The sequence below is a fragment of the Stegostoma tigrinum genome, chromosome 12 (genome assembly GCF_030684315.1).
Source record: "Stegostoma tigrinum isolate sSteTig4 chromosome 12, sSteTig4.hap1, whole genome shotgun sequence".
Lineage (NCBI taxonomy): Eukaryota > Metazoa > Chordata > Chondrichthyes > Orectolobiformes > Stegostomatidae > Stegostoma > Stegostoma tigrinum.
Genome location: NC_081365.1, coordinates 30,401,531 through 30,678,492, shown reverse-complemented (window position 1 = coordinate 30,678,492; position 276,962 = coordinate 30,401,531). Strand labels below are relative to the sequence as shown.

The 276,962-nt window shown below is 42.6% G+C and overlaps 2 protein-coding genes and 2 long non-coding RNA genes across 7 annotated transcripts; 1 reads left to right on the top strand and 3 right to left on the bottom strand.

The window, feature by feature from the left end:
• Nucleotides 1-28,112: 28,112 nt before the first annotated feature.
• LOC125457034 (NXPE family member 3-like) lies at nt 28,113-55,739 on the bottom strand. The gene is made up of 5 exons (XM_048540722.1): nt 55,668-55,739; nt 47,148-47,923; nt 39,070-39,143; nt 31,815-32,036; nt 28,113-28,657 (listed from the first exon to the last, which is right to left on the bottom strand). Exons 1-5 carry the CDS (start codon nt 55,737-55,739, stop codon nt 28,113-28,115), a joined length of 1,689 nt encoding a protein of 562 aa, XP_048396679.1.
• Nucleotides 55,740-112,310: 56,571 nt separating this feature from the next.
• LOC125457329 (uncharacterized) lies at nt 112,311-167,200 on the bottom strand. Its single transcript, XR_007248597.2, has 5 exons — nt 167,048-167,200; nt 121,274-121,325; nt 116,598-116,686; nt 113,022-113,105; nt 112,311-112,800 (listed from the first exon to the last, which is right to left on the bottom strand). It is a non-coding gene; the product is annotated as an uncharacterized LOC125457329 (long non-coding RNA).
• Nucleotides 158,889-213,139, top strand: LOC132210437 (uncharacterized). Its single transcript, XR_009446547.1, has 3 exons — nt 158,889-159,024; nt 206,705-206,817; nt 213,078-213,139. It is a non-coding gene; the product is annotated as an uncharacterized LOC132210437 (long non-coding RNA).
• Nucleotides 213,140-230,476: 17,337 nt separating this feature from the next.
• On the bottom strand, nt 230,477-259,628 carry nfkbiz (nuclear factor of kappa light polypeptide gene enhancer in B-cells inhibitor, zeta). 4 transcript variants are annotated; one of them, XM_048541078.2, is made up of 12 exons: nt 238,985-239,431; nt 238,182-238,306; nt 237,707-237,740; nt 237,479-237,582; nt 236,499-237,187; nt 235,674-235,779; nt 235,150-235,296; nt 234,389-234,452; nt 233,500-233,672; nt 233,217-233,327; nt 232,714-232,881; nt 230,477-232,520 (listed from the first exon to the last, which is right to left on the bottom strand). In XM_048541078.2, the coding sequence occupies exons 1-12, from the start codon at nt 239,187-239,189 to the stop codon at nt 232,467-232,469; spliced, it is 1,980 nt and encodes a 659-aa protein (XP_048397035.1). In that variant the 5' UTR covers nt 239,190-239,431; the 3' UTR covers nt 230,477-232,466. The 4 variants fall into 4 exon arrangements, with proteins under 4 accessions (XP_048397035.1, XP_048397037.1, XP_048397038.1 ...); XM_048541080.2 differs by lacking the exon at nt 238,985-239,431 and adding an exon at nt 259,607-259,628 and having other exon boundaries at nt 230,478-232,520; XM_048541081.2 differs by lacking the exon at nt 238,985-239,431 and adding an exon at nt 259,401-259,419 and having other exon boundaries at nt 230,478-232,520.
• Between the last annotated feature and the right edge of the window lie 17,334 nt (nt 259,629-276,962).

The following is a 276,962-nucleotide window of genomic DNA, read 5'->3' as shown; positions in this document are numbered from 1 at the left end:
GGAAACATCCTATCTGCATCCACCCTGTCACATCCCCTCAGGACGGTACTTGTTTCAATAAGATTTCCTCTCATTCTTCTAAACTTAAATGGACACAAGCCCAAACAGTCCAGCCTTTCCTTCATGTGATAACACCGTCATCCCAAGACTCAGTTCAGTTCTTTGCTGATAATTTAAATTTTGTTTTCCTTTCTGTCAGACATATTCCAGTTAGAACCATAGAACTACGGCAATGATACAGCGCAGGAGGGAAGCCATTTGGCTCATCTTGTCCATGCCAACTCACATACTCCTAGATGCCCTTTCTAATCCCATCTTTCTGCGTACAGTCAATAGCCCTGCAGTTTACAGCAGTTAAGGTGCACATCCAGGTACTTTGTAAAAGAGTTTAGGGTCTCTGTCTCCACCAGCAAATCAGGCAGTGAATTCCAGACTCTCATCACCCTCTGCATAAAATGTTTTCCCTCACGTCCTCTCTAATGCTCCTGCCACTTAGCTTGACTCCTGCTTTTTTGAACTCTGCAAAGGGAAACAGGTTTCTCCCATCTAGTTCATCTGTACACCTCACAATTTTGTATACCACAGTCATGTCAGTCCTCAGCTTCTCTGTTCCAAGTCAAACAACCGTATACACTCCAAACTCTCCCAATAGCTACAGCTTTCCACAACTTGTCACATTCTAGTAAATCTTCTTTGCACTCTCTTCAGAACAATTACATTTTTTCCATAATGTGGTGACCAGAATGACACATCATACTCGAATTGTGGCTTCACTAGTATCTTATACACTCCCATCATTAGATTCCTACTTTTGTATTTTAAACCTCTGCTAATGAAGGAGAGCATTCCATATGCCTTCTTTACAATTTTATCTAGCTGTGCAGTTACCCACACCAAGATCTCTCGCTTCTTCCAACCCTTTCAGTATATTCCTGTTTATTGTGTATTCCCTCTTAATGTTTGACCTCCCTAAATGCATTACCTCAAGGTTATCAGAGTTGTACTTTCCTGCCCATTCCACCAACCCATCTATATCATTTTGGAGCTTACAGCTATTCTCTACACTATCTACTACATGGCCAATTTTTGTGTCATCTGCAAATTTTCCAATTGTGGCTCCTTTGTTTAAATCCAAATCGTTAATGTATAAAGCAAACAGCAGGGGTCCCAGCACTGAACTCTGCAGAACACAAATTGAAACAGCTTTCCATTCACAACCATAGCCCTTTGTTTTCTGTTCCAAAGCCATATCTGGATCCAATTTGACACATTACCCTGTACCTTATGGGTTTTACTTTTTTTAGCTAGGCTGCCATACAGGACCTTGACAAATACCTTACTGAAATCCTTTAAGACAACATCCACAGTACTACCCTCATCAGTTTTTAGAGAATTTTTTGTTAAAGAAAGGAATGAAACCATCCAATTACCTTTGAGTTGGTCTAGGCTTTGTTACTGTAATTGCAATACAGTGCTATTCTTCTGGCTTACTTTTATATAAATCCTTTGCTGTTCTTCTTTTCAAGTTATTATTAAATCTTCAGAGTCCAAAATAGTAGATACTTTTGATCCTTGCAACATGTAATTCTACTCATCCTCAAAGTCTTTGTAGAATTACTGTAAGAAAGTGTGTAAACATTTGATCACATAACTCATTCTCTTAGATTACTCAGAGATAGTGGGAACTGCAGATGCTGGAGAATCCGAGATAATAAAATGTGAGGCTGGATGAACACAGCAGGCCCAGCAGCATCTCAGGAGCACAAAAGCTGACGTTTCGGGCCTAGACCCTTCATCAGAGAGGGGGATGGGGTGAGGGTTCTGGAATAAATAGGGAGAGAGGGGGAGGCGGACCGAAGATGGAGAGAAAAGAAGATAGGTGGAGAGAGTATAGGTGGGGAGGTAGGGAGGGGATAGGTCAGTCCAGGGAAGACGGACAGGTCAAGGAGGTGGGATGAGGTTAGTAGGTAGGAGATGGAGGTGTGGCTTGGGGTGGGAGGAAGGGATGGGTGAGAGGAAGAACAGGTTAGGGCGGCAGAGACAGGCTGGACTGGTTTTGGGATGCAGTGGGTGGAGGGGAAGAGCTGGGCTGGTTGTGTGGTGCAGTGGGGGGTGGGTTCCGCCCGGGAACCCTGCAGCCTAATGGTATCAATGTGGACTTCACCAGTTTCAAAATGTCCCCTTCCCCCACCGCATCCCAAAACCAGCCCAGTTCGTCCCCACCCCCCACTGCACCACACAACCAGCCCAGCTCTTCCCCTCCACCCACTGCATCCCAAAACCAGTCCATTCTGTCTCTGCCTCCCTAACCTGTTCTTCCTCTCACCCATCCCTTCCTCCCACCCCAAGCCGCACCTCCATCTCCTACCTACTAACCTCATCCCACCTCCTTGACCTGTCCGTCTTCCCTGGACTGACCTATCCCCTCCCTACCTCCCCACCTACACCCTCTCCACCTATCTTCTTTACTCTCCATCTTCGGTCCGCCTCCCCCTCTCTCCCTATTTATTCCAGTTCCCTCCCCCCATCCCCCTCTCTGATGAAGGGTCTAGGCCCGAAACGTCAGCTTTTGTGCTCCTGAGATGCTGCTGGGCCTGCTGTGTTCATCCAGCCTCACATTTTATTCTCTTAGATTACTCTGTATTTTACCAGCATCCATTATAATTTCTTGTGTTAAGAAGGAATGTATTTAGATGCTAAATAATTTATTATCGACAACAATGTAATCCTGCCAATATAAGATGCTCTCTTTCATTTGTTAAATCTCACATGGGTACAAAATACAGTTTTTAAACGAAAAGTGATGGTGACTCAAACAAGACGTTAAAACTGTCCTGCATTTATTAACTAAAATCTAATAGAAAAACCATCTCAAAACCTTAACATATATCTTGTTTTGTGCTATCCTACAGTCCTCATCCTCCATCCTCATGCAGCTGGTCAAAGGATCACACCTCAGCCCAGTTGGAAAGCCAGTGTAATCCCTATGTCAGTTCTGTGAGGGAGTCCTGACATGATTTATTGACCAGTTTGAGTTTCCCATGCAATAAAGCTCTCCATGGAGACAAAATCCCATGCCTTCGAATGTGAAAATCAGAAACGGCAGTTTGTAAATGTATCAGAGCATCATGATTTTGTTCTTCGCTTGCAGAAACTGTGGGTTTGAGTGCAAAATAAGGCTTTCAAAAATAACGACCTACAAAGAAATGAGCGTCCATGGCAGTTGCTAGCATTCTCACATGATTGTTGAGTCACTGGTTTTATTAAGTTTTTTTTAGTAAGACTTTTCCACACAAATGGAACTGATAGTGTTTATTACATATGCATGGTTACAACAATGATCTCAGGCTGTTATTGTAGTGACAGAATTGTCCTATCAATCAAGCCAAGGAATAGGACTAATCTGATAAAATATTTCAGAAGCTTAGAATCAAATGTCATTCTTTTTGAAAATCAAATTAATACAAGGCAGAATTCTGTAACTGGTTTTGCACAAGTGACATTATGCACTAAGCCTCTCAGCACCTTGAGGCTCTTTTAAATGATTGTGGTGAAGCCAATCATTTTGTACTACTTATTTAATACTAATTAGGTCACTTCTATCAATTTTTGCTCTGTTTCACATCAGCGACTGGAAGACAGAAAGAATCTCACGCAAACTCCACTAAGCCATGATGTACGTGTTAGTTGCATAGTGACATTGGCAAAGATCTGCAAACAAATCATCTACTCTTCTCAGTTGGGAAAAGGGCAGAGAGTGATACCTAGAGTGAATTGATTTCCAGATAAGAGGCTCAAAAATGAAATAGCAATCACACAGGCCACTTCTATGAAAAATGTTGGACACGTTGAATTTTTTTTTCAATTTAAGTCATTAGTTGTTTAACCCACCAAGGTCAATGTGTTTTCTTTTGAATATATTTCCTCAACCACAAATGTTCTTCATGTTTTTGGAGTGTTTTGCATCACAAACGGTGGGTGCGCATAAAGAGTAGACGCACATTATCAGCTGTGTCAGTATCACATTAATCTGTATTAGCTATGACAGATCACTAATACAATGAACTCAAGGCCTCATATTTTTAGTTTAGTTTGTGCTGCTGTCTCATTTAACTGTAGGATGAAAATGCCTATTAACAGGCCATGGGGCTAGCAAACTATTAAACTATAGATGACATTGTCTGTCCTCATTGAAACTTATATATTTTTCAGCAGCCATCACTAGACAGCAGTTAGGAACAATGGATTTTTACGCTGTTTAACCAATAGGGGAGGTGATGGGTTAGCTGGGCTGTTAATCCAGAAACCCAGATAATGTTCTGGGGATGCTGGGTTCGAATCCCACCAGCAGAAGCTAGAATTTGAATCCAATAAACATCTGGAATTAAGAATCTCACGATGACCATGAATCCATTGTTGATTGTCAAGGGAAAAACCCATCTGGTTCACTAATGCCCGTTAGGGAAGGAAATTACCACCCTTAACTGGTCTTGCCTACATGTGACTCCAGACCCACAGCAATGTGATTGACTCTTAACTGCACTCTGGGAAATTAAGGATGGGCAATAAATGCTGCCTAGCTGGGACACCCTCATCCCATGAATGAATGAAGGATTACCAAAATCAACAATAATGTTTGGACTGCTTCCCACCCACTCATTCTAGTTGGAGAACCAGTGTGATGCCTATTGTCAGTTCTGTGAGAGAGCCCTGACATGATTTATTGGCCTGTTTCAAATTTCCCATGCAATCAAGCTCTCAGTGGGGAGAAAATCCCACACCTTCAAAGATGGAAATCAGAAAGAGCAGTTTGTACATATTTCAGGACATCATGATGTTGTTTTTATTTTGTGGTAACTATGGGTGTGAGTGCAAAATAAGGCTCACGATAATAACACCCCAAAAAGAAATGAGCTTACACAGCCCCTACTAACCTTCTCACGTGAATGTTGATTGACTGGGCAAAATATATTAAGTTGAATGCTCAATCTAGTTCACAAAATGAAAAGCTGCAAGACTGGGCAGTGAAGAAACCAACAAGAGTAACAAGGGAGAGAATAGGGCCCCCTGAACATAGTTATCTATGTGTAGAAACACAGGAGATGTGTGAGATGCTAAATACTGTGTCAGTATTTTGTGTGGAGAAGGATATGGAAACTAGAGAACTTGGGGAAATAAATAGTGACGTTTTAAAAGAATTTGAATTCAAGAAGAGCTCCTAGAGGCCTTAAAACGTATAAAGGTAGATAAATCCCTGTGACCTGATCAGATGTTTCCCAGGCTTTGTGGGGAGCTAGGGAAGAGATTGTTGTGCCCCTTGCTAAAACATTTGTATTATCAATAGCCACGGTCAGGTGCTGGAATTATGGAGGTTGGCTAATGTGGTGCCATATTTAAGAATGATGGTAAGGAAAAGTCAGGGAACTATAGACCTTACATCAGTGGCAATAAGTTGTTGGAGGGGATCCTGAAGGACACAATTTACATGCATTTGGAAAGGCAAGGACTGATTAAGGATAGTCAACGTGGGAAATCATGTCTCGAAAACCTGAGAGTTTTTTGAAGAAGTGACAAAGAAAATTAATGAAGGCTGGGCAGTGGACAGTGTCTATATAAACTTCATTAAGGGGCCTGACAAGGTTCTGCATGGTAGACTGTTAGTGAAGTTAGATCACATGGGATCAGGGGGATCTAGCAAAATTGGCTTGAAGGTAGGAGAGGTGGTAGGGTGGTAGAGGGTTACTTTTTGGACAGATTGGTGCTGGGTCCAATGTTGTTCTTTTGACAGTAAATATAGGAGGTATCGTTAGTAACTTTGCAGATGACACCAAAATAGGCAGGGGGAGTTAAAATAGTTCCCGATGGGAAGGTGTCATCGTTTGTTGCAAACAGAACGCAGGTGCTCTACAAAACGGTCTCGGAGCATCCACTTGGTCTCACCAATGTGGAGGAGGCCACATCGGGAGCAGTGGATGAAGTAGACCATGTTGACTAATATGGAAGGTTTGTTTGGCATCTTGAATGGAGGTGAGGGGGGAGGTGTAGGAGCAGGTGTAGCACCATGTGCTGAGTGTATGGAGTGGGTTGATCCGTTGGTGAGGTGTTTTAGTGTCTGTTGTAACTCCTTGGCTAGCCTGTGTGTTGGTGTGCCCGGCAGGGAAGCTATGGGTCTGAGGGTGTGTCAGGTTTCTGTACGTTAGGTAATCTGTAGAATTAGCGGGGGGGGGGGGTTGATCCATTAGGTTTCAATTTTAGAAAGTCTGTTCTTGTTATTTGGCCTGCCTATTGTAATTTCTATATTGTACAGGTGATTCTGTTCCTTCGATATGGTGTGGGGTATGACTCCCTCTGTTGGTAAGTGCTGGTATCTGCAAGTAGTTTTTATGCCTTTTCAAAGTAGTCCAACTTGTTCATAACGACCATCAAGTGGCCTTTGCCTGCTGGTAAGATTATGACTTTCCTGTCCTTCCTTAGCCCTTCAGGGGCTTTTCTATCTGTTGAGTGTGTTTGCATGGCTTCTCCTTCTCAGTGCAGGGGCTATGGTTTGATGGAGGGCTTGTTGTGTTTCGTCTGTGAATCCTTTAGTTTTTAGTATATGGATCAACCTCCAGATCCTCACATATCATCCCATCAACCTCCGGAGTCAACACATCATTCTCCGCCACTTCCACCACATGTAATCTGACCCCAGTACCAAGGATATATTTCCCTCCCCACCCTGATCTGCCTTTCGGAGGGACCGCTCTCTCCGTGACTGCCTTAGCCGCTCCACACTCCCCTCCAGTCCCACCACACCCGGCACTTTTCCCTGCAGCTGCAGGAAGTGCTACAACTGCCCCTACACCTCCCCCTTCACCCCCATCCCAGGTGCTAAGAAGACCTTCCACATCAAATAGATGTTCACCGGTACATCTGCCAATGTGATATACTGTATCTGCTGTTCCCGATGTGGCCTCCTCTACATCAGGGAAACCAAGCAGAGGCTTGGGACTGCTTTGTGGAACACCTAGTTCAGTTCACGACAAACGACAACACTTCCCAATCGCAAACCACTTCAACTCCCCCTCCCAGTCCTTGGACGACATGTCCATCCTGGGCCTCCTCCAGTGCCACGTGATGCCACTTGAAGGCTGGAGGAACAGTACTTCATATTCCGCCTGGGAACCCTGCAGCCCAATAGTCTCAATGTGGGCTTTACAAGCTTCAAAATCTCCCCACCTCTGACCTCGTCCCAAGACCAGAACCCCTCTCTCATCCCAGCCTCCTTGACCTGTCCATCTTTTCTCCCACCTATCCACTCCTCCCTCCTCACTGACCAACCCAAAATCCCTACTCACCTATACTGGCTCCATCCCAGCCTCCTTAACCTGTCCGTCTTCTCTTCACCTGTCTGCTCCTCTGTCCACCTTCTATCATCGCCTCCCCCCTCTCTATTTATTTCAGAGCCCCCTTCCCCTCCCCCATCTCTGAGGAAGGGTCCAGACCCGAAACATCAGTTTTCCTGCTCCACTGATGCTGCCTGGCCTGCTGTGTTTATCCAGCTTCACACCGTGTTATCTCAGACTCTAGCATTAGCAGTTCCTACCATCTCCTCATTAGACTTTAGTGTAGCCTTAAGCGCAGCCAGGAAATCTGTTTTGTTGACGTCCTTATAATTACAGTTAGGTCCCCGTATTAGGACAGTTTTCTCGGTATCTGTAAGGTGGCTGTCTAATAAATTTCTTATCCCTGTGTTTGGTTTCTTCTTGTCATTGCTGTGCATCAGCTTCATCAGTTTTTCTTGTAGTGTGAGACTCTTCTTGATTCTGGTTCTGCTTTGCTTGACCCTGAATGCCTGTTCGAGAGTTGTGGTCGATGGTTGGGTGAGTTTAAGTATAAAGACTTTTGGCATGAAATTTCTCATTCATCTTTATGGAGGCAGTTATGGGTGTCTGTTATAATAACTCGAAGTTTTGTTCAGCTGCTTTTTGGTTGTTGGGCAGTGCAGGGGGCCGGGAACGGTGTTTGTATTTGATGTTGTGAGGTGGTACCTAGTTTCTGGGGTTGTCGTGTTGAAAAATGGAGTTGCTTGCTGATAACACTTAGCCGGTTGGCATGGGTTTCCCATTTTAGGGTTTGTTTGAGTGTATTTCACCTGTAAGTGTATAACATTTTAACGAAGATCTGTAGCTCGGGTTGTGGCTGTTGTTAGTTGGTTCGCTGAGCTGACTGGCTTTCATGCAAACATCTGCAGTTCCCATTATCTCTGCCCACCATGACAGACTGGACCATATAAATTCAGAACGGGACAGAACAATAGCGCTTCAGCGGAGGTCACCTAGAAGGGAGACAAAACATTTGCACGAAAACCAGTCAGCTCGGCGAACCAACTAACAACTTCAGCTCAGAGATAACAAGGTGGAGAGCTGGATGAACACAGCAGGCCAAGCAGCATTAGAGGAGCAGGAAGGCTGACGTTTCGGGCCTAGACCCTTCATCATTTCTGAAGAGAGATGTAGGCCCAAACGTCAGTCTTACTGCTCCTCTCTGATGCTGCTTGGCCTGCTGTGTTTATCCAGCTCTACACCTTGTTATCTCAGATTCGCAGCATCTGCAGTTCCTACTATCTCTGAAACAACTTCAGCTCTTTTGATTTACTCAACATGACATAAAGAAACAGCTGAAAGTGTTGGACGCTGTGAAAAGTGAGGATTCCAAAGATTTGTGTTCCAGAAGTTGCTATGCCCCTCGACAAGTTGTTCTAATACGGCTAGCATCCAACTAACAAAAATTACCTAGATATGCCCCATACACAAAAATACCAGAACAAATCCAATCAGTCTATTCTTGATCATCTTTAAAATGATAAAAAGGGTTATCAGCAGATCCATCAAGCAGCACTTACTTTGCAACAACCTGCCCACTAATGCTCTGGGTTCCATCAGGGCCACAGCTCCTGGCCTCATTACAGAATTGGCTCAAACATGGACAAAAGAGCTGAATTTCATAGGTGAGATGAAAGTGACTACATTTGACATCAAGGCTGCATTTCACTGAATGTCACTTCAACAAATGCTGGCAAAACTGGAGATAACAGGAATCAGGGAAAACAGTCTGCTGCTTGGAATTATACTTGGGATAAAGGGAGGTGGCTGTGATTGTTGGATGTTAATCAGCTCAACCATTTGCATTTTTTTTACATATATTGCAAAAGGTATTAGCAGGGAAAGGAACCGTTGAGCTGTCTGGAAAGGAAAATTGGGAGATAATGAATTAGGACAGGGAGCATATGGTGTTTGCAGCATAAAGTGAAGAAATTGAGAGAATTGATAAGCCATTTCAGAGGGCATTTAAGGGTCAACCAGTCGAGAATCTACAACCACTTGTGTGGAAGACAAGGTAAGGACAACAGGTTTTCTTCAATAAGGAAAAATCAGTAAATCAGATGTTTCTTCCTTCAGAAGAAGTGTGGACAGCTCGAAGTGTTGATCCATGACAGCGCAAATGACATAGGTGGGGCAAGGTGCTGCAGGGAAATTTTAGGGTGCTGGGAAAGAGAAGGTAGCAATCTCCATATTGTTTCTGATGACACACACTCATGAGTATAGATGTCAAACGATAGTCTTCTGATGAACTTTCAACGTCACTTAGTCTTCAGATCATTCCTGAACTGGCTTCAAGTAGCAAAGCCTATTTTTTCAACTCACTGTTCTTTAAATCTCCCCAAGTTCAGTCACTAGCAACAAAGTCTTTTCCTCTGCTTTTCACAACTGCCACCTCTGTCCTGTCCCCACCTCTATGCCTCTGTGCCTAATTATACAGAAAACTGGCTTCCCTTCTGTGAAGGTGTGAGTAATGGACATCTGATTTTCCAGGGATTTAGCTGTAGATAATATGAGCCTGTCTCTGGTCAAAATTGGAATATTCACTTAATATCCTAAATCTAGAACATTCTATTCTATCTGAAGTTAGAACTAATCTAGTGCCACCTGCCTGCGCTTGTCCCTTATCCCTCCAAACCTTTCCTATTCATGTACTCATCTTAATGTCTTTTAAATATTGTAACTGTACCCACAATCACCACTTCCTCTAGGAGTCCATTCCACACACGAACCACTCTCTGTGTAAAAAACATTGCCCCCATGTCTTTATTAAAATCTTTCTCCTTTCATCAAAAATACGCCTCCTAGTCTTGAAATCCTTCACCTTAGAGAAAAGATGCCTGGCATTCTATCTATTCTACCTTATCTATACCCATCATTATTTTATAAACCTCTGTTGGGTCACCTGTCAACCTCCTATACTCCAGTAAGAGAAGTCCCAGCCTATCCAAATCTCTCCTGATAACTCAAACACTCCATTCCAGGCACATTCTAGTAACTCTCTTCTGAAGCCTCTCCAGCTTAATATGGCATGGTGGCTCTGTGGTTAGCTCTGCTGTCCCACATCACCAGGGGCCCCGGTTCAATTCCACTCTCAGGCCACTGTCTATGTGGAGTTTGCACATTCTCCCCATGTCTGTGTGGAGTTTGCACATTCTCCCCGTGTCTGTGTGGAGTTTGCACATTCCCCCCGTGTCTGTGTGGGTTTCCTCCCCCAGTCCAAAGATGTGCAGGCTACGTGGATTGGCCATGCTAAATTGCCTGTAGTGTTCAGGGATATGTAGATTAGGTGGGTTAAAGCAGGATGGGTTTGGGTAGGATGCTCTAAGAGTCAGTGTAGACTTGTTGGGCTGAAGGGCCTGTTTCCACACTCTAGGAATTCTAAGAATATTCTTCCTATAACAGTAAGACCTTAGTTTTATGGCTAAGCAATAATCTAACTTTTATTTAAAACCATAAAAGTGAATGCTTCATCTCTTTATTTTGGCTGTCAGCAGATAACTGCCATCATACAGTTTACCAGCTAACTGTGTTAGATTTCTGTGGAGATCATTTTAAATGTTTACCCATTTTTTATTCACAATGAAGCATCTAGATGAGTGTATTTCTGGCCCGGTCAGCACTTATTGCCCATCCCTAGTTGTTCAGAGGACAGTTAAGAGTCACCCACATTGCTAAATTTCCTAAAGATACCAGCGAACCAAATGGGATTTTCCTAGCAATTCACAATAGGTTCAAGGTCATCATTAAACTCTTAGTTCCCGGTTCTATTGAATTAAAATCCCACCGTCTGCAGCGGCAGGATTCAAGCCCGGGTCTCCAGAACATAACCTGGGTCTTGGATTAATTATCTAGTTGCAATATCACTGGGCCAACACCCCCATTAAGTGTAAGCTAGACAAATACTCCCACTCAAATTACTGGGAAACAGGAAAACTTGCAAATGAATGTGAATCTCTAGTTTAAGGCTCAGTATTACAGCTGTTACTATATTGGGGAAGTGTAATGAAGGCTAATATAATGAACTCTGAGTTAATCTTTAAATTTTATTTCAGATTAAAGACTGAGGTGCATTTAAAAAGTCTACTATCTACATGGTTAAAATCTTTCAGCTTTGTGCATAAATGATTGAAATGCACTGCGACCTAATCAATGTGGAAGGTTTGTTTAAGGTAATGGCTTTTCGTATGTAGCAGTATGTTCAGTTATTTGACAAAAAATACCTGGTTGTTAACTTATGCCTTGCCACGTGCCAAATTAAGTGCTGTAGCTTATATGCTTAATTTTTGAGGATATTATTGAAATCATCCAATTCTGCTTCTGTCTGAATTCAAATGCTTATTATGTAACACAAATACAAAAGATATTGTGACTACATGACTGCACCACCTAGTAAATGAGTTAGTTGGAATGAAAAAGAGTCACTCTAAGCTAAAGTGTAGGACCAACATCAAAAAGCAGGCTGAGCTCATGCTTTAAGTTAAACTGTTGGAGTCGAATGACGTAAGCGCAGACGAGTAAATGGCAACTTAAGGATTCGACTTCTGCAGATAATGTCTAGAATGAACTTCCAGATCAAGTGCTAGAGGCAAAAGGCATTCAAATCTTCTGACATGCCTTGAGCCTCCAACTGAACTAATGGTGTTGATTAACCTTCAGACCTTGAGGAATGCCCCAGATACATACATCTGAAGTGTTTACATGGGAATGTTCATCATCCAATTACTAATTGTATTCTGCCAGATTGCTCTATGATTCCAATAACAGTGTGTTCAGATACTCAGAGCTACTGACCTTGGACTGTTTACTGTCCTCACTTTGGGTTCACTCAGAAATTTCATACATGCATAAAGCTTGCGTGGTGTAACTCAAAGTAAGTCAGATTATGTGTCAAAACACCCCATGCACTAACAGCACCTTCCCCCTTCCGTGGAGAGATCCCTCCCCCCCACACCGAATATCCCTGGACAGTACTCTCCCAACACACAGACAGTGCTCCCCCACAACCTCACTTGTCTCTGCCGACTCGGCTTCCAGAATGCATGGCCAATATCAGAACAGTCACAATTGGCAAGAGTTGGACACATTTTATGGAGTGGAGGGTGGGAGGGTTACACTGCTGTGGCAGTGAGGGAAGGAAATGCACACTTTCAGAGTGAGGTAGTAAACACTGTTGCAGAGTGACGGAAGAGGGTGAGAACTCTTCAGGGGTGAAGGAGGAAAGTGAGGGCTATTGGAATAATTCATAAGTGTTGATATTACTTTTGAAAATATTTTCTACTGGAAAACCGGAAATAGTCAATAACAAACTTTGGGGCTTTAAAGTTCTTTGCAGAATATGATATCAATACAGTAAGAAGTGGACAGTCAGGGGGCTGGAAGAACACAGCAAGCCAGGAAGCATTTAGAGGAAAGGAGCAGTCAATGTTTCAGGTATTACCCCTCTTCGAGAAGTGGGCCTAGCTCGTCTTCCTCTGACAATCCTGCACCACATTGGGATGTGGTTTAATTTCCAGTGTGCTTCTGCATTTCTGAATAAACCGAAATGAGAAGGCTGGGCCAGGAATGAGGAGTTTGGTCATAAAAATTAGGAGCTGAGTGGCAATGCTCTTTGGGACAAGAATTATTGACAAATTACATAGCTGCTACAATGGGGAAACTTAGGCTCTTAACTCTTTAAGATATGAGAGTTAAAAAGCAATTGATTCCATATAAAAGTAGTGCTTTGTTTTATATTAAGGCACAGTTAGCAGACGAAGACACTGGACCTTGTTGACAAAATGCAAGAAGAAACTCAGAATTATCAATTCATCTGCTTCAGGAGCATTACTTCGTTGTTCACTTGTTCTTTAGCTGATTTTTTTCTTCTTTCTCCTGGAAACCACTATAAAATGGCTGCTTGTAATTTTTATTTCTGTCACACGTGCTACTGGCAGTTTCCCCCTCTCTCGTCACAGATGTCTTTGCTACAATGTGTCAATTTTGTTGTCACGAAGAGGTGCATTTCAAGGATTTTCCTTAAGGTAAAGTGTAAGCCAGCAATTATTGTCAAATATTTTGTCCGTTGCAAAAGCGGGACATCTGTGCAATCTTTCAAACTTGATCTCATTACGCAAACCTCTGGAGTGATTCTCACCATAGTGCTGAGCAAGTTTTCTCTTAGCCAGTAAGCAGAATGGCTGTATTAATTGGGAATTTGAGCCCCTAAGGTGAGTATCACATCCAATTTCCATTTCATCTTACCATGCATTCACCAGAGACCCTGAAATTGACCGGCAGCCCCGGAACCAGCGTCATATTTATTTCCATTATGGACCTGGAAAGGCACCGTTAGGTCAGAGCAGCCTTCATGGTTCCTAACATTTGCCCTGGATATGGGACAGGGGGAAATTGGTACCCCACTCTATCAGCACAGTCCTGGTGATCCTGTTAGGTGGGGTGGTGCAGATGAGGGACTTACCCTCCCCTCGGAGCCAGCAGCAAAGGATATAACACCAGACCACGTCAACTAGGTCTGAGATTCCCATCCAGGTTACAGCAGTCTCTGCCATCTGGAGGAATGCCCAATACTGTGGGAATGTCCTTCTGTACTCCAACAGTGTAAGAGCTACCGTTGACCATCTCCACAATGCCACACTCACTCTATCTCTGCCATAGGACCCACGTCACTCCAAGGTTCACACGCTACCATTCTCACTAATGAAAGCAACATCTTCTCCACGTACCCTCCCAACCTGCTTACGCTACTAACTCTGCACAGCCTCTGAATGGCCTCCTCACTCGCATGCAACAACTATCATAGCAGCGACACCCAATTTCATCTTCCACATGGCCTCCCTCTCTCTTGCATTCTGTCTGCCATCAGTTCTGAGAAAGGGTCACTGGGCCCCAAGCAGTGACTCTGATTTTTCTTCACAGATGCTGCCAGACCTGCTGAGCCTTTCTGGTGACTTCTGTTTAGGTAGTAGTGATATGAACCTGGTTCTCTGGCTAAGAGTGCAATGTGCAAAAAGGTAATGCAAGCCAGGAATGCTCTGAGCAGCCAGGTATGTTCAAAATGGGTGAGCGCTATGACAGCAAGCTCAGAGATACAGCCTGATCTAATTCATGGGTTGGGTGTGTCTCTCTGACCACCCCAGTGTCCTTCTTATAGTGTTACAGTGATACTTGCTGGTGTAGGCGAAGATTGATTAATTGATTGATTTATTGTTGTCACATTTACCGAGATGTAGTGAAAACTGTTGTTTTAAGTGCTGTGCAGGCAGATCACACCATATAAAGTGCATCAGATAGCAGAATAGAATGCAGAATTGCTACAGCCACAGAGAAGGTGCAGAGAGAGAAAGATCAGAACGAAGATTTGAGAGGTCTGTTCAAAAGTCTGATAACAGTAGGGAAGAAGCTGATCTTGAATCTGCTCCCACTTCTATATCTCCTTCAACTAACTGAGCTGCAGCTGCACAAAGGCCAGATGGCTGCCAGAGACTCCAACACAATTAATGAACAAATTAAAAAACACTGCACAGGAACAAGCCCTTGGGCCCTCAAGCCTGTGTTGGCCATCATGCCCCAATTAATCTAAAAACAAACCTGCCATTTTTCAATCCATATCTCTCCATTCCCTCCCTATTCATGTAACCATCTAGGTGCCTCTTAACTGTCTTCAAAATTCCTCCTTCCACCACCGCCTCTGCCAGCTCATCCTAGGCTGCTTTCACTCTCTGTGTAAAAAACTTCCCTCACACATCTCCCTTAAACTTTCTCCCTCTGACCTTGAACCTGTGACTCCGTGTAATTGAAACTTCGACCTTAGGAACTATCCACCCTATCTATGCCTCTCATAATCTTGAAGACATCTATCAGGTCTCCTCTTAGCCGCCATCTTCCCAGTGAAAACAATCCTAGTCTTTTTAACTTTTCCTCACACCCAATGTCTTTGAGACCGGGCAACATCCTGGTGAACCTTCTCTGCACTCTCTTCAAAGCTTCCACATCCTTCTGGCAGCGTGGCGACCAAAACTGCACACAGTACTCCAAATGCGGCCTGACAAGGGTTTTATATAGCTGCAACATGGTTTACCAACTCTTGTACTCCACATCCTGGGCAATGAAGGCAAGCATGCCATATGCCTTCTTAATCACCTTGGCCACCTGTGTTGCCACTTTCAGGGAAGTGTGGGCCAGCACACACCCAGATCTGTCTGAATGTAAATGTTTCTCAGGCCTCTGCCATTAACAGTAAAATTCACAACTAAATTTGATCCTCCAAATTGAATCAACTTTCATTTATCTGGATTAAACTCCATCTGCCATTTCTATGCCCAAATTGCCAATCTATCTATATCCTGTTGAATACTTTCACAATCATTGGCAATAACAGCAACTCTACCAATCTTCATGTCATCAGCAAACTTGCTTATCAGACCACCCACATTTTCCTCCAGATCATTTATATTTGCTACAAACAACAAAGGAATAAGACTGACCAGTGTGGAACATCACTAGATACAGGTCTCCACTATGAAAAACATCCTTCCACCACTACCTTCTATCTTCTATGACCAAGCCAGTTTCTATCCATCTAGGCAGGCCACCCCGAATCCCTTAGTTTTTGTACCAACCTGTCACGTGGGACTCTACCAAATGCCTTACTAAAGTCCATATAAACTACATCCAGAGCCCTTCCCTCATCTATTATCCTCATTACTTCAAAAATTCAATTAGGTTGGTGACACATGACCTTCCCTGCACGAAGCCATGCTGCCTGTCACTAACTAGTCCATTTTCCTCCAAATGTGCATATATCTTGTTCCTCAGTATCTTCTCCAAGAGCTTCCCCACCACAGCCATCAAGCTCACTGGCCTTTAGTTTCCTGGATTATCTCTGCATTCTTACTTCAACAAGGGATCAACATTAGCTAATCTCCAGTCCTCTGAAACTTTGCCTGTGATCAACGAGGATGTGAAGATATCTGCCAATGCCCCAGCTATTTCCTCCCTTGCCTCTCTGAGTCACCTGGGATAGACCCCATCTGGTCCTGGGGACTTGTCAATATTAATGCAATTTCGGATTCCCCAAACTTCCTCTTTCAATATATTGACATTCTCTACAGTATTCACATACTCATCCCTGAACCTAACGTCAGCCATGTGCTTCTCCTTGGGGAATATCAATACAAAGCAAATATTAAGGCTCCCTCCCACTTCCTATGGCTCCATGCATAACTTCCCTCCTTTGTCCTTGAGTGGGCCTACTCCCTTGTTGCCCTCTTTCTCCTAACATTTGCATTAAAAGCCTTGAGATTCTTCTTGACTCTGTTTCCTAAAGACATTTCATGGCCCCTTTTGCCTTCCTGTTTGAGCATTTAAATTCCTTCCTAATTTCTCTGTACTCCTCCAGGGCTTCGTCAGTTTGAAGCGGCCTGGACTTGTTGTATGCTTCCCTTTTTCTTTTGAATAGCCTTACAGTTTTCCTTGTCATCCATGGTTCCTGAATCCTGCCATTCCTATCCTTTAGTTTTGCAGGGACGTGCATGTCCTGCACTTTAGTCATTTGGTCTTTAAAAGCCTCCCATATCCCTGAGGTAGATTTGTCCTCAAGTAACTACTTCCAATCCACATTCTCCAGCTCCTGTCTGAATTGGGTGTGATTGGCTCTTGTCCAATTAAGCACCCTCACCCAAGGGCCACTTGTGTCCCTTTCAATGACTACTTAAATTCAAACAATAGAAGGTAGGAAGATCTGATGTGGACCTGGGTTCAGATGTTTATGTTTCTTGTCATTTTCATTGTCTTTGTTGCGTTTATGGTTCTCATCATTTTCACAAATCATTTCATTTATTTTTTAAACTTTTTTGTGGTTTGCATACTTACTATTTTTATAGTTTTATACTTTATATGTTTTATATGTAGAATGTGAAGGGTTTATGAGTAGATTAGAAGTTGAATAAAGTGAGATCTTACTTGTCATTAATTTCCTTGCTGAGCATGTTTATTTACTTGTTTCAATGTGTGGTTTTCTGATTGCATTGGCTGTCAATTCGTGTCAATTGACACCTTTGAGAGCTTCATTTGATAGATACTTTGAGAGCTTTCAGTTAACTGTAAACTTTTGGATATCTTTGTGTGCAATTCTATGAGTTCTAAGAGGCCACCATATTCACTTCTGTAGATGCCTGATTGTGGTTAAGTCTGACTTCTCTCAAATGATGTTCCACCATAACTACTGTCATTGGGCAAGCTATGTCAACGACAAACTGACAATAGAAGCAACTTACTCCAAATGCCTTCACTCTTCAAACCACACAAAAACTGTCCTGTAGTACTCACTCAATCTGGCAATTCTTCAAAATTATAATATAATAGCTATCCTATTTTTTCAAAGCGACGACAAAACCATCATCTCCAACACCATCCATGACCTCATCACCCCAGGGGACCTCCCACCCACAGCCTCCAACCTTATTGTTCCCCAACGCCGCACGGCCCGTTTCTATCTCCTTCCCAAAATCCACAAACCTGCCTGCACTGGTCGACCCATTGTCTCAGCCTTTTCCTGCCCCAACAAACTCATCTCCATCTATCTGGACTCCATTTTCTCCCCTTTGGTCCAGGAACTCCCTACGTACGTCCGTGACAGCACCCACACCCTCCACCTCCTCCAGAACTTCCACTTCCCTGGCCCCCAATACCTCATTTTCACCATGGACATCCAGTCCTTATACACCTGTATTCCTCATGCAGATGGCCTCAAGGCCCTCCACTTCTTCCTGTCCCGCAGGCCCAACCAGTCCCCCTCCACCGACACCCTCATCCGCCTACCCAAACTCATCCTCACCCTCAACAACTTCTCTTTCGATTCCTCCCACTTCCTACAGACAAAGGGGGTGGCCATGGGTATCTGCATGGGCCCAAGCTATTCCTACCTCTTTGTAGGTTACGTGGAACAGTCCCTCTTCCGCACCTACACAGGCCCCAAACCCCACCTCTTCCTCCATTACATTGATGACTGTATCGGCTCTGCCTCTTGCTCCCCAGAAGAACTCGAACAGTTCATCCACTTCACCAACACCTTCCACCCCAACCTCAAGTTCACCTGGGCCATGTCCAACACATCCCTCACCCTCCTGGACCTCTCTGTCTCCATCTCAGGTAACCAGCAAGAAACTGATGTCCATTTCAAGCCCACTGACTCCCACAGCTACTTAGAATAGACCTCCTCCCACCCACCCTCCTGCAAAAGTTACATCCCCTATTCCCAATTCCACTGCCTCCGCGCATCTGCTCCCAAGATGATGCATTCCATTCCCGCACATGCCAGATGTCCACATTCTTCAAGGACCACAACTTTCCCCCCGCGGTGGTCGAGAACGCCTTTGACCGCGTCTCCCGCATTTCCCGCAACACATCCCTCACACCCCACCCCTGCCACAACCGCTCCAAAAGGATCCCCCTCATTCTCACATACCACCCCACCAACCTGCGGATACAACACATCATCCTCCGACACTTCTGGCATCTACAATCCGACCCCACCACACAAAACATTTTTCCATCCCCACCCTTGTCTGCCTTCCAGAGAGACCACTCTCTCCGTGACTCCCTTGTCCACTCCACACTGCCCTCCACCCCCACCACACCCGGCACTTTCCCCTGCAACCACAGGAGGTGCTACACTTGCCCCCACACCTCCTCCCTCACCCCCATCCAAGGCCCCAAGATGATTTTCCATATTAAGCAAATGTTCACCTGCACATCGGCCAATGTGGCATACTGCATCCAGTGTACCCGGTGTAGCTACCTCTACATTGGGGAAACCAAGCGAAGGCTCGGGGACCACTTTGCAGAACACTTCCGCTCGGTTCGCAATAAACAACTGCACCTCCTAGTCGCAAACTATTTTAACTCCCCCTCGCATTCCTCAGACGACATGTCCATCATGGGCCTCCTGCAGTGCCATAATGATGCCACCCGAAGGCTGCAGGAACAGCAACTCATATTCCACTTGGGAACCCTGCAGCCCAATGATATCAATATGGACTTCACAAGCTTCAAAATCTCCCCTCCACCCACTGCATCCCAAAACCAGCCCAGCCTGTCTCCGCCTCCCTAACCTGTTCTTCTTCTCACCCATCCCTTCCTCCCACCTCAAGCCACACCTCCATCTCCTACCTACTAACCTCATCCCACCTCCTTGACCTGTCTGTCTTCCCTGGACTGACCTATCCCCTCCCTACCTCCCCACCTACACTCTCCTCTCCACCTATCTTTTTTTCTCTCCATCTTCAGTCCGTCTCCCCCTTTCTCCCTATTTATTCCAGAACCCTCTCCCCATCCCCCTCTCTGATGAAGGGTCTAGGCCCGAAACGTCAGCTTTTGTGCTCCTGAGATGCTACTTGGCCTGCTGTGTTCATCCAGCTTCACATTTTATTATCTTGGATTCTCCAGCATCTGCAGTTCCCATTGTCACTCTCCAATATTCTTACTGAGTGACTGATCACTTGTTCCAAAATTAGAGCTTTCAACAATTTTGAATAGTTAGCAATGCTGAAACATTCACAAAATATTCAACAAAAGCATGCCTTTTGGTTTAGCAGTGAACAAATTAAGTATTTCATACGATGCGGTTTAATGTTTTTTATATGTTAGCCCGTATAACATTTGCAAGTAGCTAGGCTCTTGGGTTGACAGATTGATCTCCTTACCAATTAGGAACGCATCAATCTCTGTCTTAAGGACATTCAATGACTTAACCTCTACAGCACTCTGTGGTAATGAGCTCTGCAGAGTCTTGCTGAGGAAATTCCTCCTTATCTCAGTTCTAAAGTGGGGGGGTGCAACCTTACACCTTGTGCCCCCTTGTCGTCATCTCTGCTATTAGTGGAAACATCTCCGTGTCCACTCTATCCAGTACTACTGCCCCTCAGTAATCAGTAAGTTACTTTCAGATCTCCCCTCGTCCTTCTAGACTCCCCGAGTACAGGCCCAGGATCCTCACCCACATTTCACATGATAAGCCCTTCGTCCCGGGGATCATTCTTGTAAACCTCCGCTGGATCACCTCTAATGTCAGCCCATTTTTCCTCAGATATGAGCCCAAAACTGCTCACAACATTCCAAATGTAGTCTAACTGGACCCTTATACAGCTTCAGGAGTACATCTCATGCTCTTGGATTCTAGCCCTCTTGAAATTAATGCCATGATAGAACTTGCCTTCCAAACCACCACCTGAACCTGTTTTGTTAAACTTAAGAGAATCCTGAACTAGGATGCCCAAGTCATAGAATCCCTACAGTATGGAAATAAGCCCTTTGACCCAATAAGCCCACGCTGACCCTCAGAGAATCCCACCCAGACCCATCCCCTTATAATGGACCTAATCTACATATCCCTGAACACTACGGGCAATTTAGCCTGGCCAATCCACTTAACTTGCACATCTTTGGACTGTGGGAGGAAACCCAAGCACCTGGAGGAAACCCACACAGACACGGGGAGAACATGCAAACTCCACACAGACAGCTGCCCGAGGGTGGAATCGAACCCGGGTCCCTGGCGCTATGAGGCAGCAGAGCTAACCACTGAGCCACCATGCTGCCCTCTCTGCACTCAGAAGCCTTTCCTTGTTTAGCTGCTCCAAAAAACAAACGTGTAGACATTCCATGAATTCCTATTCTTGAGACCTGCTACCAACCTGATTTTTCCAGTCCCCATGACTATTTCTTACATGCCTTTTCAATTTTATTTTCTTCCCCACTTCCTGATTTTTGACGTAAGTCCCATCAAGATCTTTTTTCCTTTGTGATGTCTCAACTCTAGCCAAACAGATTCTATACCTTCTGACTCTTGCTTCTTGCCATTAGCTCCGTTTTCTTTTCACAAATAAGGCAACCCTGTCCCCTCTGCCCATCTGCCTGTCCTTTCGATACTTTGTGTATCCTTAGATATTTAGTTCCATGTCTGATACCCTTAGATATTTAGTTCCCATGTCTGATTCCCTTAGATATTTAGTTCCATGTCTGATTCCCTTGCAGCCATGTCTGTGATGCCCCCACACTGTACATGCGAATTTCAATCTGCGCTACAAGCTCATTTACCTTGTTTTGTATACGGCATGCATTCAAATACAACACCCTCAGTCTTACATTGAGTACCCCTTTCTCATAGTTGTCCCCTTAACTTTCTGCTTGAAGTTAGATTTCTGATTGTTTCCATTCTGTCTGTCCTATTACTTGTTCAATCATAGAATCATAGGTCATTGAATCCCTACAGTGTGGAAACAGGTTGTTTGGCCCAAAAAGTCCACACAGACCCTCAGACATCCCACCCAGACCCATCCCCCTGTAACCCACCTAACCAACACTTCCCTGAACACTTTGGGCAAGTTATCATGGCCAATCCACCCAACCTGCACATCTTTGGACTGTGGGAGGAAACTGGAGCACCCGGAGGAAATCCACGCAGACACGAGGAGAATGTGCAAACTCCACACAGACAGTCACTCGAGGGTGGAATCAAACCTGGGTCCCTGACGCTGAGATGCAGCAGTGCTAACCACTGAGCCACCATGCCACCCTAGTTCCGGAAACATTAACCTCTTCTGGGCCCTCCCCTCTTTCCATAATTTTCCATGCAGTTGTAACCCACCAACTTCCAACCCATTCAGTTTAAACCCCCCTCCACAACCATCCTTGTGTGATTAGCAAGGGTTCTGGTCCCAGCAAAATTCAGGTGCAGCCTGTCCCTTTGGAACAGCCCCCTCCTTCCCCAATACTGTGGTCAATGTCCCACGAATTTGAACCCATTTCTCCCACACCAATCTTTGAACCATGGGGTTATTTCTTTCATTTTGTTAACTATGTGCCAATAAGCACGTGACTCTGAAAGTAATCCAAAATCTATTACTTTTCTGGCTCAGCTTTCTAATTTAGCTCCTAGCTGCTGATATTCCCTCAGCAGAACCTCTTTGCACTTTCTATCTATATCATTGTTCCCTACATGGACTGCGGCAACTGAGTCTTTCTACTCTCTCTCCAATTTCTCTACAGCCCAGATGGGATGCCCTGGACCTGGGCACCAGTACGCAACATAACCTTCAAGACTCTTAATCTCGGCCACAGAGAACAACGTCTAGTCCTCTGACTATACCATCCCTGACTACAGCTTCATTTCTCTTTTCTCCCTCCCTATTGAATGCCTCCTTGTACCACAATGCTATGGTCAGTTTTCTCATTCTCCCTACAGCATCATTGACATCCACAAAGGGAGTAAGAATCTCAAACCTGTTAGACAAGCTCAAAGGCTGAGGATCCTTCAGAACTACCTCCTGGATCCATCTACCTCACTCACTCATTGACACACCCTCCTGACTCCAACCACTGACTGCATTCAAACTAGTTAATCATGAGGGTATGACTGCCTGGTGACACACAGGTAACTCTCCCTGTCCCTGATGTGTCACAGTGCCCAAAACTTAGACTCCATCTCATCAACTCTGAAATGAAGTTCCTCAAGTAACCAACACTTGTTACAGATGAGATCTCTGTGAATCACAGTGGGGTCCACTCACTCCCACATCATGCAGTTACAACACATCACCCATAAAATTGTCAAATTAGTATCATCAACCATTGAACTTATAGTTTAGCTGTGATATCACTCTTGCGCTGAGCCCCTGATTCTGGGCTTCAATTTATCCTGTTAAAAAAACCTTACAAATTATGAGCCAAAAAAGGAAGCAAGCAAAAAGGGCCTCTTCCACTCTGCACTGAATTCTTATTTTGTCTCCAAATTCCCTGAACTATATACCCACTCAGGCTGTGAGCCCTGATGTGTCACAACTGTGTCCTAATTGTGTGAAACTTACTGAGGGGGTGTGTGGGTGTATTGTCTCTGTACATTTAGATCATGCCTTGGTGAATGTATGACATAACCAGGTCTGGTCCTTAAATAGTTACCGTGAATGAGCAGTGTATCTTCACTTTGCAGAGCTCTCTGTCATTGTGGATGGATCTGTATCATGCATCGTTGTTATCCAGAATGAAATCTTCAGTATTTGAATTATCCTCCTGTGTGATGTGTGATTGATGATATACAGTTCAGGTCACAGAATCCCTACAGTGTGGAGGCAGGCCATTTGGCTCATCAAAACACACCAACCCTCCAAACATCATTCCCCCTACCCTATCGCTGTACTCCTTCATTTACTGCAGTTAATTAACCTAACCTGCACGTCGTTGGACCATGGGAAGAAACTGGACCATCTGAGGAAACCCATGCAGACACGGGGAGAATGTGCAAATTCCACACAGTCACCCAATGGTGGAATTGAATCTGAGTCCCTCGTGCTGAGATAGCAATACTAACTACTGAGCCACTCTACCACCCTATTTATAGTGCCTATTTCTTCTGAGCCATTAAGTAAAGACTGATTCTTCCTTAAATAACCAAAAACTGATAGAATGCCAAAGGATTGCTATTCCACGGTGAAACGTCTAATTTCCGTCTTCATTTTATGTAGCTTTATGCTCCGTAAAAATGTCTGTGTAAGAATCTGTATTGCAGTGCAGTGCTTTGCTTTCCCAGTTTTCGTTTTTACTGCTGCCTTTAAAGTTCTTCTCTTTTTAATGAAAAGTATTACTGTGCTAATCTCCTTTTATTCTTGTTGTAACTTTGGAAGTTGCAGGCTTGTGTTTCTGGGTTGAATTTATGCCTGAAAACACAGTTAGGGTGACAAGCATGCATTTTTTTTCAGCAGCAAGCTGGTGAAACCAGCAAAAGGCTGTGAACAGGAAATTATTTTCGATGAAGAAAACTATTTCTTTAATTTTCATTCCTCTTTTTGTTGTGGGAGTGTTATTTTAAACATAGAAGCTAACCATTCAATTGTTCAAAATTGTTCTTATTTTTAAATCAGAGCTGTTCTAGGCCTCCTATCAATTGTTTTGTTTTTAACACAGGAGAGAGGCACAATGCTCAATACACTCAGCACAGGTTTATAAGCTTTAATTCCAGTTGTGGCACTTTAGAATTGGTTTTAGTTCAGCTTTGAAATTAGACAGAATGGTGGATGACTGTTAAGAAAAATATGTTGAGCCTTCACTTACTGCAACTAACTAGTTGCCATGACTTGATGTTAGTGCTACTGTGGTGTGTTTGCAGTATTTTATATGTTCACCCATTTAATATATGCCAGAGTCAGGTTTTTGTGTGACAGATATCTTGCAGTTTATTCACAACCCAAGCTATTTCTAAGGCTATATTATCACAGATTTACACAGAGTCTGGGTTATATCCCCATTAATATTAGTGTATGTTACTTTCATACAACTGATTGCACTGGCTCCATTATAAAGTGACTGAAGCTGAGGCAGCTACCTTTATTATAAAAATCACATGTTATGATATATTGTACTTGTTTTAAAGGCATAGGACCCGGTCTTGTCTGGAATCCATGCAATCATATAATATCAGACAACTCTAGGCCAGCTTCACTGAAAAATGTTGCACTTTTCCTTTCCCATCACTTAACTAACAGCTGGATTATCAGGAACACCCAGGAAATTAATAGTGAGAAATATCTCAAGCTACTCCAAGTATGCATTGAAATCTCTTATTCATGATCATACTCTCCCTGTCTCCCAATAATACCTGTTCGTTCAACCACCTTCAAAGGTCAGGCCACATACTTGTACAAAAAGCCGTTCCATGAAAACTAGATCTTCAAAGCCATTTCTCAGCAAACTTTAAAAACAAAAAACAGTTTCACACTTCCTCTACTGGCTCGCTGGAAACTTATCAAACCACTTTTGTTTAGCTGGGGAGATGCAGAATCCTGTCCTCGCCAAAACATGTGATATACAACTAAAAGTTGGTATATAAATATACATTGAAATGGCCACAAGATGGTGGTATTGCAAAAGGGAAATTATATTTTGACAGGCCAGATTGTTAGATTTTATTTCATGCTTACTTTTGAATGGTACCTTATGTCTCAGAGTATAGGCTGGTGTCTAAATTGATACAGCCTTGTCTGAACTGATGGGTTCATGCTATTTGTAGGTAAGCAGCAGCATAAACAGGAGGATAACTAACTCAATATTGCATTCAATCCATGATTCTAATGTGAACATAACAGGACTTGTTTTCCAGGTACAGCTCATAATGTATTGAAGCAAGTAGGGCAGAGTGTTATTATATGTACATCATGCAGGAGCAGCAAAGAGTTTATACACAATACATGAAGCGTGCATTTATATAATTGATATTGATACCGCAAATGTCTCACTATAGTCATTTACATCATAGATGTGAGGATGGAATCATTAGCTGATGGATTTGTAGTTATCATTAGTTAGGTCACAGATGGGGTGCACTTTTGAGTACCACGTCCTGAAATGCCATTAAAACTATAAATGCGTTCTGTATGGTTTTACCAAGATTGTTTCAGGGAATGGAAATTATTCAATAGAGAGTAGATATTTGGGATGTGAATAGAGGTTAATAAAATTCTGAACAATTTTGATAGGTTGGATGGGGAAATTCTATTTCATCTGGTTCTAGAGATCATGAGTTTAATTATATCTCTAACAGAGCAGTGAATAATCATTTTTACACGACTTTTTCGAGAATAGAATATTTTGCCACGGGGAAACGTTCGGGTACAGGTGCATTTTTACCAGAAAATTGGCTAAGTATTTGAAGCAGATAGACACAGGGAAGAGTAATAGTGGGAACTGCAGATGCTGGAGAATCCAAGATAACAAAGTGTGGAGCTGGATGAACACAGCAGGCCAAGCAGCATCTCAGGAGCACAAAAGCTGACGTTTCGGGCCTAGACCCTTCATCAGACCACAAACGTCAGCTTTTGTGCTCCTGAGATGCTGCTTGGCCTGCTGTGTTCACCCAGCTCCACAATTTGTTATCTTAGACTCTGGGAAGAGGTTGAAGCTGGAGAATTCCTTAAACAGCATCTTACAAACCCACGATCATGACAATGTGCAGAAGGTAATGGGACAACAGATTCATGAGAACACCGCCATATTTAAGTTCCCCTCCAAGCCACTGACCATCCTGACTTGCAAATATATTACAAAGTGTGGGGTTGGATGAACACAGCAGGCGAAGCAGCATCTTAGGAGCACTTTGTTATCTGGATTCTCCAGCATCTGCAGTTCCCATTATCTCTGGAAATATATTATTGTTCCTTCACTGTTGCTGGGTTAAGATCCTGGAATTACTTCTCTAAGGGCATTGTGGGCCTATCTACTGCATGTGGACTGTAGCATTTTAAGAAAGAAGCTCACCACCACCTTCTCAAAGTCAACTATGGATGGGCAAGAAATATTGGCCCATATCAGTAATGCCCTCATCCCACGAGTGACTTTTAAAAACAACAATTTTAGGTTTCTTGAGCAAAACATGATCAATTGAATAACCTCCTTCTGAGTTATTGTTTCCTGGTCAAAGTTTTAAGGCCTTGTGTCAGTTCTGGATACATAAATTACCTGTGGTATTGAAGGAGACCATTCCAACCATCATATCAATATCAATCACAAAAGTTTTTCCTAGCTTAATCCTGTTTTCCAGCATTTACATGTTTATATGTTGTGTTCCCAGCTCTTGGTCTCCTGCCCTTAGCAACAATGCATATCCAAATAGCTCTTAGATATGATGAGGATTATGTCACTAGTCTTTCAGGTGGTGAGTTCCAGATGTGGATGAAAACATTTCTGTACTCCCCTCTACTGTCTCCAGCAAATTAGTGTGAAACTCAGCCTTTTGTTATTGACCTTTTTGCTAATGGAAATTAGTCCTTCCTCTATCCACATTTTCTCGGCACCTCACAATTTTATACAACTCAATTAAGTCTTCTCAATGAGCAATTTGTGGCATAATTGGTGATTTCCTCTTTAAATGACCACTTTCAACTGGGTAACAATTTAAGATATATATTGACCAGACTCTAGAGCTCAGAGCTCATCCTGACTCCAAATTCAAACAATGTAGGCTTTTGTTGACCATGACTTTTCACTTGAAAATCGTATGGCCTCCCTGTCACCAATCTCTGATCCCCCTGACCAACCTTGAGCTCCAGCTGTTTTTAGTCACCCCTCAATTACCACCTTCTTCCCCACCCAGTCAGCTCTGCATTACCCTGACCACCCACTTGGCTCCACCACCAACTACCAGCCTTTCCCCACTCAGTCACCCTTAACCAATCCCCAACCACCACATCTTACACTTTACTTTCCAGCTTTCTGGCACCAAACTCTCTCCCAAATAATCACCATCAAAATGCCCTCCCCTGTCCACCTCTGTCTACTTCCACATTGACCAACAAAATGCCGCACTCCAGCACTGCTACCTAACCCCATTGCCACTTCTACCTGCCAACAAGATATTCGCTAGTGTGCACAGTAATGAGGACAGAAATCCAATATTGGGTGTTCCTTGTGCCTCTGGTGCTATGAGGAAAACTGGATGACCAGAAACAAAGATGGTGCACCAAATCTCTAGGCTGGTGTCTTACCTCTGAGTACCTATGAGTGTTACATTTGACATTTCCGACTTGGGATTTTTAATGTTTAGTGAGTGACTGTGAAAATAACTGTCATCCACTTAAATTAAAGATAAATAAAAACAAAATTGTGAGTTCTGATGGCATTGTTAAGTTTTCATGGTATTTTCAACATTAATTTGAAGATTGCAAACCACAAGGTGGAACTTATTAAAGACTGCATATAACCCTTTTACAAAGGACAGACATATGAAAGAAACACATCTACTTCATTCTTTATAATGATTTGCTCAGAATGTGTTTTATGAGGCAGGTAATGTGCTAGCGTCATCTCCCAGGCATCTACAAATGCTACGTTGATGCCCTCAAACATCTTTCTCATCACTAAGTCAAGTTGATAGGAATACCAGTCACTGTTGTAGAGACTGACGTCATCTGGAAGGGCCTGGACATTGGCAGTTTTTATGACAACCACTGTATCTGGGCTCCTTCCCAGCAATCGTAGAATTGACCTGCGAATGTTCTGGAGCCTTCGGATGTATGTTTCAACTGGAAAACTGTTGAAATGACTCCAAATGCCAAAGGCTACAACTGTGCTGTTTTCGTCTTTAATATCATCCAGTTTATTTGCAATGAATGTCAGGTCCTGGCTCAAAATGGGGATGATTCGGATCGGTGTACCATGGGGATAGTACTCCATCTTGATTTTGTTCACTGCATCCTCAGCAAATTGAGAGTTGATAAGCGAATTATTTTCAGCACTCTGTGTTATAAGACCTAAAACAGATGATGACCATATTATTAACTATTATTACCACATAACAGAATTAAGATCTTTAAATAAGGAAAAGAACACAATGCTGCAAAGGTCAAAAACTTTATGACGAGGAAAATAAAACAGCAACTCTGTTGCCAAAGTAAATGTTCACATGTGCAAGAGACTACAACAGCACTGAGATAATGCAGAATTTAGAAGCCTTAAAGTGAAAAGAATAAGTGCTCTCATTAGCAAAATATAGCAAGTGAAATAATGCATGTGCAAGATTTAATTGTAGAGACGAGCAAAATAGAGGACAGGATTGAACATCTTGGAGAAAACAGTTCCTGAGATACAGGCTTGCTTCAAATGCAAATATTAAATCACAAGCTGAACAATAATTAAACTATTCTATTCAACACAACCTACATTGGATTATGCTATAATGTGAAAAAAGCTACAGATATGTTGGAATAAGTTCCACAAGATTTTAATCTGAGAACAAATAAAATGTTTAAAAGTGCAAAATATAATAGAAGAATTGTAAGTGGCAGAATTGTTGTGGTGCAGAAGGAGGAAATTTGATCATCATGTCTGCTCTGGCTCTCTAACCATTCTAATTTCATGGCAATTTCCTACTTTTTTCCTCAACCTTACACATTTTTCTCGACTTAAGTAACATCCATTTTGAATTATTGAGTTAAAGCTGTCTCCACCACACTTGCAGAAGTGCATTCCCGACCCTAACTATAAATTATGTGAGAAAAAAGCCTCTAACCCCTGTAAAAGCTGCATCTTTTTAATTTCCTTTATGTTTGATTGTAGACTGAAAGGGGAAAAAGAATTGTTTAAAACCAAAGATCATGGAAGGAATTGTTGAACTTTTAAAAACAAATTACTACAACTCATTGTGAGTTGCAGTGATATGGCTATTTGTTTAAGCAGTGGGGGAGCTGAAGTAGGATCACATGACATCAGGATGTGTGCGCAAAGAGTGATTCAACAGACAGCAGATAGTTGATTGGTTTGTGCCACTGTTACCAGATGTGGATGCTTGAAATCATCAGTCTGATGACAGTTCTTAAATTGGTTCCTAGTTAAGATTACATTGGAAGATTACTGCTGGAATGCTGGAAGAACAAGTTTTCTATCTCGATCTCTCTGCCCTAAAGGCCTAATCTTTCCTTAGATAAGGGACCTAAAACTATTCACATTATTCCAACTGTAGTCTGATTTGTATCATGTATAGTTTCAGCAAAAACTCCCTACATTTGTCTATACTCCATTCCTTTTGAAATAAAGGCTACCATTTCATTTGCTTTCCCTGTTACCTGCTTACCTTGGATGTTAGCTTTTGTGATTCACAGACAAGGGGTCTGAAATCCCTGTGATCAGAGGGTTTCTTCAGTATTTCTCTATTTAAATAATATTCTACTCCTCTGTTCTTCCTGCTAAAGTGTGTAACCTGACATTCTCCCACATTATATTCCATCTGCCCACTCACTGAACCTGTCTATACCCCCCTGCAGACTCTTTGTATCATCCTCACTACTTGCCTACCTATCTACTTTTGTGCCAGCTGAAGACTTGGCTACAGTAATTCACTTGCCTGATCAAAGTCATTAATATATACCATAAATAATTGTGGCCCCAGCACTGATCCATGTCGCACTTCACTAATTACAGATTTTCATCCTGAAAGTGTCCCCATATACTGACTCCCTGTCTTCTATTAGTTATCCAGTCCTCTGCCCATGTCAATATACTACCTCAAACCCCATGGATTTTTATGTTGTTAGATCAAGTGATGCGTGATATCTAATCAACTGCCTTCCGAAAAATCCAAATACATTTCATCTACCGCTTCTCCTCTATCCATCCTGCTCGTTACCTCTGCAAAGAGTTCTCGTAAATTTCTCAGGTATGATTTCCCTTTCATGAAGCCATGCTGACTTATGTCATTTCGGCCTATCTAAATGCTCAGCTATTAAATTCTTTCCAGAAGACTCTAATATTCTCCCAATATTTGAGCTAACAATCCTGAAGTTACCTGTTCCACACAGCTCTACTTTCATGGACCTTGCACAAGTTCTTAGTTGTCAGACAGTCCCCAGCTGCTTCCGCGTCTTTGTTGCAGCCCTGGGAAACCTAGCTCACTCATTGTCGAATTCAAATGGCTTTAAAAAGAGTGGTGGGGTTTCTTTTGAGTATTGAAATTACTGTTTCACTTCTCCAGAGAGGGCTAATGAGATGGGTTACAATACCCCCATGGTTAAACTGCAAGCGGTAGGCTGGGAACAAGTTTCATACATCTAACAATGTGGTGTTCGTTCCCTGAAACAATTCTCCCCATCAAGGGGTGTAATCTAAAATGACAGCTATAGTCGGCCAGCCAGGTAAACCTCACAACTGCCTCACATGTTTTCTTCATCATAAGTATTATTTGTAATGATGAAGGTTGTGTTAACAGCAAGAAAGCTGACAGTTGTTACAAGCAAAGCAAAGGCTCAAAAGACACCACATTCTTTTCGCGTTTAAAGCAGAGCAATACATAAGATCTGTGGCTTTAAATTGCTTTCACATTTTAAAGGTCTGAGATGCTTACCTTTCCAACAATAGGCTATAAGATAAGTGAAAAGATGCTTGAAATTGCAAACGCAAAAATAACTCTAAAACACTACATCCAGAAAATAACATACCACTATTTCGGTCTTTTGAACAGAGCTAGAGATCTAAAGAGTTGCCTGCTGAAGGGTAAAGTGAAAGGCAGTAGGAATGAAGTGCCTTGATGTGATTGCTTGGCAAATATCACAGAATGATTGCAGACAGATTACAGGAGATGTAAGATTAGACCAGGAAGACACTAGTGTACCAAGATAGCAGATCTTCTGGTGGGGGTAGCAACAAGCATTATACTTTAACCTAGTATTTATTGTTTTGCTTTCTGTGGGTAAATATTCCAACTGTGTAAACCAGGCAGTAGCTGATAACAGCAAAGCCAGATGTTGTCTATTATACAGTGTCTACAGGTATGCCATGTAAGAAATGACCTGGCACAGTAATTAAAGGTGCGCTTATTCATGGCAATGCATGTAAAAAATGATTCTAATCTGATGAACAAATAGAAGTTAAAGAAAATTATGGTACAATATTGAAACCAAATGGCTGGATTCTAACCTAGCATGTTTAACCTAGCAAATCGTGTCAAATATTCAAACCACTGGTGTATCGTAGAATCTCCAAGAATATAAACAGCTTTCCCACGAAGGCAGTCTGTGACATTAGCAGGAGAGTGGAAGCTCCGAACATTACAGTTTGCTGACATCCACTTGTCTTGAAAGTAAAATCCAGATGGTGAAAGTAAAGGCTTGCCAGGTACACATTCTCCGAGACTTCTACCTGAAAATAAAGTTCCCTGAGACTTGAAATGATTTCAGGCACAAACTTTCTGACACAGTTTGTCTTTACAATATGTCCTCAATACATTTTCAGATTGATTAATCATTGTTTTCTTGACAAAGAAAAATCAAATTGCAATTTCTTACTGGTTTTTACTTGAAAAGTGTACATTCACAAGCTATGGGGCTATGAGAAAACTCCTATTATAGTTTTAAGTTGCAACAATACAAAGGAGGCTGAATTAACCAATCACAGGTAAGAAATGTTGGAACAGAAGGATGTAAATAACAGATTTTTAACAGTAAGGGAGCTACGGTTTATAGGGAAAAAGTTGGAAAATGGAATTGAGAATTATCAGATCAATTATAATTTGGTTGAATGGTGGAGTAGACTTGAAGGGCTGCAGGCCTACCTCTTATGTTCTTGTGGCAAAGAATGACATGAAATACTACAGGACATTCCCCCTCCCGAAAGTGACAGGCCATGTGGCAAGATGGTCAAATAACTGGGTAAGTTAGAACTGTTGAGATATCTGGTTCCTTCCAAGTACCACAGCAATTAACCTGTGTCCCTGAAGTTCCATGGATGACATTCGTGATCAATTTAGGCCCAGAGGTGGTCAATTAACAGCATTTAAATGCCTCACCCAGCCACCTGATCAGCTGGCAGTCCGCAGGGGAGAATAGCGGCTGTTTTCCTGACAATGAAACCCGATGGCTTGCCTGGTGGGGTGATGGGTGCAGGGGGTGGTACAGGGACTTGATTTGCGCCAATATGGAAGCAATTAGGCATCTGAATGGGAGCAGGGGAGTGCCCACTGAAAGCATCAACTGCCCTGCCTTGGAAACAACAAATAATTGGTTTCTGGCAAAAAATTAACCTTAAAGTCATAGAGCCATACAGCATAGAAACAAACCCTTTGGTCCAACTAGTCCACACTGACCATGTTCCCAAATTAAACTAGTCCCACATGCCTGCGCTTGGCCCATAACCCTCCAAATACTTCCTATTCATGTACTCATCCAAACATCTTTTAAATGTTGTAACTATATCAGCATCCACCACTCCTTCTGGCAACTCTCTGTACAAAGAAGTTGCCTATCATATCCTTTTTAAAATATATTCCTGTCACCTTAAAAAAACCCTATTTTTGAACTAGGAAAACCTACCCTCAGGAAAAACTCCCTTTTCATTCACTTTATCTATGCCTCTCATGATTTTATATACCTCAATAAGTTCACCCCCAACCTCATACTCTCCTGTGAAGACAGTCCCAGCCTTTCCAGTCTACTTTTGCATCTCAAATGTTCCATTCCCAGCAACAACCTCTAAATCTTTTATGAATGCTGTCCAGTTTAATAATATTCTTCCTATAGGAGGGCAGGCAGTGCTGGACGCAGTACTCCAGAAGAGACCTCACTAATGTCCTCAACATGACGTTTCACCTCCTATACTCAAAGACTTGAGCAATGAAGGCAAGTATGCTAAATGACTTCTTAACCACTCAGTTTACCTGTGACACAAATTTCAAAGAATTATGTGTGCAAACCCCTGAGTCTCTCTGATCTACAACATTAGCCATGGCCTACCATTAATTTTATTAGTACTGTTCTTGTTTATATTAACAAAATGCAATACCTCACATTTATCCAAATTGAACATCATCTGCCATTCCTCAGCCCATTGACCCAATTGATCAAGATCTTTTTCTCATCTTAGATAACTTTCCTCACTGTACCCCCAATTTTGATGTTATCTGCAAACTTACTAAACGTGCCTCCTATATTCTCATCCCAATCATTTAATTAAATGACAAACAAAAGTGCACCGAGTACCAATCCCTGTAGATCACTTTTGATCACAGACCTTCTGTCAGAAAAACAACCCTCCACCACCACCCTCTGTCTCCAACCAGAAAGCCAATTTGGTATCCAAACAGCAAGCACACCATGAATCCCATGTGATCTAACTTTACTAATTAGTCTGCAACCTTGCCAAAAGAGAAGTCCAAATAAACAACATCTATTGTTCTGCCCACGTTCTTTTTGGTTACTTCATTAAAAAAAACTCAGTTGAGTTTAAGATACAAGGTATTCCTCACACAAAACCATGCTGACTATCCCTAATAATTTCTTGCCTCTCCAAATGCACGTTGGTTCTATTTCTCAGAATGACCCCTACAATTTACCCATGACCAATGTCACAGCTCTATCACAACATGAGCCACCCTCCAGCACATAACCGGTGATTATAGATGATATAAATATTTCTGTTAGGGCCTCCACAATTTCCTGCCACATACCCACAATACGTTTGATCAAGTCCTGGAGATTTATCTACCTTTATGTTTGTTAAGACCTCCAGCACTTCCTGCCTGTAATGCGAACTGTTTTCAAAACACCAATATTGACGTCCCTGAGCTTTCTAGCCTCCATTTCTTCCTCAACAGTAAAAGCTGTTGTGAGTTGACTCTTCCCATGATCCCCGCTCACCTTCTGGTATGCTGAGAAAACCCACCCTCCATGGCTATACAGCCTGGACATCTAGTGGCCATCTCCAGGCCCCGGTGTCTGCTGGCCTCTGATTGGCCTGCAGCTTCTGGGGGTGTGGGATATCAGCGTAGAAGTACCTGATAGGTCAAGAAGGCTGCCCATCAGCTTTTAAGTGGCTGACTTAGAACTTCTTCTAACAAGTTTTCATGCTGGTGGGGGCAAGGGATTAACATCACCCAAAGGCACCCACTGCTGCCCCTAGTGCAGAAAGCACAGAATATCTTCCCATAATACAGCAGGCCTCTCAAGAGCAAGAACAAAAATGAGAAAGGATCAAATCCCTCCCCATTTGAGAAGTCACATTCCTGGTAATAAGCAATGTCATGGCATCGGAAATTGGTCATTCACCCTCACGAGCCTGTCCTGATGTTCAGTTGGGTTATTGATGATTTGTCCATCAAATTTATTTTGTCACCTTTTTGCCATATTCCTGACAACCTTGGCAAACAAAACTCTATCAATCTCACTCTTATAGGGACTGAGTTCCAAAACGTTCATTATTATTTGAGTGAAAATGCCTCCTGATTTCACTCTTAAAAGGTTGGCACTAATTTTAATATCTTGACCTGGATTCTGCTACCTGAGGAAATAGTTTCTTTGTAAGTTTGCCACTGAATCTTTTCATCTGTCCCTGGTCCTCTTTTGAACCTGGAAAATGAACAGCCCACACATTACCATGATCTGAATCAAGTGGATCACTGCTCAGAGTCATAGAGATACAGCACAGAAACAGATCTTTCAGTCCAACTTTTCCACACTGAATAGATATCCTATATAAATCTAGTTCCATTTGTCAGCATTCGGCCTATATGTCTCTAAACCCTTCCTATTCATACACCCATCCAGATGCCTTTTAAATGTTGTAACCATATATTCACCATTGTACATTTACAAAAAAGACTAACCACTTAGCTGCTCTCCTGCTGTCCTTATGACAGAAAGTTGGAAAAAACCAATAATAATAAATTTCAACTCCCAAAAATCTGTATGTTTTGACTGATTGACAGATTTCAAACTGCACTCACCCACCTCAAAGTCACCATGTCCAGTTTTAATGTTGGTAAGGGAGATGGGTTGAGTGAATATTGCGATTGTGCAGTTGTACATGTGTCTAAACATTATAATTAGGTTGAGTCTGAGGTATGACCTGAACTTCAGCTTTAACACGAGCTGGCTCCCCAGATCGCTTTCGGGCAATTGGCTAAACAAATCATTACCTGCTTTTCCAGCACTGCCTGTAAGCCAGCAGGAGCAGTGGTGTATCTCCCAAGCTTACCAAAAAGACCTGTTGACATTGCCACTGTTTGGATCGGCTTCACCTTATCATCTGAACTCTTCTCGGGCTAGCCACTTCTTCCCTGGCCCCTCCAATTCCATTTTGTAATCTGGGATCTTCTTTCTACATTTTCCTTCCTCCATATGGACATAGTAACAGGGAAAATAGGGGTAGGAGTAGGCCATTCAATTCTTCCAGCCTCCTCCACCATCCTAAAGGATAATGGCTGATCATCCAACTCAGTATCCTGTTCCCACTTTCACCATTAGTCTATGATCCCTTTAACACCTAAGAACTATATCTATCTTCCTCTTCAGAACATGCAATATTTTGGCCTCAATCACTTTCCATGGTAGAGAATTCCACAGGTTCACCACTCTGTGTGAAGAAATTTCTCCTCATCTCATAGTCTAAATGAATCCCACCCCTCCCCCCAACCCTATGATCACCTTCGTTGTCCCTTTACCATCTTTTCTTGTCCATTCACTCGACAATTCTTGTGAGTGACTCCCTTCCTCTCCTGATTACTCCTTTCTGCCAATTAAACACCCCCATCCACACCCTGGAAATCACACTCCCTCTGCTACACTCCCTAGCCGTACCCTGGCCAACACTTTGGATTCCAAAAGTAGTTGTGTTTGTTTCGACAGGACTTTAATAACCTAAGGAAAATCTCAGGTTCCAGGGAAAATATCCCCCCACAGCAAACTGCAGACAGGGAAGCTTAAGATGTGCTGCAGATACATGGAGGAGCCATGATCTCATGTGGCTAGAAGAGGAAGCAATGGGAGGGAAGGTGGAAATTTGACGATGGAGGCAGCTAGTAGAAGGAACAAGGCAACTAGTAAAGGATGAGATTTAAGTCAATTAAGTCTTGAAATGCACTTCAAGTGTTCTATATGGAGTTGGCTGAAGATTGAACGGTCTAGAGTCTAGGTGAAAGCACATGTTACCCAAAATAATTATATTCTCACATAACTTCAGAAAATTTCAGCTAAGTACTGAAAAGAGGAGGGATTTCAAAGCATTTGAGAGGACTGGTGCCAGGATGGAGATGCAGGATTATCAAGGGTTGTTCTGTTTACAATGGAGAAAGTTAAGAGAATATTTGAAAGAAAATTCAAAATCATGAAAGAACTTGATAGAGTAAAAATGAAGTTGTCAGGGGACTGTAACTCGAAACACTGATTTAAGAGAACTCGTAAAAACCTGTGAGAAACTATTTTCTTTCTTGTGCAGCAAGTTCTAAAATTGTGATTCAGATTGCATCCCTTTGAAGGAAAGTGGGACAAAGTCTTATAGTAACATTAGAAGAAAATTGAAGCAAAGTTTACGGGAAAAGCTGCAATGTAGGAAAAGCAGGCCAGTAGGGTGTAGTTGAATGTAAGTAAGAGGAACAGCACTTTTGCTTCTGATTAAGCACCTTCTGGACTCAATGCTAAGTTCCTTGCCTTCAGACCACATGCTCTGTTCTTCATTCTGATTTGTCTTTTATTCTTTAACAGCATCAGTTCATTTCCACGCCAACTGAGGTTATCATGAAAGACTCTCCTTGTGGCCCCAGTGGCCTAATGGCCTCCTAAGCCAGGGCTTGTGGGTTCAAGGCCTGTCTGGGATGAAGTGAGCTTTATGGGCAACTCAATGGCTCAGTGGTTTTCACTGCTGCCTCTCAGGGCCAGGGACGTGGGTTCAGTTCTACCCTCAGTTGACTCTGTGTGTGGAGTTTGCACATTGTCCCTGTCCTTGTCCCTGTCTCTGTGTCTGTATGGGTTTCCTCCCACAGCCCAAAGATATACAGGTCAGGTGGATCGGACATTCTAAAGTGCCCATAGTGACCAGGGATGTGCAGGCAAGGTGGATTAGCCTTAGGAAATGCAGGGTTACGGGGAGATGGGTGGGATACTCTTTGGAGGTTCAGTGGGCTGAATAGCCTGCTTCCACTCTGGAGAGACTCTATGATTCTAGGTCAATAAGCGTCATAACACAATCAGCAGTTGTTTAGGAATCATCTGTATAGTTTAAGATAGTCACGCAAGTATCATTTTTAAGGGAACTCTTGGGCTAGGAGCAGATTTTGAGACGGTTAAGCTTTGAAGATAACATGGGAGTGGAAGTCCTGTTGGAATTAGAGAATTCAGCACCTCTATAGTAATGTTTGATGTTTAGATTATTTAATATCAATATTGCATGTAACCTGTGCTGTGAAAATGTATAAATATGTTGCCTTGAGCTGTAAATAGCAATGGTCTTGGGCCTTGGCTCTGAGGCTTCTTCCACACTATGTGGGTACAAGATTGAATAAAGAAGCCTCTAAGCTGTCTCCTCAGATCATCTCCTCAGGCTCCATATGAAATCCAAATGGGCAGAAAAACTCTCCAATAGGCAGTCTGAAAACTATTCTCACGGAAATAGAATCACTCAAATGAATCAAGACTCTCTGCCATTTATTTTAAACAGTCAATAATTCACGTTAAAAGAAAAGTAAATAATGTTATTCAATAAATTAAGCATTTGTACACATCACATTCCTCCTGTAATTTCCGGGCTAATGTGTGTGGTGGATAGCCCAAATCCCAATGTTCAAACTTGCCTGTCAAATTATTAATGACATCAAAGAATAGTTGCAACTGTTGGAATATTTTTCTTATTAATCAATTTGATCAGTTGTTAGATTATGTTTTGACAGTAAAGTCAGTCTTAAGAATGATGTACAATACCTCTGCAGGCTCTAACTGAGGAAAAGAAATTAACATCAGATTTTTAAATCACATATTTAATAAAAGTTAATAAAGTGTGAAGCTAGATGAACACAGCAGGCCAAACAGCATCTCAGGAGCACAAAAGCTGACGTTTTGGGCCTAGACCCTTCATCATCTATTAAATCTTGTGTTTTAAGTTGTTAAAATGCATAAAACTGCTCAAATCTTAAGTTTTGTGTACGTAGTTAATGATTTCTACAAGAAAATGGATGGTAACAAGATCAGTATTAGGCACATGGGTTGAATGCTTTTTTGTGGAATGTATCTTAATCGTTTACAGTGCAAACATTGTACTTAAATTCTTAATTAACTGAGTAAATAAATATGTCAACACAATAAATTAAATTTTGTTAGCATATTTAAGGGCCTGTAATGCCAATTCCATAATTACTTCAAACAGGAAACCTTTAATATGCTCTTCATTGTAATAATTTATACTTTCTTACCTGCTGTAGGTGAAGGATTGACAATGACATAATTTCGACCTTTGGGCGATATGGGCTTTTTGATGTTTACGTTACTAGAAATAAAATACATTTGTCTCATGTTAAGCCAGTGGATCATTCAACTATTAACAAGTGGAGTTCAAAATGCACAATGCTTAAAATTATATACGAGGTGAAATTTCACAGTGGTTCCCATTATCAAATATGGCAGAAAAATTGTGGAAATAGCACACAAAATGTGTTGACAGCATTTTAGTCAGGCATTTCTGCAGCCTTTCCACCAAAGCTCCAATGGATGAGCAGGAGGATCATCCCAAAAATTCATACCAGCTTCCTGAGGGTGTGAAAGGAATTGCACTCTCATTTTAAGGCAGACATTTCAGAAATTACGATTCTCTGCATTTCTGAAACGTATGTGGGTAGATTTTTAGATTTTGACCGAGGTTGTAAGGGACCTTCTGCAAAGTTTTAGAAACAATGTGATTCCTTTTTCCATTGAGGTCAATTTGGATGGCTTTATAATGATCTACTCATTCATCTACCATAGAATCATAGCATCCCTATAGTGTGGAAACAGGCCAATTGTCCCAACAACTCTACACCGTCCCTCTGAACAGCATCCCACCCAGGCACGTCCCCTTATCCTTTCCCTATAACCCTGCATTTCTGATGGCTAACTGGTAAGTAGTTGAGTCACAGAAACCAGAAATATCAATGAAATAACTACACAGAGGCCGATATCCCATTACCATGTCACCTTTTATTTACACGTGCACACTACATGGACTCTGACCAACTAGTTCAAAGCCAGTCCCTAGAATGAGGAGAATACCTGAAACTCTTGTTTATATCTGTCAGCCAGGATTCCCTAACTGGGGTTTTTAACCTGGGCCAATCAGGAAACTCATACTCAACAGTATCTACCTGACCAGCCTTGTTCCAATCACTACATGAAAAATATCTCCTCCCGCCACCAAATCCAGGGGTGTCAGCTCATTTTTTTTTGTAGCTTCTTCTGGGACGTTTTCGCCCCCTAACTGGTTCCTCTGACTCAGAGAGCATGAACAGGTCCGTAGCCCCTTTCTTGCACCCAGAGTGTCTTGAAAGAAATTCTTCCTCTTTTTCAGGTGGTAATAGTATTGAAGTTGCGTCCATCGCTGACTTTAAAGTTGCTTCGACACTAGACAGAAGGGGAGAACACATGGTTTCTGAAAGTCTTTCTGGCTGTTCTGATGGTCTGAGGAGGTTTTGCTCCTGCCCTGTTTGCGTGGTCACAGCTTCCATGTGATCCACAAGTTTCTTCAGGACCGCTTCACCCACCCAAACTTTGTATGTCATGGGACATGACCTCATGTTGACCTTCTGGTCCCCCATCACCACCTGCTGTTATAGTTTTGCCAGGATGGGATCTTTTTTGTGTCCACAGTCGAATATTGTCAGCAGTGACCAGAAGGGCGTCCAGAAAGTTTAAAACCAGAATGGACTCTTCTAGGGGAGGCACCACCAGTGCTGTATCTGCCACTGGGAGGCAGCTCAAGGCATCCACATTTGGCACTTGGCCTCCTCTATGGTGTGCCAACTGGCCACATTTTCTAATACCAATGCCAGTTGTAGTGCCTGTTTGAAGTCCACTTGGGCTTCAGTTAGTAGGTGCTTTTGCATGGTTATGTCATTAATCCCACATACCAAATAGTCTCTCAGCATCTCACTCAGGACTAACCCAAAATCACATGCCAGTCACCTTCACTTCATCAAAAATGCTGACATGGATTACCCTGGTTCTCGATCAGCTGAATAAAATCAATAGTGTCTCTGAATCAGAGGGCATTTGGGTTGTAATGTTCCTTAACTAAATCTGTCAACACATGACAAGTTTAGTATCAGGAAAAATTAGGCTCCTAATAACCAAAAATGCAGGAGATCCACAAGCAATCAGAAGAATTATTCTTTGCTTTTCATCTGCACCAGTGAGAGTTGTCCAGAAAAAAAATATTCTTTCTACATCCAGGGCCTGGTTTTCAACAGTAAGATCAAATGAGTCAAGGTGCCCAAGTAAAGGTGTAATGCCAGATATGTTTATTCCAACTCAAAGATGAGTGTTGTGAGCAAATTTTCTTCAGGGGCATACTATTTTCTCTCATCGCCACTGAATTAAGTCCATGGAGGCCGTATGCTGACACCAAATCACCAACTTTTTTTTATATATATTTATATAAATATATATATATATACACACACACACACACACACACACACACACACACACACACACACACACACACACACACACACACACACACACACACACACACACACACGCGTTATCTCAGAGTCAGTCCCTAGAATGAGGAGAATCCCTGAGATTCCTGTTTGTACCTATCAGCCAGGAGTCCCTGATTGGCCCCGGTTAACAACTCCAATCAGGGAACTCATACATAACAAGATCCACCTGGCCAGCCTCATACTAATCACTACAATCAAGTTTGGAGTTCCATCAATGCTCAATTAATCGAGTTTGGTGAGGCCAGTGAACCGTGCTGGCAGTATACATATTGAGAGAAGTGTAGATCAGCCTCAGTTGTACTATTCCAGAAAGGGAACAGGTTTCCAATGAGTACTATTATATCTGAATAATGATCATATTGGTAAGTTGGACCAAATCTATGTGTATATGAGAGAGACCAGCATCTACAGAATTGTGATTCGGGAAATGTGTTCAGAGATTGATCCTCTTACCAAACAACATGTATTTTTTACTTGGGTCAACTTGTACAATAATCTCCAGTGCATGTCATTGTAAGATTTTTTTTAGTCCCTGGATAGGGGGTGTTGCTGTCTTGGTCAGCATTTATTGTCCATCATAAGTTGCCTTTGAGTAGCTGGTGGTGAGCTACAGTCCACCTGCTGAAGGTAGACCCACAATGCCATTAAGGGGGCATTTTCAGGATTTTGATCGAATGACGCTAAAGGATGAGCAATTTATTTCCAAATCAGGATCATGGATGATATGGAGGCGTACTTTTGGGTGGTGATGCCAATCAAGCTGGTTGCATTATTCTGGATAGTGTCACTTTTCTTCGTTGTAGACTGGAGTTGCACTCATCCAGGCAATTGGTGAGCATTCTACCACACTCCTGATAACTGCCTTCCAGATGGTGGAGATGCTTTGCAGGCTTGGGAGGTGAGTTACTCACTTCATTATTCCTAGCCTCTGACTTTCCCTTGTGGACAATGCATTTATAAGATTTGTCCAGATGAGTTTCTTGTTAGTTGTAACTCCCGGGATGTTAAAAGTGGGGGATTCAGTAATGATAACATCATTGATTGTCAACAGTCAGCAGTTAGTTTGTTTGTTATTGGAGATGGTCATTGCCTGCATTTCTGTGCCACTTTTTGGAATTAGAGTGCAAATTGTCCAAAGTTTGGTGCATCTGAACATGGGCTGCTACAATATTGGAGGAGTCGCAAATGGTGCTGAACATAGTGGCACCATTAGCTAACATCCCCACTTCTGATCTTATGATGGAGGGAAGGTGTTTGATGAAGCACGTGAAGATGGTTAGGCTGGGGACACTACCCTGAGGAACTTCTGCAGCAATAACCTGCAGTTGAGATGACTGATCACCAACAAACATGACCATATTCCTATGTGTTAGGTATGACTCCAACCAGAGGAGAATTTCTTCAATTCCCATTGCAAGAGCTCCTTTCTGCAACACTTGGTCAAATGTGGCCTAAGTATTAAGGGCTGTCACTCTCACCTCTACTCTAGAATTAAACTCTTCCGTCCATGTTTGAACTAAAGCTGTAATGAGATCAGGAGCTGAGTGGCCCTGGCGGGACTCAGCTGGGCATCACTGAGCAGTTCAATGACAACAACAAAAACAGAATTTGCTGGAAAAGCTCAACAGGTCTGGCAGCATCTGTGAAGAAAAAATCAGAGTTAGCGGTTTATGTCTGGTGACCCTTCCTCAGAACTGACTGAGCAGTTTGTGGCTGAGAAGGTGCTGCTTGATAGCACTGCTGATGACATCTCCATCACTTTACTAATGATCAAGAGTAGACTGATGAGATGCAAATTGGCCGAGTTGGATTTATACTGCTTTATGTGTGAAATTTTCCAGATTTTGGATTAACTGCCAATGTTGTGTAATAGTCCGCCACCATTGGATGTGGCAGGACTGCAGAGCTTCTATCTGATCCATTGATTATGGAATCACATAACCCTTTCTATCGCTTGCTACCTATATGGTCTGGCACACAAATATTTCCGTTTGGTAGCTTCAGCAGGTTGGGAACTCATGTTTAGGCATTCCTGGTGCTCCTCCTGGCATACCCTCCTGCAGTTTCCACTGATCCAGGATTGATCCCCTGGCTTGATGGTAATTGTAAAGTGGAGATATGCCAGGACATGATGTTGCAGATTGTGTTGGAGCATATTTCTGCTGCTGATGGCCTATAGCGCCTAACAGATATCTTGTCTTGAGCAGCTATATCGATTTGAAGTCTTTTTCATTGAACACCGCAATAATGCTGCAATATACAATGTAAGATATCCTCAATGTAAATGCAGGACTTTGTCCCCACAGGGCTGTGTGGTGATCACTCTTACTGATACTGTCATGGAGCAATCCATTTGTGATAGGCAGATGATGAGGATTAGGATAAGTATGTGTTTCCTTCTTGATGCTTCCCTCACCACCTGCTGTCGAGCCAGTCTAGAAGCTGTGGCCTGTATGGACCCTACCAAGCCAGTCAGTAGTCCTGCTGTCAAGCCACACTTAGTGTGGGCATTTAAATTCTTCACCCAAAATGAAGTCTGTACCCTTGCCCGCCAGTGATTTCTCCAAGCATTGTTCAGCTAAGGGAAGCCAGTATGTGGTAATCAACAGGTTTCTTTGCCCATGTTTGACCTGGTATCATCAGACTTCGTGGTGTGTGGAGTCAATGTCGGATGCTCCCAGGACAACTCCCCCTGACTATACACAACTGTGCCGCCACCCCTGCTGGAGCCCGTCCTGCTGGTGAGACAGAGCACATCCAGGGTGGTGATGGTGGTAGCCCACACTATTTCTTTCACTTCTGACCAGTAAAATTAGCCAAAAGAGCAGCAGATGACTGCAGTATTTTTGCACCAATTCACACTATTTTTGCTTTGACTGCATTGCAAACTGAATGGCACGCAGGGAGGTTTCTAACAATTCAGCATCAAAGGCACAATCATTGAATCCCTAGTAAAAACCGAAAGAACTGCAGATGCTGTAAATCAGGAACAAAAACAAAGTTGCTGGAAAAGCTCAACAGGTCTGGCAGCATCTGTGAAGGGAAAGACAGAGTTAACATTTCGGGGTCCAATGATCCTTCCTCAGAGCTGTTTGTCATTGAATCTCTACCATGGGGAAGCAGGCCATTCAGCCAACTGATCTACACCAGCCCTCAGATCCACACACCCTACCCCTCTCCCTGAAACCTTGCATTTCTCATGGCTAATCCAACTAACCTACTCATCCCTGAACAATTTAACATGACCAATTCCTGAACAATTTAACATAGCCTGTGTATCTTTGGACTGTGTGAGGAAACCCAGACATGGGGACAATATATAAACTCCACGCAGACGGTCACCTGACAGTGGCATAGGACCTGTGTTCCTGGCATTGCAAGGCAGAGTGCTAACCACTGAGCCACCATGCTGCCTCAAGAACATGTTTCAAGTCTCTGGGCATCAGTATCAAGATATCAGAGATAATAGGAACTGCAGAAGCTGGAGAATATGAGATAACAAGGTGTAGAGCTGGATGAACACAGCAGGCCAAGCAGCATCTTAGGAGCAGGAAAGCTGACGTTTCGGGCCTAGACCCCTCACCATCAGAAATTTCTGATGACAGGTCTAGCCCCAAATTGTCAGCTTTCCTGCTCCTAAGATGCTGCTTGGCCTGCTGTATTCATCCAGCTCTACACTGTAGTATCAAGATATCAACAGGTAGTTGGGGAAAGAATGATATCAAAAGATGAATTCCATTTAAATCTTAAAGGACATTTCTGGAAGATTACAATACTGGACACACAATGCATGGAATTTTTAAGGCTGTTTGCACTTTAGAGCTTTTGTGCTGGCCAACCTATCATATTTATGCAGCATAAAAGGAAATAAAAATGTCATTGTCTGCAGATGATGGCATGGGTTTTGCCAACCTCAAAAACAACCTCGTTATGAGACTTATTGACTTCTATGACAAGAAAATAGACCCTCTTGAAATATAATCCAATGTCGTGCCATTTTATGGGAATTTGTGGGTGAGGCTGTTGTGACGTCACTAAGTAACCAATCACAATTTGAAAAATCCTCGCAGACAGGAAAACAGGAAATGAAAAGCTTTAAAATCAATCACTTTACAAAAATTTTATACAAAGTGAAACAAATTTTGGGACATGGACAGGAATTAAGGCAGAAGCTGAAATATCAGCAAATGTTTTAAAAATATCTTCATGGATTTTGCTTAAAAATCTAATAACTGGTTGTAAATCTGCCATTTGCCACCATTCTGCTAATATAGATTAGTTTCTCGTGGCCTGATTGGTCATTCAGTAATAGTTACTACTCATACCACTATTACATATCCAGTTGCACCTCTTGAACAATACATATATTTTTCTAGTGTTTTCAATGGCAATATAAAGTAGAAAATAGGTTTTTTGGCACCAGTTCAGCATGAGAATCCCTACAAATTCTGGGTGCAGCAATAATGGTAAGAGGCTAATGAGAGTAGTATGAGACACAGCTACTGAAAAGATTGAAACCAGCAGCAGATACTCTACTCTCTTTATCTGTGAGACCACAGGGAAGATCTAAAAAATTTAAGACAGACAACTATGGGAGACCTATTAGAGGTAAAGAAGGAAATGGGAAGATGCTGAGGACAGAGGTTCAGAAATAAAGGGCTAAAGTTATTCCATTAATCAATTTAGGAGTAAGGTGCACATCTATCCAGGTCCATGCTATTTCAAGGATAGACACTGAAACCAAACAAAATAAATGGGATTGGTTGTGTATTCTACTCAAAGCAACTATTTGGCACTCTTAATATTTAATGGTCAAGTTTTGCCAGAAAAGAAATCAAGAAAGGTCTAGTTGCTCTCTCACTAAGAGGCCAAAGTCAGACATCATGTTCCAAACAAGATGCATTGTTATCACAAAGGCAATATCACATCAATCCTAAAGCTCAGTACTCTGTCCTAATAGAAATTAATGAATAAAACGACATTTCATCTTAAAATTATTCAATTTTAAATGCCTTTGCTGTAGCTAATGGAATGGTAACTGCCTCATAATGGAATCAATATCTTTCCAGGCCTGTTAACACCAGCTATGTGTTACCAGGCACATTTACAAAGGGTCTATCACAGGGTAACTTTAAGCTCCTTTTAATAAATGGTTAAGAGTTTCGTACTTTTGTTCCTCTATCTGTGTTTTTCTGCTCAACCATTTCTCTGTTTTTGTCATTTTGGACTACGTTTCTGCATAATGGGGCCAACCTTCTGGTTGATTATTTGCATTTCTTTTGCGTTGGCATTTTATTCTATCCTTTTTGGTTCATGATTGCTTATTGTTCATCCATGGCAAGGCATGTTATTTGCTCAATCTATGGGCATGGCAAACTGGGGTTGGTCACTGCCCCTCACAATTATGCTGGCAGAAAATCATCAAGTATGCGCAGAATTGTACATATGAGGACTCTGAATTACAGCACAGTCCCAGTTTTATACCAACAGCAGAAGTTGCTGGAAAAGCTCAGCAGGTCTGGTAGCATCTGTGAAGAAAAAAAAATCGGAGTTAACGTTCAGGTCCAGTGACCCTTCCTCACAACTGCCTCCAGTTTGAGACACATATGCTGTGAATGACTTCCTGGTGCCTATGCAGCCAAGTGCCAGCCAATGCTCTCCTTTGGAATTGGAAATTGCAAATATTATGACATAAATAAAAACCCGAGAACTGGGCAATGATTGCAAAGAGCTTTCATGTCTTACGTGAGGAAAGCAGAAACCAATTGTAAATAAAAAATTGTTCAGTGACCTACCTTTGGAAGTAATGTTCTTCTTCTCCTATTAAAAGATCCTGCTGATATCCTCCCATTTCATGGGTGACACGAGCAGAGCATGGAAGTTCTTTTGGCTGGTAACAGAACCAGGGCTCCCCAGTCCTGGGATCAGTAAAGTTACAAAGTGGTTGAGATTGAGACAAACAAAGATTACACGCACTGGTCTCAGAGACAGCTTCTGATTTGAAGGTACTTTGAAAATACACTCTCTCTGGCCGTTCCTCACGTAGTCTTATAAGTGCTTGGATTCCTTCACTGGGATGAACCAACGAAACAAAAACTTTAACTTTCCCCGGCCAAAATAATTTAAAATTGATGCGATAAATTCCATTTCGGTGGTCTATAACTGTGCCTGCTGAACCAGCTTTTAAAGCTGGGGTGTGGATCCAAGCTTGGAGATAGTCACCTCCATATCGCTTTGGGTGACCTTCAAAATCGTACATCTGCAGCATCACTTGTAACTGATCTCCCACGTAGAAAGTCTTTGCAGACTTCAAAATTACAAAGCGAACATGTGCTGGGTTAGTGCTTTTCCGAAAGGGCACAGCGGAGCTGGGTGGTTTTGGCCATTCGATCATTTTCATGAGGAGCGTTCCCTCTGACCTTTCTTCAGGGGTGAAGCTGTAATTCTGGTAGCCACATTGCAACAACTTGTCGATCCAAGGTTTCTCAGTTTGTTCCTTTATTGACTTTGATGCTGAAGCTGGGTAGCTTTTCTTGTTTTGGTCAGATCTAGATGCTGAATATTTCTTATGCTATGAATAGGAATGAACTTTTTTTAATAAATATTTTCTATATCCTGCTTCCATATGGCATTTTCCTCCTCTTGTTAAGAGAAAAAACAAGAAAGCAAAAAAGAGTGGTTTTAGACCTTAGATGTTTTCTGGAGTTTTGACACAGAGTGTGACATGCTTTTAATTATGGGAAGACTGCTGTTTTCTGGTATTGTGGTTTTGAACGAGAGTCTGGCCTGGGAGGAGTCATATCAATAATCTGAGCAGGAACTGCGGAATTCTTGGGATGGGGTGGTACAGGGAATGATGTAATCCAAAACATGTTACAGCAAGCTGTTTCTTTGGAGAGACAGGAGGTGGGCTACTTGACACAGAATTCTAAGCACCAGAACCACCCCGTGTAGCCACAGTATTTGTATACAAATTACAACGAAGGTGAGAAGGCCTGAGCACTTGTACACTTCCTTACACTAGTCTCATCATGTGTCCAAGAATCCACAGTGAAGGGTGAATCACTAAAATCTCTCACTAAAACATCTTAGGTAACAGAATGTGGTATATTACATTCCAGTAACTAAGTACAGGTTACACTAACTCTTAGCCACATTAACTATTAAAGTAAGAAGTAGGTAAGAATTGTGTGTCTCCACAAGGAAACTAGGCTAGTCTCCAACTGCGGTCTGTCTAAGCTGCTAAAATTGCCCAAACTGCCTGATGCTTTACCAATGGCTGCGATAAGTAGGAGATTGGGCAGAACATCAGCTTAACTTGGATTGAACTTTTCATAATCATTAATTTATACAACAGCCCAGTTCAATTTCTGATCAGTGGTAATCTCAAAGGAGGTTTACAGTGGAGATGTCAACAATGGTTAATGCCTTTGATTGTCAATGGGTGATGTTTTGATTCATTTTTTGTTGATATGGCCATTGTCTGCCAGTTGACACTCATCAGGCCACATCTAGATGTTGTCTAGATCTTGCTAAATATGGACATAGACTGCTTCAGTATCTGCAGATGGTGCTGAACATTGTGCAATCGTTAGCGAACATCCCCATTTCTGACCTTAGGATGGAGGGAAGGTCATTGATGAAGAAGCTGTACATGATTGGGTCTAGGACACTACCCTTAAGAACTTCTGGAAAAAACGACGTTATTGATTGTGTTGCGCGAGGGAAGAGAAGGGGTGAGGGCGGAAGTACGGGAGATGTGTCAGACCCAGTTGAAGGCCCTGTCCACAATAGACCTGGGGAATCCTTGGTTGAGAAAGAAAGTGAATATTTTGGAGGCTCCCTTGTTGAAATTGGCCTCATTGGAATATATGTGGCGGAGATGGAGGAACTGGGAGAACAGAATTGAATCTTTACAGGAAACAGAGTGCAAAGATGGTTAGTCCAGGTAGCTGTGGGAGTCGATGGATTTATAGTGGATATTAGTGACCAGTCTATCCCCAGAAATGGAAACGGAAAGGTCAAGAAAAGGAAGGCAGGAGACGGAGGCAGACCAGTTGAAAGTGAGGGAAAGATGGAATTTAGAGGGGGAATTGATAAACTTTTCCACTTTTGGACGAGCAATGATGACATCATCGATACATTGGAGAAAGAGCTGTGGATGGGGTCTAGAATAAGACCTGAATAAGGAATGATCCATGTAGCCCATGAAGAGACAGACATAACTAGGGCCCATGGCTGCTCCTCTGACCTGAAGAAAATGAGAGAAGTTGTTGAGAGTGAAGACAAGCTCGGCCAAGCAGAAGAGGGTGGTGGTGAGTGGAGATGGTTCAAGCCTCTCCTTCGGGAAGAAGTGGAGAGCCCTGAGACCATCCTGGTTGGGGATGAATGTTTAAAGGGATTGCACATCCATGGGAAATGAGGAGGTGGCTGGAGCCTGCAAATTCTGAAACTGGCATAAAGCTCCAGAGGAATTGCGGAAGTACATGAGCAGGGACTGACCAGGGAGACAAGAGTGAGTCAAAGTAGGAAGAGATGAGTCCTGTGCAGCAGGAGCAAGCATAAATAGTGGGTCTGCCCAGACAGTCCAGTTTGAGAATTTTTGGAAAGAAGTAGGAGGGAGTTGTGCGGGGCTGAGGTCTATCAGCTTGGAGGCTGTGGGGGGAGGTCGCCTGATGAAATGAGGCCACTAACTGTACTAGATACAATGGCCTGATGTTCCATGGTGGGGTCATAGTCCAAGGAAAGGTAGGAGGAAGTATGTGAGAGCTGGTCCTCAGCCTCTGCAATGTAGAGGTCAGTATGCCAGACTACAACAGCACCATCCTTATCGGCAGGCTTAATAACAAAGTCAGGGTCAGATCTGAGTGCAGGGAGTGTGGTCCAGAAGGAGGTAGGTTGAATTGGGTGAGGGGGTAAAGAAATTAAGGTCATCAATGTCACGACGATAGTTCTCAATGAACAGATCGAGTGCAGGTATTAGGCTGGAGAGAGGGGTCCAGATGGAGGGAAAGTGTTGGAACTGGGTGAAGGGGTCTGTGGGACAGCGATAGGACTTTTGTCCAAAGAAATGGACATGGAAGTAAAGATGGTGGAAGAAGATTTTGACATCATGTCATGCCTGAACTTTATTAAGGTGGGGATGAAGAAGGATAAAGCTGAGACCTTTGCTGAATACAAAACGTTTAGCATCACAGAAGGTTGGGAGGGATGGTGAATACTTGACAGGAGGTAGGTTTGGTGGAGGGGGTGGAGTAAGAGGGATGGGAACAGGAGGAAGCTTCTAAAGGCCATGTGTGTATCTGAGTTGTTGCATCTTGTGTGACTTGATGCCTGAAAGGAAGAGAAAAAAATTCTTAATAGCACATCAAATGAGCCAAGGATGAAGTGGAACTGTGGAGTGGTGCAATCCTGAGTGAGTGTGTTGCAATGCGGTTGGAGAGAAAGCTCAAGAGTGTGCATGTGACGTCGCATGGCACTGAGTGTGGATCTCAGGGTGCAGCGAGAGCAGCTGTCTGTGGAACATTGAACACCAGGGAGATATCTGTGATCCTGGCTAGATTCAAAGCACAAGGAATGAAACTACAGTTGGAATTCACTTGGGGTGAGTCTGAGCTAGAAGCAGTCACTGAGTAATGTGATATGGCTGTGGAAACAAGTTTTAGCAAATACCTGGTCAAACACCAGGAGTGACAGTGAAATTAATGTCAGTGGACAAGAAAAAAGATTGGTACGGAAATGTGTTATGAGGCTTGCTTCAACTCATGTTATGGATGAAAATCACTTCGTAATCTAGCTAGAAGAGTCACTTGTAATTAACAAGATGTAGTTTATTGCATGTTCGTAACTAGTTATGGTGTACATTGATTTGATTGACTTTGTTCCAGAGATTTTGAAGAGAACGAGATGCTAGGTTTCAATTCCTTGTGATCCGAAATCGTTTTGCCCACTGCTACATATGACATCATCATAGTGGATGGCAGTATGGAACATCTCCATGGTAACCCTTTCAGACACATTCAGACCTATTGACAACCATGTGCCAGCTATCTCAATGGAGAAGTAACATTGGGATCCTTTGATTAGCTTCTGGCTAAAAAATCCTCTAATTTTCTTGAAGATCTCATGATTGGTGGCCCTTAAGCTCCTTGTCTTGGATATGCACATGCAAAGGTTGCTATTTCGCTGTCTGCTCCTTTAACTTCTGTGGAGTGGTTTTCATGTTAGCTATTCAAGATACCTAGCCATAATGCTCAGTGAGGATAATAAAATGTGAGGCTGGATGAACACAGCAGGCCAAGCAGCATCTCAGGAGCACAAAAACTGACGTTTCGGGCCTAGACCCTTCATCAGAGAGGGGGATGGGGAGAGGGAACTGGAATAAATAGGGAGAGAGGGGGAGGCGGACCGAAGATGGAGAGTAGAGAAGATAGGTGGAGAGAGTGTAGGTGGGGAGGTAGGGAGGGGATAGGTCAGTCCAGGGAAGACGGACAGGTCAAGAAGGTGGGATGAGGTTAGTAGGTAGATGGGGGTGTGGCTTGGGGTGGGAGGAAGGGATGGGTGAGAGGAAGAACCGGTTAGGGAGGCAGAGACAGGTTGGACTGGTTTTGGGGTGCAGTGGGTGGGGGGGAAGAGCTGGGCTGGTTGTGTGGTGCAGTGGGGGGAGGGGACGAACTGGGCTGGTTTAGGGATGCAGTGGGGGAAGGGGAGATTTTGAAACTGGTGAAGTCCACATTGATACCATATGGCTGCAGGGTCCCCAGGCGGAATATGAGTTGCTGTTCCTGCAACCTTCGGGTGGCATCATTGTGGCAGTGCAGGAGGCCCATGATGGACATGTCATCAAGAGAATGGGAGGGGGAGTGGAAATGGTTTGCGACTGGGAGGTGCAGTTGTTTGTTGCGAACTGAGCGGAGGTGTTCTGCAAAGCGGTCCCCAAGCCTCTGCTTGGTTTCCCCAATGTAGAGGAAGCCGCACCGGGTACAGTGGATGCAGTATACCACATTGGCAGATGTGCAGGTGAACCTCTGCTTAATATGGAATGTCATCTTGGGTCCTGGGATGGGGGTGAGGGAGGAGGTGTGGGGACAAGTGTAGCATTTCCTGCGGTTGCAGGGGAAGGTGCCGGGTGTGGTGGGGTTGGAGGGCAGTGTGGAGCGAACAAGGGAGTCACGGAGAGAGTGGTCTCTCCGGAAAGCAGACAGGGGAGGGGATGGAAAAATGTCTTGGGTGGTGGGGTCGGATTGTAAATGGCGGAAGTGTCGGAGGATAATGCGTTGTATCCGGAGGTTGGTAGGGTGGTGTGTGAGAACGAGGGGGATCCTCTTGGGGCGGTTGTGGCGGGGGCGGGGTGTGAGGGATGTGTCGCGGGAAATGCGGGAGACGCGGTCAAGGGCGTTCTCGATCACCGTGGGGGGAAATTTGCGGTCCTTAAAGAACTTGGACATCTGGGATGTGCGGGAGTGGAATGTCTTATCGTGGGAGCAGATGCGGCGGAGGCGGAGGAATTGGGAATAGGGGATGGAATTTTTGCAGGAGGGTGGGTGGGAGGAGGTGTATTCTAGGTAGCTGTGGGAGTCGGTGGGCTTGAAATGGACATCAGTTACAAGCTGGTTGCCTGAGATGGAGACAACCGCCCCAAGAGGATCCCCCTCGTTCTCACCTGCACATCTGCCAATGTGGTATACTGCATCCACTGTACCCGGTGCGGCTTCCTCTACATTGGGGAAACCAAGCGGAGGCTTGGGGACCGCTTTGCAGAACACCTCCGCTCAGTTCGCAACAAACAACTGCACCTCCCAGTCGCAAACCATTTCCACTCCCCCTCCCATTCTCTTGATGACATGTCCATCATGGGCCTCCTGCACTGCCACAATGATGCCACCCGAAGGTTGCAGGAACAGCAACTCATATTCCGCCTGGGAACCCTGCAGCCATACGGTATCAATGTGGACTTCACCAGTTTCAAAATCTCCCCTTCCCCCACTGCATCCCTAAACCAGCCCAGTTCGTCCCCTCCCCCCACTGCACCACACAACCAGCCCAGCTCTTCCCCCCCACCCACTGCATCCCAAAACCAGTCCAACCTGTCTCTGCCTCCCTAACCGGTTCTTCCTCTCACCCATCCCTTCCTCCCACCCCAAGCCGCACCCCCAGCTACCTACTAACCTCATCCCACCTCCTTGACCTGTCCGTCTTCCCTGGACTGACCTATCCCCTCACTACCTCCCCACTTACACTCTCTCCACCTATCTTCTCTACTCTCCATCTTTGGTCCGCCTCCCCCTCTCTCCCTATTTATTCCAGTTCCCTCTCCCCATTCCCCTCTCTGATGAAGGGTCTAGGCCCGAAGCGTCAGCTTTTGTGCTCCTGAGATGCTGCTTGGCCTGCTGTGTTCATCCAGCCTCACACTTTATTATCTTGGAATTCTCCAGCATCTGCAGTTCCCATTATCTCTGATGCTCAGTGAGGACCTCTGCAGGTTTCCTCGACAAGCTGCAAGGTACAACAAATTCTTCAGCTGCTCTTCCCTCACTAAACCCAAATGAATTGTTGCTTCTTTCAGCAAATAAAGCCTCCAGGGAAAGGTGACTTGCCTTAGATTTAAACAGAAATGTGAAACAATTATTTTTCCTTCATCACCACTCTTTGATTTTGCAAAGCACATGAATAAGTTCTACTGACATTTCTGTTGCTATGGATCTGATTGCCTTCATTTCCCAGTGCCTTGATCGATCATTTGTTGTTCAATTTTTTCACTACGAACTCTGGCCTTGCAAGACCAACATATGTTAACTTTTAAATGTGATAAATCCAAATGTTTTTGAGTTGCATTTTCATCAGAATTGCTTTTCAGTTTCTCAATCAGACGCTTCCATTTGCCTACAGATAAAAGGCAGATGTTTAAAGCCAAATATTATACTCTAAACCAAATAAAACATAAACTAGGCTTTCACAACAATAAAGAGTAGAAATTTCTTCGCTTGATGGTCAGTAATCTTTTGAACTTTCTTCCTTAGACAAGAGTGGAGGCTGAGTTATTGAATATATTCAAGGGTAGTTAGACAGGTTGTTGATTACAAAGAACTCAAGCATTATTGGGGCAGGCAGAACAATTGCATTAAGGTCAAAATTAGATCAGCCATGATTGTATTGAATAGAGAAGTAGGTATGATGAGCCAAGTAGCCAAGTCCTGGCAAAGCCCTCTCAAAGCCCACTAGTCTGAACATCATTAATTCATTAGATAACAAGGTGCAGAGCAGGATGAACACAGCAGGCCAGGCAGCAAGGCAGGAACAGGAAAGCTGACGTTTCAGGTCCGGACCCAAAACATCAGCTTTCCTGCTCCACTGATGCTGCCTGGCCTGTTGTGTTCATCCAGCTCCACACTGTGTTATCTCAGACTCCAGCATCGGCAGTTTCTACTATATTTGTGAATCATTAATTCATTGCTCCTTAGTTTCTTGTGTGAGCTAGATAATGACAAATCAAAAATGGCTTGCCTAATTATCTACCCTTAAAGGTGTAAATAGCAGGCTCTAATTGCGTTGTTCCTCGTAGCCAAAAAGCACACCAGCAAAGAATGGAATAACAAAGTGTGGAGCTGGATGAACACAGCAGGCCAAGCAGCATCTCAGGAGCTAAGATAATAAAATGTGAGGCTGGATGAACACAGCAGGCCAAGCAGCATCTCAGGAGCACAAAAGCTGACGTTTCGGGCCTAGGCCCTTCATCAGAGAGCTGCTTGGCCTGCTGTGTTCATCCAGCCTCACATTTTATTATCTTGGAATCTCCAGCATCTGCAGTTCCCATTATCTCAGCATCTCAGGAGCTGCTGTGTTCATCCAGCTTCACACTTTGTTATCTCGGATTCTCCAGCATCTGCAGTTCCCATTATCTCTGACCAGCAAAGAAAGGGAACATGTTTGCTGCCTATGTGCAGGGAGACATTACAAGAATAAAATTTGGGAGAAAATGTGACTCTCATTTAACAAAGGCACAACATTGGCTTCCTTAATGGAAATATATATATTGGATGATGGCAAGTTAGCCTGCGAGCTCTTAATGCTAAGTGTCATATCACATGTGACTAATAGCCGGGCAGATAAAGGAGTAGTTAAAAAACAGGTCTGTTGAATCTTAACTCAAAGTTAATTATTGTTTCAGGAGAAGGGGAGGAAAGAAATGTAAGTGATGACAATAGCAACAAAATGAGCACAATCATCCATTATGAAAATAAAAGGCAAAGCATAACAATCATCATAAGACCAGCCAACTGGACTGAATAATCAGCATAGCTATACATCCCCAATACCTTCATGCTGTCCATACTTAGAATCAGCAGCAAAAATGTCATCAGCCGGAAAGAGGACTGGTGTACAGACATGGTCGGTAGTTGAGAGCTCATAATTGACTTATATCTCTAATCAACTTGCAACTTCTTTTATCTGAAAGAAAGAAATGGGAAAATGAAGAACTAGATAAGAAGCTGGCATCAAAGCTCTGTGGGTTATAGGAATGGGAAATGGAATATTGGCTTTTATTTTAAAGGGAATGGAATATTAAAATAGGGAGACTTTCCTGAAACTATACTAACCAAGCCACTGCTGGAACACTGTGAATAGTTTTGGGCCACTTATCTAAGTAACAATACACTGACAATTGGAGGCAGCCCACAGAAGGTTCACTAAGCTGATCCTGGGTTTGGAGGGATTGCCTTAAGAGGGAAGGACGAGTAGGTTGTACCCATACTCATTGGAATTTAGAAAATTGAAAGACAACTTTAATGAATATGCAAGATATTTAAGGAACTTGATAGGGTATATGCAAAGAGATTGTTTCCCTTATTGGAGAGTCTAGAAACAGAGGGCATAATCTCAGAAGAAGGAGTTGCCTATCTAAGACAGAGGTGAGGAAGAATTTCTTTTCTCAGGGGGTAGTGAATCTGTGGAATTATTTTCTGTAGAAGGCTATAGAGGCTGGGTTGTTAAGCATGTTCAAAACTGATAGACAAATTTTTAATCAGTAAACGGAATCAAGGATTATGAGGATTTAAGACAGGAAAGTGGAGGTGAGAATTATCAGATCAGCCATGGTCTCATTGATTAGCAGGGCAGACTGGATGGGCTATTTCTCATCTTACGCCTTATTATGTATAAATGTGAACAGCAGTTTAATTATCTTAACTTCTGCATGCTTATTTGTATCATACTTTTATAGCACAATGATTGCAACTTACATTTAAGCAGCGGTGCCTACTTTGTCAGCATGGCATCATAAAGAAGAGCCTTTGGCTTTATGTCTAGATAAAAAGAATGCCAAAATACAGCCAACGTTTAACTCTGGGAAGATAATAGTTAAGTGACAATTGTGTGTAGCTTTGGGCACAGGTAGGGTACAGGGGAAAAATGCAAAGAGGTGGCTCAATGGTTAATACTGCTGCCTCACAGCACCAGAGACCCAGAATTGATTCCACCTTCGGGTGACCGTCTGTGTGGGGTTTGCACATTCTCGCTTTGTCTGCGTGGGTTTCCTTCGGGTGCTCCAGTCTCCTTCCCCAGTCCATAGATGTGCAGCTAGGTGGATTGGCCATGCTAAATTGTCAGTTGTGTTCAGGGATTTGTAGATTAGGTGGGTTGTATATATAGAATCACTACAGTGTGGAAAAAGGCCCTTCAGCCCAACATGCCCACACTGACCCTGAGGCATCCCACCCAGATCCATCCCACTCGAACTCAACTAACCTACACATCCCTGAACACCATGGGCAATTTAGTATGATTAATTCACCTAACTTACATATCTTTGGACTGTGGTAAGAGGAAGGATAAGGGGATGGGTCTAGGTGGGATACTCTGAGGGTCAGTGTGGACTTGTTAGGCCAAAGGGCCTGTTTCCTCACTGTAGGGATTCTATGATAATTCTCCAGAGTATTACATGTTTTGGAACTGTACTCATCCAGGCAATTAGACAGCATTTGGTCACACTCCTGACTTGTGTTTTTTGGCTTGCAGTTAGGCATTGCGGAGATAGGAGGTGTGTTAATCTGCTGCAGAATTCTCAACATCGACAAGGATTTTGGTGGTATGGGACTGAGTGATAGGAATGTTGTTGAATTTCAAGGGGTAATGGTTAGATTCTTATTTGTTAGAAATGGTCATTGCCTGGGAGTTGCGTGGTGTGAATGTTACTTTCCACTTGTCAGTCCAAGCCTGGATATTGCCCAGTTCTTGCTGTATTTGGGCTTGGAACTGCTTCAGTACCTGAGGAGCCACTTATGATGCAATCATCACTGTACATTCACACTTTTGACTTTATGATGGAGGGAAAATCATTGATGAAGCAACTGAAGGTGGTTGGGCATAGGATGCTATAGTGAGGACTTCCTGAGGCTGAGATGAATAATCTCCAGCAGCCACAATCATTTTCTCTGCTAGGCATAACTTCGACTGATGGATAGACGCTCACCCTGCAGAGAAGGGCTCAAGCTAAATAAGAGAGGCAAGGGATCAAATGTGGAAATATGTTGTATTTCAGAGTGGAGGCATGGTAAGTAAAATTGTAATATGGGAAATTAGAATCAAAAATTGGCAGGAAAGATGCTAGAAGCACATATATTATGTGTGTGTGTATATGTATGTGTATGTAAAATAGAGTTATGAGAACTGGAAAATTGAACTAATTGGGTGTTTAATGAATTGAAGCGGAATTTATCAAGTGATTTCCTAGAAAAAGTTGAGTCAAGGAGTTTATTGTAGTTTATTTGCTGTCTATTAGAAATAAACTGTTCGCGGGAGAAGGTGAAAGCCTAAAGTTTTTAAGAATTGATTGCATTTGGGACCTTAACGGCTTGAGAAACAAACTTAAAGGAGAAATCATAGGATCTTTGCTGCCATTACATAGCAACAGCCTATGGACTTCTGGTTTTGTTTTCGCAAGGATTTTAGCAAAGCTGGCAGGAGGGAAAACATTTCCATTTCTCTCTCAGTGAGTAAAAGATATAACTGTTAAAGAGTAAAATAAAACCAACTGAAGCAATATCTCAGTGAAGTATCTATTGGGAATCAGAGAATATTCCAGAAATCAATATTTCTGATCTCCTCATAAACTTTGAAAGCTGAACTGTTAACATAATCCATCAACCTTGGCTGAACCAAATTTTCATTCAAACTGAGGGTCTTGTGACCAATAGCAACTTGATCTTGTTGACTGGAAACCAAAGGAACTGTACTAAGTCAAGTCATTCTGCCATTTTAATTTGGACTCGTGACCTATAGTGTGTAATGTGTTCTCTTTTCCCCTTTTTTTTCAAATCTATAATACCCCAGCATCATGTATTATTGTGTATTTAGGATTGAGTGGGATATAGTTGGGTGGCAAGGGGTCTCAGTGGTTAACACTGCAGCCTCACAGAGCCAGGGACCTGGTTCAATTCCACCCTCGGGTGATTGTCTGTGTGGAGTTTGCACATTCTCCCCGTGTCTGCGTGGGTTTGCTCCCGTTTCCTCCCACAGTCCAAAGATATGCAGGCTAAGTGGATTGGCCATGCTATATTGCCTGTAGTGTTCAGGGGTGCATGGGTTATACATAAAACATTATAGATACATAAAACATTACAGCACAGTACAGGCCCTTCGACCCTTGATGTTGTGCCGACCTGTCATTACCGATCTCAAGCCCATCTAACCTACACTATTCCATGTACGTCCATATGCTTGTCCAATGACGACTTAAATGCACCGAAAGTTGGCGAATCTACTATCGTTGCAGGCAAAGCGTTCCATTCCCTTACTACTCTCTGAGTAATGAAACTACCTCTGACATCTGTCCTATATCTTTCACCCCTCAATTTAAAGCTATGCCCCCTCGTGCTTGCCGTCACCATCCTAGGAAAAAGGCTCTCCCTATCCACCCTATCTAACCCTCTGATTATTTTAAATGTCTCAATTAAGTCACCTCTCAACCTTCTTCTCTCTAATGAAAACAGCCTCAAGTCCGTCAGCCTTTCCTCGTAAGACCTTCTCTCCATACCAGGCAATATCCTAGTAAATCTCCTCTGCACCCTTTCCAAAGCTTCCACACCCTTCTTATATTGCAGTGACCAGAAATGTACACAATACTCCAAGTGCGGCCGCACCAGAGTTTTGTACAGCTTCACCATAACCTCTTGGTTCCGGGACTCGCAATCTCTATTAATAAAAGCTAAAACACTGTATGCCTTCTTAACAGCCCTTTCAACCTGGGTGGCAACTTTCAAGGATCTGTGTACATGGACACCGAGATCTCTCTGCTCATCTACACTACTAAGAATCTTACCATTAGTTATAGGGGGATGGGTCTGGGCGGGATGGTCCAAGGGGCATTGTGGACTTGTTGGGCCAAAGGGCCTGTTTCCAAACTGTAGGGAATCTAATCTAATTAAACCTAATAGTTTACATGACAGCTAGTTTTGCCATTTGTAATGCATAAGCTTTTATCTTCATAAACAAGCTGTTTTTGAATTAAGGAAATCTGGTGAATGTCTGTTTTGATTGAGATAACAATAATAAATTGAGAAAAAATGCCCGTATTGCTAATTAAATAAACCATTTGCACTTATGGTACAATTTGTGGGCTATTGGGACTTGATTACTAGTACAGTCTTCCCATTAGAGTTACAACCAGAAAGAAAATATCTAATACTGCACCTGCAGACAAGACTGTATGCTACAAAGACAAGAAAAAGACAAAACTAATGGCTCTGTATCAGAACGTGCGTAGCATTCATAACAAATTAAACAATTAAAATTTGATTGCACATATTGAGGCACAGATAATTCCTGTCCCTGGGTTGCAAATGCGTTCCATTCTCGAATCCATTTACAAGTCGAGTTGTATGCAAGCTGGAACACAATGCAGGGCAATATAAAATATCTGTTGTAATTGTTCTTATGTCAGATCTTTAAAATTATACCGGTATATGGGATTGCATTCGTGAGTAAGAGCATTTGTAAATAGGATGTTTGTCAGTTGGGGATCTTTGTAAACAAGTATGATCTACTACAGAGACGTGGCTGCAGAATGACAAGTGTATATTCCTCAACATTGAGCAGCATTCAAGACGTTTAGGACATTACAAAAAGATAGAGGGGGTAGCACTGTTCGTAACATTTGCGCCATAGTTGAAGATAAACTTGCTACTGGGAATCAGGTTGGAGAATCACTGGGTAGAGATGAGGAATGTTGGGCAAAAGTTCACTAGTGGATGTGTTTACAGTCCCTCTAACAGTAAACTCAATGTTGGAGAGAGTAAATGAGAAGAAATAATGTACCCTTATGTTAAATGTAGCCTTATGTTATCTCACAAGGAATCAAGGGCTACGGGGAGAGTGCAGGGAAGTGAAGTTGAAATGCCCATCAGCCATGATTTAAATGGTGGAGTGGACTTGATGGGCTGAATGGCCTTACTTCCACTCCTATGTCTTATGGTCTTAAAGGGACAGCAATAATCAAGGATAACTTTAATCTCCACAAATAGTAGCAGTAGTGTATGCCAGCTACAGATACACCACAAACATTCCACAAAGATCCTTAGATATCACCTTTCAAACCCTGACCACTTCCATTCGGAAGGCCAAGAGCAGTGGATACATGGGAACACCACCGCCACCAGCACACTTTCCTCCAAGCCACTCACCATCTTGACTTTGAACAATATCACAGTTTTTTCAGTACCATTAGGTTCAACTCATGGAATCCCCATCCTAGTGACACTGTGGGTCCACCTACAGCACAGGGACTGCAGCAGTTCAAAAAGGCAGCTCACCACTATCTTCACAAGGGCAATTTATGATGGGCAATAAATCTGGTACAGCCAATAACACCCACATCTCATGAATAAATAAAAACAATGCATTCCCATTTTCATGTGAAGTAGTTTGTTGAGTGAGATTCACAGTGTCCAGTACAACATGGCTCACAGCAACTTTTCTCAGCCAATACCTGTTACTGCACTCCACCTTATTAATTACATAGTCAGGTTCTTGGGCATCTTTCTGATGGATTCGCACAGCAGGAGGAGTGGAAGTGCTCACCACTTCTGCGCTTTTCTATGTAAATCTTAGCTGTGCACCACTGGAAGCTAGGAACGATCCCTTCCACTGTGATATTTGAGCCCTAACATTGTAGACGTGGCCTAGAGGATAGGAAAATTCACTCCCCACTTTATAGATGGGAACCTTGAGCTGTTGGTGGATGGGATGGTGGACGGGCTTGCTTTTCCTTTTCTAGCTGACAGCCACTGGAAGCCATAGCATTAGGCACAGACAGCCCAGGAGCAAACTGCAGCCTGGTGGCAAAGTAGCTCAGTGATCAGTGCTGCGCCTCACAGCCAGGGATCCAGGCTTGATTCCAGCCTTGGGGGACTGTGTGGAGTTTGCACCTTTCCCCTGCGCCCAGATGGGTTTCCTTTGGGTGCTGCAGTTTTCTCCCACAGTCCAAAGATGTGCAGGTTAGGTGAAACAGTCAGGATAAATGTAATGTCACAAGGTTAGGCTAGGGGCTGTGTCTGAATGGGATATTCTTTGGAGGGTCAATGTAGACTTGATGGGCCAAATGGCCTCTTTATGTACTGTAGACATTCTGTGTTCAGTATCTATCAGAGTGAAGCAGGACCCCCACAGTACTGGAAGAAGGTGAATTACTGGCATGGTGTAAGGGTGCACATACCTTATGTTCACAGGATCCTTGCTCAGCCTAACTCTGTCACTGCACACATCTCACTATGTGCCATGATGACAATTCTCAACAATGTGTGCATCATGTCCACTCAACAGATCTTTCACTCCTCACTCCTAATGACCAGAAAATACTAGAAATAGGTTGGGAAAAGCGCAGAAACTCATGTGAGGATGGTGAGCCCTCAATGGGGAATACGCTGGTGATTTCCATCATGCAGTACTGCTCTGTTCTCCCATTAACACCAACGTTAACTCATTCTTAATCAGTACAAGCTTTAATCCCTCTTCCACAACTAATTCCCATGCAGGGCAGGCATCGATCCAGCAAGACTTCTCTAGGCAATGTTTAGCACCAGAGACCCTCAATTCCATTTCCACCTCTGAGGAGGTTTTGATCTACACTCTTCCACCAGCTCAGAAACTTCCACCACAGCACAGCAGGCCAGGCAGCAGGTTCAGACAGATTTAGGGTAAAAATGAACACCAAACTTTGATGTGCCAGAAATTCAGCAGATTAGGCAGTAACGTTAGCCATCATCTTCTATTGCTGCAAAAACATAGGCATGGCAGATTTAGGGATGGTGATTGTCACAATGACATAAAAACAGTACTGGGAAAACAAATGCGTTGCCTCTATCCAGAAATCACACTTTATTTTGTTCAATAATAATGTTCTATAGGACCTTTCCAAATAAACAAACAAATATCAATTTATTGCAAATAATGAACAGTTTTTTTGTGGCGAATATGCAAACATGTATAACTGAATGGAGGCCATCCCAACTCAATTCAAAATCCCATAGACAGCAAGAAATGGAAATCAAGATTTAGTCAGGCCTAATTCTACTGGGCCATTGATGTTTCCTTCTAGATTGTCAATAAAAACTTCTCATTCACAAGCATATACAGGACAACCTTAAGCACAAAATATGCAATATAAAAAAATTAATCTCATTCAAATATGGTCACAAATATCCAAATTCAATAAATACAGAAAGCAATATGAAGCTGCCACATTCTCCATTCACTGTTAAATTAAAAGTTTGTCCAGCCTGCAATGCTAGAAAGGGACAGGACAGAACTCAATGGAGTTAGAAAGGCTGGACTTATGCTAAAGCTATAAAAGAAAGTAACAAAGGACCTGAGAAGGTGAAAAATACTGACAAGGCAGATTTAGAGATAACAAGGTGTAGAGCTGGATGAACACAGCCGGCCAAGCAGCATCAGAGAGGAGCAGGAAGGCTGATGTTTCGGGCCTAGACCCTTCATCATTTCTGAAGAAGGATGTAGGCCCAAACGTCAGTCTTACTGCTCCTCTCTGATGCTGCTTGGACTGCTGTGTTCATCCAGCTCTACACCTTGTTATCTCAGATTCTCCAGCATCTGCAGTTCCTACTATCCCTAAGGCAGATTTAGAGATCTGATTAACAGATAGACTGATGCTAAATTTAAAGGTGGGACTGGAGGACTTCTCAGATGGGGGAAGAGGAAGTGAAGATCAAGGTTTACTTATTGGATGCTAAAGGGAGCGTAGCAGAGGCTAAACACCCACCTGTTGGCAGTACTGTTCCAATACAGATCCACACCTCCTCACATAGCCGTAACAATTTGAGGTCCCTTCCAGGAAGTGCGCTGCTACTTCAGAATAGCAATGTCTGGCACATTGCTCATGGAGCCCGTCTTTCCATGGCCACATATGCTTTTACAGCCCAGCATAGTGTGGAGATTGTTATGGCAAAGTAGAGAGTCTAATTTTCTTTCCATCACATGGCTGACCAAGAATCTCTTCTGATCTTATCACCTGCCTTTGGAAGGTGTTACAAGTTGACACTCAAGCTGTTTGGCCAGGATTTGAATGCATTTTACTTGGGCATCAGGTTTTAGGGTGGGATTCAAACCCAGGGTCAGGGGTGCTCCCCAATGCACCACAAGACCTCCTTTAACCAAGTTTATAGGTAGCATAACCAATGTTCCTTGAAGGGGCTGTTGGAGAAGAGCTATTTATATCTATAAATGAGGCCAGAAAGAGTCACTGTCGCTCCGACTGGCACCACAGTAGCCCAGAAAACCGTTGTTGCCCTGATTTTTTTCTCCTACTGATCTATGCCTCAACCGATCACCAACCTCCCTTTTAACCATCTTCCTCATTTTCCAGGCCTACCTGAAGTAGTGGTAGATGGCAGTCCAATTTTGTCCTTGTGGAAGTGGAGAGCTGCTTGTAGTTGCCCAGCTGTTGTACACTGTTCGCTGACAATATGATGAAGCCTAATACTCAAATTCAAGTGAGGTTAATTATCTTTCCAGTAGGAGATGGGGCAAAGCATCAAACAAGACTGAATCTAAAAATAAATTTCTGCTTGGGCATTCCCAGCATAGAACCATGAAAGAATATCAGAAACTTTGCTTTAAGAACGTCTACATTTTTTGCAGTTATTTCAACTGTTTAGAAATTAGTGAGAGGGCACACGGAATTTCTAACAGGAACTCTTAACAGGTGGGTCTCCTGCTGTACAAAGAGCTGGAACATGACTCAGGTTAACTAGATAAATATGTTCAACTGAACAAACCACCTGCTGCATTATGGTAAACTGAGCTCTCTTTTATATACCACTGGTAACAAACAACAAAGACTTTGGCTTCAAAGTATCACTTATGTTACAATGTAGTTAATTGTACTGAACAGCACATGCAGTTCCTGACTTATGGAAAGTAACTCAAACAGAGGTTAATTGCAGATTTTTTTAAAAAAAGCCAGGAACATTGTGAACCCGAAAAGTGATAATCATAAATTGTCAATTTGAAACTGTTGATAGGAATGCCAATATCTGCCCAATGTTCCATACTGTAAGCTTCAATGGACTCTTACATAACTACATTTCACACAGAGTCAGGAATTAAGTGTGAGGCAATTTCTTCCTTACACCTGACGATTTCAACGGATCTCTGAGATCTTAACTGTCAGCATGAGCTTTATGAATGTGCGAAGTAGGAAAAAGGACCTTTCTACTTCTGTGCAAAGTTGAGTGCTTAACAGTTGACACTTTTCCTTTCCCTCTCTTTATCTATTGCTCCTCTAAGGAAGTGTGAGATTCGGCCAGCAATGGTTAAAACACCAGATCTCAGGTGGGCACCCTGGCAAATTCTAACATCCACCAATAAACAAGAGCAACGAACGGCATTTTGAGAAAATGCACATTTTTTAAAAAAATTATGAATCATCAACAAAAAAATAAACTCCATGTTTAAAAGTTGCCATCTGGAGATTCCACAAGGAGGATTTGGGCTAATTAAAAGCCATAGTGAGGGGATGGGTGGTCTTGGGGAAAAAGCAGGTTCAGGTGGTGTGAAAGGTACTGATTGGACCTCAGGCTATTCAAAGGCTGGTAATGGTGGGGTGGGATAGCAGGCTGAGTTGGGTACATTTGGGGCTTGGTTTGCCGATTGAAAGCAGAGGAGTGGGAGCGATCAGGTCTTAGACTGGGGGAGTGTTAGAATTTTCTGTGGAAGGGACTGTGTACGTGCGCAGGAGATAGATAATGTTAGCTTAAGGGGAGGGTTTCAGCTTGGGTAGATAGAAGGGAATTTAGTCAAGGGAGATGTGCATTCTTGTGAGTGAACAACAACACGCTTTATTGCATAGACCTATACAGGGAAGGAGGGGGAGAAGAGGCTCTTCAGCCCATTGAATTCAGCACTAGCCTATTTGCACTAATCCCACCACTTGACCCATAGATATAGGACTTTTCAAATGCTCATCTACGTACTTTTTAAAGGTTGTGCATTTTCCTACCTCTCTGCCTCCCAGGAAGTGCATTCCAGATTCTCAGCACCCTCTGGAGGAAAAGCTTTATCCTCAGATACCTTCTAAACCTCCTTGTCTTTACTTTGAAATTATGACCCTTTGTTATTCACCATTCAATTAAGAGGAACAGCTGTTTTCTATCTAACTTGTCCATGCCATAATTGTCATAATTTATACACCTCAGGCTGATGTCCTCTGAGCTTTGCCTGCTCTAAAGAAAACAATTTGTGCCTGTCTAGCCTCTCTTCATAACTAAAATGCTCCAATCCAGGCAACATCCTCTTGAATCTTCTCTGTACCTTCTGAAGTACAATCACATCCTTCCTATAATGTTGTGATCATAACTGCACACAGTATACTCCATCTATGAACTAACCGAGGTTTTGCATCACTCCAACATCACCTCCTTCCTCTTATTATCCACAGCATGGCTGATAAAGGCCTTCTTAACCACCTTATTAACCACCATCAGGGTTCAGTGGACATCAATCCAAGATCCTACGAACTTTAGAGTGTCCTGCTATTCATTGAGCACTCCCTTGTGTTGTTACTTCTTCCAATGTATATGCCTCACATTTACCAGAGTTAAATTCCTTCTGCCACTGATGGTCCATCTGACCTAAACATTTATATCTTCCTGAAATCTAAGATCTTCTTTTCCTCACTATCAATAACATGGACAAACTTCGTGTCACCTTCAAACTTACTTATTATCCTCCCCACAGTCTCATCAATATCATTTATATCTATCACAGTTGGCATCCAGGCACACAACCTTTCTGCCAACACCCTCTGTCTCCTACCACTAAGCCAGTTTTGGATCTATCTAGTCACGTTCGATAGCTGTGTGCAGTTGAGGAATGTTTTTTGCAGTTGGGTCTATGTGCCTGTGGTTGGTCATTCACTTCTATCACAAACATTAGAGGTGGTAACTGCTGCGTGCATCTTCCAAGTTGCCATTTGAGCTGGCTTTTGTTGAGTTTATTGAATATTTGTACCCTGGCAACTCTGGCAATGGTTTAGAAGCCTTGTCAAAATGAAATTTGTCTTTCTGCCATTTCACCTAGACTTTTTCCACACACGACTATTTCTACCTCTGGCTTCAGTGACCATATTTGCCTTTGGGAATGTAATTCGTGTGACATTTGTTTTTGCACTTGACTACTTTCCATACCTTCAGTTGCTGGCCGAGGATTGCTCTGTGTATACTTATGCAGAATTTATTTGATTTCTTTATGATCCCTTTGGCAATTTTCACAGCATCTGCACCCTTGATGTACATGCACCCAGTTGACCTTGCTGCATTTGGGTTAATCCAAATCCTGTGTTGCTGGCATCAAACTACAGGATGCAATCATCGTTTATGCTGTACTATTTCAGCATGATTACTCACTTGATGATAACATATGCTGCTTGTTGCTCTCCGTTCCAGTAGCACTGCACTTCCTTGGCTGTGAGTTGAAGTAATCGTTCACACTCCGTGATAAATCAGGCAAGAATTTTGCCAAACAGTTAATGAATGCAACAAATTGTTGTACTGTCTTTATACCTGTTGATTGTTGCATGACTTCAACAGCTCTCACCTTTTTGGGAGGTGAGCAAAGAGCTTTCTGATCGTGTGCTTGACTGTGGACACTTCTTTTCTTTTTTGTTCAACTTCAGATCCTGTTTTGTATTGTTGACCACTAGATTTTGATCGTGGTCAGCAATGACTTCTTTCACTGTAGCTTTAACTCCAGGAAGATTACTAACTATCTCATGAGGCCATGAGGCCAGCATTGATATTCTTGTGAAGCAGAGAAAGTGTTAAAGGGTATCCAAAATGTATTTAGAATGCTGTCGCTTTCATCTTGCTACACTCGCCAGGCTAGTGAAGAATTTTTAAAACCAAAAAAAAACTGCGGATGCTGGAAGTTAGAAGCAAAAACAGAAGTTGATAGAAAAACTCAGTAGGTCTGGCAGCATCTATGGAGAGAAATCAGAGTTAATGTTTTGGGCCATTCTGATGAAGCGTCATTGGACCCAAAGCATTAACTCTGATTTCTTTCCATAGATGCTGCCAGACCTGATGAGATTTTCGAGATATTTCTGTTGAAGGCCTTTGCCTTTACAAGTTGTGACAACATTTTTTCAGTAGTTGTCATGGGGTAGTAAATTTATTTGGTGCTTTATTTAGATTCTTTGAGTCAATCCATACCCTCAGCTTTCCAGGTTGTTTCACTGCTAATCCATTCTGTAGGAGTTCTCACTTCCTTGATTATTCCTTTTGTTTCTAGCTCTTCCAACTTGTATTTCAGGTTGACATTGAGGGCAGCTGGAATGTTTCCTACCTGATGCTGAATTAATCCTACACGAAGATATTCTCCTGGAAGACATCATAATCCTATGGACACATCTTTGCACTCATCTAGGATGCACTCCAAGGTCAATGGCTTAGTATGCAAATCTACTTTGGCACATTGAGGGTTACCAGCCCAAGTTTTCGACTTGCTTCAGTTGAGATGATTGCATTTGGTTGCAGTTTTTGATGAGGGACAACTGATCTTGTTCATGTAATTTATCCCCCTGTACTGAGTATGGTGCCATCATACAGTCTTTCCCTTATTTTAAGTACTTCATTTTTGGATTGTGACGTGGCGCCATTTTGCACAGGTGAGTGAAGGTCTTGAATGATGGACCAGTCTATCTGTCCTTTTATGAAAATTTGACAATGAACTTCTGTAATCATCATTCCAACAGTCATGAACCATGTCAGACCTAACAACATGATTGAACTTTGTATGTAGTGTAGTGATTCATCAGAATCTTCAGCTGCTACCTTTCTATTGTTCATCTATTCCTGCTTAGATTAACTAATTGTAGCCATGCACTTGCAAGTAATTATATTTGACTTTTTGAAGTGAGAAAATTGGTTCCCTCATGTTGGACAGACCTTCTTTTCTTTGGCATAATATCTCCAGCAGTATTTGCATTTGACGCTTTGTGATTGTTCCAGATGTTCTCAACCAGAGTCGGTGGGACTTGAACACCGGCCTCCTGGCTCAGAGGCAGAGGTATGACTACTGTGCCACGAGAACCCTCCTTATATCTGTCAGTAAAAGGCAAGGCAAGATTGTTCTGCCATGAATGTGCTCTAGCTGTCAATGTACAGTCCTAGCACTTAGACATAGATCGATCACACTTATATCTGCATGTTTGTCTTCTCTCATTTGGGGCCTTATCACTTTTGGATCCCTTATTTCTAATTCAACTCTGTCTCTAATTGGCTTCTCCTTCATTTGCTCAGATTCACAGGATTCGGCAAGTTGAGAGAATGATGTTACAATGAGATCAATGGATTATTTTTCACATTGTTCCTTAGTGTTGAATATGTACTGTTCATATGTAAATCTGACTTGGGGTTGAAAGCATGCCCTCGAAGCTTTAAAAATTTCTGCTGCCTGTTGTTTTTCAGCTTTTCAAGGAGATTTCTGAAAGAATCACAGAATCCCCACAGTGTGGCAGCCCATCGGGTCCACACTAACCCTCTGAAGAGCCTCCCACCCAGACTCACCCTCCTGCCCCATCCCTGAAATCCTGCATTTCCCATCGCTAACCCATGTAGCCTACACATCTCCAGATGCTATGGGCAATTTAACATGGCCAATCCACCTAACCTACTCATCTTTGGACTGTGGGAGGAAACCAGAGCACCTGAAGGAAACTCCATTCAGGGTGGAATTTGTCTTGAAATTCTCGTTCCAATAGGTATGGAAGTGTTGTGACTTATACCTGTTCAGGTTTGCTCAACAAAGCCATTGCAATGGTATAATTCTTCCATTGTTCCAGGAAGAACTCTCAGTTTGGCCTTATATCCCCAGAAATTTGAAGAGGAGTTGAGAGGGGAAAAGGCTGCAGCAATATGGTCTTAAACAACGCTTTTGCTGTGATCAACGATCCATTCTAGTTTTTTGCATGGCAGCTCACAACTCTGCAGCCTTGCTTTCTATTTCAGCTCTGAACATTCACCCCAGTACCTCTTCTGACACCATGTTTCAAATGTACAAGCCAGCAGTGTTAAGCAAAAGCATTTTATTGAAGAGAAGCTTAAGTTGTCTGCCTGCATGGTGTGTGCCTCATAGTAGAGGTCAAATGACTATGGCAGTCTAGGACAGACATTTGTACATAATTGCATTCCAATCCAAGCAACGAAAAAATATAGACACTACAAAGAACAAAGAGCAAAGAAAATTTCAGCACAGGAACAGGCCCTTCGGCCCTCCAAGCCTGCGCCGATCAAGATCCTCTGTCTAACCTGTCATCTATTTACTAACGGTCTGTGTCCATTTGCTCCCTGCCCATCCATGTACCTGTCCAAATATATCTTAAAAGACGCTAACGTGTCTGCGTCTACCACCTCCGCTGGCAATGCGTTCCAGGCACCCACCACCCTCTGTATAAAGAACTTTCCACGCATATCTCCCTTAAACTTTCCTCCTCTCACTTTGAACTCATGACCCCTAGTAATTGAGTCCCCCACTCTGGGAAAAAGCTTCTTGCTATCCACCCAATCTATACCCCTCATGATTTTGCAGATCTCAATCAGGTCCCCCCTCAATCTCCGTCTTTCTAATGAAAATAATCCTAATCTACTCAACCTCTCTTCATAGCTGGCACCCTCCATACCAGGCAACATCCTGGTGAACCTCCTCTGCACCCTCTCCAAAGCATCCACATCCTTTTGGTAATGTGGCGATATAGCCACTTTCTGTGGGCTAAAAGGAAGAAAGTAAAATTTAGTGCTGCAGTTCATTTTTTCTCCAGTTTTGAGTTAATTATATTGACAGAGAAAGAGATGTTTCCTTCAGCTGCCTACACTTATTTCTTCCCACTTATAACAAACAGGCCATTATTTCTTGCCTTCGACTAAGAGATTGATTGCAGTATCGTGAGCTACTAACCAGTTGATGTGCTTATCTGAAAAAAACTTGCAAACATCACACCGTCAGATTGTTACATTCAGGGTAAACTAATTCAAGTTTATTTGCAAGCAGGATAATTATACCGGATCTGAGTCATTTTAAGAACTTCTTCAAATTAGGAACAAAAGCTTTCATTAAACTAAACAGGAGTTCTTCAAAATATTGAATAAATCAGTGCTGAGTATACTTGGTTGCTTTCAGTAACTGAGATATGATCATTTGAAGATTCAAGTATTCCCGAGTTGAATAATCTCTTGGCCATGTGTTATTCCATTTGTTCAAGACAAATCCATAACTAGAAAGTACAGTTGTATTGGCAGAAAATCAACAGCCTACAACCACTGAGTTCTGAGGAAGGATCACCAGACCTGAAACGTTAACTCTGACCTTTTCTTCACAGATGCTGCCAGACCTGCTGAGCTTTTCCAGTAACTTTATTTTTTTGGTCCTGATTTACGGCATCTTCAGTTCTTTCAGTTTTTACTTAGGCTACATCCACTGTCTGGCTTTTATTGTCAGAAGTTGCATAACACTAAGTTATAGTCCAACAAGTGTATTTGAAATCACTAGCTCTCGGGGACCTGCTCCTTTGTCACTTCACCTACGAAGAAGCAGTGCTTTGAAAGCTTGTGACTTCAAATAAACCTGTTGGATTATAACCTGGCGTTGTCCAACCTCCAATGTCGTCCATGCCAATCCAACACCGGTAACTTCTCATCATGGCTTTTACTGCAAGCAGGAAGCTGATTAAGTACGGAAAATGGATTTTCTCTCAGTTTTTCAGAACATTGTGGCAAAAGAGTTATCTTTACTAGTTCTTGTATATTTTTGCCAGGGTCTTTAAACAATAAAGATCTAAAGATTCAGATATTCGGGCAAACGAACAAAAACAAATTTCAGAATTACCTGGTTGCAGTGTATTTGTAACTGATGTGGCAATGCTTATTTTGTCCCTTGTAACACATGTGGCTGGGTGAGTATCAGGCTATTCGGTTACAAGGAGCAGTATATTTTCATCAGCATGTCATGCTTTCAGTGGCCTGAATTAAAATGGAGTCTGAAGCCTTCTTACCCTCACTGTTGCATGCTATAACACACCAGTGATGTCATGTGCATGACTCTTAAAGGTATACTGACATAGTATGTCTCTTAAAGGTTCACTGACTGTGAAGCATAACACAATAACAGGATGATCCTGAAGTCAACAAATTGCAGTTGGTTAACATGAGACTTCAAGAGCAGCAATGGTGTGGGCAGATTAAAGGGCAGCCTGACTCCCTGCTAGTTGAACAGTTCTAAGGTCTAATTAAGGATAATACATGGTGAGTGTGCAGAGCAAGGTCAAAGGCTTCTGAGTCCCATCTGTAAACATCATGATGTGTTGCTGATATCAGTTATCATATATACTTCCTGATAATGTGCAGATATTCTTACAACATTCAACACAACAACAAGCACATTCTCACTTTGATGTAAGGTATGTGTTGTTTATAAATAAAATTTATTTTAGAACTTGAATTTTGAAATAAACTCCCTACTAGTATGAAGAAGTTAATGATCAACTGTTTAGTATTTCTGGAGCCTTTTTTAGTTAAACTAGTTTGACAGATAGAGTCTCTGGTATGAAATTGGGAATTTGTATTATAAGAATTTTACAACTGGATAGAGTAACCATTTAAAAGAAAAGCTTGTGTTGGTTTAGAAGGGCCAGGAATTGATTATCTTGTTTGGGTAAAAAAGAAACCACAGATTCAGAGATTTTTGTATCATTTTGCACATGCCCCTATTAAAGTTGTATTGAGAGCCATTTCTCTTGGAGTTAAACAGTTAGTTTAGAACAGTTAAAGAATGGATTACCTCAGTTTAAGAATTTTAGCTTGAAATTCCATATCAAAAGTGTATATTTGAAGCTGAGAAAGTATTAGCGCAGTTGTACAGATAAACAAGGATGAGTTATCAAACTTCATGCTCATGCTCAGTCTACAGGAGATTAAGCATCTTTCTGAAGGATCCTCCCCACCTCACCTCCCTCCTGGCTCTCAGTTGGGGAAAAAATGTTTGATCATCTGCGAAGAAGGAAGGCCATTACATTGGATGGGGCCGCTGTGCCTGACAGCTGTGGTTGTTGAGAGCACCTTGTCACAATTCCATTACATCTTTGGAGCATTCCTTAGGTGCAATCAACTACGAAGAGGAGAAATTGAGATATGCCATGAGTGGACCTCCCATCTGCTTTGGATATTTCCATCCTTCAACGCTTTTGCAAGATAATCTTTCAAATGCCTGAGATTGATTGATTTGAAGGAGACACAGTTGAAGACAATATAGTTGACCAAGTTCACTAACTCCAGGGATATAGAGATGAGGTCCTTTCCTTCTGCTTGCTTGTATGCATTAAAGATGCACTGTAGATATGCCAGGCCACTGTTGTTCTCGAAACACCTTTCCAGCACTTTAAAAATCCTTTCTCACTTTTTGGAACATTTCACCTCTTCTCATTGTTCATTAATAAACATTACCCCATAAATGTTTATCACAAATGTTGTTGGCTCACTCACATTGAGATCCCTAGGCACTAGTAGCAGATGATAATCCCCTTAAGCTGCATGGCTGTGTGAAAGTCAGATCACAGACTGAAATTTGATTCGACAGATGATATTCTTTTCTAATTTACAAGGTGGTCATTCACTGAAACAGGCAGACACATATGCAGATTTTCTTTAACAATAAAACAAAATATAATTTCCCAAAATAAAAAAAAGATAAAATAAAATAAACCAAGCTTGCTGAATGTAGAACATGGTTGAAACTTCTTACATGGCAAAGCGGTCTATATTAATCCCCAACAACGTCATTATTTAGTGTTTCAATCAACAGCAAATCTTTCGGTTTGCTTCTTCCCCATTCCATATTATGAACTATAAAGTCTTCTTCCATGAATACTCACTTTCTCAATCTTTTAACAACTTTCGGAATTCTAAGTAAACACTCCTGATTTGAAAGTGTTGCATGATAAATTATTACACCAAGGTAACTGTTTGTACCATGAACTGCACTATTCCCTTTTCTTGGAAAGAAACTATATATTTGCTTCTGATTCTTGTCAAGTGTTCTTCCATAATGCCCTAAAAACTTTCAATTTTTTTTAATGCTAAATGCAATCCTTAATTATTCTAACCCAACTGCAAGATAATGCCTTTCGATGTTTACTCCCAGTGTCATAAATTGGACATCATCAACAATCTTCCATGAGCACTCCGTAAGGGTATAGTCCCCTGACACAAAATCAGAAATTGCTGGAGAAGCTCAGTGGGTCTGGTAGCAATGGTAGAGAGAAAGCAGAGTAATTATTTCAGGTGAATGACCTTTCTTCAGGTTGCTGTCTGACACACACTGGATTCAATCATTGTTCCAATGTTCTTCACCTTGTGATTTTTTTTACATAAAGTCTTCTTAACATAAAGTCTTCTTAACAGGAATCAACACCCATATATCACTAGGTTGAAATCCTAACTCTAAAGAGGTTAATATATGTGAATATAAATTACACATCTATTATCACCCTGTAAATAGGTCTGGAATTGAAACACGGAGTGGGAATGGGTGATAGTGAGATGCTGTGAAATGTGGATCTGTGGAGCCTGAAATATTTGTGAAGCCACAAAAAAATGAATTGGAAAAAATTTTGGCATTGGTCTCTGAGGGTCACTAGCTGGGATGCACAGTTCACCCACTTGTCCCTTGAGATTTTAATTGGGGCTTACCTGCATCACAGTCACTTGATTTGATTAGAACATTGCTGTCTGAAATAGCTGGACAATCAGCAACACATTGTAATGTTCCAAATAAATATTGGCAGTCAGAGCATTATTAGCAAGACAGCAATAAGTCTAGCAATTTCACATTGAAACAGTTATTATACCATTAATGCTGGTTTTGAAGAATAGAATAGAGGCCAATGTATTGAGGATGAGTACAAAGCTGGAGATCAAAATTTTTATAAATAAATTGTACAATCACTTGATATACTTCTCCCACATTGAAGGATGGCAAGAAAGGGCAACCTACACTTAGCAACGTCACTTAAAATATTGAAAAACGATCACTTGTTATAAAAGGTAATATAAGAGTATTGCTCCAGGACAAAATTTCCACTTAAGATTCTGACACTGCTGTGTCAAGGTTCATTCATATCATTTCTGGAGGAAAAGTCAATAAAAAGATAGCAATACTTGGAAATGATTAACTGGAGCTCCATTTTAAAGCATATGGTAAGGTCATACCAGTAGGTCACATTCACAGGTTTTACTGCTCCTATTTTTGCAGTCATGACAGCAAGGGAGAGCCCCAATGGAAATAACTTCAATTCATATTAGAACATTCCAAATTTTAGGAGTTTTGATGGCATTGTAATTTTTCATTGTACATTAAATCAATTGAAATTTCATGATTACCAAAAACTACTGGACCAGATCTAAAATGGCATTTAGTACTTTTACAATGGACGCACTTATGAAAGAAACACATCTGCTTCATTCTTTATAATGATCCTCCTGGGGTGTAATTCGTGAGGCAGGTAATGTGCTAGTGTTATCTCCCAGGCATCTACAATGCCGCTTTGATGCCCTCAAACATGTTTCTCATCACTAAGTCATGTTGATAGGAATACCAGTCACTCTTGTAGAGACTGGCCCCTCGTGGAAGGGCCTGGACATTGGCAGTTTTTATTACAACCACTGTATCTGGGCTCCTTCCCAGCAATCGTAGAATTGACTAGCGGACATTCTGGAGCCTTCAGATATATGCTTCAACTGGAAAAGTGTTGAAATGACACCAGATGGTGAAGGCTATAACAGTGTTATTTCCACCTTTAATATCATCCAGTTTATTTGCGATGAATGGTAGGCCCTGATTTGAAATGGGAAGGATTCGAGCATAATATTCACAATGATCTTGTTGTCATATCCAAAGCAAGGTGTGGGCCAGTATTTTTAGAACTGCCAAGATCAAACTTCCTCAGACCTAAAACAATACAGTGCAATTAATGTCACATTACCAAAATGGATTTCATATATTCCAGTCACACCAGCCCACCCCAATCAATCTTCATTCATTGATGTTAGATGCCCCACAGCATACTGCATCATTATACCACCACAAACGTTAATCCTGGTATTTTTCACTGAGCACAGAAAAGTCTTTACAACCATAAAGTGGAATGTATAACACAACTTGTTTATACAAATCATTTTTTTGATACATCCATTTGATGAAGTACATATACGCTCTACTTCCATTGACTATTTTCAGTGAGAAGTCATAGCCTCATTCTCTTCATTTCCCTTCGCTGATGGATTTGTGAGCAATTCTGTACATCTTTCATCAGTTCAGTCAAGGCACATAAGTAACATCATTATTAGGATGCCTATTTTCTACATTTATTGGAGAATTTATAAGACAGTTTTTGTTTCTTTTGATCCTGAAGATCTGTATGAATTCATCTTGCCATTTATTGTGATATACACAAGGTGAGAAGTAGATGCTTTCCCAAATTTACCTTCAATTCAGACTTTCCACATGGCTTTTAGGAGTTTGCTCTGTAATCTATTATAAGGAGATCATAAGGAAACTTTCTAAGATACTTTTTAATACCCTTTACACACCCCTTAAGTTAATTCACTTCTAAAGATGAGTCTATTGAAAACTTCAAACTTAATTTTTTCCTGTACATTAGCTTTACATTATACCTTTTACTAGACAACAGTAATGCAATTTGAAAGTAAGAATCAAGGAAGGCCATAAAACTTAAACAATACAAACTTAATAAGGGTGTGGGAATTCATATACAAAATTTTGAAAGTGATAGAACAAGTTGATGAAAGTATTAAAATGCATATCGAAGTACAGCATAACAAGGCAAGAAAATTATGCTAATCTCCTTCACAAAACACTGGTTAGCATATTAGAGGTGGGATAATCACAAGAGATGTATTAGAATAATACCACAAATAAGGAAACTCAGTTATGTCGAAAAACTAGAGAAACTGGGATTGTCTTCCCTGGAGCAGCAAAAGTTGTGGTATCTTAATAGAGATGCCCAAAGTTATCACAGGTTTTGCTACAATAAGTAAAGGGAAGTAATTTCTACTGACAAATAAGTTTGTACCCAGTAGACCTTTTAACTAAATAACAATCTCTCATAAGATAAAATGATAAGAGGAATGTGTTCTTGTGCAGTACGTTGTTATAGTCTGGAGTGCATTGCCTGATTGGATGTTGGAAGCAGATTGGAAGGAACTTTCAAAAGGAATTTGGATTCCTATAATAAAAAGAAGAATTTGCAGTGCTATCGGTAAGGATTTGCAAGTTGGACTAATCAGATTGTTTTTACAATAAGCTGTTCCAGTACAGTTACAATAATGACACCTACTTGACAATGTGGAAAATTTCCCAGTTATATCCTATAGGAAAATGTTAAACAAATCCAATTCAGTCAAATACCACTCTATCAGATTACTTTTGATCATAAGAAAAGTGATGGAAGGGATCATCAACAGTATGATTAAGCAGCATTTGATAGCCATAATTTGCTGACTAAACACTCAGTTTGGATTCTCCCAGGGCCACTCAGCTCCTTACCTCATGGATTAACATGGATTTAAGTAATCCGAACTACAGAAATTAGTTGAGAATGACTGTCTTTATCATCGACATCACATTTGCCCAAACATGGCATCAAGAAGTCCAAGCAAAACTAGGGTCAATATGAATTGGAGAAAACTCTCCTTTGGCACTGAGTACAAAGAATGAAGGTTGCAGTCAGTTATCTCGGTTCCAGGGCATCTCTGTAGTAATAGGGGCATACCTACACCGAATGGGCTGTAGAGTAGTTCAAGAAGGAAGTTCAAAACAACCGTCTTACCTCAGCACAAGCAATAAATGCTGGCTGTGCCAGAGATGCCCACATCCCATGAATGAATAAAGAAAGACAACTGTGCAGATAGATTAAGTTATCACCTCTACTGCTGTAAATTTCTGTGTTTCTTTGATAAATCAATGACAATAGAAATCATGACAATAGGTAGTAGTCTACTCAGGCAGGGAAGGCAAATCCAAGACTTTTGATAAGATATTAGTTGCCATTCACTGACATTGACAATGGGAAACAATGCAATTAGGTTGGTGATTGATTTTACAAAATACCCAATTTCACTTTGCTTTAAAATGAATTTTCCTGCTAGATGGATTAGGTTATAATTATTTCACATATAACTATATCTGAAGTGAGGTTGGAAGGTGGAGAAGGAGACCTATTCTGCTGCAGTGGTAGTGAGCCGACCTCTGAGCCAGGTGACCTGGGCTCAGTCCCATCTTGCTCCAGAGATGTTTTGTAAGATCTCTGAAGAGATCAATTGGGAAAATATATATAAGTCCAAAGAACGTGCTAAACTGAAAAATATAAAATACTAGAAGATGGGGGTCTAACTGGATTACTGTGTGAAGAGCTCATTTAGTCCCATTTTCACATCATATCTTCTGTCCTTAGTTTTGTAGAATGCTTTGATTTGCTGCTATTTATAAGCGATGTAAAACTATGTAAAAACACTTACAGCATTTGGGGAGACATGGAAGCTTAGGTGTTGAAACATAATGCATTCTCTAACATTGAAAATTCAGGGTTATAAAAACCATAGTTTTAACAATGGCGTATTTAATGGCTGGCATATTTGCAGAATTGTAAGTTTAATAGGCAATTTACATAATAACAACAAATTAAAATTCATAATGGGAAATGGTGATGGAAAATTGCAACAAAATTTTATCACAGAAATTAATTAGATTGGCAAGAGGTTTAAGATTCCTAATAAGAAACATAGTGTAAGAAGAGCCATCCCCAATTCAAATATTTAACACTGTTTCTGTCTCCAGAGATACTGCCACACCTACTGAGTTTCTCCAGCACTCTCTGTGTGTATTTCAGATTTTTAATGTGCTATTGTTGATTGCAGAATCTGAGAAATGTCAATGCAGGAGGATGTCATTTAAACCAGTAGTACCATCTCCATGCCAAAGTTATTTGTACACAACCCATTTACAATGTGTGGCAAATGGATTTTGCCCTAAAATGTACTATGCACAAATGACCATTCGTAAATTTAAATACTCGAGTCGTGATATGCTGAATGAGGAGTTTATGAAATTTAGTTTGAGACTGAGATATAAATAACATGTAAAGCAGGTTCTAACACAATACAAAAAATACCAGAACAATAGCTGAGCCTAACCTGACACAAATTGTGCCAAATATTCAAACCACTGACATATAGTGGAATCTCGGTGAATATAAACATTTTTTCCGCGGAGGCAGCCTGTAATACTTGCAGGAGTGTCAAAACATCGGATGTTACAGCTTGTTGATATCCACTGATATATAGCTAATAAAATCCACTAATAAAATCCAGAAGGTGAAAGCAGAGACTTGCCAGGGACACAGTCTCTGAGATCTTTGCCTGAGAATTTAAAAGGCAAGGCTAAAACATAAGCTAAGACAGGTGAACACTGATACAGTCCTTAAATATCTCACAATAGAGAGTGAGAAAAATATTACATTTAAGACTAAAGATTTTTCCTTGGAAATTCTCATCTACCTGAGTATTTTGCATTTAACGTGATAGGCAACAATGACTCATTAGTAACAATGTGTTCAATAAAAGTGCTGGCAGCAATTTTCTGAACTGAAGTTTTAAGAAAACCTTATTGGGAAAACTTAGAGACCACACAGTAATTTCACAGGCTGTAGTAAGGAAACTCAAATTAGGAAATCTGATTGCCGGAATACACTGGAATACTTGTTTACTTCTTAGGGACTGTTTAAACAAAACATGCCAAAAGACGTACATGTTAAAACAAATTGCTTATTTTAAAGCCAAGCGTGTATTTCACAAAAGGGTCCTTTTGTTATTCAATCTTCTGCTTGACGTCACCACCTACTCCCAGTCACATTCCACTGTCGAATCACTTCCACTCCAGAGAAACTGCCTGATTTGAAGCATTCAAACACAGTCGTAGTGTAGAGATAACAAAGTGTGAAGCTGGATGAACACAGCAGGCCAAGCAGCATCTCAGGTGATGAAGGGTCTAGGCCCGAAACGTCAGCTTTTGTGCTCCTGTGATGCCGCTTGGCCTGCTGTGTTCATCCAGCTCCACACTTTGTTATCTTGGATTTTGCAGCATCTGCAGTTCCCATTATCTCTGATCACAGCCATAGTGTCACTTTATTGAAGAAGGCCACTTGCCCTACTGAGCCCATCCAGCGCCCCACAAAGCATTCCAGTCAGTCTCACATTTTAGCCCTGGATGAAGAAGCCTGGTTCACCATTGCTTCAGTGACTGAGAGGGATTGAGGGTTTTTGGTCCCATTGTATTTTATTGAGGTAACAAGTGGATAATGAGAGAAGTATGGAGGCAGAAGTTAGTACAAAGTTCTTTCTCACGTAACTCTCTGTCAATTTTCCCAAAACCCTAAATCTCTGTCTCCTAGTTCTCATTCAGTTAACATGGACAGGCTTTATCTACCATATCTAACCGTCTCATAATCTTGTACATCTCCATCAAATCTCTCTTCAATTTTCTTTGGTCCAAGGAGAACAAACCTAATTTCTCCACCCTCATTCTCAGAATAATTCTGGTAAACTTACTCTGCACCTTTTTAAAAAACATGCTTTTTCTTTTTGCCATTCCCTGTGAAATGTACTCTTGATTATTCACTTGGTTACTTCGCAGCCACAATTCAGTAAAGCCTAACCTAACCTATTTATTTCCATTTTTCCACCTCTTCAATGAGTGTTCCATCAATTCGGCTATCTTGCTATGAATGAATTCAGATGAAAGAGCCTTTCCTTCTCTTTTTTTTTAACCATTTTCTCTATTTTGACACAAAGTATTGGTTTGCACTTTCCTAATATTAATCTGGCTAGATGATGCTTCCAGAACTTTACATCTCTCAAATTTCTAATGAAAACATAAAGCCAAACAGATTAACATTCATCAGTTGTGAAAATTGTTTTTAACATGGATTCATTTTTAAAAATATGTTTATAGATATGGTATGTGATCAAATTAAATTCAATAAAAGTCCAAAGATGCACAGGCTAGGTGGAATGGCCATGCTAAATTGCTCGTACTGTCCGGGGATTGTGTAGATTGGGTGGGTTATAGGGGGATGGGGTCAGGATGGGATGCTCTGAGGATCGGTGTTGACTTGTTGGTCAAAGGGCCTGTTTCCACACCATAGGGCTTCTATGAAAATATTCAAGTTAAGGAAAAGGATGAAATAATGGATTCGATTTAATTTACAATATGAGATGTTTGCTACTTTTTAAATGTTGCTGTCTTTGCCTTCCAGTTTATGCAACTGTACGTAATAATCTTGAATCAGAGCCAAAAAAAGGTTAAATCATTTGGGATAACAAAGTGTGGAGCTGGATGAACACAGCATGCCAAGCAGCATCTCAGGAGCACAAAAGCTGACGTTTCAGGTCTAGACCCTTCATCAGAGAGGGGGATGGGGAGAGGGTTCTGGAATAAATAGGGAGAGAGGGGGAGGCGGACCGAAGATGGAGAGAAAAGAAGATAGGTGGAGAGGAGAGTATAGGTGGGGAGGTAGGGAGGGGATAGGTCAGTCCAGGGAAGACGGACAGGTCAAGGAGGTGGGATGAGGTTAGTAGGTAGGAAATGGAGGTGTGGCTTGAGATGGGAGGAACCCACCACCGAAGACATTTTTCCATCCCCACCCTTGTCTGCCTTCCGGAGAGACCACTCTCTCCCTCACTCCCTTGTTCGCTTCACACTGCCCTCCAACCCCACCACACCCAGCACCTTCCCCTGCAACCGCAGGAAATGCTACACTTGCCCCCACACCTCCTCCCTCACCTCCATCCCAGGCCCCAAGATGACTTTCCACATTAAGCAGAGGTTCACCTGCACATCCGCCAATGTGGTATGCTGTATCCATTGTACCCGGTGTGGCTACCTCTACATTGGGGAAACCAAGCGGAGGCTTGGGGACCGCTTTGCAGAACACCTCCGCTCGGTTCACAATAAACAACTGCACCTCCCAGTCATGAACCATTTTAACTCCCCCTCCCATTCTTTAGATGACATGTCCATCATGGGCCTCCTGCAGTGCCACAAGGATGCCACCTGAAGGTTGCAGGAACAGCAACTCATATTCCACTTGGGAACCCTGCAGCCCAATGGTATCAATGTGGATTTCACCAGCTTCAAAATCTCCCCTTCACCCACCGCATCCCACAACCAGCCCAGTTCGTCCCCTCCCCCCACTGCATCACACAACCAGCCCAGCTTATCCCCTCCCCCCACTGCATCCCAAAACCAGCCCAGCCTGTCTCTGCCTCCCTAACCTGTTCTTCCTCTCACCCATCCCTTCTTCCCATCTCAAGCCGCACCTCCATTTCCTACCTACTAACCTCATCCCACCTCCTTGACCTGTCCGTCGTCTCTGAACTGACCTATCCCCTCCCTACCTCCCCACCTATACTCTCCTCTCCACCTACCTTCTCTTCTCCATCTTCGGTCCACCTCCCCCGCTTTCCCTATTTATTCCAGAACCCTCTCCCCATCCCCCTCTCTGCTGAAGGGTCTAGGCCCGAAAGGTTAGCTTTTGTGCTCCTGAGATGCTGCTTGGCCTGCTGTGTTCATCCAGCTCCACACTTTGTTATCTTGGATTCTCCAGCATCTGCAGTTCCCATTATCTCTAAATCATTTGGGAACAAGTTTTAATAAAGGAAAAAAATTGTTTGACATGCTTGCCTCATCGCTCAGTCCTTTGAGTATAGAAGGTGGGAAGTCACTTTGAGGTTGTACAAGACATCAGTGAGATCTCTTCTAGAACATCGTGTCCAGCTCTGGTCGCCCAGTTAGAGAAAGGATATTATTAAACTGGAGAGGGTTCAGAAGAGATTTACCAGGATGTGCTGAGTATGGAGGGTTTCAGTTATAAGGAAAGGCTGGACAGGCTGTGACTTTTTTCACTGGAACATAGGAGGTTCAGAAGCGACCTTATAGAAGTTTACAAAATAATGAGGGGTACTGATCGAATTAATGGCAGTTGTGTTTTCTTTAGGATGGGGACTAGCGGACACATTTTTAAGGTGAGAGGAGGAAGATTTGAAAAAGACATGGGGCACAAATTATTTACGCAGAGGTGATTCACATGTGGAAAGAAGTTCCTGAGGAAGCAGTGGATGTGGGTATAATTACAATGTTAAAAAGACGTTTGGATAAGTACATGAACAGGAAAGGTTTGGAGGAAAATGGGCCAGAAGCCGGCCAAAGGGATTAGTTTAGTTTGGGATTATGTTTGGCATGGACTGGTTGGATTGAAGGATCTTTTCTGTGCTGTATGACTCTATGCCTATGTCTGGCTCTGTCACTCAAAGATAAAAGAGCTTGATGTCACGCCATGAGCTTGGGCTCATGAAAGGTTGGCCATGGAGAAAGCAAAGTCAAGGACTCTTTTCTACGTTAAACTTCTAGGTACCACAAGTTATTATACATTCATGCTACATACTGTTGGATATGGTAGTCATCATACAACGGCCTCTGATTTATTTCACTTATTCAGATTATTACATTAGGTTAGGACTAATCTAATTTGTTTGGTCATACCCATGTTGTTTCAAAACTCAAGACTCATTCTAGGGTGTTCTAACTCCATTCACTCTGTTCCATTTACAGTCAGTGAAAGCAGCTCAATGTCATCATTGCAAAGTTGCTCCAGGACCCTGAAGCAATTGCACTATAGACATCATTGTCACGATGTAGTAAAATAAGATCAACTCCTTTGTAAGTGAACATTAGCAGGCTTTATTAAATGTAACTATTTAAAGGGCATGGTTAGAAAGACGTCTTGATGGAATCTGGCAGATACAGACTCCAGTTTCATGTGATCTGTTGTCACAATGACAAAACGTCTTCTGTTCTTGCACAATAGTTATTGCTCGAGTAAGGATATAATTAATGCTTTGCACTGTCTTGAAGAACTCCTGTCACGATGTCCTGGTGCTAAGACGACTCATCTCCAGCAGTCACAGTGATGTACCTTTGTGCTAGCTATGACTCCAACCAATAGACATTTCTCAGTGAATCCCATTGAGATCAATATTGCTAGAGACCCATGATAACTAATTTAATAGACAACTGATTACAGGAACAGTCACAATCTCCTCTTCTAGGCTTTGTGTGTCTGGAGCTGCTTGGTTGTAGTAAAACCCAAACCAAATGTTAGGAAATAAATGGTTGCTGAGTTGCTTGCCCTCACAAATTAACCATCATAATCCAAAACCATGATCTATCAGGTGAGAGGTCAGAATTGTAGAATTCCCTGCAGTGCTGAAAGAGGCCATTTGGCCCATTGAGTCTTCGCCTACCCTCCCACCCAAACTCAGCCTCCTACCCTATCCCTGTAACCCTGCATTCACCATGGGTAATTTGCTGAGCCTGCACATCCTTGGACACTACAGGCAATTTAGCATGGCCAATCCACCTAACCTGCACATCTTTGGACTGTGGAAGGAAACCAGAGCACCCAAAGGAAACCCATACAGAAAGTCACCCAATGCTGGAATCAAACTAGCCCATGGCACTGTGGGCCAGCAGTGCTAATCACTGAGCCACCATACTAGCCAAATTTAAGAGTAGGAAAGAAGTATGAAAAGAAAGAAATACATTGATGAATGTCGAACTTGAGGAGGAAGGAGGGGAAAGGAAACTGGAATATAGGTATTTTATTTTCTATCCAGGATGTAACTCAAGTGTGAACCCAATGACTTAAAGCTAGATCCCCACTCAGTCCCAGTCCCAAATTTCTGGCCATACCTCTGTCACCTCATCATCTTGATTACAATGCAAATAAAGTCTATCACAAAAATGCACATTTAAAACCAAACTCATCAACAAAATCAACTCATGTTCACGCAAAGATAAACTATTTACCTTGTATATTCCATTCATGGTAAAATGTCCCCACTGCCTTTTTATGTCTCTGGTGGGTTTCCTGGTCAGCTATGAACACCTCTCCCTCCTTTCCACTTTCTCTACTAAGGTCATTAGAACAGCACATTGGAAAACCTGGGGGCTCAACCTCTCCCACATTCAGTCATTCTCTTCTCTTTCTCAGGTCAAATTGAGCCTAGAAAGTGAATTACCACCATGATGTGGACTTTGCCTCCTGTGGGGCATTTTGTAACTGATGTGACAATGTGTATGTTAGCTTCGATAAGTACTGAACATGGGTCATGTGAAATTGAAAGATACAACAGACATTTATAATGTCCGCTGATATGTAGAAATATTACAGTCACAGGCACTTCAATCTAATATTAAGCCATGCAGTTACAATGTGTAGTACACTTTCACTAATACGTCATTCTTTGATTAGCTCCAGGTAAGATGGCTTCCAAAACCTTTATACTCTCAAATCACAAGTTATGGTAAAGTAATGATATTACGTTTAAAGGAATGCATAAAAAATTTGCTATCAGATATAATTCCACATCCCCTTTGGCAAAAGTTTTAAAAATTATCCCAAACAGATACACATAATTGTACATACAAAAATGCAGCTATTTTGATAATTATAAAACCTGGTAAAACAGACGGGCTAAAGGGCAGAGGAGTGGCAGGTGGAGTTTAATTTAAATAAATGTGAGGTGCTGCAATTTGGAAAGGCAAATCAGGGCAGGACTTATATATTTAACAGTAAGGACCTGGGGAGTGTTGCTGAACGAAGAGACCTTGGAGTGCAGGTTCATAGTTCCTTGAAAGTGAATTCACAGGTAGATAGAATAGTGAAGAAGGCATTTGGTATGCTTGCCCTTATTGGTCAGTGCATTGAGTATAGGAGTTGGGAGGTCACGTTGAGTCTGTACAGGACATTAGTTCAGCCATTATTGGAATACTGCATGCAAATCTGGCCTCCTTGCTGTAGAAATGATGTTGTGAAACTTGAAAGGGTTCAGAAAAGATTTATAAAGACATTGCCAGGATTAGAGAGTTTAAGCTATTGGGAGAGGCTAAATAGACTGGAGCTACTTTCCCTGGGGCATGAGGTTGAGAGATGACCTCACAGAGGTTTATAAAATCATGAAGGGCATAGATAGGGTAAATAATATCTTTTCTCCAGGGTGGGGAGCTCAAAACTAGAGAACAGAGGTTTATGGTGAGAGGGGAAAGATTTAAAAGGATCTAAGGGGCAACTTTTTCATGCAGCGTGTTGTGTGTATATGGAATGAGCTGCCAGCGGAAGTGGTGGAGGCTGGTACAACTGCAACATTTAAAAGGCATCTGGATAGGTGTGTGAATAGGAATGCTTTAGACGGATGTGGGCTAATTGCTGGCAAATGGGACTAGATTTATTTAGGATATCTAGTTAGCATGGATGAGTCGAACTGAAGGTTCTGTTTTTGTGCTGTGCGTCTATGACTATAATATAATGTGTGAAAACAAACATTCTAAGTAATAGAAACATAATCGGGTTGTGTGCACATCTCTGTTATACTTTGTTTACAACATAAATCCCTTAACTAATAATGCGACTTTGCCTTAATTATAACTTATTGCCAGAGAGCCTTCTCATTTGCTCCCTCAGCTGACTATTCAGGCATAGCGGAGATTGCGATAATACAGTAAAGTTTGCTGTGTTTGAGGTGTATAATTTTTGCCAGTTAATCAAGAGCCCCATTGCATAAAGTGCTGGTTAGAACAAAGTTTGCTGCATTTGGGACCTAAGGTGAATCTGTGCAGCTCACCACAGGTTACTTGGACTTCACAGCCATAGGAGGGATTATATCGTAATGTTGAATGAGATGTTTAAGATTGCTCCAGGTCAGGATTGTTAGTAGAGGTAATTGATTAATCCACATGCAGAATTTTGTGAAAATGGTTACTTCTGACCTGTACTGTGTGTGCTTACTGTCACTTAAAGAGCCTTACATTACACAAAAATAGAGGTGACTGCCAATCTGAGTATATGGTAGATATTTTTCGTTTTGACTATGTATTTGTGACTTGGATGCGGAAGGAAGTCAACATGTATTTTATGGAGTAGGTCACAGGCCCAGCTTGTCAATCTTGGTGATTACACAAACCCCACCAAAAACCCAAATACATTCATGTTTTGTTTTGCCTTGAACTCTATGTCAATCCATCAGCTTTGATCTTCCCACAGCTCCACCCCACCTCATTCTGTTAAATGTTCATCTCGACACTTTCATTGCCTGTGGTCCACAAACATCCCTGAGCCATGTCAAATGTCATGACATGCCTCCCCCAGTGAAGACAAAGTGTTCATGACAGTCAATGACAGCCCTCCACTCCCACAATACCCCTTGCCCTTGCCTGCTATATGTCTCCTGCAGTTCTGTGTTGAGTTGTCTCCATTCACAATTATTGTCCTGCCTGCATCTCAGTCTGCTGCCACCAACCCCCACAATTGGCCTCCCCCACATCCCTACCACAGCCATGACCCCTGTAGGGATTCGGTCACAAAAGTCGTCGTTGAGTTGGGGTAAGTATTTCTGACATCATGTCACTATTCTCATGGGCAGGAATGGTTGCTGGATGTTCCAGGGTTTAGAACATTTAAAAAGAATAGGGAGGGGGGAAAAAGAGGAGGGGGTGTAGCACTACTAATCAGAGAGGGTATCACAGCTACAGAAGCTTCCATTGTCGAGGAAGACCTGCCTACTGAGTCAGTATGGGTGGAAATTAGGAACAGCAAGGGAGTAGTCACCTCGTTAGGGGTTTACTACAGGCCCCCCAATAGCAGCAGGGAGATTGAAGAAAGCATAGGTCGACAGATTTTGGAAAAGTGTGCACGCAGTAGGGTTGTTGTAATGGGTGACTTTAACTTTCCTAATATTGATTGGAACCTCCTTCGAGCAGTAGATTTGTTTTTGTAAGGTGTGTTCAGGAGGGTTTCCTAACGCAGTACGTTGACAGGCCGACGAGGGGAGAGGCCATTCTAGACTTGGTGCTCGGAAACGAGCCGGGGCAGGTATCAGATCTTGTGGTGGGAGAGCATTTTGGTGATAGTGACCATAACTGCCTCACATTCTACATAGCTATGGACGAGGAGAGGATTAGGCAGAATGGGAGGATATTTAATTGGGGAAGAGGAAACTATGATGCGATTAGACATGAGTTAGGAAGCATGGACTGGGAGCAGTTGTTCCATGGTAAGGGAACTATAGACATGTGGAGACGGTTTAAGGAACAGTTGTTGGGAGTGATGAGTAAATATGTCCCTCTGAGACAGGCAAGAAGGGGTAAGATTAAGGAACCTTGGATGACGAGAGCGGTGGAGCTTCTAGTGAAAAGGAAGAAGGTAGCTTACATAAGGTGGAGGAAGCTAGGGTCAAGTTCAGCTAGAGAGGATTACATGCAGGCAAGGAAGGAGCTCAAAAATGGTCTGAGAAGAGCCAGGAGGGGGCACGAGAAAGGCTTGGCAGAAGGAATCCGGGAAAACACAAAGGCATTTTACACTTACGTGAGGAATAAGAGAATGGTCAAAGAAAGAGTAGGGCCGATCAGGGATAGCATAGGGAACTTGTGTGTGGAGCCTGAGGAGGTAGGGGAAGCCCTAAATGAGTTTTTTGCTTCTGTCTTTACGAAAGAAACCAACTTTGTAGTGAATGAAACCTTTGAAGAGCAGGTGTGCATGCTGGAATGGATAGAGATAGACGAAGCTGATGTGCTGAAAATTTTGTCAAACATTAAGATTGACAAGTCGCCAGGCCCGGATCAGATTTGTCCTCGGCTGCTTTGGGAAGCAAGAAATGCAATTGCTTCGCCACTTGCAAAGATCTTTGCATCCTCGCTCTCCACTGGAGTCGTACCTGAGGACTGGAGAGAGGCAAATGTAATTCCTCTCTTCAAGAAAGGAAATAGGGAAATCCCCGGCAATTATAGACCGGTAAGTCTCACGTCTGTCGTCTGCAAGGTGTTAGAAAGGATTCTGAGGGATAAGATTTATGACCATCTGGAAGAGCATGGCTTGATCAAATACAGTCAACACGGCTTTGTGAGGGGTAGGTCATGCCTTACAAACCTTATCGAGTTTTTTGAGGATGTGACTAGAAAGGTTGATGAGGGTCGAGCTGTGGATGTGGTGTATATGGACTTCAGTAAGGCATTTGATAAGGTTCCCCATGGTAGGCTCATTCAGAAGGTCAGGAGGAATGGGATACAGGGGAACTTAGCTGCTTGGATACAGAATTGGCTGGCCAACAGAAGACAGCGAGTGGTAGTAGAAGGAAAATATTCTGCCTGGAAGTCAGTGGTGAGTGGAGTTCCACAGGGCTCTGTCCTTGGGCCTCTACTGTTTGTAATTTTTATTAATGACTTGGACGAGGGAATTGAAGGATGGGTCAGCAAGTTTGCAGACGACACAAAGGTCGGAGGTGTCGTTGACAGTGTAGAGGGCTGTTGTAGGCTGCAGCGGGACATTGACAGGATGCAGAGATGGGCTGAGAGGTGGCAGATGGAGTTCAACCTGGATAAATGCGAGGTGATGCATTTTGGAAGGTCGAATTTGAAAGCTGAGTACAGGATTAAGGATAGGATTCTTGGCAGCGTGGAGGAACAAAGGGATCTTGGTGTGCAGATACATAGATCCCTTAAAATGGCCACCCAAGTGGACAGGGTTGTTAAGAAAGCATATGGTGTTTTGGCTTTCATTAACAGGGGGATTGAGTTTAAGAGTCGTGAGATCTTGTTGCAGCTCTATAAAACTTTGGTTAGACCGCACTTGGAATACTGCGTCCAGTTCTGGGCGCCCTATTATAGGAAAGATGTGGATGCTTTGGAGAGGGTTCAGAGGAGGTTTACCAGGATGCTGCCTGGACTGGAGGGCTTATCTTATGAAGAGAGGTTGACTGAGCTCGGTCTCTTTTCATTGGAGAAAAGGAGGAGGAGAGGGGACCTAATTGAGGTATACAAGATAATGAGAGGCATAGATAGAGTTGATAGCCAGAGACTATTTCCCAGGGCAGAAATGGCTAGCACGAGGGGTCATAGTTTTAAGCTGGTTGGTGGAAAGTATAGAGGGGATGTCAGAGGCAGGTTCTTTACGCAGAGAGTTGTGAGAGCATGGAATGCGTTGCCAGAAGCAGTTGTGGAAGCAAGGTCATTGGGGTCATTTAAGAGACTGCTGGACATGTATATGGTCACAGAAATTTGAGGGTGCATACATGAGGATCAATGGTCGGCACAACATTGTGGGCTGAAGGGCCTGTTCTGTGCTGTACTGTTCTATGTTCTATGCTCTATGTTCTACTTGGGAAGCTTCACTAGTTGGATCCTGTCAATCCCAGCCCAGCATGTAGAAAGACTGTATTAGTTTTTCCAACCAATGACATTGGGACAGCAAATGTTCTCCTAACTGCTTGTGGACTCAGCTTTTTTTTTGGTTATAAGGAATCCAATTTTCCCTAAGGCTCTAGATATAAAAACCTTTCAGCAGTTGATGGATTTAGCTAAAGGATATTACAATCCCAAGCCTTCTCTAATTTGAGACCTTACTATTCGGCAGCTCGAAAACCAGGGGAATCCATAATGCGATTTTTAAAGAGGTGAAGGCAATTGGCAGAGGCATGTGATTTTGCTTTATCTAAGTGAGATGCTGAGAGACCGTTCGATATGTGGGATGAATGACGTGACCATGCAGAAGCATAAACTAATTGAAGCCCAAGTAGACATCAAGCAGTCACTGCAACTGGCTTTGTCATTAGAAAATAAGGCATGTGGAGCATAGGAACTGCAGGTTATATCAATGGACATGGAAAACCTCACCAGGCTGACGGAGTTTGGGGGACATTCCCCAACTCAGGACATAACCTGAACAGAGGGTCTCTAGGACAGCCCATAGCAAAAAGCCAAAGACAAAGCCAAGCCTTGGCCAAAAGGTAGAAATTTTCTTGAGGATCCGGACCGGCAAGCCATTGTTATTTCTGCCAGTATGCAGACTGAAGACAGCAAAAGTGTCCCACTTGGCCTGAATTGAGTAAGAGAACTCATAGAAGGAAAATCTCAGCAGATCTGGCAGCATCTGCGAAGAAAAACATCAGCGTTAACGTTTCGCATCCAGTGAACCTTCCTCAGAACATGACTGGGCCAAAATATTTGCTTTTTTTCTTCGCAGGTGCTGCCAGTTCTACTGAGTTTTTCCAGCAACTTCTGTTTGTGTTCCTGATTTACAGCATCCGCGGTTGTTTCGGTTTTTGCTAAAGAGAACTCATTGTTCAGGAGGGTACAAACCCTGGAAAGTCCACCTACGGCTGGTTTGGAATAGTTAAATTGCTTAGCAAGATCTAAATCAGAACCAATCAAATTAAACATCTGGTTAATAGGCCACCCAGATCTAATGAAGGTCAACACCGGCACAGCTATATCAGTGATTGTCAAACCAGTCTTTAACAAAATTCACACCGGACTCCAAACCTTAGGTGTGAGCAAGACCTTGGCCAGATGAGAACCTATACTGAGGAAGCTCAACAGATTAATGTTACAAGTTCTGTTCCCATCTCTTATTAGAAGCAGCTGCTTCACTTAGAAGTGATTGTAGTAAAAGTCTCAAGCCCAAGCTTGATGAGGCAAAATTAGCTGAGAAAGATTGAACTTCATTTGCTCAACATTTTTCAATATGGAAACGGCTGCCTGATTGAAGTCCGAATTAAGTACCTGGAAGTTTCTCAGGAAAGTGCAGGGATTATCAAAGTGGACACGACCGACTTACATGTTGATCAAGAGGCAATCCCATGAATCTGCAAGGTTCACCCAGTGCCACTTGTCTTATATGCAGAAATCAGAAGGCTGGAAAGCAAAAGAATCCAGCACCCACCGCCAGAATCTGAGGCAGAGTTGGAGGAACCGGATCTGGTATGAAAACGCCCCCGGCCAGGAAAAAGAACAGGCCTATGTCGCTGAAGTGAGACTGGGAGCGATGCAGTGATTGTAACAAGATCAGCCAGGTGAACCTCATAGAGCACGAGCTTCCTGATTGAGGCTCTCAATCTGGTTCAATCGGGGAGTCCTGGCGGGGGGAAAATATCGAGGACTGTCAGGGGCCTTCAGCTCACTCTACAAGCCAGCTCTGTGCTAGCAGGGCCAGTGTTACATACATAGTGAAAAAAAAGGGTGACTTGGTGATGGGATACTGGCCATCATGGAGTTATTTCAGTTAATATTGCGTGAGGCTGGGACTTTTAATAGAGACAATTGATCAATGTACAAGGCCCACATGCAGAATTTAATGATAAAGGATATCTTTCACCTGTACTGTATGTGCGTATTGCTTCTTGAAGAACCTTACATCACACAAAACTAGAGTTTACTGCCATAGGGAGAAGATACTTACCCTCTCTGTTCTGGGTGTTTGGTAGATATTTTTGGTTTTGGCTGTGCACACATGACTTTGGTGCAGAAGGAAGTCAACAAGTGCTTCACAGAGTAAGTCACAGGTTCAGCCTGTCAATCTTGGTGATTGCATAGTAACCACCGAAAACCCACAGAGATTCATGATCTTTTTTTGCCTTGACCTCCATGTCAAACCCTTCGACTTTGATCTTCCCTCGGCCCCTTCCCATCTGTCTTGGATCACAGAGTGCATCCAAGAAGTTCTTTGCAGATTTGGTTAAATGTATTTAAGAGAAGGTTCAACAACAGCAATTTGCTTATATTTGAACATTTATTATAAAGGATGGAAAAAGAAAGGAAAATTTATTAAATAAATAAAAAAGAATAAAAAAAAGAGGAAAGGAACAATAAACCTCACTTCTGCCCGTTGGGGGCCCCTCGATCAATGGCTCATCTGAAGGATAAACTTGTTCCTGTCACCATTCACAATTCCGGTCCAAGCTGAACATAGAACATAGAACACAGAACATTACAGCACAGTACAGGCCCTTCGGCCCTCAATGTTGTGCCGACCTGTCATGCCGATCTCAAGCCCATCTAACCTACACTATTCCATGTACGTCCATATGCTTATCCAACAACTTGGAATGAAACTCTCTCTCTTTTATATAGTGTAACAAACAGCTAGGCACAGAGAAAAAAAATCTACAGAAGACAAAACATCTCGCCAGTACTGAAAATATACAAAGAAACAAGCTACAGGTGTTGTATTCAGCACATAAAGGAATGCTCGCAGGACTCATTCAAGGTCATGCAGCTTATCATCATTACCTTTCCCAGCCTATTTTCCCACCCATTGAATCTGTTTTCTCTTGCAGCTTGTTGAATATCATCATTAACTTTTAGCCCTTCGGCACATCCCATATACCATCTCGATTTGTTAAATGCTCATCTTCCCATTTTATCCCCTGAGTTCCAGCAATACCCCAGAGCTGTGTCAAATGTCATTATGCTATAGCCCCAGTGAAACCAGATTGTTGATGACAATCAATGACATTTTCTCCCCCCACACAATGTCCCTTGCCCTTGAATGCTCTACTCCCCCACACTTATGTTGTTGAATTGCCTGCACAATTATTGTCAATCCTGCATCTCAGTCTGCTGCCATCAACCCCCACAATTGACAATGCCTGAATCTTCATGACAATTGTAGCCCCTGGTAACATTCTCTGACTTTTAGTGAACAGTGCCCTGGACTGATCTTAGCCCACTCTTCCCTGACCAACCTGGAAAAACAGCCCTGGCTCATGAGTTATCATTCTTCTGATTGATGTCAATGTAGGTCCTCAATTAACTGAACTGCTGGCCTCTGTGCTGGTGATGCTGAATCACAGGACTAACCATGGCCCAGTCCCTGGAATGTATCATTACTGATCCACACACTCTCATTGGCCCAAGTATGCAACTGACTGCATTCAAGCCCTGGACTGAGATGAAAAGTAGCCCTTCCCTTACAGTGCCCTTAAATGATAACAATTCCATTTATGTGGCAAAGAACTAGTCCCATTAGAATTTGAGACATGGTTACTTGGCTCATGTGCATGCAGTGAGATTGCTATATGAGCTGCTACAGCGTGACATTGAAGTAACATGGTGACTTCAGCCAAATGTCCATTCCCGTGATTGACCAGTACTGCTAGAATTTGTGTCCATAACAAAAGGGGAGGCAAGCCTGAAGTGCAGTGAGACTGTAATTTCTGAATTCAGCAGCAAGGTGTAAAAAGGCAAGGTAAGGTAGAGAAACTCCAAAGAGCTGCAGAGTGAGCGATTGCAAAGAGAACTGGCTAAGTTCCCTGAGGCTCACCCTCTTCTAATCCATTAACTGAGTGCCTGTCCCTTCACACAAAGTGGCCTGGCAGCAGTGTAACAATGTTTGGTGTTGGTGCACTCAAAGGCAGTTCAACATGGGCTTAAGAAGTGCATGCTGCTGTCTAGTCTCTCTTCGCCAAGTGGGAGAACAGTGAACTGTATGTAAATGAGATGAGAACGTGTGATAATCAGATATTAACACATGCAAATTGACATCTTATTGCACACTGATAAGTTTCTTGTCTTTGCCATTAAAATCTTGTGCAAAAAGAATCAATCATTTTTCTCTTGATGTCAAGAATGGCATTTTTCCAACCTTGCCATATTTCCCAAATATTCACCATTGCATGTTGCTTAGGGGCTGCGAAAATTTAGCCTCAGTACCTCCATGGGTAAGCCCCCTTTTCTTCTGACAGATGTGTGCATTAGCTTTTGGTAAACGCAGTGTAGGCTAGCTTCAAACATGATAAGCTGGTTTTAAACAGAGGAGGTTGGCTTTAAATATAAACTGACTTGCATTGTAACCTGGCTTTAAACAGAGCTGATGAGAATTAAACGATGCCAGCTAGCTTTAACAAATACAGAGGTTGCCAGAAAAGCCCAGCCGGTGTGGTAGCATCTGCGGAGAGAATTCAGAGTTAACGTTTCAGGTCAAGTGACCCCTCCTCAGAACTGGAGTTTTATTAAATACCCATTCAAACAGCAGAGTGACAGTGAAATTAATGACTATGAACTAGGAAAAAGATTGAACTCATAAGCGGTAGGCTAGCTTTAAATAAACACTTAAAGACTGTGGATGCTGTAAATCAGAAAGAAAAACAAAAGCTGCTGGAAAGGATCAGGAGGTCTGGCAGCATCTTTGAAGAGAAATCAGAGTTCACATTTTGGGATAGTAGGAGCGGCAGATGCTGGAGAATTTGAGATAACAAGGTGTGGAGCTGGATGAAGACAGCAGGCCAAGCAGCATCAGGGGAGCAGGAAGGCTGATGTTTCAGGCCTAGACCCATCAACCTTCCTGCTCCTCTGATGCTCCTTGGCCTGCTGCATTCATTCAGCTCTAAACCTTGCCATCTTTACATTTCGGGTCTGGTTTTGAGGAAGGGTCACCTGCTGAGCTTTTCCAGCAACTTCTAACTTTAAATAACACAGGCTGACTTTAAAACAGGCAAATTGGCTTTAGGCAGTACAGTTCAAATCAACTGCAGGCTAGTTTGAAACAGCGAAGACTGGATTTAAACCAAACATCCAGTTCAATTACTTTAGAGCCTGATTCCATTTTTCCATGATTTTTACCCAACTCCACACCTGGTCCTGTTTTGAGATAATGGGAACTGCAGATGCTGGAGATTCCAAGATCATAAAATGTGAGGCTGGATGAACACAGCAGGCCAAGCAGCATCTCAGGAGCACAAAAGCTGACGTTTCGGGCCTAGACCCTTCATCAGAGAGGGGGATGGGGGGAGGGAACTGGAATAAATAGGGAGAGAGGGGGAGGCGGACCGAAGATGGAGAGTAAAGAAGATAGGTGGAGAGGGTGTAGGTGGGGAGGTAGGGAGGGGATAGGTCAGTCCAGGGAAGACGGACAGGTCAAGGAGGTGGGATGAGGTTAGTAGGTAGCTGGGGGTGCGGCTTGGGGTGGGAGGAAGGGATGGGTGAGAGGAAGAACCGGTTAGGGAGGCAGAGACAGGTTGGACTGGTTTTGGGATGCAGTGGGTGGGGGGGAAGAGCTGGGCTGGTTGTGTGGTGCAGTGGGGGGAGGGGATGAACTGGGCTGGTTTAGGGATGCAGTAGGGGAAGGGGAGATTTTGAAACTGGTGAAGTCCACATTGATACCATATGGCTGCAGGGTTCCCAGGCGGAATATGAGTTGCTGTTCCTGCAACCTTCGGGTGGCATCATTGTGGCAGTGCAGGAGGCCCATGATGGACATGTCATCAAGAGAATGGGAGGGGGAGTGGAAATGGTTTGCGACTGGGAGGTGCAGTTGTTTGTTGCGAACTGAGCGGAGGTGTTCTGCCCGGTGCTTTCCGGAGAGACCACTCTCTCCGTGACTCCCTTGTTCGCTCCACACTGCCCTCCAACCCCACCACACCCGGCACCTTCCCCTGCAACCGCAGGAAATGCTACACTTGTCCCCACACCTCCTCCCTCACCCCCATCCCAGGCCCCAAGATGACATTCCACATTAAGCAGAGGTTCACCTGCACATCTGCCAATGTGGTATACTGCATCCACTGTACCCGGTGCGGCTTCCTCTACATTGGGGAAACCAAGCGGAGGCTTGGGGACCGCTTTGCAGAACACCTCCGCTCAGTTCGCAACAAACAACTGCACCTCCCAGTCGCAAACCATTTCCACTCCCCCTCCCATTCTCTAGATGACATGTCCATCATGGGCCTCCTGCACTGCCACAATGATGCCACCCGAAGGTTGCAGGAACAGCAACTCATATTCCGCCTGGGAACCCTGCAGCCATATGGTATCAATGTGGACTTCACCAGTTTCAAAATCTCCCCTTCCCCTACTGCATCCCTAAACCAGCCCAGTTCATCCCCTCCCCCCACTGCACCACACAGCCAGCCCAGCTCTTCCCCCCCACCCACTGCATCCCAAAACCAGTCCAACCTGTCTCTGCCTCCCTAACCGGTTCTTCCTCTCACCCATCCCTTCCTCCCACCCCAAGCCGCACCCCCAGCTACCTACTAACCTCATCCCACCTCCTTGACCTGTCCGTCTTCCCTGGACTGACCTATCCCCTCCCTACCTCCCCACCTACACCCTCTCCACCTATCTTCTTTACTCTCCATCTTCGGTCCGCCTCCCCCTCTCTCCCTATTTATTCCAGTTCCCTCCCCCCATCCCCCTCTCTGATGAAGGGTCTAGGCCCGAAACGTCAGCTTTTGTGCTCCTGAGATGCTGCTTGGCCTGCTGTGTTCATCCAGCCTCACATTTTATTATCCTGGTCCTGTTTTGACATGGGTTGCTTTTAACACTGTCACCCATTCTCACATACTCCTAGGCCCCCTATTGCATTATATGGTTGCAGTCAATACAGCCAAAACTGTCCACTCTAACCCGGTGAGTCTCAACAATAGGTTATCATTCCAAATGGAAACACCAAATGGTTCCGTTCTCTTGTGAGGAGGAGTGAACTGGCTCTGCTTCTTCATTCAACTCCTCCCTCTGTCCTTTTGAAACAAGGTTAATTTGAAAGAGGATTCCTTCCTTCATGGATGCCTTTTTCCAGCCCAAATGTTTCAAAAGGAGCAAGATTAACCAGCGTTTTTCACTAACCAGTGTTATTAGCTATTGAAAGCAAGACAATAAATCACAGCACACAGGTGAGAAATGGGAACTGAGTATAAAGATAACCACTAAAAAGATACATGAATCTGTGTCTCAGTCCCGTTCAGTAGATCATAGATGATTACCGTCGTTAAATTGCATGATATTGGTAATTCAAATGTTGGTTGTGAACAGGTTAATTTTGAGATTCTTGTCCCTTTAAGTTAGCTAACAGGCTTCTGACATAATGGGAACTGCAGATGCTGGAGAATCCAAGATAATAAAGTGTGAGGCTGGATGAACACAGCAGGCCCAGCAGCATCTCAGGAGCACAAAAGCTGACGTTTCGGGCCTAGACCCTTCATGGTCTTCTGACATGTTTCCTTTCCAGCCGTAACTTCACTGCCTTGCCAGTCTTCCAGTGCCAGAGTAACAGTAATCTTTATGTACTTGCAGTGTGGGTATGTATAATGACTATCATCATGTTCCTCTATATAAGCATGGCAACTCAATAACTCCATAGATCGGGGATTGCAGTTAGCTTCTAAGCCCTTTCTTGAATAGTCTGGGAAAGGTAAAACACTGACATGTCTGCAGTTTAGGACATAATCCACACGAGTTGGCTTTCTGCTAAGAGACGTAGTCAGTCCCTCATTATCTCTGTAGCCACAGAAGATCACAGTCCATTTTGTCTTTGAATTGCATCTCACCTTTTGAAGAGTCGCCAGACACAACATTTCATTGCATCTCTTAGGATTTTGCCTGATATTCAGTGAATTTTCATGGTTTGCAAAGAAGGGTAAGGAGGATAGGGGAGTGTAAAAGAGGAAAATACAAGGAAAGTACATAGAACAGTACAGCACAGTGTACCTGGCCCACGATTTTGTGCCAACCTATTATCCTATTCTAAGATCAAACTACCCTGCATACTTACATCTTACTATCCTCCACATGCCTATCCCAGAGTCGCTTTAATGTACCTAATGTATCTGACTCCACTACCACTGCTGGCAGTGCATTCCATGCACCCACCACTCTCTGTGTAAAGAACCTACTCTGACATCACCCCTATACACTCCTCCAATCATCTTAAAATTATGCCACCCTGCGATAGTCATTTCTGCCCTGGGAAAAGTCCCTGTCTATCCACTCTATGCCTCTTATTATCTTGTACACCTCTATCGTGTCACCTCTCATCCTTCTTTGCTCCAATGATAAAAGCCCTAGCTCCCTCAACCTTTCCTCATAAGACCTGCCCTCCAGCCCAGGTAGCATCCTGGTAAATCTCCTCTGCACCCTCTCTAAAGCTTCCACATCTTTCCTACAATGAGGTGACCAGAACTGAACACAATATTCCAGGTGTGGTCTAACCAGAGTTTTATAGAGCTGCAGCATAACCTCACAGCTCTTTAACTCAATTGCCCTGCCAATGAAAGCCAACACACCATACACCTTCTTTACAACCCTATCAACTTGGGTAGCAATTTTGAAGGATCTCTGGACGTAGACCGCGAGATCCCTCTGTTCCTCCACACTGCCGAGAATCCTGCCATTAACCTGTATATGGCATTCAAATTCAACATTCCAAATGAATCACTTCACACTTTTCTGGGTTGAATTCCATCTGCCACTTCTTTGCCCAGCTCTGCATCCTATCAATGTCCCATTGCAACCTACAACAGCTCTCCACCCTGTCCACAACTCCACCAACGTTTGTGTTACCGGGAAACTTACTAACCCAACCTTCCACTTCCTCATCCAAGTCATTGGTGAAGATCACAAAGAGCAGAGGTCCCAGAGCAGATCCCTGAAGAATACCACTGGTCACCGAGCTCCAAGCTGAATACTTTCCATCTACTACCACCCTCTGTCTTCTATTGGACAGCCAGTTTTATATCCAGACAGCCTAATTTCTCAAAATCCCAAGCGTCCTGACTTTCTGAATGAGGCTACCATGTGGAACCTTATCAAATGCCTTGCTAAAATCCATATACACCACATCCACTGCTGTACCTTCATCAATGTGTTTTGTGGCATCCTCAAAGAATTCCGTAAGGCTTGTGAGGCATGACCTGCCCCTCACAAAGCCATGCTGTCTGTTTCGAATCAAATGGTGCTTTTCCAAACAATCATAAATACTGTCTCTCAGAATCCTCCCCAATAATTTGCCCTTCAAAGAGGTAAGACTGACTGATCTATAATTCCTGGGATTATCCCTTTTCCCTTTCTTGAACAATGAAATAACATCTGCCACCCACCAATCATCTGGTACTACTCCAGTGGACAGTGAGGAAGCAAAGATCATTGCCAACGGGGCAGCAATCTCTTCCCTCGCTTCCCGTAATAAACTTGAGTATATCCCCTCTGGCCCAGGGGTCTTAACTATCCTCATGCTTTTCAAAATTTCTGGCACATCCACCTTCCTAACATCAACCAGTTTGAGCATATCTGCCTGTTTCACCCTGACCTCACAAATGTCAAGGTCTCTCTCACTGGTGAATACTGAAGCAAAGTATTCATTAAGGACCTCCCCTACCTCCCCCAACTCCGCGAACAGGTTCCCTCCACTTTCCCTGATTAGGCCTACCCTCACTCTGGCCATCCTCCTGTTTCTCACGTAAGTATACAATGTCTTGGGTTTTCCTTGATCCTATCCGCCAAGGCTTTTTCATACCTCCTTCTAGCTCTCCTAAGTCTGTTCTTCAGTTCCTTCCTGACTCCCTTGTAACTCTAGAGCTCAGTCCAATCCTTGCTTCCTTAACTTAAGTAAGCTTCCTTCTTCCTCTTGACTAGGTGTTCAACATGTCTTGTCATCCAAAGTTCCTTCACCTTACCATCCCCTCCTTGCCTCAGTGGGGCAAACCTACCCAGCACTCGTAGCAACTGCTCCCTAAACAACCTCCACATTTCTGCCATGTATTTCCCTGAGAATATCTGTTCCCAATTTATGCTACGCAGCTCTTGCCTAATAACATGATAATTCCCCGTCCACCAATTAAATACTTGCCCATACCGTCTGCTCCTATCCTTCTCTATGAGTATAGTAAAGGTCAGGGAGTTGTGATCACTATCACTGAAATGGCCTCCCACTGAGAAATCTGACACCTGACCTGGTTCGATGCCTGGCACTAAATCCAATACGACCTCCCCTCTGGTCGACCTATCTACGTACTGAGTCAGAAATCCTTTCTGGCCATGAGAATCTGAAACTTCGATACAGGCACAAGATGGCTTCTCGGTGCAATTTAGCACAACAAAATGGCTTCTAGCCTGAGAACTGTAAGTTCTGCTAGAGCTGCATAAATAACGCAGTAATGATAAGATAATGCAGCACTAACTGTTCTAACTGACCTTCAGTTGCAAATGTTGTGGCACTGTGTGGCGAGATAAAAAGTAACCTAAGCATTGTGACATAAGTTGTTTACCAGTTAACATTATTGGATTAAGTAACTGTCAATGAAGCAATATCATGTATTGATTGGTAATTGTTTGAATACACTATATGATCATGCCATGTACCCTGCTTTAAGAAAAGTATAAAAATGCCTTTGCATTAAGGTGTGTGCAGCTCCTCTGAGGAATACGGAAGTGCTCAACTTCTGTGTTTTCCGGATGATCTGTACCCAGCCGATTGAAGAAATAAAGAGTAAAGTCTTAAACAGCCAGACTGACTGTGAGTGTTCATTGACTGATCGCGGAATTGAGAGACCCCACCGGGGTGTCAAGATTTTCAGTCAAGCCTGAGAAAACTGTTCCATCCAAACTACTTGCACTTAGGAGCTTCCAGTCTATATTAGGGAAGTTGAAGTCATCCATGACAACAAGCCTATTACTTCTGCAGCTTTCCAAAATCTGTCTACCAATCTGTTCCTCAGTGTCCCTGTTGCTATTGGGGGCTTTATAGAAAACTCCCAATAAAGTGACTGCTCCTTTCTTGTTTCTGATTCCACCTATACTGACTCAGTGGACAAGCCCTCTTCCACGACCTCCCTTTCTGCAGCTGTAGTACCATCTCTGATTAGCAATGCCACTCCCCCACCTCTTTCAGCTCCCTCCCTATTTCTTTTGAAACTTCCAAACCCCGGAACATCCAACAGCCATTCCTGCCCCTGTGTTTTCCAAGTCTCCGTAAAGGCCAAAACATTGTGGCTCCAAGTATTGATCCATGCTCTAAGTTCGTCACCTTTATTCCTGACACTTCTTGCGTTAAAATAGACACACTTCAATCCATCACACTGACTGCCACTTTGCCCTATCAACTGTCTATCCTTCCTTACAGACTCTCTGCTTGCTCTATCTGCCTGTACACCGGCTACCCCATCCTCTGATCTGAAGCTCTGGTTCCCATCTCCCCGCCAGGTTAGTTTAAACCCTCCCAAAGAGATCTAGCAAACTTCCCACCCAGACAGGACAAATTCAATGGGAGGTCAATGCATCTTTACCAGGAGGTGGCAGCAAAAAGCTGGCATTACTGTGGTTTGCTGGGCATTCGTTGGAGCTGAACTCTTCACAAAAAATAACATCTGGTGTGGATGATTTTGTTTTCTGTAAGGTTAAGCTGAAATGGTGATAATCTGTGTGAATCCCATCGAAGTGAGTTACAGTGGACTTATTTTTCTGTGGTAATGCATTATGCTTTTAACAATTACTCGCATGTTGTCTTTTACTGATTTTAATTTACTGTTAATATTACCATTGTGAAGTCCGAACATTATACTGATAAGTACTGGTAGGCAATGCATAGGTAAAATAGAGCAACAATCAGTGCAGTAACCAATGGAACAAAACAACCTCAGTCATGTTTTTCTGCCTAAAACGTCAGCAGTACACGCCGAAGCATCAGTTAAAGTTGTTTAATTGTACTTGTGTGCGCTGAAGCATTTTTTAAAATTGGAACTACCTACAACTGTCATTGGAAAGTGAATTTTTTTGGAAAGTGGTGGAAAATAAACTTAGATGAGCAGTAGAGCTAAGGACAAAATTCATCCATTTAAGGAAACAGTGCAGTTCAGAGAATTTAACCACAGGAACATGGAAGGTGAATTGTCAATAGTTAACTGAAGGACAACTGTTATTTACGTTGCACAAGATTGTCATGTTAAATGACAGCTAGGCCGCTGATCATTCGCAATGCACAATACAGTAAGCTATGTGTAGGAATGCAGAATATAGAAGACAGATGGTGAAAGCTTTCGGTCATGCTGTGAGTTTCTTATAATTCTGCCTTTAAACAGTGCAAACTGACTTTCCGGCACAGGCTCAGATTAAACAGGGTAGACTTGCATTGAACGGTGTAGGTGATAATGGGAACTGCAGATGCTGGAGAATCCAAGATAATAAAATGTGAGGCTGGATGAACACAGCAGGCCCAGCAGCATCTCAGGAGCACAAAAGCTGACGTTTCGGGCCTAGACCCTTCATCAGAGAGTGCTCCTGCATCCCAAAACCAGTCCAACCTGTCTCTGCCTCCCTAACCGGTTCTTCCTCTCACCCATCCCTTCCTCCCACCCCAAGCCGCACCCCCAGCTACCTACTAACCTCATCCCACCTCCTTGACCTGTCCGTCTTCCCTGGTCTGAAATATCCCCTCCCTACCTCCCCACCTACACTCTCTCCACCTATCTTCTTTACTCTCCATCTTCGGTCCGCCTCCCCCTCTCTCCCTATTTATTCCAGAACCCTCACTCCATCCCCCTCTCTGATGAAGGGTCTAGGCCCGAAACGTCAGCTTTTGTGCTCCTGAGATGCTGCTTGGCCTGCTGTGTTCATCCAGCCTCACATTTTATTACCTTGAATGGTGTAGGCTTACTTTAAACAGTGTAATGAGTCGGGGAGGGGATGATCTAATCATATTATGACTGGACTGTTAACCGAGACGACCCAGGTAATATTCCAGGGACCTGGGTGTGAATCCTGCCAAGGCAGATGGTGGAATTTGAATTCAGTAAAATTCTGGAACTAAAAGACTAATGATGACCATGGATCCATTGTCGACTGTCAGGGAAAAACCCATCTGGTTCACTAATGTTCTTTAGGGAAGAAAACTGCACCCCCTTATCTGGTCTGCCCTATGTGTCACTCCAGGCCCACAGCAATGGGGTTGACTCTGGACTGCCTCTCTGGGGAATAAATGCTAGCCTAGTCAGGGATACCCTCATCCCACACATAAAAAGAAACAGCATAGGCAAGCATTGAACAGTGCAGGCTATTGTTAAGTGCTGCAGGCTCAGCAGTGTAGTAGCTCAGTGGTTAGCACTACGGCCTCACAGTGCCAGGGACCTGGTTTGATTCCAGCCTGAAGTGACTGTCTATGTGGAGTTTGCATATTCTCCGCATGACTGCTTGCGTTTCCTCCCACGGTCCAAAGAAGTGCAAGTTAGTTAGATTGACCATGGGGAATGCAGGGTTACAGGGATGGGATGGGTCTGGGTGGGATGCTCTTTGGAGGGTCAGTATGGGCTGAATGGTCTATTTCCACACTTTAGGGATTCTATGACTAGTTTTAAACAGTGCAGCCCACCTTCTTAAAAATGTTCAATTTTTTGGCCTCAACTACTTTCTGTGGCAGAGAATACCGCTCACTCTCTGAGTGAAGACAGGATACCACATGTCAGTCAGGCTGGGTAATGGGCTGTACTCCCTGCGGTACGTTCATACAAGGGTTCCCAACATTTTCAGTATCAAGGCACACTTCAATGAGTCGAGTACTTCTGTGATACCCAATGACTACGTATGCCCGGTGCTGAAACTCCGCACGTGAGTAGTATTGGAAGTCTACACATGTGTGGCAATGGGGGTTTGCACTTGTGTGGTCAATAGGGATCCTGGTGTCAGCAAATACTGCCTTCAGTAATAGACACTGAGACTCCGGAGGAGATCGGAATCACGGACCCAGCTTAATACTTGGTTAAAGGTGGAATTCTTCCCAAACGTTTCATGGCATATTTCTCACCTTGTTGTGACACACTGATTGAAAACCACTGGATTAGTGAACTACTTGAGTTCAAACAATAATCCTCAAACTTTATGCGCCTACTTTCTGGTGTCTGTCCATGAATTGTGATTATACATTCAATTACTAGTGTACAATCAATTACCCTCAAACATTGACTTTCATAGCTTCCTAGGATTTGAATCTTTAGGATTGTTGTTACTGTAAGCATCAGCCTATCAAACTCATGAAATCAATGTTGTTTGAATGGAGGAAATTCCTTCACATACAGGATTTTTGGAACACATTATGAAGTAGTGGAGGCAACTGCCTTTGAATTTTGTAAAGTAAAATTGGTAAGAAGTCTAATGATGAGAAAGATAGGTGGCGAGCAGAAGCCAATGGTTGCTATAGCAAAGGACCAGCACTAACATGTTGGCCTCTTTATGTGCCGTAAATATTTATGGTTCTACGGTTAGAAAAATGGATCAGTAGAGAATGGGAGGCTGTAGGTACATCAAGTAGCTGAAAGTGAGATTCATGAATTGCAAAATGGGTGGAATGAGAAACTGTTCCTAGTGTACCTTGCCTTTATGTGATTTCCCCTTGAAGGAATCCACTTGTGTATATACAATGTTGGGACTCTACCCAACAGGTAGTCTGCTTTGTGTTGGCAAACTGTTTTACACTCTTTTTTGTAATCTTAATGAATGACAATATGGAAGGACATTGGCAGCATCAGAGACAGATGCAGGCAGCAGTGAGGCAGGGGAGGGGCGACAGCACAGGTACAATTTGGTGAGCAGCTCAGGCCTCGGTACTCATTGTGAAGATGGTGGAATGAACATCAGCTCTCGTTCAATCTTTTTATTCTTAAACTATTTAAAATGGTGCCGGATTGTGGCAACAGTTGAAAGTTTTTTGGTATTTAACTGTAATATTCATGGTAAAATACAAGTGACAATAATTGGACGTGTTTTATTGTATCAAATAAACTAACCCACAGAGTCAGTCATGCCCGATGAACACTTCATTATGAGCCCATTGTCATTAACATGAACTTTATGGCTTGAACATTATAGTGATATGCTGTACAGTGGAAATCACGTAAATGCTGACTTCCAAAATGTGAAGCTGCGTTAGAGCTATGCCAAGAACATTCCTAATATCCCCTGTTTTAAAATTACAAATTGAAAATTTAAGTAAAGATTTACACCTTTGGCAAAGTCTTAAGACCTCCATGTAATAAGCAAATATCTAGTGTGTTAAACTGGGACAGGCCAGTTGGCCCTTACTAACCCTCCAAAGAGACCCACTTTATCCTTGCATTTACCATGGCTAATCTACCTAGCTTGCACATGTCTTAACACTATGGACAGTTTAGCATGGCTAACCCACCTAGTCTGCACTTCTTTGGACTATGAGAGGAGACTGGACCACCCAGAGGGGACCCCACACAGACACTAGGAGAACATGCAGCCTCCACCCAGACTGTGACCCAAAGGTGGATTTGAACCCAGGTCCCTGGTGCTATGAAGCAGCAGTGCTAGCCACTGAGCCACCCTTCTGAATGATGAAGCAGCCTCAACAGCCTCTTGTTACTATTTCTTATAGAAGATAGAATTCCGCCAGTGTGGAAAGGGGCCATTTGGCTCCTTGAGTCCCCACCGGTGCTCCAAAAACCATTCCACCCAGCCCCGCCCCAGCCCCAACCCTTGTGGCAACAGTTTCCAAACTTTTGTTACTCTTTGGGTAGAAAAGCTTATTCTGAATTCTATTTTGCAGTTCCTGGGGACCACCATACTTTAGTTATGCCCTACTTAGCATTTTACATCGCTCTTGGAGAGAGACCTTATGAGGAAGAAGTCCCATATCTGATAATGTAAACTATAGTCTTATTCAATAAATCTCTTTCTTCCTAATGCTTTCTCCTTCAAAATCATAACTCTCTGGATATCTGTTGATCTTTACACTGATAATAAAACACTTGTTAAACTAAAAAAAACAGGCTTCTAACTGTTTAGACAGATCATGATCGATGATAATGGATATGCGGCTTAAAACAGGCAATCAATGTTCCTGTTCAACTATGATCTGGCGAGTTAATCCAATAATGGACCTTTATTTATTGAGGCTGCAGATTTCTCCAGAACCCATGGCATGAATATTCATTATCATTGTATTACCATTAGAGTTAGCTTTCTCTGCAAAGTTAGGAAGCCTGTAGAAGCCTTTTGATTATATCCTTCAATGATTTATCTTCCTGCTTGATTTCTGCTCCTTGCTTTGGTATCTTCCTCCACTCCACTTGCGTAGAGCCAGGACTTTCTGCTGTCAGTGCAGTCTGGGTTAATACTTAGACCATAAAACTTTCTAATTGGAACAGCCGCAGATCTCCTTGTAATGCAATCTGGCTACTAATAGCTGTCTTGTCCTTGACCTTCTTTGAATTGATTTTGGCAGGGATTGATTACCTGTCCCAGTGCTGAATGAATTTTAGGTTATGTATAATTAACTCTGAGTATTCTCCTTGGGCAGCTTGTTTGTAGGGACCTCATCCTCCCATCCATCTCTTTACAATTTCTCCTCAGGCTACTACACCAGGAAGATCCAGAATATCCCCAGCCTCCATCCAACGAGTAATTTGTCTTCTGTCAGCTGTCCACATTATGTCACGGAACTGGCAATCCAGAGGCTGGGGTGGATCCGGAGTCAGGAGTTCAAATCTCAACATGAATCACTGGGGAATTCAATGAATTGATTAAACTTGAAATTAAAAGGTGGTAACAGTAATGGTGACTATGAAACTATTAGATATAAAGACTTATTTCATTCATGAATATCTTTGGGAGAAGAAAATTTCCCCCTTTACCAAGTCTGGTCCCTGGGTTAGTCCAGGACTGATGTTACAGGTTCCTCTCACACTTCGGAACCCGTAATCACCCACCCAACTCTTTGCCTTTTCTTGGTTCCGTGAAACTAGCAGAAGGCAGTTGGAATTTTTCTAATTGAATGGCACATTCCGCAACCCCCAGCCACATTTGGTGATTTTCTTTCACTGTAATGTTCTAATTAATGGAAACTCATCCTTATGCTAAATTGATGTCATCTTCTTTCACAATCATTAGTATTGAGGTATACCAGAGAAACACAAATTCCCAGGCCCAGTAAACACTCAGTAGAGGGAAATAAATGGAGAGGAAAGACAATGCAACAGGTGCAAATACCAAAAGGAAGAATGAGGAGGAATGAGATGGGAGATAGCAGAGACAATGGAGAACTATGGGCGTTATCAATAAGAGTGTGAGGAGGGTTCATTCCGGCTGAGCATTGTTTTGTCAATAGCTATGGATCCGGCCAGCTGAAGATCATTTAAAAATTTCATTTGATGTGGTCATTGCCTGGCAAATGTGTGTCGTGAAATTTACTTGTCAAACCTGGAAGTTGCCCAATTCTCACTGATGTCAATATGGACTGCTTCAAAACTGAGGAGTGATGAATGGTGTAATCATGATTAACATCTCTAATTCTGATCTCGAATGGAGAGAAATCCATTGATGTTGGCCAGGCCTGACATACTTCCCTGAGGTACACCTGCAGTGATGTTCTTGGCCTAAGATGACCAGATGCTAAAGGTAATGACAAAGATTACACAGTCTTTTGATGCAGCTGTTGCATCATTGTGAAATTTAAAATGAGGATGTTAATACTAATTATGGGTAAACTTGCCAATCTCTGAAGTTACTGTTAGCTCAATATCTTAACATTGTGTATTTGAGTATTTGAGAGAATTTTGTAGGATATCTACAGAGCTTGAAATGTTTAATATTTTCTCGTGGGACATGCCTATTGCTGCCAGGCCAGTATTAATTGCCCTGTTCCTAGTTGTCCCTTGAGGAGGTGGTGGTATGTGCCACTGCAGTCCATCTGCTGCAGGTTGACCCACAATGGCCACTGTAATCATCTGGTAAGTCCAGGTGAATTTCTGGTGAATAGTAACCCCCAAGATTTTAATCGTGGGGGATTCAGTGATGTTAATACCATTGAATGTCAAGAGGTGGTGGTTAAATTGTTTCTTATTGAACATGGGCGTTGTCTGGTACTTGTGTAGTGCAAATGTGACTTTCCATTTGTCGGCCCAAGCCCAGATATTAAAGAGTTGCAAATATTGCGCAGATATTGTTGAACATCCCCACTTATGACATTATGATAGAAGAAAGGTGATGTTTGAAGCAGCTGAATATGGTTGGATCTAGGACGCTACCTGATGCCCTGGCACTGAGATGCCTGAAATCCAACAACCACAACCATATTCCTATGTGCCAGGCATGACAACAACAAGCAAAGAGTTTGCCCCGATTCCTATTGATTACAGTTTTGTTGCTTGATGCCACACTCGGTTGAATGTGGCCTTGATATCAAGGTCTGTCACCTTCATCTCATCTCTGAAATTCAGCTCTCTTGTCCATGTTTGAACCAAGGCTGTAATGAGGTCAGGAGCTGAGTAGCCCTGGCGGAACCCAAACTGGGCATCAGTGAGTAGGTTATTGCTGAGCAGGCGCTGTTTGATGGCACAACTGATGGCACCGTCATCACTTTTGATTTGCTTTTATTTGATTTGTTTTATTCTTGTCACATGTGCCTAGGTACAGTGAATTCTTTCGTTTTATGTGCAGTATAGGCAGATTATACCATACAAAGATCATATGGTGATTGAACACAGCAAAGAATACAACGTTACAGCTGCAAAGAAGGTTAGAAAAAGCAACATCAACGTTAGATTTGAAATTTGAGAAGTCCATTCAGAAGTCTAATAACAGTAGTGAAAAAGCTGTTTTCAAACCTGATGGATGTGTGATTTAGCTTTTGTATCTTCTGCCTGATGGAAGAGGTCGGTAGAGATTATAAATGGGGTGGGTCACTTTATAAATGATTGAGATGGAGCAGTAATTGGCTGGGTTGGGTTTGTCCTGCTTTTCTGTGTACAGGACACCCCTGGACAATTTTCCACATTGTCGGGTAGATGCCTGTGTTGTAATGTGTGCTGTAAGAGCTTGGATAGAGGTGGCAAGTGATGGAGCATGAGTCTTCAGTCCAATTGCCAGACTATTGTCAGCACCCATAACCTTTGTAGTATTCAGTACCTCCAACCATTTCTTTCTATCACATGGAGTGAATCAAATTGGTTTAAGGCTGGTATCTGTGATGCTGGGGACCACTGATGGATCATCCATTCGGCACTTTTGGTTAAAGATAGCTGCAAATGCTTCAGCCTTATCTTTTGCTCTGAATATGTGTCAGAATCTGATTTTTCCATTTCTCATTTCCCATTGATACCACATTTTCAGACATAGGTGAATGCAGTTAATGAATGTGCAATAAAATTCCTGTTTAATTTACAGGCAAAGTACAGAATACTTTCTAGAAATGAGGGTTTTGAGAGAGGTAGAGACTTGAGGTGGGAAATTAGCAGAGACTGGAGCTATTTGCTATCTGTTCTAATGTTGGGAATGAATCAGCACAAAGCTGCATACTTCAAATACTATTCAGAAACTAACAGTTTCAGTCATGTATCCAAGGTTCATGGACCATTCAAGTAAAATTGAAATTGCAGATAATTCAAACTGAATTGAAAAATGTTACCAAAGCTCATCAGGTCCAGTAGCATCTGGGGAGAGAAATGGAGTAAATGTTTTGAGTCCCGTATGGCTCTGCACCAGAACTGAAGAGGACTAAACGTTGAATCTATCATATAACTTTACTACTGCAAAGTGCTTGGAATTCTGAAATATCATTTCATTCTTACTATGGACTGCAGTGTTTTTCCACAGCATGTGATTTCTAATCAGCACAAAATGATATTTCAGAAATCAAGTGTATTAGGTTATGTCATTCTCCAATTCTGTTTGAATGAATGTTTGACTTTTCAAATGCTGTAGAATGTTATTACATATTGAGAGAATTAAATTTCCATTGGGTGTGCATTTTATTGTTTTATATGGCCTCCTGGGGTGGCCCATCAGCTACCGAACAGTACCCCTGTCGACCACCCTCTGCACAATTACCTTCAGGTGCCTGTCAGCAAAGTGAGAGGATATGTTTCCTTTCTGTACTAGTCCTCAATGATGTAAGTCAAACAGCACACTGTTCTGAGCTTGTAACATCTGCACAGCTCTGGAGCTGGGGTTTAAATACATGTCAGAGGTGAGGATGTTTCAATGAATACTTGGTGGGTGTAGTGGACAGCAAAGACGTTTCTCTCAGAGTATAATGGGATCTTAATCAGATGGGCCAATGGGCCGAGGAGGGGCAGATGGAGTTTAATTTAGATTAATGTGAGGTGCTGCATTTTGGAAAGGCAAATCAAGGCAGGACTTATAGAATTAATGTTAGGGTCCTGGGGAGTGCTGCTGAGCAAAGAGACTTGGAGTTCAGGCTCATAGTTCCTTGAAAGTGGAGTCACAGATAGACAGAATTGTGAAGAAGGTGGTTGATACACTAGCCTTTATTGGCAAGTACATTGAGTATAGGAGTTGGAAAGTCATGTTGCAGCTGTACAGGACATTGGTTAGGCCACTTTTGGAATATTGCATTCAACTCTGGTCTCCCGCCTATGGGAAATATGTTGTAATGCAGTAAGCAGCTTTACAACTCCGTACCTCTGAGGCAACTTTCTCACTGCTTCTGAGTCAGTTTGTTCCAGATTCCAGCCTCTGGGTCCAACCTCTCTTCCAGTAAAATTCCACAAGTTATTTCTGAAGTAGAAAACAGAAGTAAAGATCTCAAACAAGAACAGGAATTGTTGGAGCAACTTATCAGGCCTGGCAGCAGCTGTGGAGAAAAGGCAGAGTTAACGCCTTGAGTCCAGTGAACCTTCTTCAGAACTGCTGAATCCAGATCTGAGCAAGGGTGACAGGACTCAAAACCTTAATTCTGCTTTTACTCCACAGATGCTGTCAGATCTTCTGAGTTTCTCCAGTAATTCCTGTTTATGTGCCCAAATTATCTCTCTTTTGCCTGTGTTTTGAACATTTCCGAAAAGTCAGAATAAAAGAGCTCAGACAGTTGATCTGAGAGTGACATAAACTCTGTCTCACTTTGAACATTGCTTGCCCTCCTATCTCAGATTTCCAATTTCTCTGATTCCCATGTGATACTGCAGCTCTCAGGCCACTATCTCCTTTCTCCATCCAGCACTGTCCACTCCCTGATTGTGTGTGATCAAGAATTGTGGTGCCTGACCAAGAATTTCAGAAAGTTACAAACTTTTTAAGTCATTCTTTTTATTCATTCAAAGGATGAAGGGTGTTGCTGGCTAGGCAGCATTTATTGCGCATCGCTAATTGCCCAGAGGGCAGCTATTTTTTGAGTCAAGCACACTGCTATGTGTCTGGAGTCACATGTAGGCCAGACCAGTAGTCTCCTTCCCTAAAGAACATTAGCGGACCAGATGGGTTTTTCCCGACAATCGACAATGGATTCATGGCCACCATTAGATTCTTAATTCCAGATATTTTATTGAATTCAAATTCCACCATATGCCATGATAGGATTCAAGCCTGGGTCCCCAGTATGTTATCTGGGTCTCTGGATTAACAGTTAAGAGATAATACCACTGGGCCATTGCCTCCCCAATGAAATTAAATAAATCAGAAACAAGAGATTTGCAAAATATGGGAATACGTAATAAAGAGAATAGAGAAAGATCTCCAAAATGAAAGCACAATCATGAAAAATGAAAGGAAATCTTGAAGGAAAGTGTATATGTGTAGAGAGAGGGAGAAAAGTGAGAACAAGACAAATAGATTCACAGAGCCAGAGAACAAAAGAATTATGTCATGGAAGAGAAACAGATACTTTCAGAGAGAAAATTTTTTTCTGTCTAAATTGATTGGATAGAATCGGTAAAAAAAAGTTCTGCTGTGAGATCAATAACTAATTAATTTATTTGGTTGACTCTGAACAAATTATTATAAAATATTGCACAATGAACATTGGCAGAGCACTGGGAACAGGTCATCCGTCTGGCTGTCTCTTCATTGGAGAATGGTCCATAAGCTTAAGGTGAAGAAAGATAAAAGAAGAAATTATTCGCAAAATTGGTGTAGGCAAATAATGAGATAAAGGATCCGTCTTTTTGTCTGTGATTACTGTTACGTGCCTCTGTATAATTCATGTCCCTACTCAACAGTCACAAAAATCTGTGGCCCCATTTTGAGTTTTGCTGATGAAAATCTTGATTCCTCCCAGTTCCATATCTGTTAACGTTAGAAATGTGGTTCAGCATCTTAAATCCTTAATGTTCTATTTGAGATCTCAAGATATTGGACCTTGGAAATCCTGTCATGGTGGGCCCCCATCTTGCTGTGAACTTGGAGAATAACATTGTGGTAGAATATCACCCTCATGGTCCTCCGATCCAATTCAACTCCATTGCAAGCCAGCACCTGCAACTCATTTCAAATAAACTGGATGAGATTACAAGAGGGAAAAACACCATTATAGCCATTACCTTAACAGCCCATTTCACCCCTTTTCCTGTTGAAGTCTACATTCGGAGAATACAGAATGTCAGGAGGTCAATTCTGCAGCTACTCGACAGGAGTCCGGACACACTGGTTGTAATAAAGACGGCCAACGTGCGGGAACAGCCCCCACAGATCATTACCTGTTATAGTGATTGGTACGCTTATCAGATTGATTCAGTGATGAGGAAGATGTTCACGGGTATCAATGTGGTATTTGTAGATGCCTGGGAGATGACAATAGCACATTACCTTCCTCACAATATACATCCCGGCAACATTATTATAAAGAATGAAGTAGATGTGTTGCTTTCATATGTGTGCCCCTCTATACAAAGATAAACAGTGTATCCTCCTGCTTCTGGCAGTCCCTCAAAATGGGGAGGACACGTGCCACAGAGTACAGCCCAAGGTAAGAACCTATGCATGAAGTTTTAACATGGGATGGCTGTTGAAAGCCTGTATTAGACTTTTTCCAACTAGGTTTGGATTACCACATGATGCTAAACTTAAATAACACCATTGGGTATCTTAGACCACACTATCTCACCTTTTCACTCACAGAATGACGGCATCACTGGCTGGGCCAGCATTTTCTGCCCATTCTTAGTTGCCCTTGAGAAGGTGGTGGTGAGCTGCCATCTTGAACCGCTGCAGTCCATGTGCTGCAGATACATCCAAAATATTGTTAGGGAGCGATTTCAGGATTTTATTACGGCAGGTCTTGAAAAACATTAAGGTAGACAAGCTCCCAGGGTCTGATGGGATATACACCAGAATAATGAGAGGCAAGGGAGGATATTGCTGGGACCTTGAGGGAAATCTTTGTATCCTCACTGGCTACAGGGGAGGTCCCAGCGGACTGAAGAACAGCCAATGTCGTTCGTTTGTTTAAGAAAGGTGGCAACGATAATCCAGCTAGTTACAGGCCGATGAGTCTTACGTCAGTGGTAGAGAAATTATTGGAGAGGATTCTTCGAGGCAGGATTTATTCCCACATGAAAGTAACTGGGCGTATTAGTGAGAGGCAACATGGTTTCGTGAAGGACAGGTCATGTCTCACCAACTTGATTGAGTTTTTTGATGAAGTGACGAAGATGATCAGTAAGGGTAGGGCAGTGGATGTTGTCTACGTGGACTTCAGTAAGGCCTTTGACAAGGTCCCTCATGGCAGGCTGATACAGAAGGTAAAGTCACATGGGTTCAGAGATGTGCTTGCAAAATGGATAAAAAGTGGCTCGGTCGTAGAAGACAAAGGGTAGCAAGGGGAAGGATGCGTTTCTGAATGGAGGGCTATGACTTGTAGTGTTCCTCAGGGATCAGTGGTGGGACCTTTCCTATTTGTAATCTGTTTACACAAATGATTTTGAGGAAAATGTTACGAGTCTGATTAGTAAGTTTGCCGATGGCACAGAGGTTGGTGGAATTGCGGATAGCGATGAGGACTGTCAAAGGACACAGCTGGACATAGATTGGTTCGTGACTCAGGCAGAGAAATGGCAGTTGGAGTTTAATCCAGAAATATGTAAGGTAATGCGCTTTGGGAGGTTTAATACAGATTGAAAAAATACTGTCAATGGCAGAACCCTTACAGGTCACTGAAAGTGGCAATGGAGAAGATAGTCAACAAGGCATATGGCATGCTTGCCTTCATCGCCAGGGCATTGAGTTTAAAAATTGGCAGGTAATGTTGCAGCTTTAAAGAACCTTAGCTAAACTGCATTTGGAATATTGTGTTCATTTTCTGGTTGCCACTCTACCAGAAGGATTTGGTGGCTTTGGAGAGGGTACAGAGAAGATTTACCAGGATGTTGCCTGGTATGGAGGGCATTTTGGAGAAAATTAGGTTGTTCTCACTGGAACAACAAAGGTTGAGGGGTAACTTGATGGCGGTCTACAAGATTATGAAGGGCATGGACAGTTTGTACTGTCAGAAGCTTTTCCCAGGGTGGAACAGTCAGTTACTAGGTGCCATAGGTTTAAGGTGCGAGGGGCAAGGTTTAAAGGTGATGTACGAGGCAAGTTTTTTTACACAGAGGTTGGTGGGTGCCTGGAACTCGCTGCCGGGGGAGGTGGTGGAAGTGGATACTATAGTGACTTTTAAAGGGCGCCTTGACAAATATATGAATAGGATTGGAATAGAGGGATACAGTCACCGGAAGGGTAGGGGGCTTTAGTTGTGATGGGCAGCATGTCGGTGCAGGCTTGGAGGGCCGAAGGGCCTGTTCGTGTACTGTAATTTTCTTTGCTCACTGAAGCAATAATTTTGAGTCAGGATCATGAATGGCTTGGAGGGGAACTTGCAGGTGGTGGCATTCCCATCAATCTGCCATCCTTATCATTCCATATGGTAATGGTCGTGGATTTGGACAGTGCTATTGAAGGAACTTGGATGAATTCCTGCACTGTATTTTGTAGATAGTACACGCTGCTGGTACTGACCGTTGGTGCTCGAGTGAGTGGGTGCTTGTGATCAAGTGCGCTGCTTTGTCCTGGATGGTGTCAAGCTTCTTGAGTGTTGTTGGGGCTGCACTCATCCAGGCAAGTGGGGAGTATTCCATCACACTCCTGACTTATACCATGTAGATGATGGACAGGTTTTGGGGTAAGTATGTAAGTAACTTGCTGCAATATTCCTAGTTTCTGACCTGCCCTTTAGCCATTTTGTTAATGCAGTGATTCCAGTTGAGTTTCTGGTCAATGGTAAACCCAAGTTTGTAGATAGTGGAAGATTCAATGATGGTAACACCGTTGACTGTCAGACTGTCTCTTATTGTGTCACTCGAGGGGAGGCAGTCTGAAGTGGCAGCTGATGGGGGTAAGCAGTCTCGAAGCAGAGGTTAGCATGGGGAATGAGTTCTGGAGGAATGCCAGAGGGGAGGTCGGTGCAGGAAAGCAGTCCGAGAGCAGTGGCTGGTGTGGGGAGTGAGTCCTGGAGCGGCCAGTGAGGGGAAACAGTCCTGGATGGAGGCCGTGCAGGAATTGAGTCCCAGAGGAAACCTATGTTGGAGCAGTTGAGAGCCAGTGCAGAGCAGACTGGAGGCATGGAATGGAGCAGGGATAGTTGTTGGACTGGGGTCGGGTGCAGACGGTTTGACCACATTTTGATCACGTTCGACCCTACGTTGAGCTACTGCAACATCATGTTTATTTGGAATTTGTTTATCTGATTGTAACATCTATCCTTTAAACTCTGTCATACTTCTAACTTGTATTATGAATCTCTGTAAAGTAATGTGATTACTTTTCATTTTTATTATCTTTTTGTATTTAAGATTTGTACCTAGATATTTGTACCTAAGATAGCGCCATAAGAAGCAACAATGTTAAACTTGTGACTGTACTCCTGAACTTGCGCACTCGAGTACACGCGACAATAAAGGATATTGTAGTCCATTCTATTCCACTGGGGATGGTCATTGCCTGGCAGTTGTGTGGAATGAATATTACTTGCCACTTGTCAGCTGCAGCCTGTTGCATTTGAACAAGGACAGCTTTAGTGTCTAAGGTGTTGTGAATGATATCGAACATTATGCAATCATCAGCAAACATCCCACTTTTGACCTTATGATGATGCAGCTGAAGATGTTGGAACCTAGTTTGTATGTTCTTATGACATGATAGATCACATGACAACAGAGAGTGAACAGAGAACCAAAGATCCAACATCATGTTAAGTCTGCATGCGCATGGTTGATATCATGTGAGAAAACAGTTACTCTGAGAAGTCCTTGGGTCCCAGCAATATCTCTTTCGAAATGCAGCATCCAAACCATCTTCTATGGCCATCACTACAGCGACAGAGCTCCTGGAAAAGAAGTTAATAATTAATAGAACAAAAGATTATTGTGGATGGAGATTTTCAATTATTTTCAATATTAAATGACAGATGCTGAAATGAACTAGCCATATGAGTATTGTGCCGAGAAAAGAGGTTAGGAATCCTGCAATAAGTAACTTATCTCATGATATCCAAAGACTATCCATCACTTACAAAGCACAAATCAACAATGTGATGGAATACTAGCCATGTGCCTGTGTGTGCAGCTCTAACACTCAAGAAACTCGATATCGGCAAGAACAAATTAGCCCACTTGATGGCGCCACACCACAAACGTTAAATCCAATGCCCAATTCAAGATTCACTGCAGAAATCCACAAGGGCTCCTTACACAGTACTTTCCAAACCCATGATCAAGACCATCTAGAGGGCCAAAGACAGTGGATACATGGAAACACCATAGAGTGCAAGGTCTCCTTCAAATCACTCACCATCCTGACTTGGAAAAGTTTCACTGTTTGTTCAGTGAGTTGTGGTGAGATGGGTTAGTTATATAGAGATAGCAAGGACTGCAGATGCTGGAGACAGAGACAACAGTGTGGAACAGGAAAAATATAGTAGGTCAGGCAGCATCAGGGAAGCAGGAAAGTTAATGTTTCAGGTCGGGACCCTTTGTCAGAAATCAGAAATTCTGCAGAAGACCCCTGACCCAAAACATCAACTTCCCTGTTCCTCTGATGCTGCCTGGCCTGCTGTATTCCTCCAGCTCCATACTGTGTTAGTTATACACCTACTTTACTAACTGGAAACAATTGTCCAAAGAATTTAATAATCAGAGGAAAAGCTCCAGATGAGATTTTGTGTTTGGCTATTCATATCTGAAAGGGCTAACTGATATAATAGATTAGATTGGATTCCCTACAGTGTGGAAACAGGCCCTTTGGCCCAACAAGTACACACCACCCCTTGAAGAATCCCACCCAGACCCATTCCCCTATAACCCACTCACCCCTGAACACTACGGGCAATTTAGCATGGCCGATCCACCTAGCCTGCCCATCTTCGGACAGTGGGAGGAAACCGGAGCACCCGGAGGAAACCCACGCAGACACAGGGAGAATGTGCAAACTCCACACAGACAGTCGCCCGAGGCTGGAATTGAACCCGGGTCCCTGGCGCTGTGAGGATCAGTGCTAACCACTGAACCACCGTGCCGCATAAACTCTGCCCATCAAGGTATAAAGGACTGCTTCTGGGAGGAGCTAACCAGAGTGGTTCCACTGTTTGTGACCAGTATAGAGTTGTGGTATGTACCAGAATGTCAGAATGTTTCAGGAACAGTAGTGTATACTTGAGAATGTGCAAACTCATAACTCATATACTTGATACTTTGCTCTGATGAAGGGTCTAGGCCCGAAACGTCAGCTTTTGTGCTCCTGAGATGCTGCTTGGCCTGCTGTGTTCATCCAGCCTCACATTTTATTATCTTGGAATTCTCCAGCATCTGCAGTTCCCATTATCTCTGACTCATATACTTGAGCCTGATATCTCACTAGAGATCATTATGAATCTTGTGTCTCATGTAAGTAGCTCTTAAGGTCCATGTAATAAATATTTACTTTTTATCAAGATTGAGCTTATTTTCTGCCAAAGATGATGGGCGGTCATACTTTCCCACTTGGTATCTGTAACTGAGACTAATTCCAAGGAGGCAGTGAATCTACCCAAAACATTCCAGATAATTCAGACACATAGCTATTCCCAGCTGTTGTTGTCTAAGATGTTGTTAAATTATTTATAAGAAGGGGAAGCTTCAACTAATACATTTAAAAGGAAAGTGAATTAGTGCTCAATGGTTCTCCTTTCAACATATTTTTCTTCACTCATGGACAGTAATTATGGTCCATCCCTGAATTTCCTTGAGATAGATATGTTCAGGTGCTTTCTTGAGTTTTTGCAGTCTAGGTACACTCATAGTGCTTTTAGATGGAAAGTACAGGTTTATGATCCAGCAGTAATGAAGAAATAGTGTTAGAGTGGCCACACTGATAAACCTTTCCACTTTGGTGTGCTGCTGTTTGAAATTATAAAACTTCCAGTTTATAACCTGCTAATACCATTCAGCATGTTGAATAATTTTATCTTTGATGTTTTAGATTTCAAAATTTGACAATCCAAAAAGTATTGACCTACAAATGCTGTAAGCTATGGGGTTTAGCATCACTGTTGACTATCATCTCAACGTCTCACCTCCCATACAGCACTTGTCACAGCCTTTTGGAATCCAAGTAGATCACGTCACTGGGTCTCCTTTGTCTAACTTTCTTTTTATCTGCTCTAAAAATTCCAACAGATTTGTTAGGCATGATCTCCCCTTGACAAAGCTGTGTTGACTCAGCCCGATTTTAGGATGCACTTCCAAGTACTCTGCAATCTCATCCTTAACAATGAACTCTAAAACCTTACCAATGATCAATGTCAATCTAACCAGCCGGTAGTCTCCTGTCTTCTGCTTCCCTGCCTTCTTAAACTGGGATGTTACATTAACCATTTTCCAGTCCTCTGGGACTATCCCTGACTCTAGTGATTCCTGAAAGATCACCAATACCTATACAATCTCCTCAGCTATCTCCTTCACAACTCTGGGTGTAGTACGTCTGGTCCAGGTTATTCGTCCATCTTGAAACCTTTCAGCTTCCCCAGCATCTTCTCCGCAGTGATCACCACCCTCACCTCTGCCTCCTGACTCTCTTGAAATAGAGGTATGTTGCTGGAGTCCTCCACTGTGAAAATTGATGCAAAGTCCCTATTCAATTCCTCCACCATTTCTTCATTTCCCATTACTATTTTTCTAGCTCCATTTTCCAGTAGTCCAATGGCCATTCTTGTCTTACCTTTTAGATAGCTAAAAAGACTCTTGCAGTCTTCTTTAATGTTACTAGCCAGTTTACTCTCATATTTCACTTGCTTCCCCATTATTGCTTTTTCAGTTATTCTGTGCTTCATTTTAAAGGCTTCTTTATTGCCTGTCTTCCCATTAATTTTCACCACATTGTCTGCTTTTCTTTTCCTATTTTGCTGTCCCTAAGTTCACTTGTCAGCCATGGTTAGCTCATCCTTCCCGCAGTATGTTTCTTCTTCCTTGGCATGAATTTCTGCTGTGCCTCCCAAACTAACCCCATTAACGCTTGCCATTGCTGCTCCACTGTCTTCTCTGATAGGCTTCCCTTCCAATCAACTCTGGTCAGCACCACCCTCATGCCTTTGTAATTACCTTCACTGAATTGTTATACCATTACATCTGATTCAATGTCCTCTCTCTCAAACTGCAGGGTGAATTCCACTGCCATCTACAGATTCCTTCATCTTCACCTTCAGCTCCCAGACATTCTCGTAGACATTCCACAAATTCCTTTTCCTGAGATCCACTACCAACCTAACTTTCCCAGTCTACCTGTGTATTGAAGTCCCTTTGATTATTGTAATCATGCCTTTCTTACAGGCATTTTCTATCTCCTCATTTATTTCCTTCCTCACATCCTGACTACTGTGCAGTGGGACTGTCCCAACCCCTGGGCTAGGAGGCCTAGGTTCAAGGCCCACCTGCTCTGGAGGTGTATAATAACATTGCTGAACATGTTGATCAGGGAAAAATATGAGGCTGGTACATAACTCTCATCAGGGCTTCTTTTTTTAACATTTGCAGTTCCACAAGTCTACTCACACAGATTCTACACCTTCTGACTCTGTATCATTTCTTGTTATTGATTTAATCTCATTTCTTACTACCAAGGCAACCCCATGTCCTCTACCCATTTCCATGTCCTTTTGATAGAATGTATACCCTTGGATATTTAGTTCCCAGCCCTGACCCCCTTGCAGCCACATCTCTGTGACACCCACAACATTGTACCTGCCAATTTCAGTCTGCGCTACAAACTCATTTACCTTGTTTTGTATACAGTATGCATTTAAGTACATCACCCTCTGTCCTGCATTGATTCCTGGGCCTTCCCATTGCTTGTTCTGGAAAGTATAATAACGTTTGGTGAGCCCTCCACTTCTTTAACTTTTTCTGTAATTTTCCATGCAGTTGAATTCACACCTTCCACTTTTTAGTTTAAAGCTCTATCCACAGTCATACACATGTGCTTCACAAGGACACTCATCCCAGCGTGAATCAGATGAAGCCTGTCCCATCAGTACAGCTCCCTCCTTCCCCAGTATTGGTGCCAACATCCAATGAATTCAAGCTCATTTTTCCCACACCAATCTTTTAACCGCAGATTTACCTCTATAATCTTGTTAACCCTGTTCCAATTTACTTGTGGCTCAAGCAGTAATACAAAAATTACTTCCTTTCTGATTCCACTTTCTAATTTAGACCCTAGCAGATCATATACCTATGGCAGAACCTGTTTTCTCTTTCTACTTATATCAATGCTGCCTATGTGGACCACAACAATTGGATCAATTACCATGTTCTTAATTTCACTTTTATGAATTTTAGTTTGTAGTGTGCACATATTTGCCCTTTTCACCATCAGTGTGAAAGTAACCTGCAATAGATAGTAAAATTAGTAGCTATCACCAACCGATGAATTTACAGCTTACCTGTGATGTCACTCTTTTGTGCTGGACCCCTGATCCTGGGCTTCAATTTATCCTGTTTAAAACAAACCCTGCAAATTAGGATTCAGAAAAAAAGCAAAAGGCACCCCCTTCCCTCTAAGCAGAATTCCCATGTTGTCTTCAAAGTTGCTGAATTATATACTCACTTGGGCTGTGGTCTGATTTGGATGTGATCTCTCCTTTCTGATCATGCAAAACTTACTGATTACTGTGAAGCTTACTGTTGAACTTTATACCTGGAGACTACAGAATACCCAGAGATCAATTCTATAGTTACCAGGCATGAGTCTGCTCCAGCCCCTTCTAGGAGATGTCAGTCGGTACAGCAATGATCCATTGTTGCTTTAATGAAGAGGGTGTTGCTCACAATGCAACATGAGAGTTGATGATAGCACATTTTGCCACATAGCTTACATCCAAGTCACTATAAATAATGAAATAGGTAAATATCTTCCATATATCTTTCAAAGAGAAAAATGAGATCTGTCCCAAACGGATTTTACTGCATGATGTGTTTCAAGAAGTACAAAGTTACTGTTACTTTTGTGCAACTGCTTTGGATTAGCTCACTGTTTTTAAATATTGAGCTAAACTCCATTTTTAAACAAATGATTTTTTAAAAATTATTAAACTGTGCTCGTACACATGGTCATGTAACCCAACAAGGATTTTAATTTTGTTCCGTAGAAATATTCCATTCAAACTGCAGCCTGTGCGATGGAGTTTTTCTATTGAAAGGAACTGTTGCACAACATTTATTTACCATGCTGCAAAGACTGTTTTCCCAAAGCAAAGCAGAGTAAGTGCGAAAAACCCCACCTGCTTTGTCGCTGGGATTTCAGTTAAATGAAGATTGAACAGATTGGGAGTTCAGTAAGAAGAGAGTGAGGAATGAAGGTGCTGACAGCTGATGCAATAGATTCTGTGCGTAAGACCAAAGATTCAGAAGGTCAGAGTATGTGGAAAGAGCAGTGGAGTAGGACAATGAGAAGTGAAGCAGCTTTGTACTTCATTTTGGATCAGAAGAAACCTGAAATGAATGAAAACCTATGTGAGTCAAAACAGAAATTAGGAGACTGAGAGAATGTCTATTCTCAATACCTCTGTTTAGCCAAGAAAAGAAAGTGAACAAATTGAGTCACATAAAATAAACCATCAACATGACTGAACCAAGATAATGGTTTCATCTTGCACTGAGCGTCTCTTTTGCTCTGAATTTCTTCACAGCAAAGGGGTTTGAACGCTGAGCTAACCTTTTGGTCATTGGCTAATTTTGAGATAGTGCACTGACATTGTCAAGAAAGATGGAATCTTACAATAACGGATACACACCAAAATGGGCAGAGATTTACATTGGTGTCTAGATGGAGCTTTATTGAACTTGAAGCTTTTCACGATAGGTATAAACAACTTTAAAGTAGAATTGTGAAAATCCATGTACTTTGGGAAAAATGACATTTCCCATTAGTGTGAAATTTCCTTTAATTTCAGAATGAACTGTAAGCATTCTGATTGGGGTGTCATTGAAAAGTGGACATAACTAGCTTCAGAACCAACAATTCAGAACAGATCCTGATGCTGAAGCAGAGTTCTGAGAATAACACCTTCCTGTGCAATTAGCCATTGACATCCTTCCTCCTCACTGTCCAAAACCCTAAATATACCTTTCAGGTAAAGCAATATTTTGCTCGTCTTTCTTTCAATCTAGTCTATTGCATTTACTGCTCATAGTGTGGTTTCTTTTACACTGGCAAAAACAAACATGACTTTGCAGAACTCCATCACTCTGTCATAGGAATGGCTCTGAAATTCCTGTTGTTGCCAGTTCAATAAACCACTGTGCTCCTATATGACATTTCCATCCATCCTATAGTGTTCCGATGAGGCTCAACACAAGCTGGATAACAATAACTCATTTTCCACTTAGGCATTTTTCAGCCTCTCTGACTCAATATTTAGTTTCACAATTTCAGATCATGACTGCTATCCTCCATTTTTCTTACATCTCCCCAGACACATCCTTCTATCTTGTTAACTTTGTTGTCCACTTTGCAGAGTGGACCTATTTTCTTCCTATGATGCCTAATGTTTACTCTTATTTCTCTACTTCTATTTCATCACCATATCACTGCTTCTGTCTTTTGCTCTATGCAAGGTCACCACCTGCTCCACTTGCACCTCTCCACCCCTGTCACTTACATAAAGAGCGTAAAGAAGCACTTTACGTGACTCGAAACATCGACTCTGTTTCTGTCCCTACCGATGCAACACCTTCAGAGATATTCCAGCGCTTTCTGTTATGTTATATTTTAGCACATTTCTTACAGAATTAAGGCTCTAGATAAGTATTCGTAGTTAAATGAAGTAAGACAAATTAAATTGGAATCATCCTCACATTTCTCTGTTAAGCACTGTTTATGTCATAGATAACAAAATGTGAGGCTGGATGAACACAGCAGGCCAAGCAGCATCTCAGGAGCACAAAAGCTGATGTTTCGGGCCGAGACCCTTCATCAGAGAGGGGGATGGGGACAGGGTTCTGAAATAAATAGGGAGAGAGGGGGAGGCGGATCGAAGGTGGAAAGAGTAGAAGATTGGTGGAGAGGAGACAGACAAGTTAAAGAGGCGGGGATGGAGCCAGTAGAGGTGAGTGTAGGTGGGGAGGGAAGGAGGGGATAGATCAGTCTGGGGAGGACAGACAGGTCAAGGAGGCGGGATAAGGTTAGTAGGTGGTAAATAGAGGTGTGGCTTGAGTTGCAAGGAGGGGATAGGTGAGAGGAAGAACAGGTTAGGGAGGCGGGGACAGGCTGGGCTGGTTTTGGGATACAGTGGGGGGAGGGGAGATTTTGAAGCTTGTGAAATCCACATTGATGCCATATAGGGCTGCGGGTCCCCAAGCGGAATATGAGTTGCTGTTCCTGCAACCTTCGGGTGGCATCATTGTGGCACTGCAGGAGGCCCAGGATGGATATGGTCTAAGGAATGCGAGGGGGAGTTAAAATGGTTTGCGACTGGGAGGTGCAGTTGTTTATTGCGAACAGAGCGTAGGTGTTCTGCAAAACGGTCCCCAAGCATCCATTTGATTTCCCCAATGTAGAGGAAGCCACAACGGGTACAGCGGATGCAGTATACTACATTGGCAGATGTGCAGGTGAACATCTGTTTGATGTGGAAAGTCTTCTTGAGGCCTGGGATGGGGGTGAGGGAGGTGGTGTGGGAGCAAGTGTAGCACTTCCTGCGGTTGCAGGGGAAGGTGCCGGGTGTGGTGGGGTTGGAGGGGAGTGTGGAGCGGACAAGGGAGTTGCGGAGAGAGTGGTCTCTCCGGAAAGCAGACAAGGGTGGGGAGGGAAAAATGGCTTGGGTGATGGGGTCGGATTGTAGATGGCAGAAGTGTCGGAGGATGATGCGTTGTATCCGGAGGTTGGTGGGGTGGTATGTGAGGACGAGGGGGATTCTCTTTTTGCGGTTATTGCGGGGACGGGGTGTGAGGGATGTGTTGCGGGAGACATGGTCGAGGGCGTTCTCGACCACTGTGGGGGGGATGTTACGGTCCTTGAAGAACGAGGGCATCTGGGATGTGCGGAGTGGAATGCCTCATCCTGGGAGCAGATGTGGCAAGGTGAAGGAACTGGGAATAGGGGATGGAATTTTTGCAGGAAGGTGGGTGGGAGGAGGTGTATTCTTGGTAGCTGTGGGAGTTGGTGGGCTTGAAATGGATATTGGTTTCAAGGTGGTTGCCTGAGATGGAGACAGAAAGGTCCAGGAAGGTGAGGGATGTGTTGGACATGGCCCAGGTGAACTTGAGGTTTGGGTGGAAGGTGTTGGTGAAGTGGATGAACTGTTCGAGCTCCTCTTGGGAGCACAAGGCAGCGCTGACACAATGTAACGGAGGGAGAAGTGTGGTTTGGGTCCAGTGTAGATACAGAAAAGGGACTGTTCCACATAACCTACAAAGAGACAGGCGTAGCTTGGGCCCATGCGTGTACCCATGGCCACCCCCTTTGTCTGTAGGAAGTGGGATGAATCGAAAGAGAAGTTGTTGATGGTGAGGACGAGTTCGGCTAGGCAGATGAGGGTGTCGGTGGAGGGGGACTGGTCGGGTCTGCGGGACAGGAAGAAGCGGAGGGCTTTAGGCCATCTGCATGGGGAATGCAGGTGTACAGGGACTGGCCATCTTTGATCCACCTCCCCCTCTCTCCCTATTTATTTCAGAACCCTCTCCCTATCCCCCTTTTCTGATGAAGGGTCAAGGCCCAAAATGTCAGCTTTTGTGCTCCTAAAATGCTGCTTGGCCTGCTGTGTTCATCCAGCTCCACACTTTGTTATCTCGGATTCTCTAGCATCTGCAGTTCCCATTATCTCTGATACGCATAAGGCTCTTCTCTTTCAGGAATCACTTTAGCAGTTGACATAATCACGTTAAAAATTCAATGAATCTAGCAGAACCGACTGTGAAATCACATTTGTTAATATCTGATAATTTCCATTGTATTCGTCTCTTGCCTCTGGACGCATATTTTGCAAGATCTTCAATTTTGTCACAATCCTCATGGAGACTGATGATTTTAAATAAGACAGTTGAATTCTCAGTGACAGACCTAAAAGAATCATGTGATAAGTTAAGTTTTAATATATTTACTGTAACAAACCAACTAATAGCAACATCAACTAATCAATTCTTAAAAGGCAACCAATTTACTAAACTACGGAAAAAGACATCTCTCTCTTGTTTAACATGACCAAAATCTCCAGGCTATAATTATACTTTTTTACAGGAACCAGCTCTATATCAATCCCAATTTCCAATGAGTTAACTCTCCTATTTCACCAAGTCATAATGTCAAGTGATGGTCAAAAATCAATTCTCTTAATTTTTTTGGGCAAGTCCCAACTGAACACCAATAATTCAACCCACTCCATTGATGCTATTAGCTATTGCTCACTCCAGGATATGTGATCCAGATTGACCTGCTTTTTGATCTGTACCTCACACAGGCTTTACTCTTTCCTCTCTTCTGGTCAACATAATGGCTCACAATGCCAGGAACCTTGGTTCGATTCCAGCCTTGGGAGACTGTCTGTGGAAGATTTCTTGCTCTCACTGTGTCTGTGTGATTTCCACTGGGTGCTCTGGTTTGTTCCCAGAGTCCAAAAAAGTGCTGGATCAGTGGATTTTCCATGATAAATATGGGGACAGGGAGGGATACTCTTTAGAGGCTTGCTGTAGACTCAATGAGCTGAATGGCCTGTATCTGCACTGTAGAGATTCTAGAGTCTCTCTGTCAGACTCTCTTCTCTCCCTTTTCTGTCTAAATCTTGAGGATTAAGGCTCTATCCACAGTCAATACAGTTTATCGCACATTTGCATTCATGTGTGCACATTTTACACTTCACTCTCACTAACTCTACCCCTGGACCTCTCAGTCCCCATGGTAAGCAAGCCTCCTGGAAATTGCTAGACAAACCTCAGAATAGACCTCATAACATTTTTCCAAAACCCAATTTAACTTAAATTAAAGGAGCTGCTTGTTACATTTAAATTTGCTATTAAAATGGAGTCTTTCCTCAATTAGCTGAGAAATCTGCCATCAAATTCTCTATTGAATGATTTACCTCAAGCCTATGTTCTCTGGTTAATATATGCACTGGCATTCTTATAGTTGCATGGGGGAGGCGATGGCCTAGTGGTATTATTGCTGAACTGTTAATTCAGAGACCCAGACAATGTTCCAGGGACCCAGGTTCAAATCCTGCCACAGCACATGGTGGAATTTGAACTCAATAAAATATCTAGAATTAAAAATATAATGATGACTATGAACTCATTGTCAATTGTCAGGAAAAACCCATCTGGTTCACTAATGCCCTTTAGGGAAGGAAACTGCCATCCTTACCTGGTCTGGCCTACATGTGACTCCAGACCCACAGCAATGTGGTTGACTCTTAACTGCCCTCTGGGCAATTAGGGATGGATGATAAATGCTGCCTGGTTAGTGACGCCATCACCCAATGAATGAATTAACTAAAAACAAAAATTACGAGACCAGCCTCATTGGCAAACTCACTGCGCAAGTTATGGAGGAAAACAAGGGCTATCAAAATTATTCTGCATGATAATGGCCACCCTGATTAAATCATTACCCAATTCATGAAGATGGCCATGGCTCGGTGGTGCTTGGCCATCAAACATGCCCAGTCTAACTCAGATTGCCTTGGAAAGAGAGGGTGTCTCAGAATGCTTACACAGGTTGAGGCATCAGGAAGATAGTATCCTGGGTGCTCTCCTGGCTTCCTGTTACCCCCAACATATCACCCAATTAAAGACTGCTTCCCTTTGATTTTCACACATGGACACAGTCTGCTGGCAGTGAAAACTGCTGGCACGTACTGTGGGTCTGACATCGACACAGCAATGTGTTTTATGACTGAACGGTTATTGGTTCAGTACTCCCCACGATAAGAAGCCACCTGCTTCTCCCTGCAGCTAAAAAGGGAATGCTAGCTGCACAGAGGCAGTGCTACAGTCAGTCTGTATGCACTGACAAAGCAATGTGAACTTTACAGACGCTGATAACCTTCAAGTAAATGGAAGGTGAGTTAGCCCTCAGAAAACAAGATGTCCTTTTGTGCAAGGTAACCTGGCAGAAGCATCTAAGTCATTGGTGTCCCTGAGCTCTGAAGAAGAACGTTGAAGGGCTGAAGTGGCATCTGAATTGGCCTGAGAGTAAAAGGTATCTGGATGGGTACATGAATAGGAAGGGTTTAGATGGATACGGGCCAAATGTTGGCAAATGGGACTAGATTTGTTTATTTATTTATTATTAATTTGTGGGATGTGGGCATCGCTGGCTGTGCCCATCCCTAGCAGCCCTTGAGAAGGTGGTGGCAAGCTGCCTTCTTGAACCGCTGCAGTCCTCCTGCTGTGCGTTGACCCACAATGCTGTTAGGGAGCGGATTTTGACAGAGCAACAGTTAAGGACTGGCCATATATTTCTAAGTCAGGATGGTGAGTGGCTTGGAGGAGAATTTGATGGTGGTGGTATTCCCATATATCTGCTGCCCCTGTCCTCCTAGATTAAAGTGGTCATGGAATTGGAAGGTGCTGGCTGGGAATCTTTGATGAATTTCTGCAGTGCATCTTGTAGATAGTACACACTGCTGCTACTGAGCGTCGGTGTTGGAAGGAGTGGATACTTGTGGATGCCAATCAAGCTGGCTATTTTGTCCTGGATGGTATCAAGCTTCTTGAGTGTTGTTAGAGCTGCACTCATCCAGGCAAGTATTCCATCACAATCCTGACTTGTGACTTGTAGATGGCAGTCAGGCTTTGAGGAGTCAGAAGGTGAGTTACTCGTCACAAAATTCCCAGCTTCTGACCTGCTCTTGTGGCCACTGTGTTTATGTGATGAGTCCAGCTGAATTTAGAATATCTGTTTGGAATTGATGTGTTGGACCAAAGGGTTTGTTTCTGTGCCATATATCTCTATGAGTCTATGAGAGCAGGCATGATGATGTGGTGAAGCTGACTCATTTGCTGATATGGAGTTGTGTGAGCAAAGTGTCAAGGAGAGTGTTGGCAATGGGGCATGCAGGGATGCTGCTATGAAGACACAGCTGGATGATGGCTAGGATAACCATTTGATGAGCTGAAGCTGCAAGGCACCTGCTCTGATTTACATGTCGATCAGTTATGACATTTAATTCCTTTGTGGAGGAGACAAGAATTGGAAGTAATGCTAAATAATGCGAGTCAGAGCCCTAATAAAATACAAATGCATGAAAGCATAGAAGATTCTGAAGTCACTGTTTACAGCTTGAGGGGAAATTGGAAAACTTTTCTTAATGCCGAGAATTTGGTATTTTATCCTTAATGTATTTTCCCACCTTTCTCACCATTACTCATATCAGACCAGAGAAGGAAGTTTCTACCCTTCACTTCTGCAAATATAACTCTGCTTCCTCTAAACTACATAATTCCTTTGTTGTTCACTTCAATTTATCAATTTGTCTTGCTGTCTCTGGGATTTCTGTTCAAATTTCACCTTTATTTTCCTTTAGTAGACTGTATTTGAAATATTTTTCTATCCCCTTTCTTATGTTTCTCCTATAGTTCTGCATAATATTAATTTCTGTTTATTTACTTCATACCTCTAATTTTCTTTTGAAATTCTCGGCCAGCCAACAAAATTGTTGATGACTTGTGCATGAGGTCGATGTTGACACACAAATCAAACAGGAAGAGGGGAAATGGAGATAATGACCCGAAAACTTCAATACCACACATGGATGAGAGAAATTGAAAACTGAAACTGGGAGAAGAGGCAACGCCCAGGGTGAGATAGAGGTGGGATAAGAGTTTGGCTTCATGTCACTCTCGGAATTTGTCCAGAGCAATTGGCTGAACTACTTTATTCGGGTGTGTGGGAAATTCTTCAAAATACACAGGTGAAAGAGAAATAGCTCAGGCCTGTTTTTGGGAGGGAGGTTTGAACCAGGGACTGGATCCTTCATCAATGGTCAAGAAGGGATGGGGAAATTGGACCAGTGACATCAACTTGTAAATGTTTGTTCCACTTAGAAATCAGATGCTTATTAACAAGAAAACGTTGTGTCTAAACTGGTAATTGCGATTTTACTACTTTTACGACCTTAAAAGGTATCAAATCCTTTTAGCAACAAACACCAGATTAATTTCTAATTGTCCCTGATGTTTCAAACCTGAAGAACAGAAACTTATTGATGTGTCTTTGGCCTATATTCTTCAGTGCAGAGCTAACTTTCCAATTGTCAGAATCTTACTGCAAATTTCCCTATGTACCTAGTGAATGTTTCAGTGAAGGAGAGGCTTCAGTACAATTTTCATTATATGAGCAAATACATTGCAGGTGTGAGTTACTCCAAACACGAAGAAAATTGCCACTCCTTCAGGTCAAATGGCAAAATTTTAAAATTATGTTCAGTTTAATCTCAGACAAGACCTCCAAATTAATAACAAATGACATTTTATGCAGCACCTATAAAGCAATGACATGTCCAATGGCACAGCACAATAGCAGTGTGAGGCAACGTTACACAATAAGCTTACAGAATCATACATTTCCTGCAGCGTATATGGAGGCCATTCAGATCACCGTGTCTGCACTGAACCTCTGAATGAGTATCTCATCTTGTTCCATTCTCCTGATTTTTTCCCTTAATCCTACATATCGTTCTCTTTTTACTTCTTTGTTAAATGTCTTAATTGAACCTGTTTCTACCACATACTCATACATTGCATTCCAGACCTTAACTATATGATACATGAAAAAGGTTTCTCCTCTATCAGTACTTACATGAAGTATATGTGCTCAAGTCCTTGATCCTTTCAAGAGTGGGAACATTCCCCCCTTATTTATTTTATTGACCCCCCTCATGTTTTTGAATATTTGACATTCAATTAGCAATCCCAGCAATTAAATTCAGAGGCTTTCCAGAAACCAGGATTAGACAAGTGTTGATATCCCAGAGTGTTGTGTGGTCAGACAGAATTACAGAAGTAGAGAGCATGAAACCATGAAGGAATCTGAAGAGGATAATGAGGGTTTTAGGATCAAGGCATTTCATGACTGGTAGTCAATGTGAGAGAGTGAGCACAGCAGTGACAGATGAGCAGAACCTGGTGTGAATAAGGACATGGGTAGATGTTGATGACTTCAAGCTTACAAAGGATATAATGGGGGGGACCAGCTAGGCGTGTGATAAGTGAATGAATGAGGGTTTCCACAAATTAACTGGGGCAGGAATAAAGTCAGACAATGTTATGGGCATGGAGGTAGGTAAAACTGGGTACAGCCAGTGGAAACAAATGATCTGTTATTGGATGATGTCACTGAGAAGTGATATGTCAATGAGAAATAGGAGGGAGCTGAAGATAGATCCCAGGGACACCAGATGTAACAGTGTGGGAGCAGAAACCATTGCAAATGATCCTCTGCATATAATAAGAGAATGGGTGAGAGCATTCACAGCCAGCTGAATGACATTGGAAAGAGATTGAATGAATTTTGTGTGGTCAGCTGTGCCAAAGTCTACAAGCAGATCAAAAAGGAAGTTGAGGGAAGGTTTAGAGAAAGGAAACTTTATCTAGACTGGCTTACAGCCGACTCCCCAGCAATTCCCAATTCATTTTGTTGAATCAAACTGCTACAGAAACATTGTAGGAGAATTAAATCAGACAAATTACCTGACATTGACTTAGGTACCAGGAATATAAGTACATATGCTGTCCAGTTGCCCCTGCAAAGTCCTCCTCACTATCCTCTGGGAAATTGTGCTAAATTGGGAGAATAGTCTCATCACAGGAACTTCACTCAAAGCCAACATTTGTGACCTATCACTAATTGCTATTGAGAAGGTGAGAATGAGTTGCTTTCTTGAACTGCTGCAATTCATTTTTAATCTACAATGTTGTTAAGGTGGGAGTTCTAGGATTTAGACGCAGCGATAGTGAAGTAAAGATTTATTTTTAATTAGTTTGTGGGATGAGGGTATTGCTGACTAACTCACTGCTCAAGTCTAATCGCACTGGAAAAGCAATGGTGACCCACCTCCTTGAACTGTTGTCATCCTTGGGACACAGGCAAAGCCATAATGCTGTTCTTCCACAATTTTGACCCAGCGGTAGTGAAGGAATGGCAACATATTTCCATGGCAGGATGGTTGGTGATTTGGAAGAACTTGCAAGTAGTGGTGCTGTCATGTATCTACTGCTTTGCCATCCTCAGAGATGGAGGTTATGGGCTTGGAAAGTGGATGCCTCAGTGAATTGCTGCAGTGTATCTTGTAAATGGTACTCACTGCAACCTCAATACATTGCTGGTGAAAGTGTGGAATGTTGTTAAGCTGCAGTCATTCAGTCAAGTGGAAAGTTTTCCATCATACTCCGGACATGTGCCTTGCAGATGATGAAAGGCTTTGGGACTCAAAAGATGAGGAGGGATTCAGTTAGCACTGTTCTCTGGTTTTTGATGAAGAGCGATGTCAACAGTGCCATTCACTTCGCAACCCCGGCTGATGTTACCATGAAGGACTGTCCCTCTCAATCTCTTCCCTTGCCTGAGGCATGGTGATTGTCAAAACCATGAGACAGCAGCTCTATGGTCTGGTAAGACTTTGGCAACTTCACCTCAAGTCACCACAAAAAGTCTTATGTTCTGATCTGCTCTTGAACTCAGTATTTATAGTGGCAAGTCCAGTTCAACTTCTGATCAATGAAAACCCTCAGAATGTTGATAGCGAGAGATTCAGCAATTATAATGTCATTGAATGTCACGGAGGCAATCGTTAGATTCTCTCTTGTTGGAGATGATCGTTGCCTGGTATTTGTGTGGTGCAGATGTTGCCTGTAGCAGTGAGTTCCATAGATTTACCACTCTCTGGCTGAAAACATTTCTTCTTATCTCCGTTCTAAAAGGTCTCCTCTTTACTCTAAGGCTGTGCCCATGGGTCCTAGTCTCTCCTACCAATGGAAGCATCTTCCCAACATTCATTCTGTCCAGGCCATTCAGTATTCTGTAAGTTTCAATTAGATCCCCCTTATCCTTCTAAACTCCAATGAGTATTTTCCCAGTTGAGGATGATTGGGACTAAGCCATTAACGTGAAGAGCTCTTGTAGCTGCTCCTGACCAACCACAGTACTTTATGCCTTCGTACAGAGATGACTGACCTTTAAAACCCAAAACCATCTTCTTTAGTGCAAGCTATGATCCAACCTAGAAAGCATAACCTCCTCTCAGTGAAGAGAATTTTCCCCTGCTTCCTATTGACTTCAATTTTCCTTGGGTCTCTGGAATCTTGTCTCTGTTTGGACCAAGATTATTGTATAATCCAGAGCTGAGTGCCCTGGCAGAGGCCCAATTAAGCATCAGAGAGCAGGTTGCTGCTGGGGAAATGCTGCTTGCTAGTACTGTTGATGATACCTTCCATCACTTTGGCAATGTGACCAGACTAATCGCATTGTAATTGGCTTCATTGGATTTGTCCTGATCTTCACAGACATGATGTACTTAGAGAATTTTCCATGCTGCTATCAAAGATGCAACAATCCTGACAAGCTTGGCTAATTCCAGAGCACAAGTCTTCTTTCTCTGGGAGTTCCAGACCCATTGGCCTTTGCTGTTTCTAGTGTTGGCAGCTGTTTCTTCATATCACATGGAATGTGCTGAATTCGTTGACAACTGTGAGGGTGAAGACTTCAGGATGAAGCCAAGATGAATCATCCACATCCAACACAGACTTGAGACTGTTGCAAATGCTTCATTCTTGTCTTTTGCACTAATGTGCTGGACACCCCCATTATTGACATTGGGGTTTTTTCTTGGAGCCTTCTCCTACCATGGCCATCTTAATTTCTATCACCATTCATGACTCAATGTGTCAGAGCTTCTGAACTTATAATTGATCTATTAATTTAGCTCTGGCCATTACCAGCTGCTTCCACTGTTTAGCATACTTACAGTCCTGTAATGCAGCTTCACCAGCATGGTACCAAATGTTGGTGCTGTTCCTACCAAGCTTCAAACATCATTGGATCAGGTTTGATCCCAGGTGAAATGGCAATGGTCAAGTAAGGATCATGATAGACTGTGAGGTTATAGGTTTTATTTTAGTACAATTCTGCTCCTGATAAACAGTTGTTTTATGAGTCCTGAGATTCGAGCTACTGGATTGATTCTGAATCTATCCCATTTGCCATAGTGATAGTGCCACACAACACATTTGGCATATGTATTTAGTGAGAAACAGGACCTCATCTTTACTAAGTCTGTGCCATGTCACTAGTTGCATTACTAGCATGGCCGACGGTGTGGCATGGTGGCTCAGTGGTTAGCACTGCTGCTTCACAGTGCCTGGGTCCAGGTACAATTCCAGCCTTGGGTATCAGTCTGTGTGAATCACCCCATGTCTGTATGGGTTTCCTCCCACAGTCCAAGGATGTGTAGGTTAGGTGGATTGGCAATGCTAAATTTCCCATAATATCCAGGGATATGTACACTAGGTAGATTACCCATGGGTGATTCAGGGATGGGGTGGGTCTGGGCAGGATGCTTCTCAGAGGGTCAGTGTGGGCTTGATGGGCTGAATGGCCTGTTTCTGCGTTGTAAGGGTTCTAGATGTACTTTTGACGGTGAGGATGAGCTCAAATAGGTTTTTGCTTCTTATTTGGTCTTTTACCAGCTCTCACAGATCCCATCTGGAAGACATGTCGATCAGGTTTCCACCATCTCAGCCAGTAGCAATATTTCTTTGCTTGTCTTTGACATGATGCCATGACATTTCATGGGGTCTGGAACAATGTTATGGTTCACTCTCTTCTTTCTTGAAACAATTATAAACATGTAATCGACAAATTGGAACTGCCATAAATGTATTCAATGTCTGCTTCGATAAGCAGATAGACAGACAGGCACATGTATACAAAATTGGACAGACAGATAGAAGGATGAACTGCCCTAATCTGCTAAGAACTGAGTCAAATATTCCACTGCCACAAAGTGGAATTTTCATGTTTTTCTAAGAAGACAGTCTCTAAATTTTGTAGAAGTGTGAAAATGTTAAATATCACATGTGTGCTGACAAAAATCAGGTGGTGACACCATGGACTGTCCCCAGACCGAGAGCTGGAGCTCAAAATAAGTGGAAACAGGAAGGTGCCAATTGATCAATATTCTGGATAATCAAGAGTTACGCTTAGCCACAGTAAACCCTGACCAAGCAAAGTTTTGAGAGACTCAAAAAATCCATATAATAACCTCAACACTCCTCTGGAAATCAATGTGAAAACACACAGTAAATAACAGAAGCATGATGCAGAGAGTATACATATCACTGTTATACGTCCTTTATGGCATAAACACTTGGACATTGCAGTAGATCGCAGTATTTGACATAAAAAATTCTTGTTGGTATTATCAAGAAAGTCGGTTGATAAGGTGCTGGTTAAAACAAAGTTTGCTCTATTTTCAATCAATTTATCACAAGTCCCATGGCAATGATAATCCCAGGAGAACCATTAGCTGTTGCTACAGAAAGTGCACAGCCACAGTCAGAAAGCTAATTCAAGCAATGTTCTGAATGAGGCTGCGTCAGTTGATAAATATATCACTTGTTGTCATTGAGGTGTCATTAGACGTAAGTCCCACTGTCAATACTTGGTCTGTACTGGGATAGTTCAACTCAGCTTGGAGATGGTGGAGCCACTATACAGGATAAATTTGGATAGTGTAATCATTTTCCAGAAAATATGAAGATAAAATGAGACATTAGCAATTGATTACTGATTTGTCTTTGTTGATTTCTTGAATTTAGTTCACAGTCCCATTTCTTTGCACTGCCCCAGTAATAAAACTTAAATGATTAAAGAATGAAATGATTGTACCTGATATCTTTCCCGTAAAGTGTTGAGAATGTGAGCTATCTGTGATATCAGTGTTGATTGCATAAATGCATACTTTTATAGTCAAAGCTGTATTCAGCATTCACAAGGCATGTAAACATATTTGGATAACAAAACTAGCAATGGATTCCAAACATTCAGTAAAATTCCTGTTTGAAATTACAGACTAACTTAATTTGTAGTGTACTTCACTTCCTGAACGACAGAGAGACTATTGACAGTGACTTTGCTGTTGCCTGATGTCCCACATTCCTGTTCCTCAATCACAGACTTCTTTGTTATAAAACAGCAGGCCAGGTCTGCTGCATTCCTCCAGCCCCACACCTTGTTATTGCAGACTCCAACAGCGGCAGTTCCTACTATCGCAAACTTCATTGCGATATTTTCATTTCAGTGAGACAGAAACAGGGCTGTAGATCAATTTCCCATCTTATTGCCTTTGTTTATACTTTGGATATATTATAGCAAGGATGAGACAGAGAAACTGAGCTCAAAGTGTTCAAAGAGTTCACAGTCAACAGCTCCACTTAATACACCAAAATACATTTCCATCATTAATTCCCTTTTTCCAAGAGTGACGCATGATTGGAACAAACTTTCAATATGCTCAATCTGCATGCACTCCAAGGACTCATTGAAGGGAAAACAGTTAAACTTTTTCAATTAATGTGACCATTGGAATCAGTCTACATTTCCTGTGTAAATTCCCAACTGGAAGACTTGGGAGGGAAACTTAGTAAGTACAAATTACGAACATATATGTTTTTCTGGATTTAACGGCAGAATTCCTCCTTTTGTTTCAAAGGACACTCACTGGAAACAGATATACAAATAAAATATTTAATTATAAAATAAACTGCATTGGTATCCTAGAAATACTTTTTATTCGGAGTTTGGTCCCAATCAACAAACACTTATCTCTTGTGACTACATAAGGATTTCAGTATCAAATACACAAGAGAATTCTTCAGAACATGATGAATGGCATTATACATTTGTGAAACTTATCATTATGAATAACACTACAGCCAGATGCATGGTAATTGATTGATTGTCCTCTCCTTCCCAACTCCTTGTTTGGCTACAACATGTTTTTCTTGAAAATGAAATACTTGTCTATTCAATGAGTCATAGGGTTGCAGCATGGAAACAGACCCATCAGTACTATGTGTTCATGCCAACCGGATATCCTAAGTTAAGCTAGTCCCATTTGCCAGCATTTGGCCCATATCCCTTTAAACCCATCCTATTCATGTACTCATTCAGATGCCTTTGAAATGGTGTAATTGTACCAGCCTCCACCAGTTCCTCTGGCAACTCATTCCATACAGGCACCACCTCTGGGGTGAAGTGTTTAATTCTTTGCAAGTTCTGATCTTAAAAGACATACTCAGACAGATTTTCTTGAGTTTTAACAAATAATGGAGAAAGATTTTATAGTTCTCAATCCTGTTAGGTCAAAATAATGACATATGCTCAAACTTTCACACACACAATAGTAAATTACAGCTTGGAGAAAGTTAGGTTAAGCTAGTTTAGACTTCTGAAGCGGTATGCAATTCATTGAGATTGGTGAATTGGCTGTCATCAGACTGAATTTAGTGGTCTTAGACAGTGGTCCTGATGCTTGCAGGGTTGAGGTGAGTTAAAGATGCAGACAGATGACCTCCATTCCTTTCAGTTGAATACCCTCAAAATGTTCTCTCCATCAGCCCTACGTAGTCGAAGTCAAACACACAGTGTTCAAAAACTTGCAAATTGAGCAGAGAAAGAAAGAGGGAGAGAAAAGAATTCACCGGCTCTTGTTCCTTCAGCATCTTGGCTGCTTAACTTGTTCTGCACAGATTAGCTCATGACCCAGCAATGCAAATAAGGTCAGGATGTATTCCAGTTGTAACTTGATATGATCATGCTTGTGTGCCTACAGCTGTACTAATCTGAAAACACGTGTTCTCATCTGGTCTCAGAAACAAAGTAGACTCGGGCCTGATTTAGTGCTTGGATAGGAGACTGCCAGGGAATATCAGGTGCAGCAGGCTTATAAAGGGCCCTGAGATAATGGGAACTGCAGATGCTGGAGAATCCAAGATAACAAAGTGTGGGGCTGGATGAACACAGCAGGCCAAGCAGCATCTTAGGAGCAAGATGCTGCTTGACCTGCTGTGTTCATTCAGCCCCACACTTTGTTATAAAGGGTCCTCTTGTGCTGCAGTGGCAGTGTCCCTACCCCTGGATTCAAGTCCCACCTGCTCCACAGGTGTGTAACAACATCCCTGAACAGGTTGATTGGAAAAAATACATTTAATAAAACAAAATATCATATCTGAGCTTCCCCGTTTTAGCAATGGTCCCATTATCCAAGTGTCAATATCTAGTGGTTTGGTTTTGTCTCGATGAATTTTAGAATGTCGTGACAGTGTGGTGGCTCAGTGGTCAGCACTGCTGCCTCTCGGTGTCAGGGACCTGAGGTCAATTCCATCCTTGGGTGACTGTCTGTGTGAAGTTTGCACGTTCTCCCTGTGTCTGTATGGGTTTCCTCCCACAGTCCAAAGATATGCTGGCTAGGTGGATTTTTCATGCTGTAGTGTCCAGGGATATGCAGGCTAGGTGGGTTAGTCATGGGAAAAGGTATGAGGGCCTGCATGGACTTGATGGGTTCAATAGTCTGCTTCCACACTGTAGAGTTTCTATGTATCTAAAAAGGGTAGGAATTTTACTTCATTCACATTCCCCTCACATCATTGCATTTGGTCAAATTTTGCAGACAATGGTTGAAAAACAGAATAGACTGCTCTTGTTCCTGCTTGTTGCATTGTTGTTTATTGTATAAATGAGGAAAGTATATTCATCGTTGAACATTTCTGTTGAACAAGCCTGATATTAATGTTGATGTTTCCTCTGTTAAATTATTTCATTCCTCTGAAGGTTTCACCTGAGCTGTGACATTCAACAAAAATGTGAATCTCGCGATATGAGATTGTCTGCCAATTATACTCCCCATTTAATACTCTATCCCATTCAAGCCAGCTGCAGTTGCTATAAAAGTACTTCATTAGCTATACACCAAACTAATGTTATACTATAGTTCAGACTGAACTGAAGAGTTAACAAGATACAAATTGAAAAAACTGTAGATGCCTTCCTGACCCAAAACGTTAACTCTGATTTTTTTTCTTCACAGATGCTGCCAGACACACTGAGCTTTTCCAAAAACTTCTGTTTCTGTTCCTGAAGTGTAACAAGTTTTGGTTTTACGGGACATTTAAAATGACATTTAAGTGGCATTTCCAAAGCACAAATTAAAATATTTAAATCCAACACAACAGCCAAGTCTCCAATGTTAGAATGAATGTTGAATGGAATGTACAGTAATGAATATGTATGACGTCTTTGATCAGTATTAATTGTATCTGAATCCATCAAGATAATACATTTTAAAAACTGAAAGAACTGAATGCTGTAAGTCAGAGACAAAAATAAAAGTTGCTGGAAAAGCTCAGCAGATCTAGCAGCATCCATGGAGAGAAATCAGAGTTAACATTTTGGGTTGAGTGACCCTTCCTCAGAGTTATAAGGAAGGGTCACTCAACCTAAAATGTTAACTCTGATTTCTCTTTACCGATGCTGCCAGATCTGATGAGCTTTTCACGTAGTTTCTAAGACAATACATTTTTGCTATCTATTTCCTACTTGGCATAAATAAGCTAAAATTCAAAATGTTAATTTAATTTGATACCTACATGCGTCACTAAATTACGCTTAGTTTGAAAAAGCAACAGATTCCTGCCTATTTACAGAAAGGGATTACTCAACCATTCTCCTTATTCATGTTTCCTTAAAAATACCAAACCTTAAATTTAATAATCATCGGTATGTATTGATCTCACTTGATTGGGTTGAAGACTCCACCATTCTGTATCCCGTGGCAATAGGTAATATGGACTACTTGTGGTTAGCTCTGTTTAAGTATAAATATATTGTAAATTAAGCCGTTGTGGTAATGTAACAAGTGAACACAGACAGGGGCTACCCCCAAAATATTTTCAGCTGTTCTACTTCTCGAACCTACAGTAACAATTTGAATTATATAGCAAATGCAGGCATCATGAAATCATTGGCCAGACAGACAGTATAATTCCAATGTCTTCTCCCAAACCAATATTTTGAACCTAAAAGAAAAGAAAGGAATGATTTCACCAGAGATCAGCGGCCCAAAAACAGTGACTAATCACTGAGTGCAGCTAGGCACAGAGTGTGAGTTTGTGAATGCGTTTTAAGGGCATCTAAGGGTAAATCTCATTCTAAACTCTTGGTGACACAGCATTTAGGATTTAAGTACAATTTTCTGCTAAAATTGTTTATGTCAATCTTAGTCGGGATAAATAAGCTCCCTACTTAAGAGGCAGCTATAATTAGTTAACTAGGCCGCTAGTTTGAAACATATTTTCAAGCCAGTAGTGCTGCTTCATCTCTTTGGAGTTTCAGCTAGCCTACATATAGGTGATTTTGCTAAGCACAGAAAGTCAGCAGCAGAAAGACAGAGACAGCAGAAGGACAGCAGTTCATCACTGAATAAACAAGACAACAAAGCTGCAAGTTATATTCTTGGACTACAGCTCAGATCAGCAGAGGAAACCAACCCCAAGAAACCTACTCCCAGACAGCTCAGTGGAATTCTCCTGAAGGTGACCAGACCAAGAAAGTTTCCGGTTTAATTCCCAATCCATGCAGAGTTAGCCTCAGCATTGCTGAGATTTTGAGAGGAAAATGTGCAGTCAGTCTGTATTCCCAATCCTGAGCACCGTTCAAAGACTCACATTTGAACAGCCCCTGAGGCTTGAGATGAGGAACAGAGCTAAGTTTCACTGCAGTGTCCTCCTTCAGATTAGGTAACTTTTGAGTAACCTTGATCCAGGTACGAGAAATATATTATAAAAGTAAAAATAAAACAAAAGCAACATTAAATGGAAAGTGGACTGACCTCAGCTAACTAAAGAAGTAGGGATAGGAAGGAAGGGGCTGTTTTTTTATATTTGACAAAAAGAGCATCAAACCTAAGAATTGAGAATAGTTTAGATTTAACAAAGGAGAGTAAATGGATTGTTTAAGAGGGGAAAACAGAGTACAAGAATAAGCTTAAGTGCAATTTGGATAAATTGTGTGAGTAAGCAAATGTATGGCAGTGAAGTGTGAATTGGATAAACATGAGTTTATCCACTTTGGTTGCAAAAACTGGGAGGCAGATTTTTATCTAAATGGCAATTGGGAAATTTGGAGGTGCACGGAGAACTGGCCGTTGTTATATATCAACTGCTGAAAGTAAGCATGCAGGTGCAGTCGGCAGTGAAAAAAGCAAATGAAGTGTTGGCCTGCATAGCCAAGGATTTGAGTTAAGGAGCAGGGATATCTTGCTTCTATTACAGGGCTTTGGTGAGACCATACCTTGAACATGTGCATAGTTTTGGTCTCCTTATCTGGGGAAAGATGTTCTGGCTCTGGAGGGAGCACAATAAAGGTTTACTCATACGATTCCTTAGGAAGGCAGGATTGACGTATGAACAGAGACATTCACTCGTGTTTTGAAAAATGCAGAGGAACCTGTTAGAAAGCTATCAAACTTTTAGCAGGTCTAAGCAGGATTATCCAACACAGGAAAGATATTCCCAATGACTGGGAAGGCCAGAATCAGGGGTCAGAGTTGGGGGATAGAGGTCGGAAAAATTTCTTTGCCCAGAAAATGGTGAAACTGAAATTTGCTGCCACAGAATGCAGTTGAGGCCAAAACATAGAATGTTTCCAAGATAGAGAGGGGTACAGTTCTTCAGCTAAAGGCATCCAAGAGTATGGGGAGAAAGTGGGAACAGCGTACAGAGTTGCCTGATTAGCCATGATCATATTGAACAGCAGAGCAGGCTCAAAGGGCTGAATGGCCTAATTTTGCTCCTGTTTTTCTATGTTTCTAAATCTGCTACCTATAGAACTGTATCCTAGTAAGATTAGTTTATTTAATAACCCTATCCATAATTTTGAAAGATTTCGTTTGCTCAGTTGCAATTTGACAGGCATCCTGAACTGAGGAATGGTTAATAAGCACCAAAAACATAAACATCAGTAAATAACAGAAGAAATAGTAGGAACTGCAGATGCTGGAGACTCCGATATAGCATTTTCTGAAGAAGGTTCTAGGCCTGAAACGTCAGCTTTCCTGGTCCTCTGCTGCTGCTTGGCCAGCTGTGTTCATCCAGCTCTACACTTTGTTATCTCAGATTCTCTATCATCTGCAGTTCCTACTATTTCTGTGTTGTTCTTTGTTCTCTTTGTTGGTCTTTGTAATATAACCATATTCTTATTAGACATTGGGCTGCTGTCTCATCAGACAGAGATAACTAATGATGGGTTAACCTAAGGGTCACCAGGCTTCAGCTGAAGTCACAGTTTGAGAAGGACAGCCCTTCACTGTAACCTCAGCTAGTGCGGGAACTGAATCAACACTGTTAGCCTCACTCTGCATTGCAAACCAGCTGTGCAGCCAACTAAGCAAAACTGACTCCACCACAGATGCATGGGTCCTAACTAGACAACCAAAATATCCAATTTACCTGAATAACTGCTATCCTGGGCAAAGGCCGTTCAGGTCAGGTTTTTGTCATTGACAGGAAATAACTCTATTTCGTGCAACATAATTAACTTGCAAATGAATGTCTGAGGTGATCATCGCCCCTCAAAGTAGTCTACCGTGAAACCACAAAATAGCCAAAAGCTGTGTTCCTCCAACATTTCCTGCTGCTGTGTGAAACTCTGAGGTCTGTACGTGGCAGCAGCTTCTGGAATTGGAAGTTATTGCTGCTATAGGACAGTGGGTGCAGACCGTCCGAGATGTGCAGCCAAGCAACTTAGAGGGAACATTGGTCAGAAACTTTAACAGATTTGAAATAGCTTACAAGAATGTCATACAGAGTGCTGTATTTGTTTCAAGTTGTACAGAGGTTGACATGCATTCACCTCATCTAACTCTTGTGCTCTTCAATATTTCTTACCTGACCATCATTCACCACTGCAGCTGCACTTGTGATTGCCATGTCACCTCGTCTCAGGTTTACTTTGGCAGGTTTTATCTGTTGAGTCTGGACCCAGAGGGTTCTGGCCTGCTGGGGCAGGCAGTTTCTCCACAGCTACTCATTACCTGCCCTAGGGCAACAGAACCCTGTTCTCCAGCTGTCCTCAGTGTCAACGGTCTCAGTTATTTCTTCCCCCTCTATCCATGGGCCTGTGTCACTATCATAATCACCAGAACATACCCTAAATGTGTTACACATGGAGCTACACGTCTCTGTGCTGCTGGGCATCAGCTGCAAGGTCCCTCTTGTACCTTCTCTGAGGCCCGTGGCCATTCCTCCTCAGGGATCTGCTGTGAGTTACCAGCAGAGATGAGCCTGGGGACTGGGGCTCTTCTTCTTTTGGACTTGCCTTAGGAGAGGAATCTGAAATAACCTAAAAATTTGTGAACAGCAGTAAGTACCACACTCACACGAGGTTTTATTAAGATGGTGCTGCATCCTGCACAGCAGGGGATAGCACATTGGAGGCTGCCTCATTAGATGGCTAAAGATATCCAATTGCCTCTTCAGCACAGGTACATTCCCCTTGCTATTCAGTCAGCTCTGCTGCCGGTTCCTCATAAGGGGATATGAGCCTTATATTCGACCCTTCTCTCCCAGCAGCATCTGAACATGTTCTTTGTCTGCAGAAGGAGTGAAGCAGTGGGAGACAGTAACATCAATGCTGCATCGATCAATATAGATAGATAAGTCTAGTCCCAGAACTGTGCATGTCTGTGGGTCTTAATATTGAGAAGCAAATGGTATGGGGGAATTTTGGAGTTAAATGCTTATAACTAAAATATGGTTTAGTGTAATTTAAGAGCTAGAGTTGAAGCAAATCAATAAAGCATTATGTGTGTGCCTGAGACACAAGTGAGTTGCTCATCTCAGAGCCATTGTTGTGATTGTGTCCTTGTTCCATGAAAGTTTTTGGTGAAAAACTAACCAATGTGCCCACTCCCCGTCTATAATGATTGGGCAGTGCGCTGATTGTGCATAAAACCATAAACCACAAAATCTAGGAGCAGAATCAGGCCTTTTGGCCCAATGTGTCCGCTCTGCCATTTGAACATGACTGATATGTTTCTCAACCTCATTCTCTTGCCATCTCTCCATAACCCTTGAGCCTCTTACCAATCAAGAGCCTGTCTATCTCTGTCTTAAATACACTCAATGGCTTGGCCTCCACAGCCTGTGCAGCAACGAATTCCACAGATTAACCACGCTCCGGCTGAAGAAATTCCTCCTCATCTCATTTCTAAAGGTCATCCCTTCATTCTGAGGCTGTGCCCTTGGATTCTGGGCCCTCCTCAGAGTGGCAACATGTTCTCCTTGTCCACTTTCCAAGGCTGTCAGTATTCTGTAAGAATCAATTGGATCCCTCCCTTTTAAACTCTTTCAAATACAGATACAGGTTCCTCAATAACTCTTCATGTGACAAGCCCTTCATCCCCAGGATCATTCTGTAATCTTTCACTGGGACCCCTCCAAACCCAGCACATTCTTCCTTAGATAAGGGGCTCAAAACTGCTCACAATATTCAAAATGCGGCCTGACCAGTGCCTTATACAGCCTCAGCAGCACATCTCAGCTCTTGTTTTCTAGCCTCTCGAAATAAATGCTAACATTGCATTCGCTTTCCTAACTGCAACTGAACCTGCGTGTTAATCTTAAAATGATCCTGAACTAGGACTCCCAACTGCCTTTGTGCTTCAGATTGCCACAGCAGCCATTCCCCATTAGAAAATAGTCTATGTGTCTATTTTTGTAGCCAAGGTGCACAACCTTACACTTTCCCACATTGTATTCTGACTGCCAATTCTTTACCCATTCTTCTAGCCTGTCCGAGTCCTTCAGAAGTCTCCTCATTTCCTCAACACCATCTATCTCTCCACCTGGCTTTGTGGCATGTGCAAACTTAGCAGTATTGCCCTCAGTTTCTTTGTCCAGATCATTAATGTATAAAGTGAATGGTTGTGGTCCCAGCACAGACCCATATGGAATTCCACTAGTCACCAGCTGTCACCCTGAAAAAGATCCCTTTAGCCCTATTCTCTGCCTTCTGACACCCAGCCAATCCTCTATTTCTATCCATACCAGTGTCTTGCCCCAACACCATGGGGCTCCTATCTTATTTTGCACGTTCCTGAGCAGCACCTTGTCAAAGGTCCTATGGAAATTCAAATAGATTATGTCCACGCTCCTTTTGCTCATTACCTCCTCAAATAATTCTAACAGATTTGTCACGCATGATACCCCCTTGACGAAAATGTGCTGACTGTGCCCTATTTTACCGTGCACTTCCAAGTTTTCTGCACATTTATCCTTAAAAGTGGACTCTAAAATCTTAGTACTGACTGAGGCCAGTCTACCTTACCTATAGTTTCCTGTCTTCTGCCTGCCTCCTTTTTTAGACAGAGATGTTACATTAGCCATTTTACAGTCTCCTTGCATCATCCCTGGCTCTAGTGATTCCTGAAAGATCACCACCAATGCCTCCACAAACTCCTCAGCTAGCTCCTTAAGAACTCTGGGTGTAGTTCATCTGAATGTTGTAGCCCATTTTATGTTTTAATTGCATACCCTGTAAGATGTGTGAGAAGCAGTGGCCACTATGTTGTCAATAGTGATACACTGGTAGGTGCAATGACATTGATCATACATGAGAGGAGATGATAGAGATGCCTAGCACCAAATCTTGTCTGTGACAGTCTTCTGCATAGTCACCTGACATTGCTAATGCTCACCAAAAGAAGCCTGAAGCATTAAGTAGAGAGTAGTCTGTACCCAGGCAGTGAACAGCAGAATCATTCATCCTCTTGTTTCAAAGGAACCAGGATCTCTTGAAACACCCACTGGCTCTAAGGTCCACAACCACCTCTGTCTCACCTATCTTTGTTATTTCAGATGATCTCTTATTCGCATCCATAAGAAAAAGCACTTCCCTTCTCTCCTGGACAGCCGCATCTAAGGAAGTGTCCTGAACCATGGTCTCTGACATCTTTAGGCTTGGGTTGTGGTGTTGAGCAGATGTTGAGTGATGCTCCTGGGTTGCAGGGAGTGAATATGGCTATTAAATATGGCTGTTGGAAATTAGAGCCAGGATAGTCCTGGTGAGTGGGAAAATTTCCTACCCGCCCATAAAATCTGATTACACAATGATCTGAGAAGAATGCAACAGGAAACCAGTTGCAGCCTTGAGCATGAGTAGCTCAAGCCAGTAAGCCTGCCTCCACAGTTAACTCAAAATAAAAACAAATTTGGTCCATTGTTTATTCCATGTTAGCAACTTGTTACAGGTTAATCTGATATGATAGACATTGTGTAATGTCTTTGAGATGGACCCAGATGTTCAGTGTTACTCCTTTGAGATCCAAAGATTTCTACCCAGAAGTCCAGAAAGCATCATCTTAGTGGTTTGTGCATTTGGGCACTGCTCAGAATGAATCCTTCAGACCCATGTACAATAGAAGCCAAACCAAGAGCATCCACACTGCTCCTAGGTCTGCACTGTGGTCTCCTCTACATTGGGGAAACAAAGCATAGACTGGGTGACTGCTTCGCAGAACATTTACATTCTGCTTGCAAAAAAGACCCTGAACTATCTGTTCCCTGCCACTTTAACACACCACCCTGCTCCCTGGTCAACATCTCTGTCTCTGGCTTGCTGCAGTCTCAGCGAAGCTCAACACAAGCTGGAGGAACAACGCCTCATTTTCCACTTGGGGACCCTGCAGCCCTCCGGACTCAATATCGAGTTCAATAATTTTAGGTTCTAAACTCTCCCATTTCCGAGCCCCCTGCCCCACACACCAGGCCTTGTCACCACATAGCCTGCTATTACACATCCCCTGTTAGTTGCTAATAGTCTCCATTCTCAACTATTCACCCTCCCAGCCTGATCGTCGTGAACTCTTTGTCTATCCAACTGCTCATCTATCCTCTCTTCTCTCTCTTTAGGCTCTATCCTATCATTTACTCTCTACCCCACACACCCACCTCCCTATTTTCTGCATATAAACAGACATTTTCCCAGCCACCATCAGTACTGTGGAAGGGTCACCAGACCTGAAACGTTAACTCAGTTTTTTTCTCCTTTACAGATACTGCCAGACCTGCTGAGCTTTCTCAGCAACTTTGTTTTTGTTCCGAGGTCTGCACTCATAAGGAGTCTTGTTCATTTGCAACCAGTCATTAGGCAGATCGCTCCCTAACCCTCGCAACAAGTGAAGAATGTAGTTACATGTGCTTTGATGACTTTGCAATTCTAGAAACGCCTGAAGAGTATGCATGATAATAAAATGTGAGGCTGGATGAACACAGCAGGCCAAGCAGCATCTCAGGAGCACAAAAGCTGACGTTTCGGGCCTAGACCCTTCATCAGAGAGGGGGATGGGGTGAGGGTTCTGGAATAAATAGGGAGAGAGGGGGAGGCGGACCGAAGATGGAGAGAAAAGAAGATAGGTGGAGAGGAGAGTATAGGTGGGGAGGTAGGGAGGGGATAGGTCAGCCCAGGGAAGACGGACAGGTCAAGGAGGTGGGATGAGGTTAGTAGGTAGGAGATGGAGGTGCGGCTTGGGGTGGGAGGAAGGGATGGGTGAGAGGAAGAACAGGTTAGGGAGGCAGAGACAGGTTGGACTCGTTTTGGGATGCAGTGGGTGGAGGGGAAGAGCTGGCTGGTTGTGTAGTGCAGTGGGGGGAGGGGACGAACTGGGCTGGTTTGGGGATGCGGTGGGGGAAGGGGAGATTTTGAAACTGGTGAAGTCCACATTGATACCATTGGGCTGCAGGATTCCCAAGCGCAATATGAGTTGCTGTTCCTGCAACCTTCGGGTGGCATCATTGTGGCACTGCAGGAGGCCCATGATGGACATGTCATCTAAAGAACGGGAGGGGGAATGGAAATGGTTTGCGACTGGGAGGTGCAGTTTTTTATTGCGAACCGAGCGGAGGTGTTCTCCAAAGCGGCCCCCAAGCCTCCGCTTGGTTTCCCCAATGTAGAGGTAGCCACACCGGGTACAGTGGACGCAGTATACCACATTGGCAGATGTGCAGGTGAACCTCTGCTTAATGTGGAAAGTCATCTTGGGGCCTGGGATAGGGGTGAGGGAGGAGGTATGGGGGCAAGTGTAGCATCTCCTGCGGTTGCAGGGGAAGGTGCCGGGTGTGGTGGGGTTGGAAGGCAGTGTGGAGCGAACAAGGGAGTCACGGAGAGAGTGGTCTCTCCGGAAAGCAGACAGGGGTGGGGATGGAAAAATGTCTTGGGTGGTGGGGTCAGATTGTAGATGGCGGAAGTGTCGGAGGATGATGCGTTGTATCCGAAGGTTGGTGTGGTGGTGTGTGAGAACGAGGGGGAAATGCGGGAGACGCGGTCAAGGGCGTTCTCGACCACTGTGGGGGGAAAGTTGTGGTCCTTGAAGAACTTGGACATCTGGGATGTGCGGGAGTGGAATGCCTCATCGTGGGAGCAGATGCGGCGGAGGCGGAGGAGTGGGGAATAGGGGATGGAATTTTTGCAGGACGGTGGGTGGGAGGAGGCCTATTCTAGGTAGCTGTGGGAATCGGTGGGCTTGAAATGGACATCAGTTACAAGCTGGTTGCCTGAGATGGAGACTGAGAGATCCAGGAAGGTGAGGGATGTGCTGGAGATGGCCCAGGTGAACTGAAGGTTGGGGTGGAAGGTGTTGGTGAAGTGGATGAACTGTTCGAGCTCCTCTGGGGAGCAAGAGGCGGCGCCGATACAGTCATCAATGTAACGGAGGAAGAGGTGGGGTTTGGGGCCTGTGTAGGTGCGGAAGAGGGACTCTCTCCGTGACTCCCTTGTTCGCTCCATACTGCCCTCCAACCCCACCACACCCGGCACCTTCCCCTGCAACCGCAGGAAATGCTACACTTGCCCCCACACCACCTCCCTCACCCCTATCCCAGGCCCCAAGATGACTTTCCACATTAAGCAGAGGTTCACCTGCACATCTGCCAATGTGGTATACAGCATCCACTGTACCCGGTGTGGCTTCCTCTACATTGGGGAAACCAAGCGGAGGCTTGGGGACTGCTTTGCAGAACACCTCCGCTCGGTTCGCAATAAACAACTGCACCTCCCAGTCGCAAACCATTTCCACTCCCCCTCCCATTCTTTGGATGACATGTCCATCATGGGCCTCCTACAGTGCCATAATGATGCCACCCGAAGGTTGCAGGAACAGCAACTCATATTCCGCTTGGGAACCCTGCAGCCCAATGGTATCAATGTGGACTTCACCAGCTTCAAAATCTCCCCTTCCCCCACCGCATCCCCAAACCAGCCCAGTTCGTCCCCTCCCCCCACTGCACCATACAACCAGCCCAGCTCTTCCCCTCCACCCACTGCATCCCAAAACCAATCCAACCTGTCTCTGCCTCCCTAACCTGTTCTTCCTCTCACCCATCCCTTCCTCCCACCCCAAGCCGCACCTCCATCTCCTACCTACTAACCTCATCCCACCTCCTTGACCTGTCCGTCTTCCCTGGACTGACCTATCCCCTCCCTACCTCCCCACCTATACTCTCCTCTCCACCTATCTTCTTTTCTCTCCATCTTCAGTCCGCCTCCCCCTCTCTCCCTATTTATTCCAGAACCCTCACCCCATCCCCCTCTCTGATGAAGGGTCTCGGCCTGAAATGTCAGCTTTTGTGCTCCTGAGATGCTGCTGGGCCTGCTGTGTTCATCCAGCCTCACATTTTATTATCTTGGATTCTCCAGCATCTGCAGTTCCCATTATCACTGTAGAGTATGCATGTCATTTGTCTGTAAGTATTAAATCCGCCTCAGAAGCAGAAAGTAATCTCGTCACAGGCTTTAATCAGGAACAGCTTTACTTTAACTGGAAAGTTTCAGTGAATGACGTCCTGGAACCTGGACACCAATTTTACCGGAATAATAGGGAATTTGTTTCAGTAACAACCAAACCATTAGTATCGAATCTCTGGAACTCCCAACAGTAGTGGACAAATGTTATTTCATTGCTTTTCAATACTAACTATTCTAGTTCGCAAAGTGGGCGTGAAGATTAACGACTAATTTGAGACTGTTCCAGGTTTTCTTTTTTGGCATTCACTCACTTTGCGTAACACACTCAATCACACCCAATTTGAAGAAATCAGGCCAGTAGCAACATCTTGCAGAAAGTATTTACTTTACTATATAAACCTGGAAGATTAAAAAGTACGTTTAACAAAAAACTGTCAGGAGAAAGTGGAATGAATGTTAAAAGTAAACGTCGGAAAGAGAAAATGATCAAACGGCAATGTTGAATCACAGAAACACTGACATAAACATTGGATTATTTGCAAGCCACACCACAGGAATCTTAACTCATGCTTTATGGGTGGGGTACACTTCTCTTGCCATCACTTTCTCAGATTTTCCATTGCCTTCCTGTTACAGTGACAAATCTATGCAGGATGTTGCAAGCTAAAACAAACTTCTGGTCCTTGGTACAGACCAACATGTTTTGGTGTTATTTGTCATAACTCGCTTGTTGTAAATTGAATTGCAACATGTAATTTACAGGAAGTATTTTGCCTTAGAGTGCCAGCAAATTCTAGCAATGCCATCACGATAGGCTGGTACATCTATCTGGGAGAGCAACATTCCAGAATGGACAATATGGGCCCAATAATAACTCTGAGACGATTTAGTGTGAACTATATTGTAGATTTAGTGCAGCCATTCTCAATAGGTGGGATCTACACTGTCTGCTTGGCCTAATGTGGGAGAGGTAAAGCCTTAGTAACCTACCAAGAAGAGTTTCATGTCAATAAAACATTATTGCATAACAGCAACTTGTACAGGTTACATTAATACGCATTGTTACAGAGACTGTGAAGATGAGCCAGACGGAAGGTCTTACTTCTTTGAGATCCTAAACAGTCCTCCCAAAAAGCCCATATGACACCATCACCTAAAGCATGCTTCACTATTAACCATTTCAAACCCTCATGCTGTAGTGCCTTTGAGCAAAAGATCCTCATCCCACAGGTCTACAAGCAAACATGACAATGTTTAATTTTGGGCCTTCCTACAGCGCCTGCCCTATCTCTGTTGGTTGGGACCAGTGCTGGAGGAATAAGGCAACTAGTGAATGTAGGCAGTCAGACAGCATTTGATTTATTGTTTTTTTTTCGAGCTTTAAGTTCTTTAAAGTTTCTTATCCTGGTGGTATAGAGTATTTTTACTGTCCACCTAACCTCGATGGATGCAGCACATTGCTTAAGTCGTGGCATGCATTGTTGAAAGCGGCTTCTAGAAAAGCCTAAAGACAGTCAAGAGTGTTAGAGGATGTCACAGCAGTCTGTGAGACAGTGTAGCACACTGGTCTGCTCCCAAAGATGTCCAGAGCACTTCTGAGCTTTGATAAGATGGTTGTAAAATATTCCTTTACAATCAAGGGTAAAAATTACACTTTTGGCAAGGCAGAGGTGCATGGAGAAGACTAAGCAATGTACTACCATTAGGATCAGTGCTAGCCCCAACATTGTTCAACATAAAAACAAATGACATCATCCTTCTGTATCATGGAACACTTCCTTAATAAAGACACTATCAAATTGATGGACTATTCAGCCCATGTCATCAATCTAAAACCATGCCTGGTGTATTCCAACTCTATAGTCCACATGTTAATGAATAATTACAAATCTTTGTGGTAGCCAAAGACTAAAGTTCAATCCCAACCCAACAAACTTGAGAGTGACTCCAGCTAGGACCTTGTCTTTACCAGAACATCTGAAGGATACAACAGCAAAGATTAAATCCAGAAATGACCTGTCACCCAAATGTTCTGGGTGAAGATGCGGCTCTACTGCCACATAGCTTGGACCTCAGCACTTTTCTTATCAGATTCTGCAGCAGAGAACTGTGCATTTGTCTGGTAAGGATCAACACATGCACAGCTTTTTTTCCATTCAGTCAAATGCAACAATGTGGTTCATGCCTAGAATCACCCATTCAATACCCGTCTCCTGTGTCCTTGTGAACATCACGCTCCGTCACATCCAGCAACTGATAGAAATCCACAGCTGCTCGGAACTATCCAGACTACACCTCACTTACTACTTTATGATTACCCGTTCATGCCACGTACTTCCTGCCTTTTATCTCAGCACCACATTTGGATCAATTATATATCCTTTGGGTCAAAGAACAGGAAACGTTGGAAGCCAGTAATAAATCCCCTGTGACAAACTCCATCAGTCTAAGGCAAGCTTTGATCACCATGGAACAGTGGTCATTGCAAAATACACGGGACAAGCCAGGGGTCCTGCGGAACCAACCTTCATTAGTGCACTTATGGAAAGACACAAACAATGCTGCACATCACTGAGGAGTGTCCCATGTACAGAATAGATGGGGAACCAATCATCTTCAACCGGACAGCATAGTGGCTCAGTAGTTAGCACTGCTGCCACACAGTGCCAGGGACCTGGGTTTGACTCCATTCTCGAGTGACTATCACTGTGAGTTTCCTCCAGGTGCTCTGGTTTCCTCCCACAGTCCACAGATGAGCAGATTAGGTGGATTGGCTATCCCATAGAGTTCAGGGATGTGTAAATTAGGGCAATGGGTCTGGGTGGGATACTCTGAGCCATTCATACTTGCTAAATAAAATAACTAAATGGTCTGCTGCAATGCAAATTCTCACCTGTACCCCAGATAAGACTGGACCAGCAAGGATTGTAGACAGCACTGTCCATCCCACCCATAATTCAGGGCATCAGTTGCACACTTAAAGGCATTATCCTGCTGTCCTTGGTATTAAACCAGCAGCAGGCAGGACAGTTATCACATGGGAAGCCCTACTGTATTTGCTTTTATGAATCCCCGTTTTTGACGGTGATGTGGGTGGGTGGTTAGGGTTCCCTTGTTTAAAGGCAGATAAAAAGCCACAGTACAAGGTTAGGTGCATTCCACTGAGAGCCACCAACCTCTTCTTACTTCTAAGGTAGCACAGTGGCTCAGTACTGCTGCCTCACAGCATCAGAGATCTGGGTTCAATCCCACACTTGGGCAGCTGTCTCTGTCCACATTCTCCCCGTGTCCACGGGCATCTTCTCCGGGTGCTCCAGTTTCCTCCCACTGTCCAAAGATGTGCAGGTTAGGTGAATTGGCCATGATTAATTACCCACAGTGTCCAGAGATGTGCAGGCTAGGTGGATTGGCCTTGGGAAATATAGGGATGGGGTAGGCCTGGGTGAGATGCTCTTTGGAGGGTCAGTGTGGACTCATTTGGGCTGAATGACCTGCTTCCATACTGTTGGGATTCTGCTTCTGTCCCCTCCCATCTGACCTCCAACCTGTCCTTACTCACTTGTGGCATGTGGTCTGTCAAAGATTGTTGGACATTCCCCAGGTGAAATCCTGGGGAAAACCTGCTGTTGTTGATCTCTCAAAATGTTATTTAGTACCAGAGCACCTTCCCCAAAGGAGGCAACTTTGGGTCCTTGCTGACTCTCCAGTCAGTAGGCAAGGCCACGTTCACCTGCTTTAAATTCACCAAGAAATCAAATACAAATTCAGAAGAGCTACCTTCATCCAGCAGTAGTCAATGCAAATAGGTCAGATATGTTTCAGAGAAACCCAACAAGCAAAGAAGGGAGAAGGCAGATGGTTAAGTTGATGAGAAAAAATGGGAAGGGTAGAGCCAGAAAGGGCCCAATGGCCTCTTTCTATGTTGAGGATTCTTTATAACCATCGGGCTGAGAACCACCTTCTTTACCTGCATCCCTTGGAGTAATAGGAAGTGGAACTGAGAAGTGGGAAGGAAATCTCATGTTTGCGTTACTGACATCATTTACAAGAAGCAGAAAATAAAGACGTTATCTCCCTGATGAAAGGGTACTTGGGCAGAATCATCTCAGGACCTGAACGAAGTGGACTATGGCGAAAAAATCCAGAATTGTGTGAGAATTCAGGCAAGGCCTCTCTCAAAGTCAGAAGCAAATTGTTGCAATTTCTAACTGAGTTCCAGGCATCGAGGCGAGATTATCTCTGGGGACTGGTGAGACTATCCCACCATCCACCCCAAGGAAATTGCACGTTGACAATTTCTGACACTTGCTCACTACATGATCGTCCAAGTGCCCATAGAATTATTGAACTCCTACAGCAGCAGTCTAGGCTGGGTGTCTGCTTCACAGAACAGGTACATCTGTCTGGTGCCTGCCACTTTAACACATCACCCTGCTCCCTGGCCAACATCTCTGTCTCTGGCTTGGGGCAGTGTTCCAGCGAAACTCAACATAAGCTGGAAGAACAACACGTCATTTTCCACTTGGGGACCCTGCAGCCCTCCGGACTCAGTATTGAGTTCCATAATTTTAGGGCCTGAACTCTTCCATATCCCAGCCCCCTACTCCCCACACCAGCCTTGTTATCACATAACTTGCTTTTACACCCCCTGTTGTTAGTCACTAACAGTCCCCATTAATAACAATTCACCATCCCAGCCTGAACTATCTTTCTCTCTCTTAAGACTCTATCCTATAGTTTACTCCCAACGCCAACCAGGCCCCTATTTTCTGCATATAAACTGACATTTTTCCCAGCCACCATCAGTTCTGAGGAAGGTCACTGGACCCGAAATGTTAACTCTGTTTGCTCCTCCACAGATGCTTCCAGACCTGCTGAGTTTTTCCAGCAACTTTGTTTTTGTCTATGAAAAGGCTGCCGTGTCCGGGCTGCATCTCAGGGAGGCTCACTTACTCTCTCCGTGTTCACTCATCCTGAGCCAGCCTGGTTGCTCACAGAATCCAAGCCCTGCCTTGCTTCACCTTCTTGTGCTTTGCCCATATCAGCCGGAGATACCAGGCCCATATGATTTCTCTATTGCCTGCTGTTTAGCGTAGTCACAAAAACAGGAAGCTGGTCATGGTCACCAGCAGTCTCTGGTCAACTCAAGGGAGGGGGCTGTCAGGCCTGTCACAGCCCAATAAGGGCAAACTCTGATACCAGGCCAGAGACTTTCACACAGCCAGCTCCTCAGAATAATTAGGATCATGTTTCTCTCTTCAAAGGAGGTGAGGAGTCAAATGTTGGGCAGTCCCCACCTGCCTTGTCTATTGTGGTCTGTTTTCACTTGGAAATGCAGAAGAAGGTGGAATTGAATAACCGAAAATGGGCGGCAAGGCTTTTAGTACTGGTATTGGTGAGTGAAATATGGTGAGGAGTCCTGACCGAATGTGTAGACAACGCAGAGGCCATGCAGGGTTAGGACAGAGTGGTGTCGGGGTGGGTGACAGCGAGTAAGGGAAGATTTTGCATGTAACAGTGATGATACAGCATGGGCTCTGGTGGGAAGCGGGGACAGTATCAGAGATGGAGAGAGTACAAGGTAGTGGAGAGAGAATTACCCTGGCATTTACACTGGCAGAGTGAGGAAGGTCATTCACCCACTTCCCTCAGTGCTGGTGTATTCCTCCAAACAGTTAAAATTGCACTATGTGGATGCCAGGGACTGGTGGCATGGTTTCCACTGCCAGTACTGGACATCCCTCCTCTGCACTACTCACGGGACCTCCAGGTTCCTGTCCATAAATCAAGGCACCAATTTTTCCCACATTTACCAAGTCCAAGGCAAGTGCAATGAACTGTGCAAGGCAGCTTCGGACTGACAATGCTTGTCTGAATGCACAACAATTTATTAAAGATGGCATGGGCTCCAGGAATGCCAGTCTGTTCCAGGAAACCCTGTCGGCAGTGAGTCCTTACAGATAAATTGAGATGGTAGAATCCACCTGGCATTGGAAGAGAGGAGCACTATATGGATGTGACATGTAGATAATGAGGCAAGTTTTAGACGATGTAAAATCTTTCTAGGCCTCACAGAAACAAAGCCAAGAAACCCGACAAAATTGGCAAAACATCACAAGATTCAGCCTCCTGTGTGTTTTTTAATTTGCCAAAAGCTAACACTGAGCAACTCACTTTTCAACATTTTAGCACAGTCCACTGTCACCTCTGATGGAATTTCATGTAATAACAGTTTCTAAAATCATCCATCAAACAATGAAAAAGTAAATGATTACATGAATTCTACATCGACTATGAAGCCCAGAAATAAATAAGGAGATCCAATTTTTAATTGTTCCACCATGTACAGGACATTACTTTGAGTTTTCTTTTTACACTTCCCCAACAAACTACCCTCCATCTCCAGACTCTCCTCATCTCAGCTTTAGTTACTGCTTCCTGTTTTGGGGCAGGCACAATAGTTTCCAGTCAATCCTTTGCATAATTAACCATTTTTATGTGTAGACAGTAGTTGTTGGTCAGTTACATTACCACATTAGATTAGATTAGATTCCCTACAGTGTGGAAACAGGCCCTTCGGCCCAACAAGTCCACACCGTCCCTTGAAGCATCCCACTCAGACCCATCCCCCTATAACCCACACACCCCTGAACACTATGGGCAATTTAGCATGGCCAATCCACCTAGCCTGCACATCTATGGACTGTGGGAGGAAACTGGAGCAACCAAAGGAAACCCACGCAGACACGGGGAGAATGTGCAAACTCCGCACAGACAGTCATTCGAGGCTGGAATCGAACCCGGGTCCCTGGCACTGTGAGGCTGCAGTGCTAACCACTGAGCCACCGTGCCAGCCCAAAGACAAAGTGTCCAAGGCTACAAATGTCTTCACATCCACCCACTTTCCAGCAAGAGTCACTGAGTGCTTTCATTTATTTTGTTAACCATAACCCACAAAACCTTGGTATTGTGATACCTCTTTTGAAAAGCTTAAGGCAAAATCTTGCATACAATGTTGTTTCTAAAATCCATTGGATGCCAAAATGGTAAAAGCCAGAAAAGAATTACCAAACAGTTCTTTCACTTTATCAATGTGGAATTTTGCACACTCACCCCACGAGGTTTGTAGGCTTAAAATGTCAGAGACAACCTTCTCACCAAGGTCCAGCCTACTCACAATATACAGTGAGAAAGGAGGGGCCTAGACCAACCAAGCCGAGTAGACAATTAATGTTTCTCTAACAGGTTTCTCACCCTGCCTCAAGTTTCAGCCTGACCAGAGGAGTTCAGGAGTGGGGGAAGCCCAGAAAGTAAGTCTTCTCAGGTCTTGAGCTAGAAGTGGGTAGATGGCCTATGTCAACAGCACCCTTTCAATATCAGGTATCCCTCTTATGGCTTGGCATTTCCACCAATATCTAGATCAGCCACAAACATATTAAATGGCAGAGTGGACCCAATACACTGAATGGCCTATGGTCAAAACTACCACATCCTCTCTGTCCTCCTCCCTCCCCACCCTCACAGAGTCTCACAGTCACTGGACTGGACTCCCAGGACTCAGACTCTGAGGACTGCTTGCAGACCTGAACTTATCCACTGCAGTTTCTGGTTCACTTGAGGCAAACTTAGATAATTGACCCACATCTAATTCTCTCTGCAATTAAAGCTCATTGGGGACAATTATGTGGTGCCTTGTTAGTGCCCCCATCTCTGAACCAGGAGACCCGGATTCAAGTCCCTACCTGCTCCAGAACTGTGAAATAACATATCTGGGCATGTTGGTTCGAAAAAATCTATTATACAGACCTGACAGTAGAAATACAGCAGTATTTTATTAGAAATTATCTATAAGCATTCGCTGGTAATTAGTAAATTTTAGCCTATCAGTAAATGGGGCTTCTTTCAAAATTTTGACCACTAAACCAGCCTGGCAAGCCACTGTTTCAACTTTCAGAGAACACATCTCAGAAGACTGAAGTAACCATGTCATTGAACAATGTTAAATGGAAAATTGAATAGATCTATGTTGGCTTCTTAAAAGAAATTCCTTACAAGTTGGCTCTAGAGGGAAACCAAAAGAACTGCGGATGCTGTAAATCAGGAACAAAAACAAAGTTGCTGGAACAGCTCAGCAGGTCTGGCAGCATCTGTGAAGGAGAAAACAGAGTTAACATTTCGGGTCCGGTGACCCTTCCTCAGAACTGTTCTGAAGTTCTGAGGAAGTGTCACCGGGCTTGAAATGTTTTCTCCTTCAAAGATGCTGCCAGACCTGCTGAGCTTTTCCAGCAACTTTGTTTTTGTGCCTCTAGAGGGAGTTACTCACAGTTCTTCTGGGTCACTTCCAATTCCATTGTTGCAGCCATTTTATAAAATCTGTGCAAAATCACTATGAGATATTAAATTGACTGGAGAGCTCTTTGCAGCTTTCACAAATCACAAGTTTGCTTGTACTACAGCAGCAGATTTAGGAATAAATATCTCAACTCTTGTGCATGAAAGATCAACGCACATAAAAATACACCTCAAAAAAGTAACCTGTATTTCTGTTGCATTTTTCACATAATGAAACATTTGCAATTAATGTCACAGGACTGTTATTAAGCAAAATATGACACCGAATCACACAGCCAGGGAAATAAATTATTGCATTCTGGCGCTTCTCCTGCTTCCAGAACATTCATACCTACCCCAGCTCAACTTACAACCCTCGACAGCAAGCACTTTCTTGATGCATGTAAGGTCCTATAAATTAGAATGGTGAATTTGTTAGGTAATGCAATCAAGCAGTAACAATCCCTTCTGCATTGAGTTGACCAGTAGTTTATTTGGACACATATTGAAGACAAATCTGAAGAATTCATCAATATCTTCAATTATCAACTTTCCAATAAATTTAAAATCACAACACCCCAGGAAAACATTCATTTCCAAGACGCTGCAATACTTAATATCATAATCCTGGATCACCCATGAGCATCTTGCACTTTCAATTTCAATGTGAATTTTTTAATGACAGGTGCCAAGAAAGCATCAAACAGATGGACCTAAAGGGGAATAATGGATGACAAACTAAACTGTAATTTCTTGAGAGTGATCTCAAGCTGTGAAGGTAATGGGAGAAAAGACAGCAGTCTGAGTAAGTTCCATATTTTGTGTCTTTCCCTTTCAGGAGTACGCAATAAATGGGACTAAAGCCAATCCAAACCTGGTCTGTGCATACTCATGGAACAAGTGCGCTAGAGAGTTGAGCAACTCATGTTACAACAGTGGCCACAGTACACCAGCACCAGAATCCTCCCGGATGGTAATGGTTTCCAATCAGCTGCTGACAGTGATTCCATCTGTAATTTGATCTCCAGTTATGAACATTCCCAACCCAAGAAAATTAGCTGGAGAACTAATGACAAGGTAAGGAGGATATATTGGCCTTGGGAGGAATAGAGCATACATTTACAAGAATAATACCTGGACTTCAGGGGCTAAATTATGTGGAGGGATTATACAAATTAGGCCTGTTTTCACCAGAATCTGGAAGGTTAAGGGATGATCTGATTGGAGTCTTCAAGATATTAACAAGAAAAGGCAGGGTAAATAAAATTAAACTGGTTGGGGATTTTAGAACTGAGGGGAATGGTTTAAAAATTAGGGCCAGACCAATCAGGAGAGATGTTAGGAATTGCCTCTACACCCAAAGGGTGGTAGAGGTTTGGAACTCCCTTCCACAAATGGCAGTGGGTGCTAGAGCAACTGTTAATTTAAAATCTGAGGTAAACGGTGGCTCAGTGGTTAGCACCGCTGCCTCACAGCGCCAGGGTCCCGGGTTCAATTCCAGCCTCGGGTAACTGTCTGTGCAGAGTTTACACATTCTCCTCGTGCCTGTGTGGGTTTGCTCCAGTTTCCTCCCACAGTCCAAAGATGTGCAGGTTAGATGGATTGGCCATGCTAAATTGCCCATAGTGTTCAGGGAGGTGTAGATTAGGTCAGTTATAGGGGGATGGGTCTGAGTGTGATGCTCTGAGGTTTGGTGTGGACTAGTTGGGCCAAAGGGCCTGTTTCCACAGTGTAGGGATTCTAAATTTTTTTTGCTAAGCATTTTAACAGAAATGGTCACAGCCAGGTATATGGAGTGAGGCCGCAGGTAGAAAGATGTTGTGAAGGGGTTCAGAAAAGATTTACAAGGATATCGCTGGGGTTGGTGGGTTTAAACTATAGAGAGAGGCTGAATAGACTGGGGCTATTTTCTCTGGAGCATCAGAGGATGAGGTGTGACCTTAAAGAGGTTTCTAAAATCATGAGAGGCATGCATAAGATGAATAGCCAAGGTCTTTTTCCCAGGGTAGGGGGCATAGGTTTAAGGTGAGAGGGGAAAGATTTAGTAGGGACCTAAGGGGCAGCTTTTCCACGCAGAGAGTGGTTCGTGTATAGAATAAGCTGCCAGAGGAAGTGGAGGAAGGCTGGCACAATTACACATTTAAAAGGCATCTGGATGGGTTTATGAATAGAAATGGTATAGAGGGGTATGGACCAAATGCTGGCAAACGGGACTAGATTATCTAAGGATATCTGGTCAGTGTGACAAGTTGGACTGAAGGGCCTGTTTCCATGTTGTACATCTCTATGACTGAATGATCTCATTAAATGACAGGACAGGTCCATGGCACTGAACAGCCTTCTCCTGCTCCTCTGAAGGTTCAGGGCTGACCTTGCTGGTAAGGGAGGTGGTTGAGGAGGTGGGGAAGAACAGATAGAAAAGTCTTTTTTTTAATTAACTTTAAATTCTGAACAGATATTTCCATGAATTACAAAATTTTACTACAGAACAAATTTCAGGAACATTTGCTCTGGAGTCACATTTTGTTACATTGTAACTTACAGAAGTGAACTTTTCCTTCACAGAAAATGAAATCCTGTGCTAGATCTTTACCCTTGACCTTTCTTTACTGAATAACATTCAGTCTGTGCACATTGGAATGGCGTTCAGCTGAGATTTGACCAAGAATATTAAGATTTAATTGGCAGCCTTCTGTGATCGTGCAGAGTGGGGATTTCCAGAGTGTTTTGAAGCCCGCAGGAATGCTTGCCAAGAATATAAACAAAGATATCAGTGCTCTCTATTAGTTATTCACTCAATAAAAACATTGAAAAATGATTTTTAATCACAGCTGGAAGCTTGAAATGTTTTACATCCGTTTGTTTTTGCCATTCGAGGCACCAGTTAATTCTAAACATGTGAATATATCATTATAGTTCCATTTTTTATTGTTTATGGAAGTTTAGAGACTTAATGCGTACTATTCTACATCACACAAGAAGCTGTTTAGCATGACATAGGGATCCTCTGAGACTGTGGAGCTCTAAAGAGTAATGACTGGACGTTCATGGGAAATTACTTTAATTGTGTTTATTAAACAAAAAAAACACAAAAAACTGTGGATGCTGATTTTTTCCAGTAATTTCTGTATTTGTTTACTGTGTACGTGGTCATCTTAAAAGTAAATTGACAGGGAAACTTATTGTATAACTCGCTGCTAAACATTACAAACAGAATTCATCTAGGACCTTTTTTTGGGCTTAAACTAAATACTACAAATGCGTAAGCCAAGATGCTCACAGCCAGCCTGCAATTAGGCATTTTGGTTTCATTAACATGTAATTCACGAGCTGTCGTTACTTCTAGAACCAGCAATTAGAAGCCTTTTACCTCATTTGCAGGACCCCAAAAATAATTCCATAAATGGGATTTGGTGCAGGTTTCACTTTAATAATGTATGAACTCTTGCTCTCCCAGAGTCTCCAGGAAGTTATTTTTTGATGTTCAAAAATGTTTTACTTCAGTCCCAACTGCAGCAAACATTGAGGAATGCTGAATGATCCAAGCCCAACATCATCCCCGCTCGTTAAACATAAATTTCACAGCATGATCATTCAACAAAATGTTTGATCACATTATAGCATCATGAAGAGAAATCATGCCTGACAAACTTCCTAGAACTCTTTGATGAGGTAACAGGAGATACAAAGAGAAAGAGTGGATGACATATACTTGGATTTCAGAAGGCATTTGATACAGATAAGTAGGGAGGTTTTGCTAAAAGTGTAAGAGATAGTTGTCAGACCACAGCTGGAATACCGTGAACAGGTGTAAGTCCCTTATTGAAAGGAAAGATATACTGTCATTGAAGGAAGTCCATAGTCCCACTATCTCATTAAGAAGAGACCAATTGGTGGCAGCTTTAGCTGAAGTGTCACTAGGCCTTGGGCAAATGGGGTGGTTGAGAATATGATCCCTTCATGATAGCATCAGCCAGGGTGGAAATTGAACCCACACTGTTGGCATCACTCTGCCTTGCACTCCAGAAACCCAAAGCTGGATATCTCATTAGAGAGAGAGAAAGAGAGAGAGAGGGAGAGAGAGAGAGAGAGAGAGAGAGAGAGAGAGAGAGAGAGAGAGAGAGAGAGAGAGAGAGAGAGAGTGACATGGGATACCACACCTCAAGTGAGGTGAGGGATTGAGAAGAAGAGCCCTTCATAGAAACCTTTTCTGGTGCGGAATTGAACCTGTGTTATTGGCATCATCCTAAACCAGCCATCCAGGCAACTAAGCTAACCAACTGTTGCTAAAAGAAGTTCTAGGAAGGTTCAATAGGCTGATCCAGACATGTCTTAATAAGTTCAGAGATAATGGGAACTGCAGATGCTGGAGATTCCAAGATAATAAAATGTGAGGCTGGATGAACACAGCAGGCCAAGCAGCATCTCAGGAGCACAAAAGCTGACGTTTCGGGCCTAGACCCTTCATCAGAGAGGGGGATGGGGGGAGGGAACTGGAATAAATAGGGAGAGAGGGGGAGGCGGACCGAAGATGGAGAGTAAAGAAGATAGGTGGAGAAGGTGTGGGTGGGGAGGTAGGGAGGGGATAGGTCAGTCCAGGGAAGACGGACAGGTCAAGGAGGTGGGATGAGGTTAGTAGGTAGCTGGGGGTGCGGCTTGGGGTGGGAGGAAGGGATGGGTGAGAGGAAGAACCGGTTAGGGAGGCAGAGACAGGTTGGACTGGTTTTGGGAACCGGTTCTTCCTCTCACCCATCCCTTCCTCCCACCCCAAGCCGCACCCCCAGCTACCTACTAACCTCATCCCACCTCCTTGACCTGTCCGTCTTCCCTGGACTGACCTATCCCCTCCCTACCTCCCCACCCACACCTTCTCCACCTATCTTCTTTACTCTCCATCTTCAGTCCGCCTCCCCCTCTCTCCCTATTTATTCCAGTTCCCTCCCCCCATCCCCCTCTCTGATGAAGGGTCTAGGCCCGAAACGTCAGCTTTTGTGCTCCTGAGATGCTGCTTGGCCTGCTGTGTTCATCCAGCCTCACATTTTATTATCTTAATGTCTTAATAAGTACAGGTTAAGTAGGGTGGTCCTGTACTCATTGAAGTTTTGAAGAATGAGAGACAAACTTACTGAAACATATAATACTCAAAGGTGTTTTGACATGATAGATGAAGGAAGACTATCCCACATGAGGAAAGAGCTTAAGACAGGAGGGCATAATCTCAGAATAAGGGTTGCAAAGACAGAGATAGGGAGAATTTCTTCTGTCAGAGGGTAGTGAATCTGAGGAATTCCTTGCTGGAGAGGGCTGGCAGGGCTGGGTTGTTGAATATAGTCAGTAAAGGTTAAGTCATCATAGTCCTGCTGAAGCATAGGTCTGCTCCATCAATGGAGAGAGACAATTGGTGGTGGTTTGCCACACCTCAGGTGAGGGGAAACCCCTTCATGATAACTTGAGCCAGTACAGGAATTGAGCTCTATCGCTGTTGCCACTTGGCATTGCAAAACAGCCATCCAGCCAACTGAGCTAAACAACAGACCTCTAATATGTAAGGAAGTCTAAGGTTATGGGGGAAAGTCAGGAAAGTGGAGTTGAGAATTACCAACTCTATGATCCAGACATTGGGCCCTATATACATTGAAAAAAAAGGACCAAAATAATTTCAGAAAAGTGTGCTGGCTTTCTCATTTTTGATAATCATAACTAGAAATGGGGGTGGCATGTTAGCTCAGTGGTTAGCACTGCTGCCTCATAGCACCATGTGCCCAGGCTCGATTCCAACCTCAGACGACTGTCTGTGTAGATTGGTACATTCTTCCCGTGTCTGCGTGGGTTTCTTTCAGGTGCTCTGGTTTCCTCCCACAGTCCAGAGATATGCAAATTAGGTGGATTGGTCATGCTAAATTGCTCATAGTGTTCAGGGATGTGGTAGGTTAGATGCAAGGTTACAGGGGTGGGATGGGAAAATGGGTCTGGGTGGGATGCACTTCAGAGCATCAGTGTGGCCATGTTGGGCTAAGTGGCTGTTTCCACACTGTGATTCTAAATATTGTCTTTTATAGGTTTTCTGAAAAACCTGACATCATAACAATAGTACTGGGAAAGGACACGCACTGGTCTTTGATACTTTAGCAACTTAAGAACCTCATGTGTAAAGGAAACAACAGAGTTAACATTTCGGGTCAGGTGACCCTTCCTCAGAACTGTCCTCCGAAACATTAACTCTGTTTTTTCCTTCACAGATGCTGCCAGACCTGCTGAGCTTTTCCAGTAACTTTGTTTTCATTCTTGATTTACGGCATCTGCAGTGCTTTCGGTTTTTATTTGGAATCTCATGTGTCAGTTTGGAGTATGGAAAGCAGTAGAAACAAAAGTCAGCTAACATTTGCATCTATCATTGGCAATATGTTGGAGGTTTAAAGAAAGCTAAAATCTGTAGGGGCCATTCCTGGATAAAAGATCATAAGACCATAAGACGAAAGGGCAGAAGTAGATCATTCAAGCCCATCAAGTCTACTCTGCCATTCAATGCAATCATGGCTGATCTGATCATCCTCAACTCCAATTTCCTTCCTTTCCCCCATAAACTGTCATTCCCTCACTGTTTAAAAATCTATCTCAGCCTTGAGTATACTTAATAATCCAGCCTTGACAGATATCTGCAGCAAAGAATTCCACAAATTCTCTACCCTCTGAGAGAAGAAATTCTTCTTCATACCTATCTTAAGTGTGCGACTTCCCACTCTGAGATTATGTCAAGGGGGAAACGGCCTTTCTGTATCTACCCTATCAAGGCTTTCTACAAATGTGGTACATTTCAATAAGGTCACTTTTCATTTTTTTATACTCTCTGCTGCCCAACATGAAGTGAATCAACAAAGTTTTCCAAAGTATATTTATTAATCTGAACTTTGGTGCATCATTGCATACTTATTGATTGCAACATTACAAAACTGATCTGATTGCACTGGCTTCAACTTGAGTACGTGTAAATGTACACCATATAGTCTTTGAACTTTTGTTATCATAGATTCCAAATTCTGGGTTACATGTCATATGTTCTTGTGATTGGTGACAAATTACTTGCATGTTAATCATTGTTAACCAGAAGGCAAAGAGTACTTTAATCATTATAGTTTCACTGCTGATATTATTTTTGATCTAATGAACTTCAGCCTCTCTGAAAGCTTATTTCCAAATATGACTCATGCTTGTCACAAGACACTTACAGGACAAATTTTTAAATCTTACTTCCCATTTATCTAAATACCACAGAAATGTTAAATTTTCTTCTAAACCACACTGGGATCAGTGTTGAGTTTAATGCTTGATGAATGATTTAATTTCCTTCAGAGGCAAGGCTGAAGAATGAGTTTTATTAAAATAAACACTAGGTAGTCTCTCACAAAACCCAGATTCAGGCAATCTCCAGATTTTTATATTGTCAAAGTTAGGGAGTCTGCTGACTTTTTTTTAAACTAGTTTTCTCTCGTTTATCAAGCAGATGTCTCTTGACCTAGAAAAATTCTGTGACATAAAAGCAGAGGCAAAGAATTTCCTCCGTGGTTCTCCTGTTTGACTATGGTGACTTTGGTGAAAGATTGGTAGAAATCCCCATTTATCCATCAATCCTGGAGTTTCCATTGATCTTCGATGTATCATATGGCTGCTGATTGGGAGACCCCTCGAGGAAATTCCAGGCAAAAGACTTCTGTGTTGACAGTAGCAACTATGGGAACATCAATTCTTGTTCTTTGTTGTCAAACAGGGAGGGAAAGGAGAAAACAAACAGGAAGATCTGTGGCATAAGGAGGTAGGAAGATTAAATGTCAAAGCTGTCACGGAACAAAAGGCAAAGGGAATAACAATGGTTGTGCTAAAGAGACAAGCATTTGTGCAGAGGGCATGTAAATGCTTGAATAATGATCAGCTTTGTCTGAAAGCAAAAACATGAAAAACAAGGCTCAAATTAGCCTTAAGCTAAGAAAATAGAATCGGGGACAAGCTTCATGGTTTGAAATTGTTGAATTCAATACTAACTAAAAATGACTGTGAAATGACTAAACAAAAGATTGCACTGGAGGGGATGCAAAGGAGATTCACCAAAATTTTGGCGATAGTAGGAACTGCAGATGCTGGAGAATCTGAGATAACAAGGTGTGGAGCTGGATGTACACATCAGGCCAAGCAGCATCAGAGGAGCAGGAAAGTTGATGTTTTAGGTCTAGACCCCTCTTCAGAAATTTCATTTTGGGTCAAGACAAAGGTCCCAATCTGAAACGTCAACTTTCCTGCTCCTCTGATGCTGCCTGGCCTGCTGTGCTCCTCCAGATCCGCACTGTGTTATCTCTGACTCCAGCATCTGTAGTTCTTACTATCTCTGAAAAATCTCAGGTTGTTTACTTTAGAGCACAGAAGGCCAAGGAATGTGATTGGACTGAGGTATATAAGATTATGAAGGGCACGGACAGGGTGGATAGGAAGCAGCTGTGCCCCTCAACTGGAGTTCGATGACAAGATGAAATTTAGAGGGGATTGAGGAAAAATTTCTTCAACCAGAGGGTGATAGTCATCCGGAATGCACTGTCCGAGAGGGTAGTTGAGTCAGGAAATCTCAAAACCTTTAAAACATACTAACATTCAGTCCTATGGCCTGAGTGCCAGATAATGGAACTAGTGTTTTGGCAATACAGATATGATGGGACCTCTTCTGCACTGTACGATTCTATAATTCTACGAAGTGCTATACCTCAAGTGCTTTGGGGATTCTATTCAGCTCAGTTGGCTGGATGGCTGGTTTACAATGCAGAGTGGTGCCAAGAGTGTGGCCACACAAGACCATGAAAATCCAATTTCCTCAAACTCACCACTTGCCTGAGCCATGGTGACCCTCAAGTTAAACTCAGCTCTAGTCATTTTCTCTCCCTAAGAGAGATCACCCCTCTGGCACTTGGTGACTTTGCCCATTCCTTAAGTTTGCATCGAGTTTTGCAGGAGCACAGCAGCAATGAACACATTAGGCTCATCAGAATGAAGTCAAAGTAAACCTCTACTTTACCTCCTTTATAGTCTTTGATGGTGAGAAGAGACAGTGCTACATCACCTGAGATTTCTTGGAAGTTGTGGTATCAAATATTTCTTTCCCCTCCCCTCCCTTGTCAGCATTCAAAAGGAGCCATTACATCCGCAAATCTCTAGTCCACTCAGCGATCATTCTCAACATTTCATTCCCTTCCCACTGCAACTCCACAATGCAATCTCCTTGTCCTGGAATGATGAAATGAATGAGCACCCAAAGTCCACTATGATATAGAGTATCAAAGAGTTTATTAACGCTACACTGCTCAGAAGAAAACCTCTGGGAGTTAAAAACTTGTTCACTGAATAAAGCTTACAAATCAATTGTAAACCAATCATGTTATTGATTGAATGTTATGTAATCAATCAGGTCTGTCATGTGACTGCATGATCAGTTGATGAACAGTTATAGATCTTCCCATGATCACACAATACAATGCTGATTCTTGGGTTTTCACAATGCATCTTACTCAACTACATTCCAATAATGCAGAGTTATGCATCTGTTTTTCAATTCTCCCTGATAACAGGCTGAGGGCTTCTCCCCACTGTCTAAGGCTATCTGTCCACAGGAATTCAGTTCAATTCCTTAATGTCTGTTGCATTTAGAACTATTTATATACGTATATGATGTATGCAAATGATTTAGATGAGAATATGGAAGACGTGGTTTGTAAATTTAGGGATGACACCAAGATTGATGTATAGAGGACAGTGAAGAAGGTTATCTAAGATTATAAAGAGATCTTGAACAATGGACTGAAGAGTGGCAAGTGGAGTTTAGATCATAGAATCCTTGCAGTATGGAAACAGGCTCTTAGGCCCAACAAGTCCACAAAGAACCTCAGAGCACCCACCCAGCCCCAACATGCTGTAATCCACCTAACCTACACATCCCTGAACACTATGGGCAATTTATCATGGCCAATCCACCTATCCTGCACATCTTTGGACTATGGGAGGAAACCAGAGCACCCGGAGGAAACCCACGCAGAAACAGGGAGAATGTCCAAACTCTACACAGACAGTCACTCGAGGGTGGAATTGAATGCAGGTCCCTGGTGCTGTGAGGTAGCAGTGCTAACCATTGAGCCACCATGCTGCTTTACATTTAGATAAATTTGAGATATTATGTTTGGTAAAACAAGCAAGAGCAGGACTTGCACAATTAAGAGTAGGGCCTATGGTAATGTTGTAGAACTTGGAGACATAGGAGTTCAGGTGCATAATTGTTTGAGGTTCACATCACATGTAGACAGGGTGGTTAAGAAGGCGTTTAGCACGCTTTCATTCATTGCTCAGACCTTTGAGTAAAGGAGTTGTGATGTTATATTCTGTTGGTACAGGAGGTTGGTGAGAAGTACTGGGTCCAGTTCTGGCCACTCTGTTATAGGAAGGACATGATGAAGCTGGAGCGGGTTCAGAAGATATTACCAGGATCTTGCCAGGAATGGAGGGTTTGAGTTTTGTGGAGAGCTGTACAGTCTGGGGCTTTTTTCACTGGAGTGTAGGAGGTTGAGAGGTTTATAAAGAGGTTTATAAAATCATGAGGGGTATTGATAAGGTGGATGGCAGATGTGTTTTTACTCAAGTGGGAGATTTCAAAACTCGGGGCATATTTTTAAGGTGCGAGGGGAAACAAATAAAAAAGACATGAGGGGAAAATGTTCCTTTTTTTTACAACACAGAGTGGTTCGTGTGTGTGGAATGAACTTTCAGAGTATAAAGGTCATACTTCTGACTGTAAAAATGAAAGCTTCAGTTAAAAATCTTCCTCAGCCATTTTATGTTAACTAAGAACCACGGCAGCCCTAAGTTTTGGAAAAGGGGAGGGATGAATGATTGTCAATAATGAAGAAAATCGTTATGACTAGGGAGGATTGTAAAGTGGCTGTTATAAACTTCAGAAAGACTGTAGTCTCCGGATTTAAATTTATTCCTTACAGCTTTTATTTAATTTTTGCCCTAACAGGAGGGTGAATAGGCATGCGATTGACGAGCATAGGGTATTAAGTAGAAAGACAGAGGAGTGTAGGATGACTTCAAGTAGGATAGAAAGGAAAAGGCTGGCCAGAAATTCATTGGAAGAATCAAACTGGAAGCAACAAAATCCTGGATGAGGATTTCAGCAGCAGATGAGTTGCAACAAGGCCTGGAGTCAGAAGTTATTGCAGAGATGGAAATAAGTAGTTTTAATGATGGCACAGCTATGAGGTCAGAAGCTCATCTCAATAACAAATATGACATCAAGGTTGTGAATAGAACAAACCAACTTCAAACAGACAGAAGGTTGATGTCAGTGCCTAAGAAGCAAAGCATATGCCAGGGACCAATGGTAATAGCTACAGCTTCCATTATATTTACTTGGAGGTGAGTTCTGCCCATCTAATGCTGGGTGTAGAATAACCAATGTGATAACTTAGAGGCAGTGGAGGAGTTGAGACGATTGCTGGTCAAATAGAGTTGGGTGTTGCCATGAGGAAAGAAGTAAAATTCTGTGGATGTAGAAAACTGAAACAAAAATCAGACAATGTTGGAGAAACTCAGCTGGTCTGACAGCATCTGTTGAGAGAAAAAAACAAAGGTTTAAATTTGAATTTCAATTCCAATGTCTTTTCATCTGAACCTTCTATTTCAGTTCTCCAGCATTCACAGCATTTTCCTTTTACTTAAAAGTTTAATTCATTGCCAGTTCTCCTCCAGGTATGTCCATCTTGATAAAGTTTGCTCTTCTCTCGAACAGGATCTCTGTTTGAATCTTTTGGCTTGTTACTGTCACCCTCCCAGTGTTTACCAAAACTCATTTTCACAGCCACATTTCCTTACTGATTAACTGTCTGTGACTCTGATCTACCTTGCACAAATTCCGAGTGAACTTCCAACTTTCACGTTTGAAATCCATGCAGGATTACAGATATCCCTGCAGCAAACAATATTCTTCAGGCAGTTGTTCCCACCACATCCCAACAGCCACGCTCAATTCCCACCACATCGCAACAGCCACACTCAATTCCCACCACATCCCAACAGCCACACTCAATTCCCACCACATCGCAACACCACACTCAATTCCCACCACATCCCAACAGCCGAGCTCAATTCCCACCACATCCCAACAGCCACGCTCAATTCCCACCACATCCCAACAACCACACTCAATTCCCACCACATCGCAACAGCCACACTCAATTCTCACCACATCCCAACAGCCACGCTCAATTCCCACCACATCCCAGCAGCCACGCTCAATTCCCACCACATCCCAACAGCCACACTCAATTCCCACCACATCGCAACAGCCACGCTCAATTCCCACCACATCGCAACAGCCACGCTCAATTCCCACCACATCGCAACAGCCACACTCAATTCCCACCACATCCCAACAGCCACACTCAATGAGATAATGGGAACTGCAGATGCTGGAGATTCCAAGATAATAAAATGTGAGTGACATATAACATCACATGCACCGTTGACCTTTTCTTTTAAATTCATTCACGGGATGAGGGTATCGCTGGTTACGCCAGCATTTATTGTACATTCCTAATTGACTAGAGAGGGCAGTTAAGAGTCAATCGCACCGATATAGATCTGGAGTCACATGTAGGCAAGAACAGCAGTTTCCCTCCATGAACGACGTTAGCGAATCAGATGGGTTTTTCCAACAATCAATTCATGGTCATTATTAGACTCTTAATTCCAGATGTCTTTTTTTTAATTGAATTCAAATTCTGCAATGGTGGGATTTAAACCCAAGGCCTAACATGGGTTTCCTGAAGTAATAGACCAATGATAATACCACGAGGCCATCACCACCCCTACCGCTCTCTCTCTCCCTCCTTACTGCCTCAGTCTATCTTTAAGCCGTCCTGGTCCTTGGTGCCATTTCATTCCTCCTCTCATTCGACATTTTAGCAAGAACCTTCAATGAATTTTGCACATAACAATCTAAGCAAAATACTGTTGACACTGGAGACCTGAAAAGAAGCCATTTCAAGTGATTCACAGGTGATGAGTGCAATGGAATAGAAACCAGCTTGGAGAGGGATCAAATGACGGTATTCTGGAAAAGGTGGATGCTGTATACAGTCAGTTACTGCATAGTAATGTTGCACTATGCCTAAACTGGTCTATTAAGAAACAGAGTTGCTGGAAAAGCTCAGCAGGTCTGGCAGCATCTGTGGACGAGAAAACAGAGTTAACTTTTCGGGTCTAGTGACCCTTCCTCCTCCCAAATCTGAGGAAGGGTCACTGTACCTGAAATGTTAACTCTGTTTTCTCCTTCATAGATGCTGCCAGACCTGTTGAGCTTTTCCAGCAACTTTGTTTTTGTTCCTGATTTACGGCATCCGCAGTTCTTTCGGTTTCTATTAAGAAACAGCTTCCTTTTGTCATCCTTAAACAATATTTGTGCTATTGTCTCTTTGATTATGCTTCTGTCACATAATGTTGAAGTAGGCCTAATTTTATGCTAGTCTAGAACAAAAGGCAACTCTTTCCTGCTTTTACTTTCCTTAAAATGAAGGGTTTATAATGCCTATTCTGGAGAGATTAATTCTCCCAACATTGCAAATGCAATAGCCTATTTTGAAACAGAGTCACTTCATCAGGCTGGGAGGTTATTAATGATGTCATCTTTTAAGGTAATATTTTCCTGCAAGATTAAAATACTGTTTGTCTACAATGGTCTACTTCATATAACATTCATCTCCTAACAGTCATTAAATTAAAAAAAAGCCAAGAACTGTAGATGCTGGAAATCTGAAGTAAAAACAGAACTTGCTGCAGAAACTCATCAGAACTTGCAGCATCTGTAGGGAGAAAGCAGGGCAGGCCCAGTACCTTTCTTCTAAAGCTGTTTCTTCAGCAACTCCTTAATTTTGATTATGTTTCACTGGATGAAAATCCATCCGGTGTTCTTTCAAAAATCATCATAATTATCCTTTGTCTTTTTCAAAAGGATGATTCTTATTATGTTTGTTGGCTTCTTTTTGAACAGCAATGTTATACCATTATAAACAATCCCCAATGTGCCTAACTTTTGAAACTAATGAACATCCCAAAACCTAGGGACGTTTATCTGATTCTCTGCTGGCAAATGTTGGAAAGTAACTGATATTGTTAACTTGAATTGTAAACTATTATAATTCTGAATGTGTAGCACCACTAGGCAATCAGTTAGTTCAGCTGTTAGATGACTAGAACATGATAAAGAAATAAAAGCAGGTTAAAATGTAGGCTCAGTCCATATAACTGCTCTCATTGTTCACAGATGCCTGCCTCTACCATTTACCTTCATGCCTGCTCACCAATCGAAATGGTTACTTTTAAACTATGTATTGCTAATTATCTCTCTCTAATGGAGAGTGATGTCTATGATCCTTTGTGGGCTTCTTAATGGCTTCAGCACCAACTATCACAAAACCTATTTATACAATGACACAAAGGCAGTGTCTTTGATTGTATTTGAGAGCTAATCTTGTTCTTCCCTCAAGGGCATTTGCTCTAATTTGGCATAGAATTGTAAATTAATTCAGTGCTTCAATGGTGGTAAGTACCGAAATTTTGTTCAAACTGATTCAAGGACAGACTATGTCAAACTCACAGCATCTGGTGTGCCCAGAGAAGGCCAGAGGGGGCACAAAGCACAAGTTCCCAGAAGCACCAACAACAACAATACAAACTGGATATCTGCGCTGATCCCACATCGGACTCATTGGCTATGAGAACACCCAGAAGACAATTAAACTAGTTATCACTTGGACATCCTCGATCTACGAGAAGTCTAATATAACTTCCATGCTGACCCAACAGACAAATCAGAATATCATTAAAAAGCTCATTTCCTGATGGTGTGAAAACATACTGCCAATATAATGAAGGTTCTTTGTATTTTGTAACCCGAGTTCGAATGAGAATTTCCTAAACCACATCCAGCTAAGATAAGTGGGACGTTTGGGTTTCTGAACAGTGAAAGAAACAAGTACAAACATGAGAACCCATTGGCTGCCTTTTCAAACACTAGTTATGCCGTTTGTGGCAGGGTGTCAGGATGCAACATCAGACCCTTAACTTCAGGGTGGAAGAAAATCATTCTTCATCTTGAGGGACTGCCTGAGGAGTTCAAATTCTTTAAACCACATCCTGTTTAGACAAGCCAAATATGCTGAATTATGAATGGTGTAACATTCTGATGTGCAGGCTAAGTGGTATCATGACATACAGCCGCAGAGCAATACACCACTCGTGATCTTTGAATTGTCAGCAATTATCGTGCTTCTTCATTTTAACTTATTGCTGCCTAGCGCATTTACAACTTTTTCATATCTGAACGGACTTAGGCATTTTGGAATGATCTTAGTCCATGACTCAGAGGCCAGTCAAAAATTAAAAACCAGACATCCACTTTTTTCACTATAATCTGAAACTAAATCTTAAAGGCCTTTAAGTTTTGTTCTAGCAAGAGCAGAATAATGCCTTCCCTAAGCAACCTGTTTAAATGAAAGCTATTTAAAATACTGTGATAGCAAGAACTGCAGATGCTGGAGTCAGAGATAACACAGTGTGGAGCTGGAGGAACACAGCAGGCCAGGCAGCATCAGAGGAGCAGGAAAGCTCGGGTTGGGTTGGGACCCTTCAGAAAGCTGATGTTTCATGTTGGGACCCTTCTTTGAAACATCAACTTTTCTGTTCCTCTCATGCTGCCTGGCCTGCTGTGTTCATCCACTGTGTTGTGTCTAAAATACTGCTCATTCATTTTCACAAAAGTCATAAATTCCACGCCAAAAATATAAGGATTTAGGTTCGGTCTCACCCATTTGCATTGGTATACAGGCTCACGGCTGCGCACTGTATAATAAGCCCTGGTATAACATCAACGTCAGTTTTCAGGCCTCATTAATGAGAAACTGATGAGTCACAAAAAATAGTCTGTGCAGGAAAAATGTAACCTCTACTTTGCTGGCCATGCAAGGGAAACACATGTCAGAATGTTTTGTGGAGGCAGTAGTCCCACTCAGTCTATGAAGGGTCAGGTGTGAGCCTGATTTCTGGCCAGCAAACGATGACCAGATGTAATGTTCATCAGAAAGTTAAACTTATGAGGTCATGGCTTCCAAGCACGTAGAGAAGTGTCCTGCCTTCCAGAGGCACCAACTAATGACTTGGGCATGGTGACCACTCCTGGGACTGCATCAGACCCCTTTGAAGAGCTACTAAGAAGCATTCGTCATCAAGGAAGTGACAATGTGGGGATGACATTGAGGGGGGAATTGAAAGAGAGCTCCATATAAGTCCACTTTGAATATTTGTATTGTTGTTAGCATGAAGTTTTACTGAGTGTAGCTGTTGCTGGTGAACTACCTCAGAGTAAAATAATCATGACGTTTGACCTCAAACAAGCATGAAATCTCCTATTTCCATACACAAAATGTGTAACGCTGGTTTCAGGAATCGGCTTTACAGAGTGAGTTTTTTTGTTCTTTCCCAATATGATGTGCAACATCAGACAGAGGGTGTATATATGTGCACGTGTGTGTGTGTTGTGGTGTGAAAGGCTAAGGGCTGGATTTTCATAGAATTGGGTTGATTCCGGTCACCATTAGAATTGATGGAGTGCAGCCCACATGCCTTTATATCCACCAGACCCGAGGTTTGCCAGAAAGGAGAAAGGGGTAGAATATGAAGTCAGGATAGAAACTCAGAACACACCTGGCCAACTTGATATGACTGCTAAGTTACTGCAGTTTGCATTTCTACTATTTCAAAGGTCTTAACCCACATGAGGATCGTGAATTGATGGGGAATGTGTAAATGCCCTCAAATAGCAGAGAAGTTTTCTTTAAATTATTCTTTCTGAAGTTATTCAAACCGCCAGCCCTTTAAAAGTGAAAAGGAGCCAGGATGCAGCTATGAGTGAATAAAAAATGGACTAGCAGCTGAGTGCATTGATCTTCATACTATGTGATGCAATTTAAAAACAAAATTCTTACGTAACTTCCATAGATTTCAGATGTAGATAGTTCCCAGGGGCTGTCATTATAGCTGAGTTAATTATGAGTGTTTTCCTTACTTTCAAGAGCTCTAAACCCACTTATCTCAACACAGGGCCTGAGATCACATCTTGGTTGATGGTTTTAGGAGTCTATAACAAACGTATCTTTGATGTGGCTATTGATTAGAAGTATGTGTTATGAATTCACAAAACTTATGTAATACTTACAGATTTAAAATTTTCAAATGACTTTCAGAATGAGAGATATGTTTTTTCTGTCTAAATCAGAGATCCTTCAGATTGCATAATATTTATTTTCTTCATTCCACATTGCTTGTACGTTCTACTAAGATACCGAGTTAATCATTCTGGGCGAGTATGAGATGGCATGTTTATATGAGGAGATATGAGGGGAGGGTGAGTGTGAGGGATAAGAACCAAATGGTTTGAGACCCTGTTATAGAACTGGTTTGAAGTTGCAGAGAACCAGTGCAGGCCATCTAATGAGCTGTTCAAAGTGCAGGGCTTCCTCCATGGTCACCTCCAAACTATCTCCAGAGATGGTACACCTAATAGGAACAAATAGCTAAACCCTCACCAAAGCAAAATAAAACAAAGTTACAATGGAGACAGTTCTGTCGAGTTGGAAGATTCCCAGAATCAAGCTCCCATTTCTATTGAGAAAATCTAACCCTAAGTAGGCCAATAAATGTAGGCAAAGTTATGCTATGTAGACATGCTTTAAGACCATATAAATTTACTTCATAACACAAGCTGTGAGTTACACTTTTCACTAAATATTTAATTTAAAATAGGGTAAATGAACAGAATTCTACACCTAATACTCAACTCGCCTTCCTACTGAAGTTCGTGAATAGAAGAAAATATAACCATTGATTACAACAATCTTTTCAGTTGGTGTTCTGAATGAAATTGTAACTTTACATGTACCTATGTGGTCCTTTCAACCTTTTCTCTAGCTTTACACATCCAGTCATACTGTAAGGGTGTAGTAGGAACTGCAGATGCTGGAGAATCTGAGATAACAATGTGTGGAGCTGGATGAACACAGCAGGCCAAGCAGCGTCAGAGGAGCAGGAAGGCTGACATTTCGGAAAATTTTCTGAAGAAGGGTCTCGGCCTGAAAAGTCAGCCTTCCTGCTCTTCTGATATTGCTTGGCCTGCTGTGTTCATCCAGCTCTACACCTTGATATCTCATCCATACTGTAAAATCCTTTGAATGCTTACCACTTAAATGTATTACCAATTAAATGTCGATCTGTCTATCTCCCTCTTAAATTGTTGTTTGACATATTTATGAAGGTCTCAAAACCCGTGTAGAGGGTAGAATTTTGTTTTAGGTTTCTGATCGCTGTAAAAGCCCACAGAAATTCAGTTAGCCCATGCAAAGCGGAACAAATAGTGGGTGGTATTTTCTCATCAGTAACCACAAAATCCAGACCAAGTGGCTCACAGGTTTAGTAATGCGGTTATAAGTTGTAGTAAACTATCTGAAAATAGATTCAGAATAAAGCAACAAAAAACATTACAACAGTGTGCACATTGTGGGAAACCCAAAGAAAAAGGGAAGAACACCATATATTTAATGTCATTTTTACACTTGAAACTTTTTAAAAAATTCATTCAATGGTTGTGGGCAAAATTGGCTAAGTCAGCATTTATTTATCATAAGGCAGTTAAGTGTCAACCAATTACTGTGGGTTTGGAATCATCACGTTGGCTAGGTCAGAAAAGGATACCAGATTTCCTATTGTAGAGGACATTAATGAACCAGATGGGTTTTTACAACACTGCCTCTGGTTACAAGGTCACCGTTAGACTAGCTCTTTATGCTAATTTTTAAAAAATTGCATTAACATTTTACCATCTACCATGGTGGGATTTGAATTCATATTCATAAAACATCAACAGCCCAGTGACAGTACTGAAGCTACGGCCCATAACCCTGTTGATGGCGCAATGGGTATCTACAGTTGACTTGGGGTGAAACTGAGCTGTGAGGTTTTTTCCTCAGTCTCAGCTGGGAGAGGTGGTGGTGGGGACAACAGAGTTGACCTCAGTTCTTTTGGAGTTCAATGGAGTATAAACATAGTTTATTTTACGGCGAAATTTGAAGAGCCATCCAACCATCTAAATGGCAAGTGGCCTATCACTGATCCACAATGAAAGCAAGGAATCATCACAGGCAATTGAGGACACCTCAGGAGAACAGAGCATCACTTTGTTACCATCACTGTCCTGCTGCTACAGCAAGTGTATATTTCTTGAGGATGAGCAACATTGTCTTGCCTTATTCTGCCCATTCCTTCGTGTTTAGCAACACCATGCATAGCCAAAGCTCAGAGAATGTAAAGTGGCAACTTCCTGCTCTCAAGTTAATATTTAAAATGAAGCTCTCATCCACTTCCAGCAGCATTTCACATATTGCTCCTCCTTGCCTAAGGAAATTGCATATTGTACTAAGTAGGTGCAGGTGGAAGTGTTTGTACGAAACAAGTGAAACGTGCATGAATGTTACTCACTGCGTTCCTGCTTGTTGGCAGATGTGGTGGGAATCCAGGGTTCAATGTTGATGCTCAAAGACAGTCAACCCCTTTTAAAGAAACCATGCACTTTGGTTGCTGGATACTTCCATCCTTGCAAGGGTAAAATGGCCAGAAGAGATACAGCCAGGGAAGCCAAATTGTGAGGGGTAGTTTGGGAGATTTCACAAAAGGAGAGAGATGCTATTCCCCGCCAAGGTGGGGCTGGGACTTGTTGGGGTGTGCTGCTGACAACAGTGTTCCTTTGGTAGGACCAGGTCACCAAGGAAGTCAATGCCAAAGGCTGAACATCTTGAAGCTTCAGCTAAGCTAATTACCCCCTCACCATATCTGCTCCTATATACAAACTTACATATGAGCAAAACCAGGACTAAGCCAATTAGCCCCTCAAGCCTGCGCATTATTCAGTGAGATCACGGCTGTTCCAACTGCAACACCAAATCCACATTCCCATCTACCCTGATACCCTTTGCCTGAGCCACCTATCTGTGCATTAAAATATTCAAGGATTCTGCTTCCACCTCCTTCTCAGGAACAGCGTTCCAAAGATTCATGATCCTCTAAGAGAAATAATTTCATCTATTCTCTGTTTTAAATGGGCAACCACCAATTTTTGAACAGTGATCCCTATTTATGGATTTTTACCCATAAGTGAAAATATCTTCTCCACATCTACACTGCCAAGACCCCTCAGGATCTTATATATTTCAATCATGTTGCCAGTTATCTTTTCAAAATGCCACTGGATACAGCCCTAACCTATTCAATCTTCCCTCATAAGAAGATGAGGAAAGATGCAGGGATGAGAGTGAGGGTTGGTCATGGGATGAGGCCAGGGATGGGGAGATTTTAAAACTGGCAAAATTGTATTTGTAGTAGCTCCTTTCATGTAGAAACATCACAAAATCTTAAAGAAGAGGGATGTCAGGCTTGCATTCAGAATCTCATGAAATCAGGCATAGCTAGCTAAAGGTAAATTGTAAGGTGAAGAAAGGGCTAATGTACAAAAGGTCAGAGTTGGATAAGCGGAGAGTTTGGGTCTTGCTGGTGAAAGTCAAGGAGATTATCAGGGCCATTACTTTAGTAGTGAAGTTGGAAAAGTCAGTTCTGGCCACAGCAAGCTGGGAGGCAGAAATGATAATAATTGTGTGGGAGTGGGGGAGTGAAAACAACATATAAGGGGAGGAGAGGTGATAGTATATTGGCAGACATGGTGGAGTCTGTGGGCACAATGACCCCGACTTCAACTAGGAGGCAGTTCGCGATGATACTTAGCATGACCAAGCTGTAGGATGCTTGGATATTGGAGCAAGAGTAGCATTCTCTTAGACAGGGCTCTGAGACAGGACAAGGCCGAGGATGTGCAGCTTGCTTTGCAAATCACAATACATTTATGAACTGTCAGCTGTACCACCTACACGTCCTGAGAATGTTTTTATTTGGTTACCCTGCCACTATGTACCTGGTGATGAGCAACTCCTGCCAGCCATGCTTGACCTAGTGCATGGGTGAAGTTCAAAAATGGAACTGGCATCAGTAATTCCAGGTGTGTCCTAGAAGTGGTGAGTACCTCTGCCTCTGGCTAAAGGGAAGATATAATGTGCAGGTTGCCACGGCAGCACGGTGCGTAGATAATAAGGAGATTTTCAGAGAATAGCATGAGAAACCTCACTGGAACTTATGAAGCAAAACCCTTCACGAAACTCTCCAAAATTGATTCTTAGCAGATTTCTACTAAAATTAAGTCCCATTCAGATGGACTAATATCCACCGTGCAGGAATCAATTTTAGATCTGGCCAAGCAGCCATGCCAGTATGTTTGAGGTATATGAGAAATTAGACAATAATCCAGATGGGTTCAACTCTCCAACAATTGACATTTGGTTTCATGGTCATCATTGGGCTCTTAATTCTAGACACTTCTTTTATCGAATTCGGGTTCCACTGCCTGCTGTGGCAGGATTTGGGCCTGGGTCCCCAGAGCATTGTTGTGTCTCTGGATTGATATTCTAGCGGTGATGCCAGTAGGCCATTGCCTCTCTCTACCACAAGGCTATTGGTTCCCACGGGGTGGGGAGTAAATCTGAGTGGGATGCTCTTTGGACGGACGATGTGGACTTGATGGGCCGAATAGCCTGCTTCCACGCTGTAGGGATTCCATACTCCTAAAAGTAATCTTTGTAAATGTGTTGAACAATATCAGCACATAATTATGAGAATGTGTACAGAGGTAATGCAACAGACCAGTAAGCATTCCAGTAGCTGGGTGTTGAAATACATTTTGGCAGTACCCAGCATAACATCAGGTTTTGAGAATAGAGGCAGGCATCTCATCAGTGACCTTCATCTTTGGATTTTTAAAAAAAATGTTTAAATAATACTAAATCTCACATGTAAAATTGTTATATCAAACACGTATTTCAGACCGAAAATGTCAGTGGATCATTGGAGTCCTGTGGAACTAGATTTCAATGATTTATTTAATCGGTAGTCTGACAAGAAATTAATACAAACCCTGCTGACAGTATTTGATTCCATTCTACCTCACAACACATGGCTGGTTGCTAATCTTTGAAATCTTGCTTCAATTCTTCCTTTGGGCAATTGACACCTGGGCGGAAAGAAGCCGACCACAAACTCACAACACATGTGATCTAAAAGAATTATTTTTGTAACTCTATGGCCAGAGCAATGTTTTCTCAATCAGTCTTCTGCTGCTACTGTCCCCACAGCAGCTTTTAACAACAAAGTCAGATCTGAATCAGTTCTATTCGGTCAGCCCTACCCTACATGATAAAATATGCTGCAAACACAGAGAAAGCCGGAGAAGTTCAGCACCGAGGGAGAGAGAGAAACAGATGTAACACTTCAAGTCTAATATGACTCTTCTTCAGCAGTCTTTTCAGATAAGGAGAGTCTGAATAGGCTGGAGTTATTTTTCCTGGAGTATCAGAGACTGAGGGGTGACCTTATAGAAACTTATAAAGTCAAGACAGGCATAGATAGGGTGAATAGCTAAGATCTTCTCCCTTAAGGTTAACCGGAGACAAAAACTGAAGGACATAGGTTTAAGATGAGGAGTGAAAGATTTAAAAGGGGCCTAAGGGGTGACTGTTTCACGCAGAGGGTAGTGAGCTGCCAGAGGAAGTGGTGGAGGCTGGTACAAGAACAACATTTAAAAGACATCTGGATGGGTACATAAATAGCACGGGTTTAGAGGGTTATGGGCCAAATGCTGGCAAATGGAACTAGATTGGCTTAAGACATTTGGTCAGCATGGATGAGGTGGACCAAAGAGTCTGTTTCCATACTATACGACTCTATTTCTGTATTTGTGGTATTTTGCCTTTAGATAAAATATGCCACTTTGTTGATGCTCTGTTCCTGCCTGCTGCTGAAGAACGAACATGCTACTGAATGTTGGGGAAAGGATCAGATTCAGTGACAATGAATCAATTCTATTCTATTTCCTGTTGAATGGCTTTGTTCGCAGAGTAGTCACACCCTTGACCTACTTCCTGCCATTCATTCCTAAATTTTCTAATGACCTGCATAATCAGACACACAATCTGTCAGCCACATCTCATCTTATTGGTTTTCCTCAAACATTTCACCAAAATATCCAATCGAGCAATTTATGTGCATAGGAGATTTTAGAATCAGACTTGCATTGCATTTAAAAAAAACACAAAAAACTCACCGTTATTTATTCAATCTAAATGAAGGCAAAGATGAGATGTTTAAAATCAAGACACGGTCAGAAAGTGATCTAATGTAGGTCACTCTGCATGCTGGAATATTGGGCTGAATTCAAAGACTTCACTCCAATCACATGCAGGCTCCAGCCTTTCCTTGCTATTCAATTCTACTCAGGTACTAACTAGGAGAAAATTAAACAAAAATATAAATATGAGATTACAAGAAGCAAATGGTTACATAGGGCAGAATCTTAAACGAGTCTGAATAATGTAGTTAATGGTGAGAAATCTAACAGAACCACATATGAATTCCAGTGAGACTTATTAGTGATGTCAGGAGCGACCAGCTGCATTTTCCAACAGAATTTGGTGTTGAGACATGATTCTTGCTTGGCAACAGTAAGATGTTTATTCACAGGGATTTTTGCTCGTTAATAGCCTCATTAACCCTGAAGCTCACCTCATTTATATACAGCTACAATCTGCAATGAGGCAATTAGACTTTGGCAACTTGCGACGTGAAAGTCAAAGTGGGTAACCAGTAACTCAAAACTCGCCACTTACTCGTCCATGCTGCCCTCTAGAACACCTGAGAGAAACATCTCAGACCACACCTCTGGAATCTTGTCACCTTATCCATGAACACTGGCATCCAACACACGCCAGCCTCTCAGGTACCTCTTCAATCTACTTCGACCATGTTTCTCTCCTTCAATGCTGCACCTTACGGTGTACGAGCAGATGACATTGAAAAGTTGTTGCAAGGACACTTTGAGGGCAGTGTCAGGCACCCAGCTCATAGACTAAACCCAGGCAGCATCTTGGGGCAGCTTGCTTGGCTCTCTTAGTGCTCAATCACTTACAGACTACAGGCCTTGCCCCACCTGTTTACATCTAGCCCCCTTAGCCAGAACTACAAGGCAATATTGGTTTTCGACAGGGGTGCCAAACATTCCATGAATACCTTGCTGAGTGGTTCCCGAAAAGCAGGCACAGGAAACAGAGATAATGGGAACTGCAGATGCTGGGGAATCCAAGATAATAAAGTGTGAAGCTGGATGAACACAGCAGGCCAAGCAGCATCTCAGGAGCACAAAAGCTGACGTTTCGGGCCTAGACCCTTCATCAGAGAGGGGGATGGGGTGAGGGTTCTGGAATAAATAGGGAGAGAGGGGGAGAAGGACCGAAGATGGAGAGAAAAGAAGATAGGTGGAGAGGAGAGTATAGGTGGGGAATTGGGGAGGGGATAGGTCAGTCCAGGGAAGACGGACAGGTCAAGGAGGTGGGATGAGGTTAGTAGGTAGGAAATGGAGGTGCGGCTTGAGGTGGGAGGAAGGGATGGGTGAGAGGAAGAACAGGTTAGGGAGGCAGAGACAGGCTGGACTGGTTTTGGGATGCAGTGGGTGGAGGGGAAGAGCTGGGCTGGTTGTGTGGTGCAGTGGAGGGAGGGGACGAACTAGGCTGGTTTTGGGATGCGGTGGGGGAAGGGGAGATTTTGAAGCTGGTGAAGTCCACATTGATACTGTTCCTGCAACCTTCGGGTGGCATCATTGTGGCACTGCAGGAGGCCCATGATGGACATGTCATCTAAAGAATGGGAGGGGGAGTGGAAATGGTTTGTGACTGGGAGGTGCAGTTGTTTATTGCGGTATCAATGTGGACTTCACCAGCTTCAAAATCTCCCCTTCGCCCACCGCATCCCAAAACCAGCCCAGTTCATCCCCTCCCCCCACTGCACTACACAACCAGCCCAGCTCTTCCCCTCCACCCACTGCATCCCAAAACCAGCCCAGTTCATCCCCTCCCCCCACTGCACCACACAACCAGCCCAGCTCTTCCCCTCCACCCACTGCATCCCAAAACCAGTCCAGCCTGTCTCTGCCTCCCTAACCTGTTCTTCCTCTCACCCATCCCTTCCTCCCACCCCAAGCCGCACCTCCATCTCCTACCTACTAACCTCATCCCACCTCCTTGACCTGCCCGTCTTCCCTGGGCTGACCTATCCCCTCCCCACCTCCCCACCCACACTCTCCTCTCCACCTATCTTCTCTTCTCTCCATCTTCGGTCTGCCTCCCCCTCTCTCCCTATTTATTCCAGAACCCTCACCCCATCCCCCTCTCTGATGAAGGGTCTAGGCCCGAAACGTCAGCTTTTGTGCTCCTGAAATGCTGCTTGGCCTGTTGTGTTCATCCAGCTTCACACTTTATTATCACAGGAAACAGAGATGCAGGTCTTGTAGCAGGATGTGGTTTTCCCACAAGCAGTGGGTGTGGTGAGTTCAACAAAATGTTATTATATCCTTATGGAGCTAGGCCTAGTATAAGTGCTAGATGGTACAGGCTTGCTTTTGCGTATACCAACGTGCCCAGCCACTGCAATCTCATGCGCTAACCGTATTTCCCCTTCATTTTCCCATAGTATGTTGGTAGGGCCGCTACCTGCTGGATCATTGCCTACTCAAGTTTGCAAAGGGGCTGTCCATTTCAGCATTACCACCACATTTTCAATACTGCACATTCAGTGACTGCTTCTCTGTCTTGGCTCCAATATGAGCGAGTGTTTTCAATGAAGAGACATCTTATTGGGTTGCTACCAAAGAAGTTTTATTACTACCTCACTGGACTTTTCTAGTCTCCCAAAGTACGTTTTATAGATAATCCAACCGGACGGTTTTCTGTTTGTAATGTCACCTCAACTACCAGCGGCCAAGCTTGCCCAGCCATGGACCACACTCTCAGGAAAAGTGCCTGGCACTTTTGTCTGCAGTTATTCAGTCTTCCTGATTTCATAAGCCACTTTGAACGTTATTACCTATGATCTCAGACCATTACTGAGGAGCAGGTTGACCCCAGCTACAGGCATGCTGGAGATGAATCCCATTGTCACTTGCCTCTATACAAGGTCATACTCCAGAGTCACCAGGTAGAGGGGGATGGGCATTATTTTCCCTCTTCCTTGGCACCATATCAACACCTTGATACTTACTGCATTCACTGGTGGGAAGGTCATGCCTTTACTTAGTTGTAGAGTTTTCCTGGCCCTGTTATACCTCAGTATGATTACAGGTATGCCTATCTCATCCTGAGAAGAGTGGCTACCCTTCCTTTGGACTTCAGAGATTTATCTAACCTCATCTACACATTCAGGGGTACTTTTTACAGGGATTTGCAACCACAGTCAGTGTCACAGGATGGTCTGCTAAACTGTCTGATGGACTCACATTCTCTGCACCACATGTATGTGTCCTGAGAAATGCCATTGATTTTTCCTGTAGCCTCCAACAATTGGCCCAGATTAGCCCCACCTTTCAACAACTAAAACAGACAGGCTTCTTGATCTCTTCTTTCCATTTCACCTCCACCCTTTCTTTCTCAGGAGGACTCCCAGAATTTGTCCCATTTTCCAGTTGGTTGGGGGTGACTTGGGAAGTGTTTGTTCAGGAACATGGGTTTGTGGATCAACTCATGATCATCAGCCAGTGTGCCGGCCTGCCTGGGGAAAGTCAGTCTGTCTTCCTCTGGGTAGGGAACGTGATGACGTTTATAAATACTTAAATATTTCAGACAGCTGTTAGTAAGTGGCTTCTGTTTTAAGTGCCCTTCTCCACTGGTCAAAAGCAAGCCATATAACCCTTTCAGATTTCAGGTGTGTCTGATCAGGCCATTTCCAGAGGGTACAGAGTTTCTGACATTGCACTTCTCACCCTAATTACACATTTAATATAGCCTTTTTACTGCTTCATAATCAGAGACAGTCTCCTTAGGCAAGAGCAAGTAAACCTCAGGAGCTTTTCCCTGCAGTATTCGGGACCAGACTTGTCATTTTAGTTAACGAAGTGTGGAGCTGGATGAACATATCAGGCCAAGCAGCATCTCAGGAGGACAAAAGCTGATGTTTCGGGCCTAGACCCTTCATCAGATGAAGGGTCTAGGCACGAAACGTCAGCTTTTGTGCTCCTGAGATGCTGCTTGGCCTGCTGTGTTCATCCAGCTCCACACTTCGTTATCTTGGATTCTCCAGCATCTGCAGTTGCCATTATCTCTGATCATTTTAGTTACCTTGCTACCTGCTCTAAGAAGATAAAGATGGCTTTCACCTGTTTCTCATCCAATGTAGAAATGAAATGAACAAACTGAGTTGCCTCTACCCTTAAGTGTGAGTCAATGTAATAGTTCTGACATCTTAGATAAACCTCCCTTGCTTGCTATGTTTTCTGGAATTTTCTCTCTTTTCTCCTTGCTCTTTCTTCTCTTTCACATTTTACTTTCTTTGTTTCTCTCTCTCTCTCTCTCTCTGTCTGATTCTTTGTTCCCTCCTCTCTTTATGGATCCTCTTTTTCCTGAAAATCTAAATTCTGCTGCTCCATATTAATTGTCTATTGCCATTGTATCTATTTCAATGTCTTCATTTCAACCTGTAAACTGCTGGTATCCCATGGAAAATTGTGGGTTTTCTGGCTTTCAGGGCAAGTTCTAATCCTAATTGCCTCACCTCTTTACTGTTCGAGGAACAGAGCAGTTAAATCCTCAATATAATGGCAATCTGTATTAGTGTCAACTGCCTTTCATAGAATTCCCTCGGGTGCACTTGGCAGGCATTTTAAGTCTATTTTACTTTTCCAGTTTGTAGAGTCATAGAATCAAACAGCACAGAAACAGGCCTTTCAGCCTAACGTGTCCATGCCAACCAGGTTCCCTAAACTGGCCTCGTCCTATTTGCCTACAGTTGGCCTGTATCACTCTAAACATTTCCTGTTCATGTACCTGCCCAAACATCTATTAAATGTTGTAATTGTACCTGACTCTACCACTTCTGCCAGCAGCTTGTTCCATGTACTCACCCGCCTCTGTACGAAAAAGTTACCCCTCAGGTCCTTTTTAGATCTTTCCCTTTTCACATTAAACATGTCCTTTAGTTTTGAACTGCCCTACCTTGGGAAAAGACCCTGGCTATTCACCTTATCTATGACCTTTATGATTTTATAGAACTCTATGAGATCACCTCTTAGCCGCCAACGTTCCACGAAAAATGCCCCAGACTACACAGCATCTCCTTATAACTCAAACCTTCTGGTCTTTATAACTTCCTTGTAAATCTTTACTGGACTCTTTCCAGCTGAATAGCGTCCTTGCTATAGCAAAGTGGCATATTACGTATGTAGTAAGTAAGTAACAGATGGCTACTTTAAGTGTCATTCTGCTGATACTGTTTGGGTATACAAAGTTTGATGAGATAGACAAAAGATATCTTCTTCCTTTTATTTTGTGTTTCACATTCAACGAAACTGGTATGTCAGAAACTGAGTTTACACACCAATTTCAATTCTGCATTTCCCAAATTATAATCCCTGTACTGAATAATTTACATTGGTGCACAAAATCAACAGTGTTGTCAAAATTAAACAGGAGGATTACGTCTTCCCACAGTAGTAATTTGATCAGTTGTAAAATTACGTTTCTGATCGTAACTGTGGCGTCCCTACGTCTCAGAGCTCTATATCGTTGCAGCTACAAAAGAGCATTTCTTTTGAAAATTTTTAGTTCACTGCCTACAACATTGATTTCTCATCCCAATTTGTGCAGCAAAAGCAATGGTGGATCAACTGAGTAGATTGTTTCAAAGGACAGTTAGAAGTCAATAGCATTGCAATGGGACTGAAGTTAAATGTAGGCCACTCTAGGGATGGCAGTTATAAAATCTGGTGAAACTCAGCAGGTCTGAAACGAAGATGGCATTTCAAGTCCAATATGTCTCCACTTCAGAATATTTTTGAAGTTGCCAAATCAGTGAAGTTTCTCCAGTACTATTCTATGAGTCATTTTTGTTTCAATTTCAGATTTCCAGTATCTGTACTTTGGTTTCATTGGGTATGGCATTTTTTTTGTTTTAAAGAACATTGGTAAATCATTGAGGTTTTTACACAACTGAACAGCATCGTGGTCACTTTTAATGCTAACAACTTTTGTTTGAAACTTTTTAAAACTGAATACAATTCTCAATTTGTCGTTATGGGCTTTATAGTCAAATTTGCAAAATGCCACTAGTCCAGTTAAGGAATCTCACATGAGCCCGTTACGTTTCCACATGTAACCATTGCACAGTTCAATCCACCTCATAAATGTGCTCCATATAAGTATTTGGACATGAAACTAATAATATAATTCAAACCTTATGGATTAATCCACATCTGAACAATATGCTTTTATCGCTATTTGGTTTTAAACTCTACTTTTAACATTAAAACTTGAGTATTTGTTTCTTTTTAAATTTTCTCTCATCTCCATGCGAAATTTGGAAATTTGATATTCAGTTCCTGGTCAAAATGCTAGCCAACTCCCAATTTCTGATAAGAGCAATTTTAGCCAAACTGGCAATATAGATGCTCAAATTGCTTTTCATTGCTATCAAATATTATAAACATTCCTGGGTTGAATACATGAACTCCAGCACCATAATGCTATGACGCATATATATTAGCTAATAACACCAGTAAGAAACTGGAACACCAGGGAAGATCAATATAAATTATTTTCTGAACCTATAGCAACAGTGAGGGTGATAATGGGAACTGCAGATGCTGGAGAATCCAAGATAATAAAGTGTGAAGCTGGATGAACACAGCAGTCCAAGCAGCATCTCAGGAGCACACAAGCTGACGTTTCGGGCCTAGACCCTTCATCAGAGAGGGGGATGGGGAGAGGGTTCTGGAATAAATAGGGAGAGAGGGGGAGGCGGATCGAAGATGGAGAGAAAAGAAGATAGGTGGAGAGGAGAGTATAGGTGGAGAATTGGGGAGGGGATAGGTCAGTCCAGGGAAGACGGACAGGTCAAGGAGGTGGGATGAGGTTAGTAGGTAGGAAATGGAGGTGCGGCTTGAGGTGGGAGGAAGGGATGGGTGAGAGGAAGAACAGGTTAGGGTGGCAGAGACAGGCTGGGCTGGTTTTGGGATGCAGTGGGGGGAGGGAATGAGCTGGGCTGGTTGTGTGATGCAGTGGGGGGAGGGGATGAACTGGGCTGGTTTTGGGATGCGGTGGGCGAAGGGGAGATTTTGAAGCTGGTGAAGTCCACATTGATACCATTGGGCTGCAGGATTCCCAAGCGGAATATGTGTTGCTGTTCCTGCAGCCTTTGGGTGGCATCATTGTGGCACTGCAGGAGGCCTATGATGGACATGTCATCTAAAGAATGGGAGGGGGAGTGGAAATGGTTTGCGACTGGGAGGTGTAGTTGTTTATTGCGAACCGAGCGGAGGTGTTCTGCAAAGCAGTCCCCAAGCCTCCACTTGGTTTCCCCAATGTAGAGGTAGCCACACCGGGTACAATGGATGCAGTATACCACATTGGCAGATGTGCAGGTGAACCTCTGCTTAATATGTAAAGTCATCTTGGGGCCTGGGATAGGGGTGAGGGAGGAGGTGTGGGGGCAAGTGTAGCATTTCCTGCGGTTGCAGGGGAAGGTGCCAGGTGTGGTGGGGTTGGAGGGCAGTGTGGAGCAAACAAGGGAGTCACGGAGAGAGTGGTCTCTCCGGAAAGCAGACAGGGGTGGGGATGGAAAAATGTCTTGGGTGGTGGGGTCGGATTGTAGATGGCGGAAGTGTCGGAGGATGATGCGTTGTATCCGGAGGTTGGTGTGGTGGTGTGTGAGAACGAGGGGGATCCTCTTTGGGCGGTTGTGGCGGGGGCGGGGTGTGAGGGATGTGTTGCAGGAAATGCAGGAGACGCGGTCAAGGGCGATCTTGACCACTGTGGCTGGAAAGTTGCGGTCCTTGAAGAACTTGGACATCTGGGATGTGCGGGAGTGGAATGCCTCATCGTGGGAGCAGATGCGGTGGAGGCGGAGGAATTGGAAATAGGGGATGGAATTTTTGCAGGAGGGTGGGTGGGAGGAGGTGTATTCTAGGTAGCTGTGGGAGTCGGTGGGCTTGAAATGGACATCAGTTACAAGCTGGTTGCCTGAGATGGAGACTAAGAGGTCCAGGAAGGTGAGGGATGTGCTGGAGATGGCCCAGGTGAACTGAAGGTTGGGGTGTAAGGTGTTGGTGACGTGGATGAACTGTTCGAGCTCCTCTGGGGAGCAAGAGATGGCGCTGATATAGTCATCAATGTAACGGAGGAAGAGGTGGGGTTTGGGGCCTGTGTAGGTGCGGAACAGGGACTGTTCCTGTCGAATACATGAACTCCAGCACCATAATGCTATGATGCATATAAATTAGCTAATAACACCAGTAAGAAACTGGAACACCAGGGAAGATCAATAGAAATTATTTTCTGAACCTATAGCAACAGTGAGGGTGATTACTTTCAGTTCACGTAGCAGAATATAAAGCACAGCATCAAAACAGTGTCCTTTAGTTTAAAGAACAAGTTATTGCTGAACCTTGGCTTATTGTATTTTTAAGCAAAATAACTCTGGGTTTACATTTCCCAGCATTGTGGAGGAAATGCAAGAGAAAATGAATGATTCCCCCTATACCTGGCCCTTACCTCTCAGCTCATACATCAATCCTCAGATGGTGAATTAACGGTCATTTAATGGCAGGGAAGTCAATTAGAGTAGCAAAATGGTTATCCATACCCAGTCAGGACTGTAGGAGAGAGACATCATGAGGAACAGAGATAATGCCACAAACGAGAAGTCAGACTCATCTCTGATCTTCTGGACCTCATACTCTCTGAATGTCATTATATTTTCTTGAAGGTCCAGAAGAGCTCCACAATGAGCATAAAAAATAAACAGAAACCATCACTCTGTGGTGTGGGAGCTGCTGTATTTGAATATACTGAAAGAACCATTGTATCCAGGAAGTCTTTTCTGAATGCCAGGAAATTGATATTTGGTAGCATTGTATCCTGACTTAGCAGAGATTAGTGGAGCCAACGTGAGGTGATCAGAGATGCGGAACTGTTAGGTTATACTTAAAATTAAAGTCACCATAGTCTAACCAGGAGCTGCTCTCCCATAAGAGACAGAGATGACAGTTGGTCGTTTAACCTGAAGGTTGCCCTGCCTCAGGTCACTGGGATAATTGAGAAGGACAATCCTTCAGAAGAACATCAACAATTGCAGAAGTTAAACCAACATTGTTAGCATCACTCTGCATACAAACCTGCCGTCGAAGCTAACTTAGCCATCATATTAACAAGGCCAACATAGCTAAACTCAAAGAACCTGGAAAATGTAACTTATAATTGCGACAAGTGTGTTTTAAACCCCAGTGTAAATGTATATGTACAGCCTTCTTACAGTTTGGTGGGGTTTTTTGGCCAAAACCTAATGTAATTAATTGGAATTGAGTAACTAGTATTTTGCAACTTGCAATTGCTCTTGTGAATATTTACCTAGGGAAAGTGAAAAAAAATGGAGTGTGTGGGCCATCATCTCTATGCAAGAAATCACATGGGGTAAATAGGATGTGATCCTAAATGCCCATAGGAAAGCAGCTCAATTTCCATGAAATTAAACAGGTCTAGGAAGAGATTAGCTCACTGGGACCTGTCTGTTTCAGAGAGTTTTGCTGGTGTGAAAGTAAGCCAACTAATCAAGTAGCGTTCCCATCGTAGAAATGGGGCACGCAGCTTGTGTATATGGGGCAGGGCAGGGTGCAGAGATGTATTTCAGCACGGTGTTCATTGTAGCTGAACAAGGAAGGGGACAGCCTAGGTAGGTATCCGAAAGATGGATGGACAAGGGCAGGGTGAACACTAATTCTTTCTGCTTCTAAGGGAACTAAGCAACTAAAGCATGGAATTAGGACTTGTGTGAGTATTATTGAAATGCTTGATTAACAGTCAATTCTGTTAATTGACTTCAATTAACAGAAATCAAATAGTAGAGTTGCTTTGTGTACTATCTTGAGTTTCAGGTCATTGATATCCTGAATAGACCTCCAAACTCAAGCGATAGGGATAACCTATAAAAGAATGAGAGGTGATCTCATTCAAACCTGAAAAAAAATTTCCAAGGATCAACACAGTAGGTGAAAAAAGAATGACCCTGCCCCCACCTCCAGTGTAGGAGGTTTAGAACCAGGGGCACAGTCTCAGACTAAGACACAGGCCACTGCTGGCATAGTGGAACAGGAAGGTTTTCACCCAGAAGGTGGTGAATCTTTGGAGTACTTTACCCTAGAGGGCTCTGGACAGATGTTCAGTCATTGAGTATGTTCAAGATTTAGCTTTGACAGATTTCTATGTAGGCAGATGAGATTAGTTCATGCTGATGGAGCTAAAATAGAAGATCAGCCGAGAAATCAAGGAATAGCAGTGCAAAGTCAAAGGGCTGAATAGCCTACGCCTCCTATTTCTCACATTCTTCTATTCACCAGCAGAGTTTGCTATACTTCAAGCCATGATTCTGGAGACTAGCCTCTCCTCCGCCCTTATGCTCTTGTTATAGTTGACACGAAACCTCCCAGAATGCTTTCTGGACAACACCCAAGAAATGCAGCAAGCACTAAAAGAATTCAGATAATTGGGATCATTATCGAGCTTCAGCTCATTAGTTAGTCATTTGGAAATGGCAGCTGGGTCCTCACATTCCTTAATTTTGGAGAGCTATATGATGTTATCATCTAGCTGAACCAACAATCATCATCACGGCCCATTTCAACGTATTCCTGTGGGGGTGCAGGGACAGAATAGACACAGCCTGATTTCGAGGCTAAAGTCCAACTGGTGAATGGAATGAATTGCTTCCAGTTAAATGTTTGAAACAGCACACAAGTGCAGACTCTTGTCGGATAATAGGAATGAAGAGAGATAATAAACATATTCTGACGCTTGAGTCAGAAGTAACAACTTAAGTGAAATGACGTGCGTTTGGTGCCTCACCCAAAACGAACCAGGGCTTCGGATAAAAAGCAGAAACAGATAGTGCAGTCTGTTTATTCTCCTCTCTGCCCTAGAGACATCATGGTGATGATGTCTGGTGCCCTGCCTGAGATGTGTCTGTACTGATCTGGATTTGAATGAAGTGCATTTCTGGCCTATAACACTCAGTGTCAGCTCTGGCTGTTCCTTCACCCATTACATTAAACGAAACAGTGATAACGAATCAAAACTGAAATTGCTGGAGAAACTCAGAGTTAATGTTTCAACTCCAGTGACCCTTGTTCAGAACTGGACTTGAAAGTTGATCTGTTTTCTCTCCACAGATGCTGCCAAACCTGCTGAATTCCTCCAGCAATTTATGTTTTTGTTTCAGATCTCCAGCTCTTCGTTTTATTCCAATGATGGTGAATAACTGATGTTTTGTTCTATGAAATTGTAGAGAAAAATATTTGTTTGTTTAGATGTTGAATTTTGGTCAGCATTGTTGACTTAATGACAACAATTTAGATTCACAGAACATAATAAATCCCAAGATACTTCTCAGATGGGATTGCAATGGTGGTGGGCTTGGGGGTCTGGAGGATGCAGTTGTTAGCTAAGATCGTGGTCGAAACTTTACATTTTACAGAGGATTTAAATGAAGAAACATAGGTTGAAAAACAGAGAGACTATGGAAGGGAATTCCAGTGCATAGGGCCTGTACAACTGAAGGCAATAAGATAGTTAAAAGTTTTTCAGAGCTTTGGAGGTGTGAAAGGATGGAGAAGGTTACAGAGATGGGTGGTGAATTTAGAATCAGGTCAAAGGGTTGAGCTAAGGCTTATGTGCAAAATCTCATAGAATCCCTACAGTGTAGAAACAGGCCATTCAGCCCAACAAGTGCACACCAACTTTTCAAAGAGCATAAAAACTGAAAAACCACTGCATAGAAACCAATATTTTCCTTAGCTACCATCAGTTCTGAGGAAGGGTCACTGGAATCGAAATGTTAACTCCAATTTTTCTTCACAGATGCTGCCAGACCTGCTGATCTTTTCCAGAAACTTCTGTTTTTGTTCTCTGAAGAGCATCCCACCCAGACTCAACCCCCTACTGTATCCCTGTAATGCTGCATTCCTGATGACTAATCCACTAGCCTCACATCCCTGGGCACTGTAGCACGGCCAATCCAACTAGCCTGCACATCTTCAGACTGTAGGATGAAACCAGAGCACCTGGAGCAAACCCACACAGACCCGGGGAGAATGTGTAAACTCCACACAGACAGTCACCTGAGGGTGTCATTGAACCCGGGACCCTGGTGCTGCCAGGCAGCAGTGCTAACCCCTGAGCCGCTGTGCTGCCCCAAGATCAAATGTTTCTTTGGTTTGATTTATTATTGTCATGTGTACTTAGGTATAGTGAAAAATTTTGTTTGCGTGCAGTACACGACGATCATAGCACACATAGTGCAATAGGATAACAGGCCAAAGAATACAATATTACAGCTGCAGAGAAGTTGCACAAAAAGCAAGATCAACATTAAATTTAAAATTTGAAAGCTCCATTCAGATGTCTAATAACAATGGGAAAGAAGCTGCTATTGAATCTATTCCTATGTTCACACAAACTTAGATATCTTCTCCCTGGTGGAAGAGTATAACCGGGATAGGATGGGATGCTCCCGATGTGGCCTCCTCTACATCAGTGAGACCAAGCAGAGGGTTCGGAGATCACTTTTTACAGCACCTGCATTCTGTTCTCGACAAACAACAACAGCTTTTGGTCACAAAACATCTCAACTCCTGCTTCTTTCCCTGGGTGCCATGTCCATCCTGGGCCTCCCCCTGTGTCACAATGATGCTGCCCAGAATATGGAGGAGCAGCACCTCGTATTCCACCTCGGGTCCCCACAGCCCAATGGCCTAAACGTGGATTTTACCAGTTTCAAAATCTCCTCACCCCCCCGGCCTCATCCCATGACCAACCCTCCCTCTCATCCCCACCTCCTTGACCTGACACAACCTGTACATCTTCTCTCCCACCTACCCTCCCCTCCCAACTCACTGACCAATACCCACCCATCCCTACCCGCACTTATCTATCACCATCCCAACTACGTCCCCAGCCCTACCCCTCTGCTCTATATTTATTTTTGATCTGCCTTCCCCCTCCCCATTTCTGAAGAAGGGTCCTGGCCTGAAATGTCAACATTCTACCCATCTGATGCTGCCTGGCCCGCTGTGTTTCTCCAGCTCCACACTGTGTTGTCTCTGACTCCAGCGTCAGCAGTTCTTACTGTCTCTGGGAGGGATCTTTGATTATGTTGGCTACTTTCCCGAGGCAGCGGGAAGTATAGACGGAGTCGATGGATGGAAGCCTGGTTTGCATGATGTATGTTTCTATGCCATTATTTCAATGTAGTATCAGAATAGTAGTAGAATTTTGAATGAACAGAAGTTTATGGATTTTGGGGAAAAGCTTTAGGCCAAAAACTGTGGAGTCAGATTATAAATAGGAATAGCTCAAAGATCAAAGAGGTGGAAGTATGCAGTCATTATGGAGAGATGAAATCAGAAGCTTTGCTCTGAATGAAATAATGTTGCAAAAGGGTGTGATTCAACCAGAGATAATGGGAGGAACATTTCACAAAATCACTGATGATGCAAAAGGTGTTTGGTTGTGATGGAAGCTCTGATATTTCCATTATTTAATAGCAGGGAGTTGTAGCTCATCTACACCAACACAGAGACACTGGGCAGTGGGCAAAAACATAGAGTTACAAATTGTCAGAACGTCCATTAAGTTAACTGCATGCCTGTGAATGGGATCCTCAATATCCCTAATAATGAGCATGGAATGAAGAGAATAAGAGTTCAGCCGAGATCCTTGGAGGTAATGTTCCAGGGACAGGAAGAGAGCCCACTTCTGGAAAAGATCTGTTTGGTGTTAAATAGGTAGAAGTGAAACCAGTCAAGGGCTAATTGATCTAGAAGAAGCATTGAGGAGACAGTGATCTTAACCACTGTGCCAAAGGCTGACAAGTGGTCAAGTACATTGAGAAAAAACCCTGAAGTGATATCACAGTCACATAACTGACAATTTGTGACTTTAGCTAGAATGTTTCAATGCTGATTCAGATACAGAACTGGAGAGATTGCGAGGTGGCAATTGTTGAAAGACTGGAGAACAGGGGAGGCTGTTCATGATTTTTTAACGGTTATCTCTGAAATTATTATTACTCACTCAAAACAATATCTTAATGTTCCAAATTATTAAAAAACCTTTGTTAAATGTCAACTTATGCAACAGATGATGTGGGCAGCAAAGGGTTTTTCCCAATTAAAAAAATTCTCTACATAAAGGCTTCGATACTAAGTAATGAAATCAATAACCTTTATTTGCATCTTGAACTCAGGTCAGTCTTTGTGATGCACGCGGCCAGCCCACATAACCTGTGACTGACACATTACTTCAAAAAACTCCAAAGCACCTCATTCTTCAGAAAGCGTAAAGTGAATCATCCTCAGCATTTTATTTCATCCTGCCTGACCTGGGGGATCTGCACGCAGAGGGACAGAAAGGGAGAGAGAGAGAGAGTCAGTGACATGGGTCTCCACTTCTCAACATTCTACCATTCATTAAATCTCTCATTTTGTTGAGCACAAAATAACCAAACATCAAAATATATAAGTTTGGAGCTTGCTGATAGTGTGTTCAGAAATATTTATATTCTGTACTACTGATTGTGAAAAACATTTAAAATCAATTGTGGATTTTCAATAATCAAGCCGACTTTGCTTATTTGCTGGCTTAAAATCTCTAAAAGGACTAAACCAGCAAGCTATTAGAATGTTCACCAAGAATCAGCTGAACTTTGTAATTTCTGCCTAGACTCATAATTACAAAGTTTGGAAAGTTCAGAATGAAATGATCCTATGTGGGGTCCACCTCTTTAATGGTCAGGCTGAGAATAAAGCAGCTTTGGAATTCACAGCTCATACTGTTAGCGCACTTAACCCAAAACTCAAAGTAAGGCTGCAGGAACAGCAACTCACATTCTGCTTGGGAACCCTGCAGCCCAATGGTATCAATGTGGACTTCACAAGCTTCAAAATCTCCCCTTCTCCCACTGCATCCCAAAACCAGCCCAACTTGTACCCTTCCGCCCACTGCATCCCAAAACCAGCCCAGCTCGTCCCCACCTCCCTAACCTGTTCTTCTCTCATCTATCCCCTCCTCCCACCTCAAGCCGCACCCCCATTTCCTACCTACTAACCTCATCCCGCCTCCTTGACCTGTCCGTCTTCCCCGGACTGACGTATCTCCTCCCTACCTCCCCACCTATACTCTCCTCTCCACCTATCTTCTCCTCTATCCATCTTCGGTCCACCTCCCCCTCTCTCCCTATTTATTTCAGAACCCTCTCCCCATCCCCCTCTCTGATGAAGGGTCTAGACCCGAAACGTCAGCTTTTGTGCTCCTGAGATGCTGCTTGGCCTGCTGTGTTCATCCAGCTTCACACTTTGTTAACTCAAAGTACTGCCTGCATGTTTAGGATCAGCACTTACTGAGCAGTATGAACGTTGGAAGTATAATAGATTTACACCAAAAACCTAAGATAAGCAGGCCAGTGTGGAACTTAGCAGCACAAAAGATTCCTGTATGTACCCATCTCTTTCTCTCCCTCCCTCCCTCCTTCTCTTTCTCTTCACCCTGCTTCAAAGAACTGTTTGCAATTTTACAATCCACGTGCGTCAAACAGAGATACTTTTAAGGAACTAAAACTAGCAGCTGCTGTTTCCAGGAGAGCAGATAAATTGTCCACTTACATCTTTAAACAACCACCTCAATGCTAAAAACAAAAGAGCATTGAACTCAGTCTGGAATCAACTAATGAAAACAGTGCCACTTTAATCCTTACAGGACTAAAAAAACTTGGCCAATCAATGAGATTTCCGAACATCAATCCAAATCAAACATGTAAATATATTGAGCCTAGCGCTGGGAACATCACCACAGAGTTAATGAGAGAGAAAGTCCCATTTTTACATTGGGGAACTATTTCATCACATTGTGCAGCTCTGCCACTGTACAAAATGGTGCAGATTTTGAACAGATCTACCAACTCTACCATCAGCTACAACAGAAATGTGTTCCAACACAGTCAGCGATATCACGGTACAGCATGCTTCCACACCCCTTAGCCGACCCAACCTCCACTCCCACATTACCATTAAGCCAAGGGATCAATCCTAGCTCAATGAAGAGTGCAAGAGGCCATGCCAGGAGCAGCACCAGGCCTAAAATGAGGTGCTAATCTGGTGAAACTACAATAACATGAGTGCCAAACAGCACCAGGAGAAGCTGGTCATGATTAGTGACAGACAATTAAACAACTCACTTGAACAGGCAGCTCCACAAACATCTCCCATCCTCAATTATGGAGGAGGTCAGCACATCAGTGCAAAAGCTAAGGCTGAAGCATTCATAACAATCCTCAGCCAAAGTGCTGAATGATTTACCCTGGCCTTCTCAGAGGACCCAAGCATCACAGATTCTAATCTTCAGTGAAATCAAGAAACAAATGGAGGCACTGGATACTGCAAAGGCTTTGAACCCTGACAATATGCCATCAATAGTACCAAGACTTGTACTCCAGAATTTGCTGTGCCCCTAGCTAAGCAGTTCCGGTATAGTTACAACACTAGCATCTAACCGAAAAATGTGGCAAACGTCCTGTACATAAAATGGAGAACAAATCTAGCCAGCCAATTACCAGCTCACCAATCTACTCTCAATCATCAATAAAATATGCAAGGTATCAGTGCTATCAAGCAGTGCTTACTTAGCAATACTCTGCTCAGTGACACCCAGTTGTGTCTGCCAGAGCCACTCAGTTCCTGACCTAATTATAGCCTTGGTTCAAACACAGCTGAAAGAGCTTATGCCCAGAGGCAATGTCAGAGTGACTGCTCTTGGCACCAAGGCCACATCTGACCAAGCATAGCATCCAGGGCCTGGACAAAATTAGAGGAAATGGGCACTAGGGGAAAGATCTCCGACGGTTGGTGTCATATCTGACACAAAGAAAGCTCTAGGATATCTCTGCAGGCTAGGGTCACCAGCCATATTCAGCTGCATCATCAATGAACTTTCCTTCATCATAACGTCAGAAAAGGAGATGTTCACTGATCATTGCATAATGTTTAGCACACACCATCAGCAATTCCTCAGATGCTGAAGATATCCGTAACCAAATGCAACAAGATCTGGATAATATCCAGTGTGGAGGAGCAGAGGGATCTTGGGGTTCATGCCCACAGTTCCCTGAAAGCGGCCACCCAAGTGGATAGCCTTGTTAAGAAGGCATATTGTCTGTTAGCTTTCATTAATAGAGGGATTAATTTCAAGAGCCGTGAAGTTATGCTCCAGCTATGCAAAAGCCTGGTTCAGCCACATTGGAGAATTGTGTCCAGTTCTGGTCGCCTCATTACAGGAAGATGTGGAAGCGTTGGAAAAGGTGCACAGGAGATTTATGCCTGGATGTTGCCTGGAATGGAGGGAAGGTCTCACGAGGAAAGGTTGAGAGAGCTACAGCTTTTCTCTTTACAACAACGAAAGATGAGAGGTGACTTGATAGAGGTGTACAAAATGATCAGAGGTATAGATAGAGTGGATATCCAGAGACTTTTTCCTAGGGTGGAGGTAGCTACTACGAGGGGACATAGTTTTGAAGTGAGTGGAGATAGATATAAGGGAGATGTCAGAGGTAGGTTCTTTACTCAGAGAGTGGTAGAGACATGCAGTGCATTGCTGCAGAGGGTAATGGAGTCGGCCTCATTAGCGGCATTTAAGAGGCTATTAGATAGGCATATGGATGACAGTCTAAGGTAGCAGTGGAGATTAGATAGACCTTAGGCTTAGGGTAAAAGTTCAGCACAACATCATGGGCCAAAGGGCCTGTACCGTGCTATACCATTCTTTGTTCTATGTTCTGTATCCAAGTTTGGGTTGACAAGTGGCAACTAACATTTGTGTCACACAAGTACCAAACAATGACCTTCTCCAAAAAGGGAGAATTTAACTATCAACCAGATATGTTCAATAGCATTATCAATGCTGAATCCCTAATATCAACATCCTGGGGTCTTGCCATCAATCGTAAACTGAACTGCCCTAGCTATATAAATACTGTGCCTACAAGAAAAGGTCAGAGATTAGGAATACTGCAGCAAGTAATGAATCTCCCGACTCCCCTAAGCCAGTCTGTCATCTACGAGGCACAAGTCAAGAGTGCGATGGAATACTCCTCACTTGCCTGGATGGGCGCAGCCCCAACAACACTCAAGAAACTTGACACCAACCAGCATAAAGCAGCCTGCTTGATGGGCGCCACCTTCACAAACATTCACTCTCTCTACCCTGGACATTTAATGGCAGAGGTGTGTATCATCTATAAGATACACCACAGCAATTTACTAAATCTCCTCAAACAGCACCCTCCAAATGTGCAGTCATTACCTAGGAAGCTAATGACAGGCAATCCAAGTTCCCCTGAGTGCCATTCACCAACCTGATTTGGAAATAGATCACCGTTCCTTTACTGTCACTGGCCCACTGACTTCACAGTGAAACCTCCTAAGGCATCAACCAATGAGAACAGTACCACTTTGATATTTCTTGGATTTTAAAACAATCCTGTAACCTAACCCTACCACTTCAATATAATAAAAACCATCATTGTTTTTCTCTTTTAACAAATAGGGCCCCTTACACATCAGCAAGGCCACCTATGTGTAGAAATGGAGGAGGTGGGGATATACTAAATGAATATTTTGCGTCAGTGTTTATTATGGAGAAGGATGTCGAAGGTATAGAACATGGGTAAATAAATAATGACATCTTTTAAAATGCCCATATTACAGAGTAGGAGGTGCTAGGTGGCTTAAAATGCATATAGGGTCGATAAATCCCTGGACTATTTGCAACCTGATCAGGTGCATCCTCAAGCTCTGTGGCAAACTAAGGAAGTGATTGCTGGGCCCCTTGCTCAGATAGTTGTATCATCGATAGCCACAGGTGAGGTGCCTGAAGGTTGACTAACATGGTGCCACTATTTAAGAAAGGTGGTAAGGAAAAGCCAGAGAAATATAAACCAAAGAGCCTGACATCAGTGGTGAGCAAGTTGTTGGAGGAAATCGTGAGAGGCAGGGTTTCTGTGTTTTTGGAAAGGCAAGGACTGATTAGGGATAGTCAACATGGCTTTGTGCATGGGAGCTCTTGTCTCACCAACTTAAGTGAATTTTATAAAGAAGTAATGAAGATGATTAATGAGGGCAGAGTGGCGGACATGATCTATATGGACTTCAGTAACGCAGTCAACAAGGTTCCTCATGGTAGACTGGTTAGCAAGGTTATATCACATGGAATACCAGGAGTACTAGTTATTTGGAAACAGAACTGGCTCAAAGGTAGAAGGCAGACAGTGGTGGTGAAGGGGTGCTTTTCAGACTGGTGGCCTGTGACCAGCAGTGTGCCACAATGTTCAGTGCTAGGTCCATTGCTTTTTGTCATTTATGCAAATAATTTGTATATGAACATAGGAAGTATAGTTAGTAAGTTCGCAGATGAAACCAAAATTGGAGATGTGGTGGACAGTGAGGAAGGTTACCTCAGAGTAAAATGGGATATTGATCAAATAGATCATTGGGCCAAGGAGTGGCAGATGGAGTTTAATTTAGATAAATGCAAGGTGCTGCATTTTGGAAAGACAAATCAGGGCAAGATTTATACACTTAATGGTAAGGTTCTGGGGAACGTTGCGGAACAAAGAGACATTGGAGTGCAGGGTCATATTTTCTTGAAAGTGGAATCGCAGGTAGATAGGATAGTGAAGAAGGTGTTTCATATGCTTTCTATTATTGGTCAGTGCATTGAGTCTAGGAGTTGGGAGGTCATATTGCAGGACATTGGTTAGGCCGCTTTTGGAATACCGCGTTCAATTCTGGTCACTCTGCTATGGGAAGGATGTTGTGAAACTTAAAAGTTTCAGAAAAGATTTGCAAGGTTGCTTTTTCTTTATTCATTCACAGGATGAAGGCATCACTGGTCAGGCAGCATTTATCACTCATCCCTAATTGCCCAGAAAGCAGTTGAGAGTCAACCACATTGCTGGGGGTCTGGAGTCACATGTAGGCCAGACCAGGGAAGGATGGCAGTTTCCTTCCCGAAGGGGCATTAGTGAAACAGATGGGTTTTTCCTGATGATTCCCAATGGATTCACGGCCATCATTACATTCTTAATTCCAGATATTTTATTGAGTTCAAACTCCACTATCTCCCATGGCAGGATTCAAACCCGGGTCTCCAGAACACTACTGGGTCTCTGAATTAATAGTCCAGTGATAATACCACCAGGCCATCACTTCCCCACAGTTGCTTGTTACTAGAGTTGGAGGGTTTGAGCTACAGGGAGAGGCTGAATAGGTTGGGTCTATTTTCCCTGGAGTGTCAGAGGCTGAGGGGTGACCTTATAGAGATTTATAAAATCATGAGGGACGTAGACAGGCTAAATAGACAAGGTCTTTTCCCCGGGGGGGGGGTGGGCAGTCACTAACTAGAGGGCATAGGTTTAAGGTCAACATAGAACATAAAACATTATAGTGCAGCACAGGTCCTTCAGCCCTCGATGTTGCGCCAACCAGTGAAACCAATCTGAAGCCCAGGACTAACATGGGTCCTGAGGAAAACAGACATCCAAAGTCCTGAAAGTAATGATTTGTGATTCTGAAAAAGAATGGAGATGGTTCAGTTGGAGACATTGTAAGCATGATGAGGAGGTTCTCGGGCTGGTGGAGGACAAAAAAAATTAGTGAATAGAACTAAATTGGCCATAATCCTTGCTGAAGAATGTAATTGAAAGTTGATGAGAGACATGAAGATCACGAAGGAGAAAGACAATGATGACATTAGACAACCTGAACTTGAAAACAGGTGACTCCCAGAAATGTTTGAAGAGGAAACCTCAAGACTGCAAGACATGGAAAGATGAGCAGAGACCTGCGCATACTATTACTATCTTTAAAATAACCATGTACGCTGAAAAAGCTAAACTAAATTCATAGTCATTTTTAAAAATTGAATAATGATTAAATTATGTTTAGACAAATTCCAAACTGGACAAATGTGTTTCCCGCTCCAGCATGATTCAAGAAAGGCAGAAAAAGATTCCTGACAAAAACAAAAAAAAAGCCTGGACATTCAAAGAAAACATGACATTTTTTGTAAAGGTAGTTCAGACTAGTGTAAAATCTTAGAAAAAATGAAATTGTTACAGTGCTTGTGCTGAGAAGCCTGGGGCAAACAGAAATTCAAATCTATAGATCAAAGGTTGCCTATCCAATAGAAAGACACTTTGAATGATAAATTCTGCAGAGAATTTACACCAATGTTTCATGTTTTGTCACGGTTGATTAGTTACATTAACATTAAACTTGTTATGAAGTAAGATGGCATTGGAGCTTAGGTTCCAGGGGTTCTCCCTATGGCACTTGACTCATATTCATTTTGGAGACATGCAGACTTTCTCAAAGTTGCATTTTTAAACTAATCAGAGCACTGCAAAAATCCTAGATATAAAATTTAGAGCTTAACTGTTTAGTAAACATATTTGTTTTAAGTATCTGTTGGTTAAGAATTGGATAAGTTAGACTTACTTAATAAAGCTTAATCCTTCACTGCCTTCCTTTCTATCCACCTTTCCATTTCCCTACTTCTGAATTTGATACGCACATGTGACTCCTGGAGTTGATCCTAAGCTTTATTAATAGGGGCATAGAATACAAAAGAAAGAAGAGATGTTGCATAAGACACTTGTCAGACCTCAGTTGGAGTATTGTGTACACTTCTGGGTACCACGTAATGGGAAAGCTATGATCACATTGAAGAGAATACAGATGTCGTAGACGAGAATGGCTTCAGGGATGAATAACTTCAGTTATGAGAATAGATTGAAGCAGTTGAAGGTGCAGCTCACTATCACTTTCTCAAGGGCAACTAGAGATGGGTAATAAATGCTGCCCAGTCAGCGACACCCAATGAGCAGATTAAAAAAATATTTAGGGATGACACAATGTGGAGCTGGTGGAACACAGCAGGCCAGACAGCACCAGAGGAGCAGGAAAGTTGACATTTCAGGTCAGGATCCTTCTTCAGAAATGGAGAGGAGGATAGGAGATCAGAAATAAATAGAGAGGAGGGATGGGCCTGGGGAAGGTAGGTGGGATGGTGATAAGTGAGTGCAGGTAAGGAGTGATGGGGATTGGTCAGTGTGGTGGGAGGAGCGGATAGGCGGGAGGGAAAATGGACAGTTTGTGTCAGGTCAAGGTGGCGGGAATGTGAGGGAGGGTTGGTCATGAGATTTGAAACTGGCAAAATCCACGTTTAGGCCATTGGATTGTAGGGTCCCAAGGCAGAATGTGAGCTGCTGCTCCTCCAGTTTCTGGGTAGTGTCATTGTGATACTGGAGGAGGCCCAGGATGGACATGTCATCCAGGGAGTGGGAGGGGGAGTCTAAATGGATCACGACCGGAAGGTGTCTCGTTTGTCCCATAGAAAGCGCAGATACTCTACAAAACGGCCTCTGAGCATCCGCTTGGTGTAGTGGAGGCCACATCAGGAGCAGGAGATGAAGTAGACCACATTGAGGATGTGCAGGTGAACCCACATCTAATGTGGAATGTTTGTTTTGTGCCTTAAATGAAGGTGAGGTGAGTGGTGTAGGGGCAGGTGTAGCACTTGCTACCTGGGGTTAGCTAGAAAGTTACCTGGGGTCACTATTTATTCCCAATCTCCCTTTCCCCTCCCCATTTCTGAAGAAGGGTCCCTACCCAAAGTGTCAAATTTCCTGCTCCTCTGATGCTGCCTGGCCTGCTGTGGTTCTCCAGCTCCACACTGTGTTATTTCTGACTCCAGCATCTGCAATTCTTACTATCTCTAAAAACTGGTTGGGATTTTTACATTAGACATAAATCTGCAAATAAATGTGACAGAGATTTTCCAAATTAGGAGTGAGTTGAAGAGATAAAGTAGGGAGAATCTATTCCTGCTTCTAAAATGAACCAGGGCAAGAGGTCAGCAATTTTAAAGTGATGTACAAAAGAAGCAAGGCTGATTTGAGGAATATCTTTTTCACTCAGTGAATAGTTAGGATATGTAATGCACTTCCTGGAAAAGTAGTGGAGAAAGGTTCAACTGGGGCATTGGAGAGGATTCTGGCCAATTGTTTGGATAAAAATAACATGCAATGGTGTGGGGACAAAGCAGGAGATCGACATTAGGTGATATAAAGAACAAAGAACAATACAGCACAGGAACAGGCCCTTCAGCCCTCCAAGCCTGTGCCGACACATTTTGGCCTTCCACACGAAAACTGTCTTCACTTACAAGATCCGTGTCCCTTTATTCCCTTCCTATTCATATTCCAGGCACTCAAGACCCTTTGTGTGAAAAGTTTGTCTCGCATATCTCTTTTAAACCTCTCACCCCCACCCCCCGCATCTTGAACCTGTATCCTCTAGTAGTTGACCCCTCCACCCTGGGAAAAAGCCTCATACTTTCCACTCAATCCCACGATTCATAATCGTATAAAATTTTATCAGGCCGCCCTTCAACCTCCCGCTTTCTAGTGAAAACAAACTGAGTCAAGCCAATCTTCTTCATAGCTAAAATTCCCCATACCAGGTAACATCCTGGTAAACCTTTTCTGTAACGCATCCTTCTGGTAGAATGGTGATCAGAACTGTATGCAATATTCCACATGCGGCCTAGTTCTATAAAGCTATAGCACAACTTGTCTATCCTTATATTCAACACCCCTTCCATAGATGACAAGCATGCCATAAGCCTTTTTTACTAGCTTATCCACTTGCGCCTGCATACCCAGATCCCTCTACTTATTAATACTCCTAAGGGTTCTGCTATTCACTGTATAATTTCTACCTGTACATGACCTTCCAAAATGCATCATCTCACATTTGTCTGGATTAAACACCATTTGCCATTTTTCTGCCCATGTCTTCGACTGATATAGATCAGTATATATTCTCTGACAATCCTCCTCACTATCCTTAATTCAACCAATCTATGCTCGTTTAACAAGTCGAGTGCAGGTACAATGAGGTGAATGGCCTCCATTGCCCCTGTAACACATCTGTGATTCTGTGATTTTTGTGTGGACAGGTACCCCTGTGCCAGTGATTTTCTGACCAATGATACGTCTCCAATTCCTCTACCTTTCTCAACTCCTCCACTCTCCATCTCTTGCCAGCTTAGTTATCTACATCCCAGTTTTAGATGAGTTGCAATTTCTTCTAACGTAGTACTGGGAATGCCAATGCATCTGATCTTACCATGAGCTACACACACTTATCATCCTCTCCATGATCCTGTATCCCTCTGTAAAGTCCAGTGTAATGCAATGCCCAGGTGATCCAATGCCAATCATCAGTTGCTCAAAACTCTTTTGGTACTGTATTTACTATTTTGAAGTAGAAAGCCTTTTCTGAACGATGTCTCCTTCCAAATGAAGCTTTGTACAGTGTGATCATACGAGAGCAGCAGCAAAAATTATAACCTACATTTGAATAATGTTTCCAAAATTGGTCCAAGCCACTTCTTGGATTTTTTTTAAGAAAAATAGGTGACCATCAAGCCAAAGAAGGTTTTACGAAGCTGGAGGACCAAAGGCTTGGTCAAATATATACATGTTAAGGAGGGCCCAAATGTAGGAATGGGAAATGGAGGGTTTCAGAAGGCAATGCCAGATCAAAGGGCCAAGGCATCTGAAAGCCCAACAATAGAATAAAGTAATGGGGGGGCACACAAAAGGCCAGACTGAGATGGAGGAAAGTTTTAGAGGAAACACACAATAAAGATAGAGGAAAATGCACTGAAGCTCAGGAGAAATGTAAATACAAAGACGGGAATTTTAAATTGAAGGTGTTAGTGAAATTTTAACTAATAAGAGAGGCTTCATAGACAAGCAATGATGGCTAACATATAAACGGTGTTCTAGATAAGTGATGTTCACTGAGGGTTAAAGATTGAAGGCAAACCAGTGAAAGGTTAACATCATTATAGTAAATTTTATCAGTGCTTTGGAGATGTTCTGGGAGGAGCAAGGGCTGACAAAAAGCAATGTGAGAGATCAGGAGCCGACCCTGTCATGCTCACCTGCCATGGAATATCATGAAAGGCAGGAAGAGAACTGGCAGTAGCCCAGTAGTGAGTGGCTAATTAACAGACTGATTTATTCTATTTTTTTGTCAGGAACACTGGGGTTCTGTAAAGTTTAGAATGACCCCCTTCAACATTGAAGCATCTTTTTTAAAGCAAAGCTTTATTCATGGAATGTGGCCATCGCTTTACCAGGCTCGTATTTATTGCCAAAAGTGGAGTTAGGAATCAACAATATTATTCTTTCACTAGTTATATTTATTGCATTTATTTCCCCTCCTCCCTACCTCCCTGGCTTCTTGCTTCCAGAAAAATAAATGAGACTAATGACTAATTAAATCTCCTTGTCTTGATGAGGTTTTTTTATTCATTCACAGGATGAGGGCATCGATGGCCAGGCAGCATTTATTACCCATCCCTAATTGCCCAGAGGGCAGTTAAGAGTCAACCACCTTGCTGTGGGTCTGGAGTCACATGTGGGCCAGACCAGGTAAGGATGGCAGTTTCCTTCCATAAGACAATAAGGAGACATTGCTACCTAGATGATCATTTGCCTTAAAGGACATTAGTGATCCAGATGTGTTTTTCCAACAATCAACAATAGATTCATGGTCATCATTAGACTCTTAATTCCAGATATTTATTGAATTCAAATTCCACAATCTTCTGTGGCAGGATTCGAGCATGGGACCCCAGAACATTATCTGGGTCTCTGAATTAACAGTCTGGTGACAATACCACTAGGCCATTGCCTCCCCAATTCTAGGATTTCAAAAGGAGCACCTGTAGAAGTAATGGACACCTTAGTAGTAATCTTCCAAGAACTCTTAGAATCAGTAAATGTTTCAAAGAAGTGGAAAACTGCCAATGTAACACCCTTATTGAAAAAGGGAAAGAATCAAGAAACCGGGCAACTGTCAGTTTGTTAGCTTAACATCTATCATTGGGAAATGCTAGTGTCTCATATAAAGGCTGTGATAGCAGAGTATTTTGAAATAAATAAAATCACGAAGAGCCTGCATCTCTTCACAAAGGGAAAATCATACCCGACAAATTTGTCGCAGTTCTTTGAAGAGGTATCAAGCAGGATAGATAAAGGGGAGCTAGTAGTTATAATATATTTGGGTTTCCAAATGGTATTTGATAAGGTACTGCACAAGTGGCTACTTAGTAAAATGAGCCCCTGGTGTCATGGACAGTATATTAGCATGGTTAGAGGATTGTCTAGCCTAACTTATGAGAGTATTGAAAAATGAGGCAATTATCAGGATGGTAACTTTTAACTAGATACAGGGATTAGTGCCAGTAATAAAATTATTTAAGCTATACATTAATAATTTTGATGATGGAAGTGAATATATTATTGGCAGGTCCTGCAGATGACATAAAAGTAGGTGGTAAGGCAATGGTGGGAATGCCACGAAGAGTCTGCAGAGAGATATAGACAGTGAGTGGATAATAGTTTACCAGATAGAATATAATGTGGAAAATGTGGGGTAAAATATTTTAGCAGCACAATAGGAGAGCTGATTTTTTTTTAAATGAGGAAAGACTGCAGAAAGCTGTAAGCACTAAGTGATTAGGAGACACTATGAATTACAAAATGCTAACATCCAAGTTCAGCAGGTAATAGGGAAGCCAAGTGGAAGGTTGGACTTTATTTCAAATGGAATGGAGATTAAAAACAGAGCGGTTTGGCTCAAAAAGTGCCAGTTAGACCGCAACTGGAATACTGTGAACAGTTTCGGACACCATCTGTAAAAAAAGGCAGACTGGCATTGGCCGCAGTTCACAGCAGGTTCCATAAGTTCATTTTAGGTAAGGCGGGGTTTTCTTATGAGGAAATATTGAATAGGTTGGGCTTATGCTCATTGGAGTTTTGGAGATGAAAAGTGGCTGTATTGAAACATGTTAGACTCTTAGGGGGCATAGCAGAGCAGTTGTTGAGAGGTTGTTTTCCCTTGTAGGGTAGTCTAGGACGAGAAGGAATAATGTCAGAATAATGGATTGCCCATTTAAGACAGCGATGAGGGGAATATTCATCTCTTAGAAGGTAGTCAATCTGTAGATTTCTTCACCACAAAAGGCTATCAAGACTGGCTTGTTAACTATGTTCAAGGCAGGGACAGGCAGATTTTTAATCAGTAAAGAGAACTAAGGATTATGGAGGAAAGGCAGAAAAGTGGAGTTCAGGATTATCAGGTCAGCAATGATCTAACTGAATGGTGGAGCAGATTCAATGGTGCCAATTGTCTACTTCTGCTTCTATATCTTATGGTCACATGACTGTATAATGCATGGAATAATGGTTAGGAATGCAAGTTTCTATCCTAGCTTTGGCAAATTCACAAAGTAATAAGTAATTTTCACTGGCTCTTCACATACCAAAACTTCAGAGCACTATAAATTTCAACTAGTGAGTCTACTCATTCTGTAGCTCAAACAATTTATCAAAATCTTATCTTTCTTGTCATCTAAATTGTAGAAACAGTAGTTCCAATGACTTAGACCTCTAAAAATATTCCACATACTTCCTCAGGATTCTAGTTATACATGTAATTCTGGCTTGGTAAGATTGTTTGTAAAAACAGGTTTATCTTGATAAAAAAAATTATCTCTACATATGGAATATGTCTGCACATATCTGTTCTCCCACAGTGCCAAACAAATTCCTTAACAGTAAGACATCTTTAATATCAATAAGTACTCCCAAAGTGAGAGTCTGGAATCCTTGAAATTAAGTCACAGTGGGAAAAAGATTGCTAAGTACTGCTATGGAGAAATCCAGAACTGATAATTTCTGGGACATATTTGTGGAATCAGTTTTATTTAACTATGAGTCAAGTTTTATTCTATGTTAACATTGAATCAGTTCCAGTAGAAATTGCAATGGTGGTTGGATAATTTAGTTAAGAGTCAGCTTGGTTAAATATAAATATGCATTACTTTGTTCTCCTTTTGCATCTTAGCATGATTTCAAGTTAGTTTTAATATAGCCATTCAGTAAATTGCTATAAATAAACAGAGAAGAATTTGCCGGAACATCTAGGTTTAGGAGCTAAAAATAGTTAGGAAACTACAGAGATATGCCGTTGAGATTTAGCCCGGCTAAAATGAAAGACGAGAAGTACTAAACGTTCTAAATGTTGATTAACACTACTTTCATTTCTTCATTTTGCTATTATGATTTGAGGAGTGTTTCATTACAACATAGGAAGATTTACAGTTTCCTTCATATATTGAGCTGTTAGCGCGTGTGGATCTGTCATCATACTTGATGGGCAAGGGCAAGATTTGTTTTCAGCATCCAGACAGTGGGAGAGAGTCTACATGGAAATTTTATAGGCATTTGTAGACAGGCTGGGAACGAGGAAGGAACTATTTGGATGATGGTGTCAGGAAAGGAGCCAGGCAGCCAGGCAGAGGAATGGCCTAGGCCTGAAATGCCAGCTTTCCTGCTCCTCTGATGCTGCTTGGACTGCTGTGTTCATCCAGTGCTACACCTTGTTATCCTTGGCAACCACCCTGTCTGGTGCCCAACAGAGCCCTTATTGAGGTCTACTCAACAGGCCCCAGCGTCATTCTGGATATTAAATTACAATTACTGGGTTTGCTGAAAAGTAAAGAAATGAGTAAGAAAATCATAAGAAACTTAGTGGTGACCAATAACTAAAAAGGTTAAACTGGTTTAATCATTCTAAGTGTTTCTGAAAGCATGTACGATTGGATTGAGGTAATGAGTCAAACTGTCACAGTATCTGTGAAAGATTGGAGTCTTGTTTTGAAACAGACACAATGAATCCATGTGATAATGTGGCCTATTTGTCATTTAGATTTGTGCTTGGCATAGAATTGAGCTATGTAAATATCAAGCAATTCATCAGATGATATTAAGGTAGTGAGCAGCATGAATTGGCTGGCCTGAGGTCAGAATTCATTAAGACCAAAAGATAAGCCTCTTTCTACGGAGACACAAGTAAGTTATGATTAATTGCTCATTAAGACTTCCTTGTGCCTCCCTAGAAAGAGGCTTATCTCTCGGTCTCATCGATAGCGTCAAAGTCTGAATACAGACAGCCTGCATAGAAAAAATACAACTAAGCTTGCTTCACAGTATGGTTAGCTAGCTCTGGGGATCGTCCTATTTGTGGCTAGAGGTTGAAACAGAGCAGGCATATCACCTGTTCTGGTGTGATCCTTGGCTAAGTCCATGTTGTTCACTCGTGAATGTAAGCATCGTATGGGTAAGATAGCCGCAGCAATATTATTAATAAATAATATTGGATATGTTCCATTGTTAGTGCTGCCTTGAGTTATTGATATCCAGAATTAACCCAACGGAACAGGGAAAGCAGGAGTAAAGATCTCCAGATAATTGATGAACCAGCCAGGGGAGTAAAGATAAAGAAATAGCTTGGCTAGGTAATGGAATTGGCAAATCAAATTGACTTGTAAAGGAGGTTCCACTCAAGGGATGGTGGATCCAGACAATTTTCAGTTGTGAAAACACAGTCCAGGAAGCTGGTGAGTGAATGCAAGGGTCTACTGGGAAGGTGTTAATTGTATATCAAAGAAAATAATTCTCAAAAATAGAAATAGAAGATTTGAAACACAAATTAGTAGAGTTGGAGGCAGTTCTGGAGATGAGGAGAGACAGGAACCAGAAAGCAAATCTGGAAAATATGTAGTTAGGAAGGGATGTAGCTGTTTGCAATTTGTTGAACATCAGTGCGTCAATATTCAAAAGCAGTTTTACAGCCTGACAGAAAGGGAATTTCTGTAGCGCTGCAATACTGAGGAAGCGGAACAGCTGTGTCCAGACCTAAAATAGCTTAACAGTGTCTGGTCAATTACAAGCTCCAAAGACAATACCAGGAGGAGACGCATGGACATTGTCAGGATAAATGGACGGGCTACCGAAGGCTCAGAAGTGAATAAGGGGGATAGTTTTGTGCAACAGGGACTGGTGGATGGAAAGGCAGATGTTAGTGATCTCGAGTCAGATGATGAGGAAGGGAGTATTCAGGATATAGGAGTCAATTGGATGGCCTCTGCCTCAGAATCGCTGTTAATATGCAACGATAGCTACACCTGCAGTAGCGATTTTATTGGCAGCTGCTGGCAAAACGCACTTCCGACCCCACTTTCAGCTCCAAGATGGCAACCCCTGTCATGTCTTAAAAATGTCAACCATACTTTTATATATTCGAATTGGTTCAATCTGGAAAGTAACAGCGTGGATGCAGTTTCACACTGAACAGTAAATTGAATATATACTTGAATGGGAAAAGAATTGCATACTGTGGGACAAAGGTGAGGGAATGGCACTCATCAGACTGATCTCTCAAAAGGATGAACACAGTCACAATGGGTTGAATAGATGCCTTCATGCTACACAATGCAATAGTATAGCTTGACTTTCCACGGGCTCAGATGGCACCGCATCTTAGTTAAAATGGTGCCAGAGCCCTGACTCCAGAAGTCCCAGTCTCAAACCAGGCATGCACCATTTGTTCCCTGGGTAATTTGGGACATTTGTATTTTGCACCTCTGTGGATCACAGAGGCACCTAAACTTGCATATGAGCAGCTGCCTTCAAAAAAAAAGCAAGTTTGCTTGTTCAGGTTTCTGACCCATGGTTGGTAGAATGTAGACATTTGAGGAAATAGTCTAAGCCTACTGGAGATATTGGAGTGTAAGGTACTATTGGGAGCAAAAAAGTTACTCCTTGGGAGAGATCAGGTAGCCCTTTGTGTTTGTTAAAAAGTTTTGTGAATGCACATAAAAATGGGCAAACTCTGTAGTACTATGAGGATGTCAATTTGTTCAAATACCCAGGCCCTTTAAGTTTTCAATGAAATCTATCCAGCCTGCCCTTGAAAAATTGCTTACTATTTCAGTTTTTGTTGGTGCACAGATTAGTTCTTTACCACTTCCATAACCTATCATTATCACAGCAGAAGATCTGTAAATCGGCAGGGTGATTGATAGTTCCAAGGAGTTTTAAAGATCTGAGTGTTTACATGAGAGCCCATTGTTTGAAGGAACAAAATACTTAAAGGTTTGAATGTAGTGATTAGGCTCTATGAATGAGTTTTGTTTTTAAATGTTGTGAAGTCTGCAATTGACACTTAAAACTATTTGATTTCATCTCACCATAGTTTTGATGTCCATCCAAGGTGGTGATTGAGTGATTTAGTATAAAGGGTTTAAGCATAAAAACGTGGCAGATGGGAGCATGGGTTTGCAAAAGTTGGCATTATTTCTGAAGATGATTCATTTGGGACATAAAACATTACTCTGTTTCTCTCTCACAGATGCTGCTCAAACTGCTGAATTTCTTCAGAATTTTTGGTATTTGTTTTATGAGTTGGCATTAAGTTGGCATGTGGCTATAAAGGACCCTGGGAGTGGATGGAGGAGCGTAGATTCACATGGAGGGAATGAGGTACATGAGGTACCATGGAGTATGGGTGGGGATCATGAGGTGCTAATGCCTGTTTTCTAGTGTCTGTTCCCCAACTGAAGTTAGCACCCACCCACCTGCTAAACAATGCCTCCAGTATTTGTTTATTCAAAATGTAAAATCAAAACAAGGAAATCACAGTTTGATTATCCTAACTTAATATGTTACAAAGATCAAACATAAAATGGAAATGCTGGAACAGTTTATTTTAAGCACAATACTTTATCAAATTGATTGATTGGGTAATCTCAGAGCTAAACTAATGCGCAATATTTTTGTTACAGAGATAGTGGGAACTGCTGATGCTGGAGAATCTGAGATAACAAGGTATGGAGCTGGATGAACACAGCAGCCAAGCAGCATCAGAGGAGCAGGAAGGCTGACGTTTCAGAAAATTTTCTGAAGAAGGGTCTAGGATGTCTGATGACCATAATCATATTCCTGTGTGTTAGGTATGAGCCCAAACAGTGAGAATTTGATTCCTATTGACTCCAGATTTGCTCAAGCTTTTTGATGCAGTACTCAATCAACAACAGAGACTCAAACTCAGACCAAAGAATGGAAAAATATTGTGCAATAGCAAGGTGTGGAGCTGGATGAACACAGCAGCCAAGCAACATCAGAAGAGCAGGAAGGCTGACGTTTCGGAAAATTTTCTGAAGAATGGTCTAGGCCTGAAACATCAGCCTTCCTGCTCTTCTGATGCTGCTTGGCTGCTGTGTTCATCCAGCTCCACACCTTGCTATCGCACAATATTTTTCCATTCTTTGGTCTGAGTTGGAGTCTCTGTTGTTGATTGAGTACTGCATCAAAAAGCTTGAGCAAATCTGGAGTCAATAGGAATCAAATTCTCACTGTTTGGGCTCATACCTAACACACAGGAATATGATTATGGTCATCAGACATCAGTCATCTCAGTTCCAGGACTTTTTTGCTGTAGCTCCTCAAGGTAATGTCCTAGGCCCAACCATCTTACGTTGCTTCATCAATGACCCTCCCTCATCATAAGGCCAGAGGTGGGGATGATTGAACAATGTTCAGCATCATGCATGACTCCTCAAACAGTCAAGCAGTCCATGTCCAAATGCAACAAGACAATATCAAGGCTTGGACTGACAAGGAACATGTAACATTTGCGCCACACAAATGCGAGGTAAAGTCAGTCTTCAACAAGACACGACTTAACCTCTGCCCCTTGACATTTAATGATGACGTGGTTGCTGAATCGCCCACTATTAATACTCTGGAGTTACCACTGGTCAGAAACTGAACTTGACCTGCCAAGTAAATACAATGGCCACAAGGGTAAGTCAGAATCTAGGAATCGTCAGCAAGTCACTTACCTCCTGAATCGTCAAAGCCTTTGTCACCGATAGGCGCAAGACAGGAGTGTAATGGAATACTCCCCACCTGCCTGGCTGAGTGCAGCTCCAGCAATGCTAAGGCGCTTGACACCATGCAGCATGCTCAATTGGTTACACATCCACAAACAACCACTCAGTCCGCCATCAATGCTCAGTAGAAGCAGCATGTACTGTCTGCAAGATGCACCACAGAAATCACCAAAGATCCTCAGACAGCATCTTCCAAAACCACAGCCACTTCCATCTAGAAGGACAAGGGCAGCAAATATATAGGAACACCATCACCTGCATATTCTCCTCCAAGACACTCACCATCCTGGCTTGGAGATGTATTGCCATTCCTTCACTGTTGCTGGGACAAAATCCTGGAACTCCACCAATATGCCCACCACACCCCCCCAGCCCACCCCCACCATGGCCTTGTGGGTGTACCTATAGCACATCGCCTGCAACAGTTAAAGAAGACAGCTCACCATCATCTTCTTTAGGGCAACTAGGGATGGACGAGAAATGTTTGTCAGTCAATGATGCCTACATTGCACAAATGAAAGAGAAAAAGGGCAGATTGAACACAAGGGTCTCCACTAGTTCTGTAGAATGATACAGAATTGCTGACATGGATTGGCAGAATGGTGGACATGATCTATTTGGACTTTAGTAAGTCATTCGACAGTAAGACAGATTGGTTAGCAAGGGTAGGTTGCATGGAATACAGGGAGGGCTAGCCATTTGGATACAGAACTGGCTCAAAGGTAGGAAGCAGGGGGTTGTGGTGGAGGTTTTGTCTTTTAGGCTGGAAATCTGTGTCCAGTGGTGTGCCAGAAGGATTGGTGCTAGGACCACTGCTTTTGTCATTTATATACATGATTTAAACATAAACATAGGAGGTATTCTTAGCAAGTGTGTCGATGACACCAACATAGGTGATGTAGTAGACAGCAGAGGAGGTTACCTCAGGGTATAACAAGACATTGATCAGAAAGGCCAATAGGCTGAGGAGTGGCAGATGCAGTTTCATTTAGATAAGTGCGAGGTGCTACATTTTGAAAAGGCAAATCTGAGCAAGACTTATATATTTAATGATAAGGTCCTGGGGTGTGTTGCTGAACAAAGAGACCTTGGAGTGCAGTTCATAGCTCCTTGAAAGTAGAGTCACAGGTAGACAGGATGGTGAAGAAGATGTTTGGTATGCTTAGCACAGTGTGGATCTGGAGGAACACAGCAGGCCAGGCAGCATCAGAGGAGGAGGAAAGTTAACATTTTGGGGAGGACCCTTCTTCAGAAATGTGTCCCAACCTGAACGTCAACTTTCCTGCTCCTCTAATGCTGCCTGGCCTGCTGTGCTCCTCCAGCTCCACACTATAATATCTTTGACTCCAGCATCTGCAGTTCTTACTATCTGTTTGGTACGCTTGCCTTTATTGATCAATACATTGAATATCGAGTTGGGAGGTCATGTTGCAGCCGTACAGGACATTGGTTAGGCTACTTTTGGAATACTGCATTCATTTCTGGTCTCCCTGCTATAGGAAGGAAATGGTTCAGAAAAGATTTACAAGGATGTTGCCAGAGTTGGACGTTTGAGCTGTAGGGAGAGGCTGAATAGACTGGAGCTATTTTCCCTGGAGTGTCAACGCTATAAAAGTTTATAAGATCATGAGGGTCATAGATAAGGTAAATAGACAAGGTCTTTCCCACAGGTAGCAGGTTCTAAAACTATAGGTTTAAGGTAGGAGGGAAAAGATTTATAAAGGGATCTAAGGGGCAACTTTTTCACACAGAGTATGGTGCGTGTATGGAACAAGCTGCCAGAGGAAGTAATGGAAGCTGATACAATTACAACATTTAAAAGACACCCGAGTGGGTATTGAATAGGAAGGGTTTAGAGGGATATGGGCCAAATGCTGGCAAATGGGACTAGATTTATATAGGCTATCTGGTTGGCATGGACGGGTTGAACCAAAGGATCTGTTCCCATGCCGTAAGCTGTATGACTCAATGATTTTATGATATTACAGAGGCAAACAGATAACTAGTGAAAATAACAGGTAATACAATTATATTCTCTCCCTCACAGGCTTGAAAGAGTCAATACCAAACCACGCCTTTAAATGGAATCTGCTCTCCCAGATTTTGATTACAATGACTCCAATGTAAACACAGCCTTCCCTTTCCCTGAACAGTGAGCTCAATCGATTTGTCTGTCTTTCCAGCCGTTTCCCCAAAATTATGGATGAGTCATGAGGTACTATAAAACCTGGCTTTATGGGCCCACAGGGTAACTTTGATAGTAAAATAGAAAAGGTGTTTCTTATGGACCTGGGTACAGCATTGTTTGGTTATGAACTCTATCTGGACTGGAAGGTTGGTTTCAAGTCCCACCTACTCCAGAAGTGTATAAAAGCCTCCCTGAACAGGTTATTAGAAAAATAGGTTAAATAAAGAAAATTATTGTATGTATTGTATTTTTATTAATTTATTAAGCCTGTTGCCTGGTAAAAGCGGTACTTGTGTGCTGATTGTTGAAGTTAATCTCAGTACTCTTTATCTTAATAAACAATTTCAGCTCCAGTTAAAAAAAAGCTTATTAATATTGATGGCAATTAAATTTCATTTTATTGAATATGTATGCAAGAATATATGAACAGGACATGCAAGTTATTGAATACCTCAGTATGTGGTATAGGAATATATTAGTTTTATGTAATAAGTTAGAAAAAGCTAAAAGGTCATTAAAAACCACAAAACTCCAAGTAAATTTGTGTTGCATCAACGTTACAAAAGGTACCAAATTAATTTCCTGTCCAATGGCTTCTGGCATTTCTCCCATTTGGAAAGGCCTTGGACCAAAAGCATTGCCCATGTAAAAGGGCACTTGAGTCAGCTAACAATCTCTTATTTTCCTTTTAAGTAGCTTGTAAAGCAGTCCTGTAACTCGTTCCTCATTTGTTTTCTTCCTTGCCCATTGTTTCTGATTTGATTCAAGTGCTTCTTAACGTTACTTCATGAGTGTAAACTATGGCTGTGTATTTGTAATAGGCTTACTTCTTAGTCAGGTTTTAGTCTGAATCCCACTCTGAACTAGAACACAAGAATCAACACTGACATTCTAATGTGCTAAGGGTATGCTGCACAGCAGGAGCTGCAGACTTTCAGGTGAAATGTTAAACTGTGGCCCAATTTGCCTGCTCCAGAGCATATTAGAGTGCTGACATGGAGAGGGTAGGGGATTATCCTTGGTGTACTGGCCAATATTTATCCCTCAATCAACGTTACAAAAACAGATTATACCATCATCATGGCTGTGTTATGTCTCACAGTCATTACGTCTTCAAGCGACATGCTCATGATATGGTCTGTGTTTCATGGCATGCGACCTGAGGGAATAAAGATTACAGACTCCATCTTCCTCAGGATCATTTGAAGCACAGCAACCTACTAGGAGCAGAGATAATGGCCACTGCAGATGATGGAGATTCCGAGGTTACAAAGTGTGGAACTGGATGAACAGTCTAGGCCTGAAACTTCAGCTTTTATGCTCCAGAGAAGTTGCTTGGACTGCTGTGTTCATCCAGCTCCACACTTTGTTATCAAAGCTACTAGGAGCATACTGGTTTGCTGCAACTGAATAACCTAATAATAAACAAACTACTTAAAAGGAAAATAAGAGATTGTTAGCTGATTCGAGTGCCCTTTTACATGGGCAATTATGCGCCGAAGAAGGTATTAGGCGTACAGAATAGCCAACTGTAATAAACAGCTGCAGATTTTTCAATTACAGCTATCCACACTTAGTTTCTCATGTTATGAGAAATAACATAGGTATTGCCTCAGCAAGCAAAGATACCCTGCTTCAGGCAAAATCTACATTAATTATGGCAATGAATTTTGTGGAAACTGCTATACATAAAATTGACAATTGCATTTCCTACATTATAACAGTGACTACATTCAAAAAAATCTTCATGATCTCTGGAGAGCTTTGAAACGTCCAGTAGTTGAAAGCTGCATATAAATGCAACTTTTTCACTTTTATTTTCAACCATACTAAAAATGAGTAATTACAAAAAAACTGACTGTAGTCCAGTGAGATTTGAGTTTCTGTTTTTGATCTGATATTTGGGCCAACCAGTTGATAGCTTTTATGTTCACTAAATTTTATTTTTTCAGTAGATCTTATAAATCAACCAAAAATTCAAAACTTCTTATTACTTTCTATTTTTAAAAAGTCCTTAAACTTAATAAAAACAAAACCTTTTGATATCAAGTGACTGCAGATGACAAATGCCTTCTTGCTGTTTAGTTAGCAATTTTGTTGCTATGCTGCGATGCATAAATATTGAGTATAGAAATAGAACGAAGCATCTGTAACCAATTATTTGCACAACTGGTTTTGAACTGGTAGAGAAAGCATAAGTGATTTTTATTGCATGATCCAACCCTTCTGATATGACTCATTCAAATAGGCCACAATATCAATGGCAGTTGTTGCAAACAACTGTAGAAGAACATAACACATGATTCATATGAAAATAGGAAAAATCAATGTGCACCCAACAAAATGTGTTTACAACCATAGGACCAAAATTCCTTTAACACCAGTGAGAAAGGAAGAAGAAACAACTAATCAAGTGAAAGGATGTCAAACTTGGTCCAAACTAGTGGGTCTCATCATTTTCCAAGACAAGTGACTAGTGTTTGTAAGGGCACATCATAGCTTCAATTTTGCTGTGGTTCACCTGCTGGAAGCTGCTCCACTAAATCTGTCCTTGAGGCTCTTCCACGGCTAAGAGGAAATCAGTGTTGAAGGATTTTCAGCTCCAATGGGACTCCTAAATTTGACCCTCTAAGGTAATAAGTGCCTCTTCAGGCACAATTACTGTCCTAGTGGAAATGTGCAGAGAATTTCTGAGGCCTGCAGCAGGATTAATACCAACCTAGCTTTGACGGACGTGAACAAGAAAGGAATTTATAAAATTATATAAATTTACTTCATGGGGTAAAAAAGGCTCATCAGGAACATTGTTTCAAATCAAATCATGGCTAAAATATAAGAAACAGTAGATAATAAGGAGAGTCATAAAGCAGGAGAGATTGTTCGAGTCACAGAATTAAGACAGTGCAGGAGGAGACCATTCAGTCCATTGCGCCCTCACCAACTCTATTGTGTCATCCAGCTCTGTTACCTCATGCCAATCTCTTGCCTTTTCCCCAAATCCCTGGATACCATTACAATACCAAAAAAATCCAATTCCCTCATGAATGCCTGAATTGAACCTGCCACCACCACGTTTCCAGACAGTATCTTCCATGTCTTAAACACCACAGTCTTTATTCTCACATGCCCCTGGCTTCATTTGCACATCACTTTAAATCAACACCCTCTTGTTCTTCCTTCTTTTACAAGTGGAAATGGTTTCATCCCATTTACTCTATCCAGCCTGGTCATGGTTTTGAAAATGTCTATCAAATCTCTTCTCAGCCTTCTTTTCTGCAGGGAGAGCAGTCCCAACTTCTTCAGTCTATCTTCATAGCTGAAGATTTTCAAATCTGGAACTCTTCCAGTAAATTTCTTCTGTACTGTCTCCATTATTTCCTATAAAATGGTATCCACAACTGTACAAAATATTCCAGGTGAGGTCTTCCAGGCTTATACGAGTTCAACATCACCTCCTTGCTCTTGTACTCTATGAGCCTATCAATAAATCTAAGAAGACAGTATGCTTTATCAACTGGTTTCTCTCCCTGCGCTGCCATCTTCAATGATCTGTACACCAGATGAGACACAGAGAGATTTAGGGAGTTATCAGATTCAGTTACCAAAGCAGCAATTCCAATTGACTAGAGGCCTGTGGGGAGATGTTGGGGACTGTAAGGCCAAAGGAGAACACAAAGGTAGGGACACGAAAGAGAATTTTAAAAACCATGTTTCCCAACTAGAAGCTCAGTGAGTACGGGGCTCATGGTTGAATAGGATTTGGTGCAAGTTAGAACACAAGTGAAAAAAATAGCCTTCAGTCCAACCATGCCGAACATAATCCCAAACGAAATTAGTCCTGCGTGCCTGCTTCTGGCCCATATCCCTCCAAACCTTTTCTATTCACATATCCATCCAAATGTCTTTTAAATGTTGTAGTTGTACCCGCTTCCTCAGAAAGTTGCTTCCACTCGTGGACCACCCTCTGAGTAAAAATATTTGCCTCTTACATCTTTTCTAAATCTCTCTCCTCTCACCTTATAAATGTGCCCCTTAATCTTGAAATTCCCCGTCTTACTACTATGAACTGTATCTATACCTCTTGGTATTATTCTGTCAAGAATAATCTCAAGGTTGTAGAGGACAGGGAGACTAGCAATGTTTCTGTTGGAATAGACGAATCTAGACATAATAAAGTTACGCAGAAGGTTTTTAGCAACAGATGAACAGTGACAGGGATGGAGTCAGGGAAGTTTTGTGGGTGGAAACATGTGGTCCCAGTGATGATGCAGATATATGGTAGAAGCTCATTTTGGGGCCAAATGTAACTCCTGAAGTTGAAAACAGTTTGCTTCCATCTCAAATTGTTGCCAGGAAATGGATTGAATCGAAGGAAATGGAACTTGCAAAGGAATGGTCCTCCAAGAAAATTCAAAGTTGTACTCAGATGTTGTGCTGGAGAGTCTTGCAGGGGTTCGATAGAATCATAGAATTCCCACAGCATGGAACGATGCCCCACTATGCCCAGCAAATCTGCACCAACCCTCCGAAGACCATCTCACCCAGACCCACTTCCCACCCTATTCCCATTACCCCACATTTACGGTGGCTAACCCACCTAGCCTGCACATCCCGGGACAATACATGCAATTTAGTACAGTAAGTCCACCAAAACTGCACATCTTTGGACTGTGGGAGGAAACCAGAACACCTGGAGGAAACTCATGCAAACATGGGGAGAATGTGCAAACCCAACTCACACCAAGGCTGGAATTGAGCCTGGGTTCCTAGCACTATGGGGCATTTGTGTTAACCATCAAGCCAGATTTCTATGGAAGGATGAGTTAAATGAATCAAATGGTTACCAGCATCGATCCCTCGTTCAACAACACAAAAACAGATTGGTCTTTTGCCTTATTGTTGTGCCTGTGGAAGCGTAATAGTTAAATCAGCAATCACAGGAGGAATTTAATGTTTCTCTTCCCCTCTGCCCTGCCCCTCGGCACATTTGGAGTTGGCACCAGAGGGCTTTCTGATCAGTAAGGTATGTACTGGATAGAAATCACGTCGCTTTCCCACTCCCTCCAATCAACTCTGAGAATCTGAGGGGAGACCACTTGGAAATCAATTGGCAACCAATCAGCAGTGTGTAAGGGACTTATCATCCATGGAGGTCACCCAGCAATCCCTGTTGAGTTTACTTGTAGCCTTCCATTCTGGAGAGCTGCCAGGCAACAGCTCCCTAATGTAAGATTTCTTTCAGGCTAGGGCCTCGTACGCACCCAGTGAAGGTTCTCTGAGTTTTTCTTTCTATGCCTGTAGAGAAGCGCCAGACTGCAACTGTCCTGATGTTTGCATCAATGAACCAACAGTGTGTGGTGGCATTCATACAGGGCACACAATTTAGGCGTCTGTCTCTTGGGAGTACACCTAACATTCCAGCAGTGTAGTTGTGCCACACAGTCAGGTTTTACACAAAAGTAATCAAACTACTGCGCAGAGTTCAAAGCAGCTTAATACGTGGAATGGATGAAGCAACAGATGTTAATAGCATGGTTAATAACATAAGTATTATTATGTTATTAAATGGCACCAGGAATAGTTTCTTTGAACACTTTTCACTGTACTCCTGTATCCCTGTACTTGAGTATCTGTGGCAATAAAATCTAATTCTATTAGCTCTAAGCTCTCATGGCACTCTTGCTTATAATATTTAAAAGAATCAATGATTTTATTAGCCATCAATACAAACTGCTCTCACAGAAACGTGAGCAAACTGGTCAGCATATTTGACAAATGTAACTCTCAAATGAAACCCTCAAAATTTGAGAAAGCAATGTTTGATGAAGATTTGTTAAAATTAAATGATAAAAGTAATTTTTTAAAAATTAAAATATAATCTTTTAAGCTGGCGGCGAGCTCTTTCTCTCTGGTGTAAATCTGCGCAACATAATGGAGGAGAGGCAGCTGCATTTATAACTTGGTATGAAAATAACAAAATCTCAGGGGTACATCAATAAAATTTCCTACTCCTTAAAAAGAATTCAGCTTTAGAGTCTGCAATTACAGGAAAACAGACAGGTGCAGATTTTTCCACTACTAGGCAGTTGTCATACCAGGCCAGACAGCAATTGTACAAGAAGAGCCAATGGATTTCCCATCATAGCAGACTCTGGGGGAATTGTCCAGGAAATTGAAGATTCCAATTGGCAATACCTCTATCGTAAGAACTCTCCAAAATCTCCACTTTAATCAGAAATTCAAAGGGTTTTGATGGAATTAATTTTCAGGAGAAGTTAACTAATTGCGTAGCTCCTGAATAACTGATCCCATTATGTACCTCGCACCCATCCAACTACAATCCCAGACCCTGACCTGACACACAGCCCCACAGTGGAGCAGACCACATTTCTCCTGATCTGCCTCAAACTGCCTTTTCTCATTGATGGAATTAGCGCACTATTCCTGCTGCCATGGCGAGCCCAACATATCCCTTTCCCCAACAGACCCGACTCACCTACTCATCTCTCCCCCATTCAATTTGACCTGTCTCAATGGGCCAAAACCTCCCCAAGACATGGTACCTACTTCCCCAGCAAACCTCATTTCTCCCACCCGTCCTGGCATACCCTAAATGCAGCAACATTTACTTGGCTACTTGTCATCTTGCACACTTGGCATTCTACCCTCTTCTCACTTGATATCCTACCCATTTGGCATTCTATCTTTACTCAGCTGGCATTCTATCCAGCTGGCACCTTATTTACCATTCTACCCTAGCCCCTACCCACCCTACCCTCAATGCACCCTACATATTGCACTTACTCAAATGGCCTCGCCATTTGACAGCAGATGTCCAAATGGCTGTCTGTGATTCAGAAACTTTCAATTCCAGAAAAAGGCAGCCAATAGTTGTGAAAAGTGGGGGTGATTTGCCTTCGTGCATCAGTTGTACACTATGAAAGGACTGCCAGAATGGAAGTGCAGTTCCAGATTTCTGAAGGACCCCTGATTGGAATCTCCTCTCAGAAGTGTGGAGCTCCCTTGTTTCATGAAGGAAAGGCCAAATTGGCAATCTGAGTGAAATCTGATCTACAGTGTACAAAACCTCTTTGTAATTCGCCTAGGGTGACAGCATAAACAAAATTGCATTATGTAACTATCTTGCAAGATTTTACTTCCTGGAGCTACTTAGTGTTTCTGTATGTTGTGTGCTGTTACTCTGTAATAGGGTGACCAGATTTTCTAATGTCAAAACTGGGATACAATGAAATGCCTTGGGAAGGTGGGGCTCTGTGATGGTTTTAACATGTCTGGTGACCAATGGTGGTGACTTGGGGAGGGGCAATAGGCAGGGAGAGATCTTATGATCACATTTCCCAAAAATGGTGAAAATTGGGACATTTGAACTATCTTGGAAAATTGTTGAGACAGTTGGACATTGAATGAAAACCCAGGACTGTTCTTGCAAAATCAGGTCACCTTATAGGCATATTCAATGGTCAATTTTCTTTTCAGTACCAATACAGAGGTTATAGATTCATGAAAGCTTTATACAGGCTGCGTATCCAAGTGAATAACCAATCTGAATATCTGTGCACAGCTAGTTAAGTAGCATAGAAAGTGAGTTGCTGGCCTTGATATCTTGACAGCTTTGGTCTGCATTTCATCTCCCCTGTCTTAAGTGTTATTCCACCAATTGGAACATACAGTACATACACCTCATATTTTTTCACAGGTATTCGGTGAATATTTTGCATGGGGGTGATAAACACTTCTATTTATATTCCCACACTTCCTATCTGGACAAGCAGAGTGCTGTTTTACCAAGGACTGTGCTGTGCGCAAGTTAAGAATGAAGTGGTTTTCATCTGGCAGGTTTTAAATTAGGCACAGTATTTTTATGTTGAGAAATAGATCTGCAGCCTATTTTGTTACCCGTGTAGAAGAGGCTTCTTCGTTAGGTGTGCCTGAGTAATAGGTCTGAGAGGCAGCTTAAGCCAGGATTGACAAATACAGGCAGACATCATTATCATTACAAACGAGTTTTTCCCACCACTGAGGTTAAACTGACTCACTTTTGGTTGTTAGGCTTATCCCTTAGGGGTGGAGACAGGAGTAGCTGAATGAGCAATTTTGCAGGTGCTGGACCTTTCACCTTCTAGGCTTTGTCCTCAAGTGGTCAACAGATAAACATGACATTTTCATGACACCTGATAGTGATCAAACAACATCTCCCCTGATGACTGATGGGATGCCTTCCAGCACGTTTAATTCCTGATCCTCTTTCCTTCATTAAGGTGTTTCCTAGATATGAACCCTGCTGTTTCAGCATTGTACATAAAACCAAATCCCTCTCCTCACAGTAATTTTGGTGAATTTTCACTGGATGTTCCCCTCTCACATATAAGGCAATGCCCATTATAAATCTTCCTTTATTTTCCCCTTCCCATGTCAGTCCATTGAGCTAGATAAATTTTTGAACAGTAAAGGAATTAAGGGTTATGGTGAGCAGGCAAGTAAGTGGAGCTGAGTCTCAAAAAGATCAACCAAGACCTTATTAAATGGCGGGGCAGGCTCGAGGGGCTGGATGGCCTACTCCTGTTCCTAGTTCTTATGTTCTTATATTCTCTGCAGTCCTGCCACATCCAGTTATGCATGGTAGTGAACAGATACACATCTAAAAAAAGGGGAAAAACACCACAAAATACTCCCATCCTCAATAACGGTAAAACTCAGCACATAGTGCAAAAGACGAGGCTGAAGCATTTGCATCCATCCTCAGGCAGTAATCCCCAGCATCAGAGATGCCAGTCTTCAGCCAACTTCATTCATTCCACTTGATAACAAGAAACTGTTGAAACTATTGGATAATGCAAAGGCTATGGGCACTGAGAACATTCTACCAACAACAATGAAGACCAGTGAACTATCTGCATCCCTTGCCAAGCACTTCCAGAGCAGCTGCAAAATTGCTCATTCAGCTACTCCTGTCTCCACCCTTAAGGGATAAGCCTAACAACCAAAAGTGATCAGTTTAACCTCAGTGGTGGGAAAAACTCGTTTGTAATGATAATGATGTCTGCCTGTATTTGTCAATCCTGGCTTAATCCTTGCGTCCACCTGATAGAAATTTCCCAGGTATGCTTTGTCAACAAACATCAGGACAAATCTGACCAGTAAGAAATTAAGAAACAGGAGCAGTAGTAGGCTATTTGGTCCCTTAAGCCTGTCCCACTATTCAACAAGATTAAAGCTGATCTGCCCCAGGCCTCAACTCCTCTTTAGTGCCAGATTGACATAGCCATCAACTTCCCAATATTTAAAAAACCTATTTACCTCCTCTTTAAATACTTTCAGTGACCGAGTTTACACAAACTTCTGGGTAGAGACTTTCCAACAACCATCTGGAAGAAAGATGAAATCTCAGCTTTCAGTGGTTGTGCCCTTATTTTGTAACAATGTCTCCTAATTCAAGATGCCCCCACTAGCAGAAACATCTTCTTAATTTTTACGCTGTCAAACCCCCTCAGAATCTTGTATATTTCAATGAGATCACCCTTCATTCATTTAAACTTGAATGAATAAAGGCTGAATCTGTTTAGCCATTCTTGATAAATCTACCCCTTCATTTCAGGAACTAGCCTCCAATACCAATATGTCATTTTTTAAAGAATACAGGGACCCAAACTATTCACAGTACCCCATTGTGTCCTCGTCAATATCCTACATAGTTGTAATAAGATTTCCCCGTTTTAAAACATCACATCCAAAGCACTAGTTTCCAAACATCCATGTATCTTCTTATTTGCTGCACCCAAATGCTGCTATTTTGTGTTTCTTTCACCAGAACACACAAATCCCTCCACTGTACTTTCTTACAGTTCCATTTAAATAACAGTCTGCCTTTTGATTCTTCCTACCAAAATGCATGGCTTCACACTTTCACACACTAAACTCTATCGCCAAGTTTTTATCCAGTCATTCAAGCTAACTATAACCCCTTGCAGATTCCTTTATATCCTCATCACAAAATGTGTTCCCACCTATATTTGTATAGACAGTAAATGTGGATACATTACACTCTGACACCTCTTCCATGTCATTCATATACGAAGCAAATAATTGAAGCAATAAGACTAATCCTTGCCTGCTATGGCTTCCCAATCTAAAAAAAATTAATCCTGACTTTGTCTTCACTGCATGTTAATGCATTACTTTCAATACCATAAGCTCCTATCTTGTGTGATAGACTTATTGAAAGCCCTCTGAAAACCCAAAGCCACTATACGTGCCAGTACTGTTTTATTTAGATTAGGTTAGATTAGATTCCCTACAGTGTGGAAACAGGCCCTTCGGCCCAACAAGTCCACACCACCCCTTACAGCATCCCACCCAGACCCATCCCCCTATAACCCACACACCCCTGAACATTACGGGCAATTTAGCATGGCCGATCCACCTAGCCTGCACATCTTTGGACTGTGAGAGGAAACCCACGCAGACACAGGGAGAATGGGCAAACTCCACACAGACAGTCACTCAAGGCTGGAATTGAACCCAGGTCCCTGGCACTGTGAGGCTGCAGTGCTAACCACTGAGCCACCATACTTAGTTTGTTATATTCTCTGAGAATTCTAGCACATTTGTCAAAATGATTTATTTTTCAGAAAACCACATTAACTTGTTTAATTGTGTTGTCTTCCTGCTATTTCTTCCTGAATATTGGATTCCAAAAGGTAGAACTGCCATAGGCCCAAGGGAATGCTCTTTCATTACAGAAAAGTGCATGGTGGCGGGTTGAACTTGAGGGTCATTACATGTTAGGTAAGGGATGAAGATGAGAAAGTTAGACCTCCATTGACAAACTTACTTAATTGATACAGGAATTGAACCCACTTGTTGGCATCACTCTGCTACCTCTGCAGTCACTTCCCTTGAAGCTGGGTAACATTTCTACCCTTAGTCCCATTAGTTTGACAATACTACGCCTCCTGTGATAGAAACTGATACAAGATCTTTCCTCTTTCAGATATTTTCAGCATCCTTCACTGTGGAGACCAGCACAAAATGTTAGCCTAAATTACCTACCACTTCCCAATTATCAGTTCCCCAGTTACATCCTCCAAGGGCCCTATGTTAATTTTAGCTTTTCTCTTTTGATATACTAGTAGAGGCATTTGAATTGTTAAAATATTTTTGTTTATAAAATTAGCCAATTTTCTCTCTCTTTATTAAGTTTTGTGTCATCACTGCTGGTTCCTGAAAAAATCTCAATTGTCTCCCACTGGCTTACCATTAGTTTTCATCAATTTGTATCTTAGGTATTGACTGGATATTCTCTCTGTCTACCTTTGTTCACCCCGGTGCTTCATAGTTCTCATGGAGTCCTTTTTAACTGCAATATTTTTTTGGCTGCCAATCACACCCTATCATCTACTCTCAATCATTGGAAAAGGAACAAAAGGTGTTATCAACCTATCAAGCAGCTCTTAAGGAATAATCTGTTTTCTGATGCTCAGTTTGCATTTTACTCAGACCTATTGGTTCTTGATGTCACTCCACATTTGATTTAAACATTGGCAACAGACCTGTGCTCCAGAGTGGAGTGTAACTGCCCCTGGTTATCAAAGCAACATTTGACTGTGTATCATGTTCTCCAAGTAAAGCTGGAGTCAATAGGAATTGGGATAATCTCTCCTCTGGTTGGAGAGCAGAGAGGAAGATGGTTGTGGGTGAAGGAGGTCAGTCATCTCCAGTCCAGGGCATCTGTGCAGTAGTTCCTCGGGGTAGTGTCCTGGGCCTAACCATCTTCAGCTGCTTCACTGACCTTCCCTCCATCATAAAATCAGAAGCAAGGATATTCACTGATGATTGCACAATGGTCAGCATCATCATGACTCCTCAGCTACTAAAACAGCCGGTGTATAGATGCAGCCATCCCATATCCAGGCTTTGGCTGGATGTAGCAGGTAACATTCACACCTCAAGTACCAGGCAATGACTAACTCTAACCATTATTGAATTCCTCTAATATCAACATCCTGGGGGATATAATTGACTAAAAAATAAGTTGAACTACATCTGCCTTAGAAATGCTGTGGCTACAAAAGAAGTTGAGACACTGGGGATTCTTTGACTGTCCAAAGCCTATCCACAGGCAATAAGGCACAAGTCAGGACTGCTCTTTATTTGCCTCAGCGTGCTGCTATGTGTTTCGGTTGCCAGAAGGAATTGACAAGTAGTGATGAGGGGCCATCTCGTAGGAACACTACTCAACATACACAAGGCACCTCCTAAGGGTGTACTCTGTCCCATCTCTCCTGCATTTTCACTCATTGCATTTAAAATACTAAAAGCCCTTCCTACTCCCACCTGCCTGCCTCTGGTAAGTGTATTATTCACCCCATAGCATTATATTCAATTGACTTAATTAATTCTTTTAAAATTGACAGGTGAGTTGTCAATTTCAGCACACAGTGGAGGTCCCCAGGATTAGATAAGAAAAGCAACTACTCTTCTGCATCTATTTTAACGTCTTAAGACTGGAGTGTGCACTGCTTCCCAAGTTTTGCATTATCCTCCAGTTTAGAAGTTGTGTGCAAACTGTGATGAACATAACCTTCACGAGGACATAGACAGGCTGGTAGATTGGGTGGACAGGTGGCGGATAAAATCTAATGCAGAGAACAGTGAAGTGATTTATTTCATTGGGAAGAACAAAAAGGTTTTAAAATATAAGTAAAAATGACAGATGCACCCCCTTTAGAAATATGGAGTCAAAAGGACCTTGGGTAGATGTGAAAACATCATTGAAGGTGATGGGTAGGTTGAGAAATCAGTTAAAGAATGCAGTATGCTGGCATTCATTAAGCGATATCGATAATAGTAAAGGAAGTTATATTGAGCATCAATAAAACAACAGTTCAGGCACAACAAGACTATAGCATCCAATTCTGGACAACCACATTTTAGATCAGACAAAAGGCATTAACAAGCATATAGAGGAAAAATAAAACCTTATGAAATATGGAGTTCAGTCTAGTAAGTAGATTCAGGACAACAGCCCCACTTTTCTGGAGAGTTGAGAGAAATAAATAGATGCGCCCTGACCAGAGAGAAGTAATCAGGGAGAAACTGCCATTGACAAAAGTAGACCAAGTGGTCAGACAATCATTAAACATTTGTGATCTACTTCACACAAACATTAGCCTCTTTACATTATGGTTCTAAAGAGGCTAAATTTTCAAAATTCCTTTCTTCTCCTCACTTTAATTCAGCAGCAGAATACTATGGCTCCTCTCAGTGGGCACATGATAGAAACACCAATACACATCTGACCATTTGTTCCTTCATGCTTATAACTTTGAAAGTTTCCTTCTAGCTCTTGCTCACCCAAAAGGAAGCTCATGAATTCACTACTTGATGTGAAGCCGTTTTGTGGCTTTGGAGTCCTGCAACGTGCAGACGATCAGAAGCCAAGGAGTTGTTTACAAATGAAACTGATTGGTTCTCAGTTAACAGGCCAGGTTGAAAATGGAAACAAGACACACACACACACGACGATTGAACACAAAGGGACTAAGTGGCATCATTCCAACATCCGAATCAGGAATAAAAGGACCACTGAGATGAATTTCCAATTATTCTTTACCTTTGCCAACAGTCTATCTTCCCCAATTGTCACTGTCTATATGGGCTTTAAAGGGGATTAGAAATTCATTACATTGGCATTTAACACTTCTGCTCATATCTATTTTTTAAGCTAATTACTTATACTGAATGATAATTATTTATCATAAATACCTAAACCCTCTTGGTCTGAAAGTCAGATAGAGCATCCTAATTTACCTTTCAAAAGAAACAAACAACATTTGTTACAATTCTAGAAATAGCAGGGCTCAATTTGCAGAACACTACCCCAGTGGGTCATAGCACGAGAAACTAAAGATTGCAGAAATGCACAGATCTGGTGTTCTTGTTCACAAAAAGGGCTGATTACCATTCATCAAGTTCATCTAATTATAAAAGCATTCAATAAGTAGACAGAGAAATTTGATGTCAGAATCTAAAATAAAGCATTTAATTGCACGTTTGTAGACAAGTCATTTAACAGTGAAATTGGGTCACACCTTCTCACATGTGGAACGGCAAACACCTAGAATTCTCTGCTACCAAGTAACTGTTGATACTGAGTAAACTTGAACTGTCAAGACTAAAATTGATAAATTATTGTTAGGTATAAAATATCAGGGGATATGGACAGCAGGAAACAAGGAGTTGAGGTACTGATTAGCAGCAAGACAGAGGGAATAAAAATTGAGGTCAAATACCTCACCTTTCTACATTAATGATGAGTTTTAGTTTCTGAATCGGACATACATATTAACATTTTAGAGCTAAAACAAAGTACTAAATATTATGAAAACAGGATAATTCTTAGCCTCCAACATGTGTACCCCTCCCAGAGTGAAGTGAAACTATTACATTCAAAAACCCACATATAGAAACCAAAGACAGGATACTTAATGTTGAAATTCCAAGAAACACACTGGAAACCAGACAGATAATGCATCAAATATTTAATGCAATGTTTTCCTCAAATAAAAGAGTGAAAAACTGTCTACAAGACATACTTTATTAAAGACCTTAATTGTTCAAAACTACCTTCTAAATAGTTGCTTTCTTGGATTTAAGGCTAAATAGTTCACAATTCGACATGTATTTTCACTAAAAAAAGTCACTACTTATCAAGTGCAACAAAATTACAATGACTGTTTTAAGCTTAAAATCGGTTACAGAAATCAATTACATGCATACAATAACTGTTTTTCCAATTATAGTGACGTACTAAGGATGGTCTTCCTTAAATCCAGCACAATTTACAGAAATGATTGAGAACACAGTTTCCTTCACTGGTGAGAACTACAATTATAGACCTGTTGACATAAACAGCTAATATTTAAAAAACACTTACACATCCAGTTAACTCGGAATCAGGCACTGGCACTTATACTAGTTTGTATCATTCCAAACGTATACCAAACCATTTATATTCATCTTCTGTAGAATAATTCTTCCTTGATTATAATTCCCTCAATTGTGGCTGACTGCCTTTAACCTTCTCTACACTATTTTGTACTATCTAACCTCTTCCAATTTCTCAATGTCACCATTTACTAGTTTCTTTTTAAATACAGTGTGTAACTTTCTCTCATGTTACTTTTGAATATTTGAGCCATCTTGATTTCAGGTGGTGCATCCAAATTTCAATATGTGCTATGCTAATACCATAGTGAATACGTATGGTATAAGAATGAGCAAAGCCCTCACATGAAAAAGGGCTTGCAAAAGCAAAGTACATTCAACTGGCAAGCAGGATGCCAAACTCATTGCAAAGGTACTTTTTTTTGATGAAATTCATACATCACTGAGAGTAGATGAGAAAGCCCATGTCAGATATCAGAGTCTGCACTGAAAAAGACATTGAAAGGAATGCAACGAAATGATATTTATAGTTTCTTCTGAGCATTTCCTTCCAAAACATCTTAAAAAAGGTGTGTAATACTATGGATGTGGTCAATAAATCCAAGGATCTCATTAAACCATAAGAAAAAAAATTGAAATAAGATTGTTCTAAGCTTTCACATCGCTCTCACAGCAGCAAATCCAAAGATAAAAAACTCAGAAGAGCTTAACTATTTACATGTTATGTCTAAACTATATATCCTGATCCAAATAAGATTCAAATGATATTTAAAGATACCAAAGCTGTCTGTTAAATTCATATGTAGGCATGTGTACTTGATCATGTCTACATTGTTGCTGTGATCCTCTGGACTATATATATTTAAGAAAAAAAAATACATACATTCTAAAAAGTAGCTGATGCCCTTTAACTGCACAAATTGAATAATGTGCATGGAGCTGAAGGCACAGGCTTATTCTACTATTATTATTTTTACTAAATACTACACAGTAGTCAACAATGAAAGTTTCTTTAAAAGAAACAACAGATATTTGCCACGAGCTAGCAAATTTCTCTATACAAATCTATTAGGACTGCCTAACTGACAGTGGGGGTCACAGGTAAAAGTTCCCAAAACAAGAAGTCAGAAGACAGGCATTCTCGACTGGACAGCTTTTCCCTTCAAAATGCGTTTAACCTGCAAAAGAAAGGAAAAAAGTGATAGTTAGTGATTGCAGACTTCAATTAGTACTAATACTTTATTTTAAAAGTTTTTTTTAAAATTCTTTGCCATTGTTTCTTGTGTACAAAATAAATTTCCAAGTTGCATCCACTATCATCATTCTAGACGTTGCTTTTGTTAAGTTTATAGGTTGCCTTGCCTCACCCACCTCTTCTCCTCTTGCACCATCGGGCACCAGATGCACTGGTTGTTCATTCTCTAGGTTTCTGGCACTCGGATCAGCTCCCTTTCTCATCAGAAGCCGGACAGTGTCTACCTGACTAACTCGGTCTTGCATGCCAGCTGCGACATGAAGAGCGGTGTTGCCATTATACGCCTGCAGGATGAACAAAAGTTAAAAACAAAAGTACTAACTTTGGAAATTTCCTACAACATAGGCACCCCACATAAACCTCTTCCTTTTAAGCACTGATGTATTAAGTTTACAAATTGGCCTTGTTTTCACATCAAGATAACATGAATGTTAAGAAGTTATAAAAAGTCCAACAGGTGATATGCATTTGCATTGTTACAATTTCAAACTGCCAGGATATTTAGCAAAGATCAATGATAGATAACTCTCTCTCTCAAAATGCACAAAATACTGTGCTCATGACAAAAAAAACCATTTCAGTGAATGAATGGTTTACAAATGTCTCTGTTGCATCTCACCTTAGCATTTACAACATTAAGGCTGGTTGGTTGGTCAAGAAAGAAACGGAGAATGTCAACATTTGCTTCCTCGGCAGCCAAATGCAAAGCTGTACGGCCACTCTTTCGGTCCTAGAGAACATTGACACATTGGTTAGAACATGGGACAGGCCATCTCAGATTTGTTTACAATGGAAGCTAATAATTTAGTCTTTGCCAATTGAATTTAAGTATCCTCAACCACGTAATGATCGTTGCTCTTCCAAGTGGTCTGATCACTGATCACCTCAAGAGTTGAACTCACCCGAGTTTCAATAGATGCACCCATCTGTAAAAGGGTCTTAATTGTTTCTAATAAGTTCTTGTTTTTGATGGACAGTTCCTGCACTTCGACAGATAGACGTTGATGAGCTTTGTTCTGAAGCTCATGCAGCACACGATTCTGGGCTTGGACAGCACAGTGTAAAGCTGTCATACCTAAATCACAGAATGAAAAGGTTCAAAATTAGTAATAAGTTCACCTTAAAAAAAATACACATACAAATTATTGACAGCAGCCCTATTTCACTTCACTTTCTTTCCCAATTAAACTTTAAAAAAAAAATTGAGCACACACAGGAGTTTCTCTCAAAACAGATGAATCTCCAGGTGCACAAGAGACAGTATCCAGTGAAGGGGCACCTCTGTCTGAAATCACTTCTGTTCATGAGTAATTTGGAGATGGGATTAGTGGTATAAATAAAGAGATAAAAGGTCAGGTATCCTTCATCTGTATATGTTTGAAAACCAAAAAAAAGGGTCTTTTGAAAAGTGGGCCCAAAACAGATCTGTACACATACTGACTTTGGGCCCTTTGTAAAAATCTTCATTTGGATATTAAAATAATGATTTTTATTCAAAGTCCTGAACTGAGCAAATCTACAGGTTTTTCTTCCTGCAGAGAGCACATATGGAGCCAGACTAAATGCACCCCAAACCACAAATATTCTTTAATCCCAATTTACCCAGTGTTCAGGGATGTGTAGATCAGGTGAATGGGTCTACGTGGGATGCTCTGAGGGTCAGTGTGGACTTGTTGGGCCAGAAGGGCCTGTTCCCACACTGTAGGGATTCTATCTATCTTAAAAACCAGTCTGTCCCTAGGTGTTTTGATACAGGATTCCTGACCGATAGTAATTAAAAAAAAAACTTACCATCAAAGTTGGTAACTTCAAGGTTGAGATGCTGACAACTTCGTGCCAAGCCCTTTTCAATGGCCTGCATAGAAGCATTAAATAAGATTTTATAAATAAATGATAGGCAATTAACAAAGTGTCACATATATATGTGTTAATTTATTCCAATATCTCAGTTGAAATTAAGTAATTTTAATGAATTTATAAAACATTGAAAGAAGATGACTTGCATTTAAAACCACTAACATATAAGTAACCTGCACAGCTCTCTAGCTGTAAGAAAAGGGCACAGAGTCAAAAAAGATAGACAGGAATGGAACAAGCAAAGTGGTTTGGAGTAGTGCAAAGAGAGTTGCTGGCTTGTACAGCAAGTAGGCTCTAGCAAATGGAATATGGAGAACATGCTTGCTTTCGATAGTAAACTGTATGTTGGTTAGTTAAAAAGCGAAGAGTTATATGAATTATGGGTCAATTTAAAATTGAAACTTGAGGAGGAAATGAATAGGAAACAATGGTCATAGAAAAAAATCATGCAAGGATCTTTTAGACTGGAGCAATCTACACATTTTAAAACTGCAATTGATATTTTCAACAAAATCCAAATGATGCAATATCCAATATCTACTGAAGGTGTGCTTGTGTCTTTAAGTTACAATGTTTGGGAAACTGTTCATTTGTGAAGCTCCCATTTTTGCAGGTAACAGCAATCTCCTGAGATTGCCATTCTAAAGAAGTAGCAAAAGTCAAAAAATGTTCTTTCAATGAAGAAAGACACTTACCATAAGCACTTGGACAAAACCTTTTTCTGCAACCACGTGCAGTGGTGTTCTGCCCCAGCAGTCTGAAGTATTCACTTGTGCTCCAAGGCTGACTAGGTCTTCAGCAATCAGGTGCTGGTTGGCAGCAACAGCTACCTGCAAAGCACTCTGCTCAAGGAGAGAAAAATACTTGGTGTAATCTTTCACAGAAGAACCACCTTGTACCAGGAAACCAGTGACAAAAAGATCAATGACTAACTGAGTGGATTTTTTTGCCGAGCAACCAAAGTAGTAAGTAAACAAATCATCAACTAATCTCTAAATGCAAGCTCAACTGGCACTGAAAAACAAATCAATTTAAGTTATATATTAACATTTGACATTTTGCTGAAGTCATCATTTCCTGTTCTGTGGAAAAAAAACTTTACTGAAACACCTACCCCTTAGTGCAAAAAAATAGTCTGACTTAAAAATCATACATTTTCACCTCATTCATCAGTGTCTTCACTGTCAGGAATGCATCAGTTACTTATTTGACAACATACCTGGCCATTGTGTTCTTTAATATCCATCATGTTAATTGCAGCCATGTTCTTTCCAAGGACATATGCAAGAGCCCGTCTGCCCTGAGCTACAGCAATGTGTAGTAGCCTGGAAATGTAAAACAAATTTTAAAGGTTATTAAAGAATACTTGTACCATAGACAATAATGCAGGCCCTCTACTGCACAAGTTCTAGTGCCCTCAAACTCAATACCTACTTTTCAGAAATGAAGCCATGCATTCTGCAGCATTTTAGCCTAATCTGCACTTTTACAATGGTGCTACTACTTCAAGCAAAAAATGTTTAGCAAACCACTAAGATGTTGAGTAGCCCCAAGAAAATTTGCACATTAAGAAGCACTAGCCATGAACCCTTTTCTCAATTAAAAAAATTCAATAATCAGGATGAAAACTTGCTGGAACACCATCAGATATGAACCTTAAAAGTTTGTTAAACTCAAGTAGGAACAGACATGAATGTTCTATATAATACTGAAAAGATGGAATTTCTCAGAATGTTAGATTACAACTGCTCAGAGATCTGAAACTCTAGCGTACCACAAAGTGAAGAATGCAGTCTCTTCTCTATAATGGCATAAACAATAGCTGTACCAATAGAGATGCTACTGGGAGGCTTTTCTTAATTTAAAAAGAAGTACACACAGTCGCCATCCAGAAAGAGACAGGAGGGCAGAAACAACAAAAGAGAAAGGGCCGAAACTGCAATCTAGAACTATTATTGCACACAATCTAGGGATCAGCTACAAGTCAGGATTATTCTTTTTATTGAACATGAATACACCAAAATCAAAAAAAAAAGGCACTTACGTGTCACCATCAGCATCTTTGGAAAGGAGTTGCTCTTGAGTGAGGTGGGATAATTTCTTCTCCTCTTGTTCAATTTGCCATTGAAAGAAAGACTTGCCTTGAGATTGTGATGGATAGTACATGGATGCAGGATGAGAAATACCTTCTTGAGTGTTTGGTTGCAGAGACCGGCAACCTGGAAGGTAAAATTCAGGTGATGGTTGACTGCCCATAGCTAGGCCTTGAGGAACTAGGTAACCCTCAGAAATAGAAGGATTAGCATGCTCTGAACTGTTAAACATCAATGATGGAAATTCATTGGACACCTGCTGAATGTCTGGGAGTGGTTCGCTTGGCAGTACTGGCTGGAAGTTTGAAGAATGGTCAACACTGTGAAACGACTGAAACCCTTCATGATGCCCAGTGACTTGAGGTGGGCTACGGACTTGGAACTGCCGCAAGTGTTGGCATTGTCCAGGGGACGGTTGGTTTTGCTGCAGCTCCGGCATATAACTGTTTGCCTGAAAAACTTGATCATTCTTGGCAACACTGGCCCAGTTGACCTGGACTGTATTCAGGGAGACCTGCTGGGTGTCATTTTGCAACATTTTTATGATGTCCCGAAGAGCATCTGGATTTACATCATTACTTGCTTCAGTTTTGTGGGCTCCATCTGAAATGTCAACAGAGTTTGGTGTCTGGGGTGGAGTCTAATAAATCAAAAAAAAGATGGATATCAGTCAAGTGATAGAAGCATTAAAATGGATTGCTATAATTAATGCTCACAGAAGGCCCATCTACTAGTCTAGGAAAAACAAAAGCAAGACTGTAAGATTCCAATAAAACAGGTTTCATCATCTTTGTAAAAATTACATGATCATCGTTTGTCTTCATCAGATTTCAAATGAATGTCATCTGCAATCCTGAATCTTGCACCACAAAACTAATTCAACAACAAAAAATAAACACACATCTAGGATGAAAGAATTTGACATGTTTACCAGCAGGTAAGGTGATAACTGTGCTGCTAATTGTTTGTATGGAGGGGCATCTGACAGATTTTCCACAGCTGACCTTTTCACCCCACTCAGGAGACTTCTTATTTCTGTTTTGTGTGTTTTTTTAAAAAAAGAAAGAAGCTATTAATTCTACATAGTGAATAAAAGGAGCATTTTGATTTGATAAAGTCAGTCACGTCAGAATTACAAATAGTTGAGGAAGTTACTTACGTGAAAAATGTTCCTCTGATGAATTCGACTGGGGCTACATTGGAGGAGACAAAGAATTTGGCTATTATTTTTGTAATTCCCTTCATCTAGTCTACACAATCTTCTTGAAGATTTAGCCTACTGCTTATCAAAAATATCAAAGTTTTAATGCTACAAGTGAAATGGCATACAAGTCGACAGAAGCAAATTTTTAAATATATTAAAAGGACTTTTAAAACGTTAAAATGGCTTAAACTATACATTTACCGGATTTTGTATCAGAGATAATGGGAACTGCAGATTCTGGAGAATTCGAGATAACAAAGTGTGAAGCTGGATGAACACATCGGGCCAAGCAGCATCTTAGGAGCACAAAAGCTGATGAAAGGTCTAGACCCGAAACGTCAGCTTTTGTGCTCCCGAGATGCTGCTTGGCCTGCTGTGTTCATCCAGCTCTACACCTTGTTATCTTATTTACCGGATTTTGTTCAGTTACCTGATACTGTTCCAGGTTATTGGTTTTGCGGGAGTTCCTGAAGTGGTTAAGGAGTTCCTTGACAGGGTTTTTCACCCGAACGCCTTGGAAGGGTCGCTTCTGGGATCTTCCTGGATCAGAGCAGACTGTTTGGAAGTGAATACAAAGACAAAAAAAATTAACTGCAGCAAAAAAAACCTTACACGCCGGAAAATAAAAAAAAGTGGAAAATAAAACACCCACCGCAGATTATTCACATTTTACACAAACATGCGAGAAATTGAAAGCGCACACTGCGCCCCAACTGCTGGAGGCGCAATGATTATTTGACACATAGCTCTCACCCTAACGCTCCAGTTTGGGCTTCGTCGACGCTGTGATTTAAATCGGGTTTTCGTTGAAGATTTTTTTTGTTTCAAACCGAACTGCAACGGTTCAGCGCTTGGGGGCAGGAAATGGTTCACGTTTTTAAAGAGAGCAAAAAAAACAACCAGCGTAGGTACAAGTCGGAGCAAAAACAGCGCCCCCGTTCTCCCTTACTTTTAAACCAGTACGACGCAATGATGTCGAACTCGAAGTGAAGATCCAAAAAGCTGCTTGCTCATCGAGAAGGTAAAAAGAAACAGTGGAAGGGAAGGAGGGAGGGAGGGAGGGAGGAAAGAAAGCAAACGGGAAATTGAATTGAACAAGGAAAAACGTTTTATAAATAAAGTTGAATGGGTTACAGCGATTCCCCCCCACACACACAAAAAATGCGATGTTTAGGAAAGACAAAAATCAAAAAAAAACCTAAAAAGAAGGCAGGGTCAGAGCCCTGGAGATACCTGTGGACTGAGCGCTCCCGTAGCCTCTATCTGTTTGAGCTCCGCTCTGACTGTCGGAGTCAGACTGTGGTGATGTGGGTGTAAACGGGGAGCGCGGCTCGCTGTCCCCAGGCGAGCTCTGGTAAAAGTAACCCAAGTTCATCGGGCTGGACATCATACAGCTCTCCGGCTCGCTGCCATTCTCGCTGCCTCTGTCCAGAATCATCTTTCAGACTATACTTAAAAACCTCCACACACAGTCTGCCGTTAGGGTAGAGGACAATCAAACTGCACTGCACTCAAAATAAATCTTGCTAAGCGACTCTGCTCGCTACAGACGAACCAAACCAGCTCAGTGCTCCCAGTCTAAATTACCAATTCGCTGCACTCGCCCTCCCCCTCTTAAAAAAGCCCTTCCCGGGAGGCAGGGTTCATTCATGCGACTGTCGAGTCCTATTCGTCCCAAACACCGTGAAGCGTCAAAAAGGGCTGGGTTTACCGTAAAAAAATGTAAAAAAAAAGAGATTTTACTGGAAATGAGGAGGAGAAAGAGGCGGAACTATGCAACGTTTTGTATTACTCCCGCCTCTAGCGAGAAAGCTGATTATTTTGCAGATCGAAACGTTTTTTCCCCACTTTCGCTAAAAAAAAAGCCGAATTAGAAATCACCCTAAACCTTTTGCTCAAATATTTAGAGTCGTAGAGATGTAAAGCACAGAAACACACCCTTCGGTCCAACTCGTCCATGCCTACCAGAAATCCTAAATAAATCTAGTTCCATTTGCAGGCATTTGGCTCATATCCCTCTAGACCCTTCCTAATTATCTAACCATCCAGATGCCTGTTAAATGTTGTAATTGTACCAGCCTCCACCACTTCCTCTGGCAGCTCATTCCGTACACATAGTACTTTCTACGTGCAAAAGTTGACCCTCAGGTCCCTTTTAAATCTTTCCCCCTCTCTCCTTAAACCTATGCCCTCTAGTATTGGACGCCCTCACCCCAGGGCAAAGACCATCTATTTACCCTACATGGTCCTCATGATTTTATAAACCTCTAAAAGGTGCCCCCCTCAGCATGTGATGCTCCAGTGGAAATTCAGCCTATTTGGCCTCTTGCTGTAGCTCAAACCCTCCAATGCTGCTAAGATTCTTGAAAATCTTTTCTGAACCCTTTCAAGCTTCATTACATCCTTCCTGTAACAGAGGGGCCAGAATTGCACACCAGCTCGTTTCTTTGGTATAGCCAGCGTTTTCTGTTCTTTTTCAGATTTCCGTGTATAGTTTCAACCTTTGTCTTCATCTGATCAAAGGGCAAACAGAAATTATCCATATTTTTCATGATGCAAGTCATTTCTAAAGACTGATTAGTTCCACCTAACTCTCCCTCTCTCCAGCTCCATGTCACTGTCACAGAATGAAACAGTGTTGGCAACAGCGTCTTGTGCTTACCATCCATCACAAGGAGTGTGCACTTTGATTTCTATAACAGACCATCTGTCTGCCCTGCCTGGTCACATCTGCTACTGGAACCCTCGTTCACCTCTGATCAACTCCAGCCCTGACTAGCACACAGAGTGGTTTTGGCCAAATTGCCATATTCTGCCCTCCATTAACTTAAGGTCGTCCAAAAAAAAACTTTGTTGCCCATGTTCAAACTTACACAAATAAATCCCATTCACCCAATACACTTTTACTCCATTCCTGTACTGGACTCGGGTCAATTAACAACTAAGTTTTAAAATACACATCATTGGACACAAATCCCTCCAAGGCCTTGCCTGTGCTCTCACTACAAACACATCCAGCCCAAAACCCTCCAGCACGTGTACATGTCTTCTCCTCTATTCAACATACTTTTGGCCTCCCAAGGGTGGGTCCAGCCTTCAAATGTCTGAGCTCTGCAAGTTTCTCCTTCTCTCTCCAGCAATATTCCTCAAAACAACTTTGGATGTTAGCAATACAATTTGTCATGTTTTCTAAACAATTGTGTACACACACAATGACTGAAAAGTTCCACAGGTCTTTGACACTGGAATTAAGAATCTGCGTTGTAAGCACTGTTGTATGTGAGACAGAGAGATGAAATTATGCTGTTAATAGAAAAATTACTTTTACACTAGACATTTAAGGTTACTTTGCCTTTACTGTTGTCAAAATGCTGCAAAGTTAGTGCAGTCAAGTAAGTTAAAGTTGTGCAAGAATTCATATAATAGAGAACTTTAATTCTCTTGATACAGATGCCGAAAGTAGTAGTGAAAAGAATGGAGAATAACTAAGAGTTCCTCAAGTGTATTCACGGTACTTTTCTGAAGCATGTATTTCCAGTCCCGGGATAAAGGAAACACTGCTAGACCTCGTTGCTGGGAACAAGGTCCAGCAAAGTGGATCAAATATACCCCGCACAGCCCGTTTCTATCTCCTTCCCAAAATCCACAAACCTGCCTGCCCTGGTCGACCCATTGTCTCAACCTGCTCCTGCCCCACCGAACTCATCTCCACCCATCTGGACTCCATTTTCTCCCCTTTGGTCCAGGAACTCCCCACCTACGTCCGTGACACCATCCACGCCCTCCACCTCCCCCAGGACTTCCAATTCCCTGGCCCCCAACACCTCATCTTCACCATCGACGTCCAGTCCCTATACACCTGCATTCCGCATGCAGATGGCCTCAAGGCCCTCCGCTTCTTCCTGTCCCGCAGGCCCGACCAGTCCCCCTCCACCGACACCCTCATCCGCCTAGCTGAACTCGTCCTCACCCTCAACAACTTCTCTTTTGACTCCTCCCACTTCCTACAGACTAAGGGGGTGGCCACGGGCACCCGCATGGGTCCCAACTATGCCTGCCTCTTTGTAGGTTACGTGGAACAGTCCCTCTTCCGCACCTACACAGGCCCCAAACCCCACCTCTTCCTCCGGTACATTGATGACTGTATCGGCGCCGCCTCTTGCTCCCCAGAGGAGCTCGAACAGTTCATCCACTTCACCAACATCTTCCACCCCAACCTTCAGTTCACCTGGGCTATCTCCAGCACATCCCTCACCTTCCTGGACCTCTCAGTCTCCATCTCAGGCAACCAGCTTGTAACTGATGTCCATTTCAAGCCCACCGACTCCCACAGCTACCTAGAATACACCTCCTCCCACCCACCCTCCTGCAAAAATTCCATCCCCTATTCCCAATTCCTCCGCCTCCGCCGCATCTGCTCCCACGATAAGACATTCCACTCCCGCACATCCCAGATGTCCAAGTTCTTCAAGGACCGCAACTTTCCCCCCACAGTGATCGAGAACGCCCTTGACCGCGTCTCCCGCATTTCCTGCAACACATCCCTCACACCCCGCCCCCGCCACAACCGCCCAAAGAGGATCCCCCTCGTTCTCACACACCACCCTACCAACCTCCGGATACAACACATCATCCTCCGACACTTCCGCCATTTACAATCCGACTCCACCACCCAAGACATTTTTCCATCCCCACCCCTGTCTGCTTTCCGGAGAGACCACACTCTCCGTGACTCCCTTGTTCGCTCCACACTGCCCTCCAACCCCACCACACCCGGCACCTTCCCCTGCAACCGCAGGAAATGCTACACTTGCCCCCACACCTCTTCCCTCACCCCTATCCCAGGCCCCAAGATGACATTCCACATTAAGCAGAGGTTTACCTGCACATCTGCCAATGTGGTATACTGCATCCACTGTACCCGGTGTGGCTTCCTCTACACTGGGGAAACCAAGCGGAGGCTTGGAGACCGCTTTGCAGAACACCTCCGCTCAGTTCGCAACAAACAACTGCACCTCCCAGTCGCAAACCATTTCCACTCCCCCTCCCATTCTTTAGATGACATGTCCATCATGGGCCTCCAGCAGTGCCACAATGATGCCACCCGAAGGTTGCAGGAACAGCAACTCATATTCCGCCTGGGAACCCTGCAGCCATATGGTATCAATGTGGACTTCACCAGTTTCAAAATCTCCCCTTCCCCAACTGCATCCCTAAACCAGCCCAGTTCGTCCCCTCCCCCCACTGCACCACACAACCAGCCCAGCTCTTCCCCCCCACCCACTGCATCCCAAAACCAGTCCAACCTGTCTCTGACTCCCTAACCTGTTCTTCCTCTCACCCATCCCTTCCTCCCACCCCAAGCCACACCCCCATCTACCTACTAACCTCATCCCACCTCCTTGACCTGTCCGTCTTCCCTGGACTGACCTATCCCCTCCCTACCTATACTCTCTCCACCTATCTTCTTGACTCTCCATCTTCGGTCCACCTCCCCCTCTCTCCCTATTTATTCCAGTTCCCTCTCCCCATCCCCCTCTCTGATGAAGGGTCTAGGCCCAAAACGTCAGCTTTTGTGCTCCTGAGATGCTGCTTGGCCTGCTGTGTTCATCCAGCCTCATATTTCATTATCTTGGAATTCTCCAGCATCTGCAGTTCCCATTATCTCTGGATCAAATATCTGTCAGGTAACATTTAAGAAACAACAATTATTGTATCGCAAGATTTAGGCTTGCTGTGGGATCAAAATGAAGCAATCCAGAGTAAGAATAATTAAATAGAGGGAAACTAACATCTATGGGAAAGAATGGCTCTGATCCAGATAAACTAGTATCAAAATAATCACATTAAAGACTGCAACTAAGCATTGAAGATACAGTTCAAGTACAGTTATGGTGTAATCCAACAAAGGGGAAGGCCCGGTAAACAAATTCAGAGCTCCCCCAAAATCACAAAAGAGGAGAAGAAGAAGAAAACAAAAAGTGGGCTTATCGCAGATCATGTGGACCACCGATAGCCAGGCTGAAGACAGAAGATTCAAAGGGGAATTTAAAAAAGTAAATAAGAGGAGCAAAGAACATTTACGAGCAGAAACTGGCATCCAGCATAACAGGGAATCCAAAAGCCTTCTAAACTCAGTAAAACAGTCACAGGGTGCTAAAAAGAGGTGGGGTTTATTATAGCCAGATAAAAGGTGGGGGGGGGGGGAAATTGGATCCCCTCTTTTTAACCCCTCTGAGTCAATTGCATCGTTGCATCGTATACTTTTCTCTCTTTTGGGCACACAGCTGTCACATTTCAATTAAATGTTTGTTAGAAAATTAAGTTTTTTTTGCAGTGAAAGAGAAAGGAATTTTATTACATACTAACCCCAAAAAAGGGGAAAAAAAAGACAAACACAAAAGCACAAGTAATAATGTTGAAAAGGGAGCGTGTCTGGTACAGTGTTGGGGAATGTAAGATTATGCAGTTTAAAATCCCCTTAATCGGAGATCAGAATTTTCTAATCCTGGATATTGGAAGAGTAATGGGTGACTTAATCGACGGGTGTTGATAGAGTGGAAGTTTCTCAAGCTAACTGTATCAAAGATAAAGTGCCATCCATTTAAGACAGCGAGGAGGAGAATTATTTTTCTTACAGGGTCAAGAGTCATTGGGACTCTTCCTCAAAACAAAGTGTTTTAAGCTGTCTTTGAATATTTTTAAGGCTGAGATGGATAGGTACTCGAAATGCAGGGGTTGAAGGCTACAAAGGCTCAAAAGGAACACAGAGTAATCAGACCGGCCCATATATTACATTCTCAGGTTGAGCAGGTTTAAGGTGCTAAGTGACCTATCCCTGCTCCCAACTCATATTTCTACATTGATTTGTATCCTTAGCAGTCATGAATCTGTAGATATACAGCCAGAGTTTATACAGCACAGAAACTAGCCCTTCGGCCTGTTGTGCCAGTCATCAAACATCTATTCGAATCCTATTTTCCAGCGCTTGCACTGTAGTCTCCAATGCTGTGTTCATCTAAACAGTTTTTAAACATCTGGCGGCTTCCTGCCTCTCACACCCTTTGAGGCAGTGAGTTCCAGATATCCACAACTCTGATTTATTTTCTTTCTACCACAAACCCTCAGAAGTCCTTACTTTAAAAGTATCCCTTACTTTAAAACTGGGCCTCCCAGTTATTGACCCCACTATTAAGGGGAAACATTTCTCACCATCTCTGCTCCTTAATTTTTGTGGATCTCAATCAGATACCCACCTCAGCCTTCTCTGTTCTAAACTAACAACTCGAGCATCTAGTCTCCAGCTCCAGCAACATCTTGGTGAATCTGTTCTGTACTCCTTGTAATGCAATCATATCTTTCTGTTGTGGTTGACTATTTTATGAGATAATCTCAGGAGCCTCAGGATACAGGATAATGATTGTTTATTGGGCCAGTGTACCCCAGAAAAGATTCTGAAGTAGCACTCTAACTCAAAGATTTAGCCTTTATTTATACATCATAAGTCATGTAAACAGTACATCATTCCAATTCCAAAATGGTCTATTCAAGATGACAGCTTGTTTTCTTACAAATTCCAAAAGTGGCAGGCAGACAGTCTTACCACTAATGTTGCCAGCTGCTATATCCCCTCCTACCACCTTTCTTCTCATCCTTGACTAAACTCCATCGTTTTGTTTAGGAGTGTTTCTTTCAGTGTAGTACAGAGCCACCCCCACATTCCATCTCAGGGTTAGTGCTGTAAAGTTGTCGGTCAATCAACATCTTGAGCGAGCCTGCCTGCGAGAAATTATTTTTCTTTTTAACCTATTTTCCTTGAACAAGTGAAAGGGAACTTAAGTCATTGTTTACTAGGGGAAGTAAAACTCCCTACTTTATTTGAATCCCAGTTTGCGATTAATGAGATTAACTTGAACTGACCCACGTTATACCCAGAATTTCCCCTAACACTTCTATAGCACAGCAACCAGAACTGTATACAGTGGTCCAAATGTGGCCTGACAAACATTATATACAGCTCTATCATAACATCCTGAGCTCTTGTCTCAATGTCTTGGCTAATAAAAACAAGCAGACCTTATTCATTCTCATATATCTTCATATCTTGCTGCCTTCAAGGATCCATGAGACATGCACACCCAGGTTATTCTGATTGTTTGTACTCCCTCGTGTCCTACCAGTCCACATGTGCTCCTTTGCCTCACTAGTCCTCTCCATTCCCTTGCCTCATTTTTTTTTCCCCCCAGGAATAAATTCCAGTTGCCACTATTCAGCCCATCAATATCATCACATAGTTTTAGTCTCTCCTCCTCGTTATTTACCACACTGCCAAGTTTTGTGTGTCATCTGCAAACTTACTACATTCATGTCTATACCATTAAAAAGGTACACAACGAGGGGGACTCCGCATCAAGCCCTGATTTATCACACTGGGACACAGGCTTTTGGTCATAAAAATGTCCTTCAACCATCAGCCTCTGCTTCCTGCTGCAAAGTCAGTTTTCGATCTAGTTTGGTGTTTGGATTCTATATGCACTTAACCTCTTTAAAATAGTCTGCCATGCGAGACCATGTCAAAAACCTTACTGACTAGAAGAAATGGAATGTCAATGAAATCTTACATCTGCAGAATTCCACGTTTGTATATTTTCTTGACTACTAAACTAGTGAAGTGATTTTTAAAGATTCTGTCTGATAATTTTCCTTCCCTCCTCAGTTGTTATATGAAGCAGATTGTGGAAGGCTCTATAACTTGCTCAGAAATAGAATACCATGTGTAGAGTTCGACATAGCTGGAGACTGCATGCTTAACTCTGGGAATTTGTTGTAATGAGGGAAAAAGTACTTGCCTGATTGTTTGTTAAAGAAACGGAATGTGTGGTACAACAGATGGAGCAGAGATCACAAGACCAGTCAACTCCAGTCTGGAAGCATTAACTAACAAGTAGGTACATGATTTGTTGGGAAGATTTAAGTTTTTTTGGCCTCTCTCTAAAACTAGTACGAGGGAGCTACAACCTAACTAGGTAAAAACTGTGATATAACTATGGATAATCAGAGTGATACTTGAAACCTCATTAGTTAAATAAAAAACAAATTATAAATGGCAGGGTATGTGGTGTATTGCAGCTGTACCATGTGAAAGCAGGTTTGATCCTCAGAAATTATATCTTTACAAGTGTTTGTAACCAGAGGAACTTTGGCTCAGAATGGTCGAGTTGGAGTTTGGCCTTCAGAGATCAGTACATCATGGAAGGAGCAAGTTACTTGGGCACTGTCCAAGGAGACAGTCAGATCCCTCAAGTCAGAATAAATTGAAAGAACCTGTGATCAGGGACAAGAAGTCGTGACTGGAGGTGAAGTAACACTGGAGAAAAGTTGATTAAACATGGCAATGGTCGAAGACAGCACGTCTGTAGAGGGGATGATCAGACTGACTACAACAAAGCAAGATGACCACTCAAGTGGGGAAAAGCGAAAAGGAGTGTCGTTGTGGCAGAGTGTGGTATAATTTGACATACTCCTCTTTGCAGCTAAAAGCCTCAATAAGGGTTAGTGCCAGGGTTAAACCATCTCTTTAGAGCTACAGAAGGAATTGGAATGGGTGAAGGAGAGTTGTGGTCCACTCAAGTACCAATTACACAGGCAGAACTCAAAAAGGTTCTGCTGAGTATTTGCATATTAGTATTAATTTAAAAAGCTAAACCACAAAAGGAGCAAATAATCTGTTTACTATTGGATTGCGAGCAAATTGGCATAGGGCAAGTAAATGTCTTAAAGGTCATTACCATGAAACATTAGTCGAGGTAATTCCCCCAGTTGTTATTTAACCTTAGATAAGTCACTCCAATAGATCTAATCATATTCCTTTCTGTCCTGCTTTTTGGCTATTGGAGTAATATCTCTAATACATCTGATTTAAAACAAAAAAAATTCAAACAAGCAGACCTAAGCCTTCAAACCATCATTGCCAGAGGGTATCGAAAACAGAAGATGTACACTGGAAGCTGCAAAACTTGTTATAATGTTTTGCAACATTTCAATTAATTAGCAGTATCAACACACAGACAGGGAAGAGAAACATTTGATTTTGGGACAATACTCAATGCTGTTGGCCTGTGGACACTTAGTCAAAGAAATGAGCTTTAAGGAGAGACGTAAATGCTGAATGGATAAGTGACCAGATTGTTTGAACATGCAGGAATTAGTGTTAGAAATGCTTTGAGATAGATGTAGTGGGCTTGATAAGGATTGTTTATGCAAAGTAGAGAACAGGAGAGTGACCTGTAGAACACTGCAGTTGTCAAAGCTGACAGGAATGAAGGATTGAGAAGCAGATCGGCTGAAGGAAGAAAGTGAAAACAAGTGACATTACAAAGCCAGAAATAGGTGATTTTTTAAAAAAAATGGAATGTGATGAAGCAATAGATAAATGATTGAAAATCAGCTTAAGGTCAATAGAATGTTGACATTGTAAGCAGTCTGGTTAATTCTAGCAAAATAGTTTATATGGGGGAAAGAAGTTGACGCGGAGGGTATAGATTTCATGGAACAGGCCAAGACAATGGCATTAATCTCCCCGGTGTTGAACTGGATGAAGTTATATTCATCCAAGACCGTGTGAATAATTTAACAGCACAGAGGCAGTGGACAGGTCAAGGAAAGTGATAGTAGAGCTGGATTTTGTCAGCACGTACATGGAAGCTAACACCAGGGTCTGAAATTTAACAGCCAAAAGGAGGCTGATTTGGGTATGGGTGGGACTGGATGGAAGGGAGTTAAAGAGCCAAAACTTTGGGGTGATTTCTCCCACTTCAGAACCGATACAAGCTTGCAAGCAACCAGACAATCCCCTGGGAGCTGTTTGCTAAGTTATACGCAAAGAGGTAATTAACCGAGGTCCTAGCATTCGCAGAATTCTTGAACAGTGTAGAATTTGACTAGTCAGTGAGATGAATGTACATCAGGGAATGTTAGTTCAGTAAAACTGACAGGCTAGAATACCTTCAAACAGTGAAAATAACCAGTCTCAGCCCCACCTAGGTGAGAGCCCACTTTCCACAATAGTTCTGGGAAAATGTGTTCTTACTGCAGTTCAGGTGATTTCCAACCTCTTAGACATTACGCTACATGTCTGGTACTTCAACTTCTTTGCTATCAGTTTGCCTTCAAACAAGATAATCAGTATCAGCTGTCTTCCCAGTCACGAGCTGTTCTAAAGTCAGAGTGACAGCGAGATTCAGCACAAAAAGGAGCCCAGATTCTCAGAACAGGTTCTACAGACAGATGTCCAGTTCTCTTTACATGTTAGCATCTGCATTTCAAAAGACTTATTTTTGAACAACAGGTCACTACTGACACATGCAGCCTCCTGAACAAGGCCTCACACTGTGCATGCATTACCAAGAGTTAGAGGTGGATGTCACTTGTCCACTTCCCTCCACACCAACCTAAGTTCTCTGCATATCCCAGGACTAATGACCTCTCTTCTGTAAGAGAAGCAGAGGGGTGTTAGGTTAGATTAGATTCCCTACAGTGTGGAAACAGGCCCTTCGGCCCAACAAGTCTACACCACCCCTTGAAGCATCCCACCCAGACCCATCCCCCTATAATCCACACACCCCTGAACACTACAGGCAATTTAGCATGGCCAATCCGCTTAGCCTGCACATCTTTGGACTGTGGGAGGAAACCGGAGCAGCCAGAGGAAACCCACGTAGACACGGGGAGAATGTGCAAACTCCACATAGACAGTCGCCCGAGGCTGGAATCGAACCAGGGTCACTGGCGCTGTGAGGCTGCAGTGCTAACCACTGAGCCACCGTGCCACGCAATAATGGCGACAGAAGGGAAGGACAATGTTTGTGAAGAGTGGCTGTGAGACAGTAGGAGGGAGAGCATAAAGGTGACTGAGTGTTCACTGTTCAGTTGGTGATGTGAAGTGGTGCCTGGAGAAGGGGAATAAGCAGACGTGTAATGTTTGGCGTATCAAAGGCTTGTATCACTCGTGTGGTACGAGTCAGGAGAGCAATGGAATACTTTCTACTTGCCAGAATGAGTGCAGCACTAACAATACAGGAGAAATTCAAAACCAACCAGGTCAAAGCAGCTCACTTGATTGGCACCCTATCCAACATCTTTGATGTTCACTCACTTTACTACAAATGCATGGTATACATTGCTGGCATTATCAACCAGATACACTGCAGCAACTCATCCAGGATCCATCAACAGCACTTTCCAACCCTATGATCTTTGCTACTAAGAAGGACAAAGACAGCAGTTGCATGGAAACACACAACTTGCACATTCACCTTCAAAGCTGCAGACCACCTCAAGTTGGACGTATAATCACCATTCGTTCGCTGTCATGGGGTCAAAGTTTTGAGCTCCCTCCCTAATAGAAATGTGAGGTGTACCTGCACCCCAATGATTGCAGCAGTTTAAGGAGGCAGCTAATCACCACTTTCTCCTGGGCAATTAGGGATTGGCAGTAAATTTTGGACCAGCCAGTGATATTTCCACTGCTCGTGAATGAATGTAAAACAAAACCTTTCCTGCCTTCCTGAGATCCTTGCACCTTTTGAGGTACTGCTTTAAGGGGCACACTTAACTGGTTTGAGAGGCTGATCTCTTCCTCCTGTCTTGAGCAAGCATCACCTCACTTATGTACCTCTGATCTCACTGGAGAATTTCCTGGAAACAGCCAGAGTCCAAGGAGCAGCTTTCCATTCAGTGATTACTAAAGCCTCAGGAATCAACATGGAAATTTGTTATTTTGGCAACCATGGGGGTTATTAAATTCATCGACTCAAAACTCTAACAGAGTGGTAAAAAGACCCTTCAACCCCACGTATCAACACCAGTCATTAGGCATCTCTTTTAATCCCAGTTTCCTTCTCTTGGCTCACAGCTTTGTGTGCTACAGTGTTTCAAGTGGTCATCTAAATACCACTTAAAATATGTGTTGAAGGTTCCTATCTCTGAGACCCTTTTGGACAAGAGAATGTCAGATACCCACCATGTCGCCGCTAACACCACGCCCCCGCCCCAAGTGAAAATAAATCCTCAGATCCCCATTAAACATCCGGCTTCTTAATTTAAAAACTGTACCTCCTGGTTTTTGATCTGTCGAAGGAATGAAAGGCTCTCCCTATCTATCTAACTCCTCAGAACTTTGTGCATCAACTTTGCACTTCTCTGCTCCAAGAGAAACAATCCAATCAGTCCTCATAGCTGGAACAGTCCATCCAGACAATATCCTGATGAAGCCGCTCTGCACTCTTTCTCATGCAATCACATCATTCTTATAGGGTGCCAACCAAAACTGAACATTGGCTTAACTATTAAATACAGTGCCATTACAACCTCTTGGACAATTAAAGTCAAATATACCATGCTATTTCTTAAATCACCTTATCTATCTGGTGATAATGGGAACTGCAGATGCTGGAGATTCCAAGATAATAAAATGTGAGGCTGGATGAACACAGCAGGCCAAGCAGCATCTCAGGAGCACAAAAGCTGACGTTTCGGGCCTAGACCCTTCATCAGAGAGGGGGATGGGGGGAGGGAACTGGAATAAATAGGGAGAGAGGGGGAGGCGGACCGAAGATGGAGAGCAAAGAAGATAGGTGGAGAGGGTGTAGGTGGGGAGGTAGGGAGGGGATAGGTCAGTCCAGGGAAGACGGACAGGTCAAGGAGGTGGGATGAGGTTAGTAGGTAGCTGGGGGTGCGGCTGGGGGTGGGAGGAAGGGATGGGTGAGAGGAAGAACCGGTTAGGGAGGCAGAGACAGGTTGGACTGGTTTTGGGATGCAGTGGGTGGGGGGGAAGAGCTGGGCTGGTTGTGTGGTGCAGTGGGGGGAGGGGATGAACTGGGCTGGTTTAGGGATGCAGTGGGGGAAGGGGAGATTTTGAAACTGGTGAAGTCCACATTGATACCATATGGCTGCAGGGTTCCCAGGCGGAATATGAGTTGCTGTTCCTGCAACCTTCGGGTGGCATCATTGTGGCAGTGCAGGAGGCCCATGATGGACATGTCATCAAGAGAATGGGAGGGGGAGTGGAAATGGTTTGCGACTGGGAGGTGCAGTTGTTTGTTGCGAACTGAGCGGAGGTGTTCTGCAAAGCGGTCCCCAAGCCTCCGCTTGGTTTCCCCAATGTAGAGAAAGCCGCACCGGGTACAGTGGATGCAGTATACCACATTGGCAGATGTGCAGGTGAACCTCTGCTTAATGTGGAATGTCATCTTGGGGCCTGGGATGGGGGTGAGGGAGGAGGTGTGGGGACAAGTGTAGCATTTCCTGCGGTTGCAGGGGAAGGTGCCGGGTGTGGTGGGGTTGGAGGGCAGTGTGGAGCGAACAAGGGAGTCACGGAGAGAGTGGTCTCTCCGGAAAGCAGACAGGGGTGGGGATGGAAAAATGTCTTGGGTGGTGGGGTCGGATTGTAAATGGCGGAAGTGTCGGAGGATAATGCGTTGTATCCGGAGGTTGGTAGGGTGGTGTGTGAGAACGAGGGGGATCCTCTTGGGGCGGTTGTGGCGGGGGCGGGGTGTGAGGGATGTGTCGCGGGAAATGCGGGAGACGCGGTCAAGGGCGTTCTCAATCACCGTGGGGGGGAAGTTGCGGTCCTTAAAGAACTTGGACATCTGGGATGTGCGGGAGTGGAATGTCTTATCGTGGGAGCAGATGCGGCGGAGGCGGAGGAATTGGGAATAGGGGATGGAGTTTTTGCAGGAGGGTGGGTGGGAGGAGGTGTATTCTAGGTAGCTGTGGGAGTCGGTGGGCTCCCGCACATCCCAGATGTCCAAGTTCTTTAAGGACCGCAACTTCCCCCCCACGGTGATTGAGAACGCCCTTGACCGCGTCTCCCGCATTTCCCGCGACACATCCCTCACACCCCGCCCCCGCCACAACCGCCCCAAGAGGATCCCCCTCGTTCTCACACACCACCCTACCAACCTCCGGATACAACGCATTATCCTCCGACACTTCCGCCATTTACAATCCGACCCCACCACCCAAGACATTTTTCCATCCCCACCCCTGTCTGCTTTCCGGAGAGACCACTCTCTCCGTGACTCCCTTGTTCGCTCCACACTGCCCTCCAACCCCACCACACCCGGCACCTTCCCCTGCAACCGCAGGAAATGCTACACTTGTCCCCACACCTCCTCCCTCACCCCCATCCCAGGCCCCAAGATGACATTCCACATTAAGCAGAGGTTCACCTGCACATCTGCCAATGTGGTATACTGCATCCACTGTACCCGGTGCGGCTTTCTCTACATTGGGGAAACCAAGCGGAGGCTTGGGGACCGCTTTGCAGAACACCTCCGCTCAGTTCGCAACAAACAACTGCACCTCCCAGTCGCAAACCATTTCCACTCCCCCTCCCATTCTCTTGATGACATGTCCATCATGGGCCTCCTGCACTGCCACAATGATGCCACCCGAAGGTTGCAGGAACAGCAACTCATATTCCGCCTGGGAACCCTGCAGCCATATGGTATCAATGTGGACTTCACCAGTTTCAAAATCTCCCCTTCCCCCACTGCATCCCTAAACCAGCCCAGTTCATCCCCTCCCCCCACTGCACCACACAACCAGCCCAGCTCTTCCCCCCCACCCACTGCATCCCAAAACCAGTCCAACCTGTCTCTGCCTCCCTAACCGGTTCTTCCTCTCACCCATCCCTTCCTCCCACCCCCAGCCGCACCCCCAGCTACCTACTAACCTCATCCCACCTCCTTGACCTGTCCGTCTTCCCTGGACTGACCTATCCCCTCCCTACCTCCCCACCTACACCCTCTCCACCTATCTTCTTTGCTCTCCATCTTCGGTCCGCCTCCCCCTCTCTCCCTATTTATTCCAGTTCCCTCCCCCCATCCCCCTCTCTGATGAAGGGTCTAGGCCCGAAACGTCAGCTTTTGTGCTCCTGAGATGCTGCTTGGCCTGCTGTGTTCATCCAGCCTCACATTTTATTATCTTATCTATCTGGTGTGCTGCTTTCAAGGAACCATAGACAAGCACACCAAGATTGCTTTGATCCTCCACTTGTTAGGGTCCTACCATTCATTATGAACTCCCTCACTTTGTTATGTCTCAAGAATTAGGGATCATATGTTTAAAATATAGCATTATTGGATCACCATTTAAGACAGAGGAAGATGAAGAAATGTTTTTCCTCATAGGGTTGAGTGTCTTTGGAATTCACTTCTTCAAAAGCCAGTGGATGAACAAAGAACAATACAGCACAGGAAAATGCCCTTCAGCCCTCCAAGCCTGTGCCAACACATTTTGTCCTTCCTTACTAAAACTATCTCCACTTACTGGATCCATATCCCTGTATTCCCTTCCCATTCATGTGTTTGTCCATATGCTTCAATGCTGCTACCGTGTCCGCTTCCACCAAATCCTCTGGCAACGAGTTCCAGACACTGACCAAACTTTGTGCAAGTCAAGTTTTTCCCACATCTCTTTTAAACCTTCTCTTCCCCCACCTCCCCATCCCCAAAACTGCACCTTGAACTGGTGTCCCCTAGTAATTGACCCTTTCACTCTGGGGCAGGGGTGGGGCTCATACTTTCCACTCTATCCATGCCATTCACAATCTTATAAACTTCTAGCAGGTTGCTCTTCAACCTCCATTCTGTATTTGTAGAACCAAACCCAATTTATCCAACCTTTCTTCATAGCTAAAATCCCCCATACCAGGTAACGTCCTGGTAAATCTTTTCTGTACTTCTCCAAAGCATCCACATCCTTCTGGTGGTGTGGTGACCAGAACTGAAAACAATATTCCAGTGTGGCCGAACTAAAGTTCTATAAAACTGCAACATAACAAGTTATACTGAATGCCCTTCCAATGGAGACAAGCATGCCATAAGCCATTTTCACTAGCTAATCCACCTGCATTGCCATCTTCAGTGATCTGTGGACCTGCACACCCAAGATCCCTCTACATATCAATACTCCTAGGAGTTCTGCCATTCACTGTATAATTTTCACGTGTACTTAACCTTGAAAAATGCATCACCTCACATTTGCCTCCAACTGATCTGTATTCTGCTATATCATTTGACAATCCTTCTCACTATCCACATTTCTAAATAGGCCAGTTACATTTTCCTCCAAATCATTTACGTAGACAAAGAACAGAGGTCTCAGCTCTGATTTCTGTGTAACACCACCAGTCACAACCCTCCATTCCACTGCTACCTTCTGTCACCTATGACTAAGTCAGTTCTGAGTCTGTCTTGGCAGCTCACCTCTGATACCATGGATTCAGAATCTTCAAATATTTTTAAAGTCAGGAGGTAAAGATGATCTGTGTGTGTGAGGGGTGGGGTTTGGAATCATGCAAGACTACAGTTAACATGAAAATCAAGTTAACTATGACCTTATTGAATAGTGGAGCATGCTCAAAAAAGGTTCTGGTGGCACAACTTTTGCTCCTTGTGCATATGTTCATCCCCCCAAAATGCATCACTTCACCCTTTTCAGGATTAAATTCTATCTGCTACTGTTGAACATATCCAGCCAGCCTACTTCAGAATACTTTCTTTGACAAATTGAACATGTCAGTCGCACTCACCAATTCCGATTGGTCTCAATAGGTTGAAGGATGTTGATACTGAAGCTATATGCTCATATCTGTACCCTTTGGACTTGTGGGAATGAGGATTGTGGGTGTGGGGGTGGGGTGTTGGGGGCGGGATAACAGATGAAGTGACCAGCATTGGAGAGAGTACAAATTTTACTGGCAAATACACTACAGTAATGGAATTATTTAGAACAAACAGACCTCTACAGAATGATCATGGTGAATGAAGTACCAAAGTCTGGATTTAGCTGGGAATAACTTGCACTACATAGAAGCAAAAATGGGTTCAAAGTGATAATGAAATGTGAGCATTGCAAGCTAAAATGAGGTAGTCAGAGACTGTCTTGTGTGATTTGAAGGAGTGACAATAAACATGGGCAGGAGAGGTTAAAGACAAATTAAAGAACTGTGACACCCAAGGAAAGAGGACACGGCTTGAAACTTGTTATAGGGTACACATTTCCTGCTTCGAATGAATTTTGCTACAACAGACAGTCATTTTTGCCATAGTCAGTCAGGTGCAAAATTTGCCTTTTGCACTTGAGGACTGCAACGTTCCACCCAGCAGTGGTGTTGCCAATTAATGCAGCCTTCATTTTAAAGTATTTTAGAAGGAAAGCAAAATTGTGACAAACATCAGCCAACCCATTATAATTCAACGTACAAATTCAAAAACTTTCCACTGTAAGTAGGCCAGATATTGAACTGGGTAAAACATCAAACACAATTAGTTAGTAGCCAAATCATTAATTAAGTATTTGATTTATAGACTACTACTTGTGAAAGCCTTAAGAAAGGTATGCAAATTTGACTTTTTTTAAACCATTAGATCTCAAATTGTCAAAGTACTCAATATCATTGCAGACATTTTGATTTGGTAGTTGGATGGCATGTGTAGAATTTGATCACTTGAATGGCAGAAAAAAGTAACAAAAATCATAAAGTAATTTGTGGTAAAATGATCAAATGACTCGATTAATATTTTTCCCTGAGACAAACAAAAGCAAATTTTGTCCCTTGGGTTTATTTGAGAAGTTATAGGAAAATATTGTCAAATTGACCCATGAGAAGGTGGCAATTAACAGCTTTAAACAGAATTTGCCACCCACTATCATTCTTTTTATTCTGAAACAGCCAGTGGTTACCACAGATAACAAGGTGTAGAGCTGGATGAACACAGCAGGCCAAGCAGCATCAGAGGAGCAGGAAGGCTGACGTGTCAGGCCTAGACCCTTGGATTACATTTTACGTGAATGAACAAAACAACCTGAATTTTCCGATCTGATTTTCACGCAACAATCAGTGTGGATATTGGACATTTGGTGTGAATAGTATGGAGTATGACTTTGCTAACCTCTGCAATTGAATAAGTTGCATCTTCTACATTCACAACACATTAAATGAATGGTCAGCTGGAGGAAGTACCAAAGCCTACCAAAATATCCCAGGAAGAGATCATTCCTTCACAGGAGAAAGTCGGGGAGGGGGGGGTCATTTATTGTTTAGAAAAGGAACACAATGATTAATGCAAATATGCATTTTTAGAATGAGGTTTTCATTTCTCTAAAAAAATGCAAATATGTCCAGATATACTCTCTCAAACATGTTCAACTTAGCAGATACAATTCTATGACTTTTTATTGATAAGAGGAAGTAGTAATTTTGGATATACAAGAAGTATAATTCAGATTAGTAATCTGAGTGCATTTTAAACAGAACAGGCACAAGTTTATTTCCAGGAATTAACATCCGAATGTTGGGGGATTCATTATGATTGCTGCAAAACAGTAATCTAGTACAAAAAAAGACTTTCAAATCCATATAAATACACTTTCAGAACATTTCAATCTTGCAGATGATTCACTCTAACATTTGATGTGAATGTTAATACTCAAATCTGTGAATCATATTTATTACATACAGATCTAAGATGTGTACCATAACAGGTCCTCAATTTATCTCAAATTAGACAATGTAAAGAGCATGAAACAAAATGTTAGCTGATACTACTATAATCTAATAGTTAGCCAACACTGCTGCAAGACAGAAGTTCAAATTGAATAAAGATGTCATAGATTCCATGTGACACTTCCTCCTTTCACGCTTCCTAATCTGTCTCTCAACTACAAAAAAAACGCTAATCTCTTGGAAAATACAATGTCTCCAACTCCCTATGACCTCATCTCACCAGGTACTATTTCAATACCTGTACTACCAGATCATCTGGTAGAGAGTACACAGGGTGTTAAAACACAACCTAAATGTTTTTGTTATATCCAAATAATATCAGCACGCTGCGATTCCAACTAAATATTTTGGCATTGAAATTATGAATTGCATTTAACTATTTGAGGAAGAAATTTGTTTGTTTACTTTATGTAACCTGTATCCTTACTTCTACATGAAGATATTGCCATTAATCATTTGGTTAAAATATATATTTTACAAAACAAAAGATTATTCTGAATAACATTTCTCCTGTTGCTCATTATAGCAATGTCATTTCTGGAGTTTTGTATTTTAGACAATTTCATTACAAAAAGGAGATTAACCTGCTCTCAGTATCACTATTCGAGCGAGTGACTTTCAACATTATCTTCCGTGCAGATGAGAAACTTGTGTGTCTCAACAAGGATACAAAACCTCATGCTATAAGCTTAAGGCGAGGTATGTTGGTGAAATATCACCACAACAACTTCTGCTTTTCTTACCACATCTCAGGGCAAAATATCTTTGCCTGCAACGGTAGTAGTTTCACCAACTTTAGGTACATTAAATTCATCATTGGATAAGCATATGGACGTACATGGAATAGTGTAGGTGAGATGGGCTTGAGATCGGTATGACTGGTCGGCACAACATCGAGGGCCGAAGGGCCTGTACTGTGCTGTGATGTTCTATGTTCTAATAAACCAATCACTATCCAGCAAGGACACCTCACACACTGAATCGGATTGGATAAAATGAGTATATTACTGCTACATTTACTGAGAGCAAGTTCCAAGTTTCAATTTGTGATACCTTGTGGTACTTTATTCAGAATTTTCACTTTGTTATGCTCTTGCATGAAGATAAACCACTTGGATAAGACTGGATTGCCAAAATCATATCCCACCAAAAATCAACACCTTTAAAGAAGGAAAAGAAATAAAAGGTGTAAAACAGATAATTTTTTTGAAAAAAATCCAACATTTTCATAAGAACAGAGGAAATAGAGGCCAAAGCAAACCCTCCACATCCCAGAGTTCTCCTATTCTTTGGATTCACAGAGAGAAACAGTTCTGGTCTTAAGCATAGTGGTGCCCTTCAATATATTCAGTGATGTAATATCCACAAGCATAAAGTCAAAAGTGAAAAGAATTTCTCAGCAAAAAGGTCATCAATCTAAAAAGGTTAAGTCTTGTTTCTCTCTCCACAGATGTTGTCAAATCTGCTGAGTACTGTTTTTCCAGCATTTCTGTTTTTATTTCAAGGAGATAAGCTATGTCTGAGCTGATTCATTTGAGGTGACCTTTTTAAAACATGCTGTGATGGAGTTTTCTATGAAAACCACAAATAAACAGTCCTGTTGCCCTGACTCTGTTTTGCCTTTTGCTTCCTTCTCGTCTCCCAGTTCGTGTACCTTAATATGTGGTCAAACGGAACTTTTTCAACCAAAGAACCGCGTGTCTATTTCAATATGCTGTCAGATGTGCTGACTTACTGGTAAGCTCTATGTAGAACCATACACTGTCATTACACGGTTATTAAAACCATCCTGTTTGCCGGAGAAGCTATAACTAGGGCCATTTCAATATAAAGAGCTCGAAGTTTACTTTTTTGTTCTGAATGAAACAAGTATGTCACTTATCATTTACATTACCCGTGTAGATATTTTTGTATTTTTCAGAGATGTTACTTACACGTCTCCGGATAACTTGCGACGAGAACCGGCGCCTCCTGTCTCAGAAGTAGGGACATTACCACTACACCATGAGTCCATAATAAGTTATTTGTCTATGTATATACACACACACACACACACACAGCGACATAAAGTCTTACCCATTCAACGAGGTCTAAAGGACAGGAGAGCTAAACAGCGACACCCCAGCACTGTTACGTTATCTGTAATTTATAATTATTTCTCTTTAATCATTGCCCAGGATCGATTCGATTTTAAAGCGTCTGTAACTCTGTAAGAAACATGAGCTTTTGATCTGACTTGTGTACCTCCTTCCTACTAATAAGCACCACACATTCACACTTACTGCTCATATTACGTCGGGGAGAAAGAGAAAAAAAATCTGCTGTTCTAAACTCGCAGTCTGACGTTTTGGAAATTCCCAGTCATTTAATGGGAGCGTCACACCCACCTTGCTGTGTCGGACTGAAACACTCCGCAGTTCAATACTTCAACCTTTTGACAGCAGCCTGTTTTTATTTTGAAACAATAGCCACCGTTCTCCATTTCAACATTTAGGAAAATTCAGAAAGGTTCGAACTGATTGGCTGCTGCGAAATCCATGGGCAGTGAAGTCAGGAATAAACGGACCTGCCAGGAAAATTGGGCCAGCTCGGTAATGGCCAACAGCATTTCAGGCGAAGTTCATACCCAGATTTTCGCCCTCGTGAAAAATCAGATTCTTATCCTTTGTTTTAGAAATAGTTAATTTCATATAGCAGTTTCCCTACTTCAGCATTGAAGTTATTATAAACAAGGCTGACCCACGAACGAAGCCACTAAATATGAAATGACCCACTCGTGGTCAACCCCAGAAAGGGTCCCAGGTTTAATTTCCTGCTCTCACCTGGTCTCTATGTGTGGGATTGGGGATTTACAGTCCGCCTCAGTACTGATCTGGAATTTCCGGGAAACTTGCACCGAGACAAAAGGGTCAAGCGCTGCGTAATGTCCATTCCCAGTGCAATCGATGGGACAGAAATATTTCATCCAACTTTCCTCCCCGTTTCCTGTAGCAGAGTATAAAATTTTAAAACTGAACCACAGCTCCGCCCCTTTGAAAGGAAACATGTGAATTTCTCGCCTTTTGTTGTATGTGGGTCTAAATGTTAAGTAGCAGCAAGCCCTATACCAATTTTTTTAAAAGGAATTTTCAAAACGTACTTCTCTTCAATCCGTATTTTCTATGTCTTTAAATATGCTTTTTTCATTGGATCATAGTGAGTTAGGTTAAAATTGCTAAGTTTTTCACAATTGCATGGGCTTAACTATGCACCGCTTAACTGATATAAATGCCGTTTACTGGATTCAAACTTTCATTTCACGAATAAGAAGTAATTAAGGGAAGGGGGCTCAGTCGCGCCTTCATTCTCTGCCAGACCTTCTTCGACGATAACAATGATACCGGAGGTGGTAATGGCGCTTCGCAAACTTTTTCCTTGCGTAACTCATAGTCTCACAGGTAGTGTGATCGTACAGTGAAAATCGAGCGTTAGGAAGGCTTGGTGGTATTTTTAGTACTTGGAGTGAAGAGGGCAGTAAGAGCGCGGGAATTTACTGTGGGTGATATTAATGAAAAAGCATGTGATCCTGCATGATGAAGTTACAGTATAATGATAGAGCTCATTTATTATGAATGGATAGGAATCTCTCATTAGCGAACTAGTATCCTTGTTATTCTCATTGTATCCCTATAGTGCGGAAGCAGGCTATACAGCCCATCAAGTCTATCCCCCCCTCCAACGAGCATCCCACTCAAACCAATCCCACACCCACCCTAACCCCGTTACCCCACATTTACTTTGGCTAATCCACCTCGCCTGTGTAACCCCGGACACTACAAGGCAATTTGGCTGGACTTTTAATCCAGAGACCTAGATAATGTTCTGGGACCTGGGTTCAAATACTACCAGGGCAGATGGTGGAATTTGAATTCAATAAATATCTGGAATTAAGTGTCTAACGATGACTGTAAATCCATTGTTGATTGATGGAAAAACCCATCTGGTTCACTAATGTCCTTTAGGGAAGGAAATTGCTATCCTTGCTTAGTCTGGCGTACATGTGACTCCAGACCCACAGCAATATGGTTGACTCTTAACTGTCCCCTTGGCAACGAGGGATGGGCAATAAATGCTGCCCAGCCAGTGACACCCTTACCCCATGAACGATTTTTAAAAACTAGTATGGCCAGTCCTCCTAACCCTGCACATCTTCGGACTGTGGGAGAAAACTGGAGGAAACCCACACAGTCCATTCAGACACTCACCTGAGGCTGGAATCGAACCTAGGTCCCTGCTGCCGTGTGACAGCACTGAGCCACTGTGCCATCCCATTACTGTGATGCAATTAAGTGATGCAATAGGATCAATATTGATGCAATAGGCAAATGATTATTGAAAATTACTATAGATAATTGTACAGATTAATAAAGAATGCACACTCATTATTAATGTAACAACATCCCAACTATTAGTCTTAAACGATCTATTAACACATTAGGAATTTCCACAAGAAGACGAGTCTCTACCATTTGTGAAACTGCTGTACAATTTAGTGAAGTTTCGATTTAGTACAGTTATCACTGACCCACATCCGGTTGTAATCATACTTGGCCTTGCTTCTTGACATGAATAAAATCAATGCCTTCCTCTTTCTTGATGGATAGAGGATAGGTAATATATGGATAGATGATTGGCTAACTACTGGAAGTCAGAGAGTGGGGATAAGGGGAAGGGTGGCAGCATTTTAAAGATGAGTGGAATGCAGTTTCAGTGGACTGCCACAGAGATCAGTGGTAGGGCTACAGTCATTTACAATATATAGTAATGACTTGGGTGAGGAAAGCAAATGTCCTGTTGCCAAGTTTGTGATGACATAACAATAGATGGGAAAGCAAGTGGTGAGGATGACATAAAGAATGTGCAGAGGGAGAATGTGCGAGCTCTCCCTCTTGCAAGCTGAAGTCCCTACCTGCTTCTAGAAGACCACAATCACCCGCAACGCGCCTTAATCACTATCGCCCAGTGGGTCTGACCTCCATGATCATGAAGTTCTTCGAGACACTGATCATAGCACACATCAGCTCTAGTCTGCCAGCCTATCTCAAACCCCTGCAATTTGCCTACAAATGTAACGGGTCCACAGCAGATACCGTTTTCCCGGCCCTGCGCTAATCCTTGGAATATGTGGACAACAAAGATGCCTACATCAGACTCCAGGATAATAAAGTGTGGGGCTGGAAGAACACAGCAGACCAAGCAGCATCTCAGGAGCACAAAAGCTGACGTTTTGGGCCTAGACCCTTCATCAGAAAAGGGGAATGGGGAGAGGATTCTGAAATAAACAGGGAGAGAGGGGGAGGTGGACTGAAGATGGATAGAGGAGAAGATAGGTGGATAGGAGAGTATAGGTGAGGTGGTAGGGTGAGGATAGGTCAGTCCGGGGAGGACAGACAGGTCAAGGGGGCAGGATGAGGTTAGTAGGTGGGAAATGGAGGTGCGGGTTGAGGTGAGAGGAGGGGATAGGTGAGAGGAAGAACAGGTTAGGGAGGCGGGGATGAGCTGGGCTGGTTTTGGGATGCAGTGGGGGAAGGGGAGATTTTGAAGCTGGTGAAATCCACGTTGATACCATTGGGCTGCAGGGTTCCCAAGCGGAATATGAGTTGCTGTTCCTGCAACCTACGGGTGGCATCATTATGGCACTGCAGGAGGCCCATGATGGACATGTTGTCTAAGGAATGGGAGGGGAGTTGAAATGGTTCGCGACTGGGAGGTGCAGCTGTTTACTGCAAACCGAGCGTAGGTGTTCTGCAAAGCGGTCCCCAAGCCTCCGCTTGGTTTCCCCAATGTAGAGGAGGCCACACCGTGTACAGCAGATGCAGTATATCACATTGGCGGATGTGCAGGTGATTGTGAATTTCACCAGCTTCAAAATCTCCCCTCCCCCCACTGCATCCCAAAACCAGCCCAGCTCGTCCCCGCCTGCCTAAGCTGTTCTTCCTGCCCTGATTTGCCTTTCCAAAATGCAGCACCTCACATTTATCTAAATTAAATTCCATCTGCCAACTTCGGCTCATTGACGCATCTGATTGAGATTCTGTTGTATTCTGAGGTAACCTTCTTCACTGTCCACTACACCTCTAATTTTGGTGGCATCTGCAAACTTACTAACCATATGTCCTCTGTTCATGTGCAAATCATATACGTAGATGTCAAAAAGCAGTGGATCCAGCACTAATCCTTGTGGCACACCACTGGTCACAGGTCTTCAGTCTGAAAAGTAATCCTCCATCCCCCTCTGCCTTCTACCTTTGAACCAGTTCTGTATCCATATAGCTAGTGTTCCCTCTATTCTGTTGTGATCTAATCTTGCTAACCAGTCAATCTTGTCAAATACCTTACTGAAGTCCATGTAGATCACGTCTATTGTCCTGTCCTTATCAATCCTCTTCATTACTTCTTCAAAAAATTAAATTAAGTTAGTGAAACACAATTTCCTATGCACAAAGCCATGTTGACTACCCCTAATCTGTCCTTGCCTTTCCAAATACATGTAAATCCTGTCTCTCAGGATTCCCTCCAACAACTTGCTCACCACCAATGTCAGGCTCACTGGTTTATAGTTTCCTGGCTTTTCCTTTCCACCTTTCCTAAATAGTGGCACCACATTAAGCAGCATCTCACCTGTGACTATTGATGATATAAATATCTCAGCGAAGGGCCCAGCAATCTCTTCCTTCGCTTTCAAAGGTTCTAGGGTACACCTGATTAGGTACAAGGAATTTAGCCACGTTTGTGCATTTTAAGACGTTCATTACCTCCTCTTCTATAATATGGGCATTTTTTAAGATGTCGCTATTTATTGGCCTATATTATCTATCTTCCATATTTTCCACTGCAGCGAACACTGACACAAAATACATTTAGTATCTCTCCCATATCCTGCAGTTCTACACACAGGGGGCCTTGCAGATCTTTAAGAGGCTCTATTCTCTCCCTATTACCCTTTTTTCTTAATGTATCTGTAGAGTCCCTTTAGATTCTCCTGAACGCTATTTTCTAAAACTGTTTCATATCACCTTCTTTCCCTCCTGATTTCCCTTTAAGTACACTCCTTTTGCTTTCATACTCTTATAGGGATTCAATCAATCCCTGCTGTCTATATTGGATATATGCTTCCTTCTTTTCTTGTCCAAAACCTCAATTTGCCTAGTCATCCAGCATTCCCCACACCTACCAGCCCTGTCCTTCACCTGAGCAGGAACATATTGTCTCTGGGCTCTCATTATCTCATTTTTGAATGCTTCCCATTTTCCAGCAGTTCCTTTACCTGCAAGCATCTGACCCCCAATCAACTTTTGAAAGTTCTTGCCTAGCACCATCAAAGTTGGCCATCCTCCAATTCAGAACTTTAACTTTTAAATCCAGTTTATCCTTTGGTGTGGCTAATCTTCCCTAAATTTAAATGCTATCGCCTCCAGAAGCAAGCCTGGTGTCCAGTTTGCCTTTTGTTTTTTGTGGCCTTGTAAACAGGTGTCACAACTTTGAATGATTGTTGTATTTGTTCCTCTGCCCTGCCTATATCTGCACATTCCAGGCAATAAGCAACCTCCCTGTTCTTACTACCAAAATGTACTATCTCACATTTATCTTAGATAATAGGAGCTGCAGATGCTGGAGAATCCAAGATAACAAAGTGGACTTTATTTGCCAATCATTTGCCCATTCCGCAAATTTAATAACAACCCCCAGTAATTTGTTGCAATATCACTTGGCATTGAATATCTGTGCAATTTGATGTCATCTGAAAATTTTTGAATTGTGCACTTGACTCCAAAGGTCAGGTCAGGTTAAGGCTCCTGGAATAAAAGGCAACTTATTTATTTGATTTGAAAATTGGCTGAGTTAACAAGGGACTGAGTCGGGATAAAGGACAAGCAATCCAATTGGCAGCCTGTCAAAGTCAAATTAATGTTCTTAGAGGATTCATGTTGGGCTCTCAACCAAACAACAGTTCGATCATGGGATAGAAAGACACACATCCAAATATGCCAATGGCATAAAGACATGTGCATTCTGTATAGTGTAGAGGGTAGCATTACATTACAAAGAACTACTGTAGATTAAGTGATGAGGCAAAGCTGTGGGAAATGAATTTCAATACACAAGCAAATGTGTGGTCATCCATTTTAGACCTAAAAAGAATACAACAGGATATATTCTAAATGATGTGAAGCTCGAAACTTTAGAACCCAGATACATTGAATTGTCGCGAACAGGTCCAGAAAATAAATAAAAATATCTGACCTTTATATGAAAGGAATTTAATGCATAGAAGTCATATCTCAGCTCTCCAAAATCCTGGTTAGTCCACAACTGGGATATTGTGAATAGTCCTGGACAACAGACCTTAGGAAAAGTTTTTAAAAAACTGTTTAATTGAGCTGGGTGCCATGATTACACAACTGACCAGAGGAAAATAAAGTGTAATACTTGCTCATGAATGCATCAGTTGTTGGAGCACTGTTGTGACATAAACAAGTCAGACCAGTATGCATCATTTGCAAGTATTACTGGTTTCACCTTCTGGGCAGTAGAATGTGCTAACCGTGAGCTGTGGTTGTGAAGCTTGTGGCCACACGATGTGTGTGTGAGCCTGCGGTAAGCAGTATAATGTTGGCAAGAATCTCGATTGCTAACATTACTGCTAGGTGTGTGATGGTGGTGAATTGAGCAATGACTGACATTAGTGTGAGTTGGTAGGAAACAGCATTTGACAGTGCATTAATTGACTTTTGTCATGTTTTCTTACGTTATCATAAACTGGATTCAGTTTACTTGAAAAGATTTATTGACAACTGGGACTACAATTTGCAACTACAAATAACTGCTGACGCAACTTCCTGCTGGCACGCCTCTTACTAGACTGTGCATGCAGTTGTACATTCTGCTCTTTGGCTTATTAGGTTATCTCACTCTTAAAGCACTTATGAAAGGATCTTGACCATCCCTGTGTGGTCATTAAACTCATGGCACAGATCCTTGAAGCTAAATTGATGGCATCGAGCTCTGTGGCTAACTGTTTCCTGTGCCTTCTCCTGAAGTTCTCCTTCTGCACCCGCAAGGAGAAAGGACATATCTCATCCTTTCCATGTTCTTCTGCAAAACCTCCAGTGCAGCACCCCAAAAGCTGGGAGCTCACCATTTTCCACAATTAGTCGTTCTTTCACCTGCTGAAGGATCCCCAGTCTCTTCTCCAGTTATAGCAGGCCTGGCTGCATTAACAGTGCGAGAAACGGTGTGACTGTGTGAGGATCCCCAGTTATATATGTTACAAAGCATGCTGTCACAACTGTCTTTCGGGAATGATGTAGAATGGAGAAATATAAAGGAGCACTGCTTAGAATAGTGCACACAATGGAAACAGTTCAAAGTTTGCACTATCAGCTGAACTGTATTCCCAATAAAAATCCACACTGTTTTGGGATGGCCAAAGGTTTAAGAGTGGAGCAGTCAGCAAATCTCAATCCTAGACTTTTAACTGATGTTTTAGGGTTTCATGGTTTTATTATGCCTGTGATAAACATCTTTTGAATTGTTCATTGCTACAGGTAAGTTGTGTTCTTTGATGCAGGAAGCTGCTTGCTGGCTCATTGGCAGCGGTATTATAAGCACAGCAACAGCTAGTGTGGTGAGTGCGCCCCCTGCAGCTGTAGTAGCTCAATCACAGGGTAAAAATCAATGTTTAAACATTTACATTCAAGGTCTTACACAAACCTAAAAGTTGTGATTGCCTTCTTTAAAGTTTGAATCGCGCAATAAATAAAATCTGCTTATAACAGATCTAATACCGTATTTATCGTGTGTCAGGAGGACAGGTAGTCTAAGTAACGACATCTACTACATTCTTAACAATGGTTTTCTCAGGATGTAGGTTGTGTGACAGGAAATGTGCTGATGTAAGATCAATGGAGTAGGGGACTGTAAGAACCAGTGGGCCGGGGTTGGCCCTCTCACAGAGTCGCAGCGTGGCTTTCGGCCGCAGAGGGGCACAACGGACATGATTTTCACCATGTGATGGCTGCAGGAGAAATGCAGGGAAAACAGCCTCCCCCTGTACATGACTTCCTTTGACCTGACACCATCAATCGGCAGATTATGGAGTGTCCTTCTCTGCTTTGGTTACACAGTGAAGTTTGTCACCATCCATCGCCTGCTCCACGATGACAGGGTAGCCATGGTAATGACAATGGCTGCCGCCTGGTTAGCACCATCTGAGGTAAAGGGTGTTTGAGAACAATGACATCAGATCTGACACCAAGATCATGGTATATAGGGCTGTTGTAGTTCCTGTCCTCCTACTTGGCTCTGAGACATGGACATTCTACAGCAGACACCCTGAGGCACTGGAGCAGCACCATCAATGCTGCCTGCACAAGATCCTGTGAATCCATTGGGAAGCAAGTTGCACCAACACCAGTGCCCTTGACCAGGCCAAATGCCCCCACCATCGAGGCACTGACCACCTTGGATCGGCTGCGAAGGGCTGGGTACATCATCCGCATGACAAACACGAGACTCCCCGAGCAAGTACTTTACTCCCAGCTTCGAAATAGCAGGTGAGCAGCAGGTGGATAGAGGAAGCACTTAAGTGATACCCAGAAGGCCTCGCTGCCAAAGTGCGGCATTCCCACAGACACCTGGGAATAACTGGCCCAGGATCATCCAAAGTGGAGGAGGAGCATCCAGGAAGGTGTCAAGCACCTCAAGACTCACCTCTGGGAAAAAGTGGAAGCCAGGCAAAAACAGCAAAAGGACTGTGCTGAGACACCAATGTCCCACCCAGCCCTTCCCATGACCACCTCCTGTCCCAAGTGTAACAGAGACTGCTGTAGCTGTACAGCTACCTCTGGGCACACCCTGAAAGTGGAAGAGAGTCATCCTCGTCTATGAGGGACTGTCAATGAATGAATGTATGTGCTATTATTAATTCCCAGCCATCCATAAATGCCATGTTGATGGATATCTGCGAACAATTTCTTTAGCTCTAACTCAAACCAATATGAATACCAGTCACTGTTATGGATACTGAGTTCTTATGAATAGCCCTCGTTATCCTTATTAAAACCAATATGCCTGGACTCTTGCCAAGCAACTGTTGAATTGACCCCATGATACTTAGTTGCCTCTGCGTATAAGGTTCCACAGACCTTTTATTGAAATGAGGTAACACGATAATGGCTGTAATTGCATCCTTTCTTCTTCATTTAGTTTGTTTTAAAATGTGCTGTTTCCGAGGTCAAAATTGGATTGAATTCGCACACTAGGCCAAGAAGATAAAAACCCCCACATGACGTAATTTTCAATGCCCACAACAAGGTGGTGACCAATATTATTAGAATTTCCACAATTAATTTTTCAGATATAAAACAGAAAATAGGTCAGTGTTTAATAGTCTGATCAATAATTTTGCTCATTCAGGTATATAAAAGTGAATGGAGAAACATTTCAATTCAGACTGAATTGCATCAAAACATACAGCAGGAACGAAAAAAAGAGTTATTTGTGTCCTGTGACTGGGAGGGAGGTCAGAGCCAGGGTCTAGAAGCTACAACTAAGGCTTCAAAGACTGAGATGCCTAGTGGCAAAGACCATACATCAGCCTCTCTAGACTGCTCTGCTGTTTGATATGATGATGGCTAGATGCACAGAATCATAGATCGGTATGGTATAGAAAACAGACCCTTCAATCCAACTCATCCATACTGACCAGATATTCGAAATGAATCCAGTTCCATTTGCCAACATTTGCTCCATATCTCTCTAAACCCTTCCTATTCATGTACTCATGCAGCTGCCTTTTTCAATGTTGTAACTGTACCAGTCTCCACCACTTCCCCTGGCAGCTCATACCATACATGCACACCCCTCTGACTGAAAAAGTTGCCCCTTGGGTCCCTTTTAAATCTTTCCCATCTCACCTTAAACCTATGCCCTCTAGTTTAGGACTTCACTCCCCTGGGGTAGGACTCCCCTGCCCCAGGGCAAAGATTGACTATTTACCCGACAATGCCCCTCATGATTTTATAAACCTCTAAGGTTACCCCTCAGCCTGTTATGCTCCAGGGGAAGTTCAGGAAATTCAGCCTATTTAGCCTCTCCCTATAGCTCAAACCCTCCAATGCCGGTAATATCCTTGTAAATCTTTTCTGAACTCTTACAAGTTTCACAATATTTTTCCTATAGCAGGGTGGCCAGAATTGAACTCTGTGTTCCAAAAGTAGCCTAACCAATGTCCTGTACAGATGCAACATGACCTCCCAACTCCCCAAACTCAATACACTGACCAATAAAGGCAATCATACCAAACGCCTTCTTCATTATTCTGTCTACCTGCAACTCCACTTCCAAGGAACTATGATCCCAAACTCCAAGGTCTTTGCTTAGCAACACTCCCCAGGACCTTAACATTAAGCATGTACGTCCTGGCCCGATTTGCCTTTCCAAAATGCAGCACCTCATATTTATCTAAATAAAACTACATCTGCCACTCCTTAGCCCATTGACCCATCTGATCAAGGTTCTGTTATACTCTGAGATAACCTTCTTCACTGTCCACTACACTTCCACTTTTGTTGTTATCTGCAAACTTACTCACCATACATCCTATGTTCACATTCCAAATCATTTATATAAATGATGAAAAGCAGTGGACCCAGCACCGATCCTTCTGATATACCACTGGTCACAGGCCTCCAGTCTGAAAAGCAACACTCTGCCTCCTAATTCGGGCCAGTTTGTATCCAAATGGCTAGTTCCAACTCCACTATCCAGTCTGCCCTCCATAATACTTCAATACATTACTCATTACAATCTATCTCCTCCTTAAATTTACTCAATGTCCAGTGTCCACCACACTATAGGGCTGTGAATTCTACAGTTTAGATGACCCTTTGTGAGGAGTAATTTCTTCTCATCTCTGTTTTAAATCTCACATTCCTTATCCTAAAATGATGACCTCTCATTCTAGATATCCCCACAAGGGGAAACATCCTTTCTATGTCTACTTTATCAATTCCCTTTAACATCTTATATACCTCAAGTAGCTATCCTCTCATTGTTCTAAACTCCAGACAGTATTGGCCTAAGCAGCTCAATCAATCTTTATAAAACAAACCCCTCATGTTTACAATCATTTTAATGAACCACATCTAGACTGCCTCCAATGCAACTACGTCTCTCCCTCATTTTCTGAGGGAGACTAAATTGAACACAATGTTCTAGGTGCAGTCTCACTCATGCCTTGTACCGATCAGTAACACCTTTCTACTTTTATACTTGATTCCACCAGCAATAACTAGAAATTTGATTTGACTTCCTTAATAGTCATTGTACCTGCATACTAGTTTTCTATGATCCATGCTCAAGATTCCGCTGCATCAAGTTTCTGTTCATTAAGTTAATAGGTTGTATTTCAATTCCTCTACTCAAAATAGATAGCCTCACAATTTATCCACATCAAACTTTACCTTCCAAATTTTGGCCCATTCACCAGCCCTGTCCATATCTTTTTGTAAATTTCCTATTTCTTCATTGCAACTTACTTTCCCACCTATTTTAGTGTCATCTGCAAATTTTGCTACAGTGTTTTCTATCCACGCACCCAAGGTATTAATATAGATAGTAAATAGTTGGAATCCAAGGACTGAATTCCATGGCATCCCAATGCTGCCGAGTGTATTACCAAAGACAAATCAAGGTGCTTAGAAGCAGACAGAAACACTTGCATTCAGATAAATAGGTGGGATTACAATTAATTTTACAACATTTCAGGTGTTCATTCCTTTTTTGCCTTTAACACCTGGTAACTGCTGCCCAATGTTTCTGTAAGAAACAGCACCACCTGGTGGAATCCAGAGCGATTACAATCTGGGGCTTTTCCAGGTTTGAGTTCCTGTTGGGCGAGTTGATCTAAGATGGAGAGTGAAAAAGGGCACTACCTTTAACTTGAGATAACAAGGTGTAGAGCTGGATGAACCCAGTAGGCCAAGCAGCATCATAGGAGCAGGAAAGCTGATGCTTTGGGCCTAGACCCTTTCTTTCTGAAGAAGGGTTTAGGCCTGAAACATCAGCTTTCCTGCTCCTCTGATGCTGCTTGGCCTGCTGTCTTCATCCAGCTCTATACCTTGTTATCTCGGATTCTCCAGCATCGACAGTTCCTACTGTCTCTGAAACTACATTCAACCTTTTAGCTTTCACCTACATAGGGGAAGAAGGTATAAAATAACCATGTCCAATTATTGTTCAGTAATCACCCTACTGGAAAGCCCATGTGCACGGTGTAAATAAAAACAGAAAATGTTGCAAATACTTAACATTTTAGTTTGTTTATTACTGTGTATTTTGAACATGTACTGTTTTTATTTCAGATTTCCAGCATATTCATCGTTTTGCTTTTGAGCATGTGCGCCAGATGCTGTACAGAATAACCCTGATTTTGACTATGATATCAAATACAACTTGCATCTCTACCTGCTCCCGTATTATACTTCAGATGCCTCCCAAGGATGGATCTTAGGCTCCCACCTATTTCTCAAACACACATTGCCCTTTGAAAACATGATTCAAAAGAATGGCATTAGTTTTCACCTACACACGGGCAACACCCAGGTTCACATCACTGTGATTTCACAACTCCTCTGCTGTTTCTGAATTATCATCATACTTATCCAGCATCCAGCGCTGGATCAACAGAAAGTTTCTCCAGGTCTGATACCCGGAAGCCAAAGCCTTTGACCTGAATTTTTTGAGGAGCGACAGTCATTGTTGAATTGCTGCTCTCCGCAAATATTGCCCCAACTCAATGCTGCTCCACATTTATTCCAGGATATTAGAACATAGAACATAGAAAAGTACAGCACAGTACAGGCCCTTTGGCCCACGATGTTATGCCGTGGAATAATCCTAATCCAAAAATAAAATAACCTAACCTGCATTCCCCTCAATTCACTGCTGTCCATGTGCCTGTCCAGCAGTCGCTTAAATGTCGCTAATGACTCCGCTTCCACAACTACCACTGGCAAACTATTCCATACACTCACAGTTTAGAAGTGGCACCAGTGCCAGAAATCCTGGGAGGTCCCAGAGTGGTGAGATTAGAGTGGTGTGTGCAGACATCAGTCGCAAAAGTCAGTTCAATAAACCTTCATTGCACTCATCCGCGGACTTACTAATCCACTCTTCCACTCCGACATCCAAATCGTTTACAAAAATCACAAATAGAAGAGGACCCAGAACAGATCCTTGTGATATGCCACTCATAACTGAGCACTATGTTGAATATTTTCTGTCTGCTACCAAACTTTGTCTTCTAAGGGTCAGCCAATTCTGAATCCAATCTGCCACATTTCCCCTTATGCCATACCTCCTTACTTTCTGCATGAGCCCACCATGGGGAACCTTATCAAACGCCTTACTTAAATCCATGTATACCACATCCACTGTTCTACCTTCATCCATGTATTTGGTCACCTCTTCAAAGAATCCAATAATGTTTGTGAGGCATGATCTAGCCCTCACAAATCCATGCTGACTATCATGAATCAAACTGTGCCTATCCAAGTGATCATAAATCCTATCTCTCAGAGCCCTTTCCAATAATTTTCCCACCACTGATGTAAGACTAATTGGCCTATAATTTCCAGTTTTATCTCTATTCCCTTTATTGAACAAGGGAATGTCGTTTACCACTCTCCAATCTTCTGGCACTGTACCCGCGGACATTGAGGACGAAAAAATCATCGCCAAAGGCCCTGTGATCTTTTCGCTCACTTCCCATAGAATCCTTGGATAAATTCCATCAGGCCCAGGGGACTTATCTATCTTCAAGTTCCTCAAAATTCCTAGTACACCTTCCTTCCTAACATTTATCTTCTCTAGCCTACCAGCCTGTTTCACACAGTCCTTCCCTACAACTAGATCCCTCTCAGTTGTGAATACCGAAGAAAAGTATTCATTAAGGACCTCTCCTATCTCTTTAGGCTCCGTGCACAAATTCCCTTTACAATCCGTGATCAGCCCTGACCTTTCTCTGGTCATTCTCTTATTCCTCACATATGTATAAAAAGACTTGGAGTTTTCCCTGATCCTTTCTGCGAAGGTTTTCTCATGCCCCCTTATAGCTTTCGTAAGCCCTTTCTTCAGCTCCTTCTTGGCTAACTTATATCCCTCTAGAGCCTTTTCCAATCCTTGTTTCCTAAACCTTATATAAGCCTCCTTCTTCCTCTTGACAATCCCTCTTCATTAACCCATTTGTCCTATTCTCTACACTCACCTGGGAGGTAGTGTACAAAACATGCTGGTGGATACACAGCAGAAAATAATTGGGCAAGGTTCCTCTTAATTTGTCCAGCAAAGCAAAAATGATGTTCCAATAAAATGATAGAGCACTTAAGCTTCAGAGCAGTTCTGTCTATGTTTTAATGACAGCATAACCTGGACAATATTCATATTTGAGCTGACAAGTAGCGGCATCATTTATACCACATAATGCCAAGCAATGACCATCTACAACATACCAGAATCTAACCAATGCCCCTTAACATTCACTGTCATTACTGTCTATCTCCGCACAAGCTGTCCTGCATTTACAAAGATGGAATACTTCCCACTTGCCTGGATGAGTGCAGTTCCTACGTCACTCAAGAAATTTGACACCATCCAGGACAATGCAACATGCTTGATTGGTGCCACAAACATTCAGTCCCTCCACTGTTGGTGCTTGATCATAGCAGAGTGTGTCATCAACTGCTCTATTTAAAAATTCACTAAGAATCCTTAGGCAATACAATCTAAACCCATAACCACTATCTGGAGGACAAGGGCAGCAGGTACAAGGGAATGCCACCTCCTGCAAGTTCCTCTCCAATCCACTCACTATCCTGACTTCTAACCTTTTCCATCAGGCAGATGATGCAGAAGCTTAAACGCACATACCAAAAAGTTCACAAACAGCTTCTTCTTCACCGTTATTAGGCTTCTGAATGAACCTCTCAAGTTTCAAACCTAATGTTGGTCTTGCTTTTTGTTGTGCCTTCTTTGCGGCCATAACTAGGTATTCCTCACTGGGAACTGATTGGCTAAAGTGACTCTCTACAATCTCCCTCTATTTCATCGGTGGCGTCTTTTTGTCACCAGAGATGGAGACAGAGAGGTCCAGGAAGGAGAGGGAGGTATCAGAGATGGCCCAGGTGAACTTGAGATTATGGCGAAAGGTGTTGGTAAAGTTGATGAACTGTTCAAGCTCCTCATGGGAGTACTGGGCATTTCTGATGCAGTCAGCAATGTAGCAGAGGAAGAGGTGGAGGATAGTGCCAGCGTAACAGCAGAACAGGGATGGTTCCACGTATCCTACGAAGAGGCAGGCTTAGCTTGGGCCCATATGGGGGCCCATGGGTGTTGTTGCGGCTGCTGTCCTGTTGATGGCACTGGAACAAGGTGCATGACTGTGTGACAGCTGCAGCCCTAGCTATCATGGAATACTCCTGTAAAACCAAACCAAACCAAAATCCTCCTTTGGTTACAATGACCGTGAATGCTGTCATACTTGAAGACTACCACATTGATTTGAACTATATTTCAAACTATGTTAAAAAATGCACATTAATTCTGAGTAATTTTGCAAATACTGATGGTATTTTGCTGTTTTTTAATTATATGATATCTAAAACCTGATCGGAAGAGCTGATGAAGGGTCTAGGCCCGAAACGTCAGCTTTTGTGCTCCTGAGATGCTGCTTGGCCTGCTGTGTTCATCCAGCCTCACATTTTATTATCTAACTGTAATCTTACTTCATTTACATCTAGTGGGATTCTTTGGCTGTCTACAATGGCTTGCCAGCCTGGATCCTGAAGAAAATGTTAACTGTTCGGCCAAGGCATGGCTTTGTTTTGGGGCTTTGCTGTGGGCTGCCCTAGAGTCCCAGGATATGTCCTGACTGAGGCTATGCAATTTCCTTCATTCAAGGAGTGTCCCTGAAACTCAGTCAGCCTGGCAAAGGTGTCCACTTCCATCAGCTTATCCTGTAACTCTTGTGCTCCAATTGCTGCATTTTCCAATGATAAAACCAGTTGTCACGCCTGTTTGAAGTCCAGTTGAGCTTCAGCTACTAGGCACTTCTGCATGGTAACATCATTAATTCCATGTACCAAATGGTCTCTCAGTATCTCATTAAGGGTTAAACTAAAGTCACATGCCTCTCCCTGTTGTCTTAACTCTGTCAAAAATGCAAACACAAATTCCCCTGATTATAAAATTGCTAATATCAGAATTAGAGAAGGCTTAGGTTTGTAAAATTCCTTTGCTAAATCCATGAACTCTTGAAAGGTTTTAGTTCCTAGTGCCTCAGGGAAAGTTAAGCAGCTAATAATCGAAAAAGCTATGGGTTCACAAGCAGTCAGGAGAATTAGTCATTTCTTTTCATCTGTCTGAATGTTATTTCCCTGAAAAACATTGCACATTCTTTCCTCCACTGATCCCAGTTTTTGATGGCAGAATCAAACGAGTCAAGCTTCCCAAATAACCATATGATTCTAGAAATGCTTAGCCCAACTCAAAGTCAACTGTCGCGAGCGAATTTCTTCAGGCGTGTTTTTTTTCTCTCATCATCACTGAAGTAACTCCACAGACGCAGATATCCCATCAGCAAGTCACCCTTTATTTACATGTGGAGACTCCTTGGCACCGATCCAGCACCCTCAGAGGCAGCTCTCAGAGTGTTGGGATGTGTGTCGGTATTGGCAAAAGGGTATGTGGTCACAGAGAATGTCTGCGAGAGAGTAAATGTGTGTCTATGTGAATGCAAAAGGATGTGTATTTGTGTGTCTGTAAGAGACTATGTGTGTGTGTGTGTGTGTGTGTGTGTGAGAGAGAGAGAGATCGTGTGTGTTTTTGTTTATTTGTGCAAGAACATGTATGTGTTTGATTGAGAGTCTTTGTGCTTGAGAGAGCATGTGTGCATTTCTGTGTGGGAGAGGATGTATGTGAGCGTGTGAGAGAGATAGACAGGGAGTGTGTATGTGTGTGTGTGTGGGAGAAACAGTCTGTTTGTGTATATGTGTCTGTGCATGAGAGAGAGTGTGCAAGACAATGTGTATATGTGGTTGTGAGATTATTTGTTTGTGTGTGTGAGACAGAGAGACTGTGTGTGTGGGTTAGATGATGTGTGTGTATGGGGGCTAGAGAATATGTATGTGTGCAAAAGGATGTGTATGTAAAGATGTACATGAGAGAATGTATGTATGTGTCTATGTTTATATGTGAGAGGATGTGTGTGTGAGAGAGAGAGAGACAGTCTGTGTCTGTGAGAGAGACCTTGTATGAGTTTGTGAGTATGTGAGAGACTGTATGCTTATGTGAGAGAGAGCATATGAGCGAGTGTGTTTATGTGTGAGAAGGATGTGCGCATGTGTGTGAAAGAGAGTGTAAGTGAAAGAGTGTGTGTAAGAGAGACAGCATGTGTCAGTGTGTAGCTGTGTTTATGTGTGTGTATATGTGACAGTGTGTGTTTCTGTGTGCAAGAGAATGTGTGTGGATATGTGAGAGAGTATGTCTGTGCAGAAGAGGATAAATGTGTGTTTATGACAGTCATGTATATGTGTACAT

Bases quoted from the DNA above. Each gene is read 5' to 3' on its own strand.
- nfkbiz (XM_048541078.2), bottom strand. From the start codon at position 239,189: ATGATTCTGGACAGAGGCAGCGAGAATGGCAGCGAGCCGGAGAGCTGT. The intron at 237,188-237,478 runs GTAAACATGTCA...TTGATTTATTAG, and splicing joins AGTTATCACCTTACCTGCTG to ACTCCACCCCAGACACCAAA. The intron at 233,328-233,499 runs GTGAGTTCAACT...AATGTTCTCTAG, and splicing joins GTGCATCTATTGAAACTCGG to GACCGAAAGAGTGGCCGTAC.
- LOC125457034 (XM_048540722.1), bottom strand. From the start codon at position 55,739: ATGTCTGTACACCAGTCCTCTTTCCGGCTGATGACATTTTTGCTGCTG. The intron at 47,924-55,667 runs GTATTGGGGATG...TCCTATTCATAG, and splicing joins TAAGTATGGACAGCATGAAG to CATAAGAAATATTCAGCATC. The intron at 32,037-39,069 runs GTAAGAAAGTAT...CTTTATTTTCAG, and splicing joins CAATCCTTCACCTACAGCAG to GTAGAAGTCTCGGAGAATGT.